This window comes from Oreochromis niloticus, linkage group LG11 (assembly GCF_001858045.2).
Source record: "Oreochromis niloticus isolate F11D_XX linkage group LG11, O_niloticus_UMD_NMBU, whole genome shotgun sequence".
NCBI classification, from domain to species: Eukaryota; Metazoa; Chordata; class Actinopteri; order Cichliformes; family Cichlidae; genus Oreochromis; species Oreochromis niloticus.
In genome coordinates, this window is record NC_031976.2 from 11,031,857 (window position 1) to 11,319,241 (window position 287,385).

The following is a 287,385-nucleotide window of genomic DNA, read 5'->3' on the forward strand; positions in this document are numbered from 1 at the left end:
TACATACATCTTTTATATACAGTCTATGACTAGCATGACAAAAACCATTAAAAACTGCTACGAAATAACCATTTTAGGAAGCAAAGGGAACCGTTAATCTTATCTAATAACCCTTTGTAAACAGGGTTTAAGTTTTCTTTGTTGGAATTGTTCTTCTTTGAGGGAATTTACTTCAGCCTTTTTAATTATTTACCTTTGCACTGATAAGAATGCCAGTCCTATAAAGCTTATGATAAACTACTTAGTCTGACTGTTTCAATATAACTTTGCAAATATTTTGTAAAGTTATACAACAAATGATTTTACAAGCATTTTGCTGCATATGTAATTGAACTTTTACAATCTTTCTACTTTATATACATACTTCTATATACTTGTATAAAGAGGGTGTGCACATTCATATCTTTAGTTTCAACATCCATCTCAGTGTTGGGTTTTCTTAGTTAGTTACACAACAGTTGCTTATAATATGTCATTTTAATGTAGGGATACAAGCTAAATCTTGTAGACTTTTTAACTAGATTGAGTCAGCTTGTGAATAGCAAGGTGCAGACAGTTACACAAAATGTCTTAAGATGGATTAAAAGGATGTCCAAGCTCTTAACACTTTCCTAGACATTATCTTGAAGCTGAGGAATGCACTTTCCATTGTCAGCTCTTCTTCTCCCTGGGTCATGTAGAGAGGCTGTGGGTGTGAGTAGGGAAAGGGCATTATATTCAAAATAATGAAGGGATATGTGTTAATGTCCTTTTGCTGAAGCGAAACTTTTACCTCTTCCTCCTCGGGGACTCTATTCAGCACCATCAATGAGGCTGGTAATTTCTTTTTAACATCCTAATTGTCTTTCTTTTTGTCTGCTTTTTATCTGAGGCATCCAGTCGCTTTTGCTTCAGTGAATTTTTGTCGGTGGCATAAGGTCTATTTCGTGTTGTTCACAGCATTTTAATGCATCATTTGTAGGAGAGGCACACAGAATAATGTGCAGCCAATTAGGTCATTTGTGTTGGTCTGCCACTGAGAGGTAATTCTAGATGTCCCTTAGATAGCTGCTGGATGGTTTTGAGCAAACTTCTAGCACAAGGACTAAACATATACTTGGGATGTTTTCCTTACAGCTGGGAATCCCCCTCATTTAATGTAACATCATGGATCTCTATTAGTAGACAAGGCTGGTGTTTATTATTAGAACCATCATGATTCTGAGTAATCTCCTCCGTGCTGTGTTTTATATGAGCTAGTAAAATGTAAAAATGGATCATGTCTGGCTGTAGAGGAGCATGACTGTGACACTATGGGGTGTAGTGTACTGCTCCTGATCTGAAAGCACACGAAAAAGAGGACCTGATTTAATGTGGCTTAACAAAATCTTTGCCTATCACATGAGTAAAAGAAACATAAGCATAGACTAAAATAAGCAAGGCTGTCAGTGATAAAGTAGAGGATGTTAATAGATAATAAGTCAGAAAACATGGATCTGTGCTGTCATAAATAATAAAATAACGACTTTATGCTATTTTACACACATAAGGTGATGGCTTTAGACTCCATGGCTGATTAAAAGTAGGGTGTACGTATGATATGTGAGTAGCCAGAGGAGACAAAAATAATGAACTGACTCCGGCATCAATTAGTAATAACCACGAGGCAGTGTTAGATAATGCTCAGCGGTGCATTCTGAAAAGTCAGCTAAACTAATGGAGCCGACCTGGCGTGTTTGTGTGCACGCGTGTACAACTGAAAAAGAAACAATAAGATAAATTCTCCGTAGTGTTACATCTGAATGAATTCTTTCCGAGCCTCGAATCTCAAAGCAGAACTGAAAGTAATATTTTTCTTTTGGTAAATGGCTCCGTAACATGATGGATTTCCCGGCTTGTGAGTGATGCCTAAAGAAAAGTTCCTCGGGAAAAACTTTAAGCAACTGTCATTGTCACGTCAAAGTTTAAGAAGCATGTAATGAAATTCATGGTGTGTTTGCAAGGTCAGGTTGACAAGGATGTGAGGCTAAGAGATTAAAAGTATCCTACTGCTGACCCTCCAGGAGCCTTCAAGGTAAGCTGAAATGCTTTCTACACATTCTCCGTGGGTGGTCATTTTTGCTCTCGCTCTAAATGACTCGGATGAAATTCTGTTGGATGCAGTAATGAGTTCACAGAGTTTAAAGAAGATGCTTTTAGGATGCTTCAAAATTAAGTCAGCTGTTTCGTGCTTTCTTGTGTTGAGCTTTTTTTTTCTTAAAGAAATCAATAAGTCATAACACATACATTTTTCATGTGCAGCACATTCACCCGTTTGTGTCTTGACTCAAAAGGCAAATTTTATTTATTTATTTTTTGCTTTACAGAACTGCTCTCATTCTAATAAATTTCAAACAGCGGTAGACATTACAAAAGCTGCACCCTCGCCCTTCGCTTTAGTAGGAGGCAAAGGTGAAATTACAAAGCTGAACACTTGTAATTACTTGGAGTATTTGTTGCATTTGCCTGTGAATTTTACTTTTAGGTGGGTTTTTTAAAGCTATCTGCTGTTAAACTTCTCAAACACCAGTGAAATCTGATTAGAAATTATATCGGTGTAGTAAATCATCTTGTGAAAAGATGAAAACCCCATCTCTTTTTCCAATCTCAATCCTTTTTAGGAGACCATTCTAGATACAATAAACTCGCTCTTTGATGGGAGAATCACATCCATTTTATCTCCCCGTGCTCCCGCAATTGCACCGTTACCAACAAAAGTTATTTTCTCCCCAAGCTCTAAACTACTTCTGTTCAATATAATATCCAATTAACTGACTCTTGTCCTCCTCCGTATGGTCCCACATCCCTCGGCAGTCAATGAAGAGGATCTGGCTACGGGCAAACTGCTTTGTTGGCTTTCTGGCTCTGATGTTGACTAAGATTAATCAGCAATTTTTAAATTTCTTGCAGCAGCTCAGAGATGCTTTGAAACAAGGAGCAGTGGCACAGAGGGATCTGCTTAATGGAGAAGCAGTGCTCTGGAAGACGTGGTGTGGCCAGAAGGTGGGAGAGCGACCTGTTGTTGTTCACTGGGAGCAGACCGACAGGAAACAGACTACTAAGTGGCAAGGTGGGTTGGCGGTGGGTGTGCGGCTGAGCCTGACCCCTTTATCAGGGAACAGCACAGAGCTGCCAACCCCAGCCTGCCACAGCACTAATCACCCAGCCGCCTGGCAGTAAAAGAATAGAATCCAGCCTGGACTGGATTCACTCAGCCAGCCAAATGATAGCCTGGTGGAGAGGAAATAACTGCTTTCAGATCAGTATCGCTCATATCAGTCGATAAACAGTGTGGGTTCTCACCTGCACCTATGCCATCAAATTTTCTATTGCACAAAAAAAGGGAGCTCTAAGCTGCTTGGCTCAAGATTAGTTTTTTTTTTTTTTCCTTTGACGTTTGGCAAGCAGCTAACCTCTTGAAAAACAAAACATAACTTGCTAGTTGACAGCTGAATCTTGAGCCAGATGTCAAATTATGATACTGTCAAAAAAGCAAATTCCCACTGTGTATAATGAACAAATTATATGTGCTAATAGGAACGGACCATCAAAGCTGTGTGAAAAGGCAGCGCAAGCATTATCTAACAAAGAAATCACTGCAGCAAACATTAAACATTAAAAAGTTACTCTGGTATCAGTCCAGGCTAGCATACAACTTGTTTTTTAAAACGTACGACACTGGACAGCCAAACATAAACTGCACGATAGTCTTTTCCAAAAACAATCAGCAGCACATTCCAGTGAGTTAATAAACAAGCTGGCTACTGAATTCACAGAGTGGTTTAGATGGATGTTCCTAATAGCTACCTTGCAGTCAATGCCAACTTTGTTAGGTACACAACGCTAATACCGGGTTGGACCACCTTTTTCCTTCAGAACTGTGTTAATTCTTCATGGCACAGATACAACAAGGTGCTGGAAACATTCCTCACAGGTTTTGCTCAACATTGACATGACAGCGTCACACAGTTGCTGCAGATTTGTCAGCTGTAAATCCATGATATGAATCTCCTGTTTCACTACATCCCAAAGGTGCTCCGTTGGATTGAGGTTCTGGTGACTGTGGAGCCCATTTCAGTATGGTGAATTAATCGTCATGTTCAACAAACCAGTTTGGGATGTTTTAAGCTTTGTGAAATGGCGCGTTCTCCTGCTGGAATCAGCCACAAATGTGGGTACGCTGTGGTTAGAAAGGACTGGACGTCATCACCAACTATACTCAGGTATTTACATGATGCTCAGTTGGTACTAAGCAGAGATGGGCAGTAACACTGTTACTTTAATCCGATTACTTTTTTCAAGTAACGAGTAAAGTAAGGGATTACTACTGCAAAAAAGGTCATTAGATTACTGTTACTTTCCCATAAGCATGCTGCATCACTGTTACTAAACCGTGATTTTGTTTGTGAGAGTGTCTCATGACAATGATGTACGAGCATGCGACGTCTATGGCAGCAACAGACCGTGTAGATCAACAATAGATAATATGGAGTGCGGGAGAGAGTACGACCATGCAGCATTTAAGGCGTGGAAGTACTGACATTACTTTGAGTTCGAATGTGTAAAAAGTGAAAAAAAAAACCATTAGTGTTCGCTGTACACTTTGCATGAGAAGAAAACTTTTTTCTGCAGCGAAAAATTAAACTTCAAATCTGAACAAGCGCCTAGCATGCTGCCACGGGACTGTGAAATTCACAGAGAAACCCCCAGATCCTCCCACTGACATGACCGCTGCAGCACCGGGCAAACCTCCGGCAGCCCCACTCCTGCTATTCAATTCAATTTTATTTTATTTATATAGCACTAAAATCACAACAACAGTCGCCTCAAGGCGGCTTCGAGTAGCTGAAGTAAGGTAGACCCTACAATAATATATACAGAGAAAAACTCAACAATCATCTGACCCTTTATGAGCAAGCACTTTGGTGACAGTGGGAAGGAAAAACTCCTTTTTAACAGGAAGAAACCTCCGGCAGAACCAGGCTCAGGGAGGGGCGGGCAGATGGTCTATTTTCACCTGCTAAACAGTTGAAAATAGATTTAACAGGACAGGACTTAGTGCTGGAAAACTGCCTTGAGTTATGACTGAATTATGAGGTTGCAAATCAACCAAAATTCAGAAACTTGAGAATTTGTTGAAAATTTAAAAAATAAATAAATAAAATCTTGGATTCTATTTATTTTTTCCTGTGTTTTACTTGCATCTATTTGAAAGAGTGAGTGTAAACACGAAAATTATTTTATTTTATGCTGGAATATGCAGAAAATAGGTTTAAGTGTTAAACAAATTTCTTCAAGTGAAAGACTGTTGCTTATAATTAAATTTTTGCTTGATGCAATGTGCATAAAGTTCAAAGATTAAAACTAATAAAACAAGTTTTAAAAAGAGACTTTTTCATTTAAATACATTTAATATGATGGATTATGCAGAAAAAATAGAATTGGGCTGAAAGGTCTATTACTTTATTACCTATTCAGGTTGTGTATCATGTTTTTTTAAAGTAACTAAGTAATAAAATAACTAATTACTTTTGAAAATAAGCAATCAGTAGAGTAACAGAATTACTTTCTTGGAGAAGTAATCAGTAATTAGTAACTAATTACTATTTTCAAGTAACTTGACCAACACTGGTACTAAGGGAGCTGAAGTGTGCCAAAAAACATTCCCGACACCACTGCAGGATGGATCCATGCTTTCATGCTGCTTACGTCAAATTCTGAGTCTACTATCTGAATGTCACAGCAGAAACTGAGACTCATCAAACGAGTCAACATTTTTCCAGTTTTCCATTGTCCAATTTTGGTGAGTTTGTGTGAAGTGTACTCTCCTGTTTTAATTTAACAGAAGCAGCAACGGGTGTGGTCTTCTGCTGCTGTAGCCCATCTGGGTCAAGGTTCAACGCGTTAGTTATTCAGAGATGCTCTTCTGTATACCTTGGTTGTAACGAGTGGTTATTTGAGTTGCTGTTTCCTTCCCATCGGTTTAAAGCTGCCTGGTCATTCTCCTCTGACCTCTGAAACCAACAAGGCATTTTCACCCAGAGAACTGTTGCTCACTGGATATTTTCTCGTTCTTGAAGCATTCACTGTAAACCTAAGACGTGGTTGTGTGGAGAAATCTCAGTAAATCAGCAGTTTTTGAAATACTAAGGCCAGCCTGTGTGACATTCAAAGTCAATTAAATCACCTTTCTTTCCCATTCTGATGCTCGGTTTGAACTTCAGAAGTTCATCTTCACTATGTCTACATGCCTGTTGAGTTCCTGCTATGCAGAGGTGGGAAGTAATGAAGTACAAATACTTTGCTGCTTTAAAAACATTTTCTTTAACAGCTCTGAGGGAGTTATTATAGCCCAGCACTGTGTTCCTCCCAACTTAAAACCAGTACGAACCTAAATGGTGAGAACCAGAACACACCCTAGGCAATCCTATTTGTGTATTGCACATGACGGAATGAAAAAGGCAAACATAATTTATGTGTCATCTGCTGTGCTAAGCGCAGGAGTTAAAAGAATCCAGAACAGTGTTTTTGTTGTAGATGTCTATAAGATGTGGTATTTCAACATCTAACTACTACTACTGATGAGTAGGGAGCATAAAGGGAGTGATTTTTTTAAGTAGCATGTCATTTCTAACAGCTCAACAAATATCATCTGTGCAGTTTGTCAGTCGGCTAGCTAAAGGTACAGCTGCTGTATTTCTCAGGGAGAGAAAAGAATGAGAGCAAACTTGAAGAAAGATGTAAGAAAGACAGGACAGGAGAGGAAGAAGAGGTTATATTTAAAGGTTGGGACTGCTCAGTGGATTTGATAAACTGGAAATTTATAGCCTATTTCTAATGTCCTCAATCATTTTAGGGTGTTTTGAACAGATATTGGATCGATAGCCTACATGATGTGTTGCTGTTGTTATGTTATTTTTCATGTTGTGAAAAATCAAACAAATTGAAATATATTTAGTTTATTCAAAGGTTGCATGAAAATACTGAGTAGTTAAGTGCAGGCTAGAAAAGTTAGTTTGCGGTAGTGTGGTGAAGTCTGCTGTAATTTACGATGTTGGACTGGAACAGAGCAGACTGTGATGTGAGGTTACATCAAGGGTAGCAGACGTCAAATTAAATTTAATGTGATGATGCTGAATAGACTCACTCACTGAAGACCACTTTTATAGTGTCTAAAGGCTGGAAATCAGCCATGATAGCTCGTGTAACGTCAGCTTATATCTTGATGAACCGAGCTGTGTAAACCCACTCTAGTAAACCTCAGAGCAGCAGCAGCACATGTTAGCTGATCACAGCCTGTAGACGGAGCTCACAACAGAAATTATTCTGACTTTTTTCCCCACACTGCACCACTACAGATCTCAGGGTTCTCCAACCTGCTGAATCTCACTTTAACTCTCGACTACATTCATTTTTCTGGTTAGGTCTCGAGGCAAAGTCATCCTTGTGCAATGTAGGCAACAGCAGTGTTTTTATCTCCTTGTGATTTACTCAACAGATGTTAAAGCTGAACAAAACTCTTTACAATTCGAATTTAAGCTGAAATAAATATTTGATTCATTCCAGTAATATTATTTTATTTCATTTAATATTAATAAATAAATATGGTATAGGGTCCAGTTTCATCTGCACAAAAATAGCTGGTTGACATGCCCTCTAAACAGCTACTATTTACTTTTATACTTTGAATGCATTTCAGAGTCTGTACTTTTTCGCTTTTACTTGGTTACAGAAGTTAAATCTGTATTTCAGTTTTTAGGTACTTTAAACACAAGTATCTGTACTTCTAATTGGGTGAAGAACTTTTTGGTGGCTACTGAGAGTAAGTAAAAAATCTCTGCAAATTGCAAAGTTGAATAACAAACAGTGAAAATGTAAGTTGACCACCATGAGCATGTCTGTTGATATAGTTGACAGAATAAACTGGTGAATTTTGATCTTTTTATCTCCAGCTTTGGAAATATATTATAGGATATTTGCATGGTCACAGTGTAACTGGAGTTATCATGTCATTACCTAAACTCAGGACAAGCTGAAGCAGGCGGTGACACCGTTTTTGTTTAAATACCACAAAACCCAAAGTATAAAATCCAACAATTTATGCACAGAGCCAGGTTAGCTGTTGACTGATGCTCTTGTCGTCATGCTATGCAATAAATGGCTGCCTACTCCAGCTACTTATAACTGTACTCTTGGGAAGAAGCCAAGTGTTTTGCTCAAAATGTCAAATTATTCCCTTAAGAAGTGTAATTGCTGCTAAAGCACTCTTTTCTTTCAGGTGCTTTTAGCTTCAAAGTTTAGTTATGTGCAGGCTTGACATATCAATCCTCGTGCATAACAACTCATACATTTTCATTTTTTTTATTTCCTCTCATTTCTATTCCTGGTGGGCTGAGCAGGTTTTAAACATTAAGGAAAGGAAAGGAGTCGTATTTGATGTTTAATTCTGATAAGCAGTCAGCAAGCTTAGATGTGTAAATTGTAGAAAATCTGCTTAAATGCACAGCTATTATGGCTTTTTATTTTCAGTATGCGGGACTATACCAGAAATCCAGACAGTCAAACATGTCAGTGTTGGGGTAAAATGTTGTCAGTTATGATTTTTGAGTACTGATACTTCACTGTCTTAATAAACTTTCTCTTTTAAATCACCCAAGTCTCTTTTTTTGTAATTCTGAAATAATAGAAGTGGCAGTTTCCATTTCTCAGCACCTGTATCTTTTTTACAGTCTGTAGTACATCATCTCATGCTTTTAACAGATTATGTTTATTGCAGTAATTTGTCTAGATTTCTCCAAGGCCATCTGTCTTTTAAATGAACTCCTGCATTCAAAGGTACATGTCCACAAATTTGCTAGGATGTGATCCAGTGTTTGGACAACATTTTCACTCACTTCAGGTGTACAGCGCTGTGTACAAATATAACTCAGTTAGGTGTGTGGTGAGTTTGAACACATCAGATATGCTGCCTTTTTGTGCACAAACCATGTCAAATCAGCCCACTGCACCATAACCAATTCCTTCTAAAATGGGTGAAAGTTTCAGAAATTTCTCTTTACAGAGTATATGGATCGGGTGCCAGGTCAAATACAGTGAGACAAGCCTGCAAACAGCACCCTCAGACAATTTTTAGAGATCCTAGAGTGAGGAGGCGCACAAGAAATGACCAATTTCAGGTTTGAAAATTGTGTGTGAATTTATTCCAGCAGTGCCCAAGGTAAGCAGGGTAGGAAATGCTGACGCTTTGAAAAAACTTTACTACTGCTCGGCCTTGGAACGTGCCTCTCTGGCAGAGGGTTTGAACAGCATCAACCTGATTTTCTGTAAATCACTTACCTGCAGGCCATCATGGCCTTAAAAAAGCCTGTTATGGCTGCCATAAGCTTACTCTCTATCACATTCCCTCCATAACAGGTTGGCAGTTGCATCAGTAGTACAGCATCTCCCTGCAGGTGGCTGGGGAGAAATTGAATTAAGATATTGCAGCAAAGAGTGAAAGTGTGGTTCTAGCTGTTCACCACTCGCCACTTTGTTTACTGATGTCCATGTGATTGTCCATCTCTGTCGCTGGTCGGGGTTTCACCATGCAATTCACTTGGCATCTGTGTGTATGTGTCCTGGTGCGATTTACACAGCATTTGCCGTGCATTGTATTATGTGTGGTTCAAGTCACAGGTGGTGGCCACGACTCATTGTGCCAAAATAATGTGGCTGAATGTCAGTGGGCTTCCTTCTTTGCTCACAGGAAATAAGTAGACGTGAAACGATAAGGCTCAGGGCTCAGGCGTTACCATTTGTTATAGTCAGAATGCATTTGGAAAGAAATCACAAAAATGATTGAAAGCTTAAAATTAAAATGGCAACGTTTCTATTCAATGGTTAAATTTGCTGTAATTGTCTTCCCAGCTGGAAGATAATGTGGTAGTTCATTCTGTTAAAAGGTCAGCGGCAGCTGCTCTGGTGCCACTCTCAGAGTTTGCTCCTGTTTGAAAAGGGTCAAGCACATATTTAGAAACAGATCAGTAAGCAATATTAGCCTTTCTTCAACATCAGTGCACTAAAGAAAATTCATAAAAAAAATCTAAAAGCCAACTGTGAGTTATTTTTCTTAACACAGATAAGAGATCAGACAAAATAGGTTGGTTCACTGAGTGCACATGTTGAAGCGGGTAAAGCGGACTTAGATAGATAATAAAAGTAAATAATTAATAGCACTGAGGGAGAAACTAGAAGGGATCACGAATGAAGCATTTATCACATTTTCACAGAATGCAACTAATTAATCAATTTCAGTGATTTTCAAAACGCCTTCAACACTTCAGTGTTATAGAAGATCATAGGATCCTGTGGTGTTCCCCAAAAGACTCTCAAACTCATTGTGCAGTTTTACCACTTTAAATTATATATCATCATACAGAGTTTTCCCTTTGAGTGGTTTCTGTTGAACTCAGGCCTACAGCACTGGTGCTTTTCTCTCTTAAACTCTTAATAACCACAAAATGGATTGTGTGGATTACATCATCACACAAACATAGAAGAGTGAACTGGTTTTTCTTTTACAATGTGTAGACTCATCACGGCTCTCCAGTCAAGTTGATTATCCAAGAGTCTGAGTCATAATGCAGCCCAGACTGGTTTCAGCATCAGCGCCTAAATCTAACTAAAATCCGGCGGAGAATTCTGTCAACACCTCCGTGGAGGCTGCTATCACCATTTAATGGAGCGGTTGTGGAGGATATGGGCGATGCCTGGGAGGGTGCATCAGCGAAGATGACTATGTGCACAAAAAAGACATCTCACACTAGTCTAACAAGTACAATCTGATAAACAAGCCAAAAGGTACAACAGCAAAGTCAAAACATTACTATTGCATGGTTCCAGGCTCTGAACAGTCAATAGAAAGCACAAGGATGATAATGCCTTAGAAAATTATTCTCCATCTCCTAGTAAAAGCAGCTCTCTAATAAAATCCACAATCCCAGAATGCATCAAAATCAATACAAAAGAGTTGTACTGATGGAAGTTACCTGAGGAAAGAAGAAGTTCTTAAACCTGTCTTGGCAGAGAAACTTTTAGGCTCAATTTCCCAGACATAGATTAAGCCTAATCTTAGACTAAAAATTGTATTCATAGAGTCCAAATATGTGTCCTGAGACCAAAACAAATGTCAAGCAACCCTGTGAGCAGAGTTTGAGACAAAAAAAAAAAAAAATGTTAGAGGCAAGTGCAGTAATTCCAAATCTTAGGCGAGAGCCAAGTGAACAATAAGAAATAAAAGACAGCAAAAAGTACAAAAAAAGGAAAACTGTCTATATCTCCAAAAAAATTGATGAATAATTCCGAAATAAAGGGATGTTCATTATGTTAGTCTCGCCACTATATGGTGCGAAAAAGAACGCTCTTAAATTAGGTGCTGCTTTTCATTGTGTGAAACAGACAGACTACATTAAACCAAGAGTGAGGAGGAGTGAATGAATAGGTGAACTGAATGTTAATGTTTACCTGCTGGAAAGAAATATTCAAATGCACATCAGTCATTCTGAGGACAGAAGCTGAGGCCAAGGCGTGCACTGCATTGATGATGCATGATTGAACATCAAAGGGGAGGGCGCTATCAGCATTTATCTTTGAGAGTCACAGCTGGGAGATAAGTCGCGCTTTAATTGTGGGTCTGTCTATTGTAGGTCACAAGCATCGCATCAATCACTGTACCTGGGGCGACCTGGCATCTCCCGACTTTAAGGAACGAAGGGAAGCTGATCATGAATTATAATTACTGCATTCATTTTCTTCATTAGAGAGAAAAAATGATAAGCAAGCAAATAGAAAACAAAGGACGGAGCTTAATTCAACACTTCTGGTGATACTTCTAGCACTGGTTTGGTTTAAATGTCACAGTTGGGTTAAATATCAGTTTAATTAGTTTGAACAGGTTAAATGTCATGAGCACTGAGTGAGAATGGTTGCTCAGTTATTGAGAACAAAACGGTAACTTGACAACTGTCTCTCTCTTACTTGCCTGCAACACCTAAAATGAGGTCCAACCATTAAAATTGGTGTTTAATGACCCTAAATTGGACATTCCAGCCAATCAATTGACATTGGACCATTGACTTTTGGACCATCATTGTTTTACTCTCGTCCTCAATTTCGAACTCGTAACAGTGGGAATAAATATTAAGTGTCCCATTGTTTTGTCTGCAGTTTTTGCACACCAACTCTGGACAGTTGTAGGAGAATCAGGTCAGGACTTGAGCTGTTCTTGCTCTTGTGAAGCAAACGACAGGAGATTGTTCACAGCAGCTGCGTTCTCAGTACTGGAAAGTTTCAGTTTCATTGGTTTGTGAATAGCGCATGCAGGAGGAAGGACAACCACCACCACATGGTCCATGGTCACCGGGCTGTTAGCTGGGATACTGGACATCAGCCAGGCTTTATATACTGCGGAGCTGGCAGATTAAAGAGCGTTTAGTGTTCAAACCAGCTGCATCTGACATTTGTGTTCTCGCAAGCACTCTGTGAGGTCTAGAAAAGTTCAGAGCTGTGGTGTTCATGTGAAAACAGCAACACAGTATATGGCCGGGTCACCCATGGCAAAGGAAGCTTTGTGCATACCTTTGTGACACCAACAGCTTTTAACAAAGCAACAGCATTTGATGTCTTGGGCATGTCGGCACTTTGGTGTTTCACATACAGACAGACTGAAGAATCTCCAAACACTGTGAGCTATAAAAAAATATATTTAAAAAGAGGTAAAACTAGCTCGAGGGTGCTGAGGGAGTTTTCAGAATCAGTGATAATGAAACCTCTTTTAAAATACTACTAGCCATTAGGAAGGCATTGTTAAAATGAAATCATTGATTACAGCTAATATTGATTATTGCTGCTTTAAAGGAACTAGATGGCATTTAAGATAGGCACTCAGTCACTTTCCTGCTGATAGTTTGACGAGAAGATCCATACCGCTGTCATCTGTATTGTAATTTTGGAGCTTATTGAGCAAGCAGTTGATTAGCTTCATGTAGCAGTCAAATACCACCTACCAGTACTCAGAGAGCTATTACATTAACATGTTGTATTGTGTTTGATGCATATACAGATACCATGTGATCTTTTTTTTTTTCATCTGTTTACTTTTGATGCTCATATTTTCAAACATTAGAGTTTAAAAGAGCAGCTGTCAAGTCCTTTAGTTATGCTAAGCTAAGCTAATTAGGCCTACTTCCTATATATGCTGTGCAGAAATGAGAGATTTGTTAATTTTGTCATCTATTATATATATAATAGAAATCAACAGTATGCTGCATTTTCAATCGAATATGAATAAACAGATTAGGTTTTCTACCATTACAAAAGATCAATATAAAGGGCAGTCCATTCAAAAAAAAATCTGTGACCTGCAAAATTAAGACAAGAATAAAAACACAATTTATATTGTGCAGCAACCAAGCAAATCTAAGTATCATGCAGAAGATTACATGCAACATGTGATTGATCTTAAGCAAGGGGGACCATCCAGTACATTTGTCTTAGTGGCCTGGGGATAAGACACGACATTAGTGATGGAGTGGGATCACAACAACGCACTGTAGCCTTGCCTGAAGCCCACGGATGCATGTGACAGACAGGGTATCATGCTCCGAAACCCTCCTTGAAAGGCTTCTGGTGCTGCTGTTCTGGGGATTAAACCAGCCTCATAATGGCCTGTGGGATTTGTGCCACTGCCGGGTGACAGCCGTCGAATTGGGTGGCAGGCAGAGACGAATTGCAACTAGAACACAGCGCTCAATCTATACAGCTGCCAATCAGAGTGAACATCTATTGACCAGGAAGGGGGAGAAAAAGAGATAAGGCAAATACAAAGCTGCTTCAATGACAGGTAGAGCGCTGTTACGTGAAGAAATGAATTCAGACCGTGGCCCCGTGTGAATAATCCCATAAATGCTAAATTCCCTAACCATACCCACACCTCTTCCTACGACTGCATCTGCTCTCCACTGCTCTTGTTTTGGGGATTTGCAAGATTTTATTTTTTATTTTTTTCCACGGGAACTACTTTACATCCTCAACAACTCCATACAGGATCTACAGTTGCCATGGCAATATCCATGGCAGAAAAAGAGAGAGAGTGTAAAAATAAATAAATAAATAAGGGAAAAACTATTCACAGTTGACAGGGAAATAACTGGTTTTATTATATTCAGCCAGCTGATTCTCTCTATCACCAATGACAGGGCGACGGCAGGCGCGGTGAAAGAGCTTGTGTTTGTGCTCGAGCGGTAATAAATTACGACTGGGGTCAGGGCTGTGCGGGCCACGCTTGCTGATTAAATGAGACCAAACTTATATCCCTCTGACATCTCCCAGTCTCCTCTTCGGGAATCTGAAGGTGCAGAGACAAATCCCATAATCCTAATTAAGCATTTTCTCCAATTGCAGCGTGCAAAATGCCTGGCTGTTTACATACCTGAAGCCCTCATTCAACTTCCCTCGCTCAGTTCAAACATGCAGTTTGGGTTAATTCCTGCAAATACTGAAGAGGAAAGTGACGTCACTATAAGCTAGGAAAAACCACCAAATCGTTAGGGAAGGAAATAAAAAATCTTTTTGGTTTTAGGGGTGGAAAAGTTTAAGCAATGCATCAGAAGACCACAGACTTGTGCAGTGTTTGAGTGGGTAATTTTTTTTTTTACCTCATATTTGAAGAACTCATTCTCCTCTTCACCGACTCACAGCGGTCTCATGGTCAATTGAGCAGGATATTGCAGGAGAGAAAAGCGCAAAAGCAGCTGATATTGTGAGTTTCCATGTGTGTTTTTCTCCAAACAGAGAACATTTCAGAAACAAGCAGCACAAAGGAGAAGACACTCTGCACTTTTAAATCCACAGAAATACCCCCCTGTAGGAACAAAAGGTGAAGTGTATGAACATATGGATGGACATTAAGTAGGCATAATGAATGTGCTGCAGAAAAAAATAACTCATTAACTTCTGTCGAATGGCAACATAATTACAAATGACAAGCAAAATAAGTGAGGTTTATTTTAACCCCATTTAACATTGAGGCAAATATAAACAATCAGTAAATGTATTACATGCTGCAAATTAGTTGTAAGCACATATAATAACATTTTAATTCAAAATACCACTCAGGGATGCGTTCTGTTTATTGGCACTTCACATTGCAAAAGTACCCAAGGGTTTGGTTTTGTTTTTTTTGGTCTGTTTTTACACAATTATGTAAAACCTAATATCATGAGAGTTTGATTTGAACTTGGAATGGGCTTGGATGCTTATTGTGCGTCAATATGCGCCTTGAAAAAGTATCTTCAGTACAACAAAGTGTGAATATACCTCAGTTAAATACAGTCAGCTTCTGAAATGAACAATATTAGCATCTCCAATAATATCAAGATATGTTCTACAACTGTATAAAATACATTGCAAAGTAAGTGTAAAAGGGTTTGCACAATAGCTGACCTCCATATTTGCTGTGGGAACTTGGCATTGATTTGGGAGAGGTTTTGTGTGTCTGTGTTTCAGTATTGCTGTGAGCCAATGGCTGGGCTTGGGCTAGTTTAATTGAAGGCAGGCATAGCTGATTGCACTTCTACTCCAGTCTACTTTTTGTCTTCCTAGGGGGGCTGTAGCTCAGGAGATAAAACAGACCATCAACATGTCAGACGGTTGGTGGTTTGACCCCTGGCTGCTGCCCTGCATGCTCCATCATTAACTTCAAGTAACCCCAAGTTGTTCTCCGATACATCCATTGGAGTATGAAAATATAGAAAGCACGTAAGCATAGAGAAAAGTGCTTGTATAAATGAGTGCTCAGGTATTTAAGTGCTATTTAAGAACCAGTCTACTTGCCATTCATACTATGCAACAGGTATTTTGTATAATCCAGAATTAAGGTGGTTTAGATTAAAAACGCGTTGCATGCTCTCTTTTTTTTCCTCTGTGCAGACCAGGGCCTACATGCTTTAAGCTAAAGGCAGAGCTGGCTTACTCTGCACAGGGTAGTGGGTGTAGGAGGACAACTGCTGATCCCTGCTGAAGTTGTGAGTGCACCAGAGAGTGTAGCTGACCTGTGGGGCAGGTAACCATGGTCATGGACTTTGTGTTTTGTCCTCACTGCAAGCCGAACTTTACCCCTTAAATTTCATGCATCAAATATTGTAACTGGGATCATTTAATTGTAGTGTTTTTGTCTTTGGTTGTGAACTACTTGATGAGTTAATTTAATTAGTTAAACCATTTACCCCAGAAAGGTCCTGGGTTGGAATCTACTGGCTGGGTGGGGCCTTTTTGTGGAGTCTGTATGGCTGACCCATGCTTGTGTGGCTTCTCTTCAGGTCCGCCGGCTTCCTCCCACAATCCATAAACATCTGGCTGAGTGTGAGATTGGATGATTGTCTGCATCACTGTGTTGGTTCTGTGATAGACCAGTCCAGGGTGTAGCACACCTGTTACCTGTTTACAACTGGAATCCAGCCTTTAATGAGGATATTTACCTCATAATGCACTTTCATCTCACACATTATTAATGCAACAATAACAGCCACAGGATATAGTGGAAAGCTGTTACAAACATAAAATAAAAGTTTCCAAGATGGAGTCTTGTCTCTTTGAGTTTTAAATACATTTATAAAGGTTTTCCTGTGTATGGCCTCCACATGCCACCAGACGAGTCTCTGTAAGCTGTATTCTTTTAAGAGATATTCCCTCATTGTGTGTTTTTTAGTGGCGGAGAGACATATTCGTTCAATATTTATCATAGGTAATTAGTTACACTGAGATTTGGTGGCTGCAAAATGTGCTTCACATCATTTTCGTGCTCACCTTACCACTCAGTGACCCCGTATGGTTAATGGATGGAAGCATTGGCATCTCTGACATTAGGAGAGACGCGTTTCATCATATGATATCAGTGATCATTCAGAATATGTATTGATGTGCAATGACCTTTCCTTCTAAAAAGACAAGTGGATCAAAGCCATAGAGGCAAAAAGCCCCCACAGCATAGCAGAGGCACCAGCTCAACTCACTGTAGAGGTCAAGGGTTCAGGTTTTAAAACGTGCTAAAGGCTTACAGTGTGTTAAACACAATTTATCGAGTTCATGTACTAAAGGGTTACCGACAAACAAGTTAGTTCCAGGAACACATCATTTGGCTTTGAATGTGACCCCGTCATGCCCTGTTAAACTCTTAAAAGAGTACATATTTTAGCACCCATATCTGTGCTTACCAACTCAGCCAGCCGTTAATGATTATAATGATTTATATTGCTGTGGAGTAACGTAGAAGCACATCACCAGTTTGGCTCTCCTGCGCTTCCACTCTATTGCCCTTGAGCCCTGCCGTGACTACATGATTTAGTCCAAACTGTTTTCCACTACAATCAAAACACTGTCACTTTAAATACCATCTGAACCTCTGTCACTGCCTTTGCACTCTGCAGGGGTCAGCGGTGTCACACGATCCGAGTGGATCTGTTGAGGGCATTTTCAAGTTTTGTCATTCGCTCACACACCTCAGGGTTTGGGGACACTGGAGGTTGCCCCCCACCCTCCCCCGGCCAGTCAGCCCCTCAAGGGCAACGTCACCCAACAGAGAAGCTTCAGAATTACAAACGATGCAGATTCAGGAGACACTGCTTCAAAAAGCCAATCAATACCTGCTAGGGAGAAATGCCGCACATCACAGGACGCATCAATCACGAGCACAGGTGTGCCTGTCAAAGTGGCAGATACCTTAATTAATAAATATCAACTGAGCCTTCTGTTATGAATTAATATTTCCCCATCCTGCCTGCATGTCAGGGAAACATGTTATGATTTGGGGAAGAAATCATTTCCGGCTCGAGTGTCGCTGTTCCAATAAGCGTTTATCACGTTGGTTGACTTGTAATTATTGTTAATGACACTGTGCGGATGACAAGCAGGAGCACTACAAGTTATTACTCGACCAGGCGAGGCTGATGACAAGTTAAATAACATCATCCGCTGAATTAGATGATGCTGTTTAACCACAGGTCGAGGAAGAACAACAGAGAGCGCAGGCAGATAGAGCCGCAGCGTCATTATGACACACTGAACCGCACGCTGACAAGTCTCTTTATTAAATGAAGCAAGAAGAGCCAATCATTCAGCGTCCCTGTTGCTGGGGTGGAGTGGACACCGGCGACAAGCTCCACAAATGAGCTGCGCTTTTTATGACTTCACAAGTAAGTACCGAGATAATGTGACACCTCTGCAGAGGATCAACACCAGAAACAGCTTACAGTTACATTCGAGGCGTTTAGCTGACGCTCTCACGCAGAGGGATTTAGCAGATGTTAAGGTTTCTGAGTGTAGCTCGAGGACACTTCACGGGACTTTAGATGACGATAGACATGCTGGATGCGCCGTCAACCTATAAGTGAGGTTTTGGCTAAGGATGAAACCTTCTTAATGGCTGAAGGGTAGAGGAAAGCCTGTTTTTTCCCCCCCTCCCCAAATATGTTCCTGTCTCGTGAAAACTGAGGCGAGTTTGTTCATAGTTTTTGGGAGGCCGGATTTACAGTGCTGTCGTGAATGCACCACGTAGGTAAGCGTGGTGTCTTTTGAAGCAGGTGGAGGAGGATGCCTCGAGTGTCAACAAGCACACCTCGATCACCAAACTAAAACCAACTGCAATTTAGTATTAGCCCAGATGTCTAATGTATTAAAAGCTGCAAAAGTCACCATAACTGTTGCCTTCACTGTACTGTGTGCACAATATATTCATTCATTCGTCATCATTGACACTTTGATGGCAAACAAGCTAAACAATATACCTGGTTTAGGATCAGCAGGTAAGAATCTGCATGGCTGAAATGTCACCTTAGTGACCTTACCATTAATCTCAATAGATATTGCCTCACCAAGCTGCCAGCCTGGTTGTAAGACTCCATTTTAATTAACTTTTCTCCCCCCCAACCAAGGACTCGATGGAAAGCAGTATTGATACTAAGTGGTTTATCCTGTTGAAACAAGTAACTAGGAATCAAGTTAATAATCAGGTACAGCGAAGTGATGCCCTGAGGGCAGCAACGAGTATGTGCTTTGTATGATGTGGTCAGGTAGGTTCAATAAGATCATCGATTTCCTTTTGCCTCAGTGGTCACACGAAGATCTCCAATCCCTCTGCCCGAGTTCAGTAATTATTGACCAGGTCTTGAAAATGCTGCTCAGGAAAATGTTGCTCTGTTTCCATGATAAGATGGTAAATAAAAGGTCAATGGATGGATAAAGCTTAAAAAATGGAAAAAAAAAAAGAAAAGAAAAAAAAGAATAGGGGTTGGATTTTTTTATTTTTTTTTATTTTTTAAAATGTGATAGTCATCTTAAAGGGAACTGATTACACATTTCCAGTGTAGCGCTGCACGATTCACAGTTCAAAATGATCTTTCAGTATCTTATCCTGTGCCTTTGTGCATTCCTTACGTGACGCTTACACTTCCTTTCTTCTGACTGGACACCCCTCCTAAACAGAAGGTCAGGACAGCAGGTGGGTGGGGCTTTGTGCTTACAGGCGGAGCTGCATGCCTGAGATGACCAAATTAGGGCCGTCTGCTCTCAATGACATCACACAGAGCCAGGGGTAGAAATAAAAAACTGAAACATATTGTTTAGAGCAGAATGAAGTCTGATCATCAACTTTAGCTCAGGGTAATATGAGCAGTCACCATTGCAACAACATATATCAAATGAATGGGCTACAAATTCATCCTTGAGGGTTACATGTGACCGTTGCTTAGGTTTGTTGATATTATTTCTATTTCTACTTGGAAGGGTTTAACCATAATATGCACCAGACATACATATCGATATGTATATTTATAAGTTTCAGCCTGAACCTGTTACTTCACTATTTGTTATGTAGATGTGGAAGTTCTAATGTTTTGCAGTGTGTGTAATATGTGCTGGCTGATTGAATAAATAAATGTTAATATCAGTGTGCATGACAAGAAATAAGAAAACTCTTCTTTAACACTGTGGGATTATAAAATAAGTCCTTTTAAGACCCAACAATCAGAAACATAACTGATTTATCAACTTTTATTTTTTCCTGAATAAAATTCAAAACCACTGAACTTTTTCCCTTGTTGGTAATTTCTCTAATCAAATCTCTTTTTTTTTCTTTGGCAACACACATCATCAAATAAAAAATGTCACCCAGCACATATGACAGATTCTCAGTCTTGTCATTTGGCACACCTGCAGTGCTGCCCTGAAAACTCAACAAGCAAAATAGTCTTTGCTACAAGCCCGATTTCACTTGTGGGACTTCCAAAAATAAACTCATGCTAATTGCAGTCATTGTAGAAGAAAGGCAGAGCGTGGCGCGTTGTGTAATTTCACTTTAGGAAAACAAATGTCTACTTTTTGTGAGTGCGGTGAGAAAGGGGGGGGGCAAGTCATGTAACTGGCATTTCATTTAACGCTCAGCTTTCACTGATATTTCTGTCGCAGTTCTGTTTACATGAAAAAATGTCGTTTTCCCACCACGTGCACCAACATGAGGCGAACCCACTGATAATTGGTTCCACCTGCTTGATGTTTGAACTGCGGATGAAAAGCATGTGGCAAAAACAACTCAAAGTGCTGCGGAATTAGTTTGTACTTTCAAGCAGAGCTCCGTTCTTACATATTAATATTCTGCACAAAAACATTCTGTACAAAACCAATCATCTTTGTACAGTGAAACTGAAATTGCAATTTCCATCAAAAACAAAAGACAGCTCGACTGCGATAACAAACGAAGGAGACGGAGAAGATGTTGAGATGCAAGAGTTTTTATTTAAATCAAAACCAAGTGTTCAAAGTTAATTCTGTGTCTGGGGTGGTTCTAGACATAAAAAAAACAACAAATAAATTCAGAAAAAAAAAGAAAAAATGAAAATGAAGGCTGCTCCTGTGGGCATCATTAAGGTGGGTTTGCATCTCTGTTGCTCCTTCTGTCTCTCCTCTAGTTGTGGCCTTGGAGAGCCTCTGCCATGAACAGCTTCCCGAGGTTCTGCGAGGTGAATTCCTTCACATTCTGGCAGTAGTTGTTAATTTGCCCTGTTGGAGTGTAACCACATGCGTCCACACGCCCCCATACAAAAGACACAAACACGCGCCCACAGAAACGTACAGACAAACACGCACGCACACACATGTACACAGACGGTGCACGCAACCAGGCGGGGGTGGGAGAGAAAACAGCAGCACAGCAAAACAGTGAATTAGTGTGGAGTCGGAGTAAACGGAAGGATCAGAATGTTGTCGGGAGGCGGAGGAGAGCTGAACAGCGTGAGACGGCGGCGGGGAAAAGGGGCGGGCGAGATGGAGATTGAGTCAATAAACTTTAAATTAATGTAATTTCGAGATAATGGCGGAGATAATTACAAAACAGAACCTGAGCTCCTGTGAGGGGAGCAGAGGCGGCTGATGGAGTTTGGAGGGAGGGGCGAGGGGGGTGGAGAGGGAGCTCTATAGTGGTCATGGAGAGTCATGACTATACTCGGAGGATGTGTGAGTGTGTGTTTGCGTGCATACCTGCAATGAGCAGCGTGTCCATGCGTGGTGGCGGCTGGGGGGGCTTGAATAGTTTGCTGATGTCCTCCTCGGGCAGCGGGGGCTCCCCTCTGCTCTGGCGCTGGGCGTTCTCTTGCTGCCGCCTCTGGAGGTACTGTGGAGGGAGCGATGCAGAGACAGAAGCGTGGCATTAGTGACGGCAGACACAGGAGAGGAGAGAATGAAAATAAAAGACAGATTGGAGAGAGAATGAAAAATGTGGGTTGGGAATTGGGGGAAGAAACCAAAAAAGTGGACAGAAAGGGAGAATGGGAAGGGCCGGAGATGACGAGGACAGGATGAGAACATAAAGAGAGGGGAAACTGAGAGAAAGAGGAGGAGTGGGAGTAGCAAAAGTTAAAGAAAAAACAAGTGAAGTGAGAACAAGGAAAATGCAAAGTAACATGACAGAAATAAAAGAGTAGAGCACAAAGTAAGAGAGACTGTGAACAGTAAGAGGGGAGTGAGATGTAGAGAAACATAGTGATGAGAGATGAGATGTAAGAGAGAGTAACAGAAGAGTTATAAGTGCTGACAGGGATGGAGTGATTTGTCGGGGGCTGACAGTCGGTAAATCAGTGAGGTGCTGGGTCTCTGGAGATCCTAAAAGCCTTGTTAATTTGGCAAGATGGAGGAGAGACAGACATACAGACACACACAGAGGTGGAAGAAGTGGTTGTGTCAAGGAAAAGAAAAAAAAAAGTGAGTGGGAGCAGTGCTTTCAACCACACATCCCACAACGCACCTGTACGGTTGACTGAAGCTGAAAAAATTGCTAAGATAAACAATATGAAAATAAAAATATATAACTATTTGTTTAAATAAAACTTCTCTGCCACTGCACCGCAGCATGACTGTGTGTAATCAAAATGCTAATGCATAATTGTATGCAAATTCAAGAAACAACTCTTTTTTTCTTGTGCTCCAACTTACTCAATATTCAATATAGATATACAATGCCTTAAAAAAATAATTTTTCCTACAAAGAAAAAATAGTGTGGCACAAAAACAAGCAACCATCGCTAAGTCAGCAAAATAGAAGCACCTTTGACTGCCATGCCCCCAACCACCCAGTTTTTCTGTACAAACTGCTCAATCTCTGTCAAGTTGTATGTGATGTGTGTGGGAACAGCCGTCCTACTACAAAGCCTGAACTGAAATGGGGTCTAGACTACTGTGTATCTTTGACTTCATGTTTGAGCTTGATGTCTTAGTAGAAAATAATCCTATCCCAGCAGTTCTTTTACAGCCTGCAGACAGATTTCTCTGAATCTTCTTCTTCCTATATTCATTTTACCCTCAACCTTCACAAGCTTTCCAAAGCACCACTACAGCAAAACTGCTGGAACCACTGTGCTCCCAGCTGGGGAACATGCCTTTCTGGCGTTGTGCTGCTTTCCTGAGTAGAGCTTCATTACGACAGCCCAATATTTTAATTTTTGGTATAATCAAAGTAGAGGTCTGCACAGACACAGACAGGGTTCAAATTATACTTATTATAAACCACATTATGCTCTCAGTAGATCAGTTGGTTTCTTTTCCTGCCATGAGTGCCGAGTTTGTCAGAAAATATGTCAGACAATGAATATCATGAGGTGAGCTCATTTCCAGAGCACACTGTTTGTGTGTGCAAAATATATGCCCTAAAACACAATTAAGGAATTGGTTTTTATTTACCCACAGAGATAGAATATAATAATTTAATATTTGAGCATCTATAAAGAGTCTGGCAGGGTACAGAATATTTTACTGTTGGTCCATGAGGTGAAATGGGACTCTTAATTATGTCCACAAATTAATCTTTGAAGCATGTAAATGAATTTTGGATTGACCTTCAATGAATTTACAGTTGTTCTCCGGAGAATATTGTGGTATTTGGAGCCACTTGTTAGCTGAGAATCGTCTTTCTGCTTGTGTCAGTGCTCTCGTTCTCTTCAGCTTAGGCCTAATTATCTTCTTGTCCCCGTCAGCTAAGGTCCATCTTTGGTTTTTTTGTTTTTTTTAAAAAATATATATAAAAATAAATAAATAATTCCGGCATGCTTTTACATGCTCTGCATTTCCAGTGGGCTCCATCAACCTCCACGTCTCATTACTGATGCTTCACCGTGCACTTTATCTGGTCTCATCTGACTTTCGCCAACCTAACTGAGAGGTCAGAGGTCATTTTTACTGAAGACGCCCCCCCAAGCCCCAATGGGCTTCATTTTGGTTTGGAGCATATTTTGCTTCCAAATGCAGTCTCTCTTAAAGTTGGCTGAATGTGTTTACTTTTTGTTACATTTTTACAAAATCATTACATGGCTACAACATAACGTTAAAGCTTTTAATTGGAGCCATTTAAATTCTAATGTTAAACATAAATGACAATTCCTCAGTTCATGAGATTACCACACTGCACCATACCTAACCTCCTTTAAAAGTCTGCCTCGCTTTCAACAGATGTGGGGAAAAAAGAGAAAATGAATGAATTGAAAGAAGTGAGATGTACATTTGCTGTTACAAAGACTAACTTGGCTGCAGACTGTTCCTGGGAACCTGATATTTACTAAATTCAGAGGACTATAAATGAAAAATGGAGCCCTCTCAGCAGAACGCCTTTTTGCAGCTTTCTATGATGATTAATAAGGTTCCATTTGTCCGGGAAGCAGCAGGGTCAATAGCACGAGATTACATGGAGCAAATACTGCAGATGTCTGAAAGGTTTTAACAGAGGTGTGCTTTCTTCTTCTCTGTGCGTTATTTGTTCATTGTCGAGATTCGTGTGAAACATGAAAAAAGGTGACACCATTAAAGGCCCCATCTGTGTGATATTGTGTATGACAAGAGTCTGGGTATAGGGTTGTACAGGGCTTCGGGGAGCTGGAGATGATGGGGAGGTCAGTGTGGGGAGGATGATGGATCATAATGGCTGGAGTGTGGGTGAATAGCCCGGGGATACGTGGGGATAAATCTAGGAGTGCGTTTTCGTTGTGTGCGTACTGAGGACGAGCTGTGGTCACCGATGCACGATTGTTGTGAGGTCTGCCTAATGACTGTGAACTTGGCTCTGGCTTTTTCTTCTGTCGGCCAAGATGCTGATGAGTCAGCCCCGATCGCCATTAATACCTCAGACATTTTCTCATTTCCACTTGCTGAAAATAATGACAAAATAGCACAGCGGTTTTACCGTGGGTGTACGTTTGTGCGCACATTAGTGAGTCACCTGTGCCTCCGCTCTTCCACTTTCCCAAGCAGGCGCCCGTGAGAGTCGCTGACTGTTAGCAATAGCATGTTTTGCCGGATGTTTATGATGCATCTGGCCGAGGTTGTAGCTGCAGATGGTATGAGGCTCACTCGGTGTGTGTCTGTGTGCAAGTGCGTTTAGTTCTGGTCTGCTTGGTGCCTCCAGTTTGTGCTTGGAGGTGGTGTGTGCATCTGTGAGCCTTTACACACACAGTACATTTGTCACAGTGCGCTTGTGTTTTGCAAAACGCTTTTAAATGAAGTCTGAGTTTGTGATGTGTCTCGCTGTTACAGACAACAAATATAAACAGAGGATTTTCACTTCAGATGAAAGGCTCAGTTTACTAATGCCAGCTTTCGGTTTATATGTATCAGCTTTCCATAACCTCTGAACCTGCTTTTCTTAAGTACCTAAAGAGAAATATTGCTGTGACTGTATTACAGTGATTAAGGACATTACCTCTTCCTTGATAGGAGGAGGATGAGGATGATGGTGCCTGAAATTGAAAATCTGCTGATCTACAGTGGGTAACTGAACTGAGGTGACTGATGATAACACTATGACAGATATTGCAAAATTAACATTAGTCATTGTCTAATTGGTGCAAACTCAAGACAAGAGAAATCACTTTTAAACTGATCTCGGTGCCTTTGCTTGAATTTACTTGTGACACAAGTTTCATCTTTTATTCTTCTTCTTTATTCTTCTTCTTCTTTTTGTCCCCCTGCTTTCTGTGTCTGAACCCCTACGATGACAACTGCGTCACGTGCACGTGAATCTGCTGTGTTTTTTCACACAGGGACGAAAGTCAGCGTGAACATGACTCAAAATCACACTCAGCAACACAACTGAACCTTACCAGATCCAACCGGAAGGTAACAGATCCTGCACTTTCAATCAAAATTATTTTGAGTCGACTTAACATGAATATGGTAGCATTTCTTGCTTGATCCCTCCTCAGAATCTAGGACACCTATTTAAGATTTTTACATTGTAGTTCCTGCTTTGACTCCTCAGTATGTACATGTATAAGCCTGCAGGACCATATTCCTACATGTGCGTGTGTGGGTGTGTGTTTGATACCTGGTGCTTCTGCTGCTTGCCTGCTGTGATTATAGCTGCAATTGGTTGTGCCCATGTCTGACAGAAATCTACCTGCTGTTTTCCTGCTGAGATTGTGGCTGTAGGTGCATCTGTTTCTGTGTGTGTGTGTGTGTGTGTGTCACGGTGCATTCAAGAGTTACCTGGTGCTTCTGCTGCTGCTGCTTGCTCAGGTTGCGGCTGTAGGTGTTATATTTGACAATGTCTTGGCTCATGTCATCCACTCTGTCCATCAGGAGCTGAAGGCTCTTCTCCAAGTGGTTGCTGGAACAAAATTGACAGCGTGTCACTCAAACAAGTTTTTGTACTGTCAACAGCACTTGTGAACCTCAGTGAAATGTTTTTACCGTTTTACAAAAAACTCTCTTTAAGTTAACAGCTCACACTAATCCATATTTAATTTCAATATGTCTTTCCAGTTGTTCTCTTGAACATGCAACAGACTGCCTAAGTATCTGGCTCTTACTCACACAGTCAATGACACAGCATCCAAATCCCTGGAAAATAATGCCTTTAACCAGAGGAAGGTGAAGACAAACTAGTCTTTATTAAACCCAACCAGCGGCTTAGTTGGTCTTTGTAAGCACCAGTATTTAGAATGGACTTTTAGTTGTAACATCTTAGCGATGTGCGATAAGTATGAAGGATCAAAACAAAACAAAGGGAAAGACCTCAGAAAGCATAAGTATACAGCAGTGGCATGTTTAACTGGCTTGGTTGGTGTGGAGAATCACACGTCTGACAAACTGCAAGTACGAGGAGACGGCTCTTCAGTAAGTTTACACATATCTCACACATAATAGGCTCCTCATTGTTGCTGCTCCTTCTAAATGTAATGTGATATGCAACATCGCCTTTATTGTTATGAGCTGTACAGATATGATAGAGAATTTAGCTCCTGCTCCCTACTAGCTTTGTGTTTGACACCTGCTCATTGCAAGAAGAACACTTCAAATAAGACAGTGCCACTGACAAAACTATCAAGTTGGACTAAGTTATGACTGACTGGGTGAAACACTTGTTGCTTCATTTGGCCTTAGGAGCAATTTGCTGTTCCAGTGTCTTGCTCCGGTACACTTTGACAGGTGGAGCCAAGGAAATGTTCCCCTGCGGATGACCTGAGTAGCCTTCTGAGCTGAGATCCAATGCAATTCAATTCAATTTATAAAGTGCCAAATCACAACAGCAGTTACCTCGAGGAGCTTTATATTGTAAAGTAAAGACCTATGAGCAGGCATTTTTAGCAGCAGTGGGAAGGAAAAACTCCCTTTTAACAGGAAGAAATCTTTGACAGAACCAGGTTAAGGGAGAGGCAGGCATCTGCTGTGATTGGCTGGAGGTGAGGAGAGGAAGACAGGACAAAAGACACACTGTGGAAGAGAGGCAGAGCTTAACTAATGATTAAATGCAAAGTGATTTATAAACACATAGTAGGGCTGCTCAATTAATCGAATTTTAATCTCGATTACGATCTGGGTTTTCAACGATCATTAAAAATGACTGAGCCGATTATTAGCACCTCCCTCGTGCTTTACTCTCGCGCTGCTCCGTGTGGCAAATCGAGCGCACCTCTCTGCGTTTCGAACATGCGTCACAACAATTAAGAGGACCCGAGGGAAGCTCGGAAAGCTAAGCAGAAGTTATTTGGAGAGGAGAGGATAATGGCTGCTGAAGAAAGAATGCCGTTGGTTGAAAAGAGAGGTAAAACGACTTCAGTGGTGTGGAAACCAATGTTCCCTCTAAGCTGAGCACGTGCGCAATTGCGCACAGGAAATCTGCGTTGCGCACAAAAAAAATCTAACCTGAATTGAAATTAAAATTAAAACTTTAACAATTCTGTTTTGCAGTGTTAGTCAGTAAGTGACTGGCTGCTCCTGTATGGGATTAGAACGATGCCACCTTATCCCATAGTCCAGCCAATAATGCGATTCACATTCGTATATACGCAGCCAATCAACGTCGTTGACAGGCTATGACAGCGTCCTTATGAGCCGACACCGGTGTTTTAGCTAGCAAAGCGGCGTGGCTGATGTGCAGTGAAGCCACATTAATGACAACGTGTACAACCATTGGAGATGTGAGCAGGACAGACGGAACAATTGACGGAAAAAGTGTGGACTTTATACCAGTTTTTAAATTGTGTTGATAGGCCACGTAAAACCAGAGTTGTGATAAAAATATATGCAATGTTTGGTTTTCTTCCTGAATACTATCGTTATTTATATTTACTGCGGGAAGAAACGGTAAAAACGGCGTTTTATAAGGAAAACGCTCGAAAGCACTCTCCACCTGTGAGCAAAAACAAAACCAAAAACCCCCCCACCCTTTCCTATTGGTCGAAAAAAGTACCATGTCGACTACATAACTACGGGAGAATTCAGGGTTACCTGATCCAGCACCAATTATAAGCTTCCCCCCCCCCTTTTATGCCTAAAGCTTTGCCAATAGAGGGTCTTCTACAGATCACATGTTGACACGAGGTATTTATTTGGTTGATTCTCAACTCTTCCAAATCAACTAAAATGGTATAAAAAAATAAATAAATAAATAAGAAAAACCTTAGATGCACATTTCCTTCTTGACACTAAATCAGAAGACAACTGTTCCCATCAAGAATTGACCACTATGAATCTAAAACTTTCCAAGCTTTGAGAAGTCAAAGTCTTTGAATCCATCCCAACTTAATCTTTGAATTCACCTCCTACCAAATTTGTTGCTCTTGAGACCCATGACCTGAAAGTCACCTGTGATCCCAGGTTTGGACAGTACTTAGTACAGGTCCTCAGGACCTTACTTCATGCCCCTCTCCTACACATTTCTGTGATGTCGTCACATCCTTCATGTTTTTCCAATGCTGCCATGCTGACAAGAGTCAAAACAGAGCGCCACCAGCATTCCACTTCCCTCTCGTCCCATGAGCTCCATTTTGAACAGGATTTCTCACTACCGCCTTAAGTTCAACCTTCACAAGACTGCAGCGCTCTACTTCAAGTTGTATCCCTCTTGTACTTCCCTCTGTGGAGTTGTATTGTTTCATTTATGAATGTTTGGGTGCTACATAATGCAGTATGTACTGTGGGAAAACAGATTCTTGGTGTTTATTTAAATGACAGCTATACCCGTAAGAACTGCCAAAGCCGTGTATGTTTTGGCAGTGTGCATACTTGTGCTGATGTAACTGTTGTGTGTTTGTATAAATATGTTAGTGTGTGGGAAGACTGGGGAGCGTTTTGTATGGTTTTAGTTACATTCCTCTCTGCTCTGAGTTTTATTAACAATTTCTAAAGGAATCAATATTTGTCTCTCAGCCCGTCACAATCTCTTTATTTTGTTGAAAGCTACGAAAAAGAGATTACTGACTCAACTTAAATTTTAGCCTAAACCCACTTAAACTCGCTATATCCGCACTGACACCACAGAAACAATCTCCACTGTAACCATAATTGACCTGAGCCACATACATTTCCCATAACAATTTATGCACATTTATTTCATATTCAATTCTTCGGCTTTCTGTACTTCAAATGAAACCCACTCAGTCATGTCGGAGTATTCTGATCCCTTTACTTGTGCAGTTTATAAAATACCCGGTGTTTTCTTTTAGACTTGTTTGGAGTTCTGCCCAGTTATTTCAGATTTTGACTTTTCAGGTCAGAGAATCTTTTTCTTCGACTTCTCAGAGTTCTTTAAATGCAGTTTGACCAACTCCAACAAGGCTGTCTTGTGCCTTTTACTCAGTTGGTCTCCATCTACCTACTCTAGCACAGAGGTCTACATTGAGGGTTGCTGAATGGGCTGTCCTTTTAGCAGGCTTTCCCATTTCGCCAAAGGATTTCTAAACTAGCTGTTGTGGCTGCTGGGTTTTGGTCACCCCTTTGACCAAGGACTGACTGACTCGGTAACTCAGTTTGAAACCACCAGGTGATATTAGGAGTACTGCTAGGTTCACAATTACAGAGGTCACCGTGCTCTAAGCAACACTTAAAAATTTATAAATGGTTTTATACTGTTGCCTTGATCCGTGTCTGGTTGGGCATCTGCAGAGAGTTAGACTTAATGGCTTGTCGTGACACGTACTGTGAATTGTGACTCTCTTATTACAGAGATGTTTTTATGGCAGCCCCTCGTCTGCAATACAACTCCGCCATTTTTGGTGAGCACATAAAAACCCCTCGAACCATTTGCAGAAGCTAAAGCCTCTTGATGGCTTTAGTAGAGGGATTGTCACATAACATCTCCCCAATCGAGGCTTCACTCCAATGGATTCCGGTACATTTTCATAATAGATTGTTTTTATTTTATTGACTGCTCTTAAAGCAAGTCTGGTTCTGGCCTCAAAGTACATTTGACCTGAATTTGCAGTCCTAGATACCTTTCGTTGTTCCAAAAGTCAACACGTAATTCTAAAGGTTACCGTGATTGCGGCAGGCCCTCTAGGTCGTGACCTGCCTGAGGACACATGGTTTGCAAAATCCATAATAATCTCCTCACTTCTTAAAAACATATTTATAAACTTGCATTTATGTGATGTCGTTAGGTGATGTCTTTCACAGTCCATTACTGGCTACCACCTTGTTTTATTTAGTCATTTGTGTTTCCTTTGACTTTAATCTTCCACTTGTATTTATCATTCATTCTCATCATCTGTTATGCATTTTGCATCTTTATTCTTGCAATTTTAATTTTAGCAAAGCTTTAACTTAATTATATCCATTTCCTCTGGCTCTAATGTTTGGCCGTCTGATTTTACCTTCTGAGTATTATATGGCTTGTTTGCCAAAGCACTTTGTAAACTCTGTTTTTAAAGAGGGGCTATATGGCTTACATAAAGCAATAAATGTGCATAAAGTGGTTTTGAATTTTGGTCTGGAGTAATTGCATACTGAGGAAAAGTTTCTCCTGTCACAGTGCTGCTTTGCCTAGAAACTCTGCAAGCAACAGATGACATAAAATTACAGTCCAACACTAAAAATACTGTAGTTCTCATGTTTGAACATTTACAGTTTTACTGCTGCATGCAAGCTCCGTTTTTAGGTTTTATATTAAAGCATGAGCAATATACAGAACAATATATCAGGTCTGCAGCTACAGTGCACACCAGAACAGAAACTACAGGACAATAAGCATTTGCATAAAGTTAAGCAGTAATACATTTTGGAAATTTATGCACATTCTAAAGACTCATCGTGATCATCTTGGTTTAACATCGCCTTCCATTAACTGCAAACACCTTAATTACATTCACATGAAAATATGCACACACTGAGAGAAAATTAATGCAACTAACCACAGGCATGCCGATAATTATATGAACAGTGCTGACGATGATTTATAGTGCTGTTCTCACATGCCTTAACTATCTGTGACACTATCCGTATTACACTGTTGCATCTGCATGAGGCATGCGTTAATATAAGTGATAAAATAATCTACTTAAATGCTTGAATACTGCCCTTTATTTCAGACTTTTAGTCAGAAAAGGCTGAACAAGTTTCAGAAAGATTAAACTACTTAAAGCCATCATGCAAAACATGTACAATTTCCACTAACTTCAAAGTCATTTCCATAATCTGGACTGCCTGAACCATTTCCAGTACAGTAGTGTTTGCCTGTTAGGACTGTTGCGTGATCAGTTTGTCAACCCTCCATTGTAAACATGCAAACTGATGGCCCAGGACCAACTCTCAGCATAACACTTCCCTACTGCGTCCCTCTGACTGTGTCAGAATTGATTCTCGCTGACGAGAGCCCATTTAAAACTATTTCATCAAGCAATATGGTGGCTAATTTGTGTGGTGCGCATGAATAATATATGCGAAAGAATCCATCTAGGATCCTTCAAAACATCTGCCGTTTATGTAAGTGTCAAACGCCTGAGCTGGACTGAGTGTGTGTTTGTGAGCTTTACTGTGTGCCTGTGGTGAGTAAGAGTGACTTGCAATTTACTGGGATTTCTTATCAGTTTGTATGTCTTTTGTCCCTGATTGTGCATTTGTAAGATTTTTGGAGAGCTTATGTAACAAATAAAAAAATGAGAAACTGACAAGTAAAAATTAAAAGGACTATTTTATCAAAGACTAAAAAAACTTCACTCCCAGTCCACAGACTTCCTTTACTGAGCTTTGAGCTTCCAACTGCATCAGTGTCTCGTGTGTCTGATAACTAGTTTAGTGCACTGGAGCATGTTCAGTTTGTTATTCTGTTTTCAAAACCCTGACCATACAAGAAAAACCGCATAACTGCTCCGTGTCTTCTCCAAACACTCGAAAACTGAATGTTACCAGTTACAGAGAGTTGCTACAACTTCACGCTGAATAATGTATCCCACACTCCACGGCGTCTGGCCATAAACTCCACAGGGTTAAATTATTCAGAGGCATCAGCAAGCTTTGCAATCAATCCTGAATTAGAAATCAAAGTCCATCTAGGGATTTCACACCATCGCCGATTCTGTCAAGTTCAATGGAAGCCCGTACAGTGTACAGTAGGAGTGCCTGTGTCTACAAGGTTATATTCGCCCAGGACGAAAGAGGACAAACCTGCATTGTTGTGTGAGCAAAAGTTGGCTGACATTCACTAAAATTGAAAGTTCAGAGGGGAGTTGTTTAACAAAGCTGCCAAGGAAATGACTTACACTCTTAGAATGAGCGTTTTATTCTGATGGAGTCTTTTTAACTGATGGACTCTAGTACAATGTGGATTGCTGCCTTGCGCCGCCAGCGGAATAATTTGTTTTAAAGAGGACTCGAAATAAATCTAAAAAGATTTTTCCCAACGTACGTGTACAGCATTGTCTCAGTTATATAAAAAAAAAAAAAGAAAGAAAAAGATGAATGTTAGCTTTGGCACAAATTTTAAAACCTTATGTGACTGAATACCCTTCTCCATCCCTCACTGCTTCCTGACCATTATCATTATTTCAGTTCCGTCTCCTTTTGAGAGAAGGATCTATTATTGGCTTTTGTTCAAAAATACCTCTTCTTAAAGTCCATCTCGATGGATCAAGTTTGTGTGTCAAGGGTCATATTTTTCTGCAGATCATTTCATTCACACAGACACTTCTGTCAACACCTGCCTCATGACCCTATTTCCAGTTATTTCTCTTCACCTGCATCAGCAGCTATAGCACACAGAGCCTTAAAAGTTCTCCCCCCACTCACTGAAAACTTATCAGGGTAATTTAATATCAGAGAAAATATGTTTACATATTTTTCACCTGTCCAACAGTAAAAGAGTCCAGGCAGGAGGCCAAATACACTAATCAGACAGATACTGGGGGTAATGAACTAAATGGGAAATTTACACATGAGTGAAGACCTTGTAAAAAGCCCAAAATGTAGTTTAGTGTTAATAACACTGCAAACATGGGTATTTCACGAGGGTTCTGGTGGTTGAAAGGCTACATAGATGAATTTACATTCATGCAATCCATCACCACGATCAACATCATCATCTGTGGTAAGAAGAACCCTGTTTGCTGGAGTGAAACTGCACTCTCTCAGCGTTAGACATAGATGACATTGACAAATGGGACCGCAGATTGGAAAATGAGACAAAAGGAAAAACATTAAATAAAACCCATTATCGTTTACTTTTTCTTCTTTTTTTCCCCTCTTTTTTTTTGAAGGGGTGGAAATGAGGAGAAGAGGGTGGGGCTGTCAGCAGAAGATGTAGAGAGATGGGGCGCTACAATCCAATACGAGGGCAGAGCTGTGCAGCAATCTGACAACTTCGGGGAAACAATTTCATCTTGCCAGACATCCCATCGGCGGTTGTGTCGAAAAACCTACGGGGGAGGGCCCTTCTGCTTCTGCTCCGTTTCGGGCGATATCAAAAGCTATGCTTCAACTTCAGAGTAATCACTTGGAAAATGGAACAATATGCAAGAATAGTGAGCCATTCTCCTTCACTCTATTTAGTAATTTGGAAGAAAATTGCTGGGGTTTCTGCCTGCCTCTGTTGGCCATGCTCATGGAACCTCCATGTCTGCCTACATGAGGCCTCATTTAAGTCATGGCATACTTGCGTTTAAGGACACAGTTGAGGAGAATAACAACAACTCCCGATGTGCCTCGCCGCAGTGTGCAAGTGAGCACAGTGTTTCGCGCGCTGCCAGTGTGTAAATCAGCACTTTGAGTCGTTATTGTGCTAATTTCTCACACCTGCCCCTGGGAAGCTTTTTGATTAGCAGCTTCACAGCTGTTGCTCCACTTGCAGCGATTTATCTCCATAAATGATTGCTGATAAATTCTCCTGAGACTGATGCTGAGTGCCTCTGAGATATAAATGCGAGACTTAAAGAGCCAGGCTGTGAGTTGATATGGTGGGGTGATATTTGTTCATATTGTGCTCATTAGTGATGGTAGGCAAAGTTTGATGGCAGGTCCTGCTTTTGAAGACATTTTGGAATAAATAGGCTGTGACATTTAAAATGTGGCATTTACCGGACCAGGTTTTAGAGTGGATCTCTCTATCAAACATCCGATTCCATCCTAAAAGGTACAGGATTGGGAAATCGGATAAGTGGTCAAACGTGCCCTGGAATGCATTTATGGGCAGTGACTGGAACAATTTACAAAACCTCCCCCCAAAAAAGTAGCACCTACTATCTGGTACGATCCAGTTATTTTAAAATAAAGTTTAAAGGAATTGGTTTGATTTCTTGTTCCTTCTTTTTTTTTAAATATATATTCTTCACACCAAATAAAATAAAAAGAAGAAAATAATCCTATTTAAAAGTCATCTCTCGTAACTTTTGCCAGCACAACATAAAACCCCATTATTTCCAAAAGGCTATTAAGGGTGGAAAGGGACACAGTTGTTTATGCTATTAAGGCTGCTGGTGTAGTTTGTCTTCCAGCTTACAACCCCAATTTCAAAAAAAAGTTTTGAAATGTAAATAAAACACAAATGCAATGTTTAAACTGAGAAAATATACTATTTTCAGAAAAATAAATAAATAAATAAGGCCATTTTGGATTTAACAGCAGCAACACATCCCAAAAAAGCTGGGACAGGGCCATGTTTACCAGTGTGTAACACCCACTTTTCTTTCAACAACAGTCTGGGAACTGAGGACACCAGCTGTTGGACTTTTAGCAGAGGAATATTGTCCCATTCTTGTCTGTCTGATTATTCTTGCTCTAGCAGCTCAACAGTCCTTGGCCTTATTTGCCATGTTGCTCATTTCATAATGTGCCAAATGTTTTCAGATGGTGAAAGGTCTGGATCACAGCCAGGCCATATTAGCATCTGGACTCTTCTACTACGAAGCCATGCTGTTATCATAGCTTTAGTGTGCAGTCAAGCATGTTCTTGGTGAAATATGCAGGACCTTCCCTACAAACTTGATGGGAGCATATGTTGCTCTAAAACCTGTATACACCTTTAAGCACGGATGGTGTCGAGCTGCCAATTTCACAGGCACGATGAACTGAGTGCTGATAAAAAGCTGGACGCTCCCTCTGCTCTTCAGTGCAGAGGGCGAGGCATGTTTACAAAATAAATTTGAAATTTGGATTTGTCCAGGTCCATTTTAAATGGTTTAGGGTCAGAGAAGAAGGCAGTGTTTCTGGATTATGTTCATATATGGCTTCATCTTTGGATCATTGAGATTGAACTTGAGTGATTTCTGGAAGTGTTTCTGAACCAATGTGATGACTTCCATGACAAAATCCCACCTGTTTTTAAATGCAGTGTTGCCCAAAGACCTGAAGCTCATGAGCATCCAGCATTTCCATCCCTGTCCCTTGCACACAAACTTCTCCAGATTCTTTAAATCATTTGGTGAGATTACATACTGAAGAAGATGAGCTATTCGAAGTTTTCACACTTTTACACTGAGGAACATTATTGTGAAATTGGTCTACATCTTTATAGATGCAGTTTTTTAGAGTTTGGTGTACATCTTTACTTCTGTGAAACTCTAACAAGCTCTTTTGTTTATGTCCATTCGTGTTACCTGAAATGGTGTTACTACCTAAAATTAGCAATTCATTCCTTTATGCTTTTATTTACATTTTTCCCAACTTCCCAACATTTGGAATAGGGACTGTAGACACTGCGCATCCACCTCAATGTATCTGACCCTTTCCTCACGAATGAATCATCTGCATGTTCAACCATGTCAGAGCCATCTGACCTAAACACTGCAATGCAATAATAAAAATGTAATAATATTGATATGTATAATATCAATAACACATAAATCTATATTATTACACCAAGTAAAGTTTCTCAACTAGTACTAAACCCAAGTATAGGAGATGGAAGTGGATGTAGGGAGATCCAGTATGGTGGCCCTGGGGAGGGTACGCAAAAGGCAGAATGCATCAATAAACTGCTTATTCTTTCTTTCAATCTAGCAGCTTTTGGAACAGTTGAGAAGACACAGATTAATGCCCAAGAGTTCGCTAATGTCAAATCAATTTTAATTTAGAAGTAGCCTTAAGTCATGTCTGTAGAAGCAGCCTGCAAGCTTAAAGAGATACCCTCAATATGGCTTCAAAGCTTGTAAGATGATTTTAAGAACTGCCTGCATTCTTCAGTAGATAAGTACTCAGTGTACTATGGTGACTATGTACAAAGAAATCAAACTAAGGTGACACTTTGCTCAGAGCTGGATTGTATGGGCTGAAAGAATTTCCATCAATAACCACTTTTCCTCTGTTTGACTGTAGATTTTACACAAAGCCTGAAAAGAGATGGTACGAATTGCAGATGACCTTATTGAGCCATTAAGGTGAAATATTGAAAAACGTCCTGCAGTTATGATGTCCCACAGATCTTTTCATTTGCATTGTAAGATTAGCTATTTGTCGGCTTTGCAAACAGGAGCCTTGAAACTTGAAAAGAAACCATAACACAGGGTTTTAAATCTGGGGAATTTAAAAAAAAATAAATGTCTATATACAACATCAGGAAGAAAACCAAAGCACTCACACTGCAATGCAGGCATGAGAATAGATAATAAAAGTAAAGCCGTACTAAAGGTTAGGAAACATATGTTGATAACCCTTCAAAAAAACATGCAGAAAAACTTCCCCTCTTGAGAAAAAACGTGTAGTCCACCAATATCTTATTTGCCTTTTTACAACCGAGGTGTCTGGCCTTGGGCCCTTGTGGTAAATGACTGCATGAGCTCATGTCTGACCTGCTTGAGAGGTTTAGCAGTTCGTGCTTGTCGGCGACCGTGGACTTGTCCTCCAGCTCCCACATTAGTACACTGATAAGATGGGAGTTTTTGATGACGATGGGCACCTCCTCAAACATTTGTTCAAAGCCAATGTTGGCCTTCTTCAAACTAAAGAGAGAAAGAGAAAGAGAAGAAAAGAGGGGGGGGAGACAGGAGGTAAAGGTGAAATCACATTTCTCATAAACACTTCACATTTCTCGTGTGGATTTCGACCATCTTTCTACTTTAAACTCACTCGAAGTGTGATGGACCCAATGATGTGGCTGAAAATTAATGATAATACCCCTGATGCCAAAAAAAAGTGGTGGGGGTTTAAACATCTGATATGATTTCTAAGGGAACCCTCATGGACTTCAGTGCCTGGCCCTGTGTGACAACCACTGTTCTTTTTGTTGTGCTGAATCACAGTCACGGGTTTATACTAACTAGAGGAATTTTTTTTCTATTAGAAACATGAAGTTGTTTTAAAGGGACAGCTACCTTGACACAAAAGAGAGTGAATCAGAGTGGAAAATAAACAACTGTTAGACCCTGAAAGAAAGAAAAAACAAACCTGGCCTTAGCTGATCTATAGCAATTGCGAATACATTTTTAAGTGAACAGACGGTGGTTTGGGGTTAATAGTTGTTCTGCTGGGACTCATTTGCATTCAAGTGTTGAAATCAGTTTTTCTAGTCTGTTCCTCTGCTACTGCTTCTGGCTTCTTTCCAAATTTTAGTGTTCGTTAGCATGTGTTTCCCCTTATTAAAACAAAAGCTGCATTTCAGTATTGTACAATATTGAAAAATATTGTAATGCATGTTACATGTTGACATGTGAAAATGCTGTCATTGATTCAACAGTTCATATTGCCTCCCAATAGCAATGTTAGCCACAGTAACCAGTATGAACTTTGCGGGAGGGCTATTATGCCAAGCACACAAGGCACCGACTAATTCCTGATCAACTCCTCGGGAGCTGAAAGCCGCACCTCTCTCTCCCTCTTTCTAACAGGGGTCTGTTAACACAAAATGGAACTTCAATCTTTGCTTAATGTCTCACATAAATCTAATAACCCTGACTGACTGCCTCGGCTCAGCCTGTCACTCGCACACAGTGGACTGGCTAAAAACTAATGTCTGTATGTGTCTAATGTTGCCTTGTTAGATGCATTGTACTTGTTATGAGATCAATACACTCACTGCATTAATCTGCCGTGTGCAATGTACCAGAAACAGAGATGTTTGGGCTGTATAATTCGTGTCTGTGTGATAAATAGGGATGTGGAGCATCACTGATTTTAAGTTATTTTGAAAGACATTGTTTTATATTCTAAGTAGAACAGCACCTCAGGCAAACTTTAAGAGGGGACTCGGAGGCAAAAGCAAGAGGACAATGCTGCCTCGGGCTCCGAATCGGTATGGGTAACAGCAGTCTATAAGGAAATCCATAATGATATAAACACTGTTTGCTAAAGATTTGGCACAATTATCAATCTAGAGTGCTTTAAAACATTTCCTGCATTCAATGACCTTTTCAAATGCCGCCAGAGTGATATAAAAAGGTGGCTATGAGGAAACAGAAGGACAGCACATTCTAGGCAGGACAAATTGTTCAACCATACTAGACTCTGGCACACTTAATGCCACGCTCTTTCCAAGTCGGGCCCCGCTGGACAAAGCCAAAAGGTTGACTCCACAGGCAGACTAATTTGAAGCTTCAGATTTCGCGTTGAAGTGGACGCTATTGACCACTGCCTTCATAGCCCGACAGACTTGGAGGGCAGTTCAAAGGGATGAGCCTATTCAACAGTCATCTATCCTTGCCTTTCATTTCAAAAAAAGGTGCACAATATATGCAAGCTTATGTAACATCAAATACAGCAACATGAAAGAGGCTGATTTTTTACTGCACATTGTAGCAGAGGGGAAAAATGAAACACTTTTGAAGTTTTGCATCTTTGGAGGGGGGTAAAAAATGTTATTGATATTCAGATTTCTAGTCTATTTTGGAAATAATAGGATAGAGACAAGATTGTTGTAATGTGGCGATATTGTCCTTTCCTGCCCTGAGCTGCCCTCTTTCAATCACGGACTTATTGGGAACACTGATAGCTACAGATTGGGGCTATAATAAATCATAGGAACTAATGAAAAGCTGCAGAAATGAGAAGGATCCTGACTCTGGGCCAAACACAGTGGGTCAATAACAGAGTGGCTGGCAGACACACACAGGTGGCGAAATACAGAGGAAATTGGGAGAGAGGGAAATGAAATGATGCAGTTAAATTGCCGTACTGCCTGCAAATACGCTTGCTTTTAGTGGATTTCAAAGTGTATATCTAAAGATTTTTAACAGACAGCCTGCGGTGTTTCTCCACTGGGCCGTTACGCTCGCATTTGTCCGAGCGTTTGCGCCCTCGTGCGTGCGTTTATGCATGCGGGAGATGGTGGACCAGGACAACCCTGAACTGCCAGAAAAATAGTCCCCCTCATTACGGACGTTTTTAGCAGCAATTTAAAAGCAATTACGAAAAGCCTTGGGGTCAGAAAAAGTGTAAACATGGTACATTTGTTTGACGGGCAAGGGCGAGATGATAAATCATCATCATCAGCATCCATCTCCAACTGCTACTAAATGCCTCCCCTGTGGATGCAAAGGCCATATTTGCATCCATTGAATAAACAGAATTAGAACTGTGAAAAACAATAATAATAATAATAATTCTCAATTCCTATAAGCAATAGCAGCTCATGTGTATACATATAGTTATCTGTGAATATCTGCATTTCTGTGTGCGTATGGTCAACAAAGTAAAAGCAGTAGTATCCTGCTGTGTGTTCTGGTCCTGAATTACTCACCCCTCAGGTGTGAAATCTTTCTCTTTGCAGATCTCCATGAGTTTTGGGGTAAGCCTGTAGGCTTTGAGAGACAGGGAGCCTTGAGCCGTCTTTATGGGATCTAGAATGAGACAGAGGTGAGAGCTTGATTTAAAAAAAGAAGAAAAAAAAACTGCACTAACCATCTTAAATCATATGGGTTGCAGAAAACAAACTCATGGTTTTCACTTTGCCCATTTCAAATAAATAAATCAATAAATAAAACATTGCAATTTTGGACTCATTTTTGTAGATTCATGACAGCTCTATTTATTGGACACAGTTGATAGTTGATCCCAGAAAAATCTGTACCGCGTAAGCAGCATAGTCATTAGCAAACATAGATTCCTTTCACGACTCATATTTTTATATGTGGAATCCTGAGAGAGGGATTGTTTTTCTTTTCTTTTTGATTTTTTGCCCCCTTAAAGACGTGAAGTGTTCACCCTGAATACAGTGATAAAACAGTGATGTTTCAAAATGTACAACATGGACAATAATCTAGGATGATATCCAATTTTTCAGCACTGAGAAGCATAAAACCCCTAAATTTTACAATTTTCATAAATGAAAAAGCCTAATGATTAATTTTCAGAGAACTGACAGGCTTGCCTTGCTATTAAGCCAAAGCCAAAGTTAAGCACTATATTTGCAAAAGCAACTTAGCATGACATGTCAACAATAATAATTAGCTTCCTTTCCATGCATGGAAAAGAGTGGTGTGTCTCTGCACTGTGACCGCCATCATCATAGGCCACAGTAGCTTAATCATAATGCACAATATTCTCCTTAATAACTATGAAATGTGGTTTCCAGCAGACTCCTTTTTACAGCTCTACAAAGAAAAGCCACAGTTTACAGATTAATACAGTTACACTTTTTTTTTGGCTCAGTTTATGTCCCCAAAGTGAAAATATGAGGAACAAAAAGGTCCTGTTAAAAGCGTCTCATCTGCAGATAAGCCATTATAACAATGACTCGGGGAATTTTCAGATTCCGTCAGTATGTCCTCTCCCCAATTTTGGGGATGGAAAACTTTATTCTTGTACTGGCATACTAAGTAGGAAAAAGAGGAGCACTTACAAAATTGCTTCTGTTATAAAAATCAATTCAACACTAAAATCAAGTAAAAGTAGCAAATAAGAAAAAACAAAACAAAAACAAAGTTCACTTCCTGTTCATACTACCTGCAGAAAATGGGTCTTAACTACATCCACCTTTTTGCCTACAGCTTAGCCAGTTTTATAAAAGACTGACAGTTCATGTGGTCATCTCCACTGAGAGTGGTTGTTAATAGCAACAGTTCACTAAAGATAACCATCCTATACTCACAGGAAGCCTGTTGGCTTAATTAACATTTTGCATGATCAAGCCTGAAGCCCCAGGAGCCTCATGAATTTGGACACAGAACCTTTATCTTTTCTGTACCAAGTGGTACACACATGACATTATACATCAGTTCTGTTGGTCAATATGCAGTAAACTGTTAGACTTTTGTCTTTATTTCTGCAAATGCAGAGAAGGAAACTGCACAGAGCTGCTGCTGCTTAGCTCTGCGTTGGTCCATCTTAACCTCTTCAATTTTTCACCTCATGTAAGACCATCACTGCACTGAACACATTCAAACAACTGGTTTAACAACCAGCTTTAACTCTGTGCTGTCACTGGACAGAAGCTATTAACCCCGCCAGTTGGCCACTGGATTGATTCCTTCATCGACGTAAAATGACCGGTGAGCTAATAAAAAACAGAACAACAAAAAAAAGAAATCAATTTTCTTTCCCTTTGACTTTAAACAGAGATAATGTCAATTCCTTTGAGGCACTGTGATCTGTTAAGCGCTGCATTATTGACTGACATTAACAGCGCACTCCTTTGGAATGAGAGGACACTCACCACTTGGCTAAATGGCTTTCTGGGATGACTGGATCAGAGGGTTACATGTTTAAAATGGTCAAATTTAATCTTTGTCAATACTGGGTCTCTACAGTCTAAAAACAATACAACCCAGGAGTAATGCTAAAGAGACAGAACAGGGCAGGGAGCGCTCCTCGACAGTCAGCATTACTTAAACCTTGAAATTCAAGTTGTTTTCATTAGCAATTTCCCTGCACAGAATACATTTATTTTCCTAAATCTGCAAAAAAAAATTTAAACTACAGTCCTCCACGGCTAATAACATCATGGAGAAACTCGCAGCTATCCAACAGGAGACTGAGAGACCAGTGTCGGAGTGTTAAAAGCAGCTTGAAATTCTCATGAGTTGTTTGCAAAAAGAAAAATCACCATCATAATGCGGCTACCCCTTCAGCGCCAGCTGTGGGCTCAAGGCTGGAGCTGAACAAAAACTCCCTGATAACGACTGTGTTGAGACTGTTCCTTCCCATTCCATACAAGGCCACCTGGGTTGGCTGGAAGACTGTTTACTTAGCCTGGCAGGGCGAAGGACACTGTCTCAGCTGAACTATGGACACGCACACACATACATATACTGATACTGATAAGCACTCACTGACGCATCACCCTCCCTACCCAACGCCACCTCCAACGCTTACCTCCCCTCTGATGTGGACATCGGGTCAGTTGGAGGCGCAGTCGAAGATTGCAGCGGTCCCAGATCAGATGTACACGCTGGAACACTTTCCCATGTTGCTTGTCTGTGTTTATTGTGTTATGGTGTGTTGATATCTGTGCATTCCTGTATTATCCTTTTGTGTTACATATTTCGATGTTTTTTTCCTCGCTACCTGGCCTGACCTGTCTCCCCAATGTGATGTTTGTATTGTATGTACGGTCGGCAAGGTCTGTCATCTCGGTTGTGGGCAAAAGACTTGCAACTGACAAATCAAGGCCATCTCATCTCATCTCATCTCATCTCATCTCATCTCATCTCATCTTTATTGTCCGACTCTAGACTTGAAGTAACTGGATAAACTGTGAACAGTTTTAATGAAAGACTGCATTAAGTTCAGTGAGCTTGTGAGTCTTTTTGTGTCACCCTGGCTTTACTTTTATTTTTCGGTTCATAAACCTGAGGGAGAAAAACTCTGTATATTACAGAGTGAGCAATACAGACAGAAAATACTATCTTGACACAGTGTGGCATATTGACAGTGTCTATATTTGATTCTTCAGCTTAGAAAAGTTTAAAGTGTTTTTAAGGCTTAAAAACATATTAAAAAAAAGAAAAGAATACAAAAGCGAGAGTGAGGTCCATGTCCTAAAAACTAGTCTGTAATGCCTAGGGTCCACACATCTACACCCCTGCCTTTGCCTACCGGCCAGCTCAATCTGCAGCTCGCACCAATGCCTGCCTCTGCAAAAGGTGACCCCACAGGGTAGCAGATCCATGTTAGTTTTCAAGCCTCATGGAGGCAGGCCTGGCCGTCAGATGCTCGCTGGTGAGGTTAATCACCTCTAAACAATCGGTTTCTTTAGAGTGTTCTAAATTGCTCACTGTCCGATCCCAACCCTGTGACAAAGGCCTTAGGGGAGCCTATCATGGGTTACTGCCCTGGACAACACACTTACCTGGATCACATGGACGCACAAATGACACGCCCTGGCAATTTGTCAAGGGCATGTCGAAAGGAGCCAGCTGAGGTGGTTCGGACATCTAGTTTGGATGACGACTGGGCACGCCTGACTGTGCGTACACCCCAGTGTAAAACCAGAACCTGCTCAAGTGACTGGATTTCTTATCTAGCCTGGGAATGCCTTGGGATCCCCCATGAGAACTGGGGAACATGGCTGGGGAGAAAGATTTCTTGAATACGCTGCTTAACCTGCTGCATTCACAGCCTGACTTCAGATAAGTGAAAGATAATGGATGGATGGATAAAAGAAAACAGCAGCACTCTGACAGGAACGACGAAACGATCGCCATTATCATCCATTTCATTGTCCACTTATCCATGTAATGTATTAATATGCTCCCTCTGAACTTGGTGTGGCAATAAATTTCCATTTATTTAGACACTAAGAAGTTAACACTTCACTAAGTAGTGACAGGTTTTCATTTTCTGTCATGTTTTGCTGTCATTTAAATCCTTACACCATCTGGGGTGGTACAGCATTTCCGGGGAGCATTTAGAGGCTTTTACTGTGAAGCAGGTGAACCCACATAATGGCTGTTGGTGTCATGTTAGCAGCTACAGGCTACATAGTTAATCCAGTCTTCTGCGAGCCCACCCTTCCCTCACAAGAGTTCCAGACCACAGCATCAGCAGAATTTATTGTAAGGTCAAAAGCCAAAAGTCATCTCCATCTAAATCTGTAAGATGGCACTATTGCAGATGTGCACAGAAATAAAAACTCTCTATAAATAATCGTCAGTCTCCTTGATGATATAGACTTGATGACAATGCAGAACTTGCAGAAATCCATCTTGAAACAAAAATCTAATTCCAGGCACATGACGCTTAGAATTAGATTGTTTTTTAAACATCTGTGCTTACCTCCACTAATCTGTTCCTACATCTGTCAGACTGATTTATTGCTGAGTTTCTAAAAGTGAACCGCAGCAAAATATCTTAAGACTTCTCAGTGGCAGTCCTATTCTTGGATACCTATTGATTAAAGAGACTAAATTTGACATGTGGTTGTTTAATCATGGCAGAAACCTGAGTGACAATGAAGCATAAATGACTGTAATCAACTCTCTTGTAGAGGCACCATTTTGGTCCAAGAGAAAGAAAACAGATAATGACCATGTTTACTGAAACTAAGCAAGCTTTTCTGCTTTCAGGCCTAGGGTGAGTGTTTTGATGTTGCTGTGTTTACTTTATTTCATGAGGACTCAGCAGTACTTTGCGGAGCTAACTTTACTAGAATGACTTTCCACCAGCATGAGTCTCTTTCATTACTGGTGGCCTGTGAAAGGCTTGAATGGCTTTAGGACATGTGACAAATACAGCAGTGGATCCCTTCTCTCATTTTGGCTTGATATCACATTATCAATACAACTTTTTTTCTTTTTTTTTTGAAGTGACAGCAGCAGACAGCCCAAGATTTATATGAACCCATCAGACCTTTACCCCGATGAACCCATTCTGGCTCTTAAAAACACACACAACATAAACTTGAAGGGGACCTATTATGCAAATTTCCAATTATATTCATTCTTGAACCCCACTAGGGCAGCTTTACATTATTAAAGGTTCAAAATAATTTGGCTTATCCACTGTGCGAAATAAGCCATTTCAGCTTTCATTCCCCTACTTTAAGGCAGATTTCTTCTCATGGGGGCTTTTACACTCAGTCACGGCTGTGGACCTGACATATTAGAGATACCCACTCTCACTGACATCATACGGAGCAAAAGGAAACAAAACATCAGATATCAAGTGTTTTGAACAGTCTGAGCTTTAGGCTCAGCTGCCCTTATTCTTTAAATGTTTATGCAAATTTAATATGATCATCCACCGTTGTAAAAGTGTAAGTATGAAAGAATATAAGAAAAAGTATAATAAGTAAATTATACTTAAATTGATGAATTCCTAATTTAACATCTATACCATGAATCTTTTTTATTTATATTCATATTCTTTGTAATGTTCTGTCTGTTCATCTATAGTAAAATATATTTGATGTTTTGCCAATTTCTGGTCTTAACTTGCAAACAAAAGTAAACAAAATGATTTTTTTTAAAAACAGTCTTTACGTAGTGTTCTGTACGGGACTACTCACCATATATGAGTACTACTGACTCCTCAATGGCGTGCTGGTAGCTGAACTGAGAGTCGAGCAGCGCTCGGCTGACAAAGGAGCCATAGTAGGTGGACTGGTACCAGCCCACATGCAGATGGTCAATGTTGACGTGACGCAGAGAACGCATCATCTCCATCTGGTACTGGACTAGAGGCAGAGAAAGAGGAAGAAATGGAGAGGACGGGAGGGGAAAGTCAGGGAAATGGGACAAAGAAGAAGGAAAAAAAAAATCAGTTCACTGAAATCAGCTTTTTTTTTTTGAAACTGTGAATATCTGTTCTCCATCTGGAACTCTACATGGCGTATGAACAAGGGGAGGGAGTAATGGGAGAGAGGAGATGTGAGAAAAATGATAAATATGGTGAAGCAAAAGAGCAACCAGGATGTGAAGGACAAATGCAATGAAACTGAGGAAAAACCAAAGCTTCATCTTCTGTTATCAAGTGGCTGTGGTGGAGATTTTTAAAACAAACATCAGCTGGGTTCACCAGTCAGCCTTTCATTACTTATGTCAGTTAATACATTCTACTAGGGAGAGAACGGCAGGACAGAGACACAGACAGGCTTAAGCTACCAGAGAGAAGGCTAGATGCATTTCGGGGAGAGCCATTTCATTATGGCAGACACATCCTAAGGACGCACAGCCACAAATACAAACAACCTGCCTCACTGGCTGTAAGTAACAACCAAAGCAAGCAAGCAAAACAGTATCTCTATGCAGGCTGGCTGGAGGAGGTTGATAAATCAGTTTGTGATTGGGCAGCTGTGGCCCCCTAGACCCCAGTCTGTAGAGCACATCCTTCTCCTACTGGGGCTGTTAACAAGAACAAACTGGAGAGGTTTGAAAAGAGGCATGGGTGAAAAGCAGAGAGGGAAAAAAATAGAGCAAAGCTGGGAAAAATGAAGGACACTTGAAATGGAGGGAACGTGTTAAAGAGGGGAAGTGGGATGAGAGGGAACACACGAAGAAAAAAAAGGCAGGGAAGAGAGGGAAAAAAAACCTCTTCTTTTTTCTTTAAATGGGTGAAGTTCTTTTTTTTTTCTTCTGCCTTATGGTCAGAATTTGACCCCTGGCAGGTGAGGTTATGTAAAGCAGAGATCAGCCAAAATCAAAATATATTAACATTTCATTTGGTTGTAATTAGCTGACCTCCAAGAGTTCATGGAGTGTTAAAAACACTGAGGTTTCAGAATCACTAAAATCCAAAGCAATGCAAGGGACCCCATCTGATTTGCATTAATCTCAAGTTTTCTTGAAGCAAACCTCCCACAAACCCGATTCTTGCAAAACAAAGAAAATAATCAATCAAATGTTCTCCTTGAACTGAATTTTAACATTTGGATTGGAGCAGTGGATGGGAACAGACCCTTTTCATGGCCCCATACAGCAAGGATGAACTGCATGTAACAGTCTATCCTTTAAGTCTTCCCTTTTATTTAGTGATTGACATGGTCAGTGAGACAGAAGGAAGCAGAGTAAAACAGGGGGAGGAGGATGAGAAAGCAGGAGAGAAATAGAGGAAGATGCAGTATATGAAGAGTGAGAGAGAAATTGGGAGACTGTAGCAATTCTGGTACACATCATAGGAGGTGGTGGGGGTTTCAGGTAGCATCTGCAAGTGTGTTTGTGTGTTTCTAAAATGTGTCTTTTACATTCAAGTTTTTAATTCTGACTGAGTGGTGACAAATAAGAAGTAGGTGAGAATTAAAACAGAGTGGGAGAAAAGGGTAACAGGAGAAGCAAAAAAAGAGAGCGTGAGGAAAGGAGGGAGTGATGGTGATGGACGGATAATAAGTCTGTTGGAGAGTGGCTCTGCTCGGGGGCTGGCTAGTAGCAGACTCCAAGACACACAGAGCTCAAGGCAGCCTGCCACCTAAATACAGTATCTGTCTGTGCACTTCTATACCCATCAGTGTGGGTACTTACCTTTTAGGCGCCACTGAGGCATGCACCAGCCCGGCACCCTATCATTAGCAGGGAAATTGTGCACAAAGCGATCTGTCTCTGATGCAAAAGGTAAAGGCTGGGTGATTGACAACAGAGGCAGGAAAACCAATTGGCCATCCCTCCTCCCTAACTCAACCCCACCTTCATTCCTAGTTCGCAACTCTAATCTTCGTTGGTGTCCAGCTCAATCGGACTTTGCTTTCAGCACATATTTCCGTTCATTCTGACCGTTTTGCAGATTTAAACAACAAGTGGTGATGATCTCCTTAAGTGATGGTTTAAGAAGATCAAAAGCTGCAAGCGAGAGCTGAACGTGTTGGCGCGACACCACTTAAAACGCCCCGTTGTTCAAAGCGTGACTTTACACCATCGTGCCTTGCTGAATGTTAAAACGTGTCACTATCAATCACTCGTCTTGGATTTCTGTCAAACGAGTTGATCTATAAGGCATTCAGGACAACTTCAAAGTCTGTGGGTCTTTCTGCAGTCGATATTACAGTTTAGATTCAAGGGTGGATGTCAGCGTTTTCTTTAAAATGAAAAGGTTGGTCAAAAGTCTAAGTATCCTTGAAAAGCATTTACAGGGAGGTTCTTTTTAACAGAGGAGCAGAAATCTAAGACTCAAGTGAAAAGTCACTGATCTTTAGAAGGTTAAGAAATCATATCTGAAGTACTCAGAATTTCAAAAGAGTGGAGCAGCCTCCATAAAGAAAGAATCGCCGTCTCAATAGTGTCTTTCCCCCCGTAGCTTGTAGGACAAACTGAGCAGCAAAGAGGCAATGGGGCACAGAGAAACAAAGGGACAACCATATATGAGACTCGGTAAAAATGCTTTAACTCACTGGGTTTGTGGTTCTGATTCCTCAGAATTATTATTCATATTTGGATTGATATACTGACTTCCTTCAAGAATATTGTCATTTTTAAAAGTTCTGGAACAATATGAATTATTCCCACTAAAACTTCAACAATGTGAGGCATGGGCAAAAAAACCCAAACCCAAATCACAAAAGGTGAAAGTCAAATAATAAAAATGCTGCAGAAATAAAACGTGATATAGCGTTACTGAATCTGACTGACATTAGTATTCAGCGGATATTTTTTTATTGGCCTTCTTTAATTTTAATTTGAACTTTTTGGGGATGTTTTTTTCTTCTATTTTGTACAATTTGAATGAGTTTCCTTTGTGTTTGTTACATTTCCATAATTTGAAAATACATACTTAAATAAAACATGCACCACTGCAAGTGATAGTGAGGAAAAACAAAAATATATTTATTCCAGCAGATTATGCCGGCATGTGATTAAGTCTGTGTATTTGAATACTCTTAATATTAAAATGACACCATGTGAATGTGAATAAGACTGCCGTGCATTCAAACTAATCGAAGTTTACACCAACTTCACACTGACTGACGTGTACTCTACTCAACTGGATGACACTCAGCTTCCACACGAAACTCAAGCAGACAGGCCGCCTTGCAAACAAACTCCTACCGGCTGTACTCAGGTCAGAAAGGAAAAAACGAAGAAACAAAGACAGAAGACACATGAAGAAAATCAACTGTCTCTTAGCCTGAGAGCTAAAGTGAGATTCGGGGGCGAGAGAGACAACCAGCCAGTGGCAGGCCTGCAGAGGCATCCACTACAAACATCTAATAGAAAATACAAGAGTCTTGTAATGCCACAGGATCACTACCTTGTTTGTTCATAAACCCTAAATTACAGCTGTGGGGGAAAAAAAAAAAGAACAACAAACAGCAAAACAAACTGCGTGGCATCTCAGCTGTGTCGACTCAACACTGATTGGAAGTCATAAACCTCTGGAGATCTTTCAATCTGCCTGGTAAGGTAGGTGCTAAAAACAATTATTTTTATAGTTATATAATCACCAGTAACAAATTAACACTTATTGATGAGAAAAAAATAGTGTGTATGCACTTACAGTGAAATTCTGTGTTCGTTTGTATCGACTGATACCGATACCAAAACAAATCTCTCTCTACATCCATCTATATTTATTTATCTATCTATCTATATCCGCTGATACCTGTTTATCTTCCCTATTTTTGTATTTTTCTCTATTATGACACAAGTATTCTTCATCACACTTTCTCTGAACCTTTACTAAGGGCAAAATCGACGTGACAGCACAGATAAATATCATTCGCTGACACCTGTAAATGCCATCTTATTTGCCAATAGTCAATATCAGTCAACAAGCAAGACAGATTGGTACATGCTTGGAAAACACTGACACACCCCCTCCCCCCCCAAAAAAATAAATAATGAAAGAACATTTTACTCTGAGTGGCCAATTGATTATCCGGTGCCTATTTTTGATCAACTCACTGACTGACATATTGTTTTATACCTAAAAATGAGCCATAAAGTGATAAGAAGTCAAAGCTACAAACACATCAAGGGACTCGAGGTTCACACGCAACAAAGAGAAGCTTTTGTACTTCCCGAATGTCAAAACAGGAAGAAAAAAAAAAGGCTAGAGTAATCTGACATGAATAATGTTCTCTGTTCTTTCAACTACCAGTGCGCCTACTTTACTTTTACCTTCAATATAGTGCTTACTATAGATGCCCCGCAAAATGAAAGAGGCAGCGTGCATCATCTACAGGCTCACAAGTATCACGTGGATTAATTATCTTGAGGGTGCACACACATAATAGATGATCGTGCTCTTTCTTCTCCTTCCTTTCTTTATCCACCATGGGTGAGACTACATTTAGTCGTGCTAAGGAACAACAAAAATTCTACTTCACTGGAATGGAGCTGGAGAGCTACTCCAGTTAATGTGGACTTTTTGAAAGAGAGACAGAAAGAGGACTTCTTGCTCCCCCCTGTTGCTTTACTAGGGAAGCTAGTAATATTCTGTGGACATAACAGCAGCATTAGCCCAAGAACAGCCAATTTAACAATATCATCAAGGCGTGGAGGTGGGAGCGTGCCCCACCATTTGCTATTCCTCACTCATTTCTGCTGCCCTGCCGCCTCTCCTATCAATCAATCTGGGTGTGAGGCCAGACGGGGAATGAGTCTGTCCATTCCCTTAGTGCTGCTTGATTGTGTGTATGTGTGTATTTAGACAAGAGACAAAGTGAAAGTGTGTTTAAAGGAGTATGTGAGGAACTGTGAGTTCAACAGAAAATTGAGAAGGAAATAGGATGTGATGCAGAGAGTAAAAGTGTGAGATCTGGAAAGGAAAGTTTTTGTGTGTGAGCAGGTGTGTGTGTGTGTGTGTGTGTGTGTCTGGAAAAGGAAAGCACGAGACGTGAAGCTTGAGGATGGACATGCCGTATGTATGTATGATAGACTGGAAGTGTTTATCAGTAGGGAGCAAAACTCCTTACCTTGGGGAGCAACATTCAGAGTCATAATCAACAACGCACTACCATGTGTGTGTTTATACGTGTGGGTGTGCGTGTCTCTCTGCCATGAACCAGACAGATAGTCCATACTCTAATACTCAATGACACAAGAGGTGAACTGCGTCGGACCTTGCATGCTGCTGCAGGCCACAACATCTCTGTGCGGGCAGCAAGATGTGTGTGAGTGTGTGTGGGTCTCTGAATGTGAGGCTGCACGTATCTGCGTGTCACAACACATTCTAATCACCACCTTGACAGGCTGACAGGGCCTTGCCTGGAAAGTCTGTTGCGGTTTAACACACACACACACACACACGCAAAGTTTACATCCACCAGCGTCAAGTTAAGCAGGTGAGTAGCAGACAATGGTGCCAAGTGTTTGAAGCTTGGGAGAGCGACATTTCTTTACCCTCAGTTTCCTCCCACTACTTACCGAATTTGGCGAATAGAACATTTTAATAGTTTAAAATAAGGATAAATGGGCCAATCAGACCTCCATCAAAAATACATTTTCGTTATAGGGGGAAAAAAATCCATTTGGAAGCTGCAATGAAATTAAAATTATGACTTTCAGATGGTGCATTTATCAAGGAAAGTTAAAGAGAAGGAAAGAATAGTTTAAGAAATATCTTCAGAGACGCCGGCTGGTTTCCTACCTTATTCAAGCTATGCATATATAATGCATTTTTAATTTGTATTAACACCTTCTCAAGCTGAAATTTGAAAAACACACACAAAAAAAGATTCGGTTCATGCATGAAATGTAACACTTTTGATTGTACTGAACAGACTGAAAACCACTATTTCCACATATGTTCTCCACAGTGACAGCAAACCACACTCTTTTTGGCATTTCATAAATACTTTAGAGCCACGAGGAAAACAAAACAAATGTTTAGCTGCATTACAATTTAAAGACATCGTATTCTACCAGCGTTCTGCTGAGTGAAGAAGGCTGTTGTTCCACAGCAGCTTCATTTTTTTTTTTTTTTTTTTTTCCTCTCCTCCTCCACCCCCCCTCATCTTACCCTCAGGGCCCCGGAGCACAAACCCTAATTGAACAAGTCCACACTCTTGACCCATTCATTCAACACAGCTGACAACCCACTTTTACTCTGCACTCCATTCTGACAGTCATTTACTTTGCGACAAGGATGCCAAGCTGTTGTGGAAGGTAAAAACAGAGTGGTTCTTACCATCTCTGTGTTTACACATTTATTTTGCAGTTCTCTTTAAAAGCCTCTCTGACAAGCACTAAGCATTCTATAAATACTCCAGGCTTGACTTTACCCCATATGCAACTAAACAACGCTGCATCTACTACTACGTCTACTTCAGAGAACAAAGATAATCTGAATGTTTTTAGGCTTTGAGACTGACTTCCATCTCTCCTTTGTTGTTGCAATGCTGCTGTCCTGTTTGCCAAACCCCTCATCTAACCTTGCTACAGACTCAGTAATGTTTGTACTTTTCTTCTTCTCCAAATCTGTTAAAAATTCCAGGTGATCTGCAGAGTCCAAAAACTCTTCACTCATACCCTGTCCAGATTTGGGAAAACAATGAAAAATGACCATAATGTCGCCACAATAAAACAAAGAAACGATGGACAAGCTGATACTCTCAAGGACAAATAAGATTAGCCATCATCAAATGCAGTGCATGTCTATATACTGTACCCATGAGATGCAACTGAGACAAAATCCATAGTGCTATCCATTCATTCCCAGCCCACAAAGCCCATGTGTAACTCAAATTTAAAGGCTGTAGCCCTTTTTTCCGAGTTATTCACCATCTCCCAGGTTCGCAGGCTTTCTTTAGCATTTTAAGCTCACAATACCAACCAGCTTGTTCCTTCAACACTGCTTCTACACACCTGTGCTTACAGCTTTACAGCTGACCCTTTACTACCAGATTAACCAAACAACAACAGTCACACAGTAATACATATAGTTTAACATTGGGGTCACGTTCTAAAAGGTAGATTTAGTGAGAACTGAGTGGAAAGTTTGAGTTTTCTTCTTCCAGAAGACACCCAACTTAGACATCCTTTCTTCAACAAACTCAGGGTTTCTCTACAAAACTGTCAATTCCTCCTTCATAGTCCACATAACATTAATTTGCCCCAGTTCACATCTCTACAATGACAGAAACCCCATTTAGTTGTCAGTCTGTGATTTGTTATAGTTCAACAACTATTGGTTGATTTCAATTCTGCTGGAGTACTGGCTAAAAAATTATTCCTGGCATGCAAAAGTGGAAGCAATATAAGGATGGAGGAATGTAAGCAGTTAATACTTTTCACACCTCTGATTCTGTAAAGCCCAGTCAAATTTAACAACATGGGACCTTTAACATGACAAATGCAAAAGCACAAGTTCCTGCAAATATAGTTTCTTTAATTAACAGCCACTAAAGACAATAGCTAGGTTTTGTCTAAAGTCTAATTCATTAGGGCCACACTCCTTTTCTCCCACTGGCACAACACAATATGCCAATTAGGCTTTGAGCTAACAAGCGCTGCCCTAAGCAAACACATGTGCTACCTACATAAGCCTTAGATTGAAAACAAATGGAATAAATCAATCTCCACTCCTGTCTGTCTTAGGCAAACAATCTACACTTCCAGGCAGCGATATCCAAACAAGTACACCCAGACGTGTGCACGCACATGCACACTACACAGACGCATGCAGGTACAGGAGAGGCCTTTAGCCAGGGTTGACATAGCAGACATCCTTAAGCGTGTATGATGGTCCTTCACAACCACTGCTTAATGCAGGTGTAAGAACAACTGAAGGTAAGAGGTCAGTAACGTAACCATGTATACTAAACTTTCCTTTTCTCTTTCCTTTCTGTGAGTGAGTTCCCCGACCTATATTTGCTGTGACATCTACATAATGCACATTTAGCAAAAAGAACATGAAATCTACAAATGACAAGATTAACAAATAATTACAAAAAAAACCCCAAAACAAAAACATTTTGGATAAATGGTGTATGAAGTACAAGTATGAAGAGATAAATAATGGGTTGAAAAATCAGGGGTGGTGTGGATGAAAGAGTAGTCTACTTCATCTGACAGGGCTGAGAGGGTGCGGAAAAAAGGCTGGGAAGCAGAGGCGTAGATACATTATCTGCAGCACAACACAGGCACAAGATAAATGAAGGCCACTGCTCCCCATCATTATGACATACATGATGACAGTAACCGAGAGGTGCAGAGGGGAAAAGTGAAGGGAGGAGACAAAGGGTAGGAAAGGAGAAAGTGTGATAGGCAGAGGGAAGAGAAAGAAGGTGACTGCCTGTCTTTCATCAAAAAAAAAAGTCAATCTGCACGTGTCTGTTGGGGATGCACCAGTTTAATATTTTACCTGCATATAGGTCCAATCTGGACTCAGAAAGCTTGGTCGGTGATTGATAACAACAAGCAGAGCTATGTGGCAATCCACTGAATTCAGTTCTATGTTAGTGACCTGGTTGCTGGTGGAAAAGCAACTAGCTAAAATTTATTTATATAACACACTTCAAGACAAGAAACCAGTCACAAAGTGTTACAGGGGTATTTAATTTTGTTTTTCTTTTTTAACAGCTAATACAAGGTAAAAGCAAACCAGGTAAAACAACACAGAACATACAAATGTTCTGAATAGATGAGTTTTAGTGCATTACAAAAGATCAAGCCGGAGGAGATGAAGGGATCCAGCCACCAATTGCAGTAAGACAAAATAAAATGGTTAATTTATATGTACTGAGATATAAAGGAGAGGTACAGTTCAATGTTGTCAGCATACAGATGATATAAAAAGAAAAAAAGGTTTTCAAACTACTACTAATAATATGACATAATGGGATAATATACCACAAAAATAACACGAGACTGAACCCAGATCCTTGTGGAATGCCACATGATTATGGGGTGATAAGAGCTAACATAGGCAAGGAGGAAGCTAAAAGCAAAGTCCATGTAGCTTGGAGTCATTTCACACCTGCTTCGTAAATAGCTTTATTTTGTAAGGGAATAGAGGAAACTATTGTGACTGTAAATTACAGGAGTACACAGTAACCTGTTGCGCCTCTTGCCATGTATTATTTTACTAATGAATACCAATTCCCTAACGGTGTTCCTTACTCTAAAAAAGAAACCAGGAATTAACCTATTAATTTAACACTGGTTTCAATAAATCCTCTATAGTGGTATTCAATCACAACTGGAAAAAGATAGTTTGATGCATCTCCTGGGTGTGTGTGCGCACCTGAGAAATTAAATCATGAATGAACCTCAAGTAATAAATGAAGTAATAACCTCATTTTACTCAAAGTTCACCTGAAAAAAAGCAAAAAATTAAAATCAACTTTACTGTTGAAGTATGACGCCCGAGTTCTCTCTAGACTGGATTTCATTTTCAAACCACCATTTCCAGCACACTGACCGTGAACACATTTTAATGACACTGCCAACCAGGACAGGTGTAACCTGACAGACCAATCAGCATTTCTCAACAGCATGGTAATGTGCAGGCTTTCATTTACAAGCAATTCACTCTACAGATGAGTTTATTAACAATAAATTAATCATTGTCGCCATTAATTTCTGTAGCCAATCATCAACTTCGCCCTGCTAGACAGTACAGTAAATATATCGCTGACCTTGGAACACTCTCTTTCCCATTATTTCAGTGAAACTCCACGGTGCACTTGTTCCTACTGCTATACGTTAAAAACGACTTTCAAAGACATTAAGTCCAGGCAGCGTGTCGTCCTCTTCTCTAAAGAGGAAAGATGACAAACGCATTCTTTCTATGCATTGTCAAGGTCAGCTGGTGTGGATGTGAGAGAGCAGATAGCTCCGTCATGGCATTCTGTCCGTCCGTGCATTCATCTGTCGGAAGACGGGAGCAGTGATAAATGTGCAACTTGTCGGGAAGTAAATGGTGGTATCGAGTTGTGGTCTGGTCCGGGGTGTCAGGAGAGGCGCGGGGCTAATTTTCAGCAGCAAGGCTATAATGGGATGTGTGTGCCTATTTGTGAGTGTCTCTGCGTGTTTGTGTGAGTGCACCCACCACGGTCTATGTTCCACCTGGCACAGTGGATTAGGTGCAATTAATCTTAGTTAAGCAAGCCCTGCGGAGAGCTGCCTCCGTTACACACGCATGTACATACAAACGCGCACACTGTGCCACAATCAGGCACACAACCCCCCTCAGTGATGCAGTGATGCACAAGAGGGAGGGCGAGCATACTGAAGCAGCTGCTTTGTGTGCATAACACACTGACGAGTTCACCGTATGCACATTTGACAACGCTGCTTGTCAGGGCTTTGTTTTTACAGTGGGAATGGGGAAGGGGAAATCGGGTGTGCGCGCTCGTTTGCTCACATCTATTCGCACACTCGTTTATCTTCTCAAATGTGACAAAAAGGAAGAAAATTGGGCGCTCACTGTCATACAGGTGTTAGCATCAACAAAGGTAAATGTCATAGCTAGTGGAGGTTTATTTATTAACTATGGTGGCCGATTTGGTGACATCATGAAGGCACAGGGGAGTAAGATATCATTTGTGAGGTCAAAAAAGCCCACAAGAGTATTAGAATAGGTAATGTTACATGCTGTTTCCCTTGAATGATGAGTCCTAGCAAAAGAGCTGATGGGTCCTTCCCACAGAATGCTGAGCAACTACCTTAACAAGCTACAATAGCTTGCTAACAGCTGACCAAACATAACATACCAACATAATCCTTTGACAAAGCAAAAATCTCATATTTTCAGTTTGCAGAAAACCACATTCAACTTGTATTCATTTCACATTTGAGTGTTTGTGAGGTCCAAGCGATGAAGGGGATACACAGTTCAACACAGGCGTCCACATACCCATTTTTCAGTCATGCACATGCTTCTTCCTATAACTGAATAATTCTCATGACAAATAAACATATATTTGCACTCGAGCAAACATTAAATGTAAAAATATTTTATATACCTATTTTTTTTATATTATGTTTTAAGCCTCACATAAACACGAGGTACCCCTCGTGTTGCTAATGGCTGCAAACAGGCTTTGAAAGTGCACTCAGTCCTGTGTAAGAGAAGCTGGAGTATCTACACCTGTGACTACATGAACTGAGTATCTTTGCAGAGAGAATTAATTTCAGCACCACCCACATCATTTGTTTCAAACTAAACCCCAAGTGGCTTCACCTGTGTTTAAAAAAAAACTAATAATAAAAAATTCACAACTATCAGACTCGCATGAGTAAACGCTTGCCCATCTGTGACTAAAACAGCCCAGCAGAGCTGCAAAGGAAGACGAGAAAGTTTGGATATTCAGGTGTCTGGAAGTAAGAGTCTTCATTGGCTTCTGCTTATAAAACGTACGGTGACTCTGGAAAAAAAAAATGCTGTCTCAATGTGGAAATGTCAACCACGTCAAATTCATGGTCTACGTGTTGTCAGTCACTGCAGATACTTAGTTCACCTCAACTTTTATACTTAGATTTAGTGACTTTTTAATATGCCTCTACGTTTCTTTTTTGTTGTTGTTGTTGTTTTTTTAAAATCCTGTGGTCAGAGAAGCCGAGCGGAGCGGAATGAATCGTTAGCACATGCACAGTGTTTTCCTTGTGATTTGTCACCCTCACAGCGGCTGTGCACTGTGTGACAGGAAAAAATAAGAGAGACATTCTGTTGCTTCTAACATTCTTGTCAAATGATAATTTTACACACAAATATAGCCGAAATGCCAGCGCAGCTGTTGTCTTTATCTTGTGTGCGTGGTGATTTTGCCGGTACGATGCTGCGCTTACAAAATCAGTATCTTTAAAAATTAATGCCTTTAATGCTTTAAACCAAAAGGCAAATGTCCTTCCCGTGTCATGTTCAGCATCCCCACCTCATTTCTCAAATCCTTGTCACATCCCTCTCTCCTGCTTACCTTTCACCCTCCCACTAGTCCCTACAGCACACCTGGATTATCCTGCAGTCTGCAGTAATGCATTCTGACCCCCCTCCACACACACAGATGCACAAAATTTAATGTGGGGCAGAATCGTGAAGAGACAAAGGAGCGGATGAATAAAACAGTGGAACTGATGGCAATGGTGACGGCACCCGGGGGACTCACATTCTTGATTTATAACGCCAGGTGAGCATTCAAACACAGATACAGACCCAGCTCGCTGCTAACAGCCAGTCTTAGATCTACACTAAAGTGAGAGAGACACAAAACTCAGGTAGAGGGATGAAGATGAAGAAAGAAGAAATATTAGTATGGAGACAATGGGAAAGGGAATGAGTGATTTCTTTTTCTTTTTTTTATTATTAAAGCTTCAGCAAAAGGCCAATGTGCCCTTGAAAACTCCTAATACATAACAGTCCACATATTAGCTTTTATGTTTATGTATTTCCCTTAAAGGTGGGCTGCCAAGTGATTTCTAATTAGCCTTGCTGAGGGAGAGTAAGGAAAAACGGAGGAAATCAATTTCCCATTTGGGGCAGGTAGACTGATCTATTGAAGGGCTAACTCCAAGGTAGACCTTATCAGAATAGAAGTGGACCATTTTTACCCAATACACACAGGCTGAATATTATATATATGTACATAAGCAAAGAGCAGAAATCATGACAAAGGCATTTTTAATCCTGGTGACTTCAATTAACCCACATCATCGTGACTGCCACGAATGACAAAGTTTAGAAAACGTACAAACCCTGCAGGAAGAAAAAGCTGATCTAACATGTCCCAATTAGCTGGTTTTTTTTGTATTCTGCAAGGTTTTGAGTTCCAATAAAATTGCTAGCACAGTGGTATGTGCTTCAGCATTATCACTGTTTCTCCTATAAATATGAGGAGCCAGAGAGGATGCTCTCCTTCTAAAAGCCCCGTCCGCTCTTACTGGTCTGCTCCCAAGGGCTGAGCAGGCACCACCTACCACATCATCAGTATACGCCTCCAGGGGAAAGATGATTCATTAACATTTCCTTGGCATTTTCTACGAAACAGCAAACTATTATAAATAAATAAATGAATGAATAAATAAATAAAAGTACCCACAAAATGATTTTCCCCTATCGTTGGTGTATAAACAACACAGTATTCACTTTAATTTGATTTCATGGTGTCTTTACAATTCCCCTTAAGACAAAATTTCAATCAGAGAAGCTTCCCTCCAAGGTGTTTATTAAATCAACCCTCATGATGAAGATGAACCATTGCTTAAAAGAAAATCTGCCTACGTAAAACCAGCGAGCAGCTGTGAACTATCCATGCAGCTGATACCGAATGTTTGGGCAGGAGTCAGCAGAGAAAAGTTCAGTCTGGCTTTGGGTCCATTTCAAATCTGGTTTCTTTAATATTACAAAGAGCAAGGTAGCTAGCTTATAAATAATAGACACATCTGCGGCAGACCAAAGGGGCTATAAGAAAATGAAGGGAATGGAGTGTAGAGAAAAGGCAAGGAGAGTCTAATTATCTAACATTTCAAGTGAAGGAGAATATTCACGCTGCCGAGGTGCCAGGGACCATTGGATGGACAATGATGGATGGAGAAGAGCCAACAAAATGTGAGTCAGACTCTGCAGCTTCCCTGCCCGTCAGTCAAAGCAGAGCAGAAGACGTTGTTACAGTTGCAACAAAAACATTGGAATCACCAGGATTACTCACGAAACGCTAACAATGCCTCCAAAACTGGAGTCAGGGTTCCTACTGCAGAAATGAAATTGGAAGTGTGGGTTGTAGAGCTGTTCCTCCTTATAAAGAAATTACATACACTCTGGTTGCTGAAAAACTATGTTCCTATCCTATTGTGTAAACAATTCCCAGATCACAACAACTCTCAAAGAACCTAGGAAGAGGTTTTCTAGAGGTACAAAGCCGGACACGGCTTCAAAAACATTTCTAAAGACCTTGGTGGTAATCAATCCACAGTAAGACACATTGTCTACAACAAAAAGGAAAATCAAGAACACAATGTGCCTTCCTGAAAGAGGTGAAAAAAAGATTTCAAGGATAACAGCGACACATAGAAATCTAATCTCCACAGAGATTAGATTTCTGACTTCAGAGAGTTCACTGCAATCTTTATAAAACAAAGGTTAGAAGCTTAAAAGCAGTTACCACATTAAATATGTCGTCAATTAAATATTGTGTTTAAAGAAGTTTACAAATCTTTGCAGTCTGTGATTAATATTGGACATCCAATTGTAATGCACCGAGTTGTGTTTGCAATACAGCGGTCTTTCAAATACCATGTTTAAGAAGTCAATCACAGTCGCATATGCATGAGGTCACGACACGAGGTCACCTTGACACGTATGGTAATTTAAATGCCTAAAATGCAATTAGTCTTGCAACACCCTAAAAGATGCAAAAAAAACGAACCTGAGAGTCTGGGAGAGGATGATCGAGCAGCATTTACACAAACCCACACACAGTCCAGACAACAGGTCTAATTAAGCAAGTAAGTCCAAACACCAGCGGGGATGTAACAGAGGTGTGCAGCGAATTTACACCGACACATTTTGGTGCCCTTGTGATTCTTCAAGAACACGCACACAGTATTTAACAGATGACTTTGACTGCATCTGTGAGTGCCAGTGAAGAAAATACTTTCGGCTACTCCCTCGCCACAAGGGGTCGCCGCAGCAGGTAGCTCCATGTCCCTGACTTGGCAGCGTTTCGCTCTCGATGCCCTTCCTGATGCAACCACAAAGGGGATTCGTGTCTGAAGCCAGAACACTTATTAAAATGTCCATGAAGAAGAAGAACAGGGACATTTTGGAAGGACTTTCTCTTTTCTCTTGGATAATTTGTGCTGAGCAATTATGCAGCATCTTTCTTACATCTTTCTCTTATCATTCCAGCAACAGAAGCTTCCAAAGGTATGGAAAAAGTCAATTATTGCTCCAGTTGCAAAGACTACAAAACCTACATCACTGAATGATTTTAGGCCTGTTGCTTTAACATCTCTAGTGATGAAATCCTTGGAAAAGCTCATCAGCAAGGAGGTTCTGCTGCAGGTAGAAAAGCTTATTGATCCACTGCAATTTGCATACAGGCCTTGTAGGAGCGTTTACAGTGCTGGGGTCACTTTATTAAATTTCTATATCGCCAACTGGATGGGGCCAAAGCCCATGCTCGGCTCCTATTTATTGACTTTTCTTCAGCTTTTAATACCATCCAGCCACATCTTCTAGCTGATAAGCTTCTTAACCAGTTTGGTTGGATTTTAGACTTTTTAACTAACAGATCTCAGTGCGTGAGAGTAAATGGCTGTTTTTCCCAATCAGCCGAATTCTTCTACTGGTTCACCACAGGGATGTTGTCCCTCTCTCCTTTATAACAGGCATTTTATTAAATATGCGGATGATACAGTCATTTTACGCCTCCTTCATGGTGAAGAGTATTCCCATGGGCCTGTTGTGTTTGTTTCTTGGTGTGATTAGTCATTTTTAAAGATAAACACCTTGAAAACTAAAGAAATGGTCACCGAGTTCAGGAAACACAGGATGCACAGTGTACTTTGTTAATGCTACTGATAAAACTTGGGCTGTTTTTTTCCCCCTTTCTTTTTTTGTGTGCATGTATGTGTTGTTTTATGTGTGGACATGCTCCACATCAATTTCCATTGGGTAGAATAAAGTTACAATTGACCACTGAGTTTTAAATCTGTAGTCTAAGCAGCCAGATTTCCCTTGTAAGGAGGCATTTCTTTACCCTGCAGCCCAATCATATTCACTACAATCTAAAGCTATGTGGCTAATTAGTTTGCTGAGTAATTCAAACAAAGGCAGCAGGAGTGACATAAACAACAAATAAACTGAAAAGAGGGTGCCAATCAGCAAAAATCAACCTCATTAATGATTACAGGTTGTTTATACATCAAGGGTAGCTTTCAATGTGCCTTTTAATTAAGTGTCTTGTTAAGACTTAAGTAGCAACAGCCTGTTATATGCTGACATGTCAAATGTACAAGTGAAATGCTCCTTGGCTGAGAAGTGGCCATCATGTTTTGTCTAAGGGGGCTATCCACAAAAACACATCTAATTACTGAATCAGGGAACTCAAACTGCAAAACAAGCCCCCTTAAAACTTGTTTGTTTCACAAGGCTGACAACAGCTCCCATCCTCAGGGCCAATGGGAAACATGACATGAGGCCAGAGGCCTTGCAGCCAATGCAACCTGTGTCGGGCAGAGCGCTAGCAGCTTGGGGCAGCAAGCTAGTCAGAAGGAAAGGCTGCGGGAATGCATTCAATGGAGAAAGACTCCACAGATACATACAAGCAACACATAAATGCGTTGTGATATATGTCTATTACCATACAATACACTACCAAAAAAAACGAGACACTGATCACTTTTTTCCCCCTCTATCAGCCCTGATAGAGAGATTTTTCTCAGAGTGGCAACACCTGTGGTTCAGGAGAAGACTGCAGTGCTGCAATGATGTCACAGCACAACCACAAATGAGGTGACCATTAACTATCATCATGAACTTGGAAATCACAATAATGTCTCTAGTTTGCATAACATCAATCAACTTCCACTGTTATATCTGCATTTGCTGATGTTAATGCGCCTATGACGGCAGGCACTGTACTGCAAATCAGGAGCACAATAATTACTCCAGTTATTCAATTTTCTTGGCGCTGGCATCAATGCAGCTTCTTTTCTAAGAGAAGAAAAAACCAAAACCCATTGCTGGCTTAGTACAGTTGTTCAGAAAAAAAAATGCTCCATTTGTGGGAAATAATTACCCCAACAGGACATTTGTTGGGCGCTTTCATCCTCTCTTTTTAAAATAGCATATTTAGTAATCTTCCCATTGTTGTAGCAGGAATGGAAGGAAGACTTGGGGCTACTGGGTGCAGGTGGGACAAACAGGAGGGAGGGGGGGGGGAGGAAAAGAAATTTGATGATAAAAGAAGGAATGAAGAATGAAATACTAAAAGGAAGGAAACAATCAATGATTGCAGGAAAGAAGAAAATGGTGGAAAGAAAGGCTAAAGGTAGTGCTTACCTGTGGTGAGTCTGGGGAAAAAAAGGGAGGGGAAAAGAAGGAGAAGTAGTGGAGAGTGGAAGGAAAGTGACTAATTTTGTTCTACCTTCAGGATACCTCCTCCTGCTGCCGAAGTCTAGCGGCGTGGGTTGAATATCAAACACCGAAAGTGGTACTGAGCAACGGTTTGTTTGATACAGTCCCTTCTTACAAGCCAAAAAAAAAAAAACCCGCTACCCAATTATGCTTTGTAATCCTGTGAAATTCATTAAGCCACAGTTCCCAACAAATATTAACAGTTTGCTGAAGGTTTTAGTGCTTGTGTTCACAAGGGGTCTCCCAGTCGAGATTCCCCCCACCCCAACCCCATTTTTTTTTTTTTTTGGGGCCCGATACTGATCCAAATCTTTTCATTTTGTGTATCTGAGCCTGATCCAATAAATATTTACCCCATGAGAATTAAACATGTATCTGCCACATGGAAATAACAGCTGTAGCCTATTAAATTTGACAAAAGCTACTTAATCAAAATACCAAAGGCCCGGGTTCAAATCTACTGAGCTGATCAGCTTAAACTATTTAACGAGTAAGAAAAAAAAGGTTCATTAAAAGATTGAAACTCATGCAATAGAGGCCACTTTTTATAACATCAATTGCATGGAGGTGAGGAGGTATTTCTCACCATCTTTTGAAATACTGAAGCAGTCCAGATCAGAACGCAATACCAACCCAGCTTCTACGATTTGGCAGCATCATTTTAAACAGTTAAAACAACATTCGGTGCTGTGTGCAAGCTAAGAGAAACTGCTTCCAAACACCCCTCCCTGCCGTATATTTATCTAATGTGATAGAGGAGAAATAACTGTTTTGGTGAGCTAAGTGGTTTAGCAAATTTTGCCAATCCAAGGGTCAGAAGAAGTCAATCACCAGTGTGTCCAAATAATTTTTCACACTCCCGTGCTGTAATTTTCACTATCACGCGCAGGGAAATGCTGACAGTGTAGAGCTCGACTGTTATTAAGGGAAAAAGGGCAACAAGACTACCAAGCAGAGGTGGACAAAACACAGAGCATAGGCGAGTAAAAAACAACAAACAACAACAAGAACTGGATTTAGAGCAGCTTCATTATAGCCCATAACAATCCAATAAAGCATGTCTTCATCATCTCAGATATCCCACAGGATTGGCTGCCACATCTATAGACTTCAGATCTAAACAGATTCATATATTCAAACAAATATATACATCACTAATCATACTTTGTGATTAAAAGAAGTGATTTTATTCAGCAAAACGCAAATGAGTTCCTGGTATCGTGATGTAGTTGTGATTATTCAATAAGATTTCAAAAAGGAGTAGCTGCGCAAAGTTTTTGCTCAATGATTGTTTAAAATTTTTAAAAAATGAGAAAGATCTTCGTGAACCTGTATGCAAATAGACAACTGCATGGCAGAATATGCAAAGATGGAAGAAAAAAGGGCAAAAGAAACCCCCCCCCCCACCCACCCCCCCACACACACACACACATTCAAAATGCAGTGAGATCTCAATAAAAACTACAATACGCGAGAGTGCAGAGGTTATACAGAACCATAATGAGAAACATGGCACACTGACACAAAGAGCTGAAAGTTGCAGTGTCAACGGAGCTTTATCCACCCGCCATATTGCGCGGCACAGACTGAACAGTGAAACTGCATGAAGTGCACCTCTCATTACTTCTTGTGTGCAAACACATTGCTACTACTGAGAGGAGAGGTTATTAACCACTTCCAGCATGAAGGGTAAGTAATGAAGGCAATACCAGTGGGAGATCTTCAGTGTACTGTGATCCAACAATGAATTGGCTTACTGTAAAGCTTTGATTACACTGGTTTGCATCTATGAGTCCGCTTTGTCCCACTGGGTGTGGGCAATTTAAATTTCGTCATCAGATGGTGAGCGTGAGGGTCCTGCCTTTTTTTTCCTCCACCCCATGCGGACTTGTCTGTGGAGCATTAACATTACATATGCTCATATGCACCCCAGGCAGTAGGCTGCAGGCGGACTTCAAAGGAGTATAACAGGAATTAGTACTTGGTCGTCAGGTCTCCAGCCTAATGGGATATAATCGAGGCTTAACTAGTGAACATAGGTGTAATACTGTTAGCTAAACAACTAAAGGGTTTCAGATTATATGAATGTAGCCTCTCAATCATTTAGGTCATAGTAGTATTGAGGGCTTGTAAAGAGGCCAACTAGATTTCTTTGTTGGTTTGTGACGGCCCTCACCTCCCATCCAAGATGCTTCTTCAGTTCTAAAACCTGGGAGGTGGTCCTGAAGGTCGTATAAACCAATGTTAATTATGCGAGTCATTACATGACCGAAGGTGTGAAACAAGGCACTGGTGATTATCATCACAGGGGACGTGGTCTGAAATGCTTGTGAGAAATTGCCTTGGAAATTGCCATCAAATGAGCTCTTCAGGTCACATGAGTCTAGGTGTGAGTGGGGGGCTGAATCGCCTGGGAGGAGCTCTCAAGGCCGCACTGTAGGTGGTATCGTAGGCCGCTACTTCTTTTGTACAATGGCCGTTCAAAGTCGATGTAGATGGCCTCCTTTACTCCTCTTTCAAAGCGTCAGGCTTCTCAGTCCAAAATGTGAAAATGAGCATCATCAAAAGAATGTCCTTTCTCCTTTAAGTGCAAATGTACAGCAGTGTCGTCCTGCTGAGCTGCCTCTTTTATGTAACATAGGAGCTAGCTCTCCCGAAGAAGAGCTTGCTACAAGATGAAACATTTTTCACCAAAAAGAAGAAGTCCATTTGCTTTCATTTCAAGCCCTCAAGAGTATCAAATGATAACATTTACTTGATTCTTTTACTCTTTTTCTACTACTAATAACTCTTTCAAGCTGTTTTTCAATAGGGACAGTATGCTAATATGACACATTCAACGTTTTTTCTGGTTTTAGGAATATTTGGCACCCAAAGCGAAATTTTAGCCAGCACTAAGGGAAAAATACCACCTGCTAAAGATTGTTTTTCCACCAGTTTCAGTAATTTACTGAAGCAGAATAAACAGTTTTGTTTGCCTGGTCTAAAATATCTAGAAACGCACAGATTCACTGCCTTTACAGTGCGTGATTCGATCCCGCTCACTATCAAGTCAACCCCCAGATGATGAGTTGAGTCCAGTTAGCTGGTGGATTTCCAATACACCAGTGAAAACCCTGTGATAGTCCCTCTGTACTAAAATACCTCTGCTTTGTAATATTGCTGATATCACAACAAAAGAGTCGTACCAATGCACATCATTAACATGCTATTTGAGTGCCTCTACTGCACAAAATGCCAAGAGAATAAGTGCCTGCAGTTCCACACATTTCTCTCAATACATTTTGTCAATGATGCAAGGAAAGCGTGTGTGCAAGGACACTGGAAGATAGGAGGGCTGGGGTTCAGCCAAGGTCATTTCTTTTTTCTTTTCCCATTTTTTCTTCTTCTTCTTTTTTTAATCTGAGGCCGATTCTGCTGTGCGTGCTCAATTACTCTTTATCTCATTCCTCACTCATTTTGGTCACATTTGCTGCCACTGACTGTCCTGTAACTACAGCTCTATACTGGCACCTGTTGATGAAAGCATAGCATAGCATAGCATTTACACGTGCACACACACACACACAGAAACACGGGAAGGGAGGGGAAAAAAGGAAAAAAAAAACGAGTCACGTAGCTGCCAATCCTGCCCATTGTTCATTTAGAGATAGATTGGAGGAGTAATTCTAATCTGAGGGGCCTCCAGCAGGCAATGAGTCACTGTAAGATGATTTAGGTGTACACAGACACAGATCACTAAAACACAAGGCACACACACCAATCTATCCACATATGCAGACCTTGGAGGCAAAATGTATTGAGGGTGGCTGATTGGAGGTGAAGAGAGTACACGCTTCTCAGCTCAGTCTGTGAAGGCCCAAATCTCCAGCTTTATCTCAGAGAGTATTGGTTAACTGATATGTATCAGAGTCTCATTATAATGGTCAGAGATAAGGCTGCATTGAAATAAAAGGTATGGGTCTGAAGCAAACGCTGTAAAAGTCATCAAAAATTGATAAAAATGTTCAGATTTTGGACAGCGTTACCCATGTGCCTCTAGAGTACATGAGCCTACAGTATAACAGTGTGTGTCTGAATGAGTGCGTGTTGCTTCTGCCCACTTACAGAAAAAAGAAAAAGAAAAAAAGAGCAAGGTACAGATTAATGGAGCACTGATTGAAAGTAGCGATGGCGCAATGCGATACTCATATCGCATATCGGTCTGACACGGACTCAAGTGGCTGTATCGTGCATCTGTGACAGCTGGCTGATGCATGAGGCCAATCCATTCAGTTAATTTCCTTTATTCCATAGCTGTTTTCACACATACACTGCAGCTCTGAAATGTTCTTGACATTAGCTTGCAGAGCTATATGTGGAAAAAAACAAAAAACTGCTCAATCTGGGCAACTACATCCACATCATAAGAAAATTTCCAGGCTTATTAAAATCACTATCCGATTAGTTCATACACAATTAAAGCATCACCAACTCAAGTGTGAGCAACTACCTCTGAGTCATTATCCAAGCTACTGCTCTGCAGCAAAGTTACTCTATTTGCAGAAACATTCAGCATGGTTAAAATCTTTGATACAGGCAGATTGCCTGGGTATCAGCGAGTATCGCTGCCTATTGTTTGTCAGTACAATAGCAGCAGACATTACATTGACAGCATTCGGTTTTTAATTCAATATACATTTGTGACCTGATATGACTCAGATACTCTGTTATACCACAGTAGTAGCATATAAATGTCTCCAGGAGTAAGTTACAAAGTCTGATTCATTCTTCAATAAAATTCTGTTGCTCTGCTGCTTCTACAGTTGGTCGAGGTAACCCGCCCCAGCATCAGCACAGATGAAACACTAACAATTGCTACAGGGGCGACGAGACAGAGAGAAAAGGGTGGCCTGAGTGTGTAGACATTTCAAGCTTGAGTATGAGACCAAAATGATCAAATGTACAGGCATTAAATCCGCTTTTCAATTTTATTTCTAAGTGTAGTAGCATAAGTGCGTAGCATAAACTTTCTGTCAGCTTGGAGACCGGAGATGGGAGCGCTCTGTAGCTACAGAACTGTCTGCTTTATGATGTGCTGTTGCCGTTTAAGAGGTCGCAAGCACGGAGAACATGAATGAATCCCATTTCCATCTCCGTTTTTGAATTTTGTTCCATACTGACAGAAAACCTGAAGCCTGTCACCTTTTACAGCTGGATCAAAATCCCCACTGAGCAGAGTTCTATTGTAGCTCTGTAAATTTCCCAGAGTTCACGGCAAGACGCTACTCGCTGAAGCCCTTGTTAAGTTAAAGGGAATGACAGATGGAAAATCCAGCGCTTCCAGTGTTTACAACACAACAAGCCATCACCAACATGCACACACACACACACACACACACACACAGTGAGCTGCTCCTGACACTAACAACCTTAAGCCACCATTGGCGCTTGCATATGCCGCTGAATTTTTGACTATTGCTCGTTAGCAGCTGAAGCCTCACAGACCAGGATTTCTCCCTTTCCTCTGTTCTCGGGAGCACCTCACGTTCCTCCCACCCCTCAGTCTGATGCAGTGGATTTTTTTGTGCTAACAAGGAGAGAGTAACAATAAGGTGTGATAGGGGAAGGGCAGAAGTCAGAGGGCATGACACTCTTTGATAACAATGCTGACAGAAAGCAGCAGGGGAAAGGAAAACATGTGCGGATAAAGACCAAATCAAAACCCGTGCACGTTCGCACCGCCCACCTGTAACGCCAGAAGCTAGAGCGCTCCATCCTTGGACTGCGCATCAACCCTTGGCACTGACAGGGTAGGACACCCAGCACCTAGTTAGCTTAGTTAGAAGTCAGCATTGACCTTAACATGACGCCGGAGGATATCTTACGCAAACTTTCAAGAAAACAGACATTCAGTTCGCTCTTGATACAAGTTTACTGTGGCATCATCTCAGAAAATCAGTTACAAGAAGCCAAAAAACAAAAAATATAAATATGACTAATAATTATAATAATAACCTTGACTTTACTTTATTTAGTCAAATTTGGTGCCCTCTTTTCATTTCAGCACACAGTGATTCTATTGTGAACTTATTGGCATGTTAGATTCTCTCATAATTTGTACCCTCTGCTGTCACTTCAGTCTGCGGCTGTCACCGTGTGCGTGTGAAGGGGCGGAGGGGCGGAACAAGGCAGCGAGCGCGGCAACAGAAGAGAGACGGGGAGAAAAAGACGACAGTGTTACTTGAGTTGATGACAGCCTGTTAGCATGCAAACAAAGGCGTCCCAGCAAGCGGTAATTCTTCTAAAACCAAACACGGCATGCACCGACTGACTCCACATCACGGGCGAAGCCGGTCCTTGCTAGAACGGTCGCAACTCTGCAGATGAGTTAAAGCTAAATCAGCCAGCAACACGGGACCTGTGTAACCCCATCACCTCTGAGGGAGATGCGCACCCCCAAGTAAAATTCTCTGTCTGGTCACACTCTCTCCCCCCCACCCCACCTCCATGCTGTTAGATAAGCTAACACACAGGGTCAATTTTAATGAGACATCGAAAGAAATCTAAAAAGTAGCTCCCCAAAAAATTCAAAAACTTTGTCCACCCTTGTAAATTTTTAAAAACAAATTAGTTTGATGCAATATCTGATATAACATTTGGCTCACATGTCAGTCATGCCAAAATAAAGTAATGGGAAACAACACCACCTTTTGTCCTGCCAAAAACAATATACGTTTTCCACGGAAATGTTTCAAGTCAATGTTTTCACAGCCATCTGGTATATCAACTCAAGAACACTGTGTTAATTAAAAACTTAATCATCCAAATTTGCAATTCATAATGTCACGCAGCAGAATTTAAATGACAAAGCAGCTCTTATCTGCAGTGGAGTTTCAAAATTTCACAATAAGCAAATACCACAGCTCCCATGTTGCTAAAGATTTCTTAATATCATCATGTCATAAATTGAGCGGCCGCAGTCACCGGAGACACCATCATTTTACGGTTTTACTTGCGCTCGGTGCTTAACGGGTATTTATTTCACACTCTGTCGTGATGTGATAAGTGTGCGCGCGTTTTAACAGCTGCAGGAGAAGATCGATGGAACAAACAGAAAGCAGGCACACTGCTTTTAGTTACCTTCATCAAAGTCGGCATCATCCTCGGTGTGCTGGGGGAAAGGGAAGCAGTTGGTGATCTCAAGTCGGTCGTCGACTACCAGGCCCAGCAGGACGCCCTGAACCACCTCACTGCCCTGGCCCTCTTCTTGGTAGTGCTTGATAATCTTCAGCACCACCTGTGAAAAGGAAAAAAAAAGAGCAACATTAGTGCTGCAGTAGAAAAGCAGGCAGAAAGGGAGGTTGATGATTCTTTATCCTGCTTTCAGTGGCAGTTACTGAAAATTGATTTCATTTTCTGAATTGATAATATTTTATCCATCTTGTCTTTTATGGCATTTATGTAATTTCTTGTTATTGTTTGATTTATGGTACCAAATTCAGTCTTTGGCACATTATTTTTTAATCACAGTACAAACACACTGAACAATTTTCTTATTATCAAATAGAGAATAATGTCTAACCTCTAGTGTACATGTCTAGTGTAATGACATGATAAAGGCCTGTGATTTACGCCTAAATAGGAGATGTGAAAATAGGAACTTCCAGTTAAAGAATTTATGTTGTTATGATTGTAACGTGTAGTTAATATACTTTAGGTTGATTGTACAACTCTAGTCACTTTGTGGCTGAGAATATTGTTCCAGCAGAGCACATATGACACGTTTCTCATCAGTTCCCCACCAAAAACAACCAACACAAGGCTTCTGATTTCACCAACACCCAAAGTGACATCAAGAGAAAAAACAAACAAAAACCACCCAAAAACAATGAGATTTCATGCATCACTAAAGTTTTCTCTGCTTGTATACACAAACTAAAGTGTAAGCACTACTCATTACACAAAAGAATTACAACAACGTAAATATAAATAGTAACCAGAGGTTTAACAGCTCTGAAACAGACACCAAATTTGTGGTGTAAACGTCCATGGTCTTTTTTTTAACTTGGAAAAGGTTAAAAACAGGTGCAGCAGTGTTTAGCATGAAGCATTATAATATTCTGTGCTAATCTCCAAATTAGTCATATGATCATGTTACAATTCTCCATAGTTCTCCATGTGAAACTGCTGCACCTGGCTAAACCACGCTAATCTTTATTGTTTTCAAACTTCAATACATTAAGAGTGAGCAGGAAACACTTCAGTATAAAAGCAATTATTTTTTCTCTTTGTGATTTTTATTATGCACATTTTGCTGTGGGGACTCCAAACAGACACTAAATGATAACACCAAAGATAAATCCTGTTCTATAATGAGTGTCACACATACATCCAGACAGCTGTGTGCACCCTGCAGCTCAAAGAATAATGATCTAGGGCCTGTATTCAGTTGTGATGGATCACAAGGATGAAATGGATGTGTAGATGTGACATAAATAATGTCACACTGCTCTGGAAACAGTTCCATTTTTTTGGTAGAAACAAGCGGTTGTCGTCTGCTTGTGTAACTTTCGAGGTGCTGATGCTTGATATGGTTAAGCCCCCCGTAGCTATTACCCACCTTCCCTCTGGAAAAACTATTACAAGTTGAAAAATCATGTTGTTGCACTGACAGGTGCACAGCTCAGGTTCAATACAGTTTAACTGGGTGGTGACGGGCACAGCTCCTCGTTATCAGCCCCATCTGTAGCATAGAATAAGGTCTGTAGTTCTCCTGATAAAGACACAGAGAAGTCTACTTTTTTAGGGGTGGGGTGAGGGGTGAATCTGCATGACATTGGCTCATTACTCTGGTAGGAGGGGCCTAAAACCTTGATCATATCAACAATCCATACTAATCCCCTAATGAAGCTACAATATTGCGAAACTAGGAGTTAAAAACAAACAAACAAACAAACAAACAAACAAACAAAAAAAGACAATACAGCAAAGTATCAGGATATTGTGTGTGACAATGCTGAATGATACTGACACAGGGACACTAAATATTGATATTTCGTTTAAAAACTTAAAATACTCTGAGAGTACTATGAAAAAGAGGGCTTATCTCATGCACCACTATACTGAGATAACAGTAATAGGTGACGTATTTTGATATCAACAGGCTTTCTGGTGATTCCCAGCACTATGTGAAATTGTGTAAAAAAAAAAAGAAAAGATAACTCTTCTAATACCAAAACTAGAACATTTTTAAACAAATTCTTGTAAATTTATAAGTGCTCTCCCAATAGACAGCCGAGGTTAGGGCTGTTGCCTCAGAGCAGTTTTCTTATTGTCCCTGTGCCTGTGTGGGTTTCCTCTGGTGCTTTAGTCTCCTCCCACACTCCACAGATGTGCATGTAAGTTAATTAATGATTCTAAATCAAATGTAACCCAATGATCAACTTGCAACCAGTCTAGGGACCCCCACATCACAACAAAAACACCACTTACTTTGGTAACAGATTGCATAATGAAGCATTCTGCACTCTTCACTGGCCACTAAGCTCTTACATAAAAACCACAAAATTGTCAAAAAATAACCATTGTTATGTTAGGAGAAATACTGGGACAAGTTACTAAGGCAATCACTGACTGTGGCTGAGTGCTGGAGCCCGCTGTGGTAAGCACCACCTGCAGGCTCTAACACTGGTGCATCACTGATCTTGAGTGTGTACAAAAGGGCAGTTAGTATTCAGTGCAGCTTAGCAATTTACACTGGAGAGCGAAGAGGCGGCACACATAAAATTTTCAAGAAAAATGCCATCCTTGTACAGTGGGAGGGTATATTTGGACTCGTACTCCGATATCCCACATAATCGTGCTTCATCTGGACAGAGTGTCCATGCATCATCGTATGCATTTAATTTTTAATGCCAGATAAAAATGGGCCGATAGGACAAAGCCTCCGAATGATTCAGGAGTGGGTTTAAGCTCTAATGCTGTGATACTGACACCAAGGACGGCGGAGGAAAAACTATCGCACATGCACAATACAAACATGTGGCAGGCATACTGACAAGCAAAAAAAGAAAAAAAAACCCTGAAAAGCAATGGCAGAGAGCAGAGAATAAGGCAAAGCGTCTAAATGAACAGGAACAGGACAAAAAGCTGAAAAGCGCTGTGTGGAGGGGGAGAGCATAAATCACGCTGATAACAGTGTGGGCAGGTCACAGCCAGAGGCATTAATAATACACACATACACATTCACACACAGGAGCAGGGTGGCAGTCCTAAAGCCATGCTCACAACAAAAGAGCCAACACCACCATAAGGGAGCCCTCACTGGTCTCGGGCAGCTGCTCGTACGCGCGCAAACATACACACACATGCGTGCTTGTCCGGGGAGATGATTTATTTCAATAGAGCGCTGGCTCTGTCATGCAACAAGTAAAAAGAGCTAGAGGCGGGAGAAGAAAAACCAAATGGGTTGGAGTGGAGAGAAAAACAAATCTCATTCCCTGCCTGCCTGCCTTGGCATTTTTGACTGAGAGGGCAGGAAGGTCTGAGCAATAGGTCGGTGAGGAGAGACACGGGTGGAACGGGAGGGAGAAACAGCAAAATAACTGAGTGGGAGCGCGATGGAGGGGAGCAAGGTGGCGGAGCTGGGTAGCGAGGAAATGCAATAGTGCAAATGTGAAACGAAGAAGCAGGTGGATGAAGGAACGGATGACAAAAAGAAAGCAGTGGGGCAGTAGGTGAGGTGTAGCAAAGACAGCGAGGAAGAATAAGAAGGAATCCGGCAGGGGAGAGGAGGGCTACAGTCGAAGTCTCCAGGAACAGTGGCATTGGCTGCTTTACAGCCCCCTCCCGGTCCCCTTTGAGCTTTGGCTCCTTTTTCTGCCAGCAAATAGCTTTTCTAGTCTCCCTCCATCAGTGAGAGCAGATAGCAACAGATACACAATGCTTTCAGCTATCTAGCTCTTGGCGATCTGCTCATCGCACACTTAAACAGCATCTGTCTGGAAAAGGGAGGAGGCGAGAGATGGACAGTCGGCCAAAAACAACTCCAATAAGGTCAAACAAATAGGGCTAAACACGAGGGGGTTAAAAAAAAAGAAAGAGAAAAAAAAGGGGGGGGGGGGGGAAGAAATCCTGAATCCACAGAAATGCTTTAAAGACAGGAAGCAAAGAGGCATCTGCACTACAAGAAAGGGAAGGAAGGAAGGAAGCCTGGAGGTTTCAGTGGATTTGTAGTACCGGCTTCCTGGTGCTCAGTAAATGCCATCAGGTATTGTAAGCAAAGCCTGGAAAGCTTAACGTCTGTGCAAACCTGCATGCCCACAAAGACATGCCAACTCTGCCTCCAGTACCATCCTTCCCTACTACTCACGCTCTCTCAGATACACACACACACACAAACTCACGTATAATTTTATTGATCCAGTACACCGGCAGCTAGCCCAGTGATCTCACCTCATGTGGAGAGGCCCAAGATTGATATGTGGACAGTGCATTATAAATCAACAAGCTTAAAATTGAATTGTGCAAAATCAATTGCGGTCCAAATCCCCTGTTGGCTGCCTTTAATTCTTATCATAAATCTTCTGCCTCGCTCACACAAAGGGGCTTATATTCCTGCCACAACGGGGCTCAAGTTATGAGAAAGTACAGCAAGAGAGACGATCGCGTAATGAGGTTTTTTTTTTACCCTTTTTTTCTTTTTTGCGTTGCTGAAGTGTGAACGAACTCTAAACTCAACGCCGGCTGCAAAATATTTGACAGAGAAAACACTTTTGTGTGGCAGGAGTCGTCTGTTGGGTTAAGCCACGGATGAAGACCACGGCAGATTCCCACTTCATCTGCCAGCTTTCGCCTGCTGGCGTGGTGAGATCTTTCTCAAACATGTTTGATTTTGCTAGGCCAAGTCTGGCGTGTAATGTGAAGTAGTCCAAGACTGATGTATAGCAGCCACTGACTCTGGCAACGACCGATGGGAGCAGTTGCAGCAATGTGGGGAGACAAATAATCCAAAAAATTAACTAAAAGGAAAGGACAGAGGTCAGAGCAATACAGGTAATTTATAGTGAGGATATCTATGCATATCATGTGTCCTGTCTGCTGCACAATCTATCCAGACAGCAGCCTGGTCTAAACCAAACAGAGTGCAGTTTCAAGTTTGAGACACCCCATCTGAAACCATAATACACCTTAAGAATGCCTTATTTTAGTCGTTTTTAATTAATTTTTTTAAAATCTCATTTAAGATCAAAGTCTAACACATAATTCCCTTGACATGTAGTATTTTCATTGCTAGGAGAATAATCTGCCATGATTGAGCAATTCACAGCATTTCCAGCAAAACATATGATTAACTGCTTATCCAGGGTTTCCCCACAGAGGTCCCGCCCCAATAATATCTGGCTGGCTACCCATTTCACCATTTTCTTTTCCCTGTCCAAACGAATGACGCAATCCACTAGCAATTTCCTAATGAGCAATTTCCTCAGTCTTATTTTGAAAGTTCGGTGGCTGCTAAACAGCTACTCCCCTTCCCATCTTGTGTTTCCTTCCTGGCAGGCTCACCAGTCGCTCTCACGGCTCTCAGAGTCTCTCATCCCACGGTCGGACTGAGTCCAGCTTTGCCATCTTGGACTGTCGCTGGCAAAAATAGTCCTTGTTCTGCTCTGAAGATCTGCTGCGAGCTGGAAGGCCACTCTAACCAGAACCTGCAGCCGGTTTAGAACTGGTTCATGTGCCGCTCCATCAAGGCTGCGGAGCAGAACAGGGACCACCACAGCCAGCTGCTCCCCAGGATGGTTTAGTTGGCATCCAACAGCGGGGTAAGAGACTCATTGGAGAGGCAGCTAATTACCGGTCTGTTAGTTATTTGTCACAAAGGGATCCTGCTACTAATTAGCAGTGGATAAAGTTTATATTAAAATATTCACTATTTTAGGTATAGATGTGCCTCTTTTCACACACACCCATGTGTGCACAGCCACCTACTGCCACAAACGGGAGTATCACTGTTATCTATTACTATTTTATTGATATTAGCCTCCCTGTTTAGGGTTTTATTCATATTTCAAACTCATCCTTTTCTCTCCCTTTGCACATCTAAAGCACTAGTTGGTGAAACATGGCTGGACTAATGTTTTTTAAAGATGTGACTGAACAACAAGCAGTAGCCACAGTGACCAATAGTGCTCGGCAAAAGGCTGCACTCCTCCGACCTCTCAGCAAGGTAACCAACTCAACTGTGGAACAGTGAGCAGCTTGAAATCTGATTATTTTTTGACCAACTCTTCTTTTTTTTACTTCACATTTCAACAATACAAGTTTGTTTGACCTGAGCAGCTGCACCGGATGCAGTCGTGCTTTATTTTTGCTCAAGTACCTGCTCAGTGAGTGCTTCAGCAAGTGTATCAAGTAACTCTGAATGTCAAGTTAAAATAAATAGCATGTAAACATGACGTATAGCTTCTGTGCTATGTAGAAGAACATATGTAAAGCTATGATTCTGCATTCTGTATTGGATTGCAAGTCATCTCCTGTGTGCATGGCGGCAGATCTGTGCTGCATTATTATATGACACCTCCCTGACAAGCCCAGGCTCAAGAACCTGAGGCTTATCTAAAAACCCCAGGGGGGCAGAAGGGGACCGTTCCTTGCTGAGAGTGGAAAATGACTGTTACATGAAATGTTAAGATTAAACTTACTTTGTTTTTCCCCTGCCTTTTAAGTCTGTGAGACTTTCAAATCACAGTGCCAAAATATCCTGCACAAAGCGCTCTGACTTTTCCTTAATTCGTGGTACAAGAATAAGACGCGTGTCTGACGTGCATCGAGTCTTCTTCTCAACAGAGGCAATTGTGTGATCTCAGTAGGTGTTTAATGGAACCCACTGCAGTGCTGCTCTCCACTTCTGTGGCAACATCAGTGACTGAAACCTCTTCAAAAGCAAGGAAACAATTCAGTTCTACTACACAACAGCGGTGATGCTGTCTACGGGCAAGCCTCCAGCTAAACCTCTGACAGACGGGTCATGACGCAACACGGCAGCAACAGCTGCATATCAATGTATTCAGGTGAAGCGCATTTCATAACGCCACCTGAAATAGACACCCTTCCTTCAGCAGTCTCCATTCAAATGAGGCTGCACACTAAGCGCTTCCTGACTGTTTTTAATTTAAGTGTTGCAATTAAAATGTTTGGCTGATAAGGCCGAGAAAAGGAATTAAGAAAATCTCATTAAGGGTCTAAATAATACACATGGAGGTGAAATATTCAGATTTGAAATTAGAGCCTAGGACTCTGGGGCACCTTTAATGAGCAAGATAAAAGGAAGGCAGCAGCTGGCAAGTTTAAGTCTTGCTACTGCGTTCAGGAACACTGGGAAAAAAAGAATTTAAAAAAAAAAAGCTGCTTTGTGTCCAGTGCAGCTCAGGGCAGGAGGGAGGGAGAACGTAAGCGAAGCAAGTTTGTCCTCTGCTGTTTCTGCAGAGGTACTACAGGACAGGAAAGGGGCCATGGATTGTTTCAAGTCCAGTTTGAACATGTTCCACTATTTACCTGTTAATGAACAGTAGTAAGAGCTTACTAACAAGTCAGCGAGGAAGTAAATTTTGTGTCCAAAGTACACACAATAGCCACACAAACCAGCACACTGTTACAATACATGTGCCCAAGAACCCTAGGTCTGAACAAATCTGAAACAAAGGCCTCTAGCATGTGTGAATGTAAAGAGAGACTCGGGAACAATAGTATCACCAAGTCCCAACAGGAAAGGCAGAACAGTAACTTAGCTTTTGTGCTGCAGAGGCAGAATAGTGGGAAAATGAATTTATTTACTGTATTTTGTTAACCTAGCCACAAGAGATTTAACATTATCTAAAGCAAATTCAGCTTCAGAAGACTTATTTAACAAGGGCCTAATTTAATCAAGACAACAGGATCTGTTGGAAGGCACTCAGGCCTTCTGTGGATCTATAACAAAGGTCAGATTTGCCAGTGAAGGTACTGTTGTCTGCCACAATAAACACAGCTAACAAATGCAACCTTTAAAACACTTTTCATCGTAAAAACTGAAGAAAAAAAAAAAAAAGAAAAAAGCAGCACCGGCAATAACACGATTCTGATACTCGAGGAAGTCCTGGTGCTAAAAACAAACACCCCTGTTGCTTAATGAAACCTACACACCGGCTCACAAAAAGACGATTACTATTAGCCTGTTATTAGTCTGCTAGTAAGTTCGGAATCTCTAAACAGATTTTTTTTCTTCTTTTTTTTTTAACCAAAAACTGAATAACAAGGCTCCATGCACGTTTTATCCCTTTAAACAGAACCAGAAAGGGCCTCGTACTATCTCTCCGCCATGATGATGCTCACACTGTAACGCACACATCTGCTAACAACCGGTTTCTCTGCCGCTCGTTAGAAGCTGGCAACACAGACCCACACTAACACTTACCAGTCCCTCAATCTGGATCTGCTTTACCGGAGAGTCCAAAGTGCCGCCAGTAGAAGCCATCGCTGTGCTGGATACTGAGGTGGACTCCTTACGCGATGCCATCTATGTTGCGCTCCACGCGGAAAAAGGAAGGAAAGTGCTCGGCGACGGACGTTTCCGGTGACGATACGCCAGTTTTCCTGTCCGTGTAGAAACAAAGGCTGAGAATCCGATCCATTTCTGCTCTAGAAGTTCCAGTTGAAGTTTTTATCATTATTATTATTATTATTATCATTATTATTATTATTATTATTATTATTATTTAGCGCGTCGGAGTTGTAAAATCATATTTTTCTACAAGTGCCCTAAAATGATATATGCTGACAACCGGCGCTACAAAATAAAATGAAGGAGCAATCCCCACACAGTTGTGGTCAGAAGTTCACATGCACTCATGATGTGCATGAACTACATGGTGCTTTTGGGCTTTTAATGCTGTCTTTGAACTGTTCTTTTTCTTTGATTGTAAAGTATACTAATGACTTTAAAGAAAAAAACATGTATAGAACATAAAAACATATATAGAAGAAATATATATATATATATATACATATATGGATTGTTTAGAATGTTTTAGGGCGTTCAGGAAAACCCATGAACCATCAAAGCTTAAGCCCGCCATGAAATGGAAACTATCCACAGTTTTACATCACCACAAAGTAAGAGGTTGTCAAGTCCCTGCCCTAAAATCAACCGTCTAGCTTAACTTAATTTTGCAGTTGTCTAGATGGACAAGACAAATGCCTTCTGGAGAAAGGTTTGGTGGTCAGATGAGAAGTCTGAGCTATTTGGTAACAATGACAATAGGTATGTTTGGAGGAGTAAAGGTGAGGTTTTCAATCCTAAAAACACTGTACCAGCTATCAAGCATGGTGGTGGTAGCAACACGATATGGGGCTATTTTGCTGGCAGTGTTATATTGCATTGCACAAAGCAGATGGAATAGTGAATGAAGAGGACTAATCAACAGCTACATGGTTAGTTGCCATTTCAATAGGACAATCCCCAAAACACACCAAATCTGAATAAAAGATAAAGCAATCTAACATTAATCTTCTAGAAAGGCCTCTCCAAAGCCATTCCTGAGCTTAAATAAACTCTACCAACCCTTTAAAGAGGACTGGTCAAATATCCTGCCAAAATTATGTCAGAAGCTTGTTGATGGCTACCAAAAGCATCTGGTGGAGCTTGCTAACGGCTAGCTAACACACACACTTGAGCATATAATTTTGACTCCGTTTACATTCAAGAAAACCCCAAATACATTAAAACTTTTGAACCAAATTTTTAAGTCATTAAAGATGTATACTATACAATTGTTCCACCCTTTTAATGATTTTTCTTACCAAGTTTAAAACCATTAAAGGCCCTACATTTCCATGACATCTATGCCCACAAACTGTAAAATTTAGTATTTTTGATCCCAGTCTCTGGTTATTGCATTTCAGTGCTTTCTTTACATGGTCAAGCTACAAGGAAAGACTGAAAGCAGAAATGAGCCTTTGAATTTAAGGTGAATCAATACTCTCCTGTTAATAATCAAAGTACTTAAAACACTTTATTTCAAATCTTTACAGATGTATCACAACTAGAAGTTACCCAAAGACTAAAAAGGTGGGATAATGAACTTAACTGTAACAAGGACATTACCTAGTTATATAATGCAAAGAGGTGAATAAGCATAAACTTAAAGGTACAAAAAAGAAATTTACATGAAACTTAATCGACAAACTTCCTGAATTATACATCTGATACGTGATATTTAATGCCAGGTAAGATCGACCAATTTTTTTTAAAACAGATTAAACATTTTGTTTTTCAAAGAACAAGTGCAACAAGGAGAGGATGGGAAAAGGTTACACTTCTGAGCAATAAAACAGTACCTTTGCAGAACATGGACAGTCATTACAGGATGTTTTATTGAAAAATACACTGGGGGGCTTTATCTAAAATCTGCAATATTTCAGTTGAAACAGGGGCAATGATACAAAACTCGTGGAATAACCAGACAATAGAAATTTAACATAACAGCTTACAAATTGGTGACTGAAAAATGTTGCTTTATAAATATTCTGTTAAACATTCTTCCTCGCTCCATTTGAACCAAGAATACTGCATGATTCAATCTGTAGTACAGTAAAATCTGTTATTTTAAAAAGTTTCCAACCCATTCGCGCCTAATCCCTCCTTTCACCAGGGAAGAAGGAAAAAAAAAAAAAAAAAAAAAAAAAAAAAAGTGGGGGGCCATCAGGAAAACACAAAATAAAAAGGCAAATAGTTGAGTAATCAAAAATGTATGCCTGTTGCAAGCAGAGTGTTTGTTGGTTCTTCCAATGTCTAAATAAGGTGGAATTTTGGTCCAGCTGTGGCAATGATGTCGCTGTAGGGCTCAGACTGGGTCACTTCGATGGCTTGCTGCTTCTTCAAGACGAGGAAACTGTAAAACTTGGCGGCTGCCTGCTTCCTGTTGTTGTTCCGGCACAAGTCCAGCAGACTAACAGACTGTGCGCCAGTCTTAGCCATGACGCGCTATGAGACAAAAGCATTAAATATATGTATGATCAAACATAACACAACTTTGAGATGATTCTCACTGCTGAGGTCATTTCATGAGGAAAAGTTCTTAAAGACTACCATGTCTCAAATTTAAATCCATACCATGTTGCAAGTAAAAATGGTTAGTTGTTTTTTTGTTTTTTTTTTGTTTTTTTAAGCACTCTGTGAACTGCCCACAGCCTTCTAATTATTACTTGCTAACAGGCTTAGTTATTTAAATTCCATTTTTAGAAATGTGTAAGCACCATAACAGCTTTCTTACCTGGAGACCATGCAGCATCTGTTGGGTTCTCTTGTTCCATCTCTTCTCTTCCTGATCTTGATCTCCACCCTGTCCTTCCTCTTCCTAAAGTACAAAAAAAACCAACCAACCAACCAACCAACCAACCAACCAAACAAACAAACAAAGATTAGCATCAACTGGTCCAGACATGTATAGAAACACAGACAGAAAAACTACTTCTCTTGACTGGGAACTTTGGACAAATTGGCAACACTGTCAACTACAAATTCTCCAGTTTTGCATGTAAATAAATAAAAGAATAGGCTATTTCCACCCACCTCCTCTTCATCACTTTCATCCTTCTTGTCTTTTTCCTTCTCCCCAAGAAGGTTGAGTTCAGGGACAAGCTCTGTGAGGTTGAGACTGCTCTCCTCTGGGGGCAATTCCACCTGAGGCATGTCTAACCTCTGAGGCACGACTGAGCGGTCAGCCAACTGCTGCTGCGGCTCCAATGGAGTCATCTAAAAAAAGAAAGGAAAGCAGAAAACATCAAAATCAGGACCCAGTTAACATAAAATGCAGTAACCTGAAATGTTTTGTTTCTACAACTGGACCCATTTTTGATGTTTCAACACATTCAAAACAACTTCATCTGTTGGAACCTTTCTAATAAATAACATTTAACACAAATGTGACCCTAACCAGGTGAAATCTTTAAGCATGGTCTAGGAAAACACTGTTTAAGAACTGAAAATCTAACAAGAATCAGTTGTCCATTATATACATTTTAGATACAAACAACAGGACATTGTTATACGAAATGCAAAGGTAAACTAGACATCTGTAATTTTGGTGATTTTACAGCATAAATAATTTTTATTTTTTTAAAAGAGAAAATAGATATTCACAGGAAGGGTGCTGTCTTTGTCAAAAGCCTTGCGTTTGACTGCACGGGGGGTGGAGGGAGGGGGCATGACAGTTTCATCCAAGGCTGTTCTGCTGCTCTCCATTGCAGAGGCTGCCAGTATGCTGGGCTCCTCCATGATAGGCTGGTCTGAGGGACACAATAGTTTAATAGTTTAATAGTTTAATTATTTATATAGCACATTTAATTACAACAGGAGCGTTGACCAAAGTGCTGTACAAGAATAGAACATACATAATAAAACAACTTAGAGTATTAAAAGCAAACACCAAATATGAATTAACAAATAACAAATAACTCTCATGCTGTATTAAAAGCCAGTAAATAAAAATGTGTTTTAAGATATGATTTAAAAAGACTGACAGTACGAGCCTGTCTGATGTGTAGGGGTAAATTATTCCACAGCTTAGGCGCTACGACTGCAAATGCTCGATCACCTCGATGAACCAGCCTCGACCTTGGTACAGCTAAAAGCAAAAGATCACTTGATCTAAGAGACCTAAGGGGGGTATAAGTCTGCAAGAGGTCAGACAAATACCCAGGAGCCTGTCCATTCAGGGCTTTGTAAGTCAACAATAAAATTTTAAAATTAATTCTGAAGCGGACAGGGAGCCAATGAAGGGAGGCAAGTACCGGGGAAATGTGCTCACATCTCTTAGTACGTGTCAGAAGACGAGCTGCAGCATTCTGGACCAACTGCAGCCTTGCCAGGCAGGTCTGGCTGACTCCAGCATATAAGGAGTTACAATAGTCCAGCTGGGCTATAATGAAAGCATGAATCGCCCGTTCAAAGTTTTTAAAAGATAAAAATGATCTCATCTCACAAAGAAAGAGATTAATTGAAAGTAATAACAACAGTCGAGGTGAACACCACCTTATTTGATGAAAGATGGTCTCCCTTCTGAGGCTTTCACACAACCAATGACATGATCTCCTCTCGTCATTTCCAGCAGGACTTACCAGTAACATCTCTGTGCTGAGTTAAGACCTCGTCTCTAGGCACCTCTGGGTTCTCCAGTTCTTTGAGGAACTCATCCAGACTGTCTGCTTCGCCTCCCTTCCTCCTCTTCCTCAGCTCATCTGGCACCAGAGGCGTCAGGCAACGTGTGAACATCTGGTATCGGATATGTAAAAGTTAAAAAAAACTTGCGAGAGGGAGGAATGTTACTTTTTTTTTTTTTTTTTAATTTAAAAACCACTATATGACAAGTTAGTATTAAAAACAAAAATGCAGATCTGTTGGGGAGCACTCATGTGAGACAAAAGGAAATTGTCCTAAATTATGCATTGACACGTTTTCTATTTAGTATTCAGAAGCAGTAACGTCAGTGTTAAAGGACAGGGAAAGAGGCAAAAACAATCACTTCCTCCACCTCCTTCAATGCTCTCATTTTAAATCCCACTCTGAACAGAATGCCAATGAAAAAAATACTATGTTATAAATCAACTCCATCTCCTTTCCCTTTCCATTACACAGCAACTGAGGCTGACCTACTTGGAGAATTGGACTGCTGTTGTGAAAGCAGCAAAGTGCTAATATTCCTTAGCAGTGATTTCAGACAGGCAGCTGAAAGTCTGTGTTAGTTCTAATTGCGTGTGTGCATTTACCCACAAATACATGAATATTTATCACAAGCATTTGTTACCTTGAGCAGCCTGGCATTCCAGAGGGGCTGAGCAGGCAGAGAGAAGAGCTTCTCCACTCCTCCAGTTTCCTTCCACATCATAAGCTTCTTAGTGGGAGGGGCGAGGTCCAGGGTGGTGACAATATCTGAGTAGTCAGACAGTTGGGCTCTGATGGTCTTGCTGTCCAACTCCTTCACGCTGTCCACAATCAGTTTCCTTTTACGCTTGGCCTTGGTCTCTTTAACTGAAAAGAAACAAGAAAAAAAAAATAAGTTCACAATGGTTATTTCACCATAACTGCCCTACAATTAAAATTACAACTTTAAATTATTACAATGAGTGCTTAATGATGTTAAAGCTGTGTGTAGTTTTTTTCCCTATGTTTGTTACACCAAGCAGACATGGTTCTGTTGTAATCACTCCAGCTGTATACACAAATGGCACATTTAATTAATTTGTACTATATGTCTGTAAATACAGCCTGCACTGTATTTTCAGGCTTCCACTCTATATAGTCCATTTCCTGCACTTTACTACCTAAAGACAGTAAGAATGTATTACACTAAGCATGTTTACTGGAAGTGAGGAAATGAGCTTCCTATCAAACCTGTGTACACCTGCAATTAACAACTCATCCTGCAAAATATACACAAGTAAAACTAAAAGTTAATTTCTCTCTGAGCCAATTATATATCAATATTACAGAAATTTGAGCCTTTCTGCATTCCCATTAATTTGCAGCACTGCCTTCAAATTTCTCAGTACAACTAGAGTCATTAAATAGAAAAGCTATCACAGCACTAAAGAAAAAGTGTAATGTTATTAACTTTATCTGTAGTTGGTTTTAATTTTGTGGCTACTTGGTGCTTATTGCCATAAACTAATCACTTTTAAGCATTTAAAATTGCAGAGCGAGTGTGTTTATGCAGCATTGACTATAGAGGCCCTTCTGTTTCTGGAGCGCAATTAAAAAGAGTAAAACTGTAATGCTACAAAAGAATAATAAATAAAGAATTCAATTCAATTTTTTAATCCTCTTTAATACAGCCTTTCATCTCGACAAAAGAGCAGGGACTTACCAGTGATATCAATGGGCTCCAGGGCAAAGGCCTCCTCCTCATTGTGAACCAGAGTGGTCTGTTCGGTCTGGTCAGCCATGGCAGGCAGGGGCTCTGGTGGACCTGAGTCTGGGCTGTCTGGGCCCGCTGGACACACACATCAAAAGAGGCAATATGGTCACTTATAACGGCACACAACTGAGGAGTTTTATAACCATAGTTTCTACAATTTTGTTTTACTTACGTGACTGGAGGTTGTCAAAGTCATCCTCATCATCACCATGATCTGGAGGCATCATGACACTTTCTGTGATAGCTGGAGGATCGTCAAAGATACCGCCGCCGTCTTCAGAGCTCAGCAGTTTGTCAACTGAGAAATAATACATTTAACTTTATCATCTTATCATATCTCACAGAACAAGAATTGTTTGCCAAGTATGAGAATGATGTGGCTGTGATGATGATGATGATGCGGTCACCAGATCCCAATGTGTAAACAAATATGTTTCTCACCCAGCATCCCCCCATCACTGTTGCCCATAGAGCCATCCCCAAAGTCATCATACTCCATGTGGTTGGATTTGTCAGGAAGATTAGCTGGACCAGGTTCAGCCTCAAGCAACAGGTTAGAAGCCGTCGCACCATGGATTATATCCTCCTCAAATGTGCTGGCATCACGCATCATCTCTCGGTCGTCCATGCCAAAGTCAGCTGAGGAGTACAGCAGAGTATTATTATAAAATATACACCACATTTCTCATTACACAGAAATGAATTAAACATTTCAAACTCCAATGGATAACCAAGATATAATTAGTAAATCTAAATTTGCCATGTGTGGTGACCATTACCAGGGTTGGGTTGGGTTGGGTTGTGTGTGTGTGTGTGTGTGTGTGTGTACACATGAGGACATAAATAATGACCTACCAAAGTCATTGTCTTGCAAGAGGCTCAGGTTGCCGACATCTTCCCTCATGGTGATCTCCTCTACTCTGCTCTGGTTCAGGGTGAACTGCTGAGCAACATCTATGTCACTATTTGAAGGAGAAAGCAAACAAAGGTATTAGAGATGAGTCGAACAGTTGCCTATGACGTTATTATAAAGCCTCCATGTAAGCCCATCACTGAAACTCAATATACTTGTATTTCAAATAAATAAACACACACACATACATACATAAATAACTTTGTACTGCAATTAACAACAACTTGCAGAACTGCATTTTTCTATGTAGTATACAGAATTCATTTAGCTACAGTAGCCCGTGTTGGTCTCTGTCACCACTGTTTGAATCACCAAATAGCTGCTCTTATTTACAAAGTTTTCATCTTTCTGTTATTGAACAATCAATCTGTGTAATAATGGCACTTGTGCAATGAGATGGGCTCTACTGACAATAAAAATGGTTGATAAAAGCAAAAATTGGAGGCATGCATTGCTGTCATACTTAACACCAAGGACTGAAAACACAGACCTTACAGTGCATCCTACAAATGACAAAAGTATTTGGTAGAAATTACGAAATAAGAGTCGTTTACATAGTTGACTTACTCCAGATCTGGAAGTGGCTGGTCAAAGTCATGGAATTCTTCAGGTAAGGTGATAGCATTGTACGCTGCCTCTCTGTTTTCCTCAGGTAGATCCACTACACCTGAACACAGACAAGCAGCAACGTAGTTTTAAACACACAACTTTATATGTGCTTCTTATTTATGAGGTGTAGTACAATGGATGAAAGTCAGTACCACAGCAATGGGCTGGAAAATGTTTTTATTTGTTTGGGGAAAACCGATCAAAACTTCAAGAAACAGAAAAAAATTTGCCTTACCTGGTCTAAAAGCCATTTTGATCTTAATGAAAGCTTCATTACAGTCAGCAAGCAGATACTTGGCCTTCCTGTGGTAAATTCTCACCACCCCAAGGAGCAAGTGGCCTGATGTACGCAATGCCATCTTCACCTAAAAAACAAAAGTGCCCAAAATGCTCAAAGAAAATTCATTTTTACAGGGTTATTTGTCCTGTTTTAGTATTTCACCAGCTCAAGATCAAAACAAGCATAGAAAGTGGACTAAGAAGTCTACAGTAGAACCACCAGAATACCTGAGACTATTTTTGTTGTGTTACCTTGGGTGAGATGATGCTCTCCACACTGCTCTCAAGGTTGCATTCAAACACATGGGCCTTGGTCAGCTTTTTGTCCCAATGGGCCGCCAGCCAGATCTTGGCCAGCGGCCCACGTTTGCTGAGGACAAAGTGGGCGTAGAACATTGCCCTGCTTCTCCTGGGTCACACGCTCACCCTGTGGTATAATTTACCTGTAAACATAATAAAGTAGTTTAAAAAAAAAAAAAAAAAATGCAGCTCTTGCCCTACTTCAACAATACAACCCTCAACACTTTTGACTGTTCTTGATGTGGGATTAAGAGTCAAATCTATTTTTTTAAAAAGTCGAAGAAAACACCACTGGATAGTTGCACAGAATTATTACTTAGTAATACGCTGTAACTATCATTTGTTCAGAAATATGCTGAATATTTAAGCCAAAATAAATCCTATTGCTTAATTACATAAAACCTTGATGTTCCAACAAAACAAGCCATTACAAATAAAACGGATGGACACTCATGCATGTTGTGGAATAGAGATCCAAAACTTAACCAGGCCACCAAGCCTGAGTTGGGCAACAAGTCGCATGAGCCGTTAAGACACTATCCCATATTTAAATAATAATGCCATCAGCATGCTTCTATTTAATAAACAGCGGTCTATTATATATCAAATTAACATTTTGAGACAACTTCGAAAGCCGCCGCTCATATTAAGCAGGGGGCTTGCTAGCTGGATTTACCGTAGCTACTTCATACTTACATTAACTCTAAAATCCAATTGAGCTCCCTCGAAGCACTTCGTATACTTTTTTGTTACAAATAAATTAAAGTTATGCAACTTTAATTGTTACTTACTGCTGGTAAGATACTAACTACACATAGAAAGTGAGATTTGAACGTTATCAAAACATGCGCCGTGACTTCATTCAAGTTCCGCCTATTTCCCACTCTCTGGGGCAAACACTGTAAATGCACATGTCTATCTGTGGAAAGTCACACTTTGGCGGCGCTTAACTTCAATAATACGACAAAGTTTTACATTTCCCAAATGCAATAATTAACTAGAAAAGCCCCACGCGTCTTTGAACACGGACTTCAGACAGTTTAACACGTTAAAAGCGCCAAAGAGTGGTCTGCGCCAGCAAATAGCCGGCGCCATCAAGTGGGATGAACTAAATTAGCCAGCAGCTAACTACAAAAGAAGCAGTGAGCAGCTTCGCGGTGAAGCAGAAAATGTGGATCAAACTGAATTAACTTAATTTGAGCAAAACCACAATTTTTTTATAAAATGGCAAGACCATAAGCGAAGCACATGAGGGGGGGAAGTGAAGCGCACAGGAACAAGGCGCCCATACTTTTTCCCTCTACACTAGCACAATACTATCGCTAACTGCTGGCTAACGGCTGCTTTTACACTGAAGGCCGCAGTGAATAAACTCACACATGCATGCTTACTTCCTATTGTAAAATACACAAAACTGCGCCCAAATATTTCCGCTGCAAACACACTTACCGACAGTATCCCCTCTTGAGCGAAACCCCAATGATTAAGTTATTTCTCCCAGCAAATTCTTCCCTGTTGTACTCATTAAAACAGCCAAGATGGCGCCAGTCGCCTTCCTCCCGCTCACCGCTGTCCTTTTAAAATCGACAGGATGTTTACAGTCAAAAATGGCGGAGGAGGAGTCTGCTAAGAAGGGTGATACTAACAGACAGCCTGCTGTGAACGGCAGCGGAGGATAGGAGGCGCTGTTGCACAGAGATCGCCAAGGTAATTTTCAATTCTGAAATATACAGCGTGTATGTATTATTAAAATTCCAACAACAACAACCACAATAATACATATTCAACATATTCATAATCTTTTTTAGGACTTGCTAAGGCGACTGAGCTAATCAAGGTTATGTTAAAGACTGTGTAAAGAGCAAAAAATGATCGGTTGTATTCACATGGGATGGTAACACTCAAACAATGTCAATCCTTTTAACAGTATCCTCAGTGTGCAGTGAAGTGGTCATCCATGCAGTCCATAAACCATTTTAGACACAGAGATGAGGAACATGGCTAACAGACTGACTCATCTACAATCAAATTACAAAATGCACTAAGAGGATTTGTCTCATAGGCTACAGCATCTGTTGCATTAGAACTGCTGCCAGCTGAGCATGTTCGTAATTTAGCAGCAGTAGCAAAGCTCTGTATCACTATATGAGGGAGATATCAGAGGAATTACTCTGTTAAATTCATTGTTAAAGAACTGATTTATAACAATATTATTAGTCATCTTCAGTGAACATCAAATCCTAACATGACAGTATGAAGTCACAAGGTCTGTTTATGCACTACAATCACATAATACCACCACATTTTTTCTCGTTCATTCAGTTAATGTGATCTAGGCCAAATTACATTGGGGGCAAAAATACATAAAAAGTGAATAGATTTCAAAACTGGATGGAGATTTTTGAATGGATTACATCACTAATTTATGGGAACATCGTATGAAGTTTTGGAAAATGGTCTATGACCCATTTTAACACATTTTACTCCAGAGCCGCGTCTGGATCGCAACACAGTTTTGAGCTTCCATCTGTTAAACAAGATAATATTATCTAGATGATTGCTGTCTGCAGCTATGATGTGACGGATACGCCTTAATAGCTTTAGAGAAAGCAACCACTTCTCTGTTGATGCTTTCCTGCTTTAGACGAGCTCCCACGTTTGATGTACAAGGTTTGAGTCAAAGCCTGAATGCATCTGATTATCTACATCTAAAAAACAGAAGTATATTATTATCTGCAAAGCTCTATTTAAGTTGAAAAAAAACCCCACTTAGGCTGTACTGCATTCTTATATGCAGACACTTGGATGAAGGAAAGGATGAAGCCTAAAAAACGCTGGAGATTTTTATCTAGGCAAATAATGAGGACTTGGATTCCTTTAATCCTGTGAAATTAATTGATTCTGGTTATTAGAGCAGTAATGTGCCTAATCTAAATGTATTCAATTAAGTCACCACAGGGAGCACCATCAACCCCTTTGTAACGTAACTGCCTGTAAGAAGTCCTGTATGGCATTCAGATGAGCTGCAAATGTACTCTTCAAACTCTAAGTGACTTAGTCCTCATGTGCTTAGTTTTCTTTAAATATATCTATTTGCATAGACTAGACATCTTTTTTTTTAATTATTATTATGTATCAAGACAGTTAAGTGTTTTATACCACTTGCAATAGAAGCAGAAACAGAAAAGCAAATGTGCTCCCTCAATATAGTTCAAAATGCACAATGACTCTCAGGATTTTATCCCAAAAGGCAGCATGGAACAAACATGAAATCCTTTAAAATGCATTGTTTTTAGTTGCAGTGTTTGAAGTTGCAGTGTTTGAAGTAAAGTAAGGCAAACAGACAGATGACACCATGACTATATAAATCCCCATATCCCAAGAGATCTATATTGGCGCTACAGAAAATAATATGTCTCTTATGACATCAAATGCAGCAGAGAGAGAGAAAAAAAGAAGCCCTTTTTTCTCTGTCTTAAGCTTGAGTGTGTCCTCAATCATTTCTCTTAGCATGGTATAATGATATCTGATAGGGAGTGGCATTTCTCAGATTTGGCCCTGAGTCACAGTGCTTAATCCGTCCTGCCTGCCGAAACTCAGACCCATCACCACAGCAGATACACATCTCATCACCACAATTGAGGGAAGTTGAACTGATTTGCATAACATTTAAAAATAAAAAAATACAAGAATACTTTTGGCATTGGATGGCATCCCCAAGGTGCTGTGGAAAAACTCCAGCGGTATCATCTCTGTAGTTTCCCACTTCAGTTTATCTAAAACTACACATTTTCAGCGACACATCCAAATTATTTCTTTCTGACTTGGACTGCACCGTGGATGTGGACCTGGTGTGAGTGTCCAAATGGTGTTCTTTTTGGTGTGACATGATAATTCATCCTGACTGGGCATTAGTCCAGCTTTTTCCAACTGCAGATCTTTTTTTGCTCTGAGTTTTGCCCAGTTGAGTTTGTGTTTGTGCGCACGTGTGTTTGTGTGTATTAGAGGGAAGCAATCTTTCCTGTAGCTGTTGCTCCAGCTGAGTTGGCAGCTCTCATGCACCATGGGATCATCCTGGATAGATGCTGTTATTTATGCAGCGTGTCTAAACCAATCATCCTGACACAGATTTATGTAAACACTGCAGTTTCTTGGCATAGGATGAAATTCACACAAGCACAAGGAGGAAGCTGGAAGCATTATTCAGTTTGGCTCTCCTTTAGTGGGCACGGTACACAGGCCTAATACACAAAATATGTTTTGGAAGCCTAAAAATGGGTTGTGGGCAGGTCTATCCAGGGTATCCGGATCACAGCCAAACAAAATTCCAACTTTAGTTTCAAAGTGACAAAAATTAAAACCAAAAACCACACAAAGAAAACCGTAAACTTATATCAAACATTTTATTAATTTTTTTTCTCCCCCCTGATTTGTTTTTATAAAATTCATTTTACAAAATTCAGAATTTTCCACTATCTTTCCAGTTTAATCTCTATAAAATTAGGTCTGCAGTTACAGAAGAGAGTGAAGGAAGCAGGCAGAGATTCATTCAGGTCACAATCCTGTCAGATAAATACCGCGTGTGAAAATTTACAGTATGTGTATTACATGTACTACTACCGCTATGACAACTGGGAAGGAGGAGGATTTTTGGGGGAATTCGCAAGTACAGTAATACAAGGCAGTATGTGTGTCAGGATGAGTTCAAGAAGACATTGAAAAATGATCCTATTACAGAAAAGGCAGGAATGTTTGTATCAGATGTGTGGTTATAGCATTCCAGTGTTGAACAATATCATTTAGGCTGCCACTATGAGTTACTGGACTTTGATAAAGGAAAAAAACAAAAACACTACGAAGCAAAAGGCAGATGAGGAAAACTTTAAACTCATGACAGTATTTCTTCTGAAGGCACATCAATATGTAACCTCTCGCCCTCTCAGATATTAACACAAGGGCAGAGAAAAGAAAAAGATAGAGAAAATGTCACCTTATATATATTGCACCGAGTTTATTTCAGAAATGCAATTCTGTTATTTGTTTTTTAAATTTACTGTCAAGCTGATAGCACATTCTCTGAAGTGAAAAATACCATGCAGCACCCTCATCTTTGGACTTCCCCTTCCTTTTTGTCACATTCCCATATAGACAGAAAAAAACACCTGCTGGACCAAATAAATATGAGAAGGCGCATGGAGTTCTTCATATGAGAAAGGGAAATGGAAAAAAACTCATGCTTGTATTGGCACATACAAACTGCGAAGGGCCAAGGAGCTTATCAAACTAATCATATGTTTGATCTTCTTTAAAAAAAAAACCAACAGAAACAAACAAAAAAACAGAAATTATTAAAGGATGTACAGGGGTTAAGGGGTTAGAGTTCTAAAGAATTGCATTACATTTTGCCTGGATGATGCAGTGATTCAAAAACACATGCCCCATTCTAAAAATCATCACGTTACAACATTTTAGATAAAATGATATGACATATAAACCAAAAAACAAATCCTGCTAATGGGATCCAACAATCAGAAATTGTTTAATAAAGAAGCAGAAAATCCCAGTTTCTTCTTGGCAGTCAGCATATATTACTGTAGAAAATTAGATATGTCTCTCAGATTTAGAAGACTAATATATGTAGCAGAGGCTGGGAGATATGTAATTTACCAGACTGACGTACTGAATTATGGAAAATACTTTCCAGTGTCTTTGTTTTAGATTACACTTGTTAAATGCAGGGTACACACAGTGTCAAAATGCCAATCTGAGGGCATGTTTAAATCTGTAATTATCAGAGAGGATTTTGATTGTGTGTATTCTTTAAAAGGAACATTGAGAATAATCCCTCACTACAAGTTCTCCAGGACATTCCCCAAGTTGAACATTTCTACCCAGAGCCTATTAGAAATATGGCAAATGCTTGATGCGAATGTTTGTTATTTATTTATTCTAAGTGGGGGAAAGTGGTAGTCTGTTCAGTATCATTTTTAAATTAGATAAAGGGTTTAAATGATTTAGGCATATATATAAATCTTGTCAAAAAGTTTTCTTTCTTGCCTTTTCACAGTGGTTTGTGTTTCAATTAGTTGGCTCATACAGCTTGCTCAGCCTGTTCTAATAAAGGCAAAGCTATCCCCCTGTATTGTTCTCCTGGCCAAAACACATGTACAAGTATCCTAGCTTATTATTTAAGAAGACTTCTTTCCAAAAAGCTCTCAGGGAAGTACAGTCCTGGATTTAATGAGAGATTTCTATCCCTGCATTTGCAAATCTAGTTGTGTAAGTAGGCTTTAACACCATTATAATTATACCATGAGAATGTAATCAGAATGGCACATGACAAGAATCTGATTTTTTCTTTTTTCTTTTTTGCTCATATGAATGAAAGCATGAATGAAAGAGCTACAAATATATAAAAGCTGAGCAGGAAGATTTTACTCCACGTTCCATGATTTCATTTACACAGAAAATAACAAATGACGGGGAAAAACCAACAAAATAAAATAAAACCGACAGCAGCAAGATCAAAGTGCTCATTCTGCACCATGTCTTTTTCTCAGATTCCCAGATCCCAACGGCATCAGATAAAACTGTGAGGCACTGTGAATGTCAGATCAACGATCGTAACTCAATTCTGTGGTCGAGGCTTTGTTTCCTCTCTTAACCCACTCTAAACTATTGGTTTTAAGACAATACAGAAGGAGTAGTGCTGGCCGTTCATCCACTGTATAAAAAAATAGCTAAACACAGTCCAAAATAGTGTTATCCTCTTCATAATTCTCAATAATATTCTATCAGCAAAAACTTTCAGAATCCTGTGCATAGTGTACAGACCAGACCTGTCTCTTTCAGCGGGGTTGGAAGTGGTTTGCCACTGACGGGACACTGAAGCAGCAAGCTGTGAATTCAGACTCCAAGATCGCTTTGCTTCAAGGTCGAGAACCTTTAGCTCCTCAGGTGAGCTTTAGCAGGTGGTAGTCAGTGTAAATAGTGGGACCCTTGTGTTCAGGTCTCTCCAGTACACATAACAGTAGGGTCAGAAAGAAGACACGGAGGAAGTACCAAGAACAAAAAAGGACACAGCCGCATCTGTTCCAGTTTCTTTGTCCCCAGTTCCAAACCCCATTTGCTTCTCTACTGATCCATCCATGCAACTCTGAAAAGGCTGTGCGCGTCTCTGTATGGTCGCCCCCCTCGCTCTTACTTTGTTGTGTCCAGAGAACGGGGGGGGCTCAGGAAGGTTATAGCCTCTCTATGTCCCTGTACTTTTTCCGCAATATGGACACCTGGTCTTTGAACAGGACTGGGTCCAGCCTCATTTGAGAATGGATCAGGGGCATGGTGCCAAACCAGTTGGCAAACTTGTTCATGCAGGTCTGACGCTGGGCAAAATGGTCCGGGTCAGCCCAACGAGATGCTCGGGAGCTCTGTGGATGGAAGGTTTGAGAGGTGTGAGAGAGACCGACAGTGGCAGAAGGTAAGAGATCAACAAAATAAATTATGCATCACCAATTACAGTGACCTTTCTGAGGCGATACTGCAAGAATACAAATTTAAATTCAAGTTTACAAATGACGACTGTTTTGTTTTGTTCCTTGACAGGAGGGATTTAGTGGAAGAGCATAAAAACACTTAACTGTGGATGATAATACACAAATCCATAATAAATCCACACGATTTAATTTTAAAAAAAAGCCCCACCTGTCCCATCATGGTTTCCTTGTATTGTTTCTTCTGGGTGACCTTGATAGGTGGCAGTTTAGTCACCAACGACACCAAAAAATTCATGAGAATGTCCTCACAGTTGGACATCTGGTCAACCATGATCTTCAGACTGGCTGGAAGGTAGGTGGTGTACAAGTAGTGGTAATATCTAAACAGGAAGTATGAAAGAGTGACTGATTATAATAAAAGGAGAAACTGTGTAAGCTCTGAACTAAATGGAATCGGAGACGAGTGACAGTACTTGTGATAAATAGCAGCCCCGGTCAGCACCATAGAGTAGTCATTGGTCCATTTGGATGTGTAACCCCACCGCTCTTTGTTGCTGTCCCAGAAGTGGCTACGGGCCGGGTAACCAACAATGCGGTCTGGGAAACTCTGCCACACTGTGAAGGCAAAGTCAACCTGGATCGAGATCACAGAGAAACAAAGTGAGACGGGCAGAAAACACAGCACATGAGGACAGGAGAACAGATGATTCCAGAGAAGTGTACCAACAGCATACAGAGAGAGAGAGATGATAAATAGAAAATGACTAGCTCGAACTTGCGCAACCTTTGGTCTTAAATGAAAACACAGTACATTTTAAGTGAAGTATGATGACAGTCTGACCTCTGTAGTGGAAAGCACCGTGTCCTCGTCCAGACTGAATACAGCATCGGTGGGGATGGTGTTGTAGGGCAGAAAGCGGCTGCTTATCACCTGGTGCGATTTGGAAAACACAAGCAAATGTGACTGGGCGAGACAAAGGAATAAACAGCTTTACTGTGCAGCTGATTACCAAATGACGCTGTATGAATTAGCCTCTTATGAGCACAAGTGAGGTGCATGTGCCTAACAGGCGCCACTAACAGTCAGCATCTTTCATGTCTCTTTGTGCTACAGAGCTGTTCATCTTACAGAGTCAGTGACAGTACAAACACACCGTGTTAATGAGGAGCTTAAAAACACAGATAAGGATCCACAAGTAGAAGAGTGCTTTTCCCTACAGTCTCTCATACATCTCTCTAAATATAGTTACAAATAACTATTTTTTGAAGTGATCATAAGGACTTAAAAAATAAATATGTGTCTAGACTTCTAAATGTCAGTTTCAATCGAAGTGTAGAGTGTGGGTTTTTAATCGCTGTTAGCAACAACCTTGTTGGCCACACTGGCATTCGACCCACAGGGCTTTGGTTGAATAAATACGTGCAAGTTTCTTTTACACTACAAGTTTCATTTTGCTTGGAAACATGTTTACAGGATAAATACCGATAAACCTCCTTGAGTCAAGCTCCAAGAAGTGAGAGAGAAAGAAACAATGTTCCAGTGCCATGTCTGAAAAGCACTTACGCTTACAATTTAAGTCTTTTTCATTCTTAATACTTATTAATTACTCGTTAATTATATCTAAACCTAAATAATAAATCCAACATTTTTGTGTCAAATCCCTGGTAAATATAAAGTAGGTTTAGATATTGAACCTATAGCTGACACTCTCTAGCATCCTCCGGCATTAGGGAGGTTGTGGCCTTAGATTAGTAAGTGTTGAAAGCATAAAAGGTACAACAGGGCAATGCAGTAAACAGTAAATTCAAAAGCTTGCATTTAAGAAACAATGTCAGGTTAAAATGGACCCAAAGGCTGTACTTGTTAGAAATTCACCTGTGCCTTCTGCACTGATTCCCACTAATAGAATTCACTCATGCAGCCCAGGCTGAGCTTTAGTGATTCTTCCAAGAAGAATGGGGGAAAAAAAGAAAATAAGTGTACTTCCGCTTAAACAAAGTACCAAGTAAAGGTACGAATGCTTATGTAAATGAAACATTTTAGTGGTTAATTTTAAATTAAACACACACATAACTGCAAAAAACTGTTTTTGTTTTGACATTGTTGAATATTGTGTGCAGTCCAATAAATACACTTTATTCAGTTTAAGAAGATTTGCGAAATGAAACCAAATGTGGACAACTTGCGTAATATGACAGGTACACGCCTAAGGTTTTTACCTTGCTTTCTCCTTCTATTACAGTAACAGGGACTGATGTGGCAGGCCAGCGGTGCTTGGCAGGAAGAGGCTTTTCACAGTTCCACAAAACTATCACCTACACAAAGAGGGAAAAAAAAAGTATGGTAATTAAAGATAAACACCACGAAGACCTTATTTTAATTTCAAAGCCATCTCTTTACTAGCTATGTAGAAGACAACAGCATCTTCATGAAACTGCGTATCTATTTTCAGAACTGTCACACCACCTACACGACAGTGATGTGTCATTACTGTAAATGTTGAAACAAAATGTACTGACATTTAGCTGTACAGTTCTGTATGAGTACACATTTCTAGTGAATGTGCAAAAAGTCGAAATAATGGATAATGTGAACCCAATATTCACTGAAAAAGGCGACAGGATTGACTGAACACACCGAAACCCGTGCTGCAAAACACAGCACAGACACAGTAGTTAAAACACTGCCCCCATTAATATCTTAAACAGCTCTGTGTTTGAATTTCAACAGTATTTATGCACAACTTTCACATCAGCAGAACAGCTGTACATTACATAGTTCTACTGCTAATGGCTTCTTATATTTCCTACAGTGTGCATTACCAGAGTATAAAAGGATCCGGAGAGAGTGGAGTGTTAGGGTGGATGTGTTGTGGCAGGAATGTTGCAAATGCAAATGATTTGGACAGCCTCCCTTCATCTCTCCAGCATGAATAAAATACTGCAGTTCAAAAGCAGCTTTAAACCAACAGCCGCACTTTGGTGATACGATAAACCTGAGAAATGACGCTGACATAGTGGCAGACCTCCCTTTCCTACCAAAGCGGCTTTGCTTGTGTGGTTTGTCTGTAAAATGTCTTAAAAATAATGCTTTGGAAACTTTCTGCATTTTAGGATGCAAAACATTTAAATTAGCCGACAGAAGGAAATCACATCAGCATCATGGAATAACCTCTGTGGATCAGGTCTGTGTGATCATAGCTGTGTGTGTGTGTGTGTTGGGTTTTTAATGACCTGGGCACAGTACTGGGATTTGGCCACAGCGACAAGTAACTTCATGACCGGCTGGGACTGGGAGACCAGTGGAGTGACCACATGAATGATCGCTGTAAACTTAGAAGGTGGCTTAATACCTAGAAGGCAAACAAAAAAACAAAAAAAAAACAGGACACGCAATTTTAAAAAAAGACATAAGAAAGAACTTTTCTTCTTTCACATCTACTTCAAGCTGTGTGGATGCATAGCTGAACAGGTCTAATTAGGTCTGTAAAGGAAAGGAAGCCAGTTAACCAAATCCCAGTGTCAACAACAAGCCAAATATCTGGCCAATTAACACAAATTAGCACAAACACAACATGGCAAGTGTAACTGATGTGCTTCTCTGACAAATCATAAAATAATAAATATGCATTACATAACTTGTCAGTGATTTACATATTAGTTTACAAGCACTTAACACCTGTCACACACCACCTGTTTCTGTGTTGTGCCATAAATAAAATCAGTCTAACCAAGCCTGGGGTCTCCCAGTAATGTTGTTCCTATACTGCATGCATGATTGATTAACTGACCCAGCTTAGCGTAGTAGAAGGGAAAGTCTCTCAGGGAGGTGGAGTACTGAGGCAGGGTGAAAAGACCTCCAGGAAGACTGTTCCACATGAGGTTACTTCTTGAGGTGTGCAGCAGCACCCGGTCCTGAATTATCTACAGGAATAGGAGAGGAAGGTGGGGGGCGGGACAAGATCACATTTTTCAGTAAATTTATAAATTGATCATAAATAAAATCACAACAGTGCTTTTCCTGAGTTATTTCAAGACAAATAAACTTCTCACTGATCTCACAAGGACTGAGGAAATAGAGTTGTGCGTCGAGATTGTGCATGTCCAATCCAACATGCTGCTTGGGAACTGAGTGCAGGCATAGATCCTCTGGCACTTCTCAAAATTAACAACTGAAATTACAAGTCACTTCAAATAAACAAGGATCCTGCAGAATACAAATGAGGGCCTTTTTGTCTTCATCTTGTCGTGCCTTCTAATAAACATCCTCCTTTCATTCTGTTATGTGAATCTCTTTTAGGGTTTTTGTCGACTAATCTTTCAGTTTCCCAGTTATATAAATGAATTTCATGGTTTCATCTGTATATGTTATACATGTGTAACAAATTACAGAGTTGGATTTAGACTAGAAATGCGAGTGACAGAGCTATTTTGTAATTATGGAGAAATTGAGATGGTATGAATCTGTGAAAACAGACATTAGTTCATTTTAAAAATGCTGAAATACGATGTTGTAAGATCCTCACACAGTAAAAGCCTTTATGCACCAGATGCATAAAATTCATGTGAATGTTTCATGCATTAAAAATATTTTTCAGACCAACCACATAATTTCGCTGGATAAATTTGCGGCATTGTTTTTTTTTTTTCGAGACAAGCTCAATTTTTCAGACTCTTTATATCCAAATAGAGATCTGACCATTTAGTCCACTGCATTTGACATCAAGTGTGTTTGAAACTCAAAATGTGCACTGGTACCAAATATAGAAATGGTAAAATAATATTTTACCTCAGACACACTGGCATCATGAAAATTGAATGAAAACAGCTGTGACACAACTTCATGGTTGGATGAACCCAGTTTCCCCCACTTTTATTTTTAGGAAAACATTTGGATGCTTGATTTCGTTTTCTTTTCTTCTTCTTCTTTTTTTTTTTTTAAATAAATGGTGCGTTTAAGAGCAATTTTTGAAAATTCAGAATGTCATGACAGTTTTTCGCAATGGACTCTGTGTAATGAAATTAAAAGTCGTGTTTAGTTATTTAGCCCAATATTACATTCTGTATGCTTGTAAGCTTTGCAAGCCCACAGCATTACCTGTTCCCACTGAAATTCCCAGATGACTCTTAGACATTAAGAGGGTATCCTAATGAAATGTTAAGTGTCCTCAGAAGTTATGGTGTAGCTACCACAGCAAACCCTGTTTATTTCTGGCAAAGCATATGTGATGATAAAGTTGATTGTTCAGGTTCACCTTTACCTTGTTTATGGCAAAATATCAAGAATCCCCAGATAATGGTAGCTTGCTAAAAGAGTGCATCAGGAGTCAAAACATAGCTGATTTGGTGTTCCACTGTGGGATATGTCGATACAGGGTTAAGATGTTGAGTGTAAACAGATCGAACATCAGCTTCTCTGGGTTGTAACTTTAGCCCGCTGACATGGAAAAGCCATCTCTGCCTTCTAATGCTCTGACTTACTTACTCTAGGTATGAAATGTCTGTAAAGTTATGCAAGCATAACTATTATTGGTGTGAATTGCAGTCAGCCATAAGACTGACTGCATGTTATGGAAAATAGCTGTAACATGATCTTCTTCACCTGCCATTCAGATAGTTTTTCAGTCACTTAGAGGTCACCTTCATTTGTTGTCATACAATAGTGTCAGGTAAATTTATAGATGCACAAATATTTAACCATGTAAACAGAGGATGAGTTTAAAAAAAAAAAAAAAAAACCTCGGTTCCACAGCTTTACAACATCATTTTTGCTTTTTTTCTTGCCTCTTTATCCTTTTCCATTCTTTACCGCTCTCATCTTTGTCTGTTTGTAACTCTAGCCCAAGAGCAGCGTGATAGGCTGCTATTCACCGGGAAGCTTACAGATAAATGGAGTCTGACAGGAACAAACTACTGACATGATTGATAGCCAAGCCACAGCGATACACAGCCTCAAAACATGACAGCAGTGCTTAACAATATATATCACTCCTCTTGGTTTTCAATGTGGTTTTGAGCATTTTCATTGTATTGTTTTACATCTGCTACTACACAGTCTGCACTGATAATATGTCACTACAAAGTCGATAAGAATAATGAAAAGAATTGAATCACTCCTAAATGATAAGACAACTAATAGATCTATAACTGTATTTTTACACTTGTATTTATGCACAAATACAGAAGTGAAAAATACTAACAAGAGGTTTTAAAATATGACAAAATAATATACAGCACTTTTACACCTGTATATAATGACACACATGTACAGAGTTGCATGTAGGTGTGTATGTACCTCCAGTGTGGTCAGTACTATCTTCTCCACAGAGTTGAAATAAGCCTCCCACAATAACTGTGTCTGCTGTCTCAGGGAGAGGATCTTATCCTGGTGGATGGAGCGCACTGTTGAAGGGATCTAGGGAACAGGTAAAATATCCAAGAACATTTATTTTAGTGAAGAAAGTATAAAAGGACAGCTTAAACTGGATACTCTCAATACACAAATCAGTTCTGCTGTCATATCGGCTGTATAGTAGTTTCAGGTGAAAGGGGTTAAAACCAACAAATCAGCACTGAACAATTCATGGAGGTCATTGAAAATGTGCCCTCAAAATGCAGCAATATTCAGACACTTTGCACTTGCTAGCTGACATAAACAAAAACTGGAAAAAAGAAGCAAGGAACACCTGCATGTTGCTGTTACCATCCCTTTTTAAGACATGCCAAAAACCTTCAGTGTTTAGGGGAAAAAACTAAACAAACTCATCTTCAATCTACATCATCATCATCTACAAGAATGAACACCCTTAGAGTTGTATGTAAAATGTTCTCATATGAACTAATAATAGATAATGTATGATGACACTTTACTAGAACCGATACTGACAATGCTCATGACAAGCACTGAACCAAATACTTTCACAATAATAGATTTGAGAAGCCAGCATTGTTACTTATCCCATTTCTAAAAAGGTACAAGTTTATTAAACATCAAGTGTGAATACATGTATAAAAGCAAAAGTGTTGGCAGTTTGTGCGTTTTAACACAAGGCCACTATCTTACCATGACTCAACATACTAGGAAATTCAAAATCACAAAATTGATGGTGACCAGATTCGGCATGAGTGACAAGCTCGGTGTCATGACATATGGAGACATTTCAAAGCAAAGCCCCGAAACACAAGGAACCATTGAACAGAAAGACTGTCTTACCATTGAACAAGGTCAGACAGTGCAATGTTTAGAAATTGGGGGTGGGTGGGTTACGGCTCTGACTCCATAGGCCTCGGTTAGCAATGTAAATGTTAAACATCATGACAGTAAAATTTGCAAAAGCCTGAACAAGCATGGCTTGTTTGGAAGGATTGCCAGAAGAAAGGCTTTTCTCTCTAAAAAGAATATTTTAGCATGACTTGAAAAGTCGCATCTGAACAAACTACAAAACCTCTGGAGCACTGTCCTTTGGACAGATGAGGCCAGAGTGGAGACAATTCACAGTTCCACATTTGGAAAACAAACAAACAAAGAAAAAACAAAAACAAAGAACATATCAGCACAAATGACTCATACACACATCAAGCACAGTGGTGGAGTCGTGATGATTTTGGCTTGTTTCACAACAATAGAACCTGGGCACCTTGCAGTCATTGAGTCGACCACAAGCTCCTCTGTGTGTCTAGAGTCAAACATGAGGCCCTCTGTCTGACAGCTAAAGCTTCGCTGAAAATGAGTCATGCAACAAGACGATGGACCACAAAAAACAGCAGCAACTCACAGAAAACAACAAATGTGGTTCTACATGCTACTAAATCATGGGGCGTACTCAGTTTTTTATATTCCTTTGACAACCTTCTTTTTCACATGAATGTATGCACTGATATCTGTCCAATGAATTAGATTCTGATAAAATAACCAAAAACATCGAGACAGGATATAATGCTTTTACTATTATAACTTTCAGTGGTGATGAGGGATAAAAAATTTTTTTTTAAAGTATTCTAGGAGGTTTTACTGAGCTATTATGGCACTCGAACTCTATATGTATATAGGGTATCCTGCTTTGGGTTTTAACTTAGAAGCTCTGCTTACCTGTAATAGCAGCCTTTCATCCCCAATAACAGCTGCCCTATTCCAGTCGATGATCTCTGAGAAGGGAAGCTCCCAGCCATTACTTAGCATCACTGGCACGCAAGCTGCCTGCAAGAGTAACACCACAAATACAGAGAGAAAATGAAGTGTTAATAAGGTGAACGGCTTTAAGAATGGAACCTGTGAAACTTGTGACACCCACAGTATGCTAATAACGTTTAAATTTACAGTAAATATCTTAAGCAGGGAGGAGAAGTTGAATAAGAGTGCAATCAGTTTGCCAGTGCCATATCGCCTGCTACCTGAGTCTTAAAATATTTATACTCTATATTCATATTCAGGGAACAACCAGGCATCGGTCTTGTGGAATAATTTCTCTTTTAGGAGGCAATAAAATAAAGGAGATACTCATATCAGGCAATTTAAACAGTTGGATCGACACTTTTTTTTCCACAGCACATTTCCGTAAACCACAGAATCGCTGCGATACTTTGATGACTACCTCTCAAAGTGACTAGGCAGTGTGGCTTCATAAAAATGATCAATGTACTTAGTGGAAAGGAAGATAAACTTTAAAATGGCTTAACTATCAAACCCCTGTGTCTAAGAGATGAATGAAATTCTTACTGAGGTGTTTCTGTTGGTGGATGTCTTTGTGTCTTAGTGTTACACAGCAGCCTCCTGTAATCTGTTAAGCGGACTGCCATTCACTGATTGGTCATGTGCATCCAGGAACAAACACTTGTGCATCAGAGTGCTGCAGTCTTCATCTAATACTGCATCTAATTCTTCTTGTCATTAGCAAAGGTCTTTGCATGCTTTACCTGCCTAGCTGCTCTCACAGAGAAATCATCTTCAAACTCTTGTAGGTAACTCAGCATATTACACAGCCAATATATGAAAGAACCATTATAAAAACTCAGTATGATAAACTTCCATCTATCATATATACCATTCTATACCAAAGTCTCAAGCCACTGTTCGGTTCTCTATACTTCGCTAGGAAAATAGGTCATTGCTGGTTTTTTCCTGTTTCTTTAGGGGATGACTTTCATATATTGTTCATATGCTGTAGATGTTTTGTTTTGTTTTTTTAGGTGTGATCCAATTCTTCTTTTGTCCTCTTTGTCCTCTCCTGTTCTCTTTGGTAATCCTATTCTAGGTGGAAAAATATTATTTTTTGTATGTCTAACTTTTATCTTTCGCATTTTCACTCAACTCAACTGAGGAAATAGGAACAAATTATGCATTTTTGTCACAGAGTACTAATAATGAAGTGCTTCAAGATGCTATTTAAAATTGGTTCTTTGCCGTCTGTTGTGTGTAGACACAACATGGTTCATCAATTAAGTTAGATACTTTTTTTAAATTCTTGAAGCCTTCACAGATCATTGTTATGTGGTCCAAAAGAAAAAAAACCTTCTGAAAATGATCAGGTACAAGGACTAGACTGAAAAGTGGAAAAGCTGCTAATGGCCAAAGAAAAAACTTTGAAAAACCTTCAGAAAGCCTGGAGAACTACTGCTTAAAACCACATTAAAAATCACAATAAAACCTGCCCCTTGGAACCAAAATATAAAAGTAAGTGACTCAGTCCTATAATGTAGTTTCTTCTACAGGAACTAAGCATTAAGCAGTGGATTTTCTTAATTACTTTATAACCACGTTTTCAAAAAAGTTAGAACTCTGGGTAAAATGTCATGGTCTGCACCTTTTCCGGAAGCTCTGCTTTCTCCCACTAAAAGATGCTGGGTTAATGTTACCTGTCTTGGACGATGGCACTCCAGCAAGAGATACTGTTAATCTCTGATTAAATAAAGATTAAAAAAAAGAAAATCTTCACTCCTTACACTCACTTCAGTCACTGGAACATTATGCCCCACAACAGCCTGTTTGCTTTCACAAATTCTCCCGTCCGTCTGTCCTACTCAACTTCTTTGCTTCTTGTATAAGTGTTTACACACACCCCAGTGCCTCTCCCTGCCACGGCTCAGCCCTACAATCTAGCCAACCTCTGCATTCCAACTCCACTGCAGACACACTGCTTTCTCCTCTGGCGTCCTGTCTATGCGTGGCCTCCCCTGTGATGTAATCATCTTCCAATTTCATTCAATACAGAGGCAGTGCCCATGACATCTGGTAAAATCAAAACTCATCATTTTAGTTCCGTCTCCTACAACATAAATTGCCTCAAGTGAAAGTATACGTTAAATAAAATTAACTTAGGCACTCTTCAACGTATGATCTGAGCACAATGTCACTACATGAGCCTGGCCATCTCTGTACACCTAAAACACAGACAGACTGTGTGAGATAATTACTGTGTTGGGGTTGAATTAGGGACACTTGTTGGATAATTGAGAAACATTAAATGCAGGGTAGCCATTCACATAAATGATTAAGCACATGTTTGCTGCCACAAAAAAACAAAAGTGGAGGAAGATTTGAGTAGATGGGGGGGAAGTCACCTAAAGGAATGGAAAAAGCTGAACCAGAAAAAAGAAACAATATGGCAGAAAAAGCAGTGAGTCATACGCAGCTAAAGTAACACTAGCTGCACATTAACAAAATGACTGCCACTGGGTGAGAGAGCTACTAGGACTAAATAAGCACTTCACTTTTTGCACTCTCGAGTGCTGATGAGGAGCTTCATTGTTTGATCAGTTTTGGGGTTGACACACAACATTATTTCTTGAATCAGTTTAATCTATGTTTGCTTAATATAAGAAAGACTGTAAAATTATGATGCCTTAATGATCTTAGCACCTTACAATCTGTGTGGGCTGGACATCAGCTGAGATTTAATCATGTTCAAATTTTAAAGTGATTCCTTAAGAATAATCTGACTCTGTGTGTTTGTGTGTGTGTGTACTATGTTTACATATCTTTGTGCGGACCAAAAATTGGAATGTCAGTGTACTTGTGGGGACCAACAGCTCTTTTAGGGGACAAAATGCCCATCCCCATGACCTTGAAGGCATTTTTCAGGCTCAAAATGTGCTTCTTCAAGCAAAATTAAACATATAATGTTGCATAAGATTTGTACTTCCTGATCTATTGTACTGTACAACCCTGTTTCCCCCAAAAATAAAATATCAGTCTAAGTAGTAGACTGTTTTTAAATATAAGTCATTTAAAAACTATACATAACTGAAAATAATACCAAGACAATATATCAAATATATACTGCCTTAAGGTTCTTTTTCTATAAAGCCAAGCTGTTGTAATATGTACAGAATGTCACTTGCCACTGCTTTGCTGAAATAAGCAAGACCTGCTGACATTTGTGAGTCCTTGTATTGATGCTATGATTAATATTCCTTATACTGACATCGGTTGTTATTCTCTCACCGATTTAAAAACTATGGCAAAAAGTATCTAGAAATGGGTAAGAGGAATCGACAGTAGTGAACAAGCCAATCACAATGGTTCCAGGGTGTGCTGACGCGATGTTTAGCTACATTTCCAGGCAGGTCATATTCGTAGAGTTATAGATGGGTTTACGGTTACAACATAGCTACTGCGTAGATTCAGGGAGCAGCTGTTTCTTTTAGTTGTGAGACGTTCCACTTAGTCTTTTTTTTTTAACATTCGTTTTAGGATTACATTCGTTTTCGCCATCCTAAAATATTGAATAAAATTCACAATGAGCCTATATGCTAACAAAATACAGTCAGCAGTAAAAAGCAATATGTGCGTTTTTAATCACTGACCTGTAAAGCCTCTAAGAAGCGAAAGGAACCCAGCCGTCGTCCTCGAGGTACCAGACAGAATGTGGAGTTGTACAGCATTTCTCTGTAGTCATACCTGCAGAGCAAGAAATTAGAGAAATTAGCAACACATGTTCAGAAGATGAATTTAGGCAACCATACAGAAAACAGAGCTGTGTTTTTGTTTATCGATTATAAAAATCTTACTAAAAAAAAAAAAAAAACAGACTTAAGAAAGTAAATGCAGAACCAATTTTTTTTTTACATGTGCAAAAGACATGTTACCTCTCTTTTTTTGGATAAAGGAATACCTTGAAAGAACTAATACTATGAGGAAAAAGCCCATTTCTCTGATCTTGACTTCTGTCCACTCACCTATAAACCCCTTTGCCCTTTCACCTGCACATCTAAACATCTCTCGTTCTTCCTCCATTCAATCTAAGCCTCAGTCAGCACTTGCTTGGATTAAGAAGCTGCTTGGAATTCCTTCGGTGTCATTACTATGTGCAAGAGAGTGAGTGTAAAAAGGAGCGGTTTTTGTGTGTGTGTGTGTTTGTGCATGTGTGTCTTGGCTAGTTGTGCATTCAGCTGAGTTTTATGAAGGATAACTGGAAGTGTAAATATTTTATTTCTCAGTATTATTTGCAAACAAGGACAAAAGCAAATGTGTGCTACATTTAAAACAAGTTGTGGTTACATTTGAATGAGACTACAAATATGCAAAGGTGAGTCATCATTTGTGTTTACCTACTGTGTATATCTACCTGGATGTCCACAGCCTCTCCTTTACTGTTCGTGTGTGTGTGTATACATATATTATGCTTAGGGATTCACTCCTGGGTGTCTCACCAAGTGCACTGGTAAGGCTCAATATTAAAAAGGCACACTGCTCTGCAGACTTGATCCATGAACTGATTTAACATCAAGTCTACAGGGCACTACACAGTCAAGACACATCCTGGCATACTACTATACACACTTGGTAAAAGTAATACACAGCAGTACACTGTACCTCCAGCTCTTCCTAAGCACTTTCATAACATAAAGCACAACACTTTTTCTCGCTATACCCAATATACAATCATCCAAACCACATTTTTAGACACACTAAAATATACCTCAAAAGGTGTCTGAGAAATATATACCTATGACCATAATACAATATTATTATACCACTATCAAGTGATTTACAGAGAAATAAAAGGGGCATGCATTATAGTGACATAAAAGCATAAAAGCAACAGCTAAGCTTGATACTGTTGATAATACACTTAAGTAATAAATAATACACTATAAAACACAGAAATCCATTATCAACACTGGAATTATTAGTAGGTCAAAGCAACTAATGCTGCAGAGTAGGTAGCACAGATGTTGCTCTAATCTGTGCATCCATTATGAAATAGTGGACTTAATGATCAGTGTGACTACATCACAGATGGATTGCAAGATGACAAACACACAGTCTAGCAAGAGTCATGATATTTAACCATTTTGCATGCTTATAAAATCAGAAATGTAGGTCTGTATCTGGGCCCGGCTGGGTGTAAGTTTTTCACATCCATCATCTTTTCTGTCAGTGCAAACTCAGGGAAGACCAGATGTTCCTCTCCCTGCATACCTCCATTCTTCCCTACTCTTCCAGATGGCTGCCTGCGGGGAGGAGCAGTCTCACAGTATGCTACCTCATGTCAGTGAGGACGTTAAGGATGAGTGTTCAAAAACATCTTCCTTTTGAACCAGCTCATGCCTTGGTGTTTTTCTTATATATTTCACAGTGCAAGTAAGGCATGAAAAGGTTTAACAGACTGGTCTCAAACAGCATAGATGTCAGTGAGAAGCTCATTGCCCGCATCTCACAGCATTTAACTCTGCATGATATGAGGCAAATCCTGCCTTGTCCCATATTTCCACCATGCAGTTAGCTGCTGGTGAACAGAGCAGTTCCACAGTAGCAGATTGGCTGTAGGGGTGAGCAAAAAAGAAACAAATAATAACAACAACAAAAAAACCCACAACTTTTCCCTGTTTGCTTCTCTTTTTTTGTACCTTCGAAAGAGAAAACTGTGTTAGTCTGTGCCATTTTATGGATTCTGGACATTGTACTCAAATGAATGAGTGCAATTTTTCCTTTTCTAAATCCATTTACTTTCATAATTCCTTCAACCCCTTTGTTAGGGTGGGTGAGGGTGAGCTAATAACATAAAAGTCAAACTACATTGCAAAACAATACAGCTTAGCCTAAACCCACACAGAGTTAGGACTGAACCTCGACCAGCTGGTCAGTCAGAGCGACCACACTGTTGACATTTACTGACCATTGTGTTGTTCTTGGTTAGAAACAACCACCTTTTAGAAATGGAAGCTCCTTTTATATGACCACTCGGTGTTGTCTAACTGTGAGTGACACAGGGAAGACGGGAGTGGAGACTAGTAAAAAGAAACCTTAAAGTCAGAATATATACCGATTTGTCAACCAGTAAATTAGTTGTTAAGTTTACCAAAACCCCTTTACTTTCTTCCATAGTTAGTCAACATAGTTTCTCTTTTGTGTCTGTGCGTTTAACTAATTGCCGTCTTTCACAGGTCACTGAACTCAGCTGGAAATTCCATCAGCAGGGACCAACCCCTGGCCTGCAATGCTATGCTGTGCAAATAAGCATGCTTGTATCACTTTTAAAGGAAAAGAAGTAGCTGTATTTTTAAACAGCATACACTGGTTTACAATGATACAGTGATGGAAAGTGTTATGCAAGAGGAAAAAAGCAAATCTAGGACACGCTGTACACAGATTCCAGTGAAAATATGATGAGGTGTTTGTTCACTTCTGTAAAATCATTTTACACAGTTGAGGTTCAAGGCCAGAATGGCACATAAAGGTGGAACCCTGTTATTTGCCAATAATCGGTGCATAGTTTCAATTGACAGGAAGAAAGTAGACCGATCAAGCCTCAGTTTAGGTGCAAACACTCTCCTCCATGCACAAGAGAAGAGATGAGAGAAACACACTAATGTGGCCTCATAATTTCGACACTTTACTTGATATTAATACATAACTAGTCCATCTCTGATAAATGTCCAAATTTCTTCACTGAGGAAAACAAAAAGAAAAAAAGAAAAGGAAAAAGACTTGGCAGTAAAATGGCAAAACATCAGTTTCAATGCTGTGACCTTCTGTTACGCCTCTTTACGTAAGCCTATTAATTCTTGAATATAATTTAAAAAAATAATTTTTTGTATTATAGTTAAGGAATAAGAATGATTCAGAAAGAGAAATGAATAACAAGAAGTGAGCTGGGTCAAGAATGAACATCAACCAGTCTCCTAGCAACCAGAACGGATGGTGTGAAAAAGAAATGCATAGCACACTTTGTCAAGTGCCGGAGGAGACTCAGAAGAAGAGCCAAAGTGTTTGTCTCCCATAATCCATGCAAGAGACCACACACATTAACAACATAACAACTCACAGAGAGGGCTGCAATCAAAAGAGCCATTGACGTGGCATTTCAAAGTGCTGATATTGGTTCCACCAGCATGACTACCAGGAACTACAGAGCAGTTTCCTTTAATTTATGTAATTGTTGGTTCTCTTAATCCTCTACACAGTATACCTTTACACAACAACAAATGATTTGATTGCATGAATTTTCAAAAGTGGTATTGTTAGATTGATACAGATAGGTAAGGTGAAGCAGGATGAAAGATGATTTACTCATTAAATGACCAAGGACAGTTTCATTGCTGGGCAACAACACGATTTCTGTAACCTAGATTTGGACAAACTTAACCATCAATTTGTTTAATTATGCCAAATTCAAAATAAATTTGGAAAGGAATAAATACATATCGAACTTAATTTGGTCGCTTGGGTTTTTGGTTTGTTTTTTTTAAGCTTACAAACCAACAGAAGTGGACTTTTATCTACTGGTATTACATTGACAATGCCAAGATCAAGGTATGCCAATGACAAATGTCACTGTACATGCTGTAATTTGTTATATAAAGCAGAGAAAAATTCTCAAGTATAGTAACAGTAGGACAGTTATATATAACACTAGATCTGTGTATGATATGCCCTTTGATCAAACCAACTGCTGTCAGATGAGAACAGAAATTCTGAAGATTTGGGCAGAGCACCAGTTTTTGTCTGCGTGACTTTGTTGTAGTATCTGTAAACTCTGGCTACACATTTAATCTTGCAATAAAGAGTATTCAAGTTCTTAAAAAGAGAAAATCCGTAACAAGGTTCAACATCATAAATGATCTGATGGCCTGGGGCTAGTTTAAAAAAATAAATAAATAAATACTATCGCTGGGCATGTTGGTTAACCAGCTTATTGCTCTTTTAGGATCAGTGATGGTGTTTCCACAAATTCATTCACCTGTTCAAACTGGCTAAAATGTATTTTCAGTCAGTTACAGTTAGTATTCTCACATTAAAATGCCAGCAAAGCTTCATGCCTGTTGAGATCTTAAAATTTGAAAAAGAACAATCTAGTGTCTGTTTGTTTTATGTAGTGAAAGCATAAAGCATAACTGATTTAACCAGATGCTAAAATTAAACCCGTCTGCATACAAACGATTTATTTTGACACAGTCTTAGCAGCAGCTGATCATCCCACTATTTCCAGCAGTGACAGGGGAGTAGTACTACTTCTATAGATTTATCTTAAACCTCTAGATAATTAGATACATTTCTCTGGGTTAAACTAGCACTATACAAAGAAATTACATTTGCTTCTTTTTTTTCTTTTTAAACAAAAACTCCCATTTAATGGCCCAGGAACCAGTGGGAGAAAGAACGTTATAGTAGACATCGGTTAAAGTAGAAACTGATTTAACAATTGTCTCCACAACAAAGGAGAGATTGCATGAACTGAAACGAGAAGGCAGCTATACGACTGTGCTGCTCTCCCACCCCACAGTACCAATACTAACTTCATATCTAATTTTCCGCCTTCTCTTTTCTGTCACAGTTGGACTAGGTTGATAGACATTTGGCTGTTGCCAGGACCATTACTCTGAGCCTGAGGAATTTGAGCCTGAAAGGCAATGAGTGAAAGTGAGTGTCATCAGAAGATAAAGGAAAAGAAGGATAAACAGCAGCTGACAACTGAACACTAGATCCAAGCCCCGCACAGCCAGAGCCACCCATGGCAAGACTGTCACAGACAAACACATAAAGCCTCATTTTAAGCTCAACACACATCGGAGCAACTTCAATAGTTGAACAAACGGACCATCTTAGACTCAGCTGTTTTGTTTTTTGACAAGACTGCACACAAGGAAGTAGACATGAACACCACACAGTGACGGGCCCAAGAGGGGAAAATTTTTGGAGGAATTGAGAAAAAACAAACAAACACTCTTATTGAAAGACTTGCATCTAATGTAATATGAATTTACATATAGTGATTTTTTGGGTAGTGGAAAAATCATTAACTGACTGTTTATCTCTACAAAGCAATCAAACAAATGCTTTGAATATGGGATTAATAGCATCAAACTTGCAAGAGGGTATTTTGCAGTCTAGATACTGGAATCTGTGGTAGCATGTCTTAAAAGATTTTATTACAGCTTGGCGAAAACTTGCACACCAACCAACCTACACAAATTTATTCTGTTTATATATCTGAATATTAGTGAAACTGAAATCCATTCCAGTAATGCAACACAATGAAGAACTTCAACACTAGGGGACACACAAGTTATCAGCCAGAATAACTAAAGAGAACAACTTAAAGCTTAAAATACTTCATTGGCCTGAGGATGAAACATGACTGATTAATGTCTAAGACTGTTATGAATGAGATTCCCTGCACTATCTTGCATTTAATAGGGTAGTTAATCTTGACCGTTTTTACCTGCAGCCATGATAAACGAGAAACTTCTTTGAAGCATTGGTGCCTCGAGCAAGGAGCTTCACAAAAAAAGAAGAAGCGGAAGGCAATAGAGCTTCAGGGGTAAAAGAAAAAAAATCTAATTGAAATCAACTACACATTTACAATGTCGCCTAGACCTGGCTGTGCTAGACTTTCTTTCACCGAGTAAGACAGTTTCCCACATCAGCACAGTAATTTACATTATGGGAAATAATCATTTATTTTTAATAAGAAAACAGGATTGCATAAACATATTGTAGGTAGCTGGATCGCTGAATGTATTTTTTCCATTGAAAAATTTATGGTTGTTACACTTTATTAGAAAAGAGGACAGTTTTCCAGCGGTGCAAGAATTACCATTGCTGCTTAATGGAGTTTAACAAGGACTGTGTGCTCAAGCCCGAGTCAATGGAGCAGAGAGAATGTTAGAACCAATATGGCTTTTTCAAAAACAAAGCCTTTACTCATTTCCTCAAGGCGCCTTGGACTCACTCATCTTCCTCTGGTTAATGAGTTCAAAGACAGCTTTATAAAACATTTACAGACACACAGAGGGGGGTCTAAAGCTCCACCACATTACATGACCTCAGGTTAATTTACCCAATTACTATGCTTTGAGTCTTCTATCACTCTTCTTTTTCTTGTGCCCCTTCTCAGTCTATCCATCTTAAGCCCTCACTAAACAGGAAAACTTAAACACAAAAACCTTTCATCTGCTCAAATGCTGCTACACACACCCGTAGGTTTGTACAATTACACTCAACATCCTTGCACACTGACCAAATCAAACCGATTTTTTCAAAACATCCATCCAAATAAAAATGCTTGGATCTTAAAAGAGCTGCTGATTTATTTTGGCAAAAGCGTCTCCCACATCTCTAATCAGCCATCCATCAGCTTGACGAGGCTGATGAGCACGATACTTTGAAGTGCTCTCTGGGTACCATAACCAGAACAAGGGACTCTTGGAGATAATGAAATGACTGTTGTTAATGGAACAGCCATTAGTGCTGGAATGTCAGGACTGGCTTGTAAAGTCAGGCAACATAAAGATGTTGGATCAGTCGTTAGAGTCAAATTACTTGACTACAATGACCATGGAGGGTTTAACGTCTCTAGCAATAAGGATCACTGAGAGTAATATACATTTATGCTGACTCTGGTGTGTATTTCCAAACATTAAATTAGACCTGAGTATTACAGTATAATCTTTAAGGACTTTTTTTATAGCCTGCACTGAGAGAAGAAGAGTATTTCTTGATCTTAATAGGCACTCGCGCTTTAAGCTGAGAAGCTTACTGATCAACTAATAACATGGCTTTGGTAAAAGCCAAAGCGAGCCATCCACAGAGCTTTAAGTGTGTCCCATTAAGAACAAAGGTGGAAGTTGAGCAGATTAATCTAAGCAGCCTCCAAGCTTGAAGGAAGGCTGTCAAACAGCCAGCAACAGGCATGTGTAGGACACAAAGCCTATCTGGTGGTGCAGGTACAGGAGCTGTTCTGCAAGAGAGATAAGTCCAGGTCAGGAATGTCTCTGTTCCTGGGCCAAGTAGAGAGGATGACTGCAAGAAGAGATGGAAGTGCAAGAGGGCAGATAATGATGGAGAGAGGGATTGAATGACACAGAGGTGGAGGGAGGGGACGAAGGAAACAGGAAAACACACACAGGGTGATGAATGGATAGGAACTGAGAGGGGAAGGAGGGGATAGAGGAAGAGTGATGAAAGATGGGATTATATGTGAGGAAAGAGTAGAATAAAATATGCAAGGATGGATATGAAGAACAATGGAAGAGAGCATAATAAGTGACTAAAAGTAGGTTGAAATTAAGTGATTATATTTGATTTAATATGTTTAAATCTATCAGTACATTGACTAAATTTTATCTAAATTTTTGTAAAGGATGGAAATGGTTCTAAATTCACAGGCAGCCAGTCCCTTTACTAGTACAGCTGCCAAGATAATAGCCATGACAGGGAGAAGAGGGATTGGTAATGCCCATCTTAATTCAGAATATGGAATGATATGAACCAACTATGAGATCAATGCACCGTCAAATGGACTTGTGGGCTGTGTCTGATCTGAGCCAACATTTATCACGCTGAGAGAGGGATTTAGATAAAGCCTGGATGCTGAGACTGAGGAGTTTGTTTTGAAACATTCTTTATTTGTTTGTGTGTGGGTGTGATTTTGGACAATATCTGAGGGGTAAGGCAAGAGCTGAAACACAGGGCCATGTATGCAAGTGTGTGCATGTATGAATGCGTATGGGCATGACTTATTTATTTTAGGGCAAAAGTGTGTAGGTTTGCTTTAAGACATAGAAACAGACATTTCTTGCAGCTTTTCATTATGCTAATGTGTGAGTGTGCTGTGATTATTTGTGAGTATTATGTTAAAATGCATAGTTTTGGGGGATTGGAACCCCAGGAGCGCAATCAACAGTATTCACAGGAAGCATTTCTTTAAAAGTAGAAATAGCTCTATTGAAAAGTGTTCAACCCACCTGAATACCTCAGAAACGGGTATCTCAAAATTTAACTACAAATAAAACAGAAGGGGACAGAGACTACTAAACCTAAGTTAGAAAACAAATTTTTTAATTTTGGTGACACAATCAAAGAAAAAAAAAGAGAAAGTAGGAGTTATTTATCCAATCTGCTGATGGCATCCAGCCTCAAACGCTCGCTAGGTAAAGAATGGCTGTGTGCGTAAAGCCAGTGTCAAGTAATCAGAAGAGCAGCTTCATTCTGCTGCTGAGAGTGTAAATTAGCATCTCACCAAGTCGAGCCGCCAAAAAACCCCACCAAGTGTAAACACAGTCTTTTAGCTCTCAAGAGGGAAAAGATGATTACCTCACAATTACGAGACCACAGTGCAGAGAGAAGCCCCCATTGCCTCAGTGACAGAAAGAGAGATTACAGGGTGGCGGTAGTACTAATGATGATGGGTAAAGTGAAAAATACTGCAGTTTATCCCAGGGGACACATAAAATTGCAGCAACTAGCTGAAATTTCTGGCACTTGGCTAGCACACTGGCAACGCTCTTCAAACTGAAACATGAAGAAGAGCTGTTTGCGAGTCAGCTGCCAAATCGAACGGTCTCTTTTTCTAAGGGTTCTATTTCTGTGAGGTGACATTGTACCACAGACTCGTTAAATGTACAACTATGCAAATTTTGTGGTTGTTTTTTAAAAGAATTTACATTTAAAACAGGAACTGAGTCATTTAAAGTCCTTTGTTTTGTTTTTTTGTTTAGTGTTTTTTTTAATAACAAAAAAAAAATCAGGACTATTTTATACGCTTGGATTCACAAATTTTACTGATGCGATAAATAGTAAAAGCAGAAAGTTCACTGTGTCATTAGCAGTATGACCTGCAGAGACTTTCACTTAGCAGGAAAGTAAAGAAATAAACATACATTTGACAGTACTAAGATCCAGCTGCTCTCTGAGAAATGAGCGAGAGGAATCCACTGGGAATTGCTCAAAATTTCAGATCAGAATCAAATAATTTACAACAGCAGGCAGCAGTGGAGTTTGCAGAAAGCAAAGCACAGATGGGCTTTGAGGTGGACGAGAGCGAGCGAGCACTTTTCTGAACCCCAGTACAGCAGCAGCTTTAGCAAACATTAGTTGGGGGGGGGGAGATAGCTGCATTTCATTTCCATTTCTGCTTCCTTTCCTCCATGCACCAAACCTTTTACAACCAAGCTGGTTTCACAGCACTGCAAACTTTCTACCATGCTATCAATTGAAGGGATGACGCTCTCTCTCCCCTACTCCTAGGATTAGGTCACTACTAGAAATTAGACCTACAACCAGTATACAAGCTCAAGTATTTTCATACACAGAGGTAAAACTGAAGGATTATGAGCATTATTCACAAATCTATAGTGCAAAGATTAGAGCTTAACATTAGCTGGCATGTTTTCTCTTAAATATCCTAAAAACAATTATTTATGTACCTTTAAAGGGAACAAGAAAATAAACCAAAATTAGATGTGGTACACTTTTAAGGTTCAAACGGTGGTCAAAAATGAGCACAAGTTGAGGTGACAAGGTTTGTAATTACCATGAGTCACAACATGTTATAGTCAGCACCTTTTATTTAATAAGACAAGGCTAGAAATACCTAAATCCTCATCACTTTTTTAGCAACATTACACACAATGACAATTTGGCCTGTTTTTTGGGAGGAAAATGCACAATGCACACAAAGTTTGATGCAGCTGATTTCCTGTACATCCTTGCAGACGCACTTGCCCAGAACAAAGCTTCATCTGTTAATGAATTCCATGGCCAGCAGTGTTTGCTGGTGCAAGCAGGTAATTAGTTTAAACAGCGGGAAAGATCAAAGACAACACTTCCTGTCTCGCTCCCTGGTTATGACCTCGCAGGGGAAAGTCACAGATTTCACAAGCAAGAGAGAAAGAAAATGTGTGTAGCTCAGCATGCAGAACCAAAATCAGAGTCAATATCATTTTCGTCTCAATCATAGCAAAATATCCTCTTTTTTTGTAATACACAAAGTGTTTTACAAAAAAAACTGCAGCCTTGAGTCACTATCAGCAAACTATGCTTTTCATCTGGATAAAGGTTGGTATGATTTATGTGATTTTTAAGTCTAAATGGCACTTAATCTGTTAAGAATTGCAACAAAGGACAGGTAGAATAGGGCCAGCATTCCACTGGAGTATCACTTACTCTGGGTTATCATCAGGTGTGCTACAAGTTCCCCTTTCTCTCACCGTGCCAAGCTACAGCCCTTATCTGACAAAATGGAGTCCAGGGAGGACAGCGAGAGATAGCATATCTCTGCGTGTGTTTGTGTGCCACTTGTATCTGATGATCCAAGTCACTCCTAGCCAAGCGCCACAACATGGTGGCTGTTGATTTTTCAATGCTGCCAATTTTTGGTTACATTTAAACAGCACAACATGGCCTCACATGGTGACAATGATCCACAGCCAAAGTACTTTTGAGAAAATACAAGGACAATGCTGATCATCACACTACGCCTGCCACTTCCCCCAAAACATACTTTTTTTTAAAAAAATTATGAATCCTCTCCTCCCTTACAGAAATAACACATAAATTGTTAAAAAAAAATATTTTGTGATGCCAAGCCAAATGTCACAGACAATGAGGGACTTCATATCTGTGGGCTTTGCAGGTCTCCTCTTCATACTGACAGAAGGATTAAAATCCCATAGGATTTAACTGGCACTGGTGGAGAGTGGAGCTTAATTCTTCGTGTAGCTCTCTCAACATATTTCATTGTACATGAGGGATAATTTGGAAAGCTCTCGTCATGCCGGCCAAGCAGGTTATCTAAGCGAAAGGACTCTAATGTATCTCATGGGTCACGCAAACACTGGCTGCCTGAACGATGACTCAGTTCCATTAAGTTACATCTTTGTCCTTAAATGCTCTACCAGCAGCAGTTCTCATGACTTTGCTAGAGCATGCTATCAAATATTTATACCAAATCTTCTGTGTCATCTTCTGTCCTATTCTATGTTAAGAGCATTTTACCGTGCACAAAGCAGAGCACAGACTGGGTTTGAGGTAGACCACATATCACCTTTCCTCATCCTAGTTTAGCAGCAGCTTTAGCAAACCAACCCTTCACAAATCTCACACTTTTCGTCTCCATCACCGTACAGGAATGACTGCATTTTCTTCCCAACCCTCTCAGATCCAAGCTGGTTTGGCAGCACCCCTATTTTTCGTCCATACTATAGGCTGTGGAAATTCCTTTCCTTATTCCCAGCATTACAAGGGGAATACATCACCTGCACATGGCTGCCAAGGATAAGACATATATCAACCTGTCAGGACTGGAGCCAACCTAGAGGAGGAGCATGGAAAATAAATAGGACTGCCCTCTGTTCTGAACAACTGGCCTCAAAAGAGGGTGAGAGTGTGGCTAAAACCTATTCAAGCAAGTAAAGAATATTTGAATTTGAATCGGACAAAGAGTGAAAAAGAGACAGGGAGGGAGAAGGGGAAACTAGTGCAACCATATCAACATATGTTCAAGTATACAAGACTAGGCCACCAGTCATCACATAATTTGCCATATTTTCACTGTTTTTAAATTAGGTTTCACTCAGTCGTTCAACGATATCTTTAACTTGAACTAACATGCAGTGGCAGTAGTGAATGACTGGTGATGAGATGTCAACAGTACATAAAACCAGATTTAGCATTGTCTATATAATAAATATCTGTCACGTTATAGACAGAATAGAGCAGTAGAAAGTCAAAGGACTTTCTGCACAGGTCATCGGCTTTACTAACTGGTGATGCTGAGAGTAAACTCAATAGGTTAGCCCGTGAACCTGTCTTTACTCACCAGTCAGAATCAGTTTGGTAATTTTTGTATGCCTATTATGTAGAATAAGAATGTTGGTCACATTATAGCCTGGCAGTGTTTCTTTAAAAAGTACCGCACGCTGCAGCATGAGTGATTGACTGGAGTTATTTGTCACCAAAAGAAAAAGGTGAATCAGCAGAGATAACGATTCACTGATCTAAGCTGCCAACATTAAGGTACAACCATACAGCAGCACTACTCTTGAGTCGAGACATATTACATAATATGTATAAGCCAACACTGAACAGGAAGTGGCTGTCTTTGACGCAGCTGCCACAAAAAATTTTTTGTGAGCCCTCTGCGATCCACTAATAGCCTGGTTAGCCATGAAGTTGTGCGTTGTTTCTTTTTACATGCCAAGCAATGGCAGCTTTTCATTAACTCGAAGACCGCTAATCAGAACAATTTCAAACTCAACACTGCACTTTGTGAGAGTCATGACTGTCTGGTACACGGACACTAGGGTCTGCATGGTTATTACAAAAATCCTTATTATGATTATCTCAGTCATAATTAAATTCCATTTATGTAAAACAATTACTCATTAACAGTAGTAACATCACTGTTATCTTGGCTCAAGTTAAACTAAAATGAGGCAAAAGCTCACCAGTGAAAGGAAAAGAGGCATACTGGATTTATATCACAAGACAGAATGACACCATCCTTGCAATAATTAAACCATAACTACCGGTGATCTTGTTTTCATAGTTGTGTCAGGTCATATTGAAAATAAAATTTAATTAATCTAGCCCTAACACACAATCATAGGATGCATCATCTGTTCAGGAGATAGCCATCACTTCCCGTGAGCTTTCCAAATATAATAAGCAGCTTCTTATTTGTAGCACCTAAAGCAACCTTTATTATCTATTTACTTGAGCCCATCGCCTCATAAGGCTGGTGGAACCCAAAAGTCAACAAAAGCCTTCGAATTTTTTTAATAATAGAGAGTTTATAAGCCAACTGAATCCTCACTACAAATGCCTTGTGGCTAACACAAGGCATATTTTAAACCAACAATGTAGCCAAACTTTTTTCTCGTGATAAAAGAAGTTTACAAAAAAAATAAATAATAAATTTTAAAAAATCAGCTTCGAAATATCACTAAAATTTTACATTCAAAGGAGCCAAACTGATGCGGTAAAATGTGGTGGGAAAACTGCAGAGATAAAGATAAAAGGAGAACGGAGGCACAAGCTCAGTGCGTCACACTGACACATTTCCTGCTCCACCGTCTGTCATCACTCTGAAAGATGAAGATCAGCAGACAAAGATATGAGAGTAGTTTTCAATCACAGCATTCAGAAGAGCTCATCTCAGCTCAGTGTTTTCAGTAACTGCTGCTGGTAGCATTTTCCTCAGTGGGATTCTGCATTATGGTATACTTGGAAATGAAAACCCAAGCAGAACACCTAAGCAACAGCTGAAATTATACAACTTTTAAGTGAGAAACTGGTAACATAGTTTAACAAGTTAAAATGGGAACACAATGTACAAGACTTACATAAATACTGCAAAATGTATTCCAACAACCACTACAGTGCTGTAATGCACTATACTATTCTCTTGAGAAAAGCTCATAGCTTATTTATAGTTTATATATGGCTATTTGTCACTACAGTTTAAATACAGTCACTATGTTGGTGTCTGAAGGACTCCACCATAAATTTCTCACACAAACCTCCCAATCAGAAAAACTATTTCAAACACTGACCATTCAAAAATTGTGTGGTAATGTGAGTGTTATTTCTACACCAGTGTCAATCAAAAATAAACATATAATCTGTGCAGTGTGGTTTTGTGGTTCACCAGCCTCCTTTGCTTCCTGCAGCATCATCCAGCTTTTTATAGAGGGTCCAAATGTTTCGTGGACAATTTCTGACGCATGTGCAAGTGTCCCGCCTCCTGTACTCTCTACATATGAACAGACATCCCCACACAACACAATGTTCTGCACTTTCAGCACAAAGTTGTCAAACAGCTTTTCACTGTTATGTACGCATTTTAGCACAAAAGCAATACAATCGGCTACAAGTTTCTCTGAGCAACTCTGACCTTCATTCACCAACAACATTATAAAACTACCATTTTTCAATCCAGCTACAAGCCGATTAAGAGTCCTGACACACCAAACCGAAGGCTGGCAGCAAATGTTGTGTGTCTTTAGCTCCTACTGACTTGGTTTAGTGATTTTTTTTTTTTAAATATATATTATATATTTGTCTTCTTTACCCAGCAAATGACCCCACCGGCTAAACAGCAATACAAAACTAACCTATACAGTGCTGTTTGTAACCATCTTTCTGAGATATCTTGGGTGGGGGGTGTTTCTGCCTCTGTGACACTTCCTTGATAAAAGGCTTTGGTCACAATGTGCGTGCATGTCAATAGCGTTGAACTTCAATTGCAACTTTTGTCTGAAGGCATTACTCAACACAAAGCCTTTTCTCAGTTTGCTTTTGCCAGTAACACCCCTTAGATGTTATCTTCATGTTTCTTTCCCAAAGATGATTTACACTACAACAAGTATCAAGGCTATGTGCGTAAGTATCTCTACTTTAGGCACATTCTAAGCTTATACAATATCTACCTCACTGTAGCCATACAGGCTTGGGTTCCTCATATTAGCTGCGAGGCAAAGGAGCACATTTGTGTGAGCTTATTAATTTAGGAATGACTCATTAATCTCTTCCATTTTAGCAATGTTTAACTAAAGTTCATTTTGTGACCTATTAACACCACAGCGCAATCTAGCTTTTAGATGTGCTTAGTTAGAAGCACTCTTCACAAATATGACTAAAAAACAAATTCTGAACAAGTACACAGGAGCCAGTGTAGTTGCGGAAGAGAAAAAAAAAAGAAAAAAGAGAAAAAAACCTGACCTAATGTGTTGAAATGGTAGACAACATGGTGAAAAGAGGAATTTATAGATAATGTACAGGAACTCAGAAATCGACTTTCCTCCAGCAATAATTATCATTTTCCCCAAGCTCAGTAAAGCCTGCATCAAGTTGGCTCGCAGCCCTCTGCTAGGGGCTTTGGCCAGTACTGAGGATTAAAACCCTGCAAGTCTATAAATACACCTAGCAGAACAACGTCAGCATCCAGCCAGCTATTGCACTCACCTCTCAATGCTGGGTAGCTGGCATGGTTTTTTCTTCCTTTCTCACTTTTTTTTTTTTTTTTTTTTTTTTTTTTTTTACTTTCACCACCAGTATTTTAGCCTCTCAGACTGTCACTATTTGTTCTCTTTGTGTTCCCATTTCTCTCTCCCCCCTGAACTTCCTCTCAGCTTGTTTCCCACTCCTCTGTGACTCTCCCTGCATCTTTCACACTGTCCTGCTCATACTCTCGCTCTTGGCAGGGCCTCTTAATTGGAAACAAGCTGTGAGCAGGCTTTCAGTTTGAGGTTAAAATTGCATCTGACCTGCCTCCTGCTGCATCTTCTCTTCTCTCCTTTGGCTGCATTACAAGCTTGTAAACAGTGGCTGAGTGCAGATATGAAAGGGACAATGTGTTGAAGAGGGGAGCAAGAGTTGACTCTCACTGGCTATAAACAGCAAAAAAACAAAAAACACATCACAGATAGTAAGCCCCAATTTTGCTTGTGTAAGTATACTATGAAGACAGGGACAGGCTATATAACAGAAGATTTATTTTAAAAAAACAAAAACAAAAAACGTCAACAACTCTGCTTTGTTATTCAAACGAGCTGAGCGTAATCAGGTAGCCAAGAGAAAAAAAGTAACTTGGAGCTAATCCATTGTTTTCAGCAAAAGATCTTTCACAAATAAAAAAAATCCAACAAATCTCCTGACGTGATTTTCTCCATTTACTGTAAGCACCGCCAAATCATCTTGACAGCCAGTGCTGATGTGCACATCTGCCTCATCAAGAGAACTGCACAAGCAATAATCATCACAGAATAGAATAGAATAGAATAGAATAGAATGCCTTTATTGTCACTATACAGTTGTACAATGAGATACAGAGCATCTCCTACTCAGTGCAAACATGCTGGGGGGGGGGGGGGGGGGGGGGGGGGGTAAAAAAGTAATATGTAATAAATAGTGTTGTGTATATACAGTTGGGTTATTGCACATAGAATTGGTATTGCACAGTGGTGGTCCATAGAGGAAGTGGGAAGAAAAAAAAATGGGGGGGGGGCTGTGTTATCGGTGCATGTGTGAGTTCAGGGTGGTTATGGCTTTGGGGAAGAAACTGTTTTTGAGTCCGTGGGTTTTTGTGCTGATGCACCTGTAGCGCTTCCCTGAGGGAAGCAGGCTGAACATGTTGAAACCAGGGTGGGAGCTGTCCTTGATAATGTTTGCTGCTCTGCTGCGGCAGCGGGAGGAATAAATGTCCATCAGGGAGGGGAGAGGGCAGCCGATGATCTTTTGTGCTGTCTTAACCACACTCTGAAGCCTCACTCTATCCGCCTTGGTGCAGCTGCCATACCATACCGTGATGCAGTAGGTTAGCAGGCTCTCAATGGACGAGCGGTAGAAGGTCAGCAGCAGGTTGGAGTTCAGCTTGTACTTCCTGAGGACTCTCAGGAAGTGCAGCCGCTGTTGGGCCTTCTTGACGCTGAGATGTTGTCTGTCCAGGAGATGTCAGCAGAGATGAGGACACCAAGGAACCGGAAGGTGTGGACCCTCTCCACACACTCCCCGTTGATGTAAAGGGGGGCTAAGTCAGTGCTGTGTCTCCTGAAGTCAACAATGAGCTCTTTGGTTTTCTTAGTGTTCAGTGTCAGGTTGTTTTCTGAACACCATGCTGCCAGCTTCGGGACTTCCTCTCTGTAGGCTGCCTCGTCTCCCTTCGAGATGAGTCCGACTACCATGGTGTCATCAGCAAACTTGATGATGAGAGTGTTGTTGTGGGTCAAAGAAGCAAAAGACAAAAAAGGATGCACTTAAATTGTGCATGTGATATGCTGACATGGCACATCAAAACCCCCATATCCACATCAATCAAACTTCTAAAACATAAAGTCTGAACTGCAACAGAAAAAAATGACATGACCATTACATGGTAATTATGGTGAGAGGCTGCATTTGGTCTGTCACAACTTCCTTGTTGTCAGTGGGAGAGGATAAAAGGGATTTGTTGCACAAAGAGCCACAGCCAGGCACAGAAACTATTACTTCCACCCAGTTAGACCACAGACTGCACTGTCTGACCCATAGAGCTGTATAACAGGATAGTGCAACTCATTCACAATCACACACCAACCTTCACAGAGAGCTCAGCTAACTAAAGATGGGGCAAACCTGCATTAGTCTTCGCATTTGATTTGTACTTGAACATAATGGGCTGATACCATGTGGAGCACCTGCATTTATTTAATTAATTAATTAAAATGTTAACAAATTGGTTGATGTCTTAAGCAGAGTTTAAAGCGTCCTGTCTGACAAACAGCTGCTTAATCCAGTGAGATATTTTTAAGAGCTCAACCCATTTAACATTTTCCCAATTTGTAACATCCTCCAAGCAGCTTACTCCAGCTAGCGTGTTGTTTACATCCCTGTACAAGTCAGAGACATTTTTCATTTAGAAAGCTGAATCATGACCCAGAAACAAATATTTATCTTCTTGGCAACAACCTTCCTTAACTACTGTCCCATCTACATCTTTGACTCCATCAAGTCTAACTCATTTGGAAAGCCAGGAATGCCAGAGTTTTTGATCATCCCTGTAAAAGAGACTAGAAGTCAAAGAGCAATTAATTAAGACCAGTGCGGTAAGAGAAACAGGAAAAATGTCTTGTTGAAAGCTACCCACAATATGACATCTGCATGTTCTTATAAATATGTCAAACACTTCCAAGTGGATTATTCAGCCTCAAACCAAAGTATTCAATCAGTAAGGGAATAGCAGAAGTGGTTTGATCTGGTACTGGTCATTTCATTACATAACAAGGTGATGAGAAGAAAATCTGGGGAAGGAACAATGTTATACAGATATGTGAAAAAGATTGTTTTCATAGGCATCGATGCAGTTCTTTGAAAAACCAAGTACACCCCATGATTTAGTAGCTTGTAGAACCACGTTTAGCACTAACCTGCCGTCTGACGAAGGGGGAATTTTTGCCCACTCGTCTTTACAGTGCTGTTTCAGTTCATTGAGGTTTCCTGGCATTGTTTATGCACAGCTCTCTTAAGGTTCTAACCACAGCATTTCAATTAAGTTGTAGTCTGCACTTTGATTGCAGCCATTCTGATAAAGATTTCCTGCTATGCATTACAATTTTATCACCCAATTTTGGCCAAGCTTCAGCCTCATAATTGGACCCTGAAACATTTTGGTGTACAGAGGAGCTTGTACTCAACTCAATGACTGCAAGGTGCCAAGGTCCCATTGCAAAACAAGCCCAAATCATCACGCCTCCACCACTCTACTTGACAGTTGGTATGAGGTGTTTGTGCTGATATGCTGTGTTTGGCTTTTGACAAACATGGCACTGTCTCATATGTGCAAAGGACATTATTCCAGAAGTGTAATGGTTCGTTTAGAAGCAACTTTGCAAACCTAAGCTGTTTTGTCATGACCTTTTTAAGAGAGAACAGGCTTTTTCTTCTAGAAACCCTTCCAGACCTTTTCAGTATTCTTCTAATTATGCTGTCATGAACTTTAACATTTAACATGGTAACTGAGGCCAATAGAGCCAAAGATGTAGCTCTTGGGGGTTTTTTTGCACTTAATTTGAGCATTGCAAAGTCAGACCTTGGAATTTGCTCGGACAGCAACTGCAGATTGCAGCCTTGTATCAACACACACCTGGATGCTCCAGACTAGTAAACTGCCAAAATGCTTTTACAGACGTACTCACACTTGCTGATTACCAGTCAAGTGTCAAGTGCATTTCATTAGCAGCACCTAGCTGCTACTTACACTCTTAAATCCTAATGAAAGCTGTAAAGGTGTGCTTAGTTTTTCACAAGAATGCATAGTCTTTCTTATTGACATGATTATATAAAAATCATGTTGGTTTGTTTTTTTGTTTTTATTAGAAGACAAACAAACCTCTTTTTAAAATGTACATAAAGCTGCAAAATGCTGTTTTCTCTGCTTTCTCTATAAAATTGAATAATAATGAAACATAAATGATGAAAAACTTTTCCATGCAGGAGTTACTCAAATGTTCTTTTTTTGTCATCAGATTTCATTGAGCTAATGACACAGTTCAGCTGCCATCATTAACCTGTAATATTCTGTCAGGCAATCTAGTGATGTGAAAATGATGAAATTAATTTTAGCGTTTCTTTATCAACTTACTCTAGTTTCCCTGATGTTAATGAGATCAACTGTATTCTGAACTTGAGAGCAAGAGGTGGGAACAAATGAGGTGCAAACAATGCTTTCTGCATTTCTCTAATCACAGGTCTTCTTGGTCACTCTGTTTATGTCAAAAATGTACATGGGGGAAAAAAAACAGACACACATAGCAGCTCACAAACTGCAAGACCCCAATTCTGGAAATTTATTGTGTCACCTAAGCTGAGAGCAGGTGTGCCTGAAATGTTACAGTTTTTATGTTGCAATAAACAAGACAAAAGTGGAGTCCTGCAGGGTGCAAGCTGTTGGTCTTTCCATGTACATTGTTGACCTAGTTTTGGCCAAGCTCCTTCACCATTTTTTGATAAGGATATTCATGTATTTTATCTATATTTTTTTTAAGATAAGTTAGAAAGAATTTTAATTCAATTGTTAGTAATATCAGCCAGGCATTTATGTAGATTCATTCATGGCTCACAAACCCAGCAGCCAGCCAGCCACAGCAGTCATGCTGCAGCATGATACAGTGCAAAGTTAAGATAAACAGGTCTATAAACAATGACAACACAAGGTTTGGTGAGACTACACAATCTGCCAGTTCTGCTCTGTGAAGGCACTGCACAGAGGTTACTCTGCCTTAGAGACAAGAGTCACAAAAGCTGACTCACAGAAATCAATGTGAAGGAAAAATAAAATGACAACCAGCAGTGATGCCTTTAATCTATGACAGCTGATCTGATCACCAAACAGCAATTGTCTAAAAAGACCAGATTACATCCTGTTTGAGATGTAGCCAACACCTAAGGCTACTTTATTATGTTTTGGGTTTTGGCTAGCTGAACTGAAACCTGACCATGATCACTGACCTAAGTCCATGCATGCACCAGGGAAGAAAAATAACACCCACATATGTTCTTTTCTTCTGTACACTGCAGTGACTGATCCTCAATATTTAAACCTGCAGGGTTGAAATTTTTGTCTTTCCCTTTTTGCAGTGAAGATAATTACATAACAAAAAGCAAAAAACTACTTTAGTGGTGACCCATGTTTTTCCTTGCTGTTGATCGCTTTCCATTTTAGATGACAAGATTTTATTTTATTTTTTTCTAAATCTGAAGTGTTGGAAACTTCTCTTGAAACACTTCTTAGGTGTTTTAGCCATACTCCTAGCTGCTGTAGCCTACCTGGTCACTGTGAAGTATTCAGATAGATGACTTTAAAATAAAACAAAGATAGTTACTTGTTTACATTTGTTTGATAAAAATATAGAAACACCAGCTTAAAGGTAAGGAACTTTTAAAAGCCATATTATTTTTAGTGGTTTAAAGACTCACTGTTAGGCAGCTGCCAGGGCAAAGTAACCCTGGTGTTAGTATATGTTTTTGTCAAATATTACAGAATTGTGCATTGGACTTAGCACCAAGCTAAAGCTTGTTAACTGAGGAGGTGCTAAACATACTTTAACCATGCAATGCAGCTAAGAAGCCAAGGGCAAGAGATGCTCCAAGCCCGTTTCACCCCCAGTGTACTTAATGGCAGGAGGATTAATTTTTCCTTTGGGTTATAGCTCTGATGCCACCCATCTCACTGTGTAAAAGCACACCCTGGCAGCACTTGGCATCAAGCACTGAGCTGGTAAATCGTGGCAGAGAGAGCAGATAGTTTAAGTCTATGGTCTGATATGAGGATTATTATTTTTATTGGCTGGGTGTGTAGAAGAGCTTCGGTGTTATTTTCCGACCAAGTCAAACATTAAAGGTGAATCCTGTGAGGTTTAATGGTAAACAAATGAGATCCAAGAAAACCCCTCAGTCATATTGTTGGAGCAGCCAGGTTTCAGAGCCGGTTCCTTCACAAACTATAGAAAGGAGGATCACCCAAACAAGCAACTCACACCAACAAAGAGTTGAACCCCAAACAACGGCGGGGTCACGCAGGACACGGGTTGGGGCCAGGGCATTCCTGGCTGATGCAGTTGGGTTTGTCTGGGAAATGACTGAGCAAACAGAGACCAGAGTGGCTTCCCCTTGCTGGCACCAGCGCTTTGTCCCTACTAATCCACTCCAAAGAGCCACAGTCAAACACCCAGCGCCATACAGTCACCAATAACAACAAAGCATGGTCTGAGGGGACACGAAATGAATCCCACTGGCCAAAGCTGGGAGACAGACGCCAGTTTACTCATCACATTTGAGTACAGAATACAGTGTGGCTTAGTTGTGGGACCGGGCAATCCGATCTGAGTACAAGGTAGAGACTAGTTACACTGAGTATTATGTGCCTGTTTCACTATAAAACTTTTATTTGTGCATCATGTAGAGAGCATGACATCTGTCAGACACTATCAGGAAAGTCAGAGGACCAGTTATCAAGAAAAATAATAACAAATCCTAGATCAATGGGAATATCACCTGAATACAGCAGTTCTTGTGTTTGACATTAAAGCTACTTATCTGTGCCTCTTGATGCATAACTTAGTAAATAAAATTATATGGCATAAAGAATATTTAAAAGTGACATATCAACACTGTTCAGTAAAAGCTTGACGTGGAGAAACTATTTGTGTAAAAATGAGCAGTAATAAAATGAAGGAAATGTGAGCTCTGGACAGATTTCAAACCATGTCATCATTTGGATATTAGATGCACTTAATGTAATGATACCTTATCTTTTTGACAGCCCAGGCTCAGGTCTCCTTACTTTGCAATAGGAATAGTCTTAATTTATACACCACATTCAGCAACAAATATCACTGCTATTTGCCAATTTTATTTACAACTCAATGAGCTGACTGGACACAAACCTGAAAATAAAGGTTTCAGTCAGGAGCAAACAAGTGTGCTGGCAAAACCTTTAACACATGAAACCACCTGGTTTGTCATTATTACAGTCACACATACAAGCTTCACTCAACTACTTAAAAACACCATACTGACAAAAATTAGTGGCAATACAGACCTAGACTCTTGCAGTACAGCTAACCGGAAGACAGTTGTAAAGTACTTACTTGTCATATTCTGCATTGTCTTTGTCACAGCGTGCATCCTTGTGCTTCTGCCAGTCCTTCCCATGCTTACAGGTGGTGAGGAGGACTACATCCTCTGAGTTATGAATATGATATAAAGCATTCCTAGTGTCCGAACCTATTCCAGTTAGGTACCTTTTCCCCTTAAAAACAAGCATGTACTTTCTATAAGGGGGGATTGTGTTGTATTTCAGATAGCCCTTTTCCCCACCTGTCCTTGGGTGGTCTTTGGAGAAAAGAGGGATTGAAACGTCAAAGTCAGGCCGAAAGTTCTCTGTGCTGATGCTGGCTTTGGCCAACATGGCAAGGCCAATGTCAAAGCCAAGGTCCTCTGTGTAGTCCGGCCATGTGCCAGAATATAAATTAAAGATGATGTGGTTTTTGCCTCCATTCCACAGAGGGAGGTTCTGGATTTTTGCTTTCAGATTGTGTACATACTGGGGAGAGAGCTGGTCCCGGTCCAGAGTGTCCAAACTCAGGACAAACAGGCATGCCTGCCCTGGGTCAGATGTGTAGAACCTGGAGCCTTCAATAGAGGACAAGATGTTCTGATAACTCTCTGAAAGTTTTTCCCCTTTCTGTTGGGGGTATACGTAAACTTTAAAGCCATTCCTCTCACACAGTGAGAAGTCAAAGCAGGACTCCATTCTGCAGCGTTTTCCCGTGTAAAGGCCCGAGTTAGCGTCCCTCTTCTGCCTGGGAGATATGTGTTCAGTGAGATCATCGCTCCGGTCCTGCTCCCAGGAGCTGAAAGGCTGCAGGTACCCCGACAAGTGACGCCATCGCGCCCCGGGGCCATAACCGGAGAGTCTGCGGTCATGAGGCCGGCCGGGACCCCGTCTGGATAGGGGGACTTGTATCCCCCCTAAACAAAACAACAGTATGAGACACGCGCCGGTGGAGAACAGGATTAAGTAGCGTTTTTTGGCCTGCATGTGTCCTACAGTGTGGGATGAGATATGCGGCACTGAATCCAAGAAGTCCCAAAGTTTTGGTTTCACCACCTCCAGCGGGAGCGTTCCGCCATCTTCCCCCGGGCTGCAAGGGCTGTGCGTTCACGTCTCCCTCCTTCTGCTTCAGATGCCTTTCACAAGTCCGGGAACTGATCCAACGCATGTGGGCGATTTATAAAGTTCATCTACCTCGTCTCCTCGTCAATAGTGGTACCGACTAGCTGACAGCAGGTTTTCCTATAGAGGAGAGTGACCCGGTGCTCTCAAATTCGGGCATCTCAAGACGCACCCTAGTTGAGTCTGTGTAATGCCACCTTCACTAAGCCATGTGCCATCGTTGTCACACAGAGTGTTGATTTCAAGTCAGCGACAAACAAACACAGCACCGCACAAAGTACAAACTTAACGTTAAAGCTGCGGTGTATTTCCGACTTGTTGCCTGGACAGCTACAACTATTGTCCCTCCTGGAAATTAAGAGCCGAGCGGCCACTTGAGCTCTGGACATTCACACAAACCTACACTTCGAGACACTGCCACAGTTCCGTCACAAACTGCACACAAAGATACGAGTATCGGTGTGGCTGTTAAATCTACACGACGCATTGCTCCAGACTACAATGCTAGCTAACCGGCTAACTAACTAGCTAGTTTCTGAAAACATTCCCGGTTAGCCTGTTAGCTCAGCGAGCTTCAACGCTGGTTGGAAGTACAGGCAACCAGAGACTCTACCCTCTACCTTTAAAAATAACACGTCTCTCCATTCAGCTCATTCTTCTCTCTTGTCGTCAAATCCACAGATACGTTCCTCCGCGAATTTCTCGAGTAGTGTAAAGTATTCAAGTGGTGTTTCTCTTTCTTTCTCTCATACACACATACACAATAACAGGAGTGCAGCAGAGACTGCAAGCCAAGCAGAGCAGCACGGCCGTCCCACTAGGACGACTGCTGATGGTGCTGTGACGTCCTTCCACGGCGCACGGTGCGTTACCATTGGCTCCTGTCTCACCCGAGGCGGGCGGGGCTTTCCTCTTGCACCCATTCACATCTAGAAAAAAAAGACAAATCAAGGAAAGAAAAGATTTCTGTTTAGAGTTTTCAAGAAAAAAATGGGGTGGGCTTAAAATTGTGGTTTGACTATTTAACCATATGATGGTGTATGGGTTGTCAGTTATATAGACAGAGAACGAAAGTCCTTTAACTTAAACTGAGACTTGCTGGGCACACACTAAGTAGTTTAGAAGTAGAGATTCAAGATGTTGTTTTCTGTTTTCTTTTTTCCATTAATGCTGACTTTAATGGGTAAAAATTAAATTAAACTTAGTCACACAGAGGGCTGATGGACTTTAACAAAGAAAGTTTGGTAGATTCCTGTTGATCACTATTCTTCTCTACTTCACCACTCAAAGGACTTTATACAACGTGCCTCATTTACCTGTTTTTTCTATGCCCACGTGCTTTCCATCTGACATTCACACTCACTCACACTCCATTGAACCCATCAGAGAGAAACCTGAGTTTCAGGATTGTGTTTAAGGATACTCTGGCATGCAGACTGGAGCAGCCAAGGATTGATCCACCAGCTTTCCAAATAGTAGATTACCTTCCTGAGCTGCAGCCTTTGGTGGCATTGGGTCTCTATGTTAACAATGTTGATTAACAAAATGATTTAACATTTGAAAATACCATAAAGGAGCATGTCTGCATTTTGGATTCCCAACCCCATCGATGTTGTCTGCTGGACAGTTCTGGTGCATGCACTGGTCCTGCAGAAGTGTCGTTGACCAAAACGTAGGATTCTGGGACCACAACAGTGCTTTGAGTAGAACACTGATCCCTCTGTTGAGTGATAAATAACAAGACAAATCCATCATTTTGGAGCCTGCCGACTAATGGAAAGTCATGCAAAAGGTTGAAAGTAGAATAGAGTTTGGCCTGTGAGGAACTGCAGCACTAAATGAGGACTGGCAGGACAATGGCACTGTGGTGCGTTACTCAGGTCTTTTCTGGCATGTAGTATGCCATAATGTGTTTTCACAGCTGCTGTGGACTGAAAGACTAGAAGTGATTTTGCAGAAGCGGGGAAAGAGCAAGGAGGAATGTGAAGCTGCGTTCCTCAGGAGCTGTGGACCAGCTATCTGCACTGCCTCGGTTCCCCATGGACCACTGATCAAAGACACGGAGTGATACAAAGGCCACCTCCTCCCTTCCTCTTTGTCTCTTGTCTTTCTGTCCCACTCAACCCACTCCTGCCTCCCCCCCTCTCTTCATTATCCCTCCTCCTGCTGCATTCCTTCCATCCTTCCTGTCTTTCATCCCCTTTTTACTGATTTCCAAGAGGGGGTGGTGCCGATGACTGATGTGAACACATAGATGTTCCTCTGCTGTTGCTGCTAAGATCATCAGCTGTGCCTTGTGTATAAGTCACTGAATTTTAATTCCAACTCTTTTATGTGGTCCATCCATGTGGAATTGTGACAGCCCCTTACTTTAAAGTCTAAAAAAAATATTGGGACTTGCAGTAGGCTTATTTGGTTGCCTCACTTCAAAACCAATAAGATGACAGAGTAAAGACAAATCAGCAGAATATACAGGCGATTGGACTCCAGCAAGGGAAAAAAAGGGGAAAAAGCATAAAAAAAACAATGAGGTTTTGCTTTTGTCTAACTATAATCCGCAGCTTAATGAGAATGTGGAGATGCTGTCTCCCTGCTGTTGCATTGTGTTTGCTGAACTGAGCACTGGCCAGATTTAGAGCAGCAGGGTGACTGAGCCAGAGCAGCACTCCCACTGTGTAATACACGCAACCATGCCAATATCTAATTTGGATGCACCCAGGTCAGCATAGTTTTCCCAGCCAGGCCGCGAGTCAGCCAGCCAGCAGCCAAATGGAGATTTATTACTTCCTTCTGAGTACATTTTGAGGTCATTAATTTGCTGTTTGTTAATCACCACAACACAACTGCAGTTTTGTTATCAAAATTCCACTCCCTTCAAAAATCTATCAAAGCCATTCGGTGTGCTTGGCTACACACATGCACGCTTATGTGCGGTTGTGTAAATGCTGCGTGTGTGCGTGCCTCTTTCATGTGCAGTTTAAGTGCACAGCCTTGGATGTGATAATTTAATTTCCACTCCTGAGTCAGACTGACAGCCTTGGTGAGGAGCCTCATACATCTGTGTTGACACCGAAAGGCATGAATCGCACCTGAGCCTATCAAGATGAAGAGTGAAATGACGGGTTCATGTGAGACGTTTCTGTGTCTTACATGTGCAGACAAGCATTAAAGTAGAGGGCTCTTCTTTGTACATCTGCCACCTTTTTCTCTAGTGGGAGCAGGTTGTATTATTGGATTAGTTTAACAGTTTAATAGTGTATAAAGTAGCTTTTGTGAAAGGAAAAGTTCAGTATTTTGGGAAAATAACAAATGTCACCACAGACAAACTTGGTTATATTATTAAAAGGAAGGTGGGTCCACAAAATCAATAGGAAGCATCCACCAGGAGCAATGATTGTCTGCAGTACTGGATTGCAAGCCATTCAATAACTCTGGAGGTAGCATGAAACTGATCAAAGTGGCAACGCACCAACAAATCAACATTGCAATGCTGTGCGTGGTCACAAAAATATCCCAAGAATCATAATCAGTACTTTGTGATTTTATTGAATCTCATTACAAGAAGCTTAGCATAAAGAGGCCACGGCTGCAGGTGAGCTCTGCCTTTAAAAGTCTGCACCTGTTCCCAACATTCATATCTGTGATGTGCTACAGTCACAAGGACCTGTCACATAAATTTGAGAGGCAACTCCAAAGTGTTTTCACCCCATCATGACCCAGATCATTCAGAGCGAGAAACCATGACGTGTTAAAGGATCAGTGTTCTGTCGCTTCTTGCTAATCAACAAGAGTGGAGAAGAATGATTGGGTAAAAAGGGATTCAGGATATTTGTTGAATTCTTTTTTTTTTATTTGCATCCAATAGTTTTGTGGAAGTATTTATTAGTTGAATAATAGTTTGCAAAAGTCTTGACTTACCCCTCATTTTAAAAATATAATATTTCTTCTACAGACTTTCTTCTTTGGTTTTAAGTTTAAAGTAGTCTTGAGCAATAGTTCCCTGTCGAGCCTGAAATCATGTCAGGCTGATATTGGTCAGTATGGACATTGTGAGAGCTGAAGGATAAAGCTAGCCATACCAAATGCTATTTTTACTTTTAACAATTGCACAAACTCTGTGTTACTTACTTACTGTATTTCATTGCCCTATTTCACATATTCCTACATCTATTTTTTTATTTTCCCAGCAAAATGACAAGAAATGTGACGCAGCTCAAGATGTTTGGACAGTACTGTAAAATATATTTCATTTAAAGATTAAACTTAAAAGGAGCAGCGATATTTGTGAATCACTATCAACAAACTCTTATTCCTGCAGCTGTGTTAGAAATAAACTTGATTATAATGACTGCAATAGACGATTACCATCAAACATCACCCTCTGTTTCCTTCTCTTCTGTTTGTATTTAAAGGAAAAAATAACAACATAAAACCACATTTAAATGAGAAGAACAAAAAAAAGCACAATGTGCTCAATGTGCACGACAGAGTGTGTGTGTTGGGACATCTCAATCACAGAGCAGAGATCAGGTTCAATTACACATGCAATAACTTTTAGGTCTCCATAGGCCTAGAAACCATTTATATGCTAATAAGTATGACAGCAGTAATGACTTGCAATAAAAAGACATCTGCTGCTTGATCGAATCTGATATTAGAGCATTACCACAATCAGCCTTTGCTATTTGTCTTGAAACCACTTGTTAGCCTCGTAACTCCATGTGGGAAGTGTTTTGGCATCTAGAGTTAGTGATGTAATAACCCTTGTCCTGGCAGTTTTGTGCCTTTCTGCAGTGTGTGTCGGTGTTGTATTTGTGTCTCCACTTGCGTGCACTTAGGAAAAATTGAAACTGGTTGAGTAAGTGTCAATCATGTGAGCCAAAATTTCAACAGGGGCTATAAAATATGTAAAAACCCACTGGCATATCAGCGCAAAGATCCTTTTCTTCTTCTTTTTTATTTTGATCAGTATGCTCTTCAGAACCAATCCTACCGGAGTCCGGTCTCGAGTCTGATGTATCTTCACGGGAAAACTTCAAAGAGTCAACTCATTTTTGCTCTCATCAATCATCTGGTATCAGTTTTTACAGTATCAAAAGAAACAACAACAAAGTTAATCCCATAAATGTTACTAAATGCCAACCATATATGGCAGCTAATTTGAACCCTAATTAGATTTTATACATGACGGATAGAAAGAGTGAGGCACAGTATGCATCCTGTCTAAGTCCAATAAGAGAAGCCTGCTGCATGCAGCTCTCACTTCAAGGGCTTGAAACAAGATCAATGAAGAAGAATAGCAGTGGGACTGGACTACAAATTGAGCAGCTTTAATCACCTCGCACAGTTCACAGCGGTGTGAAAGTTCCAGCCATGAAAAGGTTTAATCACTAGTCAAGCTGAATAGAGTCAACTTGCTGTTAATAAAGGGCACATGGGGCCTGAGGGGGACACATGCATGTGTGTGTGCACTAATGCATCAAGTCACACACGCTCACATCCATGCACGTCCTTGTGTTAGTGCACCCAGACCAGACATTACCCTCCTATAGCTGCTGAATACTGATAATAAAACCTCCAGTTTATAAATCTCAGAGTCGCTGTTTCTCAGAAATATTCAAAATTTGAAATTTGGCGAGTTAGTTAACACATGAAGCAGGTCACTTTGAGCCTATCGAGTGGCTTCACTGACAGACAAGAATTACTTAACCTTACTGTCGATGGTCGCTGGCTGCTCAGGGGAGAGAGAGCGAGATCTGTCAATGCTCTTAATGGGCCTAGAAATGAGGGCTATTTAGTCATTCTCCTGTTGATGGTTAAATGAATATTCAATATGTGTAATATTACTCCCTGGGATAAAATTGAAGCCTTTTTTTCCTCTGTACACATTTGTCTAATATTTTTAGAATTAAAGCAGTTCTTCAGTGAGATCCCAGAAAGACCAATCAAGATAACAAGCACAGGAAAGCCTCAAGGGCCCTGAAGGTTAATGAAGAAGGTGTGTAATAAGAGACCTCATTAGTGAAAACCTTTCATGATGCTTCCCGGGAAACCCATATAGCTGACCCAGGTGCTACTGAGAATGTGACCTTGGTGTGATGGTAAACAGGTAATGAATCCATCGGCTGCAGGGACACAGCGTGTAGCATGTGGACAGCTGGGTCAATGAAGAGGCAAGCAGCTGAATCTAAATTGCATCTGTCTCTGTCAGGGTTTCGCTCATCCCCGCTATAAAACGCTTTGGAATAATGCTGCTCCAGTGGCTGGGCGAGAAAGGCAGCACATTAGGCATAGCTCTCTTTTGCCATATGTTACACCCTGTGTCCCATTTCCTTGTCAGTCACTACTCTGCACTAATGATGAAACTTAAAACCATTAAGGGCAATCTGTAAAAACAGCCTGGGACAGAGAGTCTTTTGCATCTCAGAGATAAAATGAGATTAAGATGATAAAGCAATTTTGCAGGAAAAGACAGACAGCCCTTGCACCACGTTGGAATTTAATTATGGGGGGGACACGCTGTACAGTCTGCTGTGGCACACAAAGACATCAAATGGCTCGTGATTGAGATGAAACCTTGTTCTCGTCACACAGAGAGGTGGCAGGTCAAACAAACAGCTCTCACCATCTGAATGCTATTAACCTCTGGCTCACACTGCTTTGAGGGAAGGGCCTGCCAGCGTGTTAGACTTATCGGCAATAAAGCTCCAATTCAATCAGAGTTTTGAAGGAAACATGAAGGCTTGTGCTAATTCATCCATGGTGGCCATGTGCTGGTCATAGAAACTTTTTTTTTTTTTTTTTTTTTAAATGTATTTATTTTTTTTTATCCAAGTTGGGAACGTGCAAAAATAATGCTTCAGGCAAATATATTTTTATGCAACAGTAGTTAGAGGAAGGTCTGGTTCAGATGCCTGCAAGAAAACACTTTTTTTTAGGGGGCGTGATATTTGTCGACTGCAAACCATATTTTGAATTTCTTCCCTGTGGATTTAATTTCAGTTTAGATCCTATCCCTATGGAGCAAGAAACCTGCACACAGTCTGGTCCTGAGTGTGTGGTACAGCAGCAGCGAGACAGATAAACTGAGGGTTTAGTGGATCTCTGTCGCCACCTAGCGGAAATATGCACACATAAGGGATCTGCCTGATTTGACTTCAAAGGACCGGCTTCAGTTAATCTTAGCTGCCCTTCTTATTGCATGTTATTAATTCAGGAATGTTTATACCATGGTATGTTTCGATAATAAAACAAGCAATAATACATCAGCCTATCACCATGTAGTGGAGGTCAAAGCGTTTGACAAAGTTGTTCCCGCTCGACTCCGGGCAGTGGGTGAACAGAATCAAACACAACCAGCAGCAAAGTCATGTGGCTGGTCATGAGGAAGTAAACAGGGAAGAGGAGCTGCAAGGAGGTAAGTACCTTTCTCCAGCAGTGTTGGGGTTTTTAAACGGTACACTTTCGACTCAGACATCGAAATGTAAATGGCTAAACACTCACGTGATGTTTGGACCTGTGCACGCGCTCGTATGTCATCTTCAGCGTAAGATTTAATGAAAGTAGTTAGCAGGTAGGCTACATGCTAACGTTAGCTCAGTGATAACTAATAGTTAGAGGTAATACACAATCATATACTAACCTCGGTTCTGTTTTTGGTCTGTCTCTAAGAAACAGGAACATTGGAAAACCCAAAGGTTTTTAGATTTTACAAACGCAGACACGTCAAGATTGAGATGTGAGAAAATGATGCTTACAAATGATAATAACATTTCCTCGTCGCAGTGCATTATTGTTGTAATAATGATGCCAATAGATTGTAATAAGCTCTTTCTGTTGTCTGTGCGACAAATGTCCTGCAGCTTCAGAAAGGCCTCAGAGCCTGCATTTTGTTATAAGTTCACTTTTTTCACTTTCCCTTTGTCTTTCAGGTGTAACTACAGTATTTGCTGCAATAAAGCTTATTACACCATCTTCTTCCTCCTCCTCCTCCTCCTCCTGTATCCATTATGGTGGACTTCCTGGCAGACAACAACCTGTGCGGCCAGGCTATCCTCAGGATAGTTTCCAGAGGAAATGCCATCATTGCTGAGCTCCTACGCCTCTCTGACTTCATCCCTGCAGTTTTTAGACTCAAGGACAAAAGTGACCAGCAGAAATACGGAGACATTATCTGTGACTTTAGCTACTTCAAGGTATGAACTACATCAGGAATTCAAAAGATCCTTTCATTAGCTGGGACCACTTCCTCATTGAGATTTGGCAGGATTTCAAGTAGGCGGTAGGTGGAGTAAACATGAATTTGGGAAAGCCTCAGAGCGGATTGGCATTAGCTCTTGGGCCAGGCATGATCAGAAAATGTATGAAAGAGGATAATCTGATTGTAAAGTGTATTTTAATTCTGCAGCCGTTCACCGCTAACAAAACATGTACTGGTAGAAAGAGGGGAGTTTCACAGGGTTGCCGGTAGGTAGCGCACAGTAGTGGCTGCAGTGACTCCAGAGATTGTATGGATATATACCATGTGTCCGGAGGGGGACACATTGACTATTTGTGAACATTGTCAGCTTTGTATGTAAAACTTTATATTCAGTAATGTATTTGACTTACTTTACTTTTTTACTTATTTTGACTTTACTTTTTGACTTACTTTATTTTTTAGTAAGGGGAGTGTATGAGATGTAGTCCTGCTCCTGAAATTCACATAAATGATCTCCAATTAGTCTGTGGTGTAAAGTTTACCGTGCTTGTACTGAGAAAGCTGCAAGAGCTTATCCAAGTCTGTATTTGAGGAAACTACACACACAAAGGATACTCAGTTTTGCAGTAGTCAGCACAATGAGATATTCAATTGATGTGACTGGGATAAATACATAATCCCTAATGGTTTTGACGTTCAGCTGTAAGTCTTCCTAAAGAGCAAAAGATAATAAAAGCAGTATTATTGCTTTAGTTTCAGCTGTCTTTCGACATCGTTTGGATTTGCTTTGCATTGTCACACAATGTTGCTTCCTCTTCAGGGTCCTGAGTATTATGAAGGAAAGCTAGAAGCCAAACCGGAGCTTCAGGACTTGGACGAAGAGTTTAGAGAGAACAACATTGAGATTCTGTCAAGGTTCTATCTGGCTTTTGAGAGCGTCCACAAGTACATAGTGGATCTTAACAGGTATAATGAGATGGAATTATTTCAATGGGTTTGGGATTTCAGCATGTCTTAATCAAATAGAAACTAAAACCACAGTGCTTGACCGTGAGGAACACTGTTTTCTGTTTAACCACATGCTAAAAAGCCCTGTTTTAAAAGATGTCGATGAGCTATTTTTTACCTCTCTTAAGATATTTAGATGACCTACATGAGGGTGTTTATATTCAGCAGACCTTGGAGACTGTGCTTCTAAATGAGGATGGGAAACAGCTCCTAGTAAGTAACACAAATGCAAATTCATTTTAATTTTGTAATATTGCAAAAAAAGTCTGCATTACATGCAGGCTTACATCTTTAAATATCTGTTCCTGAATTGGTTAGAATTAGTCGCCCGTGTCAGATGAATGTGCATGCTTAACCCTCAAAACAACACATCAAAACGAAATGAAACGGCACTCCAGGAATTGATTGGTCATTTTTTCTCTTCTCCCAGTGTGAGGCTCTCTACCTGTATGGAGTCATGCTGCTGGTTATTGACCAAAAAATTGAAGGAGAAGTCAGAGAGAGGATGCTGGTTTCCTATTATAGATACAGGTGCGCTTGTGACTCACATCCCCACACATCCACATGACACTCTCTTTGTGACTCACTTGCTCAGTGCACTCCAATCACCTGTTAGCCAGTGAGCTTGCTTCCAGTGAGGGTGAGTCACTTACTTGACTCACCAAAAGGTTAACTCCTATGTCAGTTTAAGCTGACACAAAAGTGTACACTACACACAGAGGGATGCTGTTTACCCATGAATAGCATTCCAGTAGTATTTCACGGCTATTAATAATTCTTCTTCTTTATATTATTACTTTTTTGGGGGGTTATACTGGCACCAAAAATGCATTCTTCTATTTGGAAAAACACGTTTTTTTCTTCAGTGCTGCCCGTTCCTCGGGTGACTCCAACCTGGATGACATCTGTAAGCTCCTGCGTAGCACCGGCTACTCCAGCCAGCCTGGAGCCAAACGACCAGCCAACTACCCGGAGAGCTACTTCCAGAGAGTTCCCATCAGTGCCACTTTTACTAGCATGGTCATTGGGAGGCTGCGCTCGGACGACATCTACAACCAAGTGAGAAACATTTGGTCCAAAATCTCTTTGTGGTTAAACTAAATAACAGATCTTGTCCCACCATGTTTCCCTCATTACACATTTTTAAGATGTTTTCCTCCTCTCCTCCAGGTTTCTGCGTATCCTCTACCAGAACATCGCAGCACAGCACTGGCTAACCAGGCGGCCATGCTCTACGTCTGCCTCTTCTTCAGCCCCTCCATACTGCACACCCAGCAGGCAAAGATGCGGGAGATAGTGGACAAATACTTTCCTGATAATTGGGTGAGGCACTTGTTAGGTCTTTTCCATTTGCAGTAGATCTGAATATAAACATCTTTATAAAATGTTATGTCATTTATTTTTAAATGTGTGCCATGTTTTGGCTCAGTTTTTTTTTATGTTGAGCATATTTTTCTGAAGTGTAAATGCTCTCTCTCTCTCTCTCTGCAGGTTATCAGTATTTACATGGGGATCACAGTGAACCTGGTGGAAGCCTGGGAACCATACAAAGCTGCCAAGACTGCGCTCAACTACACCCTGGACTCTGCTAACATCAAAGAGCAGGTATTAAAAAATACATTAGCTTCAATGTCAGAGAGACCTCCGATTCTTTCATTTACAGTCCTGCAGTGTGCTTATCTGTTGTGTGCGGGTAGTGATGACAGTGTCCACAGAATTTGTAACACACCCAATTGGTGTGCACAGAATGTAAACAGAAACAAATTTCAGGAAGGCATTCATAAACTTTTCCAGGAAAGCTCATTTAAAATATGGGGATGCCTGTAGAGCTGCATGCTGTAAGAGTCATTAAAAAGTCCTTTCTCTCTCTCTCACACACACACACACACACACACACACACACACACACACACACACACACACACACACACACACGGCAGGAGGAGCTAACTGAATAATCCACATTTAGTCTTTCACCTGCAGACCAGGCCATTCTTACTAATGACCACTAGTGGGAGTGAATGTATGAATAATTGACTACCCCGAATGAAAGATGGTGCACTGTATTCAAGAGCCATGTTTTTTTTCACCAAACGTGTAGGCTACTCGGTATGCAGCCAGCATGGAAAGCCTGAGGCCTCAGGTGCAGCAGCTGCTAAAGGAAGGTTTCCTCAGGGAGGAAATTATCTTGGACAACATCCCAAAACTGCTCAACTGTCTGAGAGACTGCAATGTTGCTATTCGCTGGCTGATGTTGCACTCTGCAGAGTCAGGTGAGATACTGCGGTTTCTTTTTTCCTCATTTGCATTGGTGTAAGCACTTGTGTTGCATTTACAGTCCTGTGAAAAACAAAGTAAACCCCATAATTCAGCTTGTAAAACAACTTTTAACAGCAACAACTTGAAGTAATTTTTTCTGTATGACACTGTGGAGGACTTTTTGGCCCACTCTTCTTTACAGTGTTGCTTCAGTTCAGAGCATATCTCTTTTAAATGCCACAGCATTTCTATCAGGTCGAGGTCTGGACCTTCACTGGGCCATCGCAGCACCTCGATTCTTTTCTTTTTCAGTTATTCTGAAAATACACACACCAAACTAACCATTTAGTTATTTTTAACTTCCTCTGAGCATTCCACAGTCTGACCTGTAGGGTGAATTGCCAAAAGGTCAGCTTTTATAGAGGTGCTGACACTTGATCAGTTAATCAAGTGCATTTGATTTAGCAGCACCTGGCTGCCACTTCGCTCCTATGGGAGCAGTAACTTATAAGTTATAAGTTACGTTATAAGCCTTACACTTATAAGGGTGGTGTTGATGAAAATAGTGTATTGATTTGTGATCAGTCATCCTCTGTCTCATAGCCTATGACCTAAACAACAAGCGCCTGCGTCAGATCAAAGACCAAGTACTTAATGACTCCAAGTACAAGCCTAAGATCCTTTTCCAGCTGCTGCTCGACACAGCTCAGTTTGAGTTCACACTCAAAGAGGTGAGAGTCTTTCATCAGTGTTACATAATATAAATGATGACAGGGAAAAAAGTGAAAAATGTTAAAGACAAAAGTGTAGCATTTCTTTAAAGTGATCTTTTCTCTTTTTTTAAGAGTAAAAATGGAAAATGAGTTCCTTTATGATTTCAAAGTGATCTGTCCAGCTGTAGTCCTCGTTAGGTGTGTCCGCCTGGTTGCCTGTTAGCCTACTGTCAGGTAGCATATGGCTAGCCAGTGTGTCATTTGGAGGGGACACAAATGTAATGTTCTAATTACGCATCTCATCTGACTAATCCTCCCTCATCAGCTTAGCATCTGCGCTATTCCTCTTCCAGATGTTCAAGCAGATGCTGTCAGAGAAGCAGATCAAATGGGAGAGCTACAAGAAGGAGGGATCAGAGAGAATGACTGAGCTGGCTGAAGTCTTCTCTGGTGTCAAACCTCTTACCAGGGTGGAGAAAAATGGTGAGTTACACTGTGAGGCTGGATAAGGTGAAGAATTGCACACAGCGTGAAAAAGAAGTTCTGACTATGGGAGCCTCAGCCATGCAGCTTGGATTATTTCAGTGTTGGGACATGAAATCTTAAAAGATTTTAAGCTTGAAGGCTTTCAGAGGAAAACGTTGAGGAAGGGAAACAAGATGGAAAAAATGCATTAAAGGTACACACGCAGGGAGCGGCGGATTAAATTTACATCTGTCATACTTACCTCGAGCGTAACTGCCACTTGTGAAATACTTTGGTAACATTTTGTATCTGCTTCAACGACACACTTTTACTGTGCTTTGCAGAGAACTTACAGGCCTGGTTCAGGGAAATCTCAAAGCAGATTGAGTCTTTGAACTATGAGGACTCCACGGCTGCTGGGAGGAAGACGGTCCAGCTGATACAGGCTCTTGTAGAGGTGAGCATGATAATTATATTTCAGCATGGCTTTATATTTTTGGATTAGCACAGTGTAAAGTAACAATGGTGCTAATACTATGTTTTGATTGCCTTAACTTCATGCATAGAAAACAAGCAAATCCAAGTACAATGTTTCAGAATGGTGGAAAAATTAAGAGATGATTTGTTTTTGTTACTGCTGTTAAATGCATGTAAATAGAAAGACAGAGGATTATGTAATAGGAATATTGTGTTGGCTCAGTGGATTGCAATGCCATCATTTTCTGCTCTGTCCTGCCAACATATATTAAAAATACTGAACTGGAACTAATAGAATTTGGCAGCAAAGCTTGGAACATGTTTATATAAAGCTGCTGATAATTGCAAGAAATGTAATCAATACCAATACAAAATTATTATTACTATTTTAAAAAATATTGAAAGGAAAGCTGTCAGTCTGTGCCTATAAAACCTTCTCCTTTTGGACTTCAGGTCCAGGAGTTCCACCAGCTGGAGTCCAACCTGCAAGTTTGTCAGTTCTTGGCTGACACCAGGAAGTTCCTGCACCAGATGATCCGCACAATCAATATCAAAGAAGAAGTGCTTATTACCATGCAAATAGTTGGAGATCTGTCCTATGCGTGGCAGATTATTGACAGGTATTTACTTATTTGTTTACTTAATAAACAAAATAAGGCCAGAGTAAAGTAGTTAGTTTAACTAGTGTCATATATAGACACAGTATCTCTTAATTTTGTCATCAGGTTAGTGAATCTTAGTGGAGCACAGTCACTGTGCACTTCACTTGGTGTGCAAAACAGCAGCAACTCATTCTGCTTACCTTTCTATATTGCAAATCATCACAAAACCACCACAGAACACTGCAAGTGTTTTGGCTTTGATTTATTTCACTTGTGTTTTTGGTTTGTCTGTTTTGATGAATTCATCTTTTTTTCCTGACTTATGCTTTATTTTACAGCTTTACATCCATTATGCAGGAGAGCATCAGAGTCAACCCATCCATGGTTACCAAACTGAGAGCTACATTTCTGAAGGTGAGGGTCTATTTATGTCTAGGAGTGGGACAAAATATGTCGATTACAATACATCCCACTGCTTCCTCTTGCAATATGACTGTCGACTTGGTGCTAAACAGTGTTTTTATCAAACAGTTCGACTTACCAGATTCACTACTTCATGACTCATTGTAGTTGCACTCATTATTTAGCATATTAGAGCTACTTTCCCCCTTCATTTGCACCAATATCTTCATGCATCACAGATAAATGTCTTGCGAAATGTATGAGTATTGCAGATTCACTGTGGTAGCATTTCATGAACAAATTTACACGTCCAACATATACACAGTCGTTTTTGGACTCGCCTATTCTTAATGCAGCTGTTTACACCGATCACGTAACTTTGCTGAACGAATTTGCAACATTAATTTTTTCGAATCAAGCTGAACTTTTGAGATTTTTTAGATCCAAATAAACAAATCTGACTAATCAAGCCACTGCATTTGTCAGCGAGTGTGAAGTTGCTCTAAACATGCACCCGTGCTGAGTAAACAAATTAAAAAATTAATACTTTTTTGCCTAAAAAACCCTCAGTTTCTTCCTTTTCTTGTTTAGAAACATCAGGAGCTTCCTTATGATTTCTGTCGACTTCATTTTTTGTTCTGTGTATTTTTTACGGACGAATTTTCCGCTAAAATGTCTACATTACACAAGTATGCATCCAAAAAATTCGGAAATTCATGTCACTTTTTTGCAGCCTGCTCAGCGTGTAACACTTGGACTGATTAAAACACAAAATGTGTGTGTGTGTGTGTGTGTGTGAGACCAGCTGGCATCTGCATTGGATCTTCCATTGCTGCGTATCAACCAGGCCAACAGTGCTGACCTGCTGAGTGTTTCTCAGTTCTACTCTGGAGAGTTGGTGTCCTATGTGAGAAAGGTAGTGTATGATGTCATTTTTTTTCTGCTTCTCTTTCCTCTTACAAAAGCTTCTGCTTTGAAATGTTTTGGTCTAATATTCTCTTAGTGTGTAGTCTCATAATTTTAACAAATGAGCTCTGCGTGCTGCAAACCGTTTTTCAGTATCAGTGCTGTAGCAGCTGCAGGAATGATGAATTTTTGAGAAACAATCTGTTTGGCAAATGTACCCACTAAGAAGTGCTTAGTGCATCTGTACCTTGACGTTGTGGCAACTTCTGAGCTATAACTTTATGCTGGAAGATTTTTTCCTTCTGGCTATACTTGAGATCCTTGACCTAATGGATATACAATAAACAGTCCTTTTTTTTAAAATCGTCTTGCTTCCAGGTGCTGCAAATTATCCCAGAGAGCATGTTCACTTCGCTAGCCAAAATAATCAAGCTTCAGATCCACGACATTATGGAGGTGCCCACACGGCTGGATAAGGACAAGCTAAAGGACTACGCCCAACTGACGGCTCGCTATGAAGTGAGACAAACTGTTGTGTATGAAACTGTCTCCTTCCCCTTGAGTTATGTTCAGAATGTCACTGACGTAAAGAAAAGGGAAAAAATATCTTCAGATGTTGTATAAAATAAAATAATAAAAAAAAATAGATAAGAGAGCTCATTTTGTTCTGTTTTGATCTCGCCTCATCAGCTGTATGGGAGTCGGAGGCAATCATGCTAACATTTTTCAATCTGCTCACAGCTTTTGATGTGAAATACAAATTGGAAAAGGAAGCGTGATATGGAAACAGATTGTGCCAGCAGACTTAGTTGAATTGGATTAATTAGAGTGTGAAGTACTGAAGTTACTTTTTAATTTTTTTTTCAGTCATATTTGGAATTGCAGTCCAGTGCCTTGAAATTAAAATAAGATCATTGTAGAATGGAACTTTTTTTGTTTTTTAAACTGAAAATCAATCAAAACATTGGCTTTTATATCAATGATTGACATCAATATTATTCATATATATATTATATTTTTGCATGCCTAAACATCGTTCTGTTCTGTGTCTTTGCAGGTGGCAAAACTAACTCATGACATATCTATTTTCACTGAGGGCATTTTAATGATGAAGACTACTCTCGTTGGGATTATCAAGGTAAATACAGTGATTAAGGTTTCTGAAATTTGAGAACAAAGATTTCTGTCTTTCAGAAGATTAAAACAATCCTGCTGAGGGATTTGGTGCAGTACAGGTTTGCTTTATTAACACACTGTGATGTTTAAGGTGGATCCTAAGCAGCTTCTGGAGGATGGCATCAGGAAGGAGCTGGTGAAGAGGGTGGCTTATGCATTGCACAGAGGCTTAATCTTCAATCCAAAGGCAAAGGTGAGACACTACACCTGCTGTATATTATGGATTTTTAATCTTCAGTTAAAGTTTGTAATATATATTCTGTATGTTGACCAGTTTCCATGTTAAGTTTCCCAATGATATTGAAGGATTAACAGCAGTAAAATAAAATAAAAGAGAAAAAATACTCAACTCTTTCAGCCCAGTGAACTGATGCCCAAGTTGAAGGAGATGGGCGCCACCATGGATGGCTTCTACAGGTCGTTTGAATACATCCAGGACTACGTCAGCATTTATGGCCTTAAAATCTGGCAGGAGGAAGTGTCCCGCATCGTCAACTATAATGTGGAACAGGAGTGCAACAGTTTTCTCAGAACCAAGGTCAAACTTAACACGCTTTCTCCTTTTCCCTGAGTAGTGCACTGAGAGCAGTTTGTCCCTGACTGATAGATAAGAAGTGTTCTAGTTGTTTGGCTGTTTCTCAGTAATAGCAGTTGGCTGATTGGCTTGTTTCTTGCTTCTCTTCAGATCCAGGACTGGCAGAGTGTGCACCAGTCCACCCACATTCCTATTCCCAAGTTTCCCTCTGTGGATGAGTCTGCCACCTTCATCGGTCGTCTCTGCAGAGAAATCCTCCGAATCACTGATCCCAAGTATGTCTCATCGGACATAACAGTGGAAGTGAAATAAGAGTTAGTGAAATTAGCAGAATAACTGAGTTTATATCTGAGGATGGAGGAGAAAAAAAATCTTTGGTTATGCAGTTTATTGATGGTGGAATACACTGGTTCTTCCTATAGGTTGACATGTTACATTGACCAGATGAACACCTGGTATGACCTGAAGAGCCACCAGGAGGTGACTAACAACAGATTGTTCTCTGAGATCCAGAACACCCTGGGTACATTTGGCCTTAACGGACTGGACCGCCTGCTCTGCTTCATGATTGTCAAGGAACTTCAGGTATTTACCCCAATATTTACCTCAGTATCCCCCCAAATTGCACCCCACCCCCCAAAAAGATGCCATTCAGGTCAACAAAGATAAAACCCTGAAATCATGTCAATCTTGGCAGTGTCTTTAGTGCATGTGGTATGGCTCCCAGATTGTAGTGATGTATGTGTTTGTCTCATCAGAACTTCCTGACAATACTTCAGAAGACCATCCTGAAGGACAAAGCTGTGGTGGAGGTCTTCAGAACATTGCAAGGTGCCGTCAGTCCAGTCCAAGGCATTGTGGGTAGGTATTCACTTAGAGAATCTATAACCTGCCTTTTCTTGTACAGATCTCATTATTGTTTTTGTTGCTGTAGCAAATGCCAGCAAAGTCTACAGCAGTGCTGTGGCCAAATCCCAGAAGATCTGGGGTACATATCAGGAAGCCATCATGAAGGTACTGCTCCATGTTCTCATGTTAATGAATAGAAAATAAAAGTAAAAAATTGTCACAATTTTCTGATGAAAATAATAAAATAATAATAAAATAATTTTGAATGCATATGTTTATTGAAGGTTGGTCAGATGCAGATTCTCAGACAGCAGATCGCTAATGAGCTTAACTACTCCTGCAAGTTTGACTCCAAACACCTGGCGGCTGCACTGGAAAACCTCAACAAGTCTGTATATTCTTGCCATAATGCCACTGAGTCGTTGTTTATATGTTTCCATTACTTACCCCCAAGTGCTACTCTGTGTTAATGACTTTTGTGATGGATGCTTCTGCTAATTGCATCATGTCTGTTTTAGTCTCACACTGTTCTTTTATGCTCACTCTGATTATGTTCTTGCCAGGTCTCTGCTGGCAGACATTGAGGCCCATTACCAGGACCCATCCCTGCCTTATCCTAAAGAGGACAACACTCTTTTGTACGATATCACTGCCTACCTGGAGGCTGCTGGCATTCACAATCCTCTCAACAAGGTTTGAACAGAAGGGGCATCTCTTCCCACATAATCAGTTAGTCTTGTTCTGATTTCACCTGAATCGAAATGAGTCTTTTCAATGACGACCACAAATGTAAGCTGTTTTTTGCTTTCTTTGGCTATACATTAGCAGATGTTCGTGTTCAGACTCTTTTTGTTCTACTTATGCTTCACACAGATCTACATCACTACAAAGCGCCTCCCGTACTTCCCCATCATCAACTTCCTCTTTATTATTGCTCAGCTGCCTAAACTTCAGTACAACAAAAACCAAGGTGATTTTTTCCCCCATTAGTTTTTTGTTTGAAGTTGATCAGAGATCAGGTTACACAGTTTTGAGTACAATGGGTCAGTCCTTGCCGCCTCTTCACTTACTTCAGTTGCAGCAGACTTTATTATTTTTCAGAAAGCGGCATTAAATATTATGGATTTGTTTTTCCCCACATTTTTCTGCTAACGCACAGTCCCTGAATGTCTCTGAATGTGGTTTTAATTTGATGTTTTGTCTTATGGTAGGAATGACCTGCAGGAAAGCAACAGACCCGGTCGACTGGCCTCCACTGGTGCTCGGCTTGCTCACCCTGCTCAAGCAGTTCCACTCCAGATACACACAACAGTTCCTGGCTCTCATTGGTCAATTCATCCGCTCAATCATGGAGCAGTGCACAAGGTAGCAAAACAGACTTCACAACTTCAGAAAGATTTCTAAAATAAGATTCGAAATCAAATATTCTGTGTGGTAGGTTTCCTTGGTGATGATTGCGGATTGTGTTACCGGACATAAAATGTATCTGGTTATAGCCTCATGAAATCATATTAAAGCTTCCGTTTGATCCTGTTATAGTCAGAAAATCCCTGACATGCCTTCTGATGTGGTGGGAGCTCTGATGTTCCTTGAAGACTACGTGAAGTACACAAAACTGTCACGTAAGGTAGGTGCAACTTTCCCTATATTATTTGTATTAGTGTTTGAAAATATTTTAAGTGGTTGTAAATGATAAGAGTTGACAAAGTTGACAGTACCCAGGGGTAGTAGTAGAGCTGAAATGTTGAAACATCAATATGCTTAGGAGCATTATTATTGGACAGCCAGATTTAATACCCATCAGCTATGGGAACAGATTTTAAAATACTATTTTTTGCATCTGTACTGTACTATATTTGTGTAACAGTAACATGTATTTCCTTGTGTTTTCTGTGTTTTTAAGGTGGCGGAAGCTCATGTGCCCAGTTATATTTTTGATGAGTTCAGGACAATACTGTGAAGATATGGATGAAGATTTTCATTTAAACATTCGGGTTTTTTGCCGAATGTTTTTCCACTGCAGACATTTTGTCTCAATGTAGTGACTGCACAGGTGTTACTAATAATTAACAACTGATTTGTTAGGTTTAAGTGCTCCAGCAAGCGTGACCACAGGTATTAATACTATTTTATTATTATTCACTGTGCCTATTCTACAGTGATATGTCAAATGTGGGGCCTTTTGATTTGTTTACTTACATTTCATTGTGCTAACTATCAGTGTCTTGCACTTACAGATTGTAAATTAAAAGAACATTAAAATGCAAATAAATCACTCTTACAACTTTATGTACTAAGATTCTGTGCCATTTATAAATGAAATGGATTAATAAATACGTTTCTTTCTATTAAAGAAGCAGTTTTGTTTTCCTTCCGTTTAAACATATTTTGTTAAAGCTTTTACTTTGAAAAACCATACCCGGAAGTTAGAAGTTAGCTTCTGTTGTGGCTCCGTTTTAGCGGGTGATTTGTGTGCGTTTGTATAGCATCCACAGTTTCTATAGTTTATTTACGTTTCGCTTGTTATTTTTATACTAAAAGCATTACTGAAACAGATTGTACTTGACGTTCATGTAGGTGTCGGTCATTTTGCCGGCAGAACTAGATACCTGTTAGCAAGCTAGGCTAACGTTATCGTTAATAGCACATTAAATTTAGCTCTGGTTTGTAGTCCCAAAGTAATAAAGGTAGCTTTCACAATGTCTCTGAGCGCTGTTCACGGAACTCTGTCGAGTCTGAAATCCTGTCAGGCTGACATCGGGACAGGTATGGACATTGTGACAGACGTGGCTATGGACCTGGCGGAAGCTCAGGGTAAATATTAAAGATTTTCTAAAAAAGCTCACCAACTCCATCTATAATCACTACATTATTTATAAACGTTAAAATATATCTGGTAAGCGAATAATTAATGTTTTTGGGTGCTTTAGATTTGTTTTTAAGGTTTATAACTAATTTTGGAGCGTACATTTAAAGTACTTTGCAAAAGACTTGGGCTACCCATCATTGGCTAAAAAGGAGCCAGACCTTCGTAATGTTTTCAAAATAGTCTTGTGCAGCAGTTCTTTGGGCTTTCTGGAAATGTTGCAAGGATTTTCCTTGGACATTGACTGCTTTTTTATTGACCATTTTTTAGGAATGTTTTTCATTCTTTGTTAAGCCATTGAACACGGACCTATGAATCACTTTAATATTAAAAAACAGAATGCACCTACCTCAAGGAACCCAGTGGCATGTCTACATATATTAAATAACTTAGCAAAGAACTGATTTTAAGTTGTATCATTAGGCACTTTGTGTTTTTGCGACAGGCGGCTAGTAACATTTTTTTTTTTTTTTAGTTGAATCTATGAAGAATGCCAGAGATAACACAATTGGACAGACATTACATAGGATTTTTGCACAAACAAGGTGATTCCCAAAGAGCTGCTAGCTGTTTGTGTGCGTGTGTGTTATGGTGTGACTGCTCAAGTGAATACTTCTTTGGTGTGCTTTTATGTTAAAGATGACGAGATGAACCCGGGCATCAAAGAGATGGAGGCCATGATTCTGGAGTGTGCCAAGCTGGACAGGGAGATTAACTACTTTGTTGATGTGGTGCAACAAGTCACAGCTGAGGTGAGAACAGCCTGAAGGTTTCCTTGCATTAGGCGACAGAGATAACGGATATTACAACAGTGTGCTTAAACTTTGTTCATTGTATAGAAAGTTTTGATGCACCATTTGTAGTGTAGACCCATCAGGTGATCCCTACTTGACTCAAGAGGAACATGTCATTATTGTCTTTAAATAATCATTGCATTGTTAATGCTGCTATTTCTGCATAAAGTGAGAGCTGTACATTAGAGCTCTTAAATGTGACACAGTTATAAACATAATGACTCATAATGGAGTCAATATAAAAGTCAGTTTAGTGACATTTTTTCAGCACTTAAATATTTTCAGTGATAATGGGGAATAGAGCAGAAAGTGTGCCATGGGACCACAACACACACACATTGTTCAGCGGCATCTGATTCTGCCTTTACTAACATACAGCTCAGCAGGTTAGATCACATCGTCAGGAATGGCTGAACATAATCTTGTGCAGAGTGCAGCATAGGTCACCATGGTGACGTAGCCGATGAGTTGGAAAACTCTTAACACTATGTTCAGAAGAAGACGCAAACCTTGGGCATTTGTGAAGCATTTCTGAATTAAATACAAATTATTGCAAATTATATAACACATTTCAATCACTGTAGGTTACCACTCAACAGCCGGAGGCTATGTTCAGCCTGTCTGCCAAAGTGAAGGAGCAGTTCACAGAGAGAATAGCCCGACTCTCTGATGCTGACCTGCACACTCACCAGAAAGTAATGGCTTTCAAGGAAAGTGTCAAAAACTCTTTCAAACAAGGTAAGGCCTGTGGAGAGACGGGAGAGATTTACTTGAATTAGACTCACCGCAGTGCATTCAGGACTTCTAATGGACTTTGATAATAGCAGTGCTATCGGAGGACTTCTTGCTGAGCAGAGAGATCTTGGGATGTGCCTTTTTTAGGATAATTAGCTTCATTTTAAAACACGCAGCTTCCTTTGTTTACCGTTGAATGATTGTTTCCCTGTCACCCTGTGGCTGTTATTTTCTGCTTTTTAACTCTTACTAATTACAGCTATGCCGGCCTCATATAGTGCCATGCTTTTGTGAGTCTCTGTAGGAATTATAGGCTACATTATGCTAAGTATAATGTTATTTTCACGAGCTGACTCAAAATGAAAATGTCTGAAAAAAGAGCCAAATGTGAGAACTTACTTTGAAGCATGAACTTTGTGAGCCGAGGTGATCATTGCAGTGTATTCTGTGAGGGCTTAGCCCATTGAACACCATTATTATTCACTGAATTAGTATTACTTCATGTTCCTGTTAAGGGATACATTTTGAGGTTTCAGATCTGCTTGCTTAAAGGCTGAAATATAAATATGTTGAATAGCATAATCATATGGAGAAGTTTACAAAGGCCACATATAGAGAGCAGTTTTTAATACTTTGGGCTCAAGTTAGCCTTTGAGTTCTTCAGTAGTTGTAGATGTGCCAGGACAACAACTGTAGATATGAAATTTATTTGCAGACTAAAAAAAAAAAGATGTTGTGTATAAAGTTGGGGTGTGCATGTGTGTGCAGTAAACGTTGGTGGATGGTGGTACGTACTATCAAGTTGATTAATTTTTTTACTCTGAGTGGACAAATGGAAGCAAACTGCATGTGCATTGTTTGTTTTTAGCTAACCAGGAGTCAGCAGAGAGCATGGAGGAGCTCGATGAGGACATCGCTGTGACACAGAGTCAAGTCAACTTCACCTGCCCACTCACACAGGTAGATTACTGATTAGATTTGTAGATTACAGGTAGATTAATCCAGTGTGTTTTCATGCCTCTGTCTTTGCCCCAGAGGTGTTATGTTTTCATTGTGTCCATCTACGTGTCGGGGTATTCCTTTAGATTAGGCACAGACATTCAATTGGACTAAAGGGTGAGCTCATTAGAGTTTGCATGGTCACAATCCAAAAAATTTGGGCTAATTATGACAAAATTTCACACCAGTCCCAGGATTATTACAATATTGGTGTTTTTCGGGGGCGACTGTGGTTCAGGGGGTTTGGAAGCTCATTTTGTAACCGGAAAGTTGCCGGTTCGATCCCCAACTCTGTCTGTCTTGGTCGTTGTGTCCTTGGGCAAGACACTTCACCTACCACCTACTGGTGATGGCCAGAGGGGCCGATGGCGCGATATGGCAGCCTCGCTTCTGTCAGTCTGCCGCAGGGCAGCTGTGGCTACAACTGTAGCTTGCCTCCACCAGTGTGTGAATGTGAGAGTGAATGAATAGTGGAATTGTAAAGCGCTTTGAGGGTCTCGAAAAGCGCTATATAAATGCAATCCATTATTATTATTTTCATTTGGCTCAGGCTAAAACATCTTAGGTGGGTGCCAAAATGTGTCTACGCAGAAAAAAACAAAAAACAAAATCCTGAATGTAAGATGATGTTTCTGCAAAATGCATCATTCTGATCTCGCTTGCTTGCTTGTTCAAACTGCTTTTTCAACAAAACACAGGTAACTTGAAACTTATTCTTTTGTGTCTCTGTTCTAGGTGGAAATGGCGAACCCGGTGAAGAACAAGAAGTGTAACCACCACTATGATGAAGCAGCAATCCTGGGCCTGATCAAAACAAAACACAGCCAGAAAAAGAAATGCCGGTAAGACACTGCATCTCTGAGGACCGTTAGAAAGTGGAGTCAGGTTTTCTAGCAGTAAATAACACTGCAGGCTGGTGTGGGACCAGCAGGCTGCCTTAATTTACATTGCCTTTATTATGCTGCTTTGATGTTGGAGTCAAATTAAATGTGGCTGATCCTGCAGGAACACTGATAAAATCCCAGCAGCAGTGTTGCTGTAAAATAAACTTGCCTATTGTCTTGAGCCCTGACTGTGGTCACTGCACTCAATTACTGCAGCAGTATGTTTTCCTTGTTGAGATTAGGTTTATGCTTGAAGAAATTGTGTTGTACCTGCAGTAAATGACATTCCATCAGACATCGCTTTCCCCATGCTTTAGCAGCCTCGAAGTTCCCACCGTTCAAGTCGTCCAGTTTGTCACAGCGTGTGTAACATCAGGGGACTCCGCAGTTTAGAATGCAAACATTATAATAAGAACACAAAAGATGGAAGTCCGGTTGCTGATAAGCAATCAGAATCAAACTGCGAGCACTGGCACAGGAAATGATAAAGCAAGTTTAAGCAGATGTTTAACGACTTAACAGTTACTCAACGATAAACAGGGCAAAGCTAATATGAAACTCATGCACAGAAAGCGTTTTTTGAGCTGTTCTGCAACTGTTTGTGTGTGTTTAAATGTCTGAAGCAAGTTAAGGTTCTCTGTGTGTCTCTGCTCCGTAGCTGTCCCGTGGTGGGCTGTGGAAACACAGATGTGAAAGATTCTGACCTCATTCCTGACCAGATGCTGAGGAGAAGAATCCAGAGCTACAAGAGGCAGAACAACCGGACTTAATGATGAACATTTCTATGGAAGTAATTAATAGTTAAAGAAATACTTTTTACTATAATGATTTTGTACACTGAGAATCCAGAATGTTTATATTGCCATCTGTGCTTTTATATAAAATTATCATTTTTTTAAAAACTCAGATTTGTACCTTGTAATATTTGCTGCTCCGTTGAATCTGGATGACTTGTTATAGTATTTCATCTTGAGAACTTTCGTTGAGTGTAAATAAATCGTAAGATAATTACATACTTAGTATTTTCACAGTCTGTGGTGGCTAGTTCAAGAGTCTAACTGATGCAGTAAGTCTACTGAACCACGAGAGGGCAGTGTTTGCTTAAAGTCAGTGCAGAAAGGTGCTTCAGGGTTTTGAGACTCTTCTAATTTCTCAGCTTCACCTACATCTAGGGTTGCAGGCCAACATGGCAACTGTAGATCCAAGAAAGGATGATCTTTTACTTTAGATAAAATAAAATCCTTCAAAAATGGGCTCAGTGAATGAGCCATAAACAAACAGTTCTTTTACATCAGTGGGAATGCACTTACGTGATTAAGCCTGCTCTCGCTCCTTGTGAAGGGTCTTTGTTTCAAAAGAAGAAACAAACAAAGGCTGCGTTGAGATGAAACTAGGTGAAGCTAATCTTTTAATAGCCTTGCATCAGGAATAAAAAAAATATCTGTAATTGCCCTCTCTCTACAGCGAGTGCGTCAAACAGCACTAAGAACATTTCACCAGTGAAGCTATTAACTGGCAATAAATGACTGGCTAGTGTTGACTCATTCATTTCTCCACTCTACTTCATTTTGAATTGCCATTCTGCAAATCTAATCTTGTTTACTACACAACATGTGAAGTCACTGGTAATTCCCCCCCACACACAAAACGCAGTTTACTTTGAGCAAAGTGCACACACTTCAGCGTTCACCACATCACAGGAAGGAGCCGTCGAGCTGTTTCCTTTGTGAGGATGTAGAAGCGTAAATATCCTCGGGAATCACAATAACCGTATGGACACAGTGCTGAGAAAAATAAACAATTTCTCACAGATGCTTTCTTATTTCTGGTTCTTGTTTGATCTGGAATTCACATTCATCTCTTCAAAAAGCTCCAGGAAGTAGGTGTAATGGATGGCTGAAACACTGTAAGCCTGGATATAAGGCCTGTCCAAGGAGGATTTTTACCTTTTGGCAGGAAGTGAACATATTATCACTTCTTGGCGAACGAGTTTTGGCCCGAGCAGCGCTTGAGCTGATTGGAAAGACAGGGCGGAGAACAACGGGCCTCCAATGAGACTTGCATTTTAAAATTCTGCTCTGACACAAGTTTCTTGTTTTCCTTCCCAAGTCCAGGAGTGGCCTGATTCTGTGCGCTGTTGACACACAGGCTTGGCAAGAAAACAACCTTCTCTAAGGTTACCCACATGACCCACCCACCACCTTCTCTAAAGTGAAACAATTTCTGTACAGCATTAGGCTGCTGAAGACTACTGGGAGCAGAAGAAAAACCTAAACAATTGTGTGGCTCCCGTGTTTATGTAAATCCTCCCTGAATGGTGCTCCTTTATTAGGATTCCTGTGCTGTTACTTGGAAACTTGATCTTGGTGAAGTGCATTTCACTTTTTCGACATCCAAGCCTCACTGAGCTCAAAAAAAGATTGGCAGGTGAGATGTCAAAGTCCAGTGTTTTGTTTTTGTCCTCTGAGTAAACACATAAAAAACCATCCAATTCTATTAAATGCATTTGGATGTGACTGCATAATGTTAGCTTTTGCTTTTCTACAATGACACAACCTGAATTTAAATAGAAACCTGTTAATAAAATATGAATGCGTCACCTTGGTTTTGCAGCATGTCTGAGTTAAACAAGTCAAAGTTGTCTGTAGGGATGAAAAACTGTCAGTTCCCATGAAGTTCCCACTTTATGGGAATTTCTGATGACACTTTTGTGTTATTTCCTGTTTTGTTACTTTTGTTGTGATTTAAAACTCCACTACAAAAAAATCTAGCGCCATTACTTTTTCTTACCCTCAAATATAATAATATATAATTCCATTTTAAGAACCTGCTAGTGGACAGCCACTTAAGACTTATTGCGTAATCCCCTCTCATCATTCACACTGTTAACATAGTTATGGTCTTTATTATCGACATTTATCAAATTCTTTCAGAGCTTTTGGGATCCCGGCGTCAGTTTAAAATATTAACGTCTCCATTTCTAATGTTCTGCTGATTTTGACTGAAGACTGAACACGCAATGAGGCATAAAAAGCGTACTGTCGCTTTAAATGACAACACCTCCCAGCAGTCGTTGGATCCTGGGCGAGTTTCGCTGCAAAGAAGAAGAAAAAAAGAAAAGAAACAGCCCACAGTGGTTCAAGCTTCAGTCTATACAGCAGAGCAAAGCACAGCGCAACAGCTTACCATACAGGAAGGAGAGCAGGTGCCAGCGCACTCTAAACTACTCATTATTTTACTGATGAGACAACAGGAGCGAGTGAGACAGCAGCTGCTGACAGAAGCTGACCTGCAGGTGAGTGTCTGCTGCCCCGCGAGCTTACATTAAAAAAAAAAGAAGAAAATCAGTAAGTGTAGAGTAGCTACAACTGAGACAGGCTGACACGACAGGAGCAATGTAGGTGATAGGCTACAGCACTGAGGTGACAGGAAAAGTAAAAACTGCAGCAATAAGAATAGTTGTGTTGGGATTGTTACGTGGAAACTGTGAGCCAACAGGTGAGTCAGGTCACACCTGTTAGGACTAAGCGTCACAGTTTGACTTGAAGAAATGCCTTTAATATCCTCTAAATTCAACCCATTTTAAACCCATCCGTCTTCTGTGTTTCAACATAGATCGACGCAGTTGGTGTTCAATTGGAGGAAATCTGCTGGACATGGATTATTGGTGCCCTTCTTCGCCGCTTTGGATTTAGTTAGTCCCTGCGACCTTTTTTTACGTGTAGTTCCCGGGGACGCCAAGAACAGGTGGATCCTGTTTCTGTGTCAGGCTCAAACCGGCTTCCATTGACCGTTCACCTTTATGGGGAATCAGGTGGAGAAACTAACGCATCTAAATTACGCGGAGGTGCCAACGTCGGACCCAAATGGGTTCGACCCGGAAGACGACGGACCGCGGATTGGCGTGTCTTACATTTTTTCCAACGACGACGACGATGACCAGGACGAGAATTTTGATCACTTTCCAGCGGACAAACACCAGGTAAACCATGAAGAGAAGCCCTTTGACCCCCGGGACGAGCTGGAGTGCGCGATCTATTATCGAGAGGAGTGCGTCTTTGAAAGAAAAACCGGAGCCGCGACTCACTCCGCGGAAAGTCTGATGAACAAGTGCAGACCGGGAGACCTGCTGGAGTTCGTGGCCACTGGACAGTATCCGCACTGGGCTGTTTACGTCGGGGACTTCCAGGTGGTTCATTTGCACCGGGCTGAAATCAAGAACAACTTTCTCACCGACGTGAGCCAGGGTAAACAAGGCCGGATAGTGAACAGCCTCTACAGGTACCGCGCGCTCCCGCCAGAGGTGATTGTGCGCAACGCGCTGGACCACGTTGGGTCAAGAGACAGGGAGCTGTACTGGAGAAATTCTGAGTGTTTTGCAGCCTGGTGCCGCTTTGGCAAACGGGAATTTAAAATCGGAGGGGAGATCAGGATTGGAAAGCAGCCGTACAGGTTAAAACTGCTGTTTTCAGAGAAGAAAAGTCACGTCCTTGAATTTCAAAGCCTGGAAGACGTGATCATGGAAAAGAGGAGGAACGATCAGATTGGTAAAGGTGCCGTGATGCAAGAGCTGGCCAACCATTTGAATACAACACATGAAATCAAAGAGGAGAATTTTGTTAACTGACACTGGATGCTCTGGTCATCTGGAGAGGATTTGAGGTTCCGCGGTGATGTTCCATGCTCCATTTAAGCGCTTAGCCCATGAGGTCACGTAAACGTGTACACTGTGCCAACAAATGTGCATATTCAGAGGGAGTTTATGGTGCATCATGAAAATATTTTTCACCCACTGTAAGAGGAATTTGTGACTTCCAACTAAAATGCTTTAACAAAGATCAGCGGGGTTAAAGCAGCATTTCCATACCTTAATTTGCATTGAAAACAAATAAAAATGAACACACCCCAGTGGCAAATATCCCTCCCTCCTTTTATAAGAAAATGAGATTTCAGTCTCAACCCCGGGTTAAGCAACTTGTTATGGCGGATACAATTTGCATTGGAGCTTCACCTGCAGTCTAATCAGTCGGGAATGAAGTTAGAAATTAACTGTCCTTAATTATTTTTCTAATCCAGCAATGCTTTGCAGAGAGGAGCAAAAAACTGTCCTTTTAGTCCTGACTGACAAGAGTGCTCAAGCTGCTTGCTCCTGTACAACTCAGGTGTTGGAGACCAACCCACAGAGTGGAAGAGAGAGACTGCTACTCAACGTTATGGTGTTTCAAGCTGGTGGATTGCCTTCTGTTGCTTTATATCCAATCATCACACAGCTTTACCTTCTCTTGGACTACTTTGTGGACACTGTTGACAGCTATGACTGGGCACTTTTATTAATTCACCTGTTACAACAGTTTATTTTTTGAAGTAGAAAGATGTTTGTATGAAGGATTATGGAAATAAATATATATTTGAAGAGTAAGGGGTTTTCTTTTTAGCGAACGGTTGGCCTTTAAATGTTTTCCGAGAGCGTTGGTACAGTGCTAATCGATAGTTTGAAACCACCAGCCTCAAGAGAGGCCGCTCTGTATCCTGCATCCTGAACACCGGCCTTGTTTTTTGCACTGCGCTTGGCAATTGGAGAGCAGCTACACCCCAAACAATTCAATCCCAGCTCGCAGTTGGAAGAGCCACAGTCATACCTGTTCATCTGCTGCTGTTTGGTTTGTGGTTGCGTGCAGGAAAGTGCAGGCTACTGCACAGTTAAAGCTGCCAGTTTTGATCTAAATATTTTCCTCCAAGCAGCAGCTCCCTGAAACTACTTAAACATCTGCTTTGTTAGGCTGTGTCAAGATGAGTTCCAACTGCGCTGGACATTTTTGCTTTGTTTACACCTCTGCTTACTGAAGATAAGACTTTTTTTTTTTTCAAGTTTACCCACAGGCTAAAAATGTTTCAGATCCATATTTTGCTCTCCTTCCCTCTCCTTGAGCTACATCATTTATTAAACTTGGGGCAAAGGTGCAGTTAAATAAGGTCCAGTTTTATTTCTATAGGGAAACAGTATTTAAAAAAAAAAAAAAAATAGAAAGTAAACTGGGGGTGGGTGCATAAGTCGAGATGCCAGTGTCAAACAATGACTGAAACACTTTGCAGTGTGTTCACATACAGAGGCTGCAACGGAAATTACAACAGGCTGTGAGGTTGTTTGAAATGCCAGACATCTTGTTTTTTCCCTCCCCTGTCTGTGCTTCAGAGGAAACCAGTGATCACAGCTAGTCAGTAGATGAGTTACTTTTTCCTCTGGTGATATTTGCGTGACGATACTGCTGTAGTCATTTTCGTGCAGGTAAAGGTCCCACTGGACTCAAAGCTGGATAATCATCAGCACCCGTACTGAATGGGAAAGCTGCCGAACACATTAGCATTTCCTCAATTCTCTGTGGTCTGCCACGGTGATGAAATACGAATCGTGTATGTTTGTGTTGCATATTTATGATAATCAGTCATATTTTTCTTTTAGCACCTACAAACACACACACAGTGTTAAAGCAGCCGCCAGTGGAGTTGTGTAATTGGGATTATTAACTCACATTTTTCATCATATGTGACAAAGCTAAAATTGAATTACACGTACTTCATATATTACGTTCAGTTTGATTTACTGGTCTCTACATAAACTGTATCATGCGCTATTAAAGTAGTGTATGTAATGAAAACCACACAGCTAAGAAAAAGCTAGTTGTGAGTTGAGTTGTGTACTCTGCAGCTGGTGCAAATTTGACGCTGCCCTGTGGAGTTTTCTTGCAAAACGCAATCGATTTGAAAATGTCTGAAAAGTCTTACTAGCTCGTGGTCTTCTTCAGTGCCTTGGTTGACACGCTGCAATGCTACATCACTCATTACTTTACTGTCAGCTGCTAATATGCAAAATAATGTCAAACTGACTGTGTGATGCAAGCAAAACAGTCACCTTTTGCAGTGTTACTGGTCCAGAAGTTCACACAGTGCTTATAATTAAGCTCATCTTCAGTTTAATCAGAACCAAAATGAGTCGAGTGTCCTAGTAAAACTGAAAACTGATCAAACTCAAAAGACTCTGGAAAAGCGCCATCAGTGTGATATGCATCCATACTAGAGGAGGTGTGATCACTTTCAAAGATGTCTTTTACTTTTTGTGTTTTATAAATATCTTTTTTTAAAAATCTGTAAAATCAGGGCAAGATTTTTGATTTGACACGTTGACTCATTCATGTTGCATTTTGGCCGATGAGTCCGTCGTGTTTCCTTTGCAGGGTTGGAGGAAAGCCCACATCCTTCTGGCAAACCTGGCAAGGTTGCAGAAGCTGGGGACAAGCCAGAGCTCCAATCAAACCCACCCTGTGTTTACAAAATGTTGTTATCTACAGGAAAAAAAAAAAAAAAACTTCTTCCCACACGCAAATATGTCTGAGCTTTAAAAGAGAGTGCTTATGAGGAGATCAGATCATATCTGACAAGCCTACAGGAAGTGGGAGTGTATTTTAGATGTGGCCTCGAGCAACGGCGAGATTGTTATCCATGTGAGACAAACACTGTGTAGTGTAAATATGGATTCTTTGAGGACATTTGACAATTTCAGGTTATGTTCTGAACTACTTAGAGTTTGAATCTTACCTCAGGGGGTTTTATTAGATTGCCAGCGACTCTTACATGGAAAGGCTTGCCAGAAGTTAGGATTCTTCTTAACCATTAAAGAATGGGATTGAAAGTGGCTGCTGGGGTAAAGAGTGTGCTTCCAAGATATGATAGTGAAACAGATTATTAAGATTACTCCAGCTTTTGATTAGCAGTGCCATACTGGGCATCTCATTTCAATAATGACATGCACAAGAGCCATTTTAACGGCTTACTGTAAGAGTATGAATGTATTTCCTTGCCTGTAAAATCATCTATCTGCCACAGACAGGAACAGAGTGCTGTGGGGTTTTGTTTGTCAGGCCACTCTCTCTGCCCACTCACCTGAATCATGTTTATGAGAGGCATTTCCATGTGAATTAGAGAGTATAATGAAACTCCAAAAGCCCTTGTAACTCTAAAATTAACTACACTGCATTCATTACTAATCATCGATCCACAGAGCTGCAACTTACACAGCTTTGTTTTCCCCCTTTCCTGCGATGAACTTTACTTAGACTTAGCACTACCCACTTGTGCTGGGTTAATTATTCATATGGGACTCCCACCAGTTTGACATGGACTGCGTTGTGTTTACCGTCGGGCTCAGACTGGCGCTGCGCTGTAATTCTTTCTCGTCCCGATGTGGGAATTGTTTTTTCAGCCACACAATGGCCATTCCCTCCCACTTCCACAGTGTTTTCTTTTTCTTAAAAAAAAAAAAAAAAATCAAAGCAGCAGCAATCTGCTTGCGCAGTTTTACTGTTTTTGCTTTGACTGCTTCTTTCCAACTGCAGAACAATTGAATGCAGGTTGTGTGCTACCACACGCGCAGGCGATCTGGCAACTGACGTCCCACTTCCTTCCTTTTGTGGTTTCTTTCACTTTCTCATGATAGAAATGGTTGTGTAGGACTGAGCAGCAGGATATGAAAGTAAAGCCCCCCCACCCCAGCAATAAAAGCCAGAGCTGGGGAACTGCTGCGCTAAAAAAAGATAAATTGATGAGTTCCAAGAAGTTACGGTGATTCACAGGAAATAACATGGAAACAACACAAAGCAGCAAGTAAGAGCAGCAAAGTCAGACTTGCAATCACATGTAAAGATATCTTTGTGAGACACAACAATGTCTTTGATTTGATCCGACTAGAGGTAGATTACAAATTCTTGGACAGCAGGAGCTGATGAGAAGCTCCCGAGAATGGAATCAAGGCCCTATTCTCGTTCGAGGCGCCGTGTCCGCTCAGCTGGGGCTGTCTGGTTTACATAAGCAGAGGCGGACAACAGGAAAGGGCTCGAGGAAACTTTCAATAAAACTGACCTCATTCTGTGGTTGGTGATGAGGGGATGAATAAAAGCCGGGGATAGGGGCCTTGAGTTATGACCTGAGAGTAAAGGAACAGAAATCTCGCTGGTTATTAAACTCTCATACTTGAACTTGAGATGTGACTGAGAGTTGTTGCCTTCAAGCACTCTGGCCTGTTTGTCACTTCAATTATTCATGGCAGGCTGATTCAATAGCTATCAACATTCATCTTACTCTGAGTCATCACAAGATTTCCCGCCCCGCATCTTTAGCTTCACCGACTTTATGCCGAGCGGGTAAGCAGATGTTAAAGGTCATTTTTAAAGGCCTTTTTCAAAAATCTTGGTGTTACATAAATTGAGATACTGCTCATGATTTCTCTTCAGACATGAACCTCAAATATTTACAAAGGAGCTGCACGGTTTGGGAAAAGCGTCTTTTTTGTGTGGGGTGTTTGTTCACCTGGCAGTAAGAGGCATAATCCCACAGGAGTCTCTTTTTCATCAATGAGCAACGCAGGCTTGTGGGGGACCAAATGAACACTTAGCAGAGTTTTTCCTGTTCTGTAATTTCTTGCCTGCATCTCTTTATAAACTTATCTTCTGTTGGCATATATATTTGCATAGTTTTAGTTGAATTATGCCTCACACTCAGACATTTCCACATCTGTTTTTTTGTGCTAACTGTGCCTCATTCTGCTCTATGGATTGCCAACTTTAGACTTGCTGGAGGTGGTTCAGAAAGAAATAGCAGGAGAGCAAATATTGGTAAAAACAGAATAGAGTCACAATCGTTATCAGCTGCAGGTTGGAGAAAAAGTTAACATTTAAGGAGATAGTATACCTATTCAGTTTCTTGCCAAATATTCTGTCTTTACCTTGAATTGAATTGGAAACCCGAAGCCTGGTTTAGTTTATATTAGCTGTAATTGGGAAACTGCCTGCATGGCTCTGTTCAACAATAATAAAATTCACTTACAGTGGTTACTAAAGCTCACTAACATGTTACGTTTCATTTGTTTAACTACTAGAAATACAGGAGTGCAAGAATCACAATTACTGGTTTTACAGGGAGTAATGTGCAGGACTATTTCTTGGTTGGGTGCAATGACTTCCTGAAGTTTCTGCTGAATGCAAACCATTGATGACAAGACTATCTATGCTGAATATGAAGTTTTAGCCAGCAGGGAATTAGCTCAGCACAAATACTGCAAGCAGGTGTTCAGTCACCTTGAGACAAAGCTAGTTTGTTCCCTATGTGTTCATTTGTCATGCTTACAACTTCCAGTCATGGTAAACAGAAAACACACCCTCTGTCAGTTCTGAGGTTTTATTTGTCAGGACATAATAATGTCCAGTCTTTTCCAGGTCTTAAAATGATTTAAATGCAACCTCAGATGAACTTTAAGACAAGATATATTAAACAGTGCTATTATTTATTTAGTGAAAAACTAAGCCAAAATGCAGATGTAGTGTGTAAAACACTTAGTACAGCCTTAGTGCTTCTATAGGAATTAAGAGGGTAAGTAGAATAGAGGTGGTACTAATCAAATTAACTTAATTTATTGATCCTTAGCAAGTGTGAGTGCCTCTATAGAAGCAGAGGTTTGGCAGTGTGTGTTAAGGAAGAAGCATATGATCTTAGGGAAGTAACTGTTGCTATCCAACACAGCTTAGGTTTGCAAAGTTGCATCTAAACAAACCACAAGACTTCTGGAACAAAGTCCTTTGGACAGACAAGACAAAAGTGGAAATGCTTGACCATAATGCACAGCACCGTGTTTGGCAAAAGCCAGACACAGCATATCCTCAATACTGCATACAATGCGGGGATGATGATTTTACAGCCAGGGGACCTCATGGTCACTGAGCCGACCATAAACTGTCTTGTACACAAAAACGTTAGAGAGTGAAATGTGAGGCCAACATTAGGTTATGCAACAGCACAATGATCCCAAGCACAGCAGCAAATCTACAACAGAAAAAGAAAAGATTGAAAATGAGAATACTTTATGAAACCCTAAGAAAATGATTTGGTTACAGTTGCTCCAAGACAATAAGAGACAGTAACATTCTGAACTAAATTAAATCATACAATATATTACAAAGTTACAAAATATAAGAAATAGCTCAAATTTATGCAAATAGCTTTATTATAAATATCCAGAATATTACAGACATTAAAATTATATAATTGACATTTTACTCTAAACTGTAAACTGTGAAACTTTGTTATTTGTTATTTTTACTGGAGAGGATGTGGAAAATGGTGTAACTACTGCAGTGTGTACTGTGCGTTAGATGGGGGATTTTTAATGGGAGATATCCACAGGCAGGAATGATTTCCTGTGTCGTTCAGTGGTGCATTTGGGTAATCTCAGTCTCTCGCTGAACGTGCTCCTGTGACTGGCCAGCACATCATGGAGTGGGTGGGTGGTATTGTCCAGCATTTTCCTTATCTTGGACAACATCCGCCTTTCTGACACCACCTTAAGGGAGTCCAGCTCCATCTCTACAACATTACTGGCCTTGCGGATCAGTTTATTGAGTCTGTTGGCATCTGCAATCCTCAACCTGCTGCCCCAGCATGCAACAGCACAGAGGGTGGCACTGGCCACAACAGACTCATAGAAAATCCTGAGCATTGTCCGACAGACGTTAAAAGACCTCAGCAGTCTCAGAAAATAGAGACGACTCTGGCCCTTCCCGTAGAGTGCAGTGGTGTTTTTAACCCAGTCCAGTTTATTATCTATGTGTACTCCTGTATTCAAGGTGCTGCAATGGCCCAGTCAAAGTCAAGACCTCAACCTGATTGAAATGCTGTGGTGGGACCTTAAGAGAGCTGTGCATAAATCAAACCCTGCAAACCTCAGTGAACTGAAACAGCATTGTAAAGAAGAGTGGTGGTTTTAGAAAGACATGATGGTGTGTACCTGCTTTGATGGGTGATAAAACATTGTGACTCAAAACATGTTCGTTATGTTTGTGTCCTATAATCCAAATTAACTTAATATTATTTAAAATCTTCATTCCAACGTGTTTATTTTAGAATGTTCATCAGAGACTAGAACTCAGCATGCTGAGATAACAATGTAGTCACGGACAGAGAGACAGGAGTGCAAAAAAACAGAAACTTCTTACTAGGAAAATCATGTAGTAAACAGAAATGAAAGACTCGATAATATCAGAAAGAATTAGACTCACTATTAGAATAGCAAAGAAATCAAAGAAGGAATCCAAAATTCAGCAGATTTAAAAAAAAGAAAGAAAAAAAAAATCAAATCTTCAAACACTTGGAAAAACAATAAAACCTCAACAGAAACAAACATTCACAAAGAATCCAAAGCAACAAAACTTTAGGGCCACGACAGCATGACTTGCAGGCATGATGCCGACGTTCAGGCTGTGACAGCAGATGCTGAAGGGGAAGAGGGTCTGCACATTGTTACAAAAGGTTATACGCCAAGCGACATTTACTGTGTGTGCTTGTATGCGTGTTTGTGTGTGTGTGTGTGTAATTTAAGCAAACGTAACCTTTGCTTTCTGCACATGCACCGTGCATGCGTGTGTGAATAGTTAATAAACTTGTTGATATTTTACCCGCCCTCCGGGTTGACGCTCATCCATATTAAACTAATTAAATCATTTCTATTTACACAATAGAGCCTGATTTGCATTTCCACTCTCAGGTTGTCGTGACAAAACCTCGCCGTGTCTGCCCACCGATGGAAGGAGCTACGATTTCCTCTTCTCTCTCCAGCTGATAAGCGTCCCATCATCCTTTGTGGGTGTCTGCTATGAAAGCAGATGTGCTTAGTGGCAACCTGGACATCCTGCTGGCTTAATCAAAGATATGGAAATGGAAGTATTAGTGTCAGAGTGTGAAAGACTGCGAAAGCATCCCTACGTGCGTGCGCTTCTGCATACCTGTGAATTCATTGCACGTGTGCGTGTGTGTGTGCGTGACAGTGAGCTGGTGGGTGGCGGAGAAGCAGAGGTCTGGCCCTGCAGGCTAGATCTTGGCTGCTGATAATGAGGCACTGTTGGAGCTAATAGAAGGCAAAGCCAATTTAGACGCACTCAGCGCCCGTCTCATTGACCAGACTGAGGGAGAACTCAAAGATGAGTTGTTTGTGCATCAGTATTTCACTGCTTGGGACTGCAGTCTAGACATAGGTTGTTGAAAAAAGAAACACAAGAGGCAACAGGTCTGGAACTAAATCATTTCATGCTTTTGGAGGGGGTTGTTTTGTGCTGCTACCCTGTCTGCTGAGCAAATAAAATCCACAGATCTCCTCTGTTGGCATATTTATAGATTCTACACACATTTATTGGCACAAAACTGAACTAAGTCTGTGTTCTTTGCATTGTTTTAACCGGATCAGTGCAGAGCTGCACTTTGCTTCTTGTAAATTTGTCACAGCAACACATCTTAGCAGGATAATTGCAGTATCCCAGAGATGGATCGGCCTCCCATGTGTACTGCAGTTTTATTGCCTTATAATTATAATACTAATTACAAAGATGTATTACAACCCCCCATGTGAACAGATATATGTGTGTAAACACACACACACGCACACATACACACACATACACATACACACATCAATCAGAAATACTGTAGCCGATGATTAAAATCTCAATGTGAAACTGGGAGGCAGTAATGACTACACCACTGCCTTCCCAAGCCTGAGTGTTTGCTCTGAAGCAACGCTAATGCCTCCCTTTAAAGGTCTGACTTTGAGATTTATTGTCAACAAAACTCCTGATTCCAGTTTTAACAAAGTGTGTCAACAACAAAGAAGCAATTAAGCTGCATTCGAATTTCCACATCTTGTTATTACGAATCAAAACTTAAAAAAAAAAGATCACCTACGCTACCGTCATTGCGATCGCACGACAATTTATTTTATTGCTATGTTGCAATGTTTTCACCTATGAGAGTTTCTTCTTGTAAATGAAGTTGTGCCTCGGTCCTTTTCTCCTACGCACCTGTCACCGCAAACGCTAGTTCAGTGGCGACAACAGCGCAAAGGGACAATAATTGTAACAAGGCTCTTCTGTGTAACATCAATCAGAGTACAAGAAGTGCAGTAAATTGATACAACTTCACACTCGGAGCGTTAGGTTCTCTGTTCCAGGGGCATATTACAACTGATTATACACTCTTTGTTCATTCAGAGCCAAGACAAAGCGGGGGCACACCCACACAACCTTCCTGGATCTCAGAGGATCTCTTAGGACAATGGTAGAAGGCTGTACGCAAGGACGAGGTTTGTCGCCTCACGCACAGGCAGGCAGGCGAGAACGGGTTACGGTTTGAGCCCAGTGGGAGGCAGGAATTCATTTCAAAAACAAGTCGAATGTGAATCATCTGGGCATACAGAGCTGGCTGAAGAGTCATCGATGCTGTCAGGAAGGAAACAAGCTATTGCTTTTTCATCTTCAAATGTGGACAAATTGATGACCTCAGACTGACACACACACACGTGCGCACACACACACTGAGGCAGGCAAACACATTTACATCATGGACTTGCATTTTCTCTCCAAAGACACTTATCCTGTGTCCACAAATGGAGGTAAACCCAACGGAGAGAGTTAGGACTCTGTGGATGAAAATACGCTCTCTTTAAACTCTGACTGAAGTTCATCAAAGTGCATTCTGCCCCTTCAGCGAATCCAGTTGAGCCTTGATCCTTGGTAGAGACCCACTGATAAGTAGTTAACTCTTTCATGATAAAGACTCCATTAGTGATGCACACGGAGCTCCGAGGAGGAGGAGGTGGTGCTGGTGGTGGGGACGATAGCTCCATGTTCCTAAACAACAGGCTGACTTATCTCCCACTGCCTTCCTGTCCAAGATATCCTGTTTTTCCTCAGAGGCAATGTCATTATCATGGAAAAGGTCCCGCACGTGGACATTTTTAAGTTCACAGATTGTGCTGATATTCTACCGACTTTTCTCTTCTGCATGGCATTTTCCAAGATCATATTAGCTTAATGGGTTTGTCTCATGTTCGGCGTTGTTGTGAGCTGCTAGTACAAAGGTTATCTGGGTGTCAAATCCCTGCAGCGGTTGTGCAGACACGCTCGTGGAGCTGTACCTATCTGAAGGCACGGTCTGTTTATACGAGAAAAGCGATTCAGTGATTTCCTTTTTATAAAACAACATGCAGCTTCGTGGCTCCTCAAATCACCCCATACCCAGCACCTGAATGCAGAATTCGATACCTACAGTTCACCCACATGCGCACAATGATGAATACGATCTCGTTTTCTTCCACCGTGTCCGCACAGAGGCGTGCAAATATTCAAATCTATGTTTGGCATTTTCAGATGAATTATTCAGGCCTAACATCAGAGGGTTGCATGAATTGAACATACAATACCCTGTCAGAGGCTGGCCATCTCTGACTGGTGTGCTCTGTGTTTGGTTGAATGATGAACACAAGAGCAGTTTGCCTCTCCGGCCCTCCTCTCATTGACTTTTAATGCAAGCGTGTGGAACGTCTGATCATTAAAAATCTGAGCGGCAATGTGGAGGCTGAATAAAATCAAAAAGACAACACCCCCAAGCGCCTCTGTCTTTCTTTCTCTCACTGTCCATTCATTAATGATATCTATAGCCCTTTAAGCCCTTCATGAGTGTTGGTGGAGTGTCTGGAAGCTCTCTAATCCCCACGTTGCTCTTTATTCTGCCCATGACGCTCATCCCCTCTGTGTCAGATCCCGAAGCCCCCGCTAATCCCCTGGTGGCATTGCGCACGGGGCCCCAGCTGTCGGATCCCGTGCTGCGCCCGGCTAATTTGTGGCCCTGCTTGGGATGCTATTGATGTCACCCGGGCCCGTCTAGTCCAATAACTTTTTTCCCCTCACTCCTGTGCTCTTTCCCACTGCCTCGTTTCTTTCTTGCTCTCCCACTTTGCCCCCCCTCTCTTGCTCTCTCTTTCTCTCCCCTGGCTGATGATGAAACTCCCAGCTGGCTCCAAGCTCAGGCTTTTGTTCCCTCTGTTGTATTAAGAGTCGATGTCCTTTTCCTCCGTGCCTGCACATTACAAATCTGCCAGAGCCCTTCCTCCCCTTCCACCAAAAAGCTGAATGGACGTGCACTGGAGGTGGCTGAGATAAACACAGCACAGAGGGCAATTCGAACTAAGCAGCTGAGAGAACACAGGCTAAGCATTTAAATGATGGCACATTAAGAATCCGAGGAATTCTTAATGCGGCCTAAATTCTAAGAAGTTCAATTAAGAGCGCTTAACAATGCATCAGTATTCCGGGTTGCTGTCTTTTTTTTTAATGAGAGGAAGGAGGCGGGAAGAAGCACAGAGGAAAGGGAAGGGTGGAGGGTGAGGGTGTGTGTAATGATTAGAGCTGTTTTCTTTCATTATAAGCTCCTCTGCAGCTCAGTGGAGCTCAGTGGGCTGCACAGAGATTTTGGACAGCTCGGTGTCGCCCACCCAGGCTGCCACCCGCCTGGCACGAAGGAGTGTAGACACAGAAACACCAGCACAGGTGAACACAGAGAACCAAGATTGCAATATGTTGAAATGTTGTTGCTTCTTGAATACAAAGTTTATGATTTTTGAAAAAACAAACAAACCCCAAAGCAATCAATGCTAAAAATGTGACCTCTTAGAAAAATAAAATAAAATACTCCTGGATTACTCTGCCAAAATATTGCAACTGACATTAAAAGATGAATGCATGAATAATCTTTTCTCTACAATGCATTTTACATAATTTTATATTTTGCATAATCTTACAAAAACAGACACAAGCTGTATTTGTACTTTGTATACTTTTCTGTAACAAGTAGGATGTAGTTTCTTTTGTGTGTACTTTCTTAGCTGAGGTTTTAAAAACAGCTAATCAAGGACGTTGCTCCATTATTTCCCAAGGATCTGCATCTTTTTATTTTTCTTATATGGCACAGACAAGATGAGTGCTTACTCAAAATATTTGCCCCCTTTTTTAAATAAAAAAACTGATATAAAATCATGAAAAACTATGGAGAAATTACAATTAATGAGTACACATTATCATTATACCATCTATCCATTTCTTCCACTTTTCCACTCCAGAGTTATGGGGATGCTGGGGTACACCTTGGACATGTTGCCAGTCTATCACAGGGTTAACACAGACAACCATTCATACTAAAATCCACCCATACAGCCAAATTAGAGTCAACACTGAGCCTAACACCCATGTCTTTGGACTGTGGGAGGAGAGTACCAATCAGTGGAAACCACCTCACCATCATGGTACAAGTAACTTATGTTACAAAGAGTAAATCCAGCATCAAACAGATATACAGATTGAACCCCAAGTTGCCACTCTGATGTGTTGAGAGTATGAATATATAAATGTTATTTTAAAAGCACTTAAGAATAGAAAAGGTGCTTAAGTGAATATGTGGGTGAATGAGGCTTATAGTAGGAAAATTCTTTGAGAACTTCAAACTGTAATCAAGTGATCATTTAAAACAAACTTTATAAAGGGTTATGTGTGATGATTATATATATATTTTTAAATAGTTTCTTATTGTTCATACTCCCACTTGTCTATATGCAATCTGCTTCTATCTTAGCTTGATTATAGGCTTAACACACTATACAAAATATTCAGTTAAAGGCAAAATCCTGAGAGTGTTTTTCTTTGTTTTTTTATTCAAGTCAAATAAGAACTTTCCCCATTTGCATGCAGTGCATTACACACAGAGAAAATAAATGAATAAATTCAGGCTACATGTTGCAGGCTGACTTTGTATAGCATCTCTGTCTGTGACATTAGTCTTGTGTAAACTCAGTGGTGCTGTGGTCTTTTTCAAAGTCTAAGTGAAGTAGTTATGGATCAGAGGAAACAAGCTGGATTCTTAGCACCAATTCTAGCTGACAAACCACACTCCAACTGAATGTTGGCGGTGGTGGCTGTAGCTGTGGAGTCGGGTGGTTCTTGGTTTAATCCCCTGACTCCTTTTTTTCCTTTAGTGGTTAGTTATACGATAGTGAAAATATCACGTGGGGCCAAAAGCCTGTACATAACTGGACTCAAGTGCAAGACTGACGTGCAGAGGTGGTACAGTTAACTTAACACAAACTTTAACACAAAACACAGAGTTATACTTGACGTGGGAAGCATAACCTGGAAATCTCGCGTGGCACTAACACACAATATTTGACATGGTAGGGATTCTAGCGTGGTAGCCTGAGGGAGGTAACTCAAGGGGAGACTGGTGGCGTGGCAGTCGTGAGGTCCCACTGAGGAAAGAGGAAGAGGGGGTTAGTGATTACAGCGGCTGGTCCAGAGATAACAGGAATTTGAGATTGTCTTGAGTGACTTACTTTTGCAGGTGGAGTCATAGGCTTGGAGGGGGAGGCAGAGGTTTGAGTGGCAGGCTGATAGCATTAACAACAGGCTGACCTGAATTTCAGGAGTCCTGGTAAGTTGCGGTGTCAGGAGGGCAAGCAGGTGAGTGTGGTGGGTGTTTTCTTCCTGGAGCATAGCGCGAATCTGGTGAGGTTTGTGACCAGTATCCAAAAGGTGAGTTCTGTTGCGGCGTGGTGCTGTGTGTGAGTCCACGGAGCTAGAGGATATAGGAAGCAAGGTAAGTAATATAAGGACATGGATCTTGAGCAAAAAGAGTGAGCCTGTTACCAACATAAGTGAGTTGATGGACCAGCGGCGAAGGGACGGTGATGCTGTTCATAAATACCCCTTTGCTGATTGCCACGGATAACTTCCAGGTGAGCTGCCCAGGTGAGACAATGGCAGCTTCGGCCAGAGGTGGACACCGGAGAAAAGGCACATCCAGACTATGACAGGAAGCAGTCTATGAATAATTAAAAGTGTCAATAGGTAAGTTTGGTTTGGCTTGTAAAGCTATTTAAACGGTTAAAAGCAGTCAGTTCGCCTCTAGGCTTTGTTAACAAGTTATACAACAGTTATTCTTTAACACAACCAATATGACCAGCCTTTCTGGTAGGTTTAGCAATGTTCTGCTTATTCAGTCTAGCCCTAGGTTTTAAAGGAGTCTTATAGGGTAGGGGACTTGAATAGTCCTACCTTCTTTTCCTTTGCAAGAAAAAGGTTGGAGCATAGCTGTGAATTGTACAGAGTTGGAAAAGAATAAGAAATTAAAGAGACATAGCCAGGAGTGAGAGATGAATAGTGTCCACTGTCGAACGAGGGGCAGAGGAAAGAATAGTCCAGCAGAAAGAGAGGCAGATTAGAGAGGCTGAAAAGACGACTAAAGAGGGAGAAGAAGACCAAATAAATGATGGCAGTGAAAAATTGGAAATCAGAGCCCCCAGCTAAGACACCGGGAGACAGGAAGTAGGAAGTAGCTGATCTCATTCCTGACTTCTCTTTGAGAGGCCTCATCGATGTGACACGCATTACCATCGCGGCTCTCGTCTCGGGCCTCATCGTCACTTCCCGTCACTGTTGTCTCTCTGCAGCCGGCGATGATCACAGCCTCTCCTTAACACGCAGAGCCAACGCACCACGCCGCTCTCCCTCCCTGTCATCTCCTTCTCCGGACCCACTGTCACGAAGATAAATAAGAACTAAGAAGTCAGTGAGAATTTTCCAACAGTCACTCTCTCCAGGCGGATTTTTCTGCACTGTTTCTTCTCTCCGCTGTGAAGCTGCAGGATTATCTCAGGGGCTGTCGGGCTATTCGAGGTCAGGACGAGTATTTAAAGGTCTGCTACACAGTGATGGAACAGCGCGGAAGAAAAAGTATTCACAGAGTGACACAAATTAAATCTGTGTGAGTCGAGTTTGCAAAGAGTGCGAACCCCCGATACAGGTGTCAGCTCCCATTCTGCTGAGGAGGCCGAAGTCGCCATGGAAGCTGAACTCATCAGGTTCATTTCAAAGTAACATCAGGTGCATTTGCAACCCTGGAATGGTTAAACTAAATTACACGTCTACAGAGAAGATGCCCTATAGGGTTTCTTTAATGTGTGTGTTCTGTGGGTTGTACAGGCAAACCATTTAAAAACTCCAAATGTTCACTCCCTCTTCTTGTAGTTAAGCATTACACATCATGTATTCTTCCGCGCACATAGATAAAAAACACTTAATGGTACTCATCTGCCAACCCAGCTCCACAGAACAGCAAATCACCAAATTATACCTCCCTTCATATTAAACTGCAAGACTATAATTCAGTACTTGCCGTGTGACAGACTTTTTTTTTGCCTTTTTTTGGGAAGAGAAATGTACTCTAACCACCCACGAGTGGAAAATGGAACATACTCGGTGTTTGTTGACTAGAGTTCATAATTTCTATCAAGCTCCGTGCATCTGTTTTTGTTTGAGAACCAAAAAGCAGACGTCCTCACGGTCGCAGCCGGAGAGGATTCAGACAGACAAACGGATGCTTGAAACAGACACAGACTATGAGGAGAGGCTGACGCAGATGGGATGAGAGAAAATGACGGGGAGAAAAATTGACACAGGAAAGTGGAAACCCAGTAGGAAACGAACACTTTCATTTTCTATTGTCGCGGGAGAAGGCTGGCGCCATTGCCAAAGTGACCAAATTGACTACACTGTCATTTTCTTTCAAATCAAACCTATATTTAAGAAGAGGCAGGCATGTGTCATTACAATACCTCTTTATGTCTGCACTTCTGATTACGGGACCGTCAGAGATGTCCCCTTGGATATACTCAGACTTCACCAGTGTTAGTATAAGTGACTGCCCCATATGTTGTCCTGATTTCCCTGCTACATTTACCAAATTCATATACATTCATTTAACAAGATCCACACCCAGAGAGGCTAGAGTATTGCTGGCTAATGCGGAATATAGCTTTCTGGCAGAAAAATCATACGGGCAAAGAAATCTTTCTGAATATCGAGCATTTATTTGTTCGTTTTTGTCACAAAAACACTTCTGAATATCTGCTTTGTGCTTTTGCTCCACTTGCTATTGACTCTTGAATAAAGGTATCATGTGCACCGGAGTTCACACAAAGTTTGCAGGAGAGATTATGGAAGAGCTTGAAAGCTTTAGCGCACAAGGTTATGAGCTAATACCTCAACAACAGGGAGCCAGATGAGTGTTGTTGATGCCATGAAGGAAAAGGACAATGTGCAGTATTTTTGATTCCTGCAGCACATGATTGTGCTGTCACAGCCTGGGCAAAGTGCTGGATGTGCATATGCACACACACTCACAACTTTTCACATTCCAACATGGTGACATCTTCCTCCATGCTCAGATGTTAATCCCTAGATTACTTTGTCTGCCTTCTAAACAGCTAACGTGTGACCTGTAAGGTTGTGAAGTTAGGTTGCTTCAGCCTATTAAAAAATAAATAAATAAATAAATAAATAAATAAATAAATAAATAAATAAATAAATAAATAATATATATCCTTTAAAAAAATTATCTGAGCAAAAATAATTCATGCACCTAGCTTGTAACAACTTTACCAAAATCTATTTTTCTGTTAAAGAACTAGCAGCTCTGGAACTGCTTTCATTTATTTATGTGAGACAGATCTTTCACACGCGAGCACTAATAACACACACAGGCGTTGCACCACTCCGGAGGAAAAAAACAACAACCCCGGGGGCAGGTTTACTGCCGGGATTTCTATGCTAGTCTTCAATAGGGTGCAAAGGGTGATTTGCATTGCCCAATCCAGGTACTTTCATCCTGACCTGGCATCACTGAGCACGTGCTGGAACTGTGGCCAGTGCAGTTGCCTGGACAACTGATCGCTGGATTACAGGTTGTGAGAAAGAAAAGAGAGAGAGTGAAGACTCTGAGGGCAAGAGTTGGTAAGTGTCTGGATCAGTGGTCTTCAGTCTTGATCCTCCGGTTTCTTTTTTCTTTTTTTTCCATTTTGGGCTTCAGATGCAGGATTGTTTTAGACTTGGGAAACAGTTTTATTGGCTGGATTGAATTCATTTATTTGTTCAGTAAGAGAAGCTTTCCTCCCTTGGCTTTGAATTTTAAATCCTTCTCCTAACCAAAATGACCAAACTCTAAAAGATCTGAAAGAGTTTTGTAGTACTGTATTATCCAAATGTAGCACCGCGCTCTCAGAGTGCAGACTCTGAGAGCTCTGCGAGTTTCTAAGAGTACGATTCTTACTCTTCTGTCAAACCAGCTCCCAGGATTGGTTTCAGGGGACAGACACTCTATTCTGCTTTTTAGCTCTGTCTTCCATCTTTTTGAAAAAACTGTATGCCCGGGGTGCTGGGAGACCTCTCATAATGAGTAGTCTCCGCTTTGTCCTCCCTGTTGTCTCTCCCTGTACTGTTCTGTAGGTACCTCTAGCTCATGATCTGCATGTTCCCGATCACTGGATACTTCCACCATCAACAGTCTGAGAGTTCATGTTAAACTGTATGTTCTCTGTTTCCTCTCCATGCCGGTCCTTCCTCTCCTCTTTTCTCTCTTTCCAACTGGCCGTGGCAGATGGCCGCCCTCGCTGAGCCTGCTCCTGCTGAAGGTTTTTCTCTGTTAAAGGGCATGTTTTTTCCTTCCTATTCTTTCCAAGTGCTTTCTCAAAAGGACTGGCTGGAATTCTCTATTACTGTCTCTATTATACAACATAAAGTGTATAAAGATGACAGTTTGCGTGCATTAGATAGAAATGGGATGTCATTTTTGCTTCTCCCAGTCCTAAAAATCAATTACTAAACATTTGATCATATGATGAAGAAAATCTTAAGGTGTTTGTGGGTGAACACATGTTGCAGTAGGCCCGCTTATCCTATTCTGAAGTTCTAATCTCACATGGAGTTTCATATTTGCCTTCCTTGCGTCAGTGCTCCAGATAAGGATACACAGTGTCTCTGCACTATCAGGAAGCAGCTAGACTGTCCTTGAGCCTCTGATAGAAGCCAAACACCCAGACAGTCAGGTCATCATACACCTAAAGGGTCCATTTTCAGGGGTACCACAATAGTGAGATAAAGGGGTTAACGCCAAAAAGTCCATTACAGTTTAATCTATACTGCACAGCATATAAAACATGTTCCATTAATTTAGTTTTTTATAGATATAGTGATAGTTTGGGCTGTTTTTACTCTCAAGATTCTTTTTGACAAAGTTTTATAAAAAATAGACTCGCTTACACCGGACCTGTGTCCTTGAATCAGCACTCAAATAAAGTTTAGTCATAACTGGTCACAACCCAGGTTGTGTTTTATTTTTTTCTTACCTCCTCTTTGGCTGCAGGTGTACCAAAATGAAATCACAGTTTGGAGTTTGGCTGAATTCCAGGACGTGGCCACCCAAGTGAATATAAACCTGTTTGGGATTCAGTGAAAGTTGATGTATGAGCAAAGAAGAAGTGCTAAAATAAACCTTGACCGTAAAAGTGTGCTGGTCTGGCTTCATCCTGCGAAACTTTCTCTCGAATTAAATAAAAAGCCTCTTCTCATCTCTGTTTCCATTTAGACCACACTATTGAACTACAGGATGTGGCAAACTGAAATCTAATGCCTTCGGGGGGAAAAAGTTTCTACTGCTGCTGCATATTAAAGCCTAACTATTTTCTGTGACTGTGCCATGTCCTCATTCAGTATCAGGGGCTCTGCAGACATACAAATGGCTAAAGGCTGGTAGTGGTGTAGTGACAGCTTGAGCTGCTGTCTGATTGACTGATTGTTTTTAATAATGCCCCCCATGCAAACATGTGTTCATATTTAACTAAGGACATGTTGACTGGACCACTACTGCTTTGTTTTTTGGTGATCTTTGTTCTCTAAATGACATCTCAAGATTGGGTCAGTTATGCTCACCTGGGGAACCCTAGCGTACCAGAAAATGCGTTTCTTCTTCTTCCCAGCACTATCTATCTCATTATGCTTCAGTATCCATGAAAACACGCTATTTGAGGTGTATTTTACATAGCTTAGCATAGAAAACAGAGTGCCTCATATAGCTGAGCAGCACTGTATACACTGGTATGCTTTCTGAAGGGCCTGGATAACAATTGTTCCTACTATCTCAGTTGAGGCAAAAATCCATAAATTCAAATTTTCCACTTCTGGTGACCCATCTGGGTACAGCTGGACCAACCATTTTCTAGATAGTCCGCAGCTAGAAGTAAACATATTTATCTGTTCTGGATGACCAGACTTGAAGGTGAAGGAAAAAGCCCCAAAAAGCTATCTGAACAAAAGGCTTTCAATCAGCATCCTGACTCCGCAAGGTTTGCTGACCGTATTCCTGCCAATGATTGTTTTCTTTATCCAAGATCATTTAAGTTAATTGAAGATTCTTAATTGGCCCCAGTTGTGAATCTGAAAGTAATTGTCTGTCTGTGTCTGTGTGTTAGCCCTGTAACACAAAGGTGACTTGTCCAGGTACCCCCACAACCCTGAATTTGATAAGTGAAGAGTGTAAGTTTGGGAAAATACATACACGTATATGTTTGTTATGCACTACATTGCCAAAAATATTCTCTCATCTGCCTTCACATGCACATGAACTTGAGTGACATCCCTTTCCTAATCCATAGGGTTTACTATCATGTCTGCCCACCCTTTGCAGCTATAAAAACTTAAATTCTTGTTACAGGGTTTCCGCGAGGTCTAGTAGTGTGTTTATGGGAATTTTTGACCATTCTTCCAGAAACACATTTGTGAGGTCAGACACTGATTTTGGATGAGAAGGCCTGGCTCACAGTCTCTGCTCTAAGTCATCCCAAAGTTGTTCTCTTGGGTTGTGCAGGCCAGTCAAGTTCTTCCACACCAAACTTTCTCATCCATGTCTTTATGCACCTCACTTTGTGCACTGGTGCGCAGTCATTTGGAACAGGAAGGGGCCATCCCCTAGCTGTTTTCCAAAATGACTTGGTATGTTCAAGCATTAAGACTTCCTTTCAGTGTAACTAAGGGGCCAACCCAAAATCCTGAAGAAAAAAAAGCCCAATACCATAATCCCCCCGTACCAAACTTTCCATTTGGCACGATGTATTCAGATTCATACTGTTCTCCTGGCAACCACCAAACTCACACTGGTCCATCAGATTGCCAGATGGAGAAGCATGATTTGTCGTGCCAGAGAACACATCTCCACTAAGCTAGAGTTCAGTGGTGGCGATGCTTTACACCAATGCATCCGCACTTTACCTTGTGCTTGGTGATATAAGGCTTGGATGCAGCTGCTTAGCCATGGAAACCCATTCTATGAAGCTTTCTACGCCCTGTTCTTGAGCTAATCTGAAGGTCACATGAAGTTTGGAGGTCTGTAGTGACTGACTCTGCAGAAAATTGGTGACCTCTGTGATTCTACATGACCTACCTTTCATGGCTAAGTTGCTATCATTCCCAATCACTTCCACTTTGTTATACAAAGTGGAATACTTAGTGAGGAAATTTCACGATTGGACTTGCACAGGTGGCGTCCTGTCATGTTACCACATTAGAATTCACTGACGTTTGTAGAAGCTGTCTGCATGCCTAGGTGCTTGATTTGATACATTTGTGGCCATGTGAAGTGATTGGAACACTTGAAGTCGATGATTTGGATAGATGAGCAAATACTTTGTATGTATACCTATTTTCCTAGATTTTGTTTCACATGCATCTGTAAAACCTCGCCTAAATCTTTATTTAAAAAGATGCACATTTTCTCTTTCTCAACACGTTGCACAGGTTTGGCCACCTTTCTGCTACTTCTTACCAAGATGGTTAGAAAAAGGAAACCCTGTGGATGTTTTGCCAACTCATTTTTTAAAAAGAGCAGTGGCTCAAGTCCAGCATATGATTATCGATGTGCTCTCTTACCTCGGGTTCTGTATCCTGAGTGTTTTACACAGACAAGTTTTCATCCATTTTTAAAGAAACCAGTACCAAGATCAACAGCTTCACAATAATTACAGACACAGCTCCTTACCTGTCTTTCCCCTAAAGTCCTAAAAAAAATCAGTTTAAAAAACCCTAAAATTTTCAATCAGGCAGCGTTCATTTCAAACCAGATGATGTTAAACATAATATTTAAAATACTCACTTCTGCTTACATTTGAAATTCAGCTACCTTGCACACAGTAAGTTTGACCTTATTCCACTTTCTAGTGTTTCAGGGTGTTTTTTATAAGGTTTGCTTGGATTATTAACTCTAAAGTTAATTCTCCCAGTTGAAATATTGTTTTAATCCAAATGATTTCAGCAAACTTAATGACTTTTTTCGTGTCATCAAAAGATAATTATTTGCAAAAATTACATTTTAATTACAGGCTCCGTGGTTTACGAATGTCATCATTCTCTGGGTAGTGAGTATGCAAGCGTTTGTTCTGATCCATGAACACATTTGCATTATTAAAGGTTTCTTATTATTATTGTTTTTTCTTTTTAATCCAGTAAGTCTTAGTGAGCTGAAGAAAAAGAAATTGACACTTTCACGCAACAAAAAAATCTCATCTGCCATTAATCTTAGAAAGCTTGTTAAAATTGGATCCTTAGTGACCCTGCTAAATTCACCCGTGCCCAGATTTTTGTAACATGCTTTTCACATTCAGTATGTCAGCCTTCAATAAATCACCTTCAGCGCCTTCAAAGCTTTGCAGCCAGACGAGTCAAAATTTATCTTCACAGCACAGGGTCGTGGTGAGTTTTCAAATCATTTTTTTTTTATTATATTTGAAATACCCAGAAAGAATTACGTCTCAAATCAGGATGACTAATGACTACACCTTTAAAAATATGTGTGCCTGCAGCTCACCAAAATCTTTCCACTATCAAAGATTTAAATATTTGATCCTCTTTTCAACTTGTTGTCAACTTTTGCTTTTTTATAAACCGAGCAAATTATTTGTATTATTTAAAAACTGTAGCATATACACTTGCTGTGTGTAAGTACCAGATGTCCACTCGAGGGACCACTTCATTTACTAGTTGTACTCGGTTTTGGCTTCTGAACTGCCTCAATTCTACAAGGCGCAGATTCTATAAAATGCTGGAATCTTAAGAAGTTTGGTCCACATTGATATGATAGCGTCACAAAGTTGCAGCAGATTTGTCAGCTGCACATCCATGATGCGAATCTCCCATTCCACAACATCCAAAAGACAGTCTGTTAGACTGAGATCTGCTGACTGTGGAGGTCATTTGAGTAGAGGAATGACATCAATTGCCAGCTAATTGTGACATTGGATAAATAATTAAATGAAAAATTTAAACCCCAAAAACCTTCTGATGCTGAAAAACACATTTGAATGTTCCTTCAGTTTAAAATGCAGAGGGGAACTGAACAGCAGTGCAAACATGTGAGATATATAAGCTCTCTCTTTGTCTGTACGCGGCCTCTTCTCCATGACATGTCAAAGTCGAGGTTAACGCAGCGCCATTCAGCTCAGCCCTACGTGCCTTTTAGATAGTCTCAAGTAAATTGTAGGTTTTCCAAAAAGCCCAGTGTCTCAGCCCTCAGTTACCCACTTGGGGGGGTTAGGAGGAAACAGACAAGAGTGCAGATAAAAGAAAAACTGCAAATGTATGTCTACTGACACAGTTCACTGAGCTGCACTCAGTAAAACAAAGTTGAGGACACCTCCTGAGGCTAATCTTGAACAAACCAGAGCGCAGGGTCAGGTTTATATCTCAGTGATTTTGCTGTAGCTCTATCAATATGCAGCAATTCCAGTAAAGAGGTGGATTTATCCAGAATAGATGTAAAGTCTAAGTAAGAGACACACTGTGCTTCGTTCTTTCACTGGAATGTCTGTCCAGATACTCTCTGTTTAGAAGATTAGCTTTCTGATGTTCTTTTTAAGCGGAGCGATACGCAGGCACCAAATGGGTGCGCTTTGACAAAACACTGCCAACATTAGACAAGGTCAGAACAGTCATCATCCCCGAGCTGCATTACATGAAAAGGACATTCCATTAATTTGGATGATGTTTAGAAATGCGAGGGAGGACGATGAGGGGGAGGAAAGCGCGAGTGAGTGAGTGAATGTGAGAGGAATGAGGGAGGGGAACAGAGGTGTAACAGGTTTCCAGGAAGCAAAAAGGGAGGGTTGCCATGAGTGCAAAGATAATAAGGCAAGTGAAGCTGAGAAGAACCTGAAGGAAATGATGGATGGTGCGAAGAGGAGAAAGTGGAGTGGGGCCATAATGAGAAACAGAGCGAGATCAGTGGGAGAAACTGCTCAGCAGTAATGGGTGTTAATAAAAGTAAACTTAACATCTAAATATGGCTTCAGCTCATTACTGCCACCGACAGCCCTTTGAGCAAGGCCCTTGATCTTTTAATTACATGTCCAGTCACAGATAAGACTGCATGGTTGCTGTTAGAAGCTCGCAGGTAAAAGAATAAAGAGCGCGAGGGAGCTGATTTTTTCTGTGCATGTAAAATTACCCCAGAAATCGGCGTTAAAGCAGCTTTATTTAAATTTTTGGCCACTAGGAGGCAGCAAAACAAGCTGTGAACCCAATATTGGCATGTAAAGACACTGATGTGGTGAATTATTGTTTTGTTCTTTCAGTCTTTTTTGCTTTTTGTGTTTCACAGCTGTTCTGACATTTATTTGGAGAAAGAAATCAAGAAGTCAATAATCGATTATTAGGGGCTTTTTTTTTTACTAGCTAGTTTGTAAATATGCCAGTTCAATTCAATTAAAAAAAATATTTCATCAAATCACAACAACTGTCACCTCAAGGTGCTTTATATTTAGAAGTAAAGACCCAACAATAATACAGCAAACCCCCCAAGAATCAAAGGAATCACTTTAAGCATGTAGTGACAGTGGGAAGAAAAAACTCCCGTTTAACAGGAAGAACCAGACAGAAAAAGGCTCAGGGAGGGACAGCCATCTGCTGACTGGTCAGGAGTGATGGGAGGAAACTATGCCAACTATGTGGTGTTTGACAGATAACTTGCAGTAATGAAAGAGATAATAAGAATGATCCAAAGAGCATCAGCCAAGTGTAGTAAATGAGCTAGTTATTTTACCATTCCTGAGAATAAAGATTAGACAAATGATCAGCTTAAGAAAAAAAAAAGAAAGACTAATCCTCATGACAAAGACGAGAATCTTCATTTCATCAGAAACTTATTTCCACCTCGCCATGGCTGGGTGCTATTTATTCTTCTTTCTCCCTCTTTTTGTTTACCTCTCAGAATAACGTATGAATAAAAGAACTGGCTTGGAATAATGTGTTTACTTTCTGTCTGAATCACCTGGCAGCGCTGAACACTAAATATACCACAGAGTAAGAGTGATAAGATCAGAATAGACTCACTGTTAAACCCCTGCAGGACTGTTGCAGCATTTAATTGGAGAGGCTCTGTTTGAAAGTAGACCACGGTTTATTGTGTCCTTTGTGCGGTTATTTCTTTGCGCTATCGTGCATTCGGTGACCCTCGGTGCTCCTCAACACCGCTCATTTGCTCTGTTTTTGAAACCTGACATTTTCCCTGCCTGCCCCTGCAGCCACCACTCCCTCTGTGTCCATCTGTTTCTCTGTTTGTCTGCGTGTCGCCCAGAATACAGAGGGAGAAGACAGTCAGTGAGGCCTTCAAAGACATCTGAGTAATTTCACCTCCAGAAAACCTACCTAAAGTGTTATTTCCTCCCTCCCCTTTCAATATTTCTCTCTCTCTCTCTCTCTCTGTGGCACTCTCTACACTCTGTCTCTCTTCATCTCCCCTGCCTTTGTATTTCTGCTGTCTTTCATGGCCCCTCTTTCTTTATATATTTCTATCTCACTCCCATTTCTCTCGTCGCTCCCTTTCCTCACTCGCCCCCTCTCTTTTCTGTACCTTAGGTATACCTGGCTGGCTGCTGAGGGCTGACACTTTAAAGACATGGGCTTCAGCTTCTGCTGCTGCTGGAATATCAATATCTGCTGCACGCACACATGCGCGCACATGCACGCGAACACACACACACACACCCTTCTCTCCCACACATACTGCAACATATAGCACACATGAAGGCACACGCAAATCCACGAACACCCCTGCGTCGTCCACACACCCAACCCACACAGTTTAGCTGACTCTATCAGAGCAGACAACAAAAAAAACGAGGCTGTGTTTGCCTTGCTGCACAGTGGCAGCGACTGAATGACCGCCATACCAACAAGAGAGGAACCTTGGGAGAGCTACAGCAGAGGGCACAACCAGTAAACACTAAGTGCTTGGCCCTTGCGCCTTCACATTTTTTTTCCCCCTTTACCAAATAACATGTCCTGCATTCGTTGGATACATCAGAAGAATTTTAAGCAGCTAACTGTAAGCCCTTTAAGACCTCATCCCTGCTTGAGCCTGTGTGTAGGTACTGAAGCACAGACTTACTTTCACAGCCTCCCCCCCCTCCCTCTTTGTCTCTGTAGGCTACTCCTCACACCTCCCTCTCCACCCCTGGAGCCGTTGATTTACATGTAGACGTCTCTCCATCAAAACCCAGATTACTGCTCTCAGAGTTGCTTGGCGTGTATCTCTTTGCACCTGGGAATAATGCTCCATGGCAAACTGCTTCGAAGGTTATCACACTCTGAGTAAATGGGTGTTTTAAAGTTTGCACCATAAACGTGTGTTTACGGCTGAGAAAATAACGTTTCATGATAACCCAAAGCATTCAAGTCTCACGCCTCTATTTGGTTTCTTTTCGTAGAAAATGTTCTGTCACGCCGGCCAGTTCTCATCTCAGCAGTTTATGCGTCTGTTTTGTTGACACACTGACTGTGAGCGTAGCCTTTAAAGCCCCCTAACCACTCTGAAATTTGCATAACGTTGGCCTGACACCTGCTGGATACTCTGCTGGTCTGAACGTGGTATTGGAGAGAGAAAGAAAGCGATAGAGAGAGCACCATCTGTGTGCTTAAAATAAAACAGTCCCATAGTAAAGTGATGTGAATAACGGAGGTAGTCTCCACTCCGTAATATTCACAATACTCCCATCTACATTTTTCAACCTTTAACTTGGACTCATGCTTAAATCGAGTGAGAAAAAATGTTACTACTGTAAGAACGTCTGAGGCTGGGAAAGCAACATTTTCTCACCAACAGTTTGATAGCATTCATAGTAACCTTCATCCTCGTTCTGTCGTGGCTTCTGCTTGCTGTCACAGGCAGCCCACCATTCCCAAGCTAGATTACATTTAAAATGTTAAAGGGATTTACATACTGAACACACACATCTACGTCAACACACCAGTCACATTTTCTCCTGTTGCACAGTAATTCTCACAGAATCATTTCTGCCCTCATCAGTAAGTCATGAAGTCATTATCGATAACCCCTCTAACCCTGAGAATCTGAGATTTGTTTTTATAATTATTATTTCTTGGCTTTTGAATACTGTTCTCTGAGTGTTTCTACCAGTGTCCTCTCAGAAAGTCCATATTTTATTCTCCAAAGCACATGGTGAGGGTGGCAGTGGTGCTTAAACCTCACAGGGTTAAAGCATGTTCCAGGTGATCAGCAGGTGAGTGAACCCTGGCGTTATTATAGAGTTCTTGGAAGATGTTGCGCCTCATATGACAAGTATTTTTTTTTTTCCACAGAGCTTTAGAAGGTGCACTAATAATTCATGTTTTTAATGTGAGTCATGAATCATGTCACGAAATAATGAGTGGCATAAATCACAGGTATACCCAGCTATCTTTGTCTGCGCTGTGGAAGCAGAGCTCGTTTTGGGCTGAACATTTCAGTGAGCTTAGTCAAGCGCAAAAATCGCTGCTCCGGCGCCAAAGGCCAGATATCTAAACAGACATGACAGAGTGACAATCCAGTTTACTTTGGGCCCAAGTCTGAAATTCATTACAAAACAACAAGAGAATGTTTTTTGGGGTTGTGTGGGTGCAACTGAGGGACATTGATTCAAACTGAGCAGACAGTTGGCTTTGTGTGGTGCGTGATAAACTAGCAGCGAGCACAGTAATCTCAGATAATATGATTTGTCCTGTACTGGGTTTTCTTTTTGGTACCTTTCTGCAGAATAGTGCAAATAGCACTGATGCAAATGATCTCATTCACTTTCACTCTGATTTAATAAAAAGGGCATTAAATGAGCAAACACAAATGAAGGGGACTCATTGCGTGAGTTTGTACAAGGATGAGCACTCCTCCCCACCTTTACCTTTTCTTTATAGCCGGTGGTCTGTTTTCTTTAGCCCTTGTGTCTCCCCCAGAACCTGAATTTCAGCTCCTCATATTTGTGGATTAAGAATGAAAACATGTAATAAGTAGGGGGGCTTTCTTTGTGGAAAACAAACTATTACCTGCAGCACTGAGTGCCGCAGAGTACAGCGAAATGAAGTGAAGGACAGAGCTGCACATGTCGCTTCTGTTTGACCAAGGAGAGCTGTCTTACACACACTCACACCTACACAAACACAAGACTAATCGGTGAGATCTAAATCCCCCTGGGTGTATAAGCTCTATTAGACCGTGTGCTTATGAGAAGATAATCATTTGGTGATATGAAGACACAGCACGGGGCAGTGGGTGGCAACAGTTAAGCTGCTGTATGAAAACGCTGTGCTGCAATGTGTGTGCCGAAGCTTTAACTTTTAATATAACTTGTTGCCTACAGGCAGACATTAATGAGTCCTTTTTGTCAAGGTGACGGACGAGATAGAAGACAATGTGCTTAACTTTTAAAAGATGCAATCGCAGCGCTGAATATGAGAGTGTGGGTGATAAAATGACACTGCGGTCTCCCGGGTAAACGAGTTAAGCTTTTGCCTTTGACAGGAGCACGTAGTGGCAGATATTAATTTTTTGACATTTTGTTTCATGATACAATTAACAGGTAAAAAACAACAACAACACTTTAGTTTATTGGAATATAAATGATGTCTTTGTTGTGTACTGTCAGTGAGGACCCTGTAAGCACAAACAACAAAGGTTTAAGCGTTAATTAGAAAGGAAATTGTTTTTCTTTTTCATAATGAATTGTGTATTTACCCAACGCTCGGCCACTAGATGGTGCTGTTTAGTTGTGTCTGCGTATAATGCAAAGAACTACTATCCTGTGGTATCACACGTGTGATTATTGTGACCTCAGTTCTTGATGTTTACAGCCTCCCTTCATTTTCACTTTATTTCGTTGTTGTTATTGTTGCTATAACTGTGCAAGCAGTGATATGCTCGCAATTGCCCACAAGCAACAGGGCAAGATGTCAACATAAGATGGCCAGTAAGTGCAAGTGCTCTATGGTGTGAACTGCTGGTGCTGTTGTACAATAACCTACACATCTATCTACACTGCTGTGGCATCCCAGGCAGCTATTTATCTTGAATTTGCCAAGCTCTGTACAAAATCCCACAAACAAGAAAAAACATGCCACATCTGTAACTGCGATTACTGAAAATGCCTTTTCATTTTAAAAAAATATTTATATGTAAGTGCCCACATTTAAGAAAGACCCAGCAAGCTTTGATTCTTCTCCAGCTTTAATGAATATCCTGTTGCCACTTTGAATGATGCATTCCATGAAAGCTGCTGTATAGGCTCTATCTGTTTTAGAGAGCATAAAAATGAGATGGAAATAAGCTTAAAAAACACACAAAGATAGGGAATGCAAGCAACTGTTGCTGATATAGTTAAATTAGGATATTTGTTTATGCATAAAGGATCAACACATAAAACACCTCTCATGTTCCTCCATTAAGCCCAAGCCTCTGGCTGAGGTTACATAAATCGGAAACATTTTCACTGAACTTGCGGCGAACTGTTTGTAATGCTGTGGCCACAGTGTTTTCCATGTTCTTTTTTCTTGAATCCTGCTGAAACCTCCTCGTATCGCTCTGTTTATGCCGCTTCTGTTGTAACATAATCCTGTTTTTATATCTCTGTGTGTTCCACGAGCCAGCCGGCAGAATGAGCAGCCAGCAAAAATGAGCGTTATCAAGTATCAGTGCCGCTTTTACTGCTGCAATCATGTGCCAGACAGAGATAGAGCTGATGGAGTGAGTAGGAATGCGAGCTATAAAGAAGAAAAGAGAGGTCTCATGTGGGTTTAATAAATAGAGGAATAACATAATATCAGAAGAAGAGGGAGAGAAAAAGAATAATAAATAAAGGAACGATACAGATTTGGTGGTAAATCCAGACAGATTCTGAGACAGCTCTCTAGCATGTCACATGTGTCTGCAGCAGTGCTGCCAAAGAGAAGCTCTATTTTTAGGGGAGGAATGTACACACAGGCCTCGTGGAAAGAGACCATAACAACAAACAGTGCGCAACACACCTCTACAAAGAGAGAGGAGCGTACAGTCACACCGATTTAATGCTAGAAGAAAGAGGAAGACAGGGAAGGAGAATGTTCAGACATCATATTTGATGCTGAGAATTTACTTTGAACACAGTGGGACCCCCAAGAAATCCTGAAAGAATCGCAACAGGTAAGAGCCGTATTCCTGTAAGGCTGCAAGGAGGACTGAATCTGCTCTGTGTGATGTCTAACCTTAACAGTACCTTACATATACTGAAATATACTTATTTCATATGCTGAAATAAATGTTAATGTATAATGATAAATGGACTGGTCCTTATACAGTGCTTTTCTTCAGACTGTAGCAGCCAGTGATCGAACCGAATTGGTAGATGACTTGCACTGCCTCTTGAGCCACAGCTGTACAGCATTTCATACTTAGTTTTAACAGTATGTGACATTTAGTATTAACCATGTGCAATAGTTTGCACAATTTGTACTAATATCTAATGCATGAACTTGGAAAGACAGAGCTACATTCACTGACTTTAAAGACTTAAAAATAACAGTTTGAAGCACATAAACATGAACACTGTCACACAAAAATACGAAACACAAAATCCTCATCTGTCCCAAGACACCCTACCAAGAAAAATAATTTCATGGGTGTTTCATCAGAAATTTCAACTTAGTTTCCAAAATGATGAGACAGCCATGCTGTAGGCCTCATTGAGTATCTGTGTGTGGTTAAAAAGGCTAAATATGGTCCAACTATTGCCTGAACAAAGATTATGTTTCTGTTATGAGTTGAAAGGGTTGCAAACTTTAAAACTAGACATTTGGAGCAGAATTTTAGGGAAAGCTAAGCATCTGTATTTGCAGGTAAACAGTTCGTTTGATTGATTCATACATTCGGATATTCGTTCATCAAGTCATTGAAAAAAGCAGAAAGGTCTTAGCTCATCTAAGAAATGGAATCCCAATATGGTAAACTGAACTACACAATAAAAAGCTGGTATTCTGACAGCATATAGCCAATAAACTTAACTTCACAGCAAGCACAGTGAGTAAGTGATCACATTGCTCATAGGCTTCAATAACAAGTTGCACGTGATAATCTGAGCCTACTTTCTTTTCTCAGCATGGATCAACCAGCACGTGAGGTCTACCATTTCAAAGACAAAGAGCAGTCCTCCAACCTGCTCCTGCAGCTCAACAGACTGAGACAGGAGAACATCCTGACTGATGTGCTGCTGTGTTCAGATAACACAGAGATCCCCTGTCACAGAAACGTCCTGGTGTCCAGCAGCCCTTACTTCAGAGCCATGTTCTGCAGCAACTTTGTGGAGAGACAGCAGACCAAAATAGACCTAAAGGGAATCACGTCCACCATTCTGAGCAGCATTATCGACTATGTTTACACAGGACTCATCAGCATCAGCATGGATGACGTGCTTCCTCTGATGCAGGCAGCATCCATGTTGCAATATGGCCGCCTTTTTGAGGCCTGCTCGAGTTTTCTGCAGAAGCAGCTTAGCCCAGACAACTGCTTGAGCATGATAAGACTTTCTGACATCATGAGCTGTAAAAGTTTAAGAGACAAAGCAAAAGAGATAGCCATGAAGAGCTTCTGCGACGTCTCAATATCTGAGGACCTGTGTGAGCTGTCCTTGCCGGAGCTAATGGGATACCTGGAGGATGATTCCCTTTGTGCAGAAGAGGAGCAGGTTTTTGAGACACTTGTTGCTTGGATCCATCACGATCCTTTGTCCAGGCGAGGCGCCATCAGTGACCTTTTCAAGAAGGTTCGCCTTCGATATATCCACCCCACCTACCTCTTCCAGTTCATAGCCAATGATCCTCTGATCCAGTCCTCCACCCTCTGTACTGAACTCATAGAATCTGTTAGACGCCTCATGTTCTCTGTTAGCACAAAATGCAGTGGAGACATCGCAGCAGACTTTAAACACCCCTGGGTTGCGCCAAGGCGCTACAGCTATCATGACATGTTGGTAGTGGTAGGAGGGAGGAAGAATAACGAGCAGACCTCAAGGGAGGCCATAGTGTTCGATGAGAGGAGCCAGATGTGGCAGTGGCTTGCTAAGCTGCCTGTTCGTCTCTACAAAGCCTCCTACGTTGCCCTACACAGTGTCCTCTATGTCATTGGAGGTCTGACCACAAATCCGAAGAACAGCGAAGTCAGTAGAACTGTCTACACCCTTTCCCTTAAGACCAACCACTGGCGGACAGCAGAGCCTATGTTAGAGCCACGCTTTGCCCACCAAAGCATCTCCTACCTCCACTTCATCTTTGCCCTGGGCGGCCTTGGACCTGACAGACGACTGACAGGCAGCGTAGAGAGGTGAGATGGTCCGTCCTTAGTCAAGAAACTCTGCATACACAGAATGACACACATGAACAAACACATCTCTCAATGCTCTCATCAGGTACAACAGTATGTTCAATCTGTGGGAGTCGATGGCACCCATGCCTGAGGCTGTTCTGCACCCCGCGGTGGCCGCTACTAACCAAAGGATCTACATGTTTGGAGGAGAGGATGCCATGCACAACCCTGTCAGAATGACACAGGTATTACTACACCTGTTACCTTTGCAGTCATCTGTTTCATCCATTCACATCTATTCATTCACCCCTTTTATTTCTCCTCTCCCCTGTGTAGGTGTATCACATTGCCAGGAACATGTGGTCTAAGATGGAGAACAGAACAGTGAAGAATGTTTCTGCTCCCGCTGTGGTCATGGATGAGAAAATCTACATCATTGGAGGTAAAAGGGCTAAGAAAGATAGAATAAACATGAACTGCACATGTGATAATGATAACTGTGTCATTTCACTGGGGGCCTGGACTGAACTTTCATACATGGTCCATTAGGAAAATGGGATTTTTACAGTATTCTTCAACAAAACAAAGGGATCTTCTAGCAAAATTCTGGATGAATCACTTTACAATTTCATCACCACTATTTACCAAACCACTGCATATGAATATATATATCATAATATCTTCTGTGTCACAGGATACACCAGGAGGATGATTGCATACGACACCAAGGCCAACCGATTCATCAAGTGTGCCAGCCTAAGGGAGAGGAGGATGCACCATTCAGCCACCGTTCTCAGTAACAAACTGTATGTAACAGGCGGACGTTACATCAATGGCCACGACGTTATTGAAGACTCGGACGCTTTTGAGTGTTACGACCCGAAAACAGACACATGGACAAGTAAAGGGAGTCTGCCTTATAAACTGTTCGATCACGGCTCCGTGACTCTCACGTGTGTCTCACAGACATGGTCGAAATCATAAATTAGGCAGTCAGTGGTGTTTTTGTTTTGTTTTGACTTCAATATTTTATATAACAAATGTCATTTTCGTTTTTTAATGTTTTAAATTTAAAACTAAAGTATTTAAATGTTAAGCACTATTTATTCCATGGCTTTTCTGTGTTGTTGTTTAACGCCTGACTCTGACTCGCATAAAAGAAGACGACTCTTGTTGCATAGCCTGCTCTTAACCTGTCTGGCTTCACAATGGGTGAGAGTGCTATTTTCAGCCTGCTCTAAATCCAGAGATTTCACCTGTCATGTTTAAATCAAGAGGGCTGTGTACCGGTTGGTGCAACTCAAAGCTGTGTGTGCAGCTCGCAGGTTTGAGCCTGCTGATGTGAGCAGCAAAGCTTTGGATCAATTTCAGTCACTTTAATGAAAATGGTGGTGAAATTAATGCGATAAAGAGCAAGAGATTGTTAATGCAGTGCTGAAATCAAAATAAAAGCATACCAGAAGGTCCGCTGTTTTGGGACTTGGTGCCAAGCATACTTTTGCATCAAATGCTGAAATAATTTGTTCTGTTCAGGTTTAATGTTTTTGTACTGTTGTTTACTGGTTTTAGCCACTGTTTTTGTACAGCTTGAAAATAAAATCACAGTCTATACATGTGGTCTTTCTTCATCCCCACAGTACAACTCAGCAGTTCTTGGTCTGTTGACAGTGAATCGCAATCTGAGCCGGTGCCCTGTATGTCTCATCATATGTCTGTTTGAACCCTCTCACACTGGATCTCAACATGTCCAGACAGGTTCCTGTTCTCCACACACACGGAGATACAGAATGTAACCAAGAAACTTTACCCTTTTATAAAGAACATGCTGAACTTTTACCCAGTGAGAACATCATTGCTGGCCCTGTGACAGTGGGAATTGAGGCCACGAATCCCATCTGACTCACCGATTTGTTATGGTTCACAAATTAGATGTATGCTAAAAATCTGAAGATATGCGGGACAAACAGCTTCCTATAGAATGATTGCACAGTGCAAGTTTAAGCAGCAGTTAAAGAGATTACATCATTTTATTCATCAGTGGCATCTGCAATGTAATGTCAGCCTTTCGTATGGCGTAAACACAATGTGACCAGAGGGGACATTTTTTTGAAACCAAAAGTCACTGGGTCAGATGTTTCAGTGGTTTTGCTGCCAGCAAACGGAGCCCAGGGGACAGTGGGTGGAGTGGCCGAGACAAGGTGGTGTAGATGGGTGACTGGAAAAACTATAGGTGATCTGATGTTATTTTGAGCAACAAACAAGAAGAGCAAATGTTACACCACGTGAGGCATGTGGCCCTGTCGGTTTCCGTGCAAGCTGGCAGATGTGAGCAAAGACTGGAGAGAAACTCATGAGCGGGGGTTTCACAACAGAGAACCTGACCGAGTGATGAAACCCATCCAAGAGGAGCAGCAACAGGTGTATGTGTTTGTGTAACTGTGTGCATATATATATGTGTGTGTGTGTGTTTGTGATTAAGGTGTTTGGCGTTTCAAGCGGGGCTGACCGGATGCCGTGTCTGGTCACAACATCACAACAAAAACAGACAGAGGTGAGAGTGGAAAAGATCATTCACTGACGACCTTTCCTAAGTTCTAAGTTGACATACATATCAGAGAAAGCATATTTTCAGCATATGAATATAAGTATGAATATAAATTTAAAAAAAAATACAGTTATGCATCACATACACACATGCTGGCTCTGTAGGGCTACATGAAGCTATTTTATCTTACTACAGGTTGGTCTAACATAAAACACAGCACATATCTGCTTCAATATTATTATTCTCATCATTTTTGGTCATTCCATGAGTAAACTAAACCCAGACTCTTTACAGTCTTAGGTCATAGCTGCCTTCTTGGACAGTCACTAACTGACTGCACTTGCTGGGACTTTCCATGTCAGTCTGTCATTCAGCCTAGTCTACAAATAGACTTAATCAGACTTCAGGGACTCACAGCATATTAGTGCATTAGCCTGAAGTTCACAGAGTAATACATTTTAGGTTTTTCAGGTCCACTTCTCACACACTCTGCATGGTCACCCGTATTGGGAACTACTTCTTCACAAACAGCTCTGCAGCTGCTCAGATTATATGCCCCGTATGGCTCTATTGTACGGTATCAAGCAGAGGGTGTTCACAGGCCTTCTGCATATATCAGGATGTTAGATTAAAACCACAAACATCTGTTTCAAAAGCTTGAGCCATGAAGTTGTAATACGCAGTCTGAGGTGGATTTTTTTTCTACACGGTAAAAAAAAGGCAAAGAAATAAACAAAGGAAGAAGAAGCGGAAATACATTTGTAGCACTGCGGGGTAGTTTGTGACCATCAGCAGCACAAAACCCACACAAGCCACATCTGCATGGCCTAATGTGTCAAAGCACAAGCGCTAGCGCTGGCGCTTCATCGAGGAAAACCATGCGCCAGTGATGGCACATGGTTTTCCTGATCATATAACGTGTCGTGATATACGACAGCATTGTAAGCGCTCACTCACATGGACCGAGGTACACACATGCGTGCACAGTTTACTGAGAAGTGTTTGCTATGTTGGAGCAATTTTTAGGAAGCTGACACTTATATCCGCAGCTAAAAGACAGGTTGACCAGACCAGGGTGTGTGTTGCAAGATCTTAATGGCACTTCTTCAGCAATCACTTTTATCTTTGTTTTTTCAATGAACTGCTTGGTCATTGCACTGAAAGCTCAAGGCTGGCATGAGAAAAGCGATTAAAGCTGTAAACCCACAGACATAAACTTTTAATGTGCATTCCGAAAAGCCACACACAGATTAATGTGTAAACATGTCACATGTTTAATGAAGCTGATAAGATCCGACCCAGTGACCTGTAAACGCTATCTTCTGTAACGCGGGCCAAAGTCAACAAAATACCCTCATCCTGTCTTCACGGATCAATCTGGGCCATTTTGGGAAAGCTGAAACACACTGGTAAACCCCCTTGAATTACACACACACATACAGACACCAACACACTCCTTCACAATCCACAGTGTAGCCAAATACCCTAGAAAAATCTAGAGGACAAATCAGTCTATTTATAATACAGAGTGAGACCGAGAATCAGGGCACTTAGCTGTGATATTGTGGTGTAATTTACCCCCTTATAGATTTACAGTGTCGTAAAGCAAGCACTGATAAGGCTGAGCAGACCGCTTCCTGAACAACAACTGTGTTTTATCAACATCAATCCATCAGGCATTAAAAAGTGTTATTGTTTGAGCAGGCAGGTTTTCAGTGTGCCTTCCTCAAAGTCAGAAGTTTGCTGCAGGATGGCTTACACAGCATATTTGGAAAATATGCTCGATTGTAAACTACTGAATAGTGATTAAGGAAGGTGGGATCAAATAAGTATCTCGTTTGAGCATGTAAATTTGTGTGGTATATCATTTCTCTGTTTACCAAGTGTTATTTTCTTTATATTTAACCCAATCAATCAAAAACAGCAGTGGTGATAGTAGCCAGGAAAGTAGCAGTGTCTCAGTGTAAAAAAGACAAAAAAGGAATCAAGCACAAAGAGCACACTCAAGTCAATCAAACGACTGCAAAGAGACACAAAACATCTACTAAGTCCAAGCAGCTACTTTAAAATGAAGTAAAGTGTGAGAATAAATGGACTTTCTCAAAGTTACATAATAGTCTGTACACATTAAAAAACCGCCTTCCTCTATCGTGTTAAAATGTTTGAAATGCATTTCCTTGGTGTCCCCTGTCATTATTTTCCATGACATGAGGAGTGTTGATTCCTCCGCTCGCCTCTCCGAGAGGTTTTGCAACGCTGGAGTTGATAAACAAAGCCACGTGTTGCAGGGAAGTTTCCAAAGTGGGCGGAGCTCGCGTGTTTCCGGGTTCTCACTTGGAGGATATAAAGAAGAGCTGCGCAATGTCAACAGTAGGCTAGAAACACAGGGGGCAAAACAAAGCACTTAGAAGCGGGGGTGGTCACATAATAAGCTAAATCAGAGGGCTTTCCAAAGATTTCTCACACACTTATTGACTTTGTTTAAGTTAGCGTCATCGAGTGAGGATGCCTTTTCTCGGACAGGACTGGAGGTCGCCGGGTCAGAGCTGGGTGAAAACCGAAGAAGGGTGGAAAAAGACAACAGCCGACGACAAAAACAACAATGTCTCCGTGCAGAGGTTGGTCATTAACCGAGAGCTAAGAAATGGCGCTGTCTGTGAGGAGCTTTGGAAATTGAAATGCGCCATCACTTTTGTTTGGTTAGACAGAGATGGAGGGAGGAGGGACTTTCTTCAAAAGTCCAAACAGCATTATGAACAGTAGCAGGCTGACACACGCACACGCATAAAAAACCAAAACCAAAAAAACTGTAGGCCTCCACCTCGGTGTCGTTTCCTTCTCACTCACCTCGGTGTCTTTGTGTGTTTCTGGTTGCTATGTTACTTTCCTAGGCTAATCACCGAGCTATTAATAACCTCCCTAAACAAGTGAGTGGATTAACAAAGATCTGTAAACTTTCCAGATGAGCTACAGTCATTTCAACACGGCCCAAGTTACAGTTTTTTCTTTGGTTTTGATGCTGGAGTTGCTCTTTGTGTAGAAGGAAAAAGGTTAAAGTGGATTGCAGCTCAAAATAAATTAATAAATAAATGTGTCCTTGTGTTTTTGCAGCTTCTGCAAAGAGGCCGAGGAGGAGGAGAGTTTTAACAAGGAGAACCTGCTGCTTTCTTTCAGCTATGACATGGCTGCCAAGAAGAGGAAAAAAAGACCTAATGAACAACAACACAAAAGTCCCATGTGAGTCCGTACAAAAAAAAAAAAGGAAGCAAAATATTTAGCCCGTTTTAATGCGTGGGAGTCATAAATCACGTAGCAATGCATCAAACTTAAGTTCGAGTAGGTAATACAAACAGGAGAAAGCTGGAATGGAAGGCATTGGTGGAGCACCTCCTAATGACACTGTTGTTTAGTCATTTTCCTGCATTTCATAAACTCCATTTCAAAAGGCAGCTCTGAAAACTTATTTGTGCTGTATACATTTGTCACGGTGCTTATAAGCCGCTTAATGAGGGCAGGCCACTAACGTAAACACTTTGCTTTCTCACAGATTTCCACAGGGAAAAATGGATTTATGTTCATAAAGGAAGCACCAAGGAGGTAACAAACTGACTCATTCTGCTTCACATCAACTTTTCATATCGTCATTGCTAATGTAAACATGCTGAGAAAACTCTATACTCCTGCTGAGGATTGCAATCTAATACCCTAATAATTAAATTCTCCCAGCGCCACGGATATTGTACACTGGGAGAGGCCTTCAACCGCTTAGATTTCTGCAGCGCCATCAAGGACACGAGGAGATTTAATTACGTTGTCAGAGTGAGTTCTCGTTTCTTTCCTTTCTTCTTAGTTTGTGCCGTCTCTTTCTGTTTGTCTTTCTCCGTGGTTGTTAATGGGAGATCTGTTTGTCAGTGGGACAGAAAAGCTTAAGGTTAAGAGGGTGTGTAGGCCTCTGCCTGCTTCTTATCAATGCTCTGCAGACAAGAGTCTCTCAGTGCTGATGATAGGGACCCAGGGAGTGTGTGTTTGAAGTAGGGACACAGTGTGGCTTTTTTTGTTTTGGAATATGATTGCCAAAGCATGTTGGTATCCCATAGGATTAAGCGAGGAACAGATGGATCGTGTAGTGAGCTTAAATGACCAATTGGGAGATATTGGTGTCAGTAGCATTGTGGGATACGAACAGAAAACCTGGAAGGCCACACACGGGAAACTCTTTAATGAAAGTCATCCACACATGCACAGACTTAGAACAGATTCAGCTTGGTGGGTATTCCTGACAAAGACGAACAAAAAAGTGATGCTCGCGTGCCATCATCATCATCTAGTTGAATTTGGAGCTTCTTCCTCACTGAACCAGCTCTCCCACATGTGCTCACATGTGAGGTGAAGGTGGGGGAGTGTGTATGCGTGAGGAGGGTGACAGCTGTGCAGTGAGGTGCGACCACCTGACAGTTGCTTTATGAAACCAAACCCGTTGGTAGTCAGATGATTCAGACCCCTCTGCAAACACAAACACAGATACATTGGCCTCTGCCAGGTTAAACACCCTCCTTATGTGTTCTCCTCACTCATCCAGTGGTCCAATGTCACATTTCTTTCTTTGTTTTTCCCCCTCCCTATTCTGTGTGTCGTTCTTATATAAGGAAGCTTTTAAATGAGTTGTAGCCTTCTTCAGGAGGACACAAGCAAAATTTCTCTTGGCAGAACAGTGAGGTTTCAGGGGATCGTATTTTATACAGTGTCGAACCCATAAATGGAGATTGGGCTCTAATCTTATCGGAATACAAAATAATCTGGTAATCCAGATAAGTGTTAGGAGTTAGATTTTCCGCAGATATTTGGCCGTTTGTTAACATCTCTGTTGGAGTTTGGGATTGACCTTTTAGTGCAGGTTTCAGTTAACGAGTGCAGTGTAGTGTGGTAAGCCCAAAGAACAATATGGCTGTGAAACACTAGCGCCTGGTCTGGACACAGTGTCCTAGGTCACTGCTCTTCACTGGTTGTGTCTGATGGCATTTGCGGGTTCATTAAACTCTGTCTCAGTTACACAGATCAGATTCTTCCATGACGAGACAAGTGGTCCTCCATTTGTTTTTTTTGTTTTGTTTTGTTTTTTTTCTTCTTTTTTTCATCTCACAGCCAGTGAACGTAGGTTATTTCAAGGACGAGCCATGTGCAACTTTAAAATGAGCGTTAATGCAGAGATGGCACATAATAACAAAAGGATGCGGCGCGTCTAATTCTGTCGGTGTGTTTGTGGAAAAAGTGTGAGCCGCACGCCAAAGTATAAAGCGCAGTTTAGTGAACTGCAGGAGCTAAAAGTAGATACGGAAACGCACATTGTTCTGCCCGGCTGCTCTACAAAGAGAGGAACACTTGATGAGCTGCTAAAAGAAGAAGGGCACGGGATTAGGTTTTAGGAATGGAGCTGGGAAGAGGGGGGGAAAAAGACAGTGAAGAAGCTTAAAAATGGCAAAGCTGACAGGGAGCGTGAGGATAAAAAGGGTCAAAAAAGGTAATTTGGTTAAAAATGAAGCATTATTAAGATGGCTGGTTCTTATTTTTCGGTATCAAAGTACCCCGCAGTTTACCAGCACGCTGATATAAAAACAAAGGTCACGACGTGGTCAAAATGAGCCAGAGTTTCTCCGTGATGTCACAGCATCTGCTGCATGCCAGACATGCCACCCTGTTGGAACCCGCTGTTTGTCCGCTGGCCAACGGCAACAGACATACATACACACACACACACACACACACAACGCGCTTACATAGTCACGCACACTCTGTCAAATGATTCGGCTAATTCACATGACAGGAAAACCAGGACTCAAACGATTAAAAGCTTGTTTGTGCTGGCATGGGGCGGCTGACCTTGTTGACAGCCTGGGCTCTTATCCAACACCTTTCCGAGTATCTTCTTCCCCTAAAAAAGCCCTAGAATGCTGTTAGACGTTCACAGCTTCGCTTGAGAGAAATGACCACATGGAATGTCTCCAAAGTTGTTCTAGGCAGCAATTATTGTTAGAACCAAGTGCTTTGTAAGAATGCAGCATAACAAACATTAAGAAACACGGCAGTGGAACAGAGCGTCTCACTTGCAGACAGGATGAAATTTATGTTGTTTCTTTTTTTTCCCCCACCTCCCCATTCCTCCAGCTCCTGGAGCTTATTGCCAAGTCCCAGCTCCCCTCACTCAGCGGAGTGGCGCAGAAGAACTACATGAATATTCTGGAAAGAGTGGTACAGAAAGGTGAGCTCCGACGCCCTGCCTCTTCATTTCAGTCTTTTTGTGTGTCATGTCGTTTTGTTTCCCTGTGATTTTCTTAAATATTTGCCCCTCAGTCTACTCAGTTTTTGCTCAGCTCGTGTATATAGCGTCGTAGCCTCTTCTCATCTTACTTTCTCAAAAGTCTAAACAGAAATAATGCAGGTATAGCAAAGCTGAAGCTTTCAATATATGATGAAATGAGACTTTATGATGTCTGAAGAAGGCCGGGGATCGAGTTCAGTGCTTTAGTGGCACGCTGAAAAACACTGACAGTCACCAGACCCGAATGCAAGTCACAGTGTAAACTAAATGTTCCTTCTGCTAAACAGAGATTCAGGTTGTTTAGGTAGCGTTATGAAACTGTTTTGCCAAATATTTGAAGTTCTGCGGGTCCGTTCCATCACACCCAAATATTTAGTTTAATAGAGGTTTTTTAATCATTTTTATTTAACTTGTTTTTTTGAGGAGTCGCTGTCTACTTGGCTTGAAACGTCATTATATCATTGTGGTCATTAATCTTGGCTGTTGACCAACTCTCCACAGTCCTCGATGACCAGCAGAACGTCCGCCCCATCAAAGAGCTGCTGCAGACCCTATATGTCTCGCTGTGTGGGCTCGTTCAGGACATGGGCAAGTCTGTGCTGGTGGGGAACATCAACATCTGGGTACACCGAATGGAGAACATCCTGCAGTGGCAGCAACAGCTGGACAACATCCAGATCAATAGGGTAAGCATCTGCCTACAATGCAGAACTCCAGAGGGGGCTCTGAAGTGCAAATCTTTATTATATCATAGATTTTCTTCTTTTCTCTCATCTCTTTTTCAGCCCACAAATACAGGCATGACTCTGACTGACCTGCCTGTCAGTCTGCAGCTGAACATCATGCACCGTCTCTCTGACGGCAGAGACCTGGTCAGCCTGGGCCAAGTGTGTCCGGAGCTGGGGACCCTCACAGAGGACCGGCTGCTGTGGAAGAAACTCTGCCAGTACCACTTCACAGACAGACAGGCATGTAGAAATTTAAGGGAATGCAAACACTTGCGTACATGAAATGTTCAGATGGCCTTTATGGCATCTGTGATAAAGCTAGCCTGGAAAATGGGAGGCAATAACCCAGCACCATGCTCAAAAGGCATGCATTTGATAAGTGAGTGAGGGATTCTCACCTATAGGCTAAAGTGGGTTACAGTGAAGCTTTACAGGATAGACGACTCCCCTCATGACAAAACTATCTATTAAGGTTTCTAAAAATCTCCCTCTGAGTGTGACTAGTTAGTATATAAATAAAATAAAAGTCTAAAGTATTTTTTTCTTTCTTTTTTGAGTAACATGTTTTAAAAAGTCTGTCTTATATTTTAGATCCGGAAGCGGCTGATGGTGTCAGATAAAGGTCACCTGGAGTGGAAAAAAATGTACTTTAAGCTGAGCCGCTGCTATCCTCACAGAGAGCAATACAGCGACACCCTGCACTTCTGCACACACTGCCACATCCTTTTCTGGAAGGTACTACGCTTCATTCTCTTTCATTTTGCACTTGATCAGTGTAGATGTGAAACTAAAATGTTCCTGTTTTTAAAGCAGAGGGGGGAAAAAAGGCATTACAAATTCATGCAATGTTTCTTTTTCTTTTTTTATTTCAGGACATAAACCACCCCTGCACAGCCAACAACCCAGAAAGCTGCACCATGTCCCTCTCCCCTCAAGACTTTATCAATCTTTTCAAATTCTGATCTCTCCCACACACGGACGCCCCGAATCCCGATGATCGGACTGTACATACTGCTGTACATATTGTTTTCTTTAATATCACGATTCTTGGATGTATTTTAGAAGAGACTGGAGAGTGCTGAGGCAGCGGGACAGTTATGCAATCAGGTTTCTTTTGAGCGAGCACTGAGGACCCATCAGAGTGGGTTAACTGTGGAAAGCTAGTGGACGTGACGAAGAGCAGTAGTGATGTCGAGGAAATCGGGCTACATGCGAAGGAAATGAAGGGAATACTTAACTGCTGGAGTTCAATCTTAGTTTAATGTGTTTTCTGAAATTACACTTGCAAAGTAAAAGCACCTTTTGAACTTTAGATCTGAGCACCTTTTTTGGATTTTTTTTATTTTAATCTTGTATTTCAGTGGTTTCAGTAAATGTTCTATTCAAAGGAAGAAGAGCGATTTCTTTAAATTTGTATTTCTTATTGCTCATATGGGGAGGTGCAGTGTGCTTGGTGTTCAGATGCAGTCTGTACTAATATTCATTTTTGGAACTGGGATGAAGAAAAGTAAATGTTAGGTTGCAGCGGTACCTAAGAGGAAATGAATGTAAGCACGAGTCGTAAATAACCGTTTAGACTGGGTGATGATTCCTTTGACACGTTGACTCACTGTCGTAGTCTTTTCTATGTTGTTTTCTTTTTTCACTTTTATATGGATTTGATTTTTTTTTTTTTTTTTCCTGTTGCAGGCGATACAGCCGCAGCACGTGAGTGCAGTATTACCAAAGATTGTTATCAAAGTCAGTGTAACAGTGGCGTGTGCCTTTATCATGAAACTTGAAGCCGTATAGGTACAGCTCGTGCCTTGTTTGCAATGCTTTCAGATCCTAATGCTGTTGTTTTTTTTATTATCATTTTAAACATCAAGTGTCTCATTTACAGAAGGGTTAAGCTCTGAGACTCTCACACCAAAGTTAACTGTTTGAGATATCCCGCATGACATCGAGCTGATTGTGTTTACTTAATGAGATTTTTGGCAGGCGGCTCAGCTTGCGCACTTGGGTTTGAAGGAAATATAAAAGTGCAGTCTGACCCAGACTCGCTTTTTTTTGTTTTTTTTCACTGATCAGACAGTGAAGGATGATGTACATGCTATGCAATGCATTCTGTTTATGTTCTGTTGAATTAATAAAAGGGGGGCAAAAAAGCCCTTAAAGCTGGTGTCATTTCTGAGTAGTCACTACACCTTTCTATGAAAAAATGAATAGAGCACTTGATCATCATGGTATAACACACAGTTAAACTTCAAGGAATCAATCTGTCCAGTTAGGAAGCAGAATCCATTGTGAACCAGTTCACTTTCCTTGGTGCAAATGAAAGTGACAAGTGCTCTGGAGTGGAAACAACTGCAAAATAAGGGAGCTTCTTGCTAGTTTCCCCATCACTTCTGGTAGCAGGAGGTTGGACAGGTAGTCCAGCTCCTCCAGGGTGGTACTGTTTGTGTGTGTGTGTATGTGCTGTTGCAAGAAAATTTAGTGTGTGTCTGAGAACGGTTTCCAGAGTGTGAAGATCTGAGGAGAGCTAGGCAGGACTGTTATTTTGTGCAAGGATAAGTGCTGCTAGAGTCCTACAAAATGACTTCCAGCTGGCTATTCGTCTGCATGTTTCTGACCAAAATGGGAAGTAGCAGACTTGGCATGATGTCCTGACTTCGTTTAGTGGGACTGGGGTTCTCAGACCAGTACCATGCAGCTTAGTGTGCATTCTCTTAGTAACACCGGAATTGCCAGGTCCAACACTGGCACCTCATACTCTTGCACAAAGGAACAGATAACTGGTGCTGCTGGGCTGGCCTCCCTCTCTTCCTGTGTAGTGGCCCATTTTGGAAGACCTGGTCTACCTGTGGAGCCTGAATGGGCTGCAGGTACTGCCTCATGTTACCAGTAGTGATAAGGATGCAAGCAAAAAGCATGGTTAGAGAGAAATCAGGTAGGAGGGAAAAGGAGAGAGCAATAGTCTGTGGCCACCACCTGAAAAACCATTCCCTCTTAGGGGGTTGTCTTGTAATTTTTCCCCTAATTGGTGAACCTTGTTGTAACTTTCATTTTTACCAAAGCAAGCAAAATGAATTCACAATTCATGCTCTCTAACTCGATAGACTGATATCCCTTAAGTTTAACTGACTTTGTGTAATTAAAAAAAAAAAGAAGTTTCCTTTATTTATTGAACGGCGTATACAATGAGCTTGCATGAGGACAATTTTTAAAGATTTTCTAGGTTTCTTGCTGGAGGTGAACAGAGGCCGCACCATAGGTATCTGTGCGCCCCCAATTGGACAAATGATGAACTACACTGCAGTTTTAAAAACTTGGTATGTTCACTGTGGTCATGGTGCAACAGTTACTGAGAGGTTTGCCTCAGAACTTTTGCTTCTTTTCAAATGTGAGTGTTACTGACACAAACCAAAGAATTCAGGAAGTGTCAGCCTTGTGTAGAGAGAGTCATGCTATAAAATGACACTGTGGCTGTGATGTGAAAGTCTAAATGACTTCAGCAATTTTTCAAACACTTTTTTTTAATCATCGCAGAAAGACAACTGTTTCAAGTTACAAATAAACAAAAGAAAAAAGAAAATGTAACGTTTTTCCCCCATGACATGAACGCACACCCACACACACATGAAATAATTCACGTTTTATCACACATTGTTGTTAAATAAATAATATTTATACAAATATGTAAATTTTTTAATTTTACTCAGAAAGCTGATTTAGCACGTTGTGCTTCTCCCAATGCAGAATGTCACATACAGTACTGCCCTGCTCCTCAGGGTATACAGGTTATGGAGTAGTTCAGCATGTGGAAGCATGACAGGTGTGACTGGCAAAGGCATTGCACTGCCCTCAAAGCAATAATACACAGGCATCATCTTAAGGCCATTATAAATGGTTTAGCCTGTGTGTGTTTGTATAACCTGCACGATCCTCCTCTTCCTCAGTAACCTATTTGCAAATGTGCTGCCCATGCTACATCAAAAAGAAGCCGGTGTATTGATGCTTTGAGAGTACAGAAAGAAGGCAATGTTAATGATACATTCCCATCTTGTTTTTGTGATAGTAAGTCAAAGAACTGATATTGTCTATCTAAATATTTTTCTTCCCACTCCCACATTCTTGCGTTTTTTTTTACTACTATCATGCGGACATGATCTACAGTCAGTGCCCCGTTGTAACAAGTAATAAGCACCAATAAAAACGTTCCAATTTAAACTCCTACTATAGTCTCTGTTGTGTGACACCACACAAAATCTACATTAGTTCAAATAAAATCATGAGGTTGGTTGCATATTACTAACATTGCACCACGTCATGGCCTTTTGCATCCTTCCTCTCTAGAGTTTTAAAAAATAATATGACATGGTGTGAAAGTCAACTGTAATATAATATTTCAAACAGTGTTTTCAGGCAGTCCTTCAGTAAAGCTGATGCAGCTCTCTGTTTTGCTAACACTTCTTTAAACAGCTAATGGGTTAATGAGTAGTCAGTGAGCAATGAGTTACTCCTACCACAGTTGGCCCCCTTATCTCTTAAAATCTACTCTAATATGTTTTAATAATCATTCAGCTTTGGCAAAAATGTTACTGTTTGTTTGTTCTTTCTGTGCTGTTTCAGATGGAAAGCCAGAAAAAAAAAACAACAAAAAACCTCTCAGACCACCACCGGCCAGAGAAATGCTGGAAATGCTGAGGATCGCCAGTTGTTTATGAGGTGTAGCCAGGGAAAATAGTTGCCACTGTACACTTCAACACCTGTAAATTCAAACAAAGAAGCTAAGAATTTTATGGCTTCTGTGCACTTACAACTTTTGGGATTTTGAGAGGTAAGAATGAAGGAGAAAGTTGCAAAGAAAGGCAAAAAGAAGAGTTACCAGCGTTAGTAAATGTCACAGAGAGGTACATTTTCTCTTTCAGAGTTCTGAATAATCCACTCAATAGCATCCCAACCCTACAGATTCACAGAGAGAAAGAAAGAAAGGTTAAAAACAAGGCCAAGGCAATGCCCGGACACTGGCCAGTAAGCATCAAGGTGGGATTGTAAACCACTGACTGTGTTTCTGCCAGAGTGGTAAAGAAACTAGCAGAGAAAGCAGAGGCCCACTTAGAAGACATGCAAAGACTGTATTATTTGAATCTGCATTCATCATCAAATCAGGGGGCAAAAGACAAATAAAAAGACAAACATATTATGTGTTACCTTCCTGGCGTTAGCTGACATACTCCTGGCCATCATGGCTTCCAGGTAGCTGCTCAAACTGACTCCCTTCACTGTAATGATGGCTTCCTGGGTCAGGACAGTCCTGAGCAGAGAAAGCGCAGCCGATGGCAGAGACATCATCAAATGGAAAAAACATTACTGTAACATCTTGTTTCTGCAAAAAAAATAGTGTCACACTGATTCTGGCTCCTATCTCTTAGCCCTTTAAAAATGGACTGATGGTATTCATTCTAAACACACACAAATAAAATAAAAGTTAGACCACTTACACCTCAGGATTGTCTGGGTGTGGTCTGTAAAGAAGCCTCTCATCCACAGATATGAGGTTAGTTAGAGTGATCTGGAAAATAAAAGGGTAGATGGTGACAAAGTCTGTGCCACACTTTGTTTAAAAGCAGTTATCAAGCTGCAAGCCTCCGTATTAACTTACATTTGTTGAGCACAACTCCATCTTTTTCTCCTCTGGATCAACTATGGAATGTTCCTTCACATAGGTCTGTGTCTGGTTGGTTCCCAGTATCTACAGACAGAAATATACAGCACAGACACACTAAATCACACCAGCAATCAAACCTGTGCTGGCAACAGCCTAATTACTGTTTGTAGTCACTTCAGGTGAATGAACTGTCGTGCTGTCATTTTCTTTGAAACACTTTAACAGAACCCCTGCAAGACCTTGAGGACCATATATGTCTGTATCTGCTGATGACTGACCGCTCTGACGATAGCCGGTAGGCCCCACTCTGTGCTGAGGAGTCTGTGGCTGTGAAGCCGGCCCTCTGTGTCCAGACTGCGGTCCAACACGTCCACCCCGATCACATTAGGGTTCATGGGGTTGGGGTACTTCCTCATAGCAGCCTTGATCACCGTCTCCCAAGGGTAACTGCACACAGACCAGTACAAGATAACGTTTAAATGTGGTTACAACAGCAGCCATCAAAAATCTTCCATTGTTGGTTTCTCATAGACACACTCTGGCTTGGACAGGTGTGGTGAGTGATCATCCTTGAAACATCATCAGTGGCATGCCTCCTGGTGTCAAGCCCATATAAAGACTTACCATCATGACTTAACATAGAGCAGACTGACTGGAGATATGGAGCCATGAGCTTCACCGTTTAAAGCACCGGGTTACATTCAGTTAAAGACAATGACAGGTCGGCTCGGTGTGTTGACCAACCTGAAAACATGCTCCGTGCTCCAAATCTTCATTTTATATGCCAGTCTGTTGACCTTATCGTGGAACAAAACGCCCTTTTCACCGCACCATTATTATGAGGAACTAGCTCCAGTAATGGGAGAATGAGGCCTGTGATGACAGAAGCTCACGAACATCAATGCAGTGAGTCCAGGGAACACATCCCAGCTTTCCTCCGCATATCAGCTTCGCGTAAAGACTGCGCAAAACACCCTGCGATCCCCGCGTCACGGCGACGACAGGCAGATGGGCCTGTAATGGATGAATTCAAGTAAATCGTCCCGCTAGGACAGGAGAGAAGCCGGTGCAACTGCGGCGGCAAGTAGCGTCAAGTCACACAGAGTGAGATACAGGAGTCAGGTCGCACATTTCAGAATAAAACCCTCGCCCGCGTGTCCTGATCAGTCGACGACACTGGTTTTACCGACATCACTTAGAGTATGTGGACTATCTCATGGAGATAGACAGTTCATAAACGTAAATTAGCAATAATATTTTTATTAGTGTCAGAATTTTTCTATATGAATGTTCTCGTAATGAACAGCGCCCTAAACTGCAATCATATTTCCTAATTTGTATCATTAATGGCGTTTATAAAACTCTTTAATGCACTATGATGCAACACTTTCAATGAGCGTATTCCAATGAGATCTCTGCGAAGGGTACCAGTCTTCCTGTCTGACCCTGCTTGTGTCCGGCTGACTTGACTAAAGCTGGTGAAGCGCTTGTTGCTGCATCCGTCTCAATTTGTGCGCATGTGCAAAGCATCCTTCCCTCATCCACCGACAAGTGGCAGCAAAGGAGCTGGGTTGAGTCAAGCTGCACGAAGGAGACTGTAAACCTAACCGGAAATAAAGGGAAAGTCCTTTCCAATAAAAGCCCAAAGTGCGCTATTAAAAAGGAAAAAAAGAAAAGAAAAAGAGAAAAACAACAAACCAAACCAAATCATATAGACAATCATATGGACAATATGATAATAATAATAATGATAATAATAGTAATAATAATAATAATAATTATTATTAGTAGTATTATTATTATTTTTACAATTAAATTCTTCCTTTGCTGCCCACAATAGATGGCAAACAAAAAAATCCACATATAAAAGTATAATAATAATAATAATAATGATAATTATTATAATAATAATGATAATAATAATAAAATCTAAAAACATAATAAAAAATGCAATAGAAATATGAGATACACAAAAATATTTATACCTATACAAATAAATAAAAAATCTGAGCTGTAATAGGGTCATGTAAGATAAATTGTGCAGTTGGGAACAAAGTCTTATTATTTTTGAAATATAACCGGAAGTACAACATACTAACTGTTTGGATTTACGCTCGTGTTGTTGGTATTCATAGAAGCAGACGCGCAGTGGAGGCTAGTATGGTCCCTTAACGAGAATTTCGTGCCATTGCCGTTCATTCAGCGGCCCGTCTGTTTCTCTCCAAATAGCGAAACAATTCATCAGGCCATATAAAAGTCTATCAGGAGATTGGAGGTCGGATTAACGCGCATCGCGTGACCTTGCACTGAATGTAAAAATAGAGGGATTTTCTTTTAAAGCACCGACACGGTAAGGAAACGAGCATCCTCATCCGCGCGGAGGTGAAGGCGAGACAAATGTCGCTATTGTGGCCTACTGTGCGATGCATGCAGACGTTGAGTGTGAGAACATGTGTTTTGTGGAAAGCGTTGTTTTAGTGGCGCATAGATAAAATCAGCTGTGAGTTTTTGAGAGATCGGGGTGACAATAAGACTGCTCGTGCAGCCCGTGGTTGAAGGCCGGGATTGCATGCCGCAGAAAGCAAACCCGTGACACAGAGTGGGCTTTTTAAAACGCATGCAATAAAGCTTTTATCGTTTAGAGATATGCGTATTAAATACGATTCTTAATTTCCATTTAAATAACAAATATTGTCTTATTCTCTGATCGGTTTTTGTGTAGAGCGCGTGCAGGAATATGGCAGATGCTGCAGCATCGCTTGATCCGCTCCGGGCCGGAGAGAGAAAGAGGAGGAGGGGGGGTGCACCTTTTTAGGAGCGTTAAATCACACCCTGCGTCTGAATGTGCAATCCACAGTCAGTGTAATTCATCCCGGCTCTCTTTACAGGAGATGGGACGTTTCATTGTAAAAGTATGTAGGCCATCTTCTGTTAGAAGAGTCACCAGGTTGTCTGTTGGTCGTGTTCAAACCAAAATTCTGCTGACACATGCGCTCTACCAGCCTGTGTTCCCAGCTTTTGTGCGCAATGAGCCTATTGCCCAACTATCAAGGCCTCATGGAGCACCAAACTCCTATCATATAACTGACCTCCCGTTGGCCTATTGATCTATTTATTTGATTACTTTTCTGAGGAGTGGTGTTAAAATAAAATTATTGCCGTTATTAAGATGTCTTTTCCCTGTTATTGCTCTTCTACATAATGACACCACTCGACCTAAGTGAATTTAGCTCTGTTTATTAAATGCTTGTCTGTTTTATTTCAGGTTAACTACCCCAGCCATGGAGATCATCACACATTTAATCAATGACACCATAGAGTTCTACAAATGGACCCTCACTATTGCAGGTAATACGCTCAAACATCCGGCGTGCCTGAGAGCATCTGTTTGAGATATTTTGAGATCAGAGAAGTTGTATTTATAAGTGAGTAAATGCACATTTACTTGCCTGTGTGTCCAGTTGTAGATATTATGTATCACTCTGCAGGGTTCTTGCTGCTGTGAGTCATTATAGAGGGAGTTACTAAAAGAATAGTGCATCACTGGCAATTTGTTAACAAATGACTCAATACTTTATGACATATAGTAGCTATATATGAACCCCAACATACCGCAGTGTTGCTACACCCTGTAGCAGGCTCTGTACCCTTTATCAACCCAGGCTATACCTGGATGCTCTGTTAAAGTATCACCATCAAACTGACCACTGGGCATCCACCTGCAGGATATTATCTGTTATCTGCACTACTACTCAGCATGTGCACTCCTCTTAAAATAAACTGAACCCACGCTGCGTCAGTGCAATGCGAATATTACGAATATTTATGTAACTCTATGAAAACATCTTTGTCTCAGACAAGCGTGTGGAGAAATGGCCCCTGATGGACAACCCCTTACCCACGCTCGCCATCAGCACCTCCTACCTCCTCTTTCTCTGGCTTGGGCCCAAATACATGAAGAACAGAGAGCCCTTCCAGCTCCGCAAAACCCTCATTGTCTACAACTTCAGCATGGTCTTCCTCAACTTCTTCATCTTTAAAGAGGTAGATTGTCACATTGTTTTGATGTTTACCTGCACGCGTCCAATAACTGCAGTCAGTGAATTAAATCCCATGTCCTCTTATTCCAGCGTTAACTGTGCTCTTGAGTTGATACGTTACAGCAGCCGTTTTGTCCTCTGGGTTTAGACTAACCTAATTACAGTGTACTCATGCTCTTGTCTGCACTCCATCTCTTCTTTTCTCTGCCATTATCACTGTATGCTTTATAGCAGTGACTCAATGGACACTCTTGTTTTTTCAGCTGTTTATGGCAACGCGAGCAGCCAGATACAGTTACATTTGTCAATCGGTGGATTATTCAGATGATCCCAATGAAGTCAGGGTGAGTGTTCAGAGCGTGCACACACACACACACACACTTGCATAGATAAACTCTGTTTAGCTCAGCTGTTTATGGAACTTACTATCTTAAGACTCATGTGTCTACAATAATTAGTTTCCTTGGAACCAGATCCCTACCTGTTAATAATTCTCCACTGTACGCATGGTTCAGAAAATTACAGTCAGCCTGCCAGGGACATGTCACTCAGAGAGCTTTTAGAAACACGAGCGGCGTCCATACATTTAGAGCATGGGCCTGTTATCAGAAAAAAGTGCAAGCTGGAGTTGATTGGTGTTCAGTTTCACCTTCTTTCCCGTTGCTCCATGACGTAGTTTGAAACAGAAACCACAAGTGAGTCGGTCTCGGGTCGGCCTGAGGTTAAGATTTCCAAAATCAGAGTTCACGCACATGTAGCTCTTGATCATATATGTCCATATGTTAACAATCTGAAGTTAGTGTTTTCTTTTTCTTCTCCTTCTTTATTTCTGTGGGAGTCAGGTGGCAGGAGCTCTGTGGTGGTATTTCATCTCCAAGGGCATTGAGTATCTGGACACTGTGTTTTTCATCCTGAGGAAAAAATTCAACCAGGTCACCTTCCTGCACGTCTACCATCATTGCTCCATGTTCACGCTCTGGTGGATTGGCATCAAGTGGGTGGCAGGAGGACAGTGTGAGTAGCTCATAACACAGCAGACATCAGCTATAAGCTGAATTTAACAGCATTGCTGTTGATAAAGCCTTCACTGGCTCTGTAGTTTTGTGGTTTATACTGGGTCAGGGCTGGGAAGAGACACAAATCCCTTGGTGGATGCGTCAGGAAGAATCTGCTAAACCAAACATGTGGCGCTACCTGTCTATAAACCTTTTATTCACTACTTGTAAATGTATTCATTATTGTTGTTTGTTGAGCTTATTTTTTATAATGTGCATCTGCATATTAACAGCCATGCTAGCAACTCTGTAAAGGTATACCACAGGCACAGGAGCACTTTGAGCTAAGTGCTAATGCCAACAAGGCAACATGTTGATAGTAACAGCACTTAATCACTAAAGTTTACATTGGGTGCAATGTTTATCATGTTCACAGTATGTACTTAGCATGATAACATGCTTTCACTTGTTAATTAGTAAATACAGGTGCAGCTATATGTATATTTGCAAGTAGATGATTGTGACTGAGAGTAAACTGAGTCTGAAAGCTGACGAGGAAGTTAGATGACAAATTTCACTGAATCCCACAAGCATAGTATCGTCATATGTAGCTTGGATAGTTTAATCTGGATTCATGGGGCCCCTGGATCTACACTTGCTTGTATCTCCCACCCCCTCAACTATTGTCTTTTTATTGGATACAGACAACAGGAGTTCAAGGCAACTCAGTTTGAGATTTTTTTTTAACTATAGTAAGCAGAACAAAATGAAAAACTTATTGTTTCTTCTACTTGCAGCTTTCTTTGGTGCACATATGAATGCGATGATCCATGTCCTGATGTACCTGTATTACGGCCTTGCCTCCTGTGGACCTAAGATCCAAAAGTACCTGTGGTGGAAGAAGTATCTGACAATTATCCAGATGGTAGGTTGATTTCCAGGGTGGTTGATTTCCAATGAAATACATTGATTGGAGGGATAATCTGACTGAAAATCATTCTTCTTGCTATGAAAGAACAGTGAAAACATAATACGGTGCAAAAGCATAACTCTTATTCTCTCTTCGTGGCTCAGATTCAGTTCCATGTCACCATCGGTCACACGGCCTTGTCTCTCTATGTCAACTGCGACTTCCCCCACTGGATGCACTACTCCCTCATCTGCTACGCCATCACCTTCATCGTCCTGTTTGGCAACTTCTACTATCAAACCTACCGCCGCCAGCAACCCGCACGGCGCGACGTGTCCTCTTCCTCTAAAGCCGGGAAGGCTGTTTCTAATGGCACCCTCAACGGCCTCAGCAAAGCTGCCAACGGAGCAATGCTGATGGGGAGCAAAGAGGAGAAACCCCAGGAGAACTCTGGGAGGAGAAAGAGGAAAGGACGAGCTAAAAGAGATTAAAGGAGGGGGAGTCAAAGAGGTTCAGGTGAGCTAGGGCCTTGCTTGGTTTCTAGGCTGATCGTGCTAAAACATGAAAGACTTACTTTGAGGAAGATTTAGATAAGTGGATGATCGGGTGGGATGAGTTTATTTAAGCCATGATCTGAGTTGTATATAAAATACGAGACAGGCATTTTTTTGTTAAGAGAGGACCATTCTGTTACTAAAAGGTGATCACTGGTCATACACCGGATGACCATTATCACAACACCAAATACAACAGTTTCTGGTGTCAGACAGAGCTTTGTATTCCTTCTCTTTATTGTGGCGCTGAGTAGACCTGCTTCCATTAAAATCGAAGCCTGAAAAGTGAAAAAGTTGCATTTAATGCATCTGAGCTGGTAAAAAGCAATTAGAAACTGCTATACTGAGACAGGAATACACACGATAACAGAAATGTCTATTTATATTTGAGTGTATTCTTATTTTTTGTTGCTTACCTGTACAGATATAAAGCTGATGATAACGTACTCTATCATGTCAGTTTTGTCCTCATATTATTTACACGTTGTTGACGTTGCACAGGTGAGACTTTAAGTTTACAGCACCTGTGTGCTGATTCTGACACTTCTACAGTTAGCCACTTAGTTGTGCAGATGAAACTGTCTTATTTACACTAATTATTTATGGGATATAAATGCTCACTTTTGAGCTGTCATCCATTAACACACAAGTATATACATATATGTATATGTATATATAAAGAAGAAGAAATCCATATCCAGAGATAAGGGGTACATAGAAATAGGAACAAATGAATTGTCGACCCTGGTTGAATGATGCTGTTCCACTGCTGCTTTTAAGATGGAAAGATTAGCTTCAGCTCACATGGGGGTGACATATTATTATTTCTATTTACAACCATAAACAATTTTGCATATCCTTACCTGTATGTAATGTGATGAAATGTAATAAATGTTATTCAGATAAATGATGAATCTGATGACTATCTCAGTGTTCCCCCACCACCACCCTACCCCCGTCAGCGAAACTGGCTGCGTTGTGTCTTTGCAGATGTTTACTTGTCTTTTTATATTCTGTCCTCTCGGAAGTTGTCGTTTGTCTTAGACCCTGGTGAAGATGTTATGTGCTGACCACATGGTGGCATTCTGGCTTCCCTTTTGTACTTATAGAGAATTCAGAGCTAGCTTACAGCTGCTACCTTTTTTTTAAAAAACAAAACATCATGTTAACTAATCCTGCCTTCAGCGCTGTTTTCTTTGAGAAAAACTCCTTTACGTATCCAGTCAACTTTTCAGATTTAATTCATGCTTGGAGCAGGCTTGAATGTAAATTTATCAGAGGCAAGATTTGGATTAGAAAAGATAAAAGATTGAGATTTCTACACAAAAAGACTTGGTGTGCATCTATTAGAAACTATGTATGCATTACCACTGTCTGTAGTATATGGAGCATAAATGATCAGCCTGATATATATGAACAACTCCTGGCTTATTTCATCTATCAGCTAATGTGTTTCAATGTTATTTTATTTATTGGTTATTTATTGTTATGTAAATACTGATTTCCACGTTGCTAAGAGTGATTGTCTGTGTATTTGTCTTCTTTTTGTGTTGTACATATTATATTGTGATATTTTGGACACTGCTCATTTGGGAATGTTCCTGCCTTTTCTGCTTGGGCGTTTTATAAGTCAACATTGCTTCTGCTTTTAATTTCTTCCTTTTTTCTTTTTAATATCTTATCTTTGAACTCTCTTCAGATTAAACTAAACTGAATGCCTGTACAAATGCTGACTTGGTTTAATTGTCTCCTTTATGGTGCAGTTTGTCTTTAACAAAGATATTTTCATTCAGCACTCACCAGAATCTTCATTAGGTACACCTGTACAACTGCTTGTTAATGCAAATATCTAATCAACCAATCACATGACAGCAAATCAGTGCATATAGGCATGTATACGTGGGAAAAGTGACCTGCTGAAGATCAAACTGAGCATCAGAATGTGGAAAAAAGGCGATTTAAGTGACCTTGAATGTGGTGTGGTTGCTGGTGCCAGACAGGTTAGTATTTCATATTTGCTGATCTGCTGGGATTTCCCCCACACAACCATCTATGTGGTTTCCAAAGAATGGTCTTAAAAAGAAAAGATATTTTGTGAGCTGCATTTCTTTGAGTGAAAATGCCTTGCTGACAGTAATTCATGAAGTTCAGAGGTACAGAAGCGCATTTACCCAGCAGATCGAACCTTAAATTCTTACATTTTAAATTCTTCTTAACATTTTTAACACTTTTAGTATTTTTATAACATTTTTTAAATTTTATTATTATTATTTTCTTTAATAATACCTGTATACTTTCTATATGTTCATGTAAAGTTGGGGAACACGAGTCTAAGAATTTCATTAAGGGTAAATGTTGCTACAATGTTATCTGTATATGACAATAAACTTGAACTGAACCTTGACGCAGATGGGCTACAGCAGCAGGTACCCAGTACCCAGGTGGCTTCCACAGTCACCATATAACAGGGCACCTCTGGGAAATGGTGAAACAGGAAACAGACATCATGGATCTGCAGCAATTGTGTGATGCTATCATGTCACTATGGGCCAAAATCTCAGATGAATGTTTCTCTGTTGAATCTGTACCATGGAGAATTAAAGCAGTTCTGAAGGCAAAGGCTGGTCTAACCTAATTCTGGCAAGGCCTGAAAAATGTGTTTGAATCAAGTTTGTGTTTTTAAACTTAATGTGGTTTTCCAGGTTTAAAAAACTATGGGGGAGAATGGTCACATTAAAATGAGCATCAGATATGAAATTGTGTGCTTACTACGCTGACCACGTTTTAAATTATTACGGAAATAACTTCTCATAAAGATAATGTACTGCCTAGTTTTATGATATGAAGAGAATAGACCTGAGTTTTCAATAGATATGTGAATCAAATGATCCCAGTTCTCAGCATAGTTTTAGGTTCTTCATCAAAACCCATCTGGTGGTGGGAGCATGGAAGGAGGGCACAATGGACCGGAGAGAACAGGTTTGATTTGTGATCCATGGCAGACATTGTGACCCTCGGAGTATTTGCTCATGCTAGTCCAACTGGGAGGCGAGGGTTCGGCTCACCATGTTAGTCTGCTGAGTCCATTTCTTGGCTGGATTATTCTGTCAAGGCCAATAGACTGGTAGACTCAGGTGCAGACTTGGAAGATCTCAGATCAGTGCGTGTTTTTTTTGTTGTTGTTTTTTTTAACAGTGAAGAAGCTATCTACAACAATCACAAATATGCAAACAGCAAACGATGTTCCAGGGAGGTGGGGTCCAAACATCCACCATGCACAATTTTCTCACTCTCACGCTCAATTCGGGCTCACCACACCAGGGGAGGAAATCCAGGAACCTGTGCAAGGGGAACAGAGGAACAAAATTTAGTGATGGCTGTATGACACCGATGCGCTGATATTTCACCACTAGATGTCACTGAAACGAAGCTTTGAATGAATGAACCTATTTTCAATACAGTTGATGAAGTGGTTCGGTACTGGTTCATTGCTTTATTTGCACATCACTATCAAAATCCACAAAGGCAGAAGCAGAGCAAAAACACACAGAACTGCAGGAGCCAGGGTTACAACTAACTGTTTAGTTCAATGATCCAGCAAAAGCTGAGTCTCAGGCCTTTAAGTAGTGTCCTCCAAATGAGATTATCAGGAGCAGGTGAGTGATTAGAGCAGTGTTCAGTCAGAGAACGTGAACCGCGAAGAGTCCCGCCCACAAACAGACACAAACAAACGAGCACAGAGAGGAGAGACAGAAAAAACAAAAGGGAAAAAGATAGAAGATAGAACCTGGAGCAGAAGCCAGGAGGACTGAGGGACCATGACAATTTGGAAAGTGAAGTTTATTTTTATTACCTTAATCTGTAAAACAGCCTTTCACTCAGAGTTGGAAAGTAAGTATATTTACAAAAGTGCTGAACTTAAGTATTTTTCTGTCTCCATTCTGCTTTATATTTTCATTCCACCACAATGAGATAGAAAAGTTGCACCTTACTAACAATGATTTGAACCAAACATTTCAAATTTGGATTTGTCACTTGATAAGACTGATTGACACTGATTTTTAGTCCATTTCTTGTATAATTTGCCATACATTAGCCTTTTATCCCTGTTTCCTTTCCTTAAGAACTGCTTCTGGACAGCCATCCTTCTACTGAGACCATTTCTGATGAGGCCTCAGCGGACAAAGTCAGGTTCATCGCTCATGTCCTGCATCAGGTCTACTGACATGACTTTCAGATACCATTCACTTGCTCTAAATATTTTAATTTTTATTAATTTTTATGTCTGCAACTTATTTGTGCTCCTCTTGCTTCCTCTGGTTTATTACACTACACATGCTGCTGAGATTTCAGATAATAGTTTTTTGGGAATCACTTTAGTACTGAAAGAGCACAATTTTATGTCTATCATCTGGCATTTTTTTGTAGTTTCAACTACAGAGTTGTGACCAATTTACATGGTCTTGTGACAGCCTGCTAGTAAAAAAGTACCTCAAAATAAAAATGAAAACTGGCTGAATGAACTTGAATGATTAGGTCAGCGTTAAATGGCTTAAGAAACAAACAAAAAGCATTCCTCTGAAAATGGTCAGGTACAAAGACTGCAGTCAAAATGAGTGAAAAAGCAACCAATGTCCAAAGAAAAACTCCTTCAAAAAAACCTGGAGAACTATTGCTCAAGACCACTTCTTGGAAGCAAAATATAAAGAAATGAGAGGTGGCTCAAGACTTTTGCACAGTGCTTAGTATTTAATATGGTCTGTTACCATACTAAACAGTGTATGCTGTCATAGTGTTAGCTTCCATCCACATATCGTTTAAACAAACTACTTCCAGACAAAAATCTCAGCTTTCAGTATTAATCAAGCAGTATTGATATTACCTTCACAAACAGGACATTGTGTATATGCAGCTAAGCAGTAGCCTATAGCTGGGCGGTTTCATTAGATTAAATAACATCTGCTGTTTTAGATATTGCAAAATTAATATGCATCAAACTAAGTATAATTCTGACAACTATTAAAATAATGAAAGAAAAAAAAAGAAAACCTTTAACCCCTGCCAAATTTTCCTCCAATTTAATGAGTCCAGACAATGGTTTCCATAACAACTGTATACAGCAGCTGTCAGACACCCCCTACCCATTCATCTTCTCAAAGCCCTCCCAGCCCCATCCCCATTATTCCCCCATTCCCCTCCTCTTGCTTTAATTTCTCCATGAATCAGCTGGGGCCTATGTGAGAAAGAGCACTAATGCAATAAACAGTTAAAGTGGGTTTTCATGCTTAAATGTGTATGTGGGTGGTTGGCTTAGTGAGTGAAAGTTCTGTGTGTATGTGCATGTGCATGTTGTTGTGTAAGAGGCTTAGAAACGTGTTTCTATGAGTATGCAATCCCCCTGCAGAGTTTACGAGTGGGAGGCCTCCACTAGCAGAGGGGTAGGCCTATCACATGGACAACGTTTGTATTATTCCTCAACCCAGAGCAATAATTTCACAACTCAGTAACATAACACCATAACCTCATCAGCAGCGTTTTCCTTGGATGATGACAGAGTGTCGTTCCAACCCTTTCAGTTCTGTCTTAACAGTCTGTTCTGGTGAAGAAATGCATCCCCATAGCAAAAAGCACTGAAAATCTCTGACTTCAACTTTTGAATAATAGGCTGTGAAATTTAATTACAAGTAGTTAAATACTGTTTATTTATTCAGAAATATTCATTATTATCTGAATATTTATTATAATTAAATTATAAGGAGCATTATACTGAGGCTTTTTAATGGATTCTTAAACATCTTATATGCCAGATTTCTAGACTAGTCATGTCAGTTAAGATTTTATGTGTTTATTTTAACTTTAATCAGTTTAATCTTATTAATGTGCAATTTTTTTAGGATGTCAATCCTGAAATGCTGTACAAGTAACGGCCCAATATACATTACAGCAGTTTAACTATGTGACTGGATTTACACAGAAATGCTTACTTCACTAAATTCCCCTGTGGATTTCACAGCAAAGTAACAATTTTCCTCACTGTCACAAGCTCAGCTGATATCTGGAGCACAACAACTGAGGCTGAAGACAGGCATTTTTGTTCCTCACAGGGGAAACGCATTACACACTGACTTCAATAAGCACTCAACTGCTTACCTTTTTAAAAAAAGGAGATTTCTTTTTTTAAATTATTTTTGTGTGACATGTGACTATTTTAAGAATGGCTATTAATAAATAATAAAGCAATTCAAAAATCAATTTAAGGCAAAATAAAATCCAGTAAGTGTAAAGTTTGTGTGCATGCCAATACCTTCATATGCAATCACCATTTTACTATGGTGTTTATGCTAATGTAGCAATACTACATTATAATATCTGGAAAGGATGATTAGAAATTACAACTTCATGCTGCAGATAATTTCAGATAATATCGAACAGTGACATTGGCCCGGTTGTCTGTTTATGCTGATGCTACTGTGATGATTTGGGATAAAGGGTTTTGGTATTAATAGAAGAAGTGAGAATTAAAGAGAGGCTTGACTGAGTTGAATGAGGGTGTTATTTTTAGATGGATGCTCATTGGGCCCACTCTCTCTCCTCTCACCACCAGTGCATATAGTTCCTCTGCTGGTGCTCATACCAGTGAATGTTATGGGAATGAGATTTGGTACCCAAGAATATAGACTTGTAAGTTAGCATTTCTTCTGACAGGACTTCAGCTCACAAAGCATTTCCTTCACATCCACAGCTGCATTTCAGTGTAGTTTAGTCTTCCTTTGGGAGTTAATCTGTGAGTGAATGAGTAAGTATTGTGTAACTATTGTAGAGATCATATTGTATTGTATGATGTTTGTACTGTACAGTACTGTGCAAAAGTCTTGAGAGGCCCGTCTTTCTTTATATTTTGCTTCCAAACAGCCAGACTTTCATGTAATCTTTTGAGGTGATCTTGAGCAGTAGTTCTACAGGCTTCCTGAAAGTCTTTCAAAGTTTTTCTTTGGATTCAGTGCAGTTCTTGTTTGTGGTCGTTTTCAGAGGAATGTTTTTTGTTCGTTGTTAAGCCACTTAACAATTATTTACTTGGATGAAAATAAATAATTGTTAAATGTTATATTTACACTGTATGCTGAATATAAACTAGTTAAACAGAGATATGCTATCAAACTACAAATCTGCATGTTACCAGGAGACAGGACACACTTTTAAGCCAGTTATCACCTTCTTTTGTTTCACAAGGCACAGTTAGAAACCTTGACTGTCACATAAGTGCCTTGATGACGCAGACATCTGCCACTTTAATTCAAGTAAATAATTGAATATACCAGAGTAAGGAAAGGGGGTAGAAGTGGGGGAAGGGTGTGAATGTGTGACAATGCAAAAGGGACTGCAAGCCCCCAAACATCTGTCATCCTATCCTGTCCCAAAGTGGCGGATTGGCCCTGCTAGACAGCATTTTGTCTGGTGATTAAACTGCGATTACAACACAGAACCTTCTCTGTCTGTCTTTTTAAAAACGGATCAAGATATACTGTTGCAAAAGCCTGAAGTGACAGAGGCAAATGGATTGTTCAGACGTAGGAGGCCAAGATCTGTGGTTTGTGAAGCCTAGAAAACCAATGCCATAAAACCTTCAGAGCATAGCAAATCCCCACTTTTCAGTCCAAGTCAATCCCTGGCACTTCCTGCATACTTGTTATTTTACTCACTGTGGGGTGATGCAAACAACTATTCACCACTTTAGCTGTGTATCTTGGAACAATCATGCAGCACTTCAGATATATATGCGCTTTCTCTTATCATCTATAAGGTAACTACTGATGCACGGCCAAGAAGGAAAACTTCAAATAACTGGTCAGATGAGTCTGGCCTTCATGGTCTGAGCCACTAATAACATAATCAAATTGAAGTTGCCTTGAGTTCAGCCTGTTCCCAAACAGAATAAATTACCCTCAGTATATATTTTCCCTGGGACTAACACACTAACCTGCTTTCAACCCATTTCCATTTTCACACAACACACATCCAGAAAGAATTGCTGGGAGAAATGGACAGCACACAGATTTCTGTGTGCAATTTCTCATTTACTCCCCCGAAAGCAGTACATGAAGGCTGCCTCTCTTCTCTCCAAGCACTAACTAGTCTGACTCCTGGGAATGGAAGAATTTTGTGCATCAGCTTCGGTTTGGGAAGAAGAAGGCAGCCGCCAAGAAGACGTCATATGGGAACTACCAGTGTAATTAATGTTTTAAACACCACAAAGCTAAGAGCTCATATGTATTCTGCTTAAAAGCCACAAAGGGAAGTGTGACTTGTAATGTATAACCAAAAGTCTAATAAGCAAACAATGTTACATATTTGAATTTGAATATTTGCTTATTTTATGGAATGTTGTTTTTAAGTATCTGTACAGTATCTTACTGTATATGCAAATATAAATCATGATGCATAAGAAAAAAATATATAAATGATGGGTAAATGATGCTTATATGCTTTTAAAATAGCAGACAATCATATGCCCTGCATGTGCAGACAGTCTAAAAAAAATTAATGATTCAATACCAGGTTAATATAAAGCTGCGAGAACCTGTGTCCAATCACAATTCAGAGCGAGGCATCGAAAGCAGGACAGACTGAGGCTCCTGCCTCCTTCCAATGAGAAGAGCCCAGCTTCGTTTCCGTGCAGCTCGGCCCCTCCCTGCGATGATGTAATGTAATGAATATTGAAACAGGTTGCTCGGTGGTCGGGAGGCGCTGGAGTCAGCATCTCTTCTGCCTCCCCATCATCACTACCCTTCAGCATCCGACAAAAAGAAGAAGAAGAAAAAATCCCCAGAAAAGGTAAGAGATGGATTTGAAAGTGCATAATTTCCACGTGGTGATACCTTTTTCCTTTGAGTACTCAGGCGTGTTTTAGATGAATGTGGGCAACAATAACCTGTATGAAGGGCAAATGTCTGACTGTAGTCCACATTATGTTCTCAGTCAGGCCTCCAAGGTGGGATGATTTACACTTGCTGCTGTTGTTTGTTTGTAGAAGACACACCAGGCAATACATGAGTCTGTATGAGCTGTTTTTTCCTCAGTTTGGACTGATTTAGTATTCTTTAGTTTTTCGGCGCTAAATAGGAGGACTGTGAGGCAGCCAGTCGATTCCTGGTCCATTTAAAACTGAAGCAACAAAGAGAGAAAAAAAGCATGAACAATGCCAGCTGTGTAATAGGTTAAAAAGGGCGTTTTTCTTTTATTGCCTCTGATACTTTTGTCGCTCATCTTCCATTCAAGTAATGAGTCAGCGGGCATGTTGGAAACGAAGAGTAAGATGATGGCTGACAGGAAACAGCTATCTCCGGATGAGTGTGAGGGTGGTTCTTAGTGATCCATCACGAGGCTGGATCGCCCTTTGTTTCTTTCAGGGCGCTCGGGGATCAGATCAGGGGCCACTCTGAACCGGCTGTCTGTCAACTGAACAAGTAGCGCTGCTTAATTGGCTGGCTGCTGCCTAAGGTTTAATAGCCAAAGACATTAAGTTACATTAACCTCGCTCTCTCTCTTTTTCTCTCTCGCCCACTTCCCACCCGTTGGGTGCGTGTGATGTAAATGTGGATTGTCTAATTACCCGGCCGAGCTGCAGCTGATCTCATCTAACAGGGTCTGTATGACCGACTGCTTAATCAGTGGTGCTCACAACACACCTACTGGCAGCTTTCCTCTGGCAATGGTGTAACCTAATAAGCCTTGCCTATACACGGTGATCCGTGGTGCCTCCCGGTGAATCTCTGTCAGTTTTTCCAAATTTTATATATTTTTTCCCGCAGGCTTTACTCCAAGAGGCAAACTATTTGATCGACCTGTAGAGCATCGTTCTCCAGCCTACATCCTCCCTATCCTTTATGTCTAAAAAGTCAATTGTCCCCCAGATACAAGGATACTGGTAAAGGGGATGGATGTTGTTGAGGATGAGCTGATCCTCTGACACCATGATGAACCCATCATCTGCCGACTCGCCGCGGCAGCCAGACAATAGCAGCCGGAAGCAGCAGCAGCAGCAGCGATCGTCGTCTCCGGCCGGGCTAAAAGACGCTGCTTCTAAAACTACGCAGAAGGGCAGCAACCCATCAAAGCCCATCACATCAAAACAGGGTGGAGGAGGAGGAGGGGGAGGGAGAAGTAGCCGAGGTCATTCTCCAGTCTCCACGGGCAGGGAGCGGCAGGCCGGAGGCGCTCCTGCCACCAGAGGCGCGGCTGCTGTCCAGCCTGCTGGTGCTGAAAACCCGACGCAGAGCAGGCCCGCGGCGGCCGCAGACAGAGGAGCCGTCCAACCAGCAGAAGACGCTTCCTCGCCCTCCAGAGCTGATCAAAACCGCGTTGTCTCCGACCAACCCTGCGCATCCAAATCCCCCAAACTGAGGAGCAAAAATCCGAGGGGAGGGGAGGCAACTAGCAGCAAAAAGAGCTCGAAAGGCACAGTGGGCTGCGGACCCGGCTTCTGGAAAGAGGGATGCTTGCAGTCCGAGCTAATACAGTTTCACTTAAATAAGAGTTTAGGGAAGAAAGGGACAAAGATGCAGGCGAAATCAGCATCTCCGCCGGGCTCTGAGCCCGAGCTGTCCCCCGAGCGCGACAGTTCGCAGGTGGCTGCACAGCCAGACCAGAAACTACAGGAAGAGCTGGAGAGACTGGAGGATGAAAACGAGGATTTGAAGGTAATGCAATTCTACGCCAGGGCTTAAATTTGCTTAAATAATAGACCATGGTTTTTCTATTCTTCTTTTTTTTTTCTTTTGGTGTGTTCAACAGTCGCACTTGTTGTATTTGCACGCTTACTGCATGACCACCGCTTCTGTAGTGTTCCTAAAAACTACATATTTATGGTAGTGTCAAATTTACCGAACAGATGCTGGATTCGATTATTTCATCACGCATTTCATTTCCACGTTTTATTAGAATGAAATCGAGGAGATGCGGGCAGAGATGGATGAGATGCGGGACACCTTCTATGAAGAAGATGCCTGCCAGCTGCAAGACATGCGCAGAGAGCTGGAGAGAGCCAACAAGAACTGTCGGATTCTCCAGTACAGACTAAAGAAGGCTGAGAGAAAGAGGCTCAGAATCACAGAAAGTGGCCAAGTGGATGGCGAGCTGCTTAGAAGTCTGGAGCAAGACCTGAAAGTGAGTCTTTGGATGTCTCATCATCATCATCATCATCATCATCTAAATTAATGATCAAAACAATGACTGAACCTCCCTCCTCTTTTTATTTTCCTATATGCTGTTTTTCTTTATTCTGTCTTCACTCCTCTCCCAGGTGGCAAAGGATGTGTCTGTACGCTTGCACCATGAGCTGGAAAATGTGGAGGAGAAGAGGACAAAGACAGAAGAGGAGAACGAGAAGCTTAGGCAGCAACTGATAGAGGTGGAGGTCACCAAACAGGCCCTGCAAAATGAAATGGAGAAGGCCAAAGAGGTGAGGGGCTGAAGGCAGTGTGTCTTCATTTGTTTGACTATCTGTGGCAGTTACACAATGCAAATTGTTACCTGAACCAAAAGTTAGACTATAAGATGCCATTTGAATATCACTGGAGAAAATGTGATGGCGAGGTTGAAGAGCAGGGTTTATCAGGCAGTAATTCTTAATATACTTTCAGAGTTTTTCCACAGTTTTCCAATGAATTTATGAGCTCCAGATTAAAATGAGCTAAAATCTAAATAAAATAATCCAAAACAAAAACAGAAAAACCTGCTTTGGGTACTCGGGGTTTATAGCAATATAACAGCCAGATTCATTGTCAGTGCAGCAGCTCTACTACCCTGCAGTAATATTACATATTTAGGACAAAATATCTTTCTTATGATGTGATGTGTAAGAAATATATTCACAAACCAGTTGTTTTTGGGTGTTTTTCTTCAAGGCTCTAAAATAACAACTGCACAGACAGCAGCGTGCTTTGAATTTGAATATCTTACCAGAAACATTCTGGAGGGCGAGTTTAAGCAGTCCTCTTTTTCCATTAGCGAGTGTTCAGTGTTCCATAAATCTGGATGATATCACTGCCCTCAGTAAGAAAACGCCAAGCTGCCGCTGATGGTGATGTAACCACTGTTTCCCCGCAGCTCTCACTCAAAAGAAAAGGCAGTAAGGACGGGCAGAAAGCAGACAGAAAGACTCCACAGACCCCAACAGAGGTGAGTCAGCAATTTATGAGATTATAAAGGTATAACCTTTGGCTGATATGTTTAATAAGAGGTTATTTTTCCTGTGTAAATCTCCAAATGAAAAATAAATGTTATAGACTGGCTGGATAGTCATATTTTACAGTGAGTAAAAGTAACATGGAGAAACATCAAACCCGGATCTTTAAGCAGGCTACCAAAGTCATAAGAACACCAGGGAAGCTACATTACCACTGTATTGTTGCCGGTTTGTCTATGAGACTAAAATTCGGAGAACTTAAAGAACTGGGCAAAAGAGTTAAGACATACTTTATTTCTCAAAAGTTGGGAAGTTACTGAATGAAATAAATGTTCTACCTGTTCATAGGAAGAAAATGAAGATCTGAAATGCCAGCTAGCTTTCATCAAAGAGGAAGCCATTTTGATGAGGAAAAAGATGGCAAAGATTGACAAAGAGAAGGACCGACTTGAGCAGGAGCTCCAGAAGTACCGGTCCTTTTATGGGGATGTGGACAGCCCTCTGCCTAAAGGTGAGGCTGGGGGGCCTCCCACCACCCGTGAATCTGAGCTGAAGCTCCGTTTACGCCTCGTGGAGGAGGAAGCAAACATCTTGGGGCGAAAGATTGTGGAGCTCGAGGTGGAGAACAGGGGGCTGAAGGCTGAGCTGGATGACATGAGGGAGGACAGGTACTTGGCACTCATTCATGAGAATCCTGATGAGTCAGCCAGCAGCTTAGTGGAATGAGATGATAGCTGTTATGAAAAGAAAAACTGGGGACTCGGGAATATTAAATATGTAAATTCTGATAAAGATAGTTATTGAAATTATTTCAAGTTTGAATATGTAGAAGCTGGAAGAGTAAAAGCACCCGACGTCCTCATTAACACTGCTTGTCTGCTCTTTACCCCCTAGTCTGGCAGCAGCTGGAGTGGATGGCTCTAGCAGTGGAGGGCAACAGAGCAGAGAGCAGGGCGAGGCTCTGTCAGAGCTCAGGCAGCAGCTTCAGCTGGTGGAAGACGAGGCCGAACTTCTCCGCAGGAATTTAGCAGATGTGGAAGAAGAGAACAAAAAGGTAGACAGTAAAAATATATATATATATATATTGTACAAAAAATTCTACAAAAAATTGAAACATTTCTGCAACATCAAAAACAAACATTTTTTTGCAGTAACTGCAAAAAATGTAAATATTAAAAAAATAAAAATGCTGACAGCTTTCTAACACCAATTTTCATGAAAATTGCAACAGACTAGATTATCAACATAAGATGGCAAGTGTTTCCTTGTTTTTCTTTTGGGTAAATGAGTCTGATTGATGCTAAACACACATCAGGATAACACTGAGTTTCCTCTTCAGGTGACAAGTGAGCTCAATAAACTTAAATACAAGGCTGGGTCCCACGAAGCTGGATCAAGACACGGAGGAGGTTTGTATGTTTTTTAATATTCTAAATGCCTGTCATTGATGTTGTAGCAGGAGTCAAGCAACTGCACTGCAAGTAAAGAGGCATCTCTTCTTTTTAAGCTTATTAAATCTGAACCAGGTGAAAAAAAATGTGAAACAAAAAACTCCAGGAGCTGCACATTCAACCCTAATTTGAACTAATGTTCCATTTTCCATTGTTGCATTATTTCAACCCCAGGAGGAGCTGACCCTGCTAAAGTGGAGGCTCTCCAGGAGGAGCTGAAAGCAGCGCGTCTGCAGATCAACGAACTGAGTGGCAAAGTTATGCAGCTCCAGTATGAGAACCGCGTGTTGCTCTCCAACATGCAGCGCTACGACCTGGCCTCTCATCTGGGCATCCGTGGCAGCCCTCGCGACAGCGATGCAGAGAGTGACGGAGGGCGGGACGACGACACACCTTCAGCCTCGGCTTCCTCCCCCCGCCTCCTCCCGCCACATCGCAAACGCGAGGGCCCAATTGGAGGAGAGAGTGACTCAGACGAGGTGAGAAACATCCGCTGCCTCACCCCGACGCGCTCTCTTTACTCACCTGTAGATAGTCGTTTTTTATCCAGAAGCCTGAAGGACCGGCAGCAGATGATAGACATCCGCATCGAGGCGGAGAGGCTGGGTCGGACCATTGACAGGCTCATCGCTGACACCAGCACTATCATTTCTGAGGCCCGAGTATATGTCACCAATGGGGAGCTGTTTGCTAGGTTGGATGAGGATGAGGAAGGTGGCAGGTAATTGTTACATGAAAAAAACTATCACAGTTTTGTGTGATCACTACACTGTCGTAGTCTCCTCCAAATTTACCTGATTTTGAAGTCCAAACTTGTTCTTCCTCAGGATCAGAGAGCACGAGCTGCTGTATCGTATCAACGCACAGATGAAAGCCTTCAGGAAAGAGCTGCAGAGCTTCATAGACCGCCTGGATGTCCCCAAGCAGGACGACAAACAGGCAGAGGAGCCACTTTCTGTAAGCTGATAAAAACAAGAGTGACTGTCACATTTTTCCCTGCACTTTTCTTCTTCTAATGCTCATCATTCTTCTCTTCACTCCCATTTTTCCTTCAACTGTCATCGCTCCAGATGTTTCAGCCCATCATTTTGCTGATCCTCATTCTTGTTCTGTTTTCCTCACTGTCTTATGCCACCATTTTTAAATTGGTATTTCTTTTCACCCTGTTCTTTGTACTGTAGAGCACACTTTCTGCATCACATTATGTTTATTTTTTATTGCTTCTTTTTTTTTTAACTTATTGATTTATTTCACTTTTTGTTATGTTGAACACATTACGTAAGGTCACGCAAGGTACAGTTTTTTTTTCAATTTCCAAGTATGACCCACTCATCTGTTCCGCTGCTTTCAACATTCCCTGGAGACCACACACCTTGAAGCGACAGTGGAGTTTTAGGTGAGTATGTCATTCAGTTTTCCTACTGTGAAAACCTGTGATAGAATTCCCTTCACAGGTCAATCTAGGTTTAAGATGAGCATATCTGATTCTTTGAATCAGAAAGAAAAGCTGTCTGAAAATACCTGTGAGGGGAAAAGTTTACCCCGAGCTGTGCATGTGCCTTATTTATGTGACTACAGGAATAAACACACATCTTTTATGAATACACTGTAAAGTCTGTGAAAATGCACATAGGCCTACACACACTCAAGCACCCTCCCACAATAACACTGACACTCATACTGTAGGACTACATCTCCTGCAAGTTTTTCTTCTTAGGCAGCTGTGCTGAGTCACCACCAAATGTCAGCCTAATGTACAACAAATCATCCACACAGTCACGGGAAGCATAACGGGAGCACTGTCATTTTACCTGCATTAGTGTTGCACTGAGAATCTTACAAAATGCGTCTGGGTGAGTCTGCAGAAGCATACCGTTGGTGGATCTGTTTATCCAGCGGACCTGACCACCAGGACGGGGGCGGAACCGGTCCACTGCTTTCATCCCACCGGTGGGATGTTTTACGTCACATATTAGGGCCAGCTGTGGAGGGAGAGAGGAGGAGAGACGGAGAGGGAAAAGGGAGAGAGAGAAAAGGTTTTTTTTTATTCCTGTTAATGAAAGCATAAATTCAGCGGTAGCCTCTCGCTCTCCGATCTTTTTTAACTGAACCGCCGCATTCCAGTTACTTCAGCCTATTTTGCTGGCTGAAATGAAATGTGTATGTGTGGGGGGAATGAGGACAGTCACTGCAACACTCGGGATTATCAGAGGAAAAACAGGTAAGAGCGCAGTGTTCGGCTAAGCTGCACGTGCTTCGTATTTTTTGCGCGTGAACATAGCATACTAACACAAACGCTATGTAGTGCATGTAAATGTAAGCCATTAATGTTATTTCGCCTGCTAATTACAACGTTAATAATAAAAGCAACACGAGTTAGCCCACTTTTTACATGCCTGAAGTTACACACAAGCTATAGAGTCACAGTGGTAGCTCTGAGGATAAATACAAACACACCCTTCGTTGCTTTCCTCGTGATAGTCACCCCCTCGCATGCTAAGACAGCGGATGAGAAATGGCTAAGAGAGGAGAGATGGGCAGGCTTTGTTTACTGGGGTAAAGTTTCTTTAGGTAAGTTTCTTTTGCAGAAGTTGAAGATATCGTGTGCTAGTATTACGCTAACAAAAAAAGCTTTAAAAAAGAAAGAAAGAAAGAAAAAATGTAAAGAGTGAAAATTAGCTGTTTTTAGCTAACAGTGAGGAGATTTGTTGCCATGGGTACAGCACAAGGTGGCACCTCTTGCGGCGTAATTAGAGGAGCCTGGTGTAGATTAGAGCATCTCTTTTACTCCTCAATACCCCTGCAGGCGCCGTTCAGCTATCTGGCTTTAAGGGTATAAACTCGTGGTTACAGGGGGTAAAAATACTCCGCAGCTCTTACATCAGTGCACTCCACAATATATTTTTGGGAGCTTCTCCCATTCGCCTCAGAGTGGTTACTGGGTGTCTTGTCATTGCTTGCTCTGGATTGTCGCCTACAACGTCTCTGTGTGTGGGGCAGAGACGCGGCACGGAGCTGAGCGTCCCGGGATTTATTTTTGTATTTTTATTTTTTTAAACATGTGAAATTAAAAACAGCGCAGGTTTAGGACACAGCAGAAAACCTGCACTTTATTTAAAAGAGAGGGAGAGAGAAAATACCGTGGGGATTTGCTGCAGAATGAGGGCTTAACTTCACCCCCGTGAAGATATGGAAGGGACTCGAGCGTCCTGCGTAAGCGCTGCTGTGACTGCTCACCCGAGCGCTGCTGTGTGGCCGACGTGGGATTTGATCGGGTTTGGATAACTTTTTCTGCCACTGGTCACCACTTGAAAAGCAGCTGGAGTTTACGAGAAAGCATGCCGAACTATTTGAAAAATGTTTCCTACTTATCCCATACGGAGAATCGATGGATCTACTTAAAGATTTGCTTTGTGATCGTCCTCTAAAAATCGATCCAGTCAGGTTATTGTTTTAATGTGTTCTTTTAATGCACTTAAGAAATGTGGAGCGCTTTTGTGAACGGCGCGGGGCTGCACAGTGGGGGCGGTGCTGGCGGGGGATACGTCCCTTCTCAGGGATGGGAGTTTGTCCCGTGCTCCAGGATGGAGAGGGCAGACAGAGGCAAGGGAAAAAATCGCAACCCGCTGAGGAGGATCTCTTCCCCACCCACCGTCTTCAGTCAGATCTACGACACGCAACTCGGTGCTTCCCCCGCAGGTGCAGAGGGTGGAGCGGGGTCCCAGCTTGAGATTCACAGGGGGCAAATGTGGCCAAGTCCAGAACCCCAGCAGCAGCAACAGCAGCGGGAAGCCCAGCATACACGGCTAAAAAAGAAATTTGAGGATCTGAAAAAGCGACACATACATGACAAAGAAGAATGGATGCGCCAGAAGGAGTCATTGTTGAGAGAAGTGGCTGACATTCAAGTAATTGAGAACATTACCACTCCTCTGTCAGCTATACTAAAACACGAATATTTTGTCAGTAGCACACAACTATAAATTGGTGTATTTAATGTTCTTAGATTATTCTTTGGAGTGAAATTGAATGTTTAATCTTCTGTTTGTGTAACCAGCTGTCTATTATCAAACATCCATTCTCTTCTGAGTTCTTCTGTGATTGTAAAAAAAAAATGGTTTCCTGCAGGGAGGGGAGAACAGGAGGATTCTGTTGGACCTGAAGACGGTTTTAGAAGAAGTGCAGGTGGAGGTGAAGAGAGAAGAAGAGAAGAGAACCGAGCTCCAGTTGCAGTATACCAGAGACAGATGTGCATGGGAGCTGGAGAAAGCTGAACTTAAATGCAGGATTGCACAGGTAAGTGAGGGATGATGGTGACTTTATTTTTAGTATATATGTACACACACAGACACATCTTATTTTAATAATTGCATATTTTCTTGTGTTTGTGCATGGCTGGCATTCATTGTGGTGTAAATTGGACTTGCTGCCAATATGGCAGGGTGATAAGTGACAGTGGCTTCTATCCAACTCAAGCCTCAGCTCAGACAAAAGATTTGCATGGAGGAGACAAACTTAGTTTTCTCACCGAGCCAGAAACCAACACCAAACTTGGCTTTCAACTGCTGGCTCTGGGAAAATGAAACATTAGCCTGTTTTGGCAATGGATAGCTATTGTTAAATGTGGTGAAAAAGGACAGAAACTACTTGAAGTTAAGTTTGCATACCAGTGCCATGCTGTGTTGGGCACTGTATGGATCACTTGAATGACCATTCACAGCTATTCTTCAAAGCAGTGTGGCTTTAGGGATTTAGCATTTTTTTTCTGGTTATATCAGAAGATGGATTTATTTGGCCGCTTTAATGCCTAAACCTTATGAAACTTGTTCTTCCTTTATAGATCAAAAGAAAGAATGAAAACGTTTCATGCTGTGAACTCTGTTAATATTAAGACTTCACTGCACGCTGACTGCTTTGCATGTCTCTTTGCTCGTTAGATCTGTAGTTTCTCTGTGATGTTGTGATGACAGCAGCTTTATCTGCTAGTTGAGCCCCATATCATTCCTATCACAGACTTTAAACTGATTGATCTCCTTCTGAGTAAAGTCATGAAGCTCCTAAATTCTATAACATGGTGATAGAAATTAAGGGGTTGCTGCAATGATACTGCTGAGAAGTCTGACAAAACCACTCATGATGTAATAATACTAGAATTAAACTAAGTTTCAGGGATTTGTCAGATCACACACATATGGTTTAACTACCATAATGTAGTTTTTCTGTATGTGAGTAGAGAGCAGACTGTGACTTCTCAGCTCTTCTCTTTGTCCCCCAGGGCCTTTTCACAGTGTGGTTGAAAAATAGCCAAATAAAAACGGACATTTACTGTTCTGCTTTGTGTCCGTAAAGCTCAGTGAACCAGTGTGAGAAAGACAATTCAGTTTCTGCAGAGCATACCATGATACCAGAGAAACACACACACTGATGTTTTCACCAAGATGCTGTAAATGTACTTATCTGTATTAGAGACAGTTACCTGCCACCTGAGAGCTTTTTTTTGGCACAGGTGTCTGTCAGTGTCTGTCCTTGGTAAATGTTTGCAAAGGCCTCATAGTAGTTTGTGTCATAGTGTTTTGTGTTTGTGTCAAATGAGAGTATTTAGAATGTTGCCTCTCATGCACACTCACAGTTTTCTGTATGGATTGCACAAACAGACAAAAGTGAAATGTGACATGCTGAGTAAGATTTACTCCATTGTAGTTCTTTGTCTTGATGCCACATCCTGCCACAGTTTATGCTTTTGGGCACATGTTTACCAAGAGTAAAAATAAGGCTGCCGTTAAAGATCCAAATCCAAACTATTTACAGCAGAGAACTCTACTAACTGACTTGCAGACTTCTAATTACCTTGCATATCATATGAGGGGGGGGGTTAGAAAAATACAGGATTTAAGCCTGGAGTCTATTGTTTATTTCACTCTTTTCACTTCTATGTGGACTACTGAACTAAACAAATGTTAGTTGTCTGTGAAACACCTCACAAAGGTTGACAAGAATGAATGCAAATCAATGAGTGGAGGTCAGCCGAGCAAGTTGGGTGTAGCTTCATTTCACTTTGAAGTGATATGTGAACTATTTCAGTGTGGGTGACAAACTCCTCTGTCATTTTCAACATGTTGGTTTCACTGTGCCAGAAGCAGAAGTATCAGTTTTTTAGTGAGACAAAGCAAACACATGGTGTACTAAAGGGCAAGAAATCGCGAGGGCGCTTTGAATGTGACCTTTGATCACGTTGATGACAATCTATAATAGTAATGGAATGAAGAATATTTATACATGTACACTCTGTGCATATATGTTTTAAAAACTGCCGTTAAATGCATTCGACTGAGTCATAACGTTAAAGTGGCATCAACTGAGCTCTTTAGTACAGTATGCTGCTAGCTGAACAGCTAGATGCTGTTTATTTATTAGTGCAGTTTCAGGAGACATTTTGAAAGCAGTATCAGACTTTAATTTATTCTCTTTTGGTCGTTTTGTAGGTGGTGAATCATAAAGAAGCTGCAAGATTTAGCCATATGAGTAGTTTTTTTAAAGTTTGGCTTCACTGATATGTTTTCTAGATTAATTGCTGTACCAGAGATTATGGGCTCCAAGCCAAAGTGAGTCAAACAAAGGGCTGCAGTATTTTATCAGCAGTTGTATGTTTGTGCTCATATATTCATATATTAAAGGCACATAATTTTCTTTGGTGGGCTTTTGTATTTTGTAACTGCTATATGTTGTTTCCAGATACCAAAGAAGCATCCAGGGTCCCAGGCAGAGGTCTTAGCCCAGATATTTCCAGGCATATTTCCCTGCATGCCACTGATTTATGAATGCTGCTGGCAGCTAGGAGACATCTCATTCTGCTTTAGCAGCCAACGCTCCCTTCTCCCTTTACCCCAGCTCCCCGCCTCCCCTTGGAATGTAACATTGTACAAGCTGTGTGTTCGCTATTTATAGTGGGTCACCCTGGTGACACAGTTACCTTTATATACCCTGTGTGCCATACAGTGACTGTCAGGGTGGCCAAGAGTAGTTGGAGGTTGTGTATCAAAACTGAATTTAAGGATGTGAATGAGTGTGTTTCCTTGTGCTGGAAGAAATGCTGGTAATCTGCGTCTCTGTTTATGTGTTCCTGCGGTTTTTCCTTTATAAGACAGTTTGACTTCCTTTGTCAATCATTGAAAACTTTGCTTGGCTCTTTATTGTGACTCCAAGCATGTTATTTTTGTATTTTCACTACTTGTTTACATTTAGATGTTTAAATAGAGTGTGGACAGCACCCATCATCATCCATCTCTAATTGTGGAGAACTTTGAAAAGAGCTACAGGCAGATTGTGTTGACTTGTTTTCCTACTCCATAATTTGTTGACCCCAGGCCACAGGCAAAAATAACACCATGACCGAGGTTTTTGGTTTGTGTCTGCGGATGGACACTGAAATAACGCATTTGTGCAAGCTTATGTATTCTCTCCCTCTTTCTAACAAACACTACATACAAACTCGCACATGCACACACACCCAGGCACACTAATATATGCACAGGCGTTGTCCTGGGCTCTTTCCAGCACCAAAGCCATTTTTTTTTTTTTTTTTTTTACTAGCAACAAAAATGCACATTTGCCACGGAATGCACAGATCTGTGTACTGAAACACTCCCCTATCCTTAGTTCTGTTAAAAAGCACATTCTCTACATCAGATGGGTTTTCCCCAACACTGCTATATTAAACTGCGAGGCCATCAGTGCTCTAGTGTTTGTTATTTTCAGGCTAAGTCAGTTTTAAGGATGTCTCTTTCTCTCTCTCTATCCTTTTCTCTTACAGTTCATAGTTTTGCAAGATTTCTTTTCATTCTCAGTAATTCGATAACATACTTTCAGTGTCCATGTTTGGCTGTTCAACAGGGAAAATCCCAGGGGAAATGCCCATCCTATCTTACTTAAAAAGGACCTTGATTTAATTAAAACAGAAAATTCTATTTGAATCCAAAAAGATTGGCATTTTAGTAATGTTTTCAATGCTATTTGCATTGAAAGGAATCATGGTTGTAGCCTTATTTGTGTTAAAAAAACATCTTAACACAAATAACTGGATTACCAGACTGTCATTTGACTGAGGTCACATCTGCAGACATATTTTCCAGTGTGTGAAAATGCCATATCCTGCACTGTATCCTGTGTTCGTTAAGTACCATAGAAAAGAAAGTTGAACCCTGAACCTATGAACCTGTGTGTGGGTTCTTACAGGATATTTTCAGTATTCAGTTTTTTGCCTTTCTCCCTCTTCCTACTTGTGAACCCACTCACACTTATCCCTATGGTGTATTATTCCCCCACTTCCTCCACCTTCTCTTCCTGCCCCTCCTTCATTCTCTTAATTCCACATTTAACATTTTCTCCTACTCCTGCCTTGAATGTCTTGTCATCTGGCTTTCATCCTCTGGTTCTCCAATTGCAATTTATCCTTTATCACGACTGTTTTCTACAATGTCTCTCCCACTCTTTTTCTTTCTATCTCCCTGCTAACTTTTTTCTCCTCCTCTGCAAACTGTGCACTCCCTGTCTGGTTCTTTCAGTTGGAGGCTAGAGAGGCTGCTGGATTGGTACGTGGAGGGGTCCAGTCAGCAGCAGGATCTGGCTCTTCAGCTTCACGGTGCACTCGAGAACAGCACGGTGAGACATCGACGACCTGCAGGGAGAGGGAAGAGCAGCAGAGGATCCTGGCAGATACATATTCTACGGCCATGGACCTGCGCAGCCGCCTGGAGCACAGTGAGAGGGACTGGTTGAGAGAGAAAGCTGAGCTGCTGGAAAGGTTTGACGTGGAGAGAAGGGAGTGGGAGAGCCAGCTGAAGGATATGCAGAAGAAAATAGAAGAGGTAAGATGTTCTGAGTGTGAGAGTATGTCCACATTTCATTGGATTTGTGGTTAAAGGTGAAAGTTGTCTTTATAGTCACAGTCAGGGCAATTTTGTTTTGCAGCAAGTTTATATAACAGTAAACACAACAACAACAAAAGCTTATCACATAAAAAGTAAAACATCACACCAAGTATGCAAAAATTACAAACGTTGTACAGTAGTTGTTGAGTAGTAGTTAACTTAGCCACTTTTAATTGTCCATCCATAACAGGAAATTATATTATGTATGGCTTCATATAGCTGCTACAGTGTGTAACACTTCCCTCCTTCACATCCTGTTCACCATCAACTGTGTGAAAACATCCTCCCTGATCATTACAACGGAGTTTGAGGAAAGAAAGGCATTGGAGGAATTAAAGCACTCTGCTAGTCCTCTGGACTCTGAGACAGGCGTGAGGCAGTGATTAGGACTGTCAGTGACCTGGAGTGCTGCAGTAATGAACTCCTCCATATGTAAACATCTATGTTAGACAAGTCTGCAGCAGTCAGAAAAATGACTGGTTTCTTATTTCTATTTGGATAATAGAGTGTGCTGATATGGTGCAATTGGTCCAACCTTGGTGTGAAGTTATTCACACTTTTCTAAAGTGCAAATTGACTAATTGAACACAAGTTTAGGAAATCCTTGATCTTTAATGTTTAGAAGTATACCTGTTTATGTGAGAACAGCAGAAAAGGTCATTGGTGCCTCACTTCTAACACTATTGGACATCTACAACAAGCACTGCATCTGCAGAAGTCTGGGCATTGCAAATGATCCCACTCATCTTTTGTGCAGTCTGTTTTCACTTATGCAGTCAGGGAAAAAGGTACAGGAGCATTTGCTCAAGGGTCACGCTCCTGTTAAACAGTTTGCACCCCTACATCAATCAGGCTGCTGAATTAGAACAACAGAAATTACTTTAAATCTTTGCTGTCTGACCTATACCAGTTTACTAGCTGTTTATCATCCTGCTATTTTGCAATATACACATTTTTTATTTTTAAGTTTTTTTAAAATGTTGTTTTGTTTTTATGTAGTTACATAAAGTTTAGAAATTAAACAAGTGGATTGAAATCTGACATGCCCAGAAAAACAGATTAGTGTTTTTTATACCCAAGTAGTTGGACAGAGAGCAAAAGCACTGGAACAATTTGCTATGAAAAGAACATGTGGCTCTAATTTGCCCCCTTGAGACCAGAAAATTAGAGAGGAAAACAACAGAGGAATAAAGAAGGCTAAAGCGCAGTAGTCCCATCTAGACATTGCATGATGAGAAGGGAGCCTAGTCGGCATGAATTGCTTACTATTTTAAGATTTCCATGGTAGGAGGCCAAAGGTTATCCAATGTTATTTGAGAGAAGTCTTTGAATGTTATTTTCTTTAGTCTGCTGTGGTCTAAAAATGTTCATTAGCTGTCTTGCCTGACTTCTCATCATTTAACGTGAAGTTATTATTATGCATAAGCAGTGGACTCAGAATTTTACTGTATAATCATATGGTGCCATTTATAGTCTTCGCACTGCTTGAGCCTTTCATTATCTGTTATATTTAATCTCATCCTAAGGTTGAGGTTGGGATATGCTGTAACACACTAGTCTGTTAAAAGATGCATGTCATTAAATTAATAATATCAGTGGATAAAAAAAATCTTACTACAGATATTATTTTTCAAAAATATTTTCATTCTAAATAAAATATTTGCCTATTTTAATAACAATATTGCATTTCCTTCATTATTAGAAACCTGTTAACAAAGTCTGTCAACATAGCTGTGTAAATTCTGACCTCTATTTCCTCTTCTCATGTCTAGCTGTACTGTGAGGTGAGAACCAAGCGAGCAGGGGCTGGACTGGACAGTGGCAGACAGGATGCCGCCAGTGATGCTGTGCATAGACTCAGCATCCGCTCCACCAGCACAGGGTCGAGTCTTCTCAGCGATAACTCCCACTCGGAGCCACTCAGCAGCAGCAGTCAGTCAGAGCCAAACAGACATCCATCTTTACCTGGACTTTATCACAACAGAAGCATCAGTGTTGATGGTGGTTGCGGTAACAAAGACAGTCACCACTCCACCTGTTTCCAGAAAGACAGTCTGTGTGATTTTATAGTTGGTAATGAGTTCGCTCGGAGCCAGTATTCACAACCTAAGCTTGTGGATGTATTGAAATCTGCAGGGACTTGGCAGCAAAGCTCAGTCACTGATAATAAGGAAGATGTGGATACAGCAGCGCTGGATGCTGATTATCACGGAGCCCCAGAATGTGGAGTAAAAAAGGAAAATGTTTGTAAAGGCAATGAGGAAAGAGACCTGAGCGACGGCAGTGACAAGAAGACGAATACGATTGCTCTTAATGCTGTGAGGGTTTTTATCTATTTTTTAAATTTGCTATTAACTTTAACACTAGATATATTACATTATATTTGTCACTGGTGATGTTAACAGTGTACCCGTACTCTGCCCTTTACCTGTATTTTAGTTATCACTTGGTGACCTTTTGCAGATAATCCTCTTTATGTGCCATACCACCAGCTCTAGGTTTTAGTGATAAAATACTCTGGCATTACACAATATTCATCTTGTCTCATTGTCTTTCTTTCTGCAACGTTTGTCTGTTTCAGGCTCTCAAAGAGATTGCTCGTGTAAGTGAGGAGCTTTGTAGTTACCAGGATGAGATCAGAAAGAAGAACGGAGATAAGAGGTAAAGCCCTGTTTTTATGTTAACTCTCTGGCACCAGCATAGGAGTAGGATAATCTGTATCTGCTGAAGCTCACCATGTACATAGTGTCAATGCCATGTTTGTTTTATTGCAAAGTGTACATACATTACATTTCTCCTCAAACTTCGGATGTAAATTGTCTAGATTGATTTTGTAGAAAGATACTGGACTCAGTTTACACTTTATTTGCTTTCAGGAATCGATCTGAATCTCTGTGCCTATCTCAGGAAAGTGACATACTCTTTGACCATAATGAAACGCGCCTAGATGTTGATGAAGCTCCTTGTGACCTCAGCCAGATCTACGATGATCTCCTGGCCTTGGAGAGGGAAAATTGGATCACTTTGTCTCCAGGTAACACCTGGCAAGTGAAAAGAGGGCTGAGTGAATCCTGGACAACAAAGAACAGTGATCCAGATGGCTACACAAACACACAGACAAGCCATGGAGTGCACTCTGAAATGGATACAGCAGCCCCACCCATCCCTCCTCGGACCTCCTCCTGGAATCTGAGCACTCCCATCCATCCGGACACAGAACTGCACATCCCAGAATCTCCAATATCAACTGTGAAGAAGTGCCATAGTCCCTGCGCTTTAGTGGACAGAAAGTGTAGCAGCCCATCCATTGTCAGGAAGTTTGGGGCTATGCTACAAGAAAATGAAGGAAAAGTTTTTGTAGATGGTGTGGTAGCATCGTGCTCTGTGCCTGCTAACTCTAACTGTAATATGGCCTGTTGCCATAACCGCTGGTCCTGTGATACAAGCAAGATCACTAACAGTAAGTTGTCCACATATGGATCTGTGCAGAAAAGCTTCTCTGAAGTCAACATACGGACTGCCAGGAAAGATCTGTGTTCAGATTACGGTCCAGGTGTTGGAAATTTAAAAGGTGCTGAGGCACAAACACCTCAAACTGTCAGAGAATTACCTGTAGAGTTGCTCCTGTCCTCACCTGTCAGCCCCAACCTTCAGGGATCCAGAAGAAACATTATGCTGGAACAAAAAACAGCTGAGTTCAACCGAACTTTATTTCAGGCAGAGATGGGCCGTGGGGTAGATGGAGAAGACAGTTTTAGTGCAACGAATACCAGCTCAGTGGGTTTCCAGCCGGTCCATACAAAATCTGAGGTTTTACCTTCCAAAGAGACTAAGTTTGAGCCACATTTTACTGATGCAACCACTAGCATCATGGGTGTGCATCCTGAAGCAACTGTCTCAGAGTCTGCAATACAGAACCCTGAGGTCCAACCAAGGTCAGTAAGATGCACCACTAAACCAGAGGAGGCTATTATAAAGCAAGAACCTCCTTCTGTACTTTCAACTGTTCCACCACAGGCTGTTCTTAGGGAAGCACCAGTACCCTCTCATAATCCTGCACACCATTGTGAGGTCAAGCACAAAGTTCGAACAGCAAGCAGTCCTTCGAAGAAAACACAACACAGAGGAGCAACAGAGGGTCTTTTTTCTGAACCGGTCTTGCCTGCAAGTACTCAGCCAGCTCAGCCTGTGGATGATTCCAGCTCTAAGAAAGAGAATCCCTATGGAGCAAAGGCTCAGCCAGTCAGAGCTGCTGTTTCACTCCAGCAGCTGTCTGCTGAGAACAAACAAAGACAGACGGCAGCGCCAAGACATGTTTCTGGGTCTTCCTGCCAGTCTGACTCCTCCAGACCTGGGCCTCGAATAATGAATGACCATCCGTGGAAACCCCTCACTCTTGCTGCATACCCGAGGCCTGAGGGATCCAGGTCCAACTATGGAGCAGTGGAAAGAATTCTGAAAAATTATGAAAGTGCAGCTCGGGCACAACAGAACCAACAGAACGAGATGCATTCTAACTCTAACCCATTCTTCAGTGCTGCACAGGAGAAGAACGTCACAGAACTGGACATGCTGAATGTGAACCCTCTGCCTTTACCTCTTACTTTGAGACACACACAGAGTGCACACAACTTACAGACACACGGCAGTCATGCACAGCTAAGCAGCCACAGTGCCAGTGGTGTGAAAGAGATACAGCTTGTAATACAGGTGGGTGGAGCTTGACAGAATTATGCACGCTTGTATTAATGGAAATGCTTTTTTCATTCAGCAGATCTTCACATTGAAGATGTTAATATAAAGAAAGTTCACTTGAAGAAAGTCTGCAACTCTGTGTTTAAGTTTGAACAAAATCTATTTAAGTAATACTATAGTTTTGGGGCCAGTTATACCAATGGACCAGGAAGTTGTACATTTTGTTCTGTTCCATTATGAAACACTAGGCAATTACCCTTGACTGAGGACAGCTCCAGTGGGAATGTTGTTTATTTCTGGTATGTGCTAAGAGACAGAGGCAGGCCAAAGCCTCCATTATAATCTGGGCATCTGGGCCATTCCATTGCTTAAAGGCTCTTAACAAAAGGAACTGGCAGTGTGGTATATAAAGTTTAAAAAAGGGAGGTCTGTTCACCCTCACTGGCTTGTCTTTCATCTTTCAATGGTTCTATAGTGGAAGTGTTTTTCTGGCCTTTGTGTTGAAATTACAGAAGTATCTGCAAGAAACCAGCTGACTAAATGCCCTTGGCAGATTGCAGAGTGGAGTGAGCTGAAGTGATTATGCTTCTTTCAAGTCATGCAAATGTTTAAGAAATTGTGCAAGTAATTATCAGCCAGTTTTATTTGACCTCGTGAAAAGAACGTAATTGGAGGCACAACTGAGGAGCACTACCCAAGATGATTCTGAAGTGCTTTTAAATCGGTTCAACTGCAGCATATGTAAGATATTCAGTTTCACTTTCCCCTCGACCACCATGTGTGACTTTTTCACATAAGAATCCTTTATTTTAGTGTTCCTGTTTGAAATGTGCCTGTTGTTTTCCCTAGGGTCAAGAAGACAACTAATGGAACACATGACAGAATGTAAAGTATCTAAGTGTGTGAATTTGATTGAAGACAGGACGGTGTGATGATCCTAAATGTTAATTCATTTTTTTCCTCTCAGGAAAATGAAGAGCCTTCTGTCTTTTCTTCCTCCACCCACAAGAGCTTTTCAAGACCTGCCCGCCCAGCCAACCGTCGTCTCCCCTCACGATGGGCCAGCCGCTCCCCCACTTCGTCCTCTTCCACCTCGTCCTCTCCCTCTACCACTCCTGTTGTGCCTCCATCCATTCCCCTTCAGAAGCTCTCCTCCTCCTTTACATACTCACATGCCTTTCACATTGAGACTATCATCATTTGATCTTCACTGTGTGACCGAACCAACCAGAAGCCTTGAATAATAACCTCTGAATTTTGAACCTTTGCTTTTTACTGTTGTATATAAAAATCCAGACTGCCTCTTAGTTTCTACAGACTAAGAAGTGCTTTAGTTTTGAGTTCATCAGCGAACTCTTAGAATGTATGGTATCCAGTGGAGCCTAATTGACCAAGAAAGGTAAGAAGTGTCTGAAGCAGCTTCAGTAATTCAACAGTACGCTCTGATTAATCTGCTAGGAATCATACCTTGAATCCGACGTTGAATACATCACCTTCCAAGGAATGACACAGCCGGCGTGTCAGTTATTTATGTCAACCATCTGAAAGGATAATCTCTGCTCAGGTCTGGATTCTAGCTTTGACTAGTGTAGCCTTGCTAATCCATCAACAACAGACACTTCATTTCTCACTCTGATATATAAACTGTATTTACACATTGAAAGTGATGCTGATAAAGTGGTTAAACCAAGTAAAATCCAAAATAATGTATTTACAATGTACTTTATTTTGTATTTTGCGTGCATCGTGTTTATGTGCTTTTTTTGCACAAAGTGTGATATTACATATACAACATGTAGCATCATGTTGACTTCAGAGATAAAGATGGTGGATTTTCTTTTAGCATTACTTTCTCCCAAACAAAGCAGTGTCAGTTTTCTGCCTTCTTGATCACTATCTTCAGTACATGCCTGGACTGTACCTTGCCTGTGACTAAAACACATTGCTTTACACTTATTTGTGGTTTTAATTTTTCTTTACTAAGCAAAAAGAACATTTACTTGATATCAACAGGTTAAATGTGAGGTTTTTTTTATAACTTTGTACCAAAGGCTGATTTATTCAACATTTCCTTTTTTTTAATTAAATGCATTGTTTGTAATTACATTTTTTTTTGTCCATCCACTTCTGATGTTTTCTAGAGTTTCTGTCAAAACTAATTCTTGAGCTCCTGCTTAATTGCATAACATCGCTAACAATGCATATGAAAGACATAGAACAGCCTTTTTCTCTACTTTTCCTAATTCTGAATGGTCACATATCAGGACATTACTCAGCTGAGTAGTACAGTATTTTTGAGTCAAAGTCGTAAATCATGAAAGTGATGCCTTTGCTGTTCATTTTGTGTAATAAACATAAGGACTTGGTGATTTTGCTTCTCTTTTCACATGACATGTCAGAGTCTTTGTAATATACCTGTAATATATCTAGGATATGCTATATGTGCTTTTGTCATGCTCTGTTTGTTAGCGACGTACCTCAAAATTGTTGACAGCTTAAACCGTATTGTGAAAGCAACAGACCAACATAACACAATATTAGAGGCGTGTTGTTATACAGTAGAATAGAAAAAATAATAAATTTACTAGTCCTATAACTAAACCCTTTTTAATATGATAAACCTATTTAATATGATAACTATGTATAAGCAATGCCTTATAACAGTTGCCTTGTGGCACTATATGCTGCAAATTAAAGACTCCACAATATTAGAGAGAAAAACCCAACAATCACAAAATCCCCTGTGAGTAAACACATGGCGGTGGCAGGGAGGAACAAGCCCCTTTTAACAGGGGGTTCTTCTTCATCTTCCCCTGAGTCTGACATAACCAGAGTCAGGAAAGGGTGGGCATTTGTGACTGGCAGGGGTGGTGAGGGTGAAAAGAAGAGAAAAAAGAAGATCATAGGTAGATAAGGTCAAAACACAAACTACAGGAGAGGGCATACATTGAATAATTTATTTCTCAAAAATCAACCCATGCCTGATTCCCAGGTTGCGTGTGTCTTCAAACCTTATCCTTGCACTATGAGCAATAATTTAGTACATTTTGGACATTGGTCAGACTTGGCGCATAAATATTTATGTGAGAGAAACCAAGTCACAGTTGTACATGACGTTTCAGCTCACAGAGATGAAGCACCAGAATCAAACGACTGTCTGGCTCCAGTTGCTTCGATCTTGCCAGCCAAGATCTTTGGTAACACTGTGATCTCTTCCTGTGAGTGCAGAGCAACGTGACATCAGGAACTGTCTGTCTGACACTAGACACTATAGTGTCAATGTGTAAGCACTTCTGTTCCCACCTTTTCTTTTTGCAGTTTTCTTTCACATTCCTTTTTGTAAATATGTTTCCATCAGATGAAGTAAATGTGCATTTTTGTGTTTATTTTTTACTTGCCTAAACACAAAAACATGAAAAGTACTATGCTATTTATGAATATCAAGGCTCTGTTTGGTAAATACATTAGTTATGCAACTTCACACACACTCACACAGCCCTCACCCTGAAACCTTGCACTCTAGGCTGACTGAAATAACAGGTGCGACAATGTTGTGGTGCCAGAAATCCTACCAGGGGCTGATATAAATATAAATATTGTAATTCTCTTCTGACCTGCCCAGTCTAGGACCATATTGGCTGTACAACCCTGTTTTACTATGTCAAGGTTGGGCAAGAGTGCAAACTTGTGCTATCCTGTAGTCAGATCTGGAGGTTTCCAGATGCTTAAACCATTATATAACTAGTGCTCTTTATCCTGTTGCTGATTAAAATAACACTGAGGGAAAGAATTTAGAGAACAATCTGTATTTCATCAAGGAGGCAAAGAATGGTAACACTTAAAACTACCGTCACCAAGTGTTGACACAGGAGCTGTAAGAGTCTACTGGTTATTCTTGTAATAGTTAATGGAAAATAATTATTGTCTTTAGCAAGCCTTTATTTGTAATGTCATTAGTGAAAGATCAGAAAGATAAATATCAGAATTTCAATACTGGAGCAATAGCTTTTCCCCACAATTTATTAAGTCACTTAATTGTTTAAGTATAACAGTTTTTGTAGTTGTGCCTCTATACACCAACCCAGTGGATTTCGAATTAAACAATGATTATGTGATTGAAGTGTAGACTTTCAGCTTTAACTCAGGGCATTTGACAAATGAAGTAGACATAATATCTGAAGTTAAGAGTTGAGACCTAAAGAGATCTACCTGCGAGTGAGAGAGGTTATAATTAGGCTGAAAACGCCAAATAAACCTATGAAAGAGATAGCAGAAACTCAACAATTTGGTGCATTGTTAAAAAGAAGGAATGCAATGACCAGCTCAGCAAGAGGCCTGGAAGACCAAAGAAGAATGCTAAAGTGCACAAAGAAAGAATTATTTCAACGGATAAGAAAAACAACTTTACAGCATCTAACCAAGTCTTGAGGAGACAGGTGTATCACTGCCAAAGTCTACAAGAAAGAGACATCCTCTTGCAAATTGTTGACAACAAGGTGCAAACCAGTGATTCCACTTAATGGCAGCAAGGTCTGATTAGACTTAGCCTGCTGGAGGCAACGTTATTGTGTATGGGTCTATATGGCACCCAGTGGAACCAGGTCACTAGCGTTTATTGATGATGTGACTTTTTTTAGTTGACTTTACTGTATTCCATTCTGCAAAAGCGGATTAGGGCCACCAGAAAAAAAAAGTCGCCATGTCTTTCTTTTCTTCTTTTCCAGAATTCTGAGATTAAACTCAGAATTCTGATTTTTTTTCTCAGAATTCTTTTTTTTCCCTCAGAATTCTGAGAAAAAAGTCAGAATTCTGACTTTAACCTCAGAATTCTAAGATTACTAAAATGACTTTAATCTCAGATTAAAGTGGGAATTCTGAGAAAAAAAGTCAGAATTCTGACTTTCATCTCAGAATTCTGGAAAAGAAAAAAAAAAAGCCCACTCTTTTTTTTGGTGGCCCTAATCCTCTTCTGTACCATTCTCATTAAACCCCCTCCTCTGGTAAAAGAGAAAATATACACACAAATAAACAAGGCACATGATCATTCAATACACATCATCATCATCATCATCAAAAAAAGAAACCAAATAAGTACATCTATCAACAAATCACCCACTTAACTTAAACCATAATAGACTTCTTTCCACTAAATCAAAAGCTTGCTTTTTTTCTATTTAAAAGCAAAATACAGTTGTTTCTTATAGCGCAAATATAAATCAATTACATCATGTAAAACAAATCTATGATTAATTGTAGAGTAATCCACCCTAACACCACGTGCTCATCTCCCAGAAAACCCACTGCAGTTAAATAAGAAAGCTAGGTTAAACTACTTCTGACTGCTGATAGAAGTAGCAGGATGAATTGTGAAGTGTACATGGTAATACGCTCTGCTCAGATTGAGCCCAATGCTGCAAAAATCAGATAGAGCTTCACTTAGTAAATGGAAAATCAAAGCATACTTTAAAGCAACCCAAGGTTTTCTCAAGGCAAAGAAATCGGATATTCTTCAATGGCCAAGTCAATCTGATATCAACCCAACAGCGCATGCTTTTCCATTATTAAATACAAAACTGAATGCAGACAGACCCACCACAAACAAGCAGAAACTGAAGGTGGCTGCAGTAAAGGTCTAGCAGAGCAACTCGAGCGAGAAAATGCAGCATTTGTTCTAGACGTTTCATCCAAGTAGTAAAAAGGTTGTTTGTCCAAAATTTTACAAGATTTTTGTAAAACTCGTCGAAATAAAGATGAAAGTCTGCACTTCAGCCACATATTGAACACTGTGAACATTAAGCATGTCCGAAAAAAAATAACTTAGGTTTCTTAATTGAGAAATTTGTGAGCTGTAAAGAATGTAGTTTGCATAAAAATTGGTTCATAATGTGTTGTTTCAAATGCATGGTACACATTATAATAGGTGTCTTTTTGTCTGCCAGTGTTTCAGTTACGTCTTGAATGGTGACGTCCCTGTTGCTGCCTCCACTGAGAAGTATCCACAGCCTTTCCAGAGTCTCCTGGCGCTCTGCCGTCCACCCCCACAGACCTCTAAGCACTCCTCACAGGAAACCTCCGGGCCCCAGAGAACCTCTGGCACCTGCCAACCTGCCATTCTTTGTGCTCTGAAATAGACCCTTACAGGCTCTTATCTCATCTCTGAGTGTAGCTGAGATATTACTCAGTCTATGGGACCCCCTATTAAAGGGGATTGTGCTCTATATGGGGACAAAAAACAAACACATATTTTAAGGATATTGTCGGTCAGATTTCCAGGAATTGTACCTAAATCAAGGTAATGTCCTCTGAGTGTGTATGTGTGTGTGAATGTGTGCCTGTGTGTGTGTTTCCTTATCTTGATGTGTTGGTATAGAGCCATGCTGACTGCGGCAAATTCCCCGACTTCCTGTGGAGCCCCAGACAGCTGCATATTGATCAGTACACTGATGCATCAGTTTGAAGGCCACATACAGTAAACACACGGCCACACACTGAAACACACACAGACATACAGGGCATGCAACAGCATTTGTGCATGCATATAGGCAGACGTGAGAAATGTCTTTCTCCCATTAGCAAGGCTGTAATTTCAGACAGCCTTCCATTATCAGTCTGTGGCTGCATCACTGATATCCAGATGGATGATAAAACAGGCTAAAAGGGCTGAGCAGACAGTGACTGAAAGTAGATGAGCAGAGTTTGAAAGATGGAAGACACCACACCAGGCTGCTTGTTTATCACACACTGCAGAGAGACCAATGTATATGCAAATTGCACAAAGCCACGGTGTCGTCCAGGTTCAGCACTTCGCAGAGTGATATTTATGGACAGGTTGGAGGCTAGCTGACCAAGCTGAATGCACCATGCAGAGCAAGAAAGGGAGTCAGCGTGTCTGGAATGCCTTCCTGGGAAGAGTCCCACCAACCTTTTTGAATTCCTTCCCCACTTTTAAATAGACTGGAGAGGGGTGGACTTTTAAACAGAGTTGACTCTATTGCTGCCTTGGTTACAGTGCAGTGTATCCTTGTTGATGACCTTTTTACATTTGCACTATGACTGTGTCTGGCTACAATAAACCATTTAGGGAAAATTACTCTTTGATCCAGACTGCTGGCACTTGTATGTGCAAAATATTTTCCTTTGAACGCTCCTGTAAAACAGTATGCTATGACAGTTTTAAATAAGGCCACTGCTATCTGATCAGCTGTGGTTCTAGGCATGTGAATGCAACAATATTTTGACAAGTTCTTCTCAGATAACTGTTTTGTGTCAAGTGAAAAGGAATCCTCAGTAATCCGAGCGAAATGAAGGGGGTATTTTTGGTTCCTCTGCTCTTTCCACAGAGATGCTATGGGCTGTGAATAGCGGTAGAGGATGTGTGGATAGAAGGGGAGGATTTATGTGTCCACTAACCACATGCCAGACCACGGGGCAGGAAGTGTCTCAGCCTCCTGTTTTTGGCACATATTTTCCACCTTTTCCTTCACCAACTCTTGCTATTTACAGTAAATCATCCTCTCATTCTTATTTATTTATGATTATTCACTCTCTGCAAGCCCATGATTTCTAACTCTTACTCAACCAGCTTCTCTCATTTCTCCTTCAAATGATGATAAGACAGACTTTTAATTGTTGCCGCGACTCAGAAAAATTCTCTGAAAGAACTGTTTTAAAGATGTATTTAAAGTGCATCCTTGGACAGTACTGTGATCTCAGACACTTTGTTGTCTACCACTCACAAAGGTTTCATGTTTTTGTGAAGCATTGGAGTAGATAGTTCCTCAGACAAAGCAAATATAAATTCACTGGGAACCAAAATACATTCAAAACCAAATAAATATATAAATATATGCGAATAAATCGGCCCCATCGCCATTATAGTATTGCTGCTCAGGAGAAACTGAGCTGAATCTTAACCCTCATCTTGATCTTATTCCAGTCACCTATTTCATATGTTTTGCAATGCCTACTTTGTGTATACAGTTTTGGTTGTTTGACAAAATGTTGACATAGTGCTAGATTAGAAAGTTTTATACTATAAATCATCACAGGTTATAATAGGGTTTTACCATGAAAACCACTGTACAATAGTGATAACTTTACAATAGGTCATGTTATTATGAATGCCAAATGCCTGTGCCGACATGGAAATATGAGTCCTGGGTGCTTTTTGAAGGGCTGGTGTCAGTGCTACTGAATAAGGGCATGTCTGCAAAAGCCAGAGTCTCAGTCTGCAGTGTTTACAGACATGTGATAAAGAGCAGATCTCTCTGTGCAGTCCATAGGCCTATGATGGATAACGTTATAGTTCAACAATAAATTATAATTTTTTTAAATATTGTTCAGTCTATGCTGCAGCATTATATATATTTTTGTCTTTTAAAAAATATGTTTAATTTAATTTAATTTATTTTATTTTTTTTTAAATACGAACAAAAATGCAGGAAGGGAACATGAGTATTACTCCGCCCCCTGGTGGAGGACTTAAACACCTACAGTCACACGTTGGCTATCATACTTGTTTCCTGAGTTCTAGTTTCTAGGGGGACAGATTTCAAAGTCACACCACCGGACTGTCATAAAGCAAGGTTGGTTTTGTGTTAAATGTTTTATAATGTTAATAGCGACATGTTAAAATTTTATAAAAGAATTTTACGAAACATATTTCATTCGTTATTAAAGCTAGAAAAGGACTCCTAACCCAGTGTGTGAAATGGTTCACCTCTGAACAGAAGCGTATAAAATGATTTCAAAGTTTGATTCGTCTGGGAATTTTAGTATTTTATTTAACTCTTTGTGTTGATACTCTTCTGTCGTACTGCAGTAGATTCAAAGATGTTTTCCTACATGTACTGTATGCTGGGCTGGGTAATACTACAGACATATGTTACAGATGCCAAATGCTCCGGTTGTTTTTGCCCATTTCATCTTAATGCTAAAAAATGCTACAATACATTTTAATGTTCCTGTTTTATTCACAATATGTTGTGGAAAGACAGTTTATGTGGGTTTGTCTCTGTACACAAACACAGTGGGTTTTAAATCAAGCAATCAACATATTATTAAAGAGCACTTTTTTTTTTTTTAGCTTTAATTCAAAGACTTTTCCAAATATTTTGAATAAACTGTTTAAGAATTACAGCCATTTTTACACATACACATTTACCTATTTCAATTTATGAAAAATGTTTGTGAAACTCATTAACTGAAAGCTCAAAGTCTGAATTTCAGTCACACTGATTGTTTGAATTAAACCTCACAGAGGCAAAACTGCAAAACTGTGTCCTTGTCCAACAAGTTGAGGACCTGTGAACAAATACTTCAAAGCCCTTGTCTTCTATCATTTTTGACACAGTCCTGCTTTGAAAAGCCAGAAAGTCAATTTCTGTGAAGAGAATAAACATGCACAGCATGGTTAAAAAGATTGCTGTTGTTTTAATCAGTCAGCAAATTATCTTAGCAAAAGTTACCTCAAAGTGTCCATTACATAGTCCCACTATGATTCTATATAAAGTGATTTGTCTAAGTTAGGGGAGAGGCAAGGTATTGATAATAAAATATGGCACTCTGTCCAGTTTAATTAACAGAGGTCTCCACTTCATGATCCTTCATGGTGGCATGAAAGTGAACTACAGTTAACCAGCTGCAAGTGAAGAAGACGCATTATTAAAGCATATCATTAAATCAAGCATATTATCATATTAAATACTGATAATATGCATTGATGCCATAATAAGGTGAATAAATATATAATTCCTGCTATGTGTATCTTTAGGGCTCTTTTTATTCACTTTCGCTCACACAGATAATGTGACGTGTTGCCTATTATCATCTTGCAAAGTATCCTAGTATCACTTTATCATGATACCATCAGTATTGTGTATAACAGAGTACCAAACGGTGTGTATTGTTTGGCCACAACCTTAGTCTGAGGCAGTTTCACTGAATCTTGCTAAATGCAAATATTTTCTCTCTGTGTTTCTCTGCCATCATGCAGCAGCAGGATGGTCCTCTTTGCACTGAGGCAACAGGTCCTGAGGTGCAGCAGTCACTGCAGAACCTGGGCCAGGTAATGGAGACTAGGTATCATTGCTCATCGCCATAATGGCAACCGCAAATAAAGAATGCCAAGCATGCCAAGTTAAATCCATTTTACGTGTTCACGTATTAAAAAAGATGAATTTCATGTTGATCCTAACATCACAATTTCAGCTAAACTGGATCATATATTTACCATTTATTTGTATCACTTAGTAACATACATCCTCCATGCTGATTTAAACAGAGGTTGTAGTTGTTTTTTTTAAACCATTCCTTCTTCCTCTGTGAGTGTGAGCATGCAGTTTTACCTTTGAGCAACAAGGATCTATTTGGCTGCTTTGTAAAAGCTTTCTTTAAATTACAGTTATTGATATCTTAACAATCAGTATCATTAAACTCATTAACCTGCAGTACTCTCTGGTCATATCAGTACAATTTAATAAAACCTTATCAGCTAAAGTCCTAATGAACGGTCAATAAATAAAGCACATTGAAAGATTTGGGCCATGGCTCACCTGTGTTATGCAGTGTGTGTCCTGTCACTGCTTTCTTAAAACCCTTCCATATTTTCATTTAGATTTGATATAAGAGTATAGCTAATGGATGGATGATATTGCCAGCTCTGTGTTTAACTAACTAACGCATATATAAATAAGAAAGTAGTTTAAAGACAAAAGGCATTTATTCATCCATGAGTGTTTCTCCAAGGCTGCCGCAGAGACAGAGGAGTGGCTGTGTTTACTCCAGCATCCACGGCTTCAACCAGGGTGAGATCAAAGAGAAGCTGCAGGCCTTTCATGGAGGCTCCATTGATCTGCTGAAACAGGACTCTGGCATTGCGGTGCTGACCATCAACAACCCATCTCGCATGAATGCTTTCTCTGGTAAGGTCACCTTGTATTTAACGCAGACTGACAGATAAAAATTAGCCTCCAATAAATATTTGTAAGTGAAATTGCACTTTGGTTTATTGCTTTGATTATTTTTTGCCCTCCTGGCAGGCAGTATGATGGTAGATCTGGAGGAAAGGGTGAGCCAGCTGGAGAACTGGCCAGAGGGCAAAGGCCTCATAGTTCAGGGTGCAGCTGAAACGTTCTGCTCTGGGTCGGACCTTAATGCTGTCCGAGCAATATCTAACCAACAGGTAACAAAGGGGACAAATTCTTTACTACATTCATGTCGATCTCAGTCTGACTGCTTGCATCTCTCTTATTGAAGATGCCTAAATGATGCTTTTCTTGTCTCATAGGACGGGATGAAGATGTGTATGTTCATGCAGAATAGTCTTACGAGGCTGCTCAGGTAAGGACTCTTGTTTTCCTCTCTCCTGCTTTTTTGCAAACTACAAAAGTGGCCGTAACCTTTATGCCCTTAAAGGGGTTTTAGTTTAGTTTTTATATAATGTGCACCACAGTATGCTTACAGAAGCATTTTCTTAGTGTAGGCTCCCCCTGATCTCTGTTGCTCTGGTGGAAGGGAGAGCATTGGGAGGAGGCGCAGAACTCACGACTGCCTGCGATTTCAGGTAACGCTCCTGAGGAGTTTCTGTTACATAACAGCAGTTTATCCAAAAGTATAATCTAGCATGCGTATGTTATTCCTTTCTCGCAGATTAATGGCAGCAGGCAGCGTGATCCAGTTTGTCCATAAACACATGGGTCTGGTCCCAGGCTGGGGCGGTGCTGCCCGACTTGTCCACTTGGTCGGAAGCCAGAACGCACTGAAGCTGCTTGGCGGGGCTGTAAAAGTGGATCCCGAGCTTGGCGTGAACATTGGACTGGTGGATGGAGTCCTGGAAGGCCATCAGAATGCAGAAGGTGCTGCCCCTCTCCTGCAGCAGGCTGAAAACTGGCTCAGTCGATACACAAAGGGACCTGCCCCAGTGATCCAAGCTGTGAAGAAGGTGGTGCTGTCAGGCAGAGAGCTTCCTTTGTCTGAAGCTCTGAGGACTGAGAAGGACATATTTGGGACGGTGTGGGGCGCTCCGGCTAACCTGGAGGCCCTGGCGAGCAAGTCCAAACACAAATGACTTTTGTGGAAACTAATTTTAGGGGACTGAAGACTATTATATTATATTAGTTTTTGACTGGGGACTACTAGGCGCATCTGTGCAAATGCAGTGATAGTGAGAGATGAGTCATTGCACAGTGCTGTGGTTGTGAATTTTGTTGCATCTCTGTGACTTTATGCCTACAAGTTTAGATGTTAAGAAGCAAAATAACCCACTGAAGCTTCCTTTCTTTAATGTTGCATACAGAACTTCCAGGTAATGTAAATAAATAAAAATCTGGATTATGCATCTGCCCCTTTGCTAAAAATACAGCATCCGTGGTGCAATGTCAAGTCATAAGAAATGTAGTATCATTCCCACTGTGGAGACTGAAATTATTTGGATTTGTTTACATTCATGCCCAGTGAACATGCTGTATGATCCTGTTGTGTTAGGGATTTATATTTTTCCTAAACCCTTTCAGTGCTAATTCAGCAGATGAACAGTGTGTATCCCCCGGCTCCTCTGACTACGCCATTATGGAAATATTTAGATCAATCCAGGCTGATTAACACTGAAGCAGACAAGATATTGAAGTATAATCAGCATGAGGTAGACTCATCTTTCTGTAGGACAGAGAAACACTGTAGTCATCTATCTTCCCTCTTGTGTGTCCTACACAGGCACTTGTGTAGTTTATATCAGCTGATCCTTCAGATTTCCTGTGTCCATGTCGCTGTGGCCTATTAGGAAAACCTTGGCTGTAGGAATGTTTTCCAAGTGGGTATCACTGCTTTGCTCAGTAGCTCTCATCTTCTGCATTAGGAACATTCAAAATTCTGAAGTGCTGGGCTAAATTAAGCATTTCAGCCATACATAGTAAATATCATAAGTTGTAGCCCCCCCCTCTCAGTGTGTAGTTCATTTTTCAGTAACCTGCAGAGCAAATACGGCTCTGTAAAAAGTACAAATGTTCAAGGACTGCAATGGAAAAGGACAGGTCCCTGGAGGTTGCCCAGCTTGTATCCCCCGTTCCCCTTCCAAAGGTCATGTTTCCTGGCAAGACAACCAGCTGGAGTGTTACTGTCTGCTGTGGTCAGAATACCAAACAGCACAGATGTTAGTGAAGGGAAGCCAAATACTTGGTGTAGAGAAAAGGTGGATGAAATGTTAAAGTGACCCGATTGATTCCGCTACTTTTAAAACCAGGATGGAAATATTTTCCCAGACTGTGCACTGTCACAGAGACGCCAAAACAACAAAATGCAGTCTCCACACAGAGAGAAATAACTTCTGGATGTTGAAATGACACTTTATTCTTAAATTACAAACCATAAAACAAAAAGGTTACTAAGCAAAAAAAAAAAAAAAAAAGGTTACACAATGATTTATTCTTCAAAATGGAAAGTTTAAAACTGAGCCGATGACTGAGGCATGTAAGAAATGGAAAACCAACGCAACTTGAAACTTCTGCAGGATGACCAATAGCAATGGCATAGATTTGTTCTCTTACTCCCCCAGACATAATATATAAGAGGGTTTACAACCATAAGAAATGCACAAACAAAATTAAAACACTTACTCAAACTGAAAACATCAATTCTCCACATCCTGCCAACCAGTAGTGTTTAAGTAACTCTCTCTTCAAACACGCACAGATTAGAATACACATTAATTGAGAATACTTTAATCAGGGACATTAAGATGGAAGCTTCAGAGGCATCAGCAGCTTTAAAGGCACAATGCTGCTACTCCACAGTAAAATGCCAATTCTTCAAACCTGGGAAAAGTTCTACACATTCATTAAAACATTTTAGTTTTCATAAAACTGCAGGCGAAATCAAACACAAAATCTTGGCATATAGCCAGATAACCTCTGGTTTCCAGATATTCTAGGTTGCTAATTATTAAGTGTCAAATTTACAATCCCATACAGTTTAAGAGCATCATGTTGAACTTGTTTCCGTTCTTCATCATGAACAAACTCATGTTTTTCTTTTCAAACCACCATTAGCTCTGAAATGAAACACGCTTCGAAAAAGTTCAGTTACATTTAAAACTTTAAGAAAATGCTTCATAATTAGTTAAATGTGAAGGACATTGTTGAAGTAAGGTGGAGGCTAGGAATAAGGTATTAAGGGTTAAATTCTCTGCATGAGTAGGCAGATGACTTGAGCTCTTATGAGCTCATTTCTGCGTGCTATGTTAGCTGAGAGAGTTAAGTGCAGATGACCAGAATGCAGCCGTTCATAATGGCTGAGTTCCAAAATCCCATTATGCCTTCTTTCACTGGAAGTCACAAATCTGACTGGGGCTAACACTCTGCCCCCCTCTGGGTGTTAGATAATAAATGTAAACAATAGGTAGGTTTGGCAGAAGTCACTTTTAACTTCCACTTGCCTGCAATTTGAAAAAAAGCAGACTTTATACACCTGCAACCAGTAGTGCACAGACTGATTACAGCCAAGTCTGTTGCACCTCCCTCAAATGATGTGCTGTATAGAAAACATCATGGCTCATAACGCTGTGTATTCATCTGAGTGTTTACCAAGCTGTACTTTCTCTCTCTCAGAATGAGAACACTCAGTTCCAGAACATGAAAACAAACTTCTGCTGACTCTGTATTTTTGCGATGAGACTGTTAAAATCACGCAGATACCTCCAGATCATTGTGATCCCAGAATGGGGCACACAAATGGAGGAAAACTTGGTTCTGTTTATTACTGGATGTGTAGTGCCTCATTTCTCCTGCAGAAAGTATTCCACCCCCATTTGATCTGTGACCAAGTGAACGACAGCATAAAGCGAGGAACAAATTAATGAGGAAAACAGCCATTTGGTGATAATATATTAATGATCACTTCACACTTCAGTCACTGTACACTGGCCATCAGGCATTCTGGACCTTCCACTGCTACTGGATGAGGGAGACGGGGAGGCAGACTCTGAACGAGGAGGGGCTCTGTCCTCTGGATTCAGTCTTTGTCTCCTTGGCCTACCCTCCCACGGCTCCACACGCTCTCCATCTCCCCCGTTCTCTTCTTCATCCTCCTCGTCCTCATCATCACTCCAATCTCCAGAGCCAGACTCGTCTACAGAGGTGTGAGGATCAGAGGACCTGGAAGGTGAGGCCTCCTCTTCCTCATCTTCCTCTCCTTCCCCAGCCTCAGACCGCTCATGAGAAGGTGTGGGCCTGGGGCTGATTTGCAGCTGGGAGAGAGCATCCTCCAGAGGTGGGCTAGTACTGGGGCCTGGCTGACCACCAAGGGAAGTGGGAGGTCTGGCAGGAGCTGAAGGGGCTGATACAGTAGAAGAGATACCTGTAACCTGTTGCTGTATATTTGTTAGTGTGGTATCAGCCCCATCAGCAGAGTTCTCTCTACTTGTAGCCCCTACGGCCCCAGTAACACCCTCAGTGTCCAATCGCAGTCCTGCCACTCCCTTCTTGGGAATATCTAAAACGTCTCTTTTCATCTTACGTCTGCGACCGTGCTCATTGCGCCTATACTGCACCATGTTCTCCAGGTCAGCTACATACAAAAAACCAGCGATGAGCATTTCGGCTGTCTTCTTACCCTTGGAGAAAGCGTCCTCCAGCTCACGGCTGGTTCGCTCATCATACTGCCACCAACCATTACGCCCCTCATAATACCAAGCGTGATCACTCGCTGCCCCACCCCGACCTCCTGCTGATGCTTTCAGCTCCTCTGGAGAGAGTAGTGTAGGCCTTTCAAGGAAGTCATCAGGTACTTCTTGTCTGCAGAGAGCGCATCGTTTGCTCTGCCAAGATGCTCCCTTTACACACAGGAAACAGAAGACGTGATGGCATGGCAGTTGGACTGGGTGGACGCAGCTCTGCAGACAGATGGCACACTCAGGAACTGACAGAGCTGGGGATGAGTTGCTGGAGCCAGAGCATGATGATTCTGCACTGTTCCCACTTCCACCACCACTATTGCTGCCTTTCTTGCTGGATGGGAGTGAGCTAACAGAGTGGTCTACCTCTCCACAACTAGCCATCATGAGGAAGTACTGGAAAAAAAAAAGAAAGAGAAGAGTAAAGGAAAATGTTACAATGAATGTGTTCTACCCATTTGTTTATCAGTAGTGTTAATTTCAAAACAGATGTATATTGTGTGAAATTATTAATATTACTGGAGATATTATTCTGTGGCTATCATGTCTTGGTGAATGAATATATCTCTCAATGAAATGCACACTATGCAGCTGATTAGTTTTTTTTATTGCTGTTGTCATGACTACACTTAACACAACGTTACTGTCACAAATTAGCAAACAAATAAAAGGCTAAATAAAACCAGCTTTTTATGTTGTCTAATGGTACACTGGTACCATCACAAAATACAAATACACTATCCATTTGGCACTTACTGAAAAGAGCTTAGTGCTGATGTATCATCAGGAGAGCTGTTCGACCTTGAAACTTGCCACTGTCAAAACGAAAAGAGAAGTGAGCGAAAATGTGTTTCATCTTAAAATACATACAACTGTTCGGTACAATAACAAGCCATTTCTTATAAGCACACATTTCCTCCCAATCAAACCCTTCAGGTCTGGCGTTAAAACCGATTACTTACAGGTTGGGATTAATTCACTAGTTATAAGTGAAACCTAAGAGGTTAGTGTGTGTGATACAAAAGGCTGCTCGGTTACCTCACAACAATCAGTGAACTGTGCTTTGTGACTTAAACCTTCTATCGTTAAAGCAGGGCTAGTTACAAGCACATTATTTAATTAAATTTAACAGCTAACGATGTGATGGTTATAATACTCACAATAACTATTAATAGTATATAGAAAAACTTGTCTGGCTGATTACCCAGCAGCTGGTCAAACAGTACCTTTTCACTTGTAAAACGAGTCGAACAATAACGACACAGAGGCTTTTCTCGACTGACAAAGCTTCCATAACAATGAAACCTGTTGTAGTTAGCTAGCCTTGGCTAATCTGACGGTAGCATTGTGACTCCAGCAAATAGACGGCGTTCATTTGACGGCGCTAGCTTATTTTAGCAGGGGCGACATAAATAGTCAGAAGACGCGTTTTTCTCACGACACAAACACCACAACGACCGTACACGTACCGTACCGCTGTGTTGAGCTGGTTTTCGTTACAATTCTTTTGATGGTACTAATGTCCAATTCTAATTTGCCCACTTCTGCTGTTCACTGGCTTTGTTTTCCTATGAAAAAGAAGCTGAGATAAAGACGACGACGCAGCCGTACGAACTGACGCAAATCAGACGTAAAATCGCGCGACCATTATCTTCGACGCATGACAACTCGGTAGTCTTCCGGTTTGCTCGTGGCTAGAGGACGTTAGTGTCACAGGATAGTGGGGCTCCGAAGGTATTTCAATTTTCACTCATTTCAGTAGCTGAATCAACATTCAAGAAGATGTTTTCCCGTGCTGTGAGACCCACCGTTAGCTTCGTGCGGGGCTTGGCCACCTCCTCGCAGAACAAAGCCAAGGTGGCGGTGCTCGGGGCTTCGGGCGGCATAGGCCAGCCGCTATCTCTGCTACTCAAGAATAGCCCCCTGGTGAGCCACCTCTCCCTGTATGATATCGCTCATACACCCGGAGTGGCTGCAGACCTCAGCCACATCGAGACGAGGGCCAAGGTGACCGGCCACATAGGCCCCGACCAGCTCGACGCTGCGCTGCAGGGCTGCGACGTTGTGGTAATTCCAGCCGGCGTGCCCAGAAAACCAGGCATGACCCGCGATGACCTTTTTAACACCAACGCTAGCATTGTGGCCACCTTGACCGATGCCTGCGCCCGCACTTGCCCCGAGGCTCTGATCTGTATTATCTCGAATCCCGTCAACTCCACCATCCCGATTACATCAGAGATCATGAAGAAGCATGGAGTGTACAACCCCAACAAAGTGTTTGGTGTCACAACCTTGGACATTGTAAGAGCTAACACCTTTGTTGCAGAGCTCAAGGGCCTGGATCCTGCTCGTGTTAATGTGCCGGTGATTGGAGGCCATGCTGGGAAGACCATCATTCCCCTCATTTCCCAGTGCACACCTAAAGTGGAGTTCCCTGCTGACCAGCTCTCGGCCCTGACTGAAAGGATCCAGGAGGCCGGCACAGAGGTGGTCAAGGCCAAGGCTGGAGCTGGATCTGCAACCCTCTCGATGGCCTATGCTGGCGCCCGCTTCACCTTCTCCGTCCTGGATGCCATGAATGGAAAAGAGGGAGTGGTGGAGTGTTCCTTTGTCAGGTCTGAGGAGACAGAGTGCAAGTACTTCTCCACACCTATCCTTCTGGGGAAGAACGGCATTGAGAAGAACCTTGGCCTCGGCAAGTTGTCCGCCTTTGAGGAGAAGCTGGTTGCTGACGCCATCGGTGAGCTGAAGGCCTCTATCAAGAAGGGCGAGGATTTTGTCGCCAACTTGAAGTGAACAGTTGACCCCCTTAAAAAAAACAGCTGTGATTGAGAATTTGTTCAGTCTATTTAAAGGCATCTGGCTAAATCTTCATCTGTCAGTGTCTCCTCTGTCGTTTTTGATTTAGACTCATCTTGATTCAGATATCATCCTTTTGAACTTGGTTGTATTTGTTATGTATAATTAATGTTCTCTTCTCAAACATTGCTTTATCTTGCACTTAAGATTTGTGTACATACTGTAATGTTGTCTATATTTTGCAAAAGTAAATTTAAATCAGAATTTCATATATTTTCATGTGCAACCCCACATTAGTGGAGACTTCTCTGCTAAATGAATGAGGAGGAAATACTGTCATGCCTGATGCAAAATGCAGTAGATGCTGCTGTTGAGCAAAAATAATCACTTCACCAATAAACAGTTTAGCTTTAAAATGTTTCTTTATTTATTTTTGCACAAAATGGCTTGAATGGGTACACCCAGATGTGACTATCCTACATTTCATATCTCATATTCGTTTACTTGTTTAAACTGACCAAATTGGGTTATGGATTATTCAAAAATGCACACAAATTTAATAATGCACTTTAAAAAAGAAAAAAAGATACTGGGAGCCCATCTTTCTGTAGCTGAAGCTACTCTGGCAAAATATACTTGAATTTATTCAAGTATATTTTGCCAGAGTAGCTTCAGTAGCTTCATATACTTGAATTTATTCAAGTATATTTTGCCAGAGTAGCTTCAGCTACAAAAAGATGGGCTCCCAGTATCTTTTTTTCTTTTTTAAAGTAAGTTTTCAAGGCCATAGCTTCTTACTACTGCAATCAGATCTAAGCCAAATGGAGAGCGTGGCATCTGAGTACTGAGTTTCACTTTCTATTTGAGATCAGCTAATACTTGGTTGGACTGCACAAGATGAAGGCGAAGGGGCAAAAAAGAGAGATTAAAGCAGTCACAGGTACAAACCCATTATAGTTTTATTTGACATAAAAGTGTTTTGGTTCCTAGTCGAACTGTATTGAGAGCTTCTATTTACACAAGTAAAACCAGTGGTAGATTAGATTTATCACTTATCTGAATAAAATTAACATTTCCACCAGACATGCATACATTTGAAACTTTATGACCATAATCCTTTTATTCATACCAAGCGGGTTCCCCTTTAGCTTGGCACACCAGATAGTTTGCTTACAGTGAATATTCTAATGATCTTGCAAATACTGCAAAGATGCAGTTGCCTAACAAGGTAGGTCTCCCTCAGCTGTAGTGATTATGAAGATGTCATGAGATGGAAAGAGCAAAAAAAAAAACCCTCACTTTTTATTTTTTTCTTTACAAAATCTGCACCAAATAAAGAGATCTAAAGAACAGGAACAACAATAATGAGAATTCTTCTACATAATGCTGGAAAATCTACATTCAAAATCCAAGATGCACAATGTTGTACCAGAGCCCTATTAAATAACCATTTCAACAAACGTGTAATGTCTTTGTTTCTCATTACATTTGTCTGACAGTCCTCCACACTGTGACAGACAATTCTCAGTGTTCTGCAGTCCCAACAGCAGTCTCAGCAGTGTCTCCTGGACTTTTCATAAGAGACGTTCTCAGCGGTTGAAGAGGAGCTGAAATCAACAGTGGCTCCAGCCTTTTGGCTGAATGTGCCCCGTCCTGCTTGTGCATAAACAGTATATTCAAATCATACAGGTAGCAGCAACACCCCTGCAGAGAGAGGTTGTGAGGGGGGCAAACAGAGGTGAGGGCGGGGAAGTTCTGGAGCACGAAGGATGGGAAGATGACAGAAGTAAGGTGGTGAGGCATTGGATGTTATCTCTCCTGAGCACTACTGGATAGAGCCGTCTACAGGTGAGACTAGCTCTGTCTCGTGGCCTCTGCGGTGCCTGTGCTCTGTTTTGTTCCTGTTAACAGAATCTTCACGTTCACCCGTGTCTCTCTCCTTCTCTCGTTCCCTTTCTCTCTTCCTCTCCCGCCTCCCCTCCTGATTCTCCTTATCTTTGCGGTTGTTGCGATTCCTTCCTTCTCTCCGCTCATTCTTCTTCCGTCCTGAAAATTAAGAAGATCAAAAACATTAAGATTTGCAACGTCAGTGGACTGTGGGAGGTGTCAGTAGAAATGACTGCACAAGTATTTTCACAAAGTAATTTGGAATAAAAATATAGTTAAAAACTGCAGTAAATATAGTAAGATGTCAATAATATTTCAAAAGATTGTCCAGCTGGGAAACCTCTGTGTAGTAAGAAATGCCAATTCCAGAAAGTATGCACTTGAAAGTAAAGCACTGTGCACAATTTTCATTTACAGTGCAACATGCTAAGGTTCTCACTAGATGTCAGTGTTTAATCAGTGGTAGCAGCTACACTGTCGGGTCTATCAGCTGTTGCAGCCCTCTCAGTGTGTGATGAGTAGACCTTTGTCCAAAATAGAAAGCCTTTAAATAAACCCCCAATTTATCTGTTCTTGCAACACCATCTCATAAACAAAACAGAGAATTTTGGAATGTTGAAGGTTTATCTCTGCTCGAGCCATAGTTAATAATGATAATAACAAGATCCAGCCGCAGGGAGTTTTGGAGACAGGACCTGCAAGTGAAAGCAGAGGAGGCCCTTTCCTGTTGTTGTACTGCTGCCGCTCATGTGTGAGTGGAACGGAGCAGCACGGCCTGCTCGGCTGTTGGCTGGCCGGTTGGGGATTGTGAAACTGCTGAAGTCGGCAGTAGGCAGAGACACAGGGAGAGGGGAAAGAGAGATAAAGTGGGAGAGAAAACGAGATCCCTGTCTCTCTCCTGTCCGCTTCACGTTCACCCCCCAGCCTTCCTATGCTCATCATCTCCCACTCTGTTCATTAATCAAGGCAGGTGTCTGCTTGGACCAGGGATCAAGTCTGACCCACACATTTTGAGCTTGTGATATGAAGCTCTCTCTGCCAGCTGTGTTTAACCTTCTAGAAATACTGAAAGAACAAGAGGACAGGAGACAGACACCACAGTGAGCGAAAGTAAGTAAAAAAAAATGGTAAATGGTAAATGGCCTGTATTTGTATAGCGCTTTAAAAAGAATAAATTATTGCGAAGACAGGTGATTTTAGTGATGGATGGTTGGATAGATGGACGGATGTAGTAATCTGACTCACTGACTCATTCGGGGTATGCCCCCTGTCCTCTGTAAACACAGGAAGTCCCCTTTGCTCTCATTGTTTTCTCTGTCCTGACACCATAACTATTTACAAGTTCAGTGGATTAGTCATACTGTAGCCCCTGTGCTTTTGTCGAGCCAGAAGAGAAACCTAATCCATGCCAGTGTTGAGATGATTACGAGAGTGTTTATCAAACCAACCTGCGTTTGGTTAGTTGGAACAGTTTCTGATGGGCCTTTTGTAAACTGTGTGTTGACATGTGTATAATGGTCCACAAATGGGACACCTTAAGAGGTTTTGGAACATTTTCAGCCGACATTTAGCACATTCCCAAAAGTCAAGTTTTGATGAAAAATATCACAGAGTCTTAAAAGACTTTCAGTGAAGGATTTTTTGGCTGTGGGGAAAACACATGAAACACTTCCAGTAGCGTCATAAAGTGGAACTTGAGCACATGGACCATCAGCTTTCTAAACCACCATGAGTTTAGCTTTTCTTTGCACAAAGACTGGAAGCGATGGGAAACGGCTTTTGCCGAACAATGCAAAGCTTGGTGCTTTTTTTGGAAATAAACGTGACGTAATCTGTAAATATTTTTTTCCTGTTTGTTTCAGGATTTAAATTGCTTGCATGCATTATTTGGTGAGGTTCAGAGGCACTAACTGGCAGATTTTTAAACCTTACGTCAAGTCCTAGGGACCAGAATTTGTCCGGCAAAGACTCCAATCTGGCCCTCTGAAAGGCTCTAAAGAGTACATGGATTTTGAACTTTTAGCTGTATTTTAATAAGTTTTACAGCTTTTCCTATTAATAAAGACCTCCCCCATTGCCATTCAAACTGTGCCAAGGTAGATAAGAAAAGACAGAAAAGCTCCAGTTTTTCTCTCTCTACAACAAAATTTCTATGGTATATAAAAAGAACATTATCTGTGAATTAACCACAAAAAAAGAAAAGAAAAATAATTTTGTTTTTTTTATAAATATAGACAGTCTGGATGATTAGTTAAATATCTTTATGCTGACAGAAATGAGTTTCTTTGATCCAGCCCACTTAAGATCAAAGTGGTGATATAAAATGAGTCTGACATCCCTGCACTAGATGATCAAGTCAGCAAGTTTTTGCACTAAGTGAGCAGTGCCCTGGCATCTTAGCACATAACTGGCATGCTTGACAGTCATATACATTTTGACATAGTGTTAAACCATTAGCAGTAGCTACTCTTTAAGGCTATTCCAGTTGTGGCAACTGCCACAGCTGGGAAGCAATGGAAGCATTTATGATTATATTTAAAACAGACAGGTGTACTGTAAGAGAACAGCTGTAAATCTCTGAGGCCACTCTTTTACCTGTGACTTCTGTTATATGACGTGCATCTGTTGCTGCCTGTATGTCTTATGCTCTGCTCCAGATTTTACCATTTGTATCAAGACTGGACATGCTTTACAAGATTTATGTCCAACACAGTTTAAAAAAAAAGGAGGGTAGGGTTGGGGGGGTAGACATTTCTGGCAAATCTGGATCCAGTAAAAATCTTGCCTGTAACTACTCTCAAATTCAACATAAGACGCCACAGATGACAAACATTTGTCTTTTGTTGTAAGTTTCCTATAATCTATCATTAAGGATCATCTGGAATATATGCAAAAATATGTCAGTTGGCATTTACAGGAGCTTTATAAGGCTCTAAGATTAACGCTACTCTAGTCCAGTAACATGGGATATATAGGTTATAGCTTAGGGAAAGCTGGGCACTGAGGTAATCATATTTTAGAGGAGGGCAGTGCAATCCTATGCGCCCCTCTGGAGACACCTCTGTTATCAGGCCATGTTATTCCCTTTGAAATGCCTGCCTGTACATTATAAGTTACTGTAGATCTGCTGAACTGGCTATGATATAACTGCAAGAAATCTGTTACAACATTGTCACAAAGGACAGGATTCAAGAGGGCTTTACTGATGCATACACAATACTCTGTGTGTGTGTGTGTGTGTGTGTGTGTGTGTGTGTGTGTGTGTGTGTGTGTGTGTGTGTTTGCTGGAGCAATAAGTGAGCGAGCATGCTACACTAAAAATATCAAAATAAAAAAAACAAACAGAAGTATAGAGTGGTGAAGGAGGAATAAAAATCACAGACCGTATTAGATGACTCTATAACTGTGGTGAGAACAGCAGACAGACAGAGCTCAAATGAGAAAGTAAAGGGGCAGCGAGGGTAAGGGGAGGTTTGTGTCTATGCATGTGAATGTTTAGTGGGGGCACTGTAGGTTTTATGGTGGCACATCCCCTGTGGCAGGCGTTCTGTCGTCCGGGGAGATTTTGGCGAGAGCCAGGCGGGGATTATAGGCTATGGGCTGTCCCACAAGTGGAATGTTGGCTGCATGGTTGGCAGAATGTCATGGGGGGCTGTGGGTGTGTGTAAACCTCCGCCCTCGCTGACTGCTTGCTGTTAGTTGGCTCAACTGTCTCTAATATGCATGAGTGTCATTGAGTGTGTATATGCTGGAGTAAAAGGGGGGCTAAGGTCCATCCAGCTACAGTGAGAGTGAGGTGAACTGCAGGCTAATTGAAGGACAAATCAGACATTGCAACTATTGAGAGAGAAGGCAGCAAATGAGGATGTGTATGTCAACATTAATAATTTAGCTCTGAGACTTAGCATGTCTGCTTCCCCACAGCTCTTCTGATTTTATATCACTAATTTAAAAACAGTGCTTAATCAGACCCAAGTGGCATTTGGGATTTTGAAATCATTCTGTAGCTTTGCGGATGTAGGAGCTACAATAGCTGACATCTTTGGAGAACAAAAGCTTTTTTTTCCCCTAATATCAGTCATTTTGAAACAATGCATATGAACTGTGCTGTGATTGGACTCATACAATCTATCATGCATACACATATTTTGTATATATTTAAATTTATTTGATTATTTATATTGAAACAGGTTTTAAACAAGTTGCTAAAGTTGTCATTGGGTTAGTTCTTTGTTGCACTGCAGCACGTGACAGTTCAAAGATATACTTAGGCTAAAAAAAATGGCTCATGCTCAAGGTAACCATTCATGTTACCTGAATCCTTGTTGCTTGCAGGAGTGGCAAAAGTACAGACATTCTTTACTTAAGTAGAAGTACAGATACTTGTGTTAAAAAGTACTCCAGTTGAAGTACTGATTCAACTTCTTTACTCAAGTAAAAGTGAAAAAGTAAAGTCTCTGAAATGTACTCAAAGAAAGAAAGTAATACGTAGCTGCTTAAAAGACAATTTTGCCATCCATTTTTATGCACAGGTAATAGGACCACAGGTAAATGCCTGGAATGCCAGATTACCTGTCTATTCCTGGGGGCACGTGAGAATGCAAATGTCAGCACGGTTAGATGGGACAGTAAGCAGTCTTTAACCTGCCTGATCTTGATCTAGTACACCTGAGTGTTCACAGACTACCTCCTGCCATGTGCTACATGTGAGAAAGGGTTATTTTTGACAGTTCCCTGGGATGGGTCACGCAACTTCATCTGAAGATTACATGCAAAATTATGAACACTTACCCTGCAAAGTACACAGAAATTTGGACACAAAGTATCACAAGATTTTAGGTTTGCGGCACAGATGAGTGAAAATAAAAGCAAGAAGAATAAGGAGAAAGAAGGGCAATAGTAAAGAAAAAAACACAACAGGGTCAGGCCGAATTGGATGAAATGAGTGAAGGACTTAGTGTTCTAATGTGGAAGAGTAACAGAAGAGGATAGAAGGGGGCAGAGGGGCAAAAGGAGAAAGTGCAAAAGAGGAGAAAAGGATGAGGACAAGAGGAAGGATGTATCAGTGTCAGAGAGCTGTTGGAGGATTACTGGAGGCTCTCTGAAGTCAGACCACTGACCCTCTAGCCTGTGCAGAACGTAAACAGCGGGTAGAGGATGCACCGAGGCAGATAATTAGCTCCCACGCACCAGGGTTTCTCTTGGAGCTGGGGCAACTGGGTTATCCCACAAAGGAGCAAAGTTGATAAGAAGGGTCTGTACTGTGTCTGTGCACAGATCTTTGTTTCTTTCTTTCTTTTTCGTTCTCTCTGTCTCTCTGTACGCCTTTCGTCAGTCTCTGGCTACATCAACAGATCCGTTGACTCTACACTAGAGTCTCGGCACCGACCCCAAATGACTGGGTGCGCTAGCTGGGAGCTTATATGGGGGTCTATGTTTTCTTTGGTTTGTTGGGGATGATGATGAGGGGATAGATCAGTGAAAAGATACAGATAGCAAATGTGTGAGAGAGAGACAGAGGGCACATTTCACAGTCTGCCTTACAAAGCACGCCAACTCAGTATACTCTCTTCACAAATTACCACTCTGAGTAATGGCTGTGTAGTTATTTCAGTGAGACAATGCTGGTATGTGTGTGTGTGTGTGTGTGCCTGCATGGAAATGTGAGTGTGTGCATCTATCGCTCTTGCTTGAAATGGAGAATGGCGTATCTATATCTGGAATTGTTTGTGCCTGTGTTGGTTTACATATGTGTGTGTGTGTGTGTGTGTGTGTGTGTGTGTGTGTGTGTGTGTGTGTGTGTGTGTGTGTGTGTGTGTGTGTATTGGCAGCTGTGGGGATAAACCAATACTGATCCCCTGGTCGCCGCGTGCCTCCCAGGGGGAGGATGTTGATGTTGAGCTGGCTGTTTCTGCTCCAGAGTCAACTGCTTTTTTGCTGCATCACACACACACACACACACACACACACACACACACACACACACACACACACACACAGTGTTTGTTCTGTAAGTGTGAGGCCCCAGGGGGCTGGATCTCAGCCTCCTACCCTGTCTGCAATCTGTCATTTAACACTACAGAGCCCAGGCGAAAAAACAACCAGCCGTAGCCACCAACCACCTCAGCAACCACACACACTCAGTACGCACAACACAAGATGATTGTAAATGCACTACAGCTTCGGGTTTAAAAGGGGACGAGCCCGTCTGAAAGCAGTTTGCACTCTATTCATTAGAAATGATCACGCTATCCCCTGTTTACTAGGAGCACAGAAGGCGGTTTTACTGTTTAAAATCCAAAGAGCTCTCGTGGGAAAACACACAACATAGCCATTGCAACATCACACATGTGTTCTCCCCACTGTCCTCACTCCAGCCACAATGACAGTCCTCTGAGTAAACAGTCGTAGTCCTGAGCGGAAGAACGGCTAGCTCTGGTTGTTCAAGCTTAAGCAGTGTGGTCTGGAATTCATAGAGAATTGAAACCGTGCCATGTAGCTCAAATACAATGTTGGCAGTAAGTGTGATGGGTCAGCAGCAATTACCAAAGACAGTGTAATATATAGTAAGCATCTAAGGATTTAAGTTGGGCACATAAGCAGTGCTACTCTGTCACAGCATGTTCTCAGAAATTATGTTTTTTTTTTTGTTTTCTTTACCTGGACATTTCCTCCTCCTGACCATGCACTCTCTGATCTCAGAGCCTTCAGGGCAGGGTTTGCCAAAGGACGACGGGTACTGCATGACCTGCCTTGTGCGGGTCTCCTGGCCCCGCTTGAAGCCACAGGTTCTACCAGATTTAGAGCAGGGGCTCCACTCGCTCCATTCACCCACCTCACAGTGCACTGACAGGAGGAAATTGGGAGAAGGGGAAATATAAGGATTATAAATATTTTGCAAAATTTTGACATGGGGTTACTCGCTTTTTCAAAATGGGTATTTAGCAGACATTTTTCTTTAACATATCCACACTCACACTGGACTGACCTTGCGGTATGCACTCCATGAGTTTGTCATTGGGCTCATAGTCCTCTGGACAGACATGGTAACACATCCCACTGAGCTGGTATAGGCCCGGCCGGCACTGCTTACACGTGTCGCTGCTCACACATGACTCACAGTCTGCAGGACACTCTGCACAGACAAAATGTAATCTGGCATGTAATATGTTTAATGTAGTTCTATATAAACTAGTTCTGCAACCCAAATAAAGTGAAATAAAAGGCAAACTTAAAAAAAATCCCCATGCCTGATTAATGTAAACTCTGAGTACTCACTGAGAATACACTCCCTCTGTGCGTCGCTGCGGACCATGCCCTCAGGGCAGTTCTCCTGGCACTTGCCCAGGTGAAGGTAGAACCCTGCTCGGCAGTGCGTGCAGAAATTCTTGTTGAAGCAGGAGTCGCACTCCGACCTGCACTCTGACAGAGAAACACAGACCCACCGCCAGCGTTTATTTAAACCATACAAGTTATCGTGTGTGTCCTGCGCGTTAAATATACAGGGTGTCACTGTGTGTGTGTGTGTGTGTGTGTGTGTGTGTGTCAGGCTGGAAAAACAATATAGGACACTGCGGGGAGATTAATGTTTTACAGGCTGGATCGTGATAAATGATTTTAAACAAAGCAACTCTTGATTTCATATAATGTCACCAAAAGGAAACATGCTAACAGGGTCAGTCTCATGTTTTTCACTTGTTCAAAAACATGTAGGCCTGAACTTAATGCCATACTACACTTCACTAGGCAGGGCATATGATTTAATGGTACACACAAAGTCAAGTTACACTTTAAAGACACCATATTTAGCCTGATTGTTTCGGTGCTTGTGCTCATTTAAATTTGGATGTTCTTTTTTCATTGGAATCATGCAGTGAGTTAATATATCCATATAAGTTATTTTTTAATTTTTATATTTGCAGTTTATTTGACTCACTTGTACAGGTGTTTCTTTCAGGAGAGCGTGTGCCATAAAAGCCTGGCGGACAGGAAGTCATGCACACCCCGATCTGCTTCATCCCAATCCTCTCCAAATGCATGAAGAAGCGCGGCTTGCAGGAGAGACAGCCATTGTAGTCAGAGCAGGTCAGACAGCCACCCTGCTGGCACCCTGAGCTCACACCAGAGATCGCTGTCGAGAGGAGCGAGTAGACGTGTTTCACATTAGATATAGCTCTCACACACCAAAATATTAGGATTCTTATTAAAAAAGGAATATTTATGAATAAATATGACATATTTTTCCAGATATTTTAGGGCAACCTTTTGTTTCATCACTCGCAGCTCAAAGTTCTGAGTGCATGTATAACTCATTCCTTCAATGTTCCACCTTATTGTACTGTCTAAAAAGGCAAAAAGAGAGAGAATACCAGTGCTTTTCAAAACTACAGAAGAATGCTTTTCTTACAGAACTTTTTATATCTTTTTTATAATTGAGGCAAAACTCACAGCAAGCACTTGATATCTGAGTTTTGCATTCTCAAGTTGCTGTCTATGATAGCTTTAAAATCTTGCAGTGACGGTAATAAAACAGGGAATGAAATGAAAATGGAGAAAAGGTTAAAATCCACATCTTTAAGTGTGAGGCCAAAGGTAAATTTAGCTCCACCATGAATTAAATATATTTACAAGGGTTGCATTACAGAAGACAAACCACTTAATGTCACATTAACTTAAAGCCCAGTGCCAATGACAGCAATTTATTCCATGTTTGCAACTCAGTTTATGTGCATAAGTACTGAAGTGTTTAGTTTATGTTGATATATATTTAAGAGTAGAGCTGTCCTCCCCAACTATATACCAGTTTGAGATGATTCACCACACTTTGTCTTCCATGGATGAAAGTACAGGTTGTAGGTTTTAATCATTTTAACTGTATGTTGCAACTTTTGTCACCGGCATGTTTAATGTCTCTCAAATTCCAACATGTTTGCAGCAGCGTGATAGTATTTTAAGTAAACGAATCATAACAAAGGCTAATAGTGACAAATTGTAGAAATATGACTTCTTTGAAAAAACATAACAAAGTCTTGTATAATATTTGCTCTTTGGTGTCTGATTTAAATCGGAGCACAATGAAGAGCGATAAAGTGGACAACCAAAGAGGGGATTTACTGAATACAGCCTGACATGCACACCAGGTCCCAGGCACCTGAGTAGTTCAGTGTTGCTGTCTCCATGAAGACATTGATTAACAGACTTCTTTAAATAATGGCATGTGTAAGTTAATGGGGGGTTTTGAGAAACCCTCTCATGGACAGCTATGTGACAGAAACATATTAATCTATACAAGGAGTGACTCCTGTGGGAGTTATATAGGCAATAAGAGGCTTTGAGAGATTTCCCATGTTTTATATACTTGTTCACCTATGCTGTGCTGCTGCTCCTTTTTGAGAGGTGTTGCCATAATCACATATGTCAGGTAAATTAAAAGCAACCCCTGCAAGAACGTCAGGAATTGGTTTTCCTCCCCAGTCTTGGCATTGCATGCCACTGGCTTTCATTGGCCAGCATTTCCAACTCAGGGTTTAGCTGTCAGTTTACCATAGATCATGGATACTTTGTTTGAAATATCCTGACTATCTTTACAACTGCTGTCCATTTGCCCACATGTGTTCCTGCCAAGTTGCCCTGATTCACAGAAGCCTTAAAACACAGGAATTTGGCCTTCCCCTTGCTTTTGCACCAACGAAACCTCAGTTGGACAGTGGTAACTTGCATAACAGCAAGAGTTACACATATAATAAACACATTTGCACACATACACGTTTGTTTTTTGTTTTTTTGCAAAAAACCCCCATTTAATTTCATCCAGTGTGTTACATATTACCTTCATGCCTCTCAATTCACCCTGGCTTTACTGTGCACATACTCTGTTGTTAGCCATAAATCAAAGCATCCTCCATGAAGCTGAAACGTCTTCATTAACTATAACTAATATTAATGTAATTCCCACTATTAGCCCGCCCCCTTCGTCTCTGGGTGCATCATCACAGACAGGATGCTCACAGCTTGGGTTCTGTCTCTGTGTGGTGATTTGGACCTGCTAACTGAATGGTCATTGACCCACCCCCACTCACTCTTACCCCCTGCTTTCCCTCTAATGTCTGTACTCATTCACCCTTTCACCAACTAATCCCTCCATCCTCCCTAATATCTGCTTTCTTAGAGGAAGTTGGGATTCATAGAAGGGCCTATCAATTAATGGTTACTGAGTCAGTCTGTAAGAAAGAAGATTAACCTACTCCTTAACATAAAAAACAATTAACATTGGGTCAATATGTCAATATATGCTGGGGTTACAATTTTTTTAATCTTTTTGAGTAAAACAACATATTTTAGTGTATCGTCCTGCACAGAAGTTGTTGACGTTCTCCTTTCATCTCTTTCACACTCTGCTGAGAGGCTCTTTAATATTGTTTAGAGGGAAATAAACACAGTGAAAATATGCGGGGGGTCTAAAGCAAACACTGATGTCTACATTTGTGTGGTACAAACACACGTTTAAGGGAAAATAATCTACTCATTACATGCCCGATAGATTTGACATCTATGTGGTCCTGTGTGCAGGTCTGAGCTCTGTAATATAACGTAAAGAGAAACAGGTGTAGTGAGATCTTTCAGCCCCAGGTGGGAGGGATAAAAACATCACTCCGAAGGTCCATTGTTGTAGATCAGAGACAATTTTGACCATACTGGCAAGCGATACATGGAATATTCCAGTTATCACCGCTCATCTCAAACAGAGTTAGTCACAGAGCACATCTGGAGACCCTCAATGATAAAGTGTGCGTAGGAAGAACAGAAAAAAAATACTTTATTGATAATTATTTCATAGTGTCATGGAAAAAAGCTGCTCATTGCCCAAGAGAGGAGACATATTGTTGGACCCCAGAGAGATATATGAGAGCTGAAATACCTTCACAGCCAGTGTGGAACTTCTCTGCTGTTTGCTGGAGTCAGTTTTGCATTGACTAACATTTTGCACAATTACAAGAGTTACATTTTGGATTCATATTCACCAGAATCCGATGTACCCTGCGTGATGTGCACCAACAGATTAAAAAAAATCTCCAAAATGTTTTTTTTTTAATACTTTATAGTATAAGGCAGCAAATTCACGTAAATCTCACTAAGTATATGAGCTAAAGCTTCATTATTCACCAACCCTGAAACCAAACAAACAACAAACTCCGCGCATGAAATCTGCTCCGCTGACCGCTAGAGAGCGACGGGAACCATGAGACCGAGCGCACAGAGAGGCTGCTACAGGCTTCAGGTGAATGAATCCAATTAAGGAAACGGGGTTTTAATAGAGAGCTTGAGCCGCTCACCCAGTCCATGCATGGGCGAAATAAATACATTTTTTTTAAATTTTTTTTTAACGGAAATACCAGTTTTCCAAATTAAGCAAACATACATAACATTAAACTCCATTGCAGAAATTAGAGTTGGGAGTGTGGATGTTGGTAATGTGTTGTTGTTGTTTTAAGTATTTTGTTTTTATCTATTTATTTATTTTTTAATTCTTGCTTTTATTACAGAAAAATGAAATGTCACCTGAACTTTTATTTGATGATGTTTTGATTTGGTGATCACTTTAAAAGCGCATCAGGAGGATTGTTTGATAACTTTCATATCTGCCAATCTATTACACGGCACAAAATTAATGTCACCGATTAAGAAATCTGACCAAAGACTAAATATTGGAAGATTTGTTTTAATGGCAACAGAATGTACGATGAAGATCTTGGTAACTTCGACTGAAATCGGTCAATAAATATTGTTGAGCATAAGCTGAAATTAAGTGAATATCAATTAAAAACAAGAAGAAATAATATACAAGCTTAATAATAGGACTTTGTGGCGCGGAACAGCAAACAGGACTTTACTCACGTTTATGTTGCCGGTGCCTGGAGCTGCTGTGCTGCTGACAACCAATGTAATCCATGCAGTGCAAGATGATCAAAACAAAGGAGAGTTGTAATTGCATAGTAGCCCAGAGGTGAGACTCGTAAAGCCAATGTCAATGTTCGCCAAAACACTTATTAATAAGATTCCGTTTTCTGTCCCCAGACCAAGACAGAGGCGGGATTGCAGGTAATTCCTAGATACAGCGGGACCCCCAGCAATGTGGTGATATGTGGTGATGGTAATGTACAGTGGCCCAATGATGCCTGGGCCGCTTAGACTGTAACATCCTGGATAAGGTCCACATATGTGCCAAGAAAGCCAGACTGAGTTAGGGATCCGTTATCCTTGTAGTAATAAAGAACATCCCCCCCAACAAAAAACCCCCAAACAAAAACCAAACAACCACGCCAAAAAGATGGATTTTCATCCGTTGAGAGGAGGAGAAAAGCAGAATCAAACATCAATGAAGGTCGCAAAGAAAAATAGAATGATTGATGAAGCTTTATCGTGACTCTCGAGAAGTTTGAGGGATTAAATCCATTTGTAGAACTCCAAATGAACCTTTCCCTCCCTCTCCAAGTCTTTCTCAGAAGAGATGCGCCGTGCGTCCCGGTGTACAGACTGCGCTAATATGCCGAGGGTCTCGGCTTCATCTGACCATCAGCTGACGTAAAAGCCACTACGGGACCAACAACAGAAAAACCAAATTAAGTTTTTACGTTAAACAGCTCGCGTTGCTCTAGCTACCAAGCGCACACCTCCTCCTTCTCGCTGAGCTACAACTGAACCAAAGTAAATCTCCACAGTTTCAGCGCTTTTCTGCTTTGCGTGCAGGACCCATTCACTTCCCTCAGCCCGCTGATGACTTCAGCTCTCTCTCTCTCTCTCTCTCTCCCTGTCGATCTCTCTCTCTCCGAAGCTTGGGGTATGCCCTCTAAATAAACTTTTGAGTTCAGAGAGAGAGAGAGAGAGAGAGAGAGAGAGAGAGAGAGAGAGAGAGAGAACCTTGTTTTTTCAGCGAGGGTTTAGTAATGTGAGCTGTTGCTTCTCTGTGATTCCTATTTGGTTTTGCTGTGAAGCTTTGGATGATCATTACTGAATTGTTAAACGATGTAATCAGATGTATACTTGAGTTTTGCTAAATCTTTAGTGCAAATTAATTTCTGTTGGATAAGCAAAAGAAAATGATAGAAGAATGAATGAATCGATGGGTAATTTCTACATCTCATAAAGGAGGTATTTCCCATCCTAAATGATATAATAAAACATAAGTGCCGATGTTTTTGAAGATGTTTCGCTTTGGCTGACATTCTTTGGACAAATTCAAATCAAAACAGTTTTTCTCCCACTGAAGTGACATTTTAAAGTCACTCCAGTCATACTGAAGTCTGCTGAGTACGTATCTGCCACAGACTGTTATTTCATGCATTTGAAGCGTTGTGAGATTGCTTGAATGAGGCAAGTGGTGCCAAATGGTCTCATAACTTTCTTGATAAATGCAACCTTTTTTTGCGACAGGGAGGGATAGTTCAGCGGGGAGGTAGAAAAATCCCCAAAAGCAGTAGCATCTCACTGTATTGCCTCTAGAGGGAGTTCCATAAAAGCTTGTGGCACACATTCTGCACAGACAAGCAGGGGGATCAGTAGGTTATGGAGAACTTTACACTTGACCTTTGTTTGATGAGTCACAGTGTTTTTTCTATTTATACAATGTAGAAGATCATTCAAGAGAATAACAACAAAGTTTAAAATAGACATGTAACCCAAGAATAATATTCAAATCTTGTTTTGGCCTCAAATTATTTTACATCAAGGAAATATAAATACACTATCAGTCAGTGATACATATGTCGGGACGACCTAAGCACGCAGACGCAGTTAATGCAGGTTTAGACATTTGGGTGATAAATTCTGTTAAATGGATGGACTTTGTGATTTACCTCTACGTTTAGTGAACTACAGCCTCTGGAGACCAGAGCAGAGCAGTGGAAAGGGCAGCTGAAGCTTCATTTGTCTAACTAGTGTGTTGATGTTTAGGGGGAACAGTATCCACGAGTACAGTGCTTTTCCTCCCTGTGGCTTCTGGTCTTTCATCAGTCACTGTGCTGAGGAAAGCAATACAAACACAGTGTGGACTAGTTCTTTATAGCAATACTTCCCTGTTTGCCTGTCTGTACTAACTCAGGACCAGGACAGTGAGACATAACAGAGATTGATGCATTGTTTTAAACCCTTTCACCTCCACCGAGGCGGACTCCTGGATCCAAACTTTGCCACAGATGCGTTAATGTGGAACATGTGACTCTAATACACACATTTCTGTCTTCTTGCCTTCCTTTTTGTAAACTGGTGTGTCTTTGAGCAGCGGCATAGTAACGCCTTTGTTAAACTTTGTCAGACTATGAAATGTAATCTTGTGCGTCTCTCTTCCATGATTTTGCAAAAAAAAAAAAAAGGGGGGGGGGGGGGGGGGGGGGATTGCAAAATCATTCAGATACAATGTTATGAAAAATTATGAAATTTGCCACCTTGCTTCCTTTAGTCCCATCAGTTTGGTATAAGGGATATAGAAGAATAATGCTGGTCTTTGTGTGCCAGTCTGAGCAAGCCCATGGGAATAGGCACGTGTGTGTATGTGTGTTTGTGCGGGTGTGTATGTGGCACTGGGGTGTGGAAGGTTAAGGTCACTTGGTCAGTCCCTGTGACCATCCAGTGAGAGAATCACTCGACACCTGTAAATGAAGTCAGGCAGGTGCACAAACCCTCTCGACCAGCGATGGATGTACGCGACAAGATTTTTTTTTCTTTTTAATACCACATCCAGTCCTATTTTAGCCTTAATCCATTTTAGGCATTGTACGAGGCTTTGTACCATTATACATGATGACACAGAGTCTGGCACAAATTAATGTTAACATAAAGAACTTTTAAATTCCCAGCTGTTGCTTCTGGTGTTTTGTTTAATAACATGGGCCTAATCCTGACTAGAATATATTGAGACTGGGTGGATCTGTGGAGCATTACATTCTGATCTTATAGTCTCTTAAAATATTTGCTTCCAGTGTGTTAACTGCAAAAAATAAATTTGGTACACAGTGGATGGGATCAGTTGTTGAACCTGCTGCCTGTCATCCAGCCTTCCCTAAACAATTAAGCCACAGCCATCAAATGTTCTTTTTGTTGATCTTATTTCTTTCAAAATGAAAGAAACACACGCAGACACTTATAAACTTGAAATTAGCATCAATATGGATTTATGTAACCACCAAAAATGAAACAATAAAACTTGCTCTCCTTTTGGTTCTGTTTTGGTTTCTATTACCACCTGAGTGAGATATTTGGTTCTTCTCTGCATTTACCGGCTAGTTGTTAACTTTATCTGTTTTCATGTTGGGCAACCCACCAGTTTTGAATATAATCTGCCTGTAATCGGCCATGCACGGCCTACCAGTAATCTGTATCACATCATTCAGTACTGAAATAGTGTAAAAGTCGGTGTGTTTTCACAACAATATTGGCGACTAGGATAGTGGTGTAGTGATTAGCTCTGTCATCTTACAGCAAGAAGGTGCAGGGTTTGTATCCACTGGCCAATGATTGTCTCTCTTTCTTTAATAACACATAATGTGTGTTGCTCTCTATTTGTTACTTATTAGAACAGGTGATGTCCCAAGTTAGAGTGGGATACCTACTGGTAATGAGTGTGGGGCTATAACAACTAATCATGGCAACTTGATGGGCTTATAACACATCAATCAGGTGAGGTGACGTGGGCCATATATAGCTGATTTATCATTTTTTAATCACTCTTCTGTTGTTGATTCTAATCTTGTTCCTAAAAATATTCCCAGCAATATTCAGGTGATTTTCAGAACATGAGAGACTGGACTTTAATGCATGTGTTGGAATGTCAAGAGCTAATTACTTTTGCCATTTTCAAGTTTAGGCTATAAATAAGCCCATCTTTAATATAAACAGATATGTGCTTTGTTGTAACCAATGACATTGCACAACCCTCATTAAGAAGCCATACTCCTAATCTTTAACTGCATCAAAGGATTGAACATACCACAACACCACAAAGCCATTACCTATGATCTCCAAAATGTTCATTCCCAGGCCTATGACTCATAAAATTCCCATTTGACAGTGACAATGCTGATCAAGTGTCCTGTCATCAGCTTAGGAATTAGGCCGGTGTGGACAGCAGTCTGTGGTGTTATAAGCAGACTTTTCTGACATTGCGGCTAATAAAGCTGCAGTTATCCCGCACATTCTCCCTGCATGAAGCAAGCAGAGAGGGAGACAGTGACATGGGGCAGCAGAGGGTGGACAATGTTATGAAAATAGACATGCAGGAGCACACACACACACGTGTACACATACACATAAATAAAGGCTCTAGGGGTTCCAATAAATACATAGTGATTCTTGAAATTCTGTTAGACACAAAGACAAAGAGGATTAGATTCCTATAAACAAGGTTAAGACAGGTGTGTGTGTGTCTGTGTGTGTGTGCTGGGGTGATTGTGGGGATCATTTCATACTAAGAGGGATTGAGAAGGTAGTCAAGGACAGATAATCACTGTGAGCAAGAGCTGTCAGCTGTACACACAGAGGGAAAGCAAGTCAGAGTTTTGCATAGAGAAGGTCAAAAGAGAAGGGCACCATAGCTGTGTGTGTGGGTGTTCATGTGGGTATGTTTGTGTTTGTGAAAAGGAGACAAATTACCACTGATTCTCAATATTTAAGCGTGTTTCCCTCAGATAAGGAAAAAATGGAAAAACAACCCTGCTCCTTCAAATACACACAGATATGTGTTGAGGATTGTGACTTTTTAGTAAATGTGCTTTGCTTTCGTGCCAAGAGTTTGATGAGAAGTTTGATACCATTTGCATATCTGCCAGGAGATGATTAGCTTAACTTAGCATAATGAATGGAAACTGGAGGAAATGGCTATCCTGGATCTGTCAAAGCAGCAAAGCCTACCTACCACGTTGCATTTTGCGCAAAAAACTCCCCAAACGATGTACTATACAATATCCGAAGTGCGGAAACAATCTAAGACTTAAAAACTGGAGTTAAAGGGGATAATGTACTGGAATATTTCTTGGCTGGTAAATGTGAATTCCCAGCAAGTCATGTAAAACACCAAATTGCTGTTTTTAGACCTGTGTTTTGTTACCTTTCTGACACAGCCAGGCTTGTTGTTTTCATGTTTTCCACTTGTTCTAAACTAAGCCAAAGCTTAAAGTTGCTTGTAGACATATGAGGGGTATATTAATCATCTCATGTTTTAATCAGACTATTTAACACAATCCTGGAGACTGGTGACCCCTAAAGAGACCAGCTGAAGAAGAAGAAGATCAGTCATTTCATTCAACTCTGTAGGACAGTCTCATTTCTCATAATGTTGAACAGTTATGTAAAGAGTTTTTTCCTTAGATACAGTGGCTTGCAAAAGTATTCGGCCCCCTTGAACTTTTCCACATTTTGTCACATTACAGCCACAAACATGAATCAATTTTATTGGAATTCCACGTGAAAGACCAATACAAAGTGGTGTACACGTGAGAAGTGGAACGAAAATCATACATGATTCCAAACATTTTTTACAAATAAATAACTGAAAAGTGAGGTGTGCGTAATTATTCAGCCCCCTGAGTCAATACTTTGTAGAACCACCTTTTGCTGCAATTACAGCTGCCAGTCTTTTAGGGTATGTCTCTACCAGCTTTGCACATCTAGAGACTGAAATTCTTGCCCATTCTTCTTTGCAAAACAGCTCCAGCTCAGTCAGATTAGATGGACAGCGTTTGTGAACAGCAGTTTTCAAATCTTGCCACAGATTCTCGATTGGATTTAGATCTGGACTATAACTGGGCCATTCTAACACATGGATATGTTTTGTTTTAAACCGTTCCATTGTTGCCCTGGCTTTATGTTTAGGGTCGTTGTCCTGCTGGAAGGTGAACCTCCGCCCCAGTCTCAAGTCTTTTGCAGACTCCAAGAGGTTTTCTTCCAAGATTGCCCTGTATTTGGCTCCATCCATCTTCCCATCAACTCTGACCAGCTTCCCTGTCCCTGCTGAAGAGAAGCACCCCCAGAGCATGATGCTGCCACCACCATATTTGACAGTGGGGATGGTGTGTTCAGAGTGATGTGCAGTGTTAGGTTTCCGCCACACATAGCGTTTTCCATTTTGGTCTCATCTGACCAGAGCACCTTCTTCCACATGTTTGCTGTGTCCCCCACATGGCTTGTGGCAAACTGCAAACGGGACTTCTTATGGTTTTCTGTTAACAATGGCTTTCTTCTTGCCACTCTTCCATAAAGGCCAGCTTTGTGCAGTGCACAACTAATAGTTGTCCTATGGACAGATTCCCCCACCTGAGCTGTAGATCTCTGCAGCTCGTCCAGAGTCACCATGGGCCTCTTGGCTACATTTCTGATCAGCGCTCTCCTTGTTCGGCCTGTGAGTTTAGGTGGACGGCCTTGTCTTGGTAGGTTTACAGTTGTGCCATACTCCTTCCATTTCTGAATGATGGCTTGAACAGTGCTCCGTGGGATGTTCACGGCTTGGGAAATCTTTTTGTGGCCTAAGCCTGCTTTAAATTTCTCAATAACTTTATCCCTGACCTGTGTGGTGTGTTCTTTGGACTTCATGGTGTTGTTGCTCCCAATATTCTCTTAGACAACCTCTGAGGCCATCACAGAGCAGCTGTATTTGTACTGACATTAGATTACACACAGGTGCACTCTATTTAGTCATTAGCACTCATCAGGCAACTGACTGCACTTGGACCAAAGGGGGCTGAATAATTACGCACACCCCACTTTTGCGTTATTTATTTGTAAAAAATGTTTGGAATCATGTATGATTTTCGTTCCACTTCTCACGGTTACACCACTTTGTATTGGTCTTTCACGTGGAATTCCAATAAAATTGATTCATGTTTGTGGCTGTAATGTGACAAAATGTGGAAAAGTTCAAGGGGGCCGAATACTTTTGCAAGCCACTGTAAGTTTGCTTAGTAAAACATATTTTTCTTAGTTTTTAATATGTGCATAGTTTAAGTTCAAAATGTGCCTCTTTAGCACGAGGTTAATCAGGAGTGGCTTTTTAGGTGTTTTCTTTTTTTAACCTCTAAAAATTAGAGGAAAGAGAGCAACCCCTTTTGAAAAGAGTGAGAAAGTTTCAATACTCGCCCCGTTCTTGCTGTTGGTATTGGGTTTGTTATGAAGCCATGCGAGACAATGACAGCGTACAGGGGATCAAACACTGCTTCCTAGGAAATTTTAATCACTGGAGCACCACCAGCTTTTTTTTCCCCCCATCACTTGTTGCCAGGCAACAGGTGTGGCAAACCCAAGGTATTCTGTATGTGTGTGCGTGTGGTATATCTGTTGAGAGGAATAGGAGGGTACGCAGATCAGGGTGTGTATAGAAAAACCTTGGGGCTATTTTATTAATCTGCATGGGGAGCCCTTTCTTTCACTGCTCATGCTTTCTAGCAGGCGGCCTGTCTGCCCTCGACTTTTGTCCTGTGATCTTTCAGCTCTGCAGGGACCGGTGTCGCCCTCAAAGACAGCCTGTGTGAGAGTAGCTGTGGGTGTGTGTGTCTGTGTGTGTGAGAGAGAGAGACAGAGACTTTTAGAACCCTGCAATCGTTATGGAAAGTTTGCAAAGCCGCATCTCTCTGGAAAAATCTAGTTTATCGTGCAAATACTGTTAATCACTTTTGTTGACTTTTTACAGAACACATGGTTCAAGAACAGCCCTCAAGAAATGTCAAGATTACTCACTATAGAAAGTTGAAAGAAGGCAGATGGCCTGAGCTTTATTTTTCTAGTGAACAATTTCCTCTCAATATAAGGGGCTCTAATGGAAAGAGCCTGAATTAAAACATGTGTGAAAGTACAATTTCCCCCTTCGCTTCTCACCCAGGCAGAACAACCCTGGCGAACCGCACTGCAAAAAGAATTTATCTTTTTATTAAGTAAATTAATTTAGACATTTCTCCATCCAAAGAAAAAAAAAAGGACCCTTTCCCCTTTTCCAGCATTGCTCAGTGTTGGCCACATCTGTTCGGCCCCAATTACCAGTGGCTAATGTTGGGTTGTTGATTTCAGGATCTGTTGAGACAGTGCGGTTTTAACAGTCAACAAATAGCTCCTCAGATGTTCCAAACATTAGCTCAGCGGAGTGATGCTTCTCTGAAATGCACTGGGCAAAACATAAATCCTGTTGCCCTTTTGCCAGTGTTTTTGACTTGGTTCAGTTGGTTGTTTTTGCAAGGGAAGTATAATTCCCTATAACTGGATACACAAAAACTACCTGTTCCACAGTCAGCCAAGCACAGTTATCCAAAGAGCTTCCGGGTGATACAAACAAGAATACTGAAGACTTTTGAGCAAAACTAATTGCAGACGTGCAGTTGGTCCTGTTATTTTGTGCTTAGTAGTGCCAAACAAAACATACTAACAATGAAAATTGTAACATGCTAATAACATGTTGAGTGCATATAAGTCTGAACTTGTTCAACTTCTTAGTTCATAGAGTTTGCACTGGCAACATTTATGAGCACTAAACAAAGAAAAAGGTTAGAGGTCAGGGGAATGTCTTTAACTTTGGAGGGATTGGGCCTCCATATTACTGGAAAAGATCAGAGGTTCTTCTTGTAGTTGGCAAGAATCTATATAATCTACCAGTTTCAATTACAGTTAGTCACTGTAAAACTTTAAAAGTTGATCCTTGTAGAAAAGTTAAGGAGTCACTAAGCCCTTTTCCTGGTAACCATGACTGCTTGTACAACATTGCATGGAAATCCATGGCTGGGATATTTCGCCTGGGTAAGAGCCACAAAATTAATGTGGAAAAAAAAAAATCCATATAGTGTTTTTCTTGTTTTGCTGTGTCCCCAAATAAATGAACAGATGAAAGTTTGTTTTTCATTTAGCCCAAGAAGTGGCCCGCCTTTTATTATATAATATCTTTGCAATAGTCAGAAACCCAAATACAAGGAGACAGCAATGTTTACAAAAAAGAACAGGAAAAAAAGCTTCAGTTATCTGTCAAAGCTCTTTTCTGGTTGAAGTTGGTCACACATTATTATAGTAACCAACAAAAGAGAAAGAATCTCTCCACCCAGAGGCCAGAGGCTCTAAAAAATTAACAAGTGTTGATTATTTGCACACAAGAAATCCATTTCATGTTTGAAAACCAGTCATATAAAAATACCCGGGACCCATAAAACAGCTGGATTCATGGGCTGGTGTTTTTATAATTAAAGCCAAAGCTTATTTCTACTAATGACCAGAGTGGGAGTGTTTAGCGGGGACAGTACATGTGTGCCGCACACAGGGAAAATCCAAATGATCTGCAGCAGTTATAGGAAATGAAGTAAAATAAGAAAAAGAACAGCAAAAATGATTTAGGGGTTGAAATGTGAGCACGAGGGAGGTCTTTAAATGTTCCTGCAGTGCTAAACTCATCACAGTTTGATGATGACTTGCCTTCACTAACAAACTAAGGCAGGGGTTATTAGTACCAATGCAGTAATTAAACAAAATCTGCTTTACATTGAAAATATTGCTTTTTTAAAATAATAACTATGTTCAAGTTCTGAAACAGAATATAAAACCTGTAATCACAAGAAATTCGAAAAAGAAAGCACAAAGTTTTCAACATTGGAACTATGAACCACTACAACTATAATAAGGTCAGATAAAAACTGTGACTGTTCCCAGAATTTTGTTTAAAGTCATCATTACTGTGGAGCCTAATTAGGGATGTTTCTAGATGTGCTCTCAATGTACATGTGAAGCATGCCTACAGTATTTACCCAGAGTGAACCTAAATGCAGCTGGACAGCACACATGTGAAGCACATGAAGCCAGTAAAACATGACTGATTCTGCATCCAACCAAAAGAGCTGGGCGATTGAATACAGTGGCTGTTTATAGCCAGTGATAATGGCCTACATATAAAAGCAACAGTAGGCTAATTATGCTTGTGAGCTTGTGACATACGGTAATTCTGTCCTTAAAGAAGTCGCATGACGCAAAATGTCAAGCACACCATTTATCGGATATTTTGTGTTAAAATATGAATCTTTGCTTGATGATAAGTGCAGTTTAAGCAAATCATCCAAGGGTGGTTAGCCAATAGAAAGTTAGGTAGATAAAAGATCTGGAACTGATTACAAGTGGTCCAGTTGCATTTGGTAGCTACTCACTGGAACACTCAATGAAGTCTGGTGACGTGTGAATGCAAGTGAAGGAGGCCATCATTAATCTGAAAAAATAAATAGGGCTATTAAGATTCTAAAACCTTTAGAATTGGCTTAATCAACAATGTGGTTCATTGTTAAAAAGAAAGAATTCACTGACCAGCTCAGCAAAATCAAAAGTTCTGAAAGACCACAGAAGGCAACTAAATTGCATGATGATTGAATTATTTCATTTCCTCGGTTTAGAAAAACAACTTTACAGCATCCAACCAAGTCAAGAACACTTTTGAATAGGCACGAGTTTTATTGTTAATGATGTCTATGATTAAGAGATAGCTTCATGAATGGAAATACCAAGGGTTTACACCAAGGTGCAAACCACTGCTTACTCTCAATACCCAACCAGATTGCACACTGTCAGAAAATATCTACAAAAGCTCGGTTCTGCAGAGTACTGAAAAAGTTCTTTGGACAACAAAATCTTGGAAACCAAGACTAAATTGTAGCAGAAATACATGTGGACAGAGAGAAACAGTTCATGATCCAAAGCATACCACATTATCTGTCAAACATGATGGAGGCAATGTTATGGCATGGGCATGTATGGCTGCCAGTGGAACCGCGTCATTAGTGTTTAATGATGAAGTGGCTGTTCATAGAAGCAGCAGGATGAATTGTAAAGTGTAAAGGGACGTACTCTCTGCTCAAATTCAAACAAATGCTGTATAAATCGGACAGAACTTCACAGTGTGAATGGATAATGACCCAAAGCATGCTGCAAAAAGCAAACAAAGAGTTTTCTCAAGGCAAAGAAATGCAGTATTCTTCAAAAAACAGAAAACAAACGGTATTTGAGGGTGCCAGCAGTCGGTGCGTGGCAGAGCATCTCAAGGGAGGAAACACAGCATTTGGTGAGATCCCTGGAATCTACACTTCAGACAAATATTGGCTACAAAGGCTCATTTAATTATCAAACAAAGCAATAAAAAATGGTGGCAAGGTGGTTAGCACTTTTGTCTCACAGCAAGAAGGTCATGAGTTCAATTCCACCATCAGGCCAGGGTCTTTCTGTGTGGAGTTTGCATGTTCTCCCCAGCTTCCTCTTACAGTCCAAAGACATGCTGCTAGTGGGGATAGGTTAATTGGAAACACTAAATTGCCCCTAGGTGTGAATGGTTGTCTTTGTCTATGTGTTAGCCCTGCGATAGACTGGCGACCTGTCCAGGGTGTGCCCTGCCTCTCGCTCTAAGACAGCTGAAATAGGCTCCTGCGACCCTGAAAAGGATAAGCGGAAGCGAATGGATGAACAATAAAAAAAATAAAATAAAATAAAAGCTGAAAGTCTGACCTCCAATCAGATCTTGCTTGATTTAAAATCCACTCTGACCGTATATGAAGAAAAAAACTTCAAAAGTTACCTAACTGACTAAAAACTTTTGGACCTTACTATAAGATGATGTTTTATTTATTCTTTCCTTAAAAAAGTGAAGATTGCAATAATGATTTCTGCACCGATCAGCAATCCCGCTACAACGCCAGGTCGTTTTGAAAGTGTGGACAGCAGACTGGAATCTGAAATGGGTTTTGGATAAACCCCAAATGACATGAGTTCTAGTGTGTCAACCTGAGAGCCAGGGCAATTATTTCTTTGATTGAATCTTGAGTGTTAACTGTTTATTATATGAAGTTTTGGCATGTACCATTTTTTTTAATCAGTGGACCTTTATGTTCTCAGAAGAACTCTTATCCAGGTCGAGGGGCAATCTTCTCTAGACATACACTGACATGCAATGTGGGACTGGCTGTTGAGAGGGGCTAATGCAGCACAGATCTGAGGGCTCGGAGGGACTGTGGTTGGATGTGAGTGATATGGGCAGGTTTGTTGTACTTGGACGATTTGTTTGGCAGAAGATATTCCCATACTTTATCGTTACTGAAACGAGCTGGCTCTGATGGTTCACACCAGGAAATACCACTTACCTTACTTTACAATAATAAGTGTTTTATAATCAGGCATGCTTTAGTTTACCTTGGGCTCTGCAACTGAACAGAAAGGGAAAGGGATCTGGCTGCAAGTGCAGACACACAAAAACACAGAGAGAGAGAGAGATCATCGATCTCTGTAAGAGATGACTCATTGTCACTTCAACGTGGAACTTACTGGAATATCCAAATTATCAACAGGTGGTAAACATGCAGTGGAAGTGTTTGCCTGTGTGTGTGTCTGCTGTGTGACCTTATGAACCAAATATGGAGTGAGATTCAGGAAACAGATGGAAACACATGGCTAGGCCTCGAGCACTTTTGAAAACAGTTTAGCATGAACATTTTACAGTGCACAGACATATATTACGACATCAAAAAGGACCAGTGCAGTAGCGGTGGTTAACAGCAGCTTCTTCAGTCTCAGAGTGATTATAAGCCGTGACCTCAAACAGAACTTGTTGCTCGCCTTATCGACAGCCTTGCCCCTTTATTGTCCAGCCGTTAATTTTTCTTGGACTTGTAGTGATTAGTGTTTTCAACAAGTGAAGACAAACAAAAAGCTGAACAAATTGTTACCAGCAGCTGTGGCCTAGACTGAATTAGTTGATTCATGTGTTTGTTATAAGGTGTTAAATCAAAGTTATTAGGCTATAATCATATTTTACAAGACAAGACTAGCAGCTGAGTTCCTGGCCGCTGTCGTGTCGTGCATGCTTGGTTGTGGGAGATAAAAACATTTTCTTCTTCTATGCTCTGTGCCAAAAGGAATTTATGATTTCCTTGATTGTTTTTTTCTCTTTCACTCTGGTTTCACAACATCTTCACAGCCAGTGGTCGTTGAATTATTTACATACCACGTACCACGTTTCATTTAATGCATTTTTTTTTACCATAGCACAAAATTATGACAACAGCCACTTTAAAGCTGGGTAGGGTAAAGCCCCTATAATATAAGAGTGAAAACACCAACAATCGGATAACCCCTTATGACTAAGCACTTGGTGACAGAGGGAAGGGCAAACTCTCTTTTAACAGGAAGAAACTGGAGCTGGTTCCACAGAAGAAGTTGAAGAGTCTGACTTTTAGAAACACTGGGAACAACAGGTACCCAGTGAGGAGAAGTTAATATATCAGTACTCTCGCTTTGGATTAACTGAAGCTTTTTCAAGGAGCATTTGACTCCTCCTTGAAACAGCTGACAACTGACAATAATAAATTGCAGTTGTCCGACCTAGAAGATATAAATGCATGAACTAGTTTTTCAGGATCATTCTGAAACAGGATGTTTCTATTTTTAAATAGAAGAAAACAGTCTTACATATTTGTTTAATATACACATTGAAGGACATATCTTGGGTATAAATGTCTCCAAGATTCCTCACAGTGTTGCAATCAGTGGTATCGACTGCTGATCGACTGCTGATGATCATCATTCATAACCGTCAATAGCACTCTTTCTTGTTTTATTATGCACTGAAATGCTTCAGATACACCACTTCTCTGCAGACGATCACCCAGCTACTTAGAACTAGAAATTGGCCTATAATTAAGATAGACTCATCATGTTCATAACTGTAGTATCAATTAATGGTAAGACTTTGTTGAGAAGTCTTGTAGAAAATGAGCTGTAATGGTTCAGTTTAAGTAGTTGCTGATGTTAACTGAGAAAGTTCAATTGGAGCGAAAGGGTCTAAATAAATACCGTTTTAAAAGTTTAAAAGTTGCTGTACTTGATGATACATCAGCAGGACAGCTGTGAATCATTATTTCTACAATGGTTACATTTTTTTGTGTTAAGAATTTCACAAAGTCATTACTGGTTAAAGCTAGAGGAATGCTTTAACTTTACTTCTGGACTTCAAATATTTACAAGCAGACATTGCAAACCAAGTTACTTGGATGTCTTTAGGAAAAGTGGAACATTTTAAAATAGCTGGATTTGTTATGTCAGCTGTGAAATACCTGCATTAGATTGTTGGAACTTTAAACACTAAATCATGTGGAACACATAAATGTCATAAGTCTTTTCGTGTTGTTAATATCCATGTTGTTTGCATTACTCGGCTATTTCTTTTGAATTCAGCTATGATAGCTTAACAACTCTTAATCAAAGACATAACCAGAAACAGTGGAAGACATAGCGGAAAGCTGAGAAAGAGAGGAAGAATGCAAGAAGAGACACAGAGGGTGGGGGAAAGATGAAAAAGCCTCTGTCTGCAAATAAATCACACCCCAATAGCATCCTTGTGTGCCAAAGTGAGTGATGACAATGTAACGTAAGACACAGAGAAACCGAATTAAGCTGAGTAACCATGAGGCAGACATTTTTGACGTTTTACTGTAGATTAAAAGCCATGAGGTGCATCTCCCCTGGATTAAAATCCACAGTGTGACACTCTCTCGGGCTGCAGTATGAAGGATGAAGATTTATGGGGTATACAGGGGTGTTGCATGAGAACAGAAAAACATAGTCTTGCTTGCCCAATCATAGAGCAGAGCAGTGTGAAGAAGATTGACAGGTTTGGGTGGAACTTGACCTTTATGTCGAACTGGTCTCACCAAATCATGTCTGGATATTTAGGCGTTTATCATCTTACCCCTCATTTACAACTGCATGATAATGAGCTGAACAGGAATAGCCTATAAATTTAATCTTGAACAGCTAACAGCTACGCTGACAAGTCCGTGTGTGCGCATGAGAACACACACTGAGAATGTACGCAGTCTTGGAAGAACACCCGTTGTCATAAATATGTCTGCAGTTTGTAATGCAGAAACACATTCCAGTGTTTTCATCAGCAACTGAGTAAACAAATACACTGAACCAAGTGGAGCTGGTGGAGAACAGGTGGAGGGTTCACTGGCAAAACAATGTAAGGTATTTATTTAGCATGAATACTTCCATCATCATTTCATGCATAGCATTTCTATCACAGTTGGACAGCTGTGATAAAGAGAGAACACCCACTTTCAATTCTAAAGTTTTACATACCAACACAAAACAATAATCATGTGGTCCTCAGTAGGTTTTAATAGATTCTTGTTTAAATAAATCCTCAAATACAATGCAACTTTATTTATAAAGCACATTTAAAACCAAAGGTACACTAAAGTGCTTCACAATAATACAATAGATCAAAATAAATTAATATAAAAGGCATTAACAAAATACAAAACAAGCACTAGCATTAACACTAACAGATGGGAAGCACTAATTAGATCAGAAGTGTGGGCTAAATAAAGTAGGTATCAGACCTCAATTCAGAGATAGGGTCAATTCATACATACAAATGATCAATAATACACAATATACTATAATGTCATTATTTACACAATGCTGAACCATGTTTATTGACAAATAAAAAAGGAAGTTCAATATTAATTTGCATAAATTCATTTTAATTAGTATCAGTTGCTACATTCAGCATTTTTGTGCAATTTATTGCTTAAAAATTTATTGTGCTTTTTCAAGGAAAAAAAAAATCACACTGATGAAAATGAAATCTCAAAACCTCACAAATATGATATAATGCTGATATACTTGGCGATACAGGGTAAAGCCTCCATGTAGAAGTAGTTT

General features: G+C 40.8%; 15 protein-coding genes and 3 long non-coding RNA genes across 29 annotated transcripts; 10 read left to right on the forward strand and 8 right to left on the reverse strand.

Annotated features, from left to right (window-relative positions):
• Positions 1–20,819: 20,819 nt before the first annotated feature.
• Positions 20,820–78,694, reverse strand: LOC100709867 (eukaryotic translation initiation factor 3 subunit H). The gene is made up of 8 exons (XM_003443664.5): positions 78,539–78,694; positions 70,228–70,384; positions 45,668–45,835; positions 39,962–40,061; positions 37,080–37,229; positions 26,071–26,191; positions 21,583–21,715; positions 20,820–21,105 (listed from the first exon to the last, which is right to left on the reverse strand). The coding sequence occupies exons 1-8, from the start codon at positions 78,638–78,640 to the stop codon at positions 21,011–21,013; spliced, it is 1,026 nt and encodes a 341-aa protein (XP_003443712.1). The 5' UTR covers positions 78,641–78,694; the 3' UTR covers positions 20,820–21,010.
• LOC112848209 (uncharacterized) lies at positions 28,263–36,886 on the forward strand. Its single transcript, XR_003222207.1, has 2 exons — positions 28,263–31,785; positions 33,555–36,886. It is a non-coding gene; the product is annotated as an uncharacterized LOC112848209 (long non-coding RNA).
• A 1,415-nt stretch (positions 78,695–80,109) lies between the features above and the next one.
• Positions 80,110–88,740, reverse strand: LOC100710134 (double-strand-break repair protein rad21 homolog). The gene is made up of 14 exons (XM_003443665.5): positions 88,588–88,740; positions 87,091–87,281; positions 86,795–86,924; positions 86,518–86,617; positions 85,893–85,999; positions 85,479–85,676; positions 85,210–85,335; positions 84,987–85,112; positions 83,928–84,151; positions 83,242–83,395; positions 82,265–82,410; positions 81,695–81,877; positions 81,396–81,479; positions 80,110–81,106 (listed from the first exon to the last, which is right to left on the reverse strand). Exons 2-14 carry the CDS (start codon positions 87,232–87,234, stop codon positions 80,915–80,917), a joined length of 1,914 nt encoding a protein of 637 aa, XP_003443713.1. The 5' UTR covers positions 87,235–87,281; positions 88,588–88,740; the 3' UTR covers positions 80,110–80,914.
• A 2,909-nt stretch (positions 88,741–91,649) lies between these two features.
• LOC100705583 (exostosin-1a) lies at positions 91,650–130,924 on the reverse strand. The gene is made up of 11 exons (XM_003443733.5): positions 128,979–130,924; positions 106,434–106,527; positions 102,721–102,828; positions 100,927–101,046; positions 98,423–98,555; positions 97,866–97,984; positions 96,852–96,947; positions 95,473–95,562; positions 95,105–95,265; positions 94,840–95,011; positions 91,650–94,565 (listed from the first exon to the last, which is right to left on the reverse strand). Exons 1-11 carry the CDS (start codon positions 129,929–129,931, stop codon positions 94,380–94,382), a joined length of 2,232 nt encoding a protein of 743 aa, XP_003443781.1. The 5' UTR covers positions 129,932–130,924; the 3' UTR covers positions 91,650–94,379.
• Positions 130,925–137,264: 6,340 nt separating this feature from the next.
• Positions 137,265–149,947, forward strand: washc5 (WASH complex subunit 5). Its single transcript, XM_003443667.5, has 29 exons — positions 137,265–137,483; positions 137,998–138,261; positions 139,087–139,232; positions 139,403–139,487; positions 139,705–139,805; positions 140,141–140,333; positions 140,445–140,597; positions 140,766–140,879; positions 141,376–141,547; positions 142,137–142,264; positions 142,600–142,729; positions 143,056–143,168; positions 143,642–143,808; positions 144,129–144,204; positions 144,998–145,108; positions 145,477–145,617; positions 146,156–146,236; positions 146,366–146,467; positions 146,633–146,812; positions 146,960–147,084; positions 147,232–147,394; positions 147,568–147,670; positions 147,744–147,823; positions 147,943–148,046; positions 148,222–148,351; positions 148,532–148,628; positions 148,870–149,023; positions 149,198–149,285; positions 149,562–149,947. The coding sequence occupies exons 2-29, from the start codon at positions 138,076–138,078 to the stop codon at positions 149,616–149,618; spliced, it is 3,480 nt and encodes a 1,159-aa protein (XP_003443715.1). The 5' UTR covers positions 137,265–137,483; positions 137,998–138,075; the 3' UTR covers positions 149,619–149,947.
• Positions 149,948–150,057: 110 nt separating this feature from the next.
• nsmce2 (NSE2 (MMS21) homolog, SMC5-SMC6 complex SUMO ligase) lies at positions 150,058–155,749 on the forward strand. 2 transcript variants are annotated; one of them, XM_005450590.3, is made up of 7 exons: positions 150,058–150,472; positions 151,000–151,069; positions 151,164–151,276; positions 151,903–152,056; positions 152,922–153,013; positions 153,788–153,894; positions 154,595–155,749. In XM_005450590.3, exons 2-7 carry the CDS (start codon positions 151,015–151,017, stop codon positions 154,704–154,706), a joined length of 633 nt encoding a protein of 210 aa, XP_005450647.1. In that variant the 5' UTR covers positions 150,058–150,472; positions 151,000–151,014; the 3' UTR covers positions 154,707–155,749. The 2 variants fall into 2 exon arrangements, with proteins under 2 accessions (XP_005450647.1, XP_003443716.1); XM_003443668.3 differs by lacking the exon at positions 151,000–151,069 and having other exon boundaries at positions 150,059–150,472.
• Positions 155,750–156,994: 1,245 nt separating this feature from the next.
• On the forward strand, positions 156,995–159,355 carry lratd2b (LRAT domain containing 2b). Of its 2 annotated transcripts, none has more exons than XM_003443734.4 (2): positions 156,995–157,231; positions 157,552–159,355. In XM_003443734.4, exon 2 carries the CDS (start codon positions 157,739–157,741, stop codon positions 158,561–158,563), a length of 825 nt encoding a protein of 274 aa, XP_003443782.1. In that variant the 5' UTR covers positions 156,995–157,231; positions 157,552–157,738; the 3' UTR covers positions 158,564–159,355. The 2 variants fall into 2 exon arrangements, with proteins under 2 accessions (XP_003443782.1, XP_005450648.1); XM_005450591.3 differs by lacking the exon at positions 156,995–157,231 and adding an exon at positions 157,283–157,434.
• A 12,164-nt stretch (positions 159,356–171,519) lies between these two features.
• Positions 171,520–173,489, reverse strand: LOC102080663 (uncharacterized). 3 transcript variants are annotated; one of them, XR_265995.4, is made up of 4 exons: positions 172,908–173,489; positions 172,504–172,674; positions 172,187–172,428; positions 171,520–172,102 (listed from the first exon to the last, which is right to left on the reverse strand). It is a non-coding gene; the product is annotated as an uncharacterized LOC102080663 (long non-coding RNA). The 3 variants fall into 3 exon arrangements; XR_003222305.1 differs by having other exon boundaries at positions 172,187–172,674; positions 173,244–173,489; XR_003222304.1 differs by having other exon boundaries at positions 172,187–172,674.
• A 14,391-nt stretch (positions 173,490–187,880) lies between these two features.
• LOC100706111 (kelch-like protein 38) lies at positions 187,881–191,942 on the forward strand. Its single transcript, XM_003443735.5, has 5 exons — positions 187,881–188,175; positions 189,127–190,347; positions 190,433–190,574; positions 190,666–190,771; positions 191,024–191,942. Exons 2-5 carry the CDS (start codon positions 189,128–189,130, stop codon positions 191,311–191,313), a joined length of 1,758 nt encoding a protein of 585 aa, XP_003443783.1. The 5' UTR covers positions 187,881–188,175; position 189,127; the 3' UTR covers positions 191,314–191,942.
• Positions 191,943–195,195: 3,253 nt separating this feature from the next.
• fbxo32 (F-box protein 32) lies at positions 195,196–202,079 on the forward strand. The gene is given in 10 exon segments (XM_003443669.5): positions 195,196–195,492; positions 195,986–196,073; positions 196,075–196,111; positions 196,422–196,471; positions 196,601–196,693; positions 199,037–199,130; positions 199,692–199,876; positions 199,976–200,158; positions 200,510–200,653; positions 200,791–202,079. Coding segments are annotated over 10 exon segments (1,077 nt in total). The 5' UTR covers positions 195,196–195,379; the 3' UTR covers positions 200,881–202,079.
• A 1,336-nt stretch (positions 202,080–203,415) lies between these two features.
• Positions 203,416–206,701, reverse strand: prelid3a (PRELI domain containing 3A). Its single transcript, XM_003443736.5, has 7 exons — positions 206,313–206,701; positions 205,847–206,015; positions 205,563–205,652; positions 205,402–205,472; positions 205,112–205,214; positions 204,786–204,862; positions 203,416–204,666 (listed from the first exon to the last, which is right to left on the reverse strand). Exons 1-6 carry the CDS (start codon positions 206,342–206,344, stop codon positions 204,791–204,793), a joined length of 537 nt encoding a protein of 178 aa, XP_003443784.1. The 5' UTR covers positions 206,345–206,701; the 3' UTR covers positions 203,416–204,666; positions 204,786–204,790.
• Positions 206,702–207,677: 976 nt separating this feature from the next.
• On the forward strand, positions 207,678–213,790 carry elovl4a (ELOVL fatty acid elongase 4a). The gene is made up of 7 exons (XM_003443672.5): positions 207,678–207,918; positions 208,834–208,916; positions 209,425–209,612; positions 209,872–209,952; positions 210,451–210,622; positions 211,401–211,528; positions 211,678–213,790. Exons 2-7 carry the CDS (start codon positions 208,850–208,852, stop codon positions 212,002–212,004), a joined length of 963 nt encoding a protein of 320 aa, XP_003443720.1. The 5' UTR covers positions 207,678–207,918; positions 208,834–208,849; the 3' UTR covers positions 212,005–213,790.
• A 150-nt stretch (positions 213,791–213,940) lies between these two features.
• LOC109204228 (uncharacterized) lies at positions 213,941–228,293 on the reverse strand. The gene is made up of 4 exons (XR_003222169.1): positions 228,160–228,293; positions 227,576–227,684; positions 226,497–226,664; positions 213,941–215,406 (listed from the first exon to the last, which is right to left on the reverse strand). It is a non-coding gene; the product is annotated as an uncharacterized LOC109204228 (long non-coding RNA).
• Positions 220,683–241,693, forward strand: LOC100706641 (protein SOGA3). Of its 5 annotated transcripts, none has more exons than XM_013270443.3 (12): positions 220,686–220,899; positions 221,877–222,764; positions 223,006–223,230; positions 223,367–223,525; positions 224,173–224,244; positions 224,600–224,919; positions 225,146–225,305; positions 225,591–225,660; positions 225,877–226,423; positions 226,530–226,659; positions 226,773–227,098; positions 229,831–229,967. In XM_013270443.3, the coding sequence occupies exons 2-11, from the start codon at positions 222,039–222,041 to the stop codon at positions 226,881–226,883; spliced, it is 2,520 nt and encodes an 839-aa protein (XP_013125897.1). In that variant the 5' UTR covers positions 220,686–220,899; positions 221,877–222,038; the 3' UTR covers positions 226,884–227,098; positions 229,831–229,967. The 5 variants fall into 5 exon arrangements, with proteins under 5 accessions (XP_025767238.1, XP_013125897.1, XP_013125898.1 ...); XM_013270444.3 differs by having other exon boundaries at positions 221,979–222,764; XM_025911453.1 differs by lacking the exons at positions 226,773–227,098; positions 229,831–229,967 and having other exon boundaries at positions 220,683–220,899; positions 225,877–226,181; positions 226,253–226,423.
• A 6,130-nt stretch (positions 241,694–247,823) lies between these two features.
• On the forward strand, positions 247,824–251,659 carry echdc1 (enoyl CoA hydratase domain containing 1). Its single transcript, XM_003443673.5, has 7 exons — positions 247,824–247,909; positions 249,319–249,390; positions 250,071–250,246; positions 250,364–250,506; positions 250,612–250,664; positions 250,807–250,887; positions 250,974–251,659. Exons 2-7 carry the CDS (start codon positions 249,326–249,328, stop codon positions 251,389–251,391), a joined length of 936 nt encoding a protein of 311 aa, XP_003443721.1. The 5' UTR covers positions 247,824–247,909; positions 249,319–249,325; the 3' UTR covers positions 251,392–251,659.
• Positions 251,660–252,652: 993 nt separating this feature from the next.
• LOC100707174 (E3 ubiquitin-protein ligase rnf146) lies at positions 252,653–256,597 on the reverse strand. 4 transcript variants are annotated; one of them, XM_013270423.3, is made up of 3 exons: positions 256,215–256,451; positions 255,745–255,803; positions 252,653–255,384 (listed from the first exon to the last, which is right to left on the reverse strand). In XM_013270423.3, exon 3 carries the CDS (start codon positions 255,373–255,375, stop codon positions 254,215–254,217), a length of 1,161 nt encoding a protein of 386 aa, XP_013125877.1. In that variant the 5' UTR covers positions 255,376–255,384; positions 255,745–255,803; positions 256,215–256,451; the 3' UTR covers positions 252,653–254,214. The 4 variants fall into 4 exon arrangements, with proteins under 4 accessions (XP_013125877.1, XP_005450658.1, XP_005450657.1 ...); XM_005450601.4 differs by lacking the exon at positions 256,215–256,451 and adding an exon at positions 255,951–256,181; XM_005450600.3 differs by lacking the exon at positions 256,215–256,451 and adding an exon at positions 256,463–256,597 and having other exon boundaries at positions 252,980–255,384.
• A 136-nt stretch (positions 256,598–256,733) lies between these two features.
• Positions 256,734–258,203, forward strand: mdh2 (malate dehydrogenase 2, NAD (mitochondrial)). The gene has a single exon (XM_003443674.5). The coding sequence runs from the start codon at positions 256,771–256,773 to the stop codon at positions 257,782–257,784; it is 1,014 nt and encodes a 337-aa protein (XP_003443722.1). The 5' UTR covers positions 256,734–256,770; the 3' UTR covers positions 257,785–258,203.
• Positions 257,248–272,502, reverse strand: rspo3 (R-spondin 3). Its single transcript, XM_003443740.4, has 6 exons — positions 271,570–272,502; positions 267,611–267,805; positions 266,953–267,096; positions 266,663–266,809; positions 266,335–266,520; positions 257,248–259,833 (listed from the first exon to the last, which is right to left on the reverse strand). The coding sequence occupies exons 1-6, from the start codon at positions 271,664–271,666 to the stop codon at positions 259,613–259,615; spliced, it is 990 nt and encodes a 329-aa protein (XP_003443788.1). The 5' UTR covers positions 271,667–272,502; the 3' UTR covers positions 257,248–259,612.
• Positions 272,503–287,385: the final 14,883 nt, after the last annotated feature.

Bases quoted from the DNA above. Each gene is read 5' to 3' on its own strand.
- LOC100709867 (XM_003443664.5), bottom strand. From the start codon at position 78,640: ATGGCATCGCGTAAGGAGTCCACCTCAGTATCCAGCACAGCGATGGCT. The intron at 40,062-45,667 runs GTGAGTAGTCCC...GTCTCATTCTAG, and splicing joins GTCAGTAGTACTCATATATG to ATCCCATAAAGACGGCTCAA. The intron at 21,716-26,070 runs GTAACTCTTGAA...CTCCCTCCACAG, and splicing joins AGCAGCAGCAGAAGCACCAG to TACCTCCAGAGGCGGCAGCA.
- LOC100710134 (XM_003443665.5), bottom strand. From the start codon at position 87,234: ATGTTCTACGCCCACTTTGTCCTCAGCAAACGTGGGCCGCTGGCCAAG. The intron at 85,113-85,209 runs GTAAGTAAAACA...GTGTGTGTCCAG, and splicing joins CTTTGACAACCTCCAGTCAC to CGGGCCCAGACAGCCCAGAC. The intron at 83,396-83,927 runs GTAACAAATGCT...ATCCGATACCAG, and splicing joins GGAATGCCAGGCTGCTCAAG to ATGTTCACACGTTGCCTGAC.
- LOC100705583 (XM_003443733.5), bottom strand. From the start codon at position 129,931: ATGCAGGCCAAAAAACGCTACTTAATCCTGTTCTCCACCGGCGCGTGT. The intron at 97,985-98,422 runs GTCAGTTAATCA...TTTGCCTTCTAG, and splicing joins CTTCTACTACGCTAAGCTGG to GTATTAAGCCACCTTCTAAG. The intron at 95,563-96,851 runs GTAAAAACCTTA...AAATCGCACCAG, and splicing joins TAATAGAAGGAGAAAGCAAG to GTGATAAGCAGCCGCTTTCT.
- washc5 (XM_003443667.5), top strand. From the start codon at position 138,076: ATGGTGGACTTCCTGGCAGACAACAACCTGTGCGGCCAGGCTATCCTC. The intron at 144,205-144,997 runs GTGAGGGTCTAT...GTGTGAGACCAG, and splicing joins TGAGAGCTACATTTCTGAAG to CTGGCATCTGCATTGGATCT. The intron at 147,085-147,231 runs GTATGTCTCATC...TTCTTCCTATAG, and splicing joins CTCCGAATCACTGATCCCAA to GTTGACATGTTACATTGACC.
- nsmce2 (XM_003443668.3), top strand. From the start codon at position 150,358: ATGTCTCTGAGCGCTGTTCACGGAACTCTGTCGAGTCTGAAATCCTGT. The intron at 151,277-151,902 runs GTGAGAACAGCC...CAATCACTGTAG, and splicing joins TGCAACAAGTCACAGCTGAG to GTTACCACTCAACAGCCGGA. The intron at 153,895-154,594 runs GTAAGACACTGC...TCTGCTCCGTAG, and splicing joins AGCCAGAAAAAGAAATGCCG to CTGTCCCGTGGTGGGCTGTG.
- lratd2b (XM_003443734.4), top strand. From the start codon at position 157,739: ATGGGGAATCAGGTGGAGAAACTAACGCATCTAAATTACGCGGAGGTG.
- LOC100706111 (XM_003443735.5), top strand. From the start codon at position 189,128: ATGGATCAACCAGCACGTGAGGTCTACCATTTCAAAGACAAAGAGCAG. The intron at 190,348-190,432 runs GTGAGATGGTCC...TGCTCTCATCAG, and splicing joins CTGACAGGCAGCGTAGAGAG to GTACAACAGTATGTTCAATC. The intron at 190,575-190,665 runs GTATTACTACAC...TCCCCTGTGTAG, and splicing joins ACCCTGTCAGAATGACACAG to GTGTATCACATTGCCAGGAA.
- prelid3a (XM_003443736.5), bottom strand. From the start codon at position 206,344: ATGAAGATTTGGAGCACGGAGCATGTTTTCAG. The intron at 205,473-205,562 runs GTAAGTTAATAC...TTTATTTTCCAG, and splicing joins TGGAGTTGTGCTCAACAAAT to ATCACTCTAACTAACCTCAT. The intron at 204,863-205,111 runs GTAACACATAAT...GTGAATCTGTAG, and splicing joins TGTCAGCTAACGCCAGGAAG to GGTTGGGATGCTATTGAGTG.
- elovl4a (XM_003443672.5), top strand. From the start codon at position 208,850: ATGGAGATCATCACACATTTAATCAATGACACCATAGAGTTCTACAAA. The intron at 209,953-210,450 runs GTGAGTGTTCAG...TGTGGGAGTCAG, and splicing joins ATGATCCCAATGAAGTCAGG to GTGGCAGGAGCTCTGTGGTG. The intron at 211,529-211,677 runs GTAGGTTGATTT...TTCGTGGCTCAG, and splicing joins ATCTGACAATTATCCAGATG to ATTCAGTTCCATGTCACCAT.
- LOC100706641 (XM_005450595.3), top strand. From the start codon at position 229,185: ATGTGGAGCGCTTTTGTGAACGGCGCGGGGCTGCACAGTGGGGGCGGT. The intron at 229,611-229,830 runs GTAATTGAGAAC...GGTTTCCTGCAG, and splicing joins GAGAAGTGGCTGACATTCAA to GGAGGGGAGAACAGGAGGAT. The intron at 239,340-240,291 runs GTGGGTGGAGCT...TTTTCCTCTCAG, and splicing joins AGATACAGCTTGTAATACAG to GAAAATGAAGAGCCTTCTGT.
- echdc1 (XM_003443673.5), top strand. From the start codon at position 249,326: ATGGTCCTCTTTGCACTGAGGCAACAGGTCCTGAGGTGCAGCAGTCAC. The intron at 250,247-250,363 runs GTAAGGTCACCT...CCCTCCTGGCAG, and splicing joins TCGCATGAATGCTTTCTCTG to GCAGTATGATGGTAGATCTG. The intron at 250,888-250,973 runs GTAACGCTCCTG...CCTTTCTCGCAG, and splicing joins ACGACTGCCTGCGATTTCAG to ATTAATGGCAGCAGGCAGCG.
- LOC100707174 (XM_013270423.3), bottom strand. From the start codon at position 255,375: ATGATGGCTAGTTGTGGAGAGGTAGACCACTCTGTTAGCTCACTCCCA.
- mdh2 (XM_003443674.5), top strand. From the start codon at position 256,771: ATGTTTTCCCGTGCTGTGAGACCCACCGTTAGCTTCGTGCGGGGCTTG.
- rspo3 (XM_003443740.4), bottom strand. From the start codon at position 271,666: ATGCAATTACAACTCTCCTTTGTTTTGATCATCTTGCACTGCATGGAT. The intron at 267,097-267,610 runs GTGAGTCAAATA...TTTCTCTGTCAG, and splicing joins TGAAAGAAACACCTGTACAA to AGTGCAGGTCGGAGTGCGAC. The intron at 259,834-266,334 runs GTAAAGAAAACA...CTTAATTTTCAG, and splicing joins CAGGAGGAGGAAATGTCCAG to GACGGAAGAAGAATGAGCGG.